The following is a 273,177-nucleotide window of genomic DNA, read 5'->3' as shown; positions in this document are numbered from 1 at the left end:
TTTTCCCTTACTCAATTTTAGCAGTCATCCAATGTATATATTAAAATGATGGCTGCATATTACAAGCTACATACTTAACTTGGGGAAAGAAACTTTCTAAAGATGATAATCTGAAGTGACTGAACAAGTAATGAGACTGTTAAATGATGCACTATGATTTAAGTGATGCTGTGGGTCAATATACAAACCATGGAAGGACTATGGTTCTTCATCATCTTTTAATTTTTGGCAGAATTTGCTATGTTGCTAAGATGGCCTCGAGGTCAATCTTCCTGTCTCGGCCTTCTGAGTGCTGAAATTATAGACATGTGACACCACACTGGGTTATTGTACTTCAGCATTTTCTATAGGGCCTCTTATAATGCTGAGCCCACAGAAGGAAATCATAAATACTTGATGACCTAAGGTAGTCCTACCAAGAGACTCAACTCTGACAGGATCATTTTTATCCCAAAACTCAGCTGAGTTCCAGACTCTATATCAAAATTGGAAATATCCCATATGTGACAAACCCAATGTTGTCTCTATAGACCAGAATGCTATTTTGTCAAGCCAAAAACATGTAGAATAGAAGAAAAGGAGCACAAAACATGCCTGAGTAGGGTAGAAGCAAGAAATATGCTTGGTTACCTCACATTGGTATTGTTTTCTTACTTAGAGCACAGTTCTCAAATTTTAGCATGTCTTGGATCACCAGGAGGGCTTATTAAGCAGATTGTTTGGGCCCACACCACTTGGACTCTGGGGTGTGTCTATTTGCATTCCTAACAAGTCCCTATGCAATGTGGACATGACTATACTTTAAGAACTACTGGTTAGATTAAATGAGAGACAGATTCTGCATCATGTGCCTGACACTTGCCTCTTGCTTAAATCCAGTTCCCCATTTGACTCCAGGAAGATATAAATAAAGATAGTGGCCGAGAATGGTGAGCATTTTTTCATGTGTGTTTCTTTTTTTTTTTTTGTGCCATTTGGACTTCTTCTTTTGAAAAAGTTCTGTTTAGTTCAGTTGAAATGTTGTCATTCATAAGTAAATGTATGGAACTGGAGGACATCATCTTAAACAAAGTTAGCCAGGCTCAGAAGGCCAAAAATCGCATGTTCTCCCTCATATGTGAATTACAGACCCAAAACAAATGCAGTAATATTATTGGACATGGGCCATACACTAAGGGGAGAATGCACACGGGAGGAATAGAGAAAGGGAAGGAAACCTAGAACTTGAATGTGGTTGATGTGTTCCCTGTTGAGGAGCAAATAAAGTAATCTTAAATTACACATGTGAGTAAATGTAAAAACAATAAAATAAAAGATAGTGACATGGCCTTGTAAGGGCTTTTAACTTTTAACTGTTAGAATCTTGATTCTTTGTTTAATATTTAAACTGAGTCCCAAGGTTAAATAAGTTTGCATAGATTTTTTTCTTTTTTGACAGTACTGGGGTTTAAACTCAGGTCCTCACACTTGCTAGGCAGATGCTCTGCCTCCCAATTAACAAGGATTATAGATGTAAGCCACCATGCCTGGCCTTATTTACATACATTTTTTTCTTAATGAAAAAATCCCAGTTGGTGATGGAATTTAAATTGAGCTCTGTGAAATTGCTTATGCTTCATGGTTTTTATCCCACAAAATGGAAATTTCATGGGGTTCAATATAATATTTTACTTCCAAACTATGTTAAGTTTTGTTCACTTTTGTTCTTCCTGAATTCTCCATTATGCGTTTCCATCTCTCTCTTACTCTGTGTTCCCTGGCTCATGCTTTGCCCTGCTTCCCTGACTCCAAACCTGTATGAGAAGACAGAGACTGAGATGTCTGTGAGGTGGTTAAGAGTGCAGCTCTGTTGCTGGCACGGTGCTAATACTTTCTCTGACTCTGGGCAGCTTACTTAACCTCTTTGTGCCTTGGTTTCTTTATCTACAGAGTAGGGATCATACTGGTTCTGCCTCACAAAGCTGTTGTGAAGATTAAATAAACTAACGTAGCTTAAAGACATAGAAAAACATAAAATTGATGCTCAATAAATATTAGCTAATATTCCTGGATTAAAATATCCTTTTCTTTAATTTGAAAGGATAATTGGAAAGATACTCATGTTCTTGAGTGAAATAGTTATAAAGCAATACATACAATATAATTTCATTAAAATATTATCTTTACTCATGCATTCACAATGGGAAACAGCACTTCCTGGATTATAGGTTATTTATATCTCCCTTTGCTTACTTTACTTTCTGTTTTTTTCTAAAATGATCGTATATTACTTGTGTATAGTGAACTACACTTTAAAAACACTCTGAAGTAGACTTCTGTGTGTGTTTCCTATATGCAGAATTTAAATGATTGAATTATAACATAGAGCACACTATATTGCTTTTGGTCATTTCAGTAGGGTTCAAATTGTTGGTAGAGGGCCAATCAAACAAGTAATCTCAGTCTAATAGAAAATCTTCCAAGAATTCTAAAGCTTTTTGGTATTTACAAAGGACTTCATAATTCTCAATAATGCCCTGGGATAAGATTTCCTCAGAAAGAAACAAGCCTTTTTCTCAAGTTCCTTAGGGAGCAAAATATGCTTTGTATACTTGTTTTGGAGGTGGGGCAGAGTAGAGAGCCATAGGGACCAGGCACCAGGAAGTCTACCTAATGGCAGAAGTATTAAAAATGCCCTTAGGAGATTCCAAGATGGCGGCTAGAGGTAGGAAGCAGAAAGCGACCCTCCTATAGTGAAATCTTGGAGAGACGCTGGAGACACACTTTGCAGGCATAATCACCGAGAAAAGGCATAACTTTGGCCCCTCCACATTTCCAGCCGGTGCAGAGAATCTCCACTTCACGTTAAACGGAGAAACGAGGAGGCCCCCAGGGCTGCCAGTGGCCAGCGCCCATACGGCGTGGGAAGACGCGGACCAGGTGAGCTTCGTGGTACCGTGGTAGCCCCACAGACAAGCCTGGGCCAGAGCAGCATAGCCCCCTGGACAGATTGACCTCCTCCCGGGAAAAAAAGAGAAACTGAGTAATAAGCAATAAGAACAGTTAAGACATGCTGGAAAGAGGGTGGGGCGCCCTGAGCGCTGAAGATTGGGGGAAGGGAATCCTTCCTGGGACTGTAAATAAACAAGCCGGGCGGGCCAGAGAGCCTCTGGCGGGAGCGGGGCACGCACCCAGCAACCAGGAGCGGGGAAGCTTGTGAGAGGAAGGAAGACCCACTTCCCATGTGAACTGTAAACAAACATGGTGGCCGGCAGGAGCAGCAGCACCGCCCAGTAAGCAGGAGCAGGAAAGCTGCTGAAAGTGGCAGTGGGAGGAAGACTTCAGAGGAGAGGGGGGAAGACCCACCTCCCACATGAACTGTAAATAAACACGCAGGCCTGACAACATGGGGCAGTGTCACCTTTCCCAGTGCTTGGAAAGGGGAAAGCCTGTAGCAGAGGCTCCCGCACAGGAGAACTCTGAGCAAACAAAGCCTGTGGGACCAGGTGAGTGCTAGCTCACCCCAGAGATCTGCATAAATAACGCCACCAGCTACAGGCTGAGAGCAGCAGGCAGGCAAGCCACAGTTGCCGATACCATTCTCAGAACTGTCTCCAGATGCTTTTTTTTCTTTTTCTCCCTACCTTTGATGAGAGAACAACCGAATTACACCTGCAAGCCAAAAAACTTACTGAAACTGTATTGCATTTGAACTGGGGACACTTGATGGGGCTTTTGTGTGTGTGTGTGTGTGTGTGTGAGTGTGTGTGTGTAGTTTTGTGCTACTTTATGCATACCCTTTGATGAGACAACTACAAAACAACATCTGAGGCACCAACTCCAGGACTGGAGATTGAGACGGACACCCAAATTATTAAGACTGAAACTGCATTGCATATAAACTTGGAAGTTTTTTGGCTTTTTTTTTTAATTTTCTATTTTCCATTTTATTTTAATTCATTTTTATATATAGATAGTACTTTCATTTACTTATTTTTTATTTTTTTATCTTTGATTTTCAATCCTCTCTCTGTCTCTCTAATGTCTGTTCAGCTTACTGTCGATTAGTACACTAACACTCCCTGTTTATACCTTTGAAACTCTCTTGTCTGATACCTTGTTCTGCTTTCTCCCTCTTGTCTGTATATTTGTTTTCCCCTTTCCTTTAACTTCTTGCTTTCCATCTCAGCTCACTCTTCCATTCTAAATATTACCATTGTTATTATTACAAGCTAGAAAATACTTAATTACACACAGTACAGGGACAGTAACAACACCAAGGACAATGACAGGAAGACAGAAAAAACAGGGAAACCAGTTTCCCCACAGCAAAAAATTAGTACAGGAACCAGAGGGGAATGAAGAGAACAGAAACTATCAGTACTAACACTTAATGTTAATGGACTTAATTCACCCATCAAAAGACACTGTTTGACAAAATGGATTAAAAAAGAAGATCCAACAATTTGTTGCTTACAGGAGACTCATCTCACTGACAGAAATAAGCATATGCTTAGGATGAAAGGCTGGAAGAAGATTTACCAAGCCAATGGCCCCCGAAAACAAGCAGGAGTAGCAATACTTATCTCTGACAAAGTAGACTTCAAACCTACATTGATCAAACGAGATAAAGAAGGACATTCCATACTAATAAAAGGGGAAATAGACCAAAAGGAAATAATAATCATCAACCTGTATGCACCCAATGTCAACGCACCCAATTTCATCAAACATACCCTGAAAGACCTAAAAGCATATATAAACGCCAACACAGTGGTTGTGGGAGACTTTAACACTCCATTATCATCAATAGATAGGTCATCCAAACAAAAACTCAATAAAGAAATCCAAGATCTAAAATATGCAATAGATCAAGTGGACCTAGTAGATGTCTACAGAACATTTCATCCAACCTCTACACATGCTCTTCTCAGCAGCCCATGGAACCTTCTCCAAAATAGATCATATCCTAGGGCACAAAGCAAGCCTCAGCAAATATAAGAAAATAGAAATAATACCGTGCATACTATCTGACCACAATGCAGTAAAAGTAGAACTCAACAACAAAAGTAAAGACAAAAAACATGCAAACAGCTGGAAACTAAATAACTCATTACTTAATGAAGAGTGGATCATCGATGCAATAAAAGAGGAAATTAAAAAGTTCCCGGAAGTCAATGAAAATGAAAACACAACCTACCGGAACCTATGGGACACAGCTAAGGCAGTCTTGAGAGGAAAGTTTATAGCCATGAGTGCATATATTAAAAAGATTGAAAGATCCCAAATCAATGACCTAATGATACATCTCAAACTCCTAGAAAAACAAGAACAAGCAAATCCCAAAACAAATAGAAGGAGAGAAATAATAAAAATAAGAGCTGAAATCAACGAAATAGAAACCAAAAAAAACATACAAAGAATTAATGAAACAAAAAGTTGGTTCTTTGAAAAAATAAACAAGATCGATAGACCCCTGGCAAACCTGACTAAAATGAGGAGAGAAAAAACCCAAATTAGTAGAATTAGGAATGCAAAAGGGGAGATAACAACAAACACCATGGAAGTCCAGGAAATCATCAGAGACTACTTTGAGAACCTATATTCAGATAAATTTGAAAATCTAAAAGAAATGGACAGATTTCTAGATACATATGATCATCCAAAACTGAACCAAGAGGAAATTAATCACCTGAATAGACCTATAACACAAAATGAAATTGAAGCAGCAATCAAGAGTCTCCCCAAAAAGAAAACTCCAGGACCTGATGGATTCTCTGCTGAATTCTATCAGACCTTTAAAGAAGAACTTATACCAACCCTCCTTAAACTGTTCCACAAAATAGAAAGGGAAGGAAAACTGCCAAACACATTTTATGAAGCCAGTATTACACTTATCCCCAAACCAGGTAAAGACACCTCCAAAAAGGAGAACTATAGGCCAATCTCCTTAATGAATACTGATGCAAAAATCCTCAATAAAATAATGGCAAACCGAATTCAGCAACACATCAAAAAGATCATTCACCACGACCAAGTAGGCTTCATCCCAGGGATGCAGGGGTGGTTCAACATACGAAAATCAATAAATGTAATAAACCACATTAACAGAAGCAAAGATAAAAACCTGTTGATCATCTCAATAGATGCAGAAAAAGCCTTTGATAAAATCCAACACCATTTCATGATAAAAGCTCTAAGAAAACTAGGAATAGAAGGAAAGTACCTCAACATTATAAAAGCTATATATGACAAACCTACAGCCAGCATTATACTTAACAGAGAAAAATTGAAACCATTCCCTCTAAAATCAGGAACCAGACAAGGATGCCCACTATCCCCAGTCTTATTCAACATAGTACTGGAATTCCTAGCCAGAGCAATTAGGCAAGAAGAAGGAATAAATGGAATACAAATAGGTAAAGAAACTATCAAAATATCCCTATTTGCAGACGACATGGTCCTATACCTTAAAGACCCAAAAAACTCTACTCAGAAGCTTCTAGACATCATCAATAGCTATAGCAAGGTAGCAGGATAGAAAATCAACATAGAAAATCGTTAGCATTTCTATACACTAACAATGAGCAAACTGGAAAATGAATGTATGAAAACAATTCCATTTACAATAGCCTCAAAAAAAATCAAATACCTAGGTGTAAACCTAACAAAAGATGTGAATAACCTCTACAGGGAAAACTATACACTTCTGAAGAAAGAGATTGAGGAAGACTATAGAAAGTGGAGAGATCTCCCATGCTCATGGATTGGTAGAATCAACATAGTAAAAATGTCTATACTCCCAAAAGTAAGCTACATGTTTAATGCAATTCCCATCAAAATTCCAATGACATTCATTAAAGAGATTGAAAAATTGACCATTAAATTTATATGACAACACAAGAGGCCACGAATAGCCAAGGCAATACTCAGTCAAAAGAACAATGCTGGAGGTATCACGATACCTGACTTCCAACTATATTACAAAGCAATAGCAATAAAAACAACATGGTACTGTCACAAAAACAGACATGAAGACCTGTGGAACAGAATAGAGGACCCAGATATGAAGCCAAACAACTATAACCAACTTGTCTTTGACAAAGGAGCTAAAAATATACGATGGAGAAATAGCAGCCTCTTCAACAAAAACTGCTGGGAAAACTGGTTAGCAGTCTGCAAAAAACTGAAACTAGATCCATGTATATCACCTTATACCAAGATTAACTCAAAATGGATCAAGGATCTTAATATCAGACCACAAACTCTAAAGTTGATACAGGAAAGAGTAGGAAATACTCTGGAGTTAGTAGGTATAGGTAAGAACTTTCTCAACGAAACCCCAGCAGCACAGCAACTAAGAGATAGCATAGATAAATGGGACCTCATAAAGCTAAAAAGCTTCTGTTCATCAAAAGAAATGGTCTGTAAACTGAAGAGAACACTCACAGAGTGGGAGAAAATATTTGCCAGCTACACATCAGACAAAGGACTGATAACCAGAATATATAGGGAACTTAAAAAACTAAATTCTCCCAAAACTAATGAACCAATAAAGAAATGGGCAAGTGAACTAAACAGAACTTTCTCAAAAGAAGAAATTCAAATGGCCAAAAAACACATGAAAAAATGTTCACCATCTGGGTGGGGCCTGGAGAGTGGATGAGTGAGTAGAGAAGTTGACCCCAAGAATGAGGTTGATAAGGCTGACATGAAGCAGAGATGAGAAAATTTGTGGCCCCAGAGAGAGCGGTAGAGAGAGAAGCTGCCTGAATTCCTGATGGCATCCCAGCTGCAGTTCCAGGGCCTGCTGGGTTTGGGGATGTGTTTAATAGGTTCCAATCAATACTTGGGTACCCTACAACCCATTTTCCATTCTGTCAGCTAGTTGGAGTGAGTTTATGTGGTTACTAATAATGACTGAATCTAATGCATCAAAAGAATTAAAACACCAGATATGGAAGAAACCATCCTTGGAGCCTTCCCATCAGGAATTTCAGTCCTTGAGAGAGGACCAAGGTCAAGACACGCTCTTTAGATGCAGGGCACAGAGGGTCCAAGAAATGAAATAAAAATGATGTCATGACTGGTTCTCACCATTTTACTTCCATTTTTAATTATCTACAACTGACTATGATTGCAGGAGATTTCAATTCAAGAAGTATAAGCCATTGAGCATTATCACTATTGATTAAAACATGTTTCCAAAATATTACTACTGGAAAAAACTTTAAGCTGTTGTTGAAATGACTTCAGATGCATAAAGAAAACAGGTTTCTTGAAAGTTTATAATTCATATATGTCACTAAGATATTTAAATGATCTCATTCATTCAATTAACAAAATATATTCACTGCCAACTATGCACCAGGCATTGGTGCACTGTGCCATTTGGTCCAAAGGAGGCAAGTTGCATTTGATAGTGGAACAAGTGAAAAGATTGCTTTCTTGAGTTTCTTCTTTAAAAGTCATTTTATAGTTTCTACTAATTTAGGAACATGTAAAGTACATGAGGGCAGAAACATAGAATAGAAACATGCAGGAGATATTATTACATCCTGCCACAAAAGACAAATTGTTCCTTCACTGCTCAAGTCTCAGAGACTTGAACAAAAAAGTAATTATCCATGGTCTTAATAAACTCTGTTGATAAATATGGAGCCACAGATGGGTTTATTTTCATTAGAAAAGTCATAATTGGGAAGTAGGGAGAAAATTTTTGTGAGACATTCATGTTCTTAGTCATCATATATAAATCATGCTTTTTATAGAAACATATCAAGTAACATCCAAATTGGTCCTCAAGAAGAAATAGAGTTTAAACAAAAAATAATGAAGGTTTTGGTCAGTTCTTCCAAAGAGGTGAAGAATGTAATTAATAAAATTGGAACATTCTTAGTTTAATAGAGCAACTGAGTTCCAAAGAAGTAAGTAATTTGGAAGAAGTATAAAACATTCAGGAGCCTTTGGTGAATATCTTAATGCTGAAAAAGTTCAGGAAGATTTAGAAGTATAGCTCATGAATACTGAGTAATCAGTTGACTCTCTTGATTGATTCTACTTCAAAATGGAAAAAAGGAACTGCTTTGGACATACAACACATAGCTAACAAATGCATAGATTTTATGCCTCATAGAGATTACACACATTCACATTCTTATATTTTACATAATATAACAATTTAAAATGAAGGTTTTCCAACAACCTCTGGTGAAAGTAGTATCTGCTCATTTTGATTGATTAGGTGCCTAAGGCTCAGAAGATTACTTGTGTAAGGTTGTACATAAGAGGATTAATGCTTAAGACTATTGAATTCCAGGGCCCACTATTTTTCCACTATATACTGATGTCCAGAGAATAAATAAATTAAAGATTTTAGCAATCATTTGATATAGATGCATTTTTTGGAAGTTTTGGGGTTTGAATTCAGGGCCTCATGCTTACTAGGCAGGCACTCTACAATTTGAACTACACCCCCAACTCTTTTTTTGCTTTAGTTATCTTTTAGATAGGGTCTCACATTTTTGCCCAGGGTCAACCTCAGACCTTGATCCTCCCACCTATGCCTCCTGCAAAGCTAGGATGATGGGTGTGCATCACTGTGCCCAGCTTTTATTGTTTGAGATGGGTCTTGCTAACTTTTTATCTGGGCTGACCTCGAACCACATTCTTCCTGATCTCTGCCTCTCAAGTAGTAGTTGGGATTATAGGTATGAGCCACCATGTCCAGCTGTCAATCCATATTTTGATACACTGTGTTACTTATTTGGTATGTGACTCAGCTTTCTGTGCTTCATTTGGTCATTTATAGAATAGAGACTCAGTGCCTATCTTCAAAGGTTGCTGAAAAATAAATAAAAGTACTTAGTGAACTGTCCAAAGTAATGTACAAAATAGAATTGTAAAATGTTAAAAGTAAGGCTCTGTCATCATTTTTATGATTATATGAGAAAACTGAAGGAAAATATCTTAATTTATCCAATTATAAAGGAAGATGAAAAAAATAATAAAAATATTTTATTGCAACTAAGAAAAACACACATTTTAAAACTTCTATGTTTAGAACAGTGAGGTGTTGATAATTGTTTTATAGGAATGGATGCTCACTGCTTGTGCATGTTTGAAAATTTCCATGATAATGTTTTATAAGAAATACTTACTTTAAAAATTTAAAATACTTCCTGGTTTGTATATTAAAGGGTAGCCAAGATGGCGGCTAATAAGGATTTAGTAGCCACAATACTTGGGCTTGAATCTTTTTTTTTTTTCATTTTTCTTTTATTATTCATATGTGCATACAAGGCTTGGTTCATTTCTCCCCCCTGCCCCCACCCCCTCCCTTACCACCCACTCCACCCCCTCCCTCTCCCCCCCTTCAATACCCAGCAGAAACTATTTTGCCCTTATTTCTAATTTTGTTGTAGAGAGAGTATAAGCAATAATAGGAAGGAACAAGGGTTTTTGTTGGTTGAGATAAGGATAGCTATACAGGGCATTGACTCACATTGATTTCCTGTGTGTTGGTGTTACCTTCTAGGTTAATTCTTTTTGATCTAACCTTTTCTCTAGTACCTGTTCCCCTTTTCCTATTGGCCTCAGTTGCTTTTAAGGTATCTGCTTTAGTTTCTCTGCGTTAAGGGCAACAAATGCTAGCTAGTTTTTTAGGTGTCTTACCTATCCTCACCCCTCCCTTGTGTGCTCTTGCTTTTATCATGTGCTCATAGTCCAATCCCCTTGTTGTGTTTGTTGGGCTTGAATCTTGCTTCTGTCATCTACCAGCTGTGTGACCTTGAGCAAACTACTTGAGCAAGTTACTATGAGTCTTGGTGCCCTCATCTATAAAATAGTACTTCCTCCCAGGCTTGTTAGGAGAATAAAATGAGTTGATATTTGCTAAGCACTTAATAAATTATGCTTAAGTATTTGATAAAATAGAACTTCTGGATTCTAAGTAGCTACCATTTATAAGAAAGAAGAAGCTCACAAAAGTTCAGTGGCTTACTTGATGTGACAATTAGTGGCTGTGGGTGTTTGATTCTGAGTCTGTTCAACTATAAAAACTTTACTCTTTGTGCTTGCTATCTCCCATGGGGGACCTACCTTCATTCAGCTAGGTTCTGTTCTGGAAAATGGTACGGTTTCTGCCCTAAGATTCAAAGGAGATTTGGAGGATTGCTGGGGTAGGTCTGGTTGGTAGTGGTGCTGAGAAACAAGTCCTTTGTAGAAATTAAAAGAACTTTTTAGGAGTGCAGTGGAAGATATTACCTGGAGATTGCTGGATCTTTGGGAGTTCCCTAGGGGGTGGAGATGGGATCTGAGAAATATTTTTGGTAAGTGGTTTCCTTTTCAAGAGTTAGAAAAGGAAACAAGACAGGCTTGGTTTCGATGGAGTGGCTCAAGTGGTAGATCACCTGCCTGGTAGCACAAGGCCCCAAAATTCAATCCCCAATTCTGCCAAAAAACAAAACGAAACAACAAAAGAGGCCTAGTGGTGCCCACTCCTGCCCTGCCCATCATCTAGATCTGCCATCTCTTTGCATTTCCATGTTTATGAAGCACCCTGTGTCCAGGACTACATCTATTAGTGAATCCGGGGCATAAATATAACGTGATTCTCTTAGATCAGGTTGAATTTCTCTGCAGGCTTATATTTTGCACTATTTTTTTGCCAATAGAATTGCAAAAAGAGCATATTTTATTAGCTCTACATGAAATACAATATAGAACTAGATAGATTATGCCTGCCACCTCTGTTATATATATAACCTTGAGAACCTTTCAGCTTCATTCTCGGTATCTCCTGGTATAATGCTCTTTTTCTGTACCAGGTTGACCTGAGCCCATCCTACACCAATGAAAAAAGTGTCAATCCCATGAACATAGAAGTGGATTCAAACTCATCCTTAGTAATTAAAGGAGAATTAGGAAAAGCTTAGCTCTTTTGACCCATAGGAAAATACTCATAAATAAAAATATAGGTAGCACATATATTATTTAAGCATCTTTCAGTCCTTTTAAGTTTGAATGAATTTTATTTCTGGAGATGAAAGCTAAATAGTTAAATGCCACATTATACCATTTCCATGGAAGAAGGGACTTTAGTGACCCTCAGAATCTGATGACCAGTCTCCTGTGATGTCAGTGAGGGTAAAAATATGAAAAGCAGTGCTGTGATCAGCACTGCAACTCCTCACCATTATGAAAGAGATTGACATGCAGGTCTCATTTGATCTCTTCAACAGTCCTGCATAGGAAACTAGTTATCTCTACTCTAGAAGTGGGAGAAATGGAAGTCCAGAGAGGTTATGAGACTTACCATCATCACAGAGTTCGTGAGTAGTAGGTCTAGGACATTTGGAATATTTCCAATCTATTCCATCGTTATGACCAAAGCAGGAATCAACTTGTGGTAGTGAAGTTTGTTATTCATAAAAGTAAATACAGCATGATATTGGAAATGAGTTTATAAGTAAATGCCCCAATGAAAATTACTTTATGGAATTGCTTTACAACAGCAATCTTAGACTCTCTAGGCATGATGTAAATGCAGTGTTTTTCTACTAGCCTGTTTAATTTTTTTCCCCAAGAACATAGGCAACTGTCTATTTGCAAAGCTGCTTAATGGAATGGTTTGATTCTTTAAGAACAGACATTCCAGTTTGGGGCCTACACTGAAGCATTGCTAAGCTGCATCATCTGAGAGTTCCTGGTATAGTCACAGTCAATGGAAGTCTGCTAGTTTCCCAGTCCATTAAGATGATATTGCTGAAAGAAGATGAATCTTTCACATAAAATGGCATGTTATGAGACTTATGTACAATTCATGAATACAAATGAGCATGAGGAAGACAGCCTATTAGCCAAAATTTCGTTTTTCACCCAATCACTGATTAGTGTAGCTTGGACAGGAGTCAGCTTGGATCTTCTTGTCCTTTGTTATTCAACAGCTGTCTGACAGGGAGAACACACCCAAGCAGTAGAGGAAAACAGGGTCTCCACATTCTACACAGTGATGTTTCCATCAGACAGATGGTAGCAAGGAGATCCAGAGGTGGACAATCATATACACAGCTCAGATATATTCTGTGTGGAGCCATCCTCCCCTTCATGTGTATGCAGTCACATGAATGCAGGAGACTAATCAGGCTCCCAGTACATAGTGGGTCACCCTAGGCAGACTCTGATGGCCCCATACTCTACAAAGAGCTTCACTAAGTTCCAGAACAGGAATCTGTCAATCTCAGCTGTTCCCATTGGTAGAGTGAGTTCAGACTGCTTTCTGGGGTTTTCTTCTCTAGCTACAAATGACTAGGTGAACCCGAGACATAACAACCAGCCTCTTCTTTCCCCAATGATCTTGTGGTTCAGTTCTCCCACCTTACCCACTCATTCTCCCCTTTCCACATACTCTTGGAATGACCATGTTTTTCTCTTTGTGCTTATGCTGATTACATATTTGTCGGTCTTGTCTCCCATACACCCTCTTTATAGGGTGGGGATGAGCTTTCTCTTCACTCCCCATCATCTGTGACTCCTTAGAGAACTTCATGCCTCCAGGGGTCATACATGGGAAGTTCCTGTTTACCAACTAGCTATTGCCCAATAGGTTCTTTCTTCTACTCTGGGAACTTGAGTAAATCTTCTCTCAGCTCAGGTCAGTGCTGTTCACAGTTAATAATTTCCTCCTTGGAGTTAAACACAGAATCTTTAAATGAACAAGACATAGTCTATGCTATCTAGAGCCTTCCAAGTCAGAGGATGCATTAGTTCAGCAGTTTTCAGCCTTGCTGATAGCACATTCTAGTGGGCCCAATTAGTTGTGAAATGTGTCATCAGTAATTTGTTACTACTAATTAAGTACCGAATTGCGTGACTTGTTTTACTTAAAAAATTCCATAAATCTGAGTGGATTCAAAATTATTTTCATAATAGCCTTTCATAGATTTTTCTACCATAATTTATGAGTGTGAAAGTGTGGTTTTCAACTTATTTTCTTTCCCTGATGCATATGCCCTGCACCCCTGTGCAACTGTGTAAGGATTGGTTGCTTCATTTCAGTTGAGATGTAAAATAGGTGGTGGTGTATGTCAACTGACTGGTTCTGACTCTGTGTGTTTCTCACCAATGCAAGGAAGTTTATCTGAATGTAAGTCATTGCTTGTAGACATCATCTGTTGGGGGAGAGGATGAGGACTGATACAGAAGGGGAAAGGTTTTGAGTAGGGCAGATCTAAGTTAGGTCTTGCAAAGTGGGCATGACTTTAACAGATGACTTTGAAGTGTAGGGGCCTGACAGCACTGATAAAATTTGGACAAAGTTGTACATAATGGGAAAGTGTGGGAAATATTTGGGGTACCATGAGTTGCCCAATGTGGGAATAGTTCTAGATTAGGTTGGTAAGAATCTTGAAGGGCTCTAACTGGGAGATAGAGATGTTAGACTTTCCCCTGTGTATAGTGGTGAGCCATCAGGGTAGCTTAACTGATATAGTTTTAAGAGCCAGGCACACAGAATAGTTCTGAAGAGTTTTTGGATGTGTATTTCCATTTCCAATGGTCTTAAAGCATCATTTCTAAACATAGAATGATGGTTAGGAGCTCAGGTCCTACAACAAGTTATTTTGGTTTCAAAACTGATATTGTCATTTATCAGGTCTGTAATTGGGTTTTTTGTGCCTCAGTTTCTTCATCTATAAGATAGGCATAATGAAAGTAGACATTTCTTAGATTTGTAACTGTGTAAAAAATAGGATGAAATATAAGTGCTCAGAACTTGGCACAGAATAAATACTCAGTCATATGCAAACTGTTGATAAGACTCTTGGTGACATTACCTTTGTTGGTTGACCAGAGACATGTTTTTAGGGAGTTTCCTGACAATGTGGGTAAAGTTAGGTTCATGTCTTAACAGATATCCTAATATTTGTGAATGATCACTGCAGTCACTGAATTATGTTCTGAGGGACACAGACAAGTTAAGTTAAGGATGAAGTCCTTCAGGATGCTATAGTAAAATGAGAAAATGAGGCACACAAGTGTGAAAACTCCAATTAGTGGCGAAGCAAAGTTGTATCAGTGTTTTGGATGGTACAACCCAGAGTCAAAGGAAGTTGACAGCAACACACTTCTCTAAGGGTTCAGAGAAATGATGACATGGGTTGGAGCGCTTTGGGAAATTTTTAGCAATGAAGAGAGTTTGAAAAGTGGTTTAAGTTTGGGTAGAAAGTAAATATCAGGAGAAGAGAAGGAAGTGCTTCTGGTGTCTTTATGGGTTTCTATCTAATTGCTATGCTTGTTTTCCTTTATGCTCTTCCAATTAAGCACCGGTTGGTAGTTGAAAGTGTTTTCTACATTTTCTCAAGCTCCATTGGATGTGGCTGTCTATACTTCTCATAATTTCTGTATCTCTGGGGAGACTTCTGTGTCTACACTGTAGGGCTCTGTAATTGTGTATCTAGGAAAAGATCTTCTTTCTCTGATTCTATAATTTGTAAATATGGCTATCACAGTTATCTCTCAGGTAGATTAATCTGCATATGCAAATCTTTGTATGTTTTCTAGTTTTGAGATTCTTTTCCTTTGCCCAAATCCTTTTTTCAGTTAGTTTGTCAGTGAGCTACTGATAACATTGAGGGAATGTCTGTACATTTCATGTCTGTTGAAAAAACATTTCTGAAGTGCTTTGCAAAATTATCTCTACTGAATTGGCCAAAAGAGAGAGAGGAGCAAGAGAAAAAAAAAAAAAAACCAAGAAGAAATGTCATTGATTTATGCCAGGAAGCCATATATAAGAAAAATGAAACTCAGGAATATTTGAAACAGGGAATCATCAAGAAGAATTTAAATCCAATCTCTGCTCCTCCCTGCTCATGATTACTTTGTTTATAATAATCTTCAATTTCCTGTGAAAAAGACAGACTCCAGAGAGAGAGGCACTGCATGTAATACAAGGTGGGTGGCCTTGGGTTTGAGGAAATGTGTCTAGGCCAGTAGGAGCAGGAGGACAAAGGCACAGTGGAGGACAGGAGGACCACAGAAAGAACAGCAGATGGGACATGCATAAGATTCCATGAGCAATCATTTTAAGTGTCCTCACTCAGCAGTGACAGAGACATTTCATGACCAAAGGCCTCAAGACAGAGGAAGAAGTAAAGGTAGTTGAGAGAAGTAATAAGCAATGGATCAATGTTAGAAATGAATTTGGGTTATTGGGGCTTGGGGTGTTATGAAAGAGAAGTCAATGGGCAAGGCAAAATTTACTTCTGCAGAAGGGTATGCCACAAAGAGTCTGGTTAGCAAGCACACTGAATGGGAAATCCACTTGGGTTTTTATCTCTAATGCAAGCCTGCTCCTCACCCTGATTGAACAGGTTTGCGTTCACAATCTTTGTGATTGGCTAATTTGAAAAGGGACACATGGGGCAAAGGACGCTGGGATCAGAGGGAGCAAGGAAATTACTCCGAGCAGTAGTCGTTTCAAGCAAGCATTTTTAAGGGAGGACATGTGGCAATAACAGGAACTTATTTATCTAAGAAGAAAAAGGGAAAAAAAAACCCCTCAAACAAACAGCTCCTTTGTTGAAAGACAGGAACCCTGCAAGTTTAAGAACGCATACAACATAGGCAACAATTTGGGGCAGATAATCTGACATCTGCACAATGATAAGTGTACTATACATTAACAACTTTGACAGAAAAGACCTGACTTTAGTTGATTCTTACATCAAGAATCATGGAAATGAGGAAGAGAGAACTATACAAATCTCAGATACTTTGTCAAACATTGTTCTAGATGTTTCTTTGAGGGTGTAGTCGGTTGACATTGACATTTAAATCCAGTTAGTGGATTTTGATTAAAGCAGATTGTCTTCCACAATGTGGGTGGGCTGCATTCTACCAATCAAAGGGCTGAAGAGAACAGAAGGTCCACCAACCTGAGCAGGAGGAAATTCTGCCAGCACACTGCCTTTGACTTAGTCTGTAGCCTTGGCATTTCCTGGTTCATAGGTGGACTGCTTCTGTCTGGAGCTGCAACTTGGTTCTGAGGTTCCAGTCTGCCAGTCTTCATGATTGGATTTTGGGCTCACCAAGCCTCCAACATTGCATGGACCAGTTCCTTAAAATAAATCTCTTTTTCTCTCTAGATGTCTGTTTCTCTGGAGTGCAGTGGGGTAGTAAGCACTCTCTGTCCATTTCACTTCATTTTTAAGAGCACTCACTATTCAAGGCAGAGACAATATTCAAATTTGAGTGTCTCTAATTTCAAATCCCGTGATCTACTCACCAAAATACTCTCTTTGGGGCCCAAGGAAGGTCTCTGGAAAAACTAAAACCTCAATCATTGAATTGTTGGTGTGAGAATCCTAATGGGAACCTAATAAGGGATTTGATGGGTGGAAACCAGTAACTAAGCTCACTGTGCTGTGCTGTGCTGTGCTGTGCTGTACAAAACACAGCTGGTTTTAAAGGTTGAGAAAACATAAGCTAGGGTCTTTGCCAGCTCAGGTTGGCTAGGATCAGGGTGACCTGATCTCTCTGAGCCCTTCAGTTGCAGTGGAGGGAGAGGCTATGTTTCTTTTCATCTCAGGTGTTTGGGAGTTCAGCTGAGGAGCACATTGCATTATTCCATTACTATCCTGCATTTCCGTTCCTTTTCAGCAGGTTCTGGATACAGGTCCCTCCCCTGATTCTATCCATTCTTTCCTCCTTCCTTCTAAATGTGGGACCAAAAAAGCATAAGGAACAAGGGAGGAAAGAAGTGAATTCTGGGTCCACAGTAAGGAAGAGGGGCTACTGACACAGTTCTCCCTTCCTAAGCTTCTCCTTTTAGGACCAAGAAGAAAGCCTGAGATGAGGAGGAAATTTTCTCAGGATTCTTTTTGTCTTTTGGCAGCTTGAATGTTAGGACTGCAAAATCAGAGTAGGTCTTTCCAATTGCTTTGGGCAGCAGAGTGAGTCCCAAATGTCACATGGCTGACCTCCTCCATTTCTTGAAATGAGGGCCATCTGCTTGACAGCCAGCAGTGGGAGGGAAGGAGGCATCTGTTGGTATATGGGAAGCATAAAACCCACCACTCTGACTGGTTTGTGGCTCCTTTGGGCACCAGAAACAGAAGGGAGGAAGAGAAGTGTAATTGCTTGATTTGCCATTGTTTTATCTGAAAGCAATCTATGATTTAATTATAAATAAAAGAGAACGATCTTTTAAATCCTTAGTATACGAAAATGGATAAATCTCAGGGAGCATTAAACATATTAACCCCTATCAAGGTATTATATGCTTATTTCAAATGTATGCCTTTTCTATAAGCATTTCTATAAGCATTGCTTTGACTTCAGAAGCCCTGCATAAAAGAAGAGAAGACACAAATTAAGATTAATCATATCTAGCATGTCAATCACTTTAAAATGAACTAACTACTATAATTTTAAAAGCTGTCTGGATTACAAAGTAAAATCTAACTTACTATTTAAGTTGAGGAAAGAGACATGCTTAAAACAAAGTGACTCATACAAGATGAAAGTAAGAGGTTGAGAAAAGAATTGCCAGGAAAATAAAAGTTAGAAAAAAAGTATGAATCCTTATCTTTGTGTCAAAGTTAAAGCCAAGATTCCTCCCCCACAAATGAACGTGAGCATTCAATGAAACAGAGCTTTCACTATTCAAGGTATGCTTTATAATTTTGAAGAGTACCATATTTAAGATTTAAATTTGTCCTTTGGTCACAGGACCATCAAAATTATTTTTCTTATTTTTTTGCCCTGTATGTTGGTTGCAAAAAATTTAGAATTTATTGACAGACTTAAAAGATCAAGCAATTAAAAAACACCTCCAGATTTCTAGTTTCTCTTGCAAAATCAGAGAGTTTGGCAATTCTGGGCATGACTCTTTTCATGTGTCATCAGTCATCTAGGTAGGGCTTGGCAAGCCTGTGAGCCAATTCCAGTCTACCACCCCCAAAACCCACAACGAAGAAATCCAGGCCAATACAACAAATAATCCAACTCCAGGAAACTAAAGACAAAGAAAAAAATTCTTTAATGCCATGGAAGAGAACTGATACCTTAACTATTGCTTCTCCTTAGAAACTATGAGGCCAGAAGGACATGACGATTTGAATGTGAGAAAAGAACTGTCAACCTACAATTCTATATCCTGAGAACACATCCTTCAGGAATGAAAGGAAAAACAAGACTTCTTCAGATGAAGCAAAATTAAGAGAATTTGTCACTATCAGGAAGAGTGGAGTGATCCAAACACAGGTAAAAATAGATGAAACTTCAATCTGGTTCTTCAGAAAGATCAATGGAACTGATAAAACTCTTATCAAGATTTATAGAGAAAAAAAACAGACTTAAAGAACACTATTTACCAGTATCAGAAGTGAAGCAGGGGATATTAATTTAGATGCTTCACACTTCAAAAGGTTAATAAGAAACTAATGCCAACAACCCTACATGAATTAAACTGTCACCTTAGGTGAAATGGGCCAATTCCTCAAACTATCAGTAAATAGGTAGTTTGAATGACCATATAAATGTGAAATAAATTGAATTTATAATTTTAAAACTTCAAAAAAGAAATCTCCTCACTCAGATGTTTTTATTGAAGATTTCTACCAAATGTGTAAGAAGAACTGAACATCAATTCTACACAATCTCTAACAGAAAAACAGAAGATGAACACTTCTCAACTCATTTTATAAGGCCTTACTTACCCTGTTCTTCAAATCAAATAAAGACTATATAAAGAAAGAAACTAACAGGACAATATCCTGCATGAGTAGAGTCACTTCCTATTTTTATAAATAAAGTTTTATTAGAACACAGCTGTTTGTTTATTGTCAATGACTGCTTTCACACTACAGTGGCAGAGTGGAGGAATTGAGCAAGAGACTGGTCCACAGCATAACTTATTATCTGGCCCTTCACAGAAAATGTTGGCTGGTAAGTCCTAGAGCTGAGAAGAATTGTTCCTCTTTCTTTCTCTCTATCTCTCCAAATATATGAGCAGTCATTTATTTGTAAGTCAACTTGGTACCATGTAGACAATATACAAATTCAGCTCTGGACTAAGCATATATGCAGATGGAACACACGTACACCCACACAATATGGATACAAAAAAAGACCTCACAACCTTCTGTCTTCTTCAGACAGGATATGCAGCTTTTAGTGAGTAGAGATCCATTTTTTATTGGCTTACACCTGGCCAGCATTTCTCATTTGTATTTTTTCTACTTAGCCCTTGATTTGCAGAACTGTTTTTGTTTTGCTTTATTTTTCAGGTAGGATCTCATTCCTCTCCCCATCCGGCAGTCCTGGACTTGGATCCTCCTGTGTAGGCCTCCTGCACAGCTAGGATGACAGGTGTGTACCACCATACCTACCTTTCATTGATTGAAATGTGGTATCTTGAACTTTTTGCCTAGGCTGGCCTCAAACAGTGATCCTCTCTATCTTCACCTCCTGAGTAGCTGGGATTACAGGTGTAGTCATTGTACCTGGTCCTGAAAATTTGTTTTATAGCTACATTTTGTTTTGTTTAATAAAATATAATCCTAGCTATTTAAAATGTGTTGTGAAATGTTTTCTCTTCTATTTTTCTGGGAGAGTTTGTGCAGAATTGGTGTTAATTCTTCTTTAAACATTTGCTGGAAATCTTTAGCAAAACTCTCTGAGCTTGGATATTTTACTAGAATTGATTGTGGCTGATTTGCTTATTTTCAAATATCTGACCAACCTTTAGAAATGAAGATTCTGTTTCCAGCATGTATGGAATGGCTTGTATCAAATCAACAATCTTACAGAAAACCATAAACATTTCTGTGAAAATACCAGAAGGCAATCAAAGCAGTTGAGCAAGTGGGGCCAAGGTTCTGGTGAAAGGGAAATAAATGCCTTGAGGTGAGCTCCAAGTTTGGTCTTTTTCCCTCAGGGAATTTGCTGATCACAGCACCATCACAGAGAACAACATGAGGTCACCTGGAGTTGTGGAAGTCTCTCTGGCAGGGTTGGACCTGGAGTTCAGGGTTTCCGAGGCAGCCATGATTTGAAAATCTTTTACCCTAAACAAAATACATATAAAGAAAGTAAACTGCAAATACGTTAACCTCACATTCTAAGTGTATTTTCCCTTTGAAATGTAAGTTACTGTTTCCTAAATTCCATATCCTTAAGGCCCAGTTCTTAAAACAAACCAAAAACCAAAACAAACAAAACAAAACAGCAACAAAAAACTAAGCAGAAAAGAGTAACTGAGATAATAAGGAGTTAAGTGGAGGCTTCAGTAGAATCATCACTAGACAGGTAAAATTGAAATCCAATGCTTGCCAAGGAAGAGGGGCCTAGTGAACACCCTAGGCTTTCAGTTAACTCCCCTGAAGTACTATGCAATTTGCCAGCTCTTACAAAGCCTGAAACACAGCTCTGCACTACTTTTGTCTCTTGTCGGATCCAGGTGATGTAAGAAACACGAACATTTCTGAAACTGGTTGGCATGTATAAGTGGAGTGTCACAAAGAAAGGAAAAATAGTGTGAGGAAGAACAATATTTGAAGGGATACTGATTGAAAATTTTCCCCAGTTGACAGAAGACATCAATTCAGAAATTGAAGAATCTTTTACCCCAAGCAAAATACATATAAAGAAAATCAAACCCATTAAAACAGCAAAAAGGCCAAGAAAAAGAGAAAATATTAATAGCATCTGGAAAAAAAAAAAGGACACATTCTCTACAAAGGAGAAACAATAAGGCCAACAGCTAACTTTTCAACATAAATTATGAAAGGCAGAAGATGATAAAACAATATACTTAAATATTGAAGGAAAAGAATGTGCCAATTAGAATGTGATACCCATAAAAAAGAATAGTATCTGCAGACCCTTTTGCAGATATGGTCACATTCACAGGTTTTGGGTAAACATACCTTTTGTGGGGTCACAATTTGATATACTACAATTATTGAGAGAAAATGTCACCCTACATTAAGTGGAAAGACATACTACGTTCATGGATTTAATATTGCAAAGATGGCAATTGACTTACATATTTAATGTAATATCCTATCAACTGCAGGTTTGAAAAAAACTGGCAAAAAATGACAAGCCTAATTTAAAAATTTATAGACAAATGATCGGCAATGTCAAAGGTGATCTTGAAGGATAGTCTTATATTACAGACACAAGTATTCTAAAGCTGGGGTTAAGAGTGTTATTGATTCAAAGATATACCAGTGTTAGAGAGTCCAGTATCTAGAAACAGATCTTACATATAGGCTATGGTTAATCTTGACTGCCAACTTGATTGGTTGGGAGATACCTAGGAGGTTAGTACAACACACTTCTGGGTGTTTCTGTGATGGCACTGCCAGATAGTTAACTTGGGAGGAAAGACCTGCCCCGAAGATGGGCAGCACCATCCAATAGGCTGGAAGCCCAGATGGAATAAAGAGGGGGATAAGAAGGGAGTCTGCTAGCCCAGGCACCCTCTCTCTTCTTGGCTTCCTGGCTGCCATGAGGTGAACAGCTTTCCTCTGCCATGCCCTTTCTCCCTGCTGTTACTGCCTTCCGTAGACCTAAAAACACTGGAGACAGCTGATCACGGGTTGAACATCCTGAAGCCACAAACCAAAATAAATTTTTCCTCCTTTAGTTTTTTTCTCTTAGGTATTTTATCACAGCAACAAGAAACTGACTGGCATGTATGATCGCCAAATTTACAACAAAAATGCCATAGCCAAACAGAGAGTAAAAAAAAGTGTTATTTTTAATAAATGATGTTGAATAAATCATTTCATATGGAAATAGCATGTCTTGATTGCTTACTCACCACAAATATGAAAAACATTTGTAAATATGAATGGTAAAGCAATAAAACTCATAAAAATGAAGAATGTATTCATGACCTTAAGGTGGATAATAATTTCTTTAATAGAACACAACAAGCACTAACCATAAAGGGACTTTATGTCAAATTTTTATTCATAAAAATAAAGAACTTCTGCTCCTACAAAGAGAAAGAACAATTATTGACTGAGAGAAGAAATTTGAAATGCATATGTAGCAAAGGGCTTATATCTACCACATATAAAATTTATACAAATCAATCAAAAGGACAAATTTTTTAAAAGGGGGAAGCAAATTGAATAGCAATTTCCCAAAGAGGTTACTCAACTGGACATTAGCAAAGAAAAGGTGTTCAATATTTTTAGTCACCAGGGAAATGCAAATTAAAGACCTGACATGCTATTAGATATCCAAGGGGCCCATGTTTAAGAACTAAAACTATCAGGAGGTGTTAAGGACAAGAAATAATGGAATATTCATTTACAGTGAGTTAGTGTAAGATAATATAGCCAACTTGAAAACTGCTTGCCAGTATCAGTTAAACTTATTATATCCTGCTCTCCAGCAGTCACATTTTTAGGTAGATAACCAACAGAAAGAGGGGCTTTTGTGTACCAACAGCCACGCCAGCACATTATTCATCATAGTCAAAAAGCGAGAAAAATCCAAATATGCTTCAAAGTAGAATGGATAAATTGTGACATATTCAAATGATAGAATGCAGTAGAAACAGAAGTAAAAATAAAAACACAAACTATGCTCACATGTGACAATAGGGAAATCGATTTATATACTTCATAATCTATTAAGTGTGAAAATGGGAAAACTGAATTATAATGATAGCTGTCAGGATTGTGGTGGTCTTTGACAGAGAAACTGTGAGAGGAGAGGAAAATTGAGAGGTTCTGGGATGCAGCTGCATGAATGCCTTACCTTTGTGAAAGTTCCCAAAGCCAGAGACACGACTTGCGTGTGTTTAGTTCAATAAAATTCAAAGAAAAGATGGGAATTTGCCAGTGCTGAAAGATGTCAAAGAAATATTGCCACTAGCCATAGGCTTGTTCCTAAAGAATAGATTCAAAGTTGTTTTAAAATATGACTCACTGGAAAATAATCATTTTATGGGAAAATATTCATTTAGATGTTCAGCTATTCTGGTTAAAAAAACCAGCACCGGTCTCCTATGTGCAGACTTTTTCAACCTGGGTCATTGGAGAGGATTAAGCCCTATGGAAAATGATTTGACTGAGTTTTTTCTCAGTCTCTCCAATGGCAGTACAATATTAGGAACATTTTAGAGGCAACAGACAGCAGTTAATGTAATGAATGTTTTAAGGCATCAGAGCTTAATTCCCTGCAAGATACCTGGGTTGAAGAAGGACTATAACTTTAGTTTCTTCTTGGTGGGAAGTGGAAGTGGGGTACTTTGGGGTGAATACTTTACCCAACCCCCAGTCTGTCCTTAGCCCCTCTTGCAGAAAGACAAGTTATTTCCAGACACTGAAGAGAGTTTTCAACATTCAGGAGCAACTGTATTAACTAGTAACCGTCTATGTGAAAGCTTTTTATCCCTCCTTGAGGGAGACTCTTTGAGACATTAGCTATACTTGGATTTTCTTCATTCAGTTCTACTGCACTCATATCTGCCACTGAAAGCTGTTTTCTACTTAGGAACTATCTTTGAAGAAGTGTTTCATCCACTTATGCTTCTGGGGACCAATGTTTGAGGACCACGGATGAAAGCTAAGCTAAGAAGATAACCACAGGTGGTTAAGTATTCCGCAGGGCAGGTATCTGCTGTAGATTGTCTATGTCTGGACATTTCTATTCACTTAGGAGGATTGTATTCCCTTTTCTTACCCCTTGGGTCAATAACCAGTCATCTCAGTTGGGGAGGAAATTTACCTTTGCCATATGCTTTGCATTATTCATCAACATGGCTCTAAAACCCTAATACAGTTTTAGGTCTAACTTGGTGGTAACCAGTTGTAGAAGCCTCACTCTGTAAGTTGTTGGTGAAGGTTGGCATTCAATGTATTCAACACAGGAGACCCAAAGATTATCAGGCCACTGGATAAGTAGAAAAGAAAAATTTCCTTACTCCAGAAAGTGATCCAGTAACATGTGGTCCCTTCAGTATCATGGTCTGCAGGCTGTGTGGGAGAGAAGGTCCTAGACCTTCATCACTTCAGAAAAGAGGAAAGCTGTCATGTCCATGGGTGCTGATCATGTTAATCTCAAAGCATCCTACACATGCCTGCCTTGTTATATGGATCAAGTTACCCCTTTAAATCATTTGCTGTTGCTAATCCCACAATACCACCACTGAGTAAGTTGTAAAGAAAGGAGGTTTATTTTGGATCACAGTTCTGGTCAAGGTTAAAGGGACCCATTGGCAGAGCCTAGAAGTGGCACAGAGCATCACATAGCAAGAGACAGGGAGTGCATAGGAGATCTAGCCAAACCGGCTGTCATTAGTAGACCCACTCTTGAGATAACCCATTAATGCATTAATCATGTCATCTATTCTTGAGAGCAGACCCTAGCCACCTCTTAGGGGTTCTATTCTCTTAATATCTATGATGGGGATGAAGTTTTCATATGAGTTTCAGAGGAACAAACCACATTCAAACTATAGCACCATCCCTTGTGCTGTGATTACTTTTTTTTTTTTTTTTGAGAGGAGACCTTGCTATGTTGCTCAGGTTTCACCTCAGCCTTCCAAGTAGCTGGGACTTCAGGCATGTGTTATACACATGGTTTCTAATACACCTCTAAGAGGCTATGTACCCACAACAGCCTGAACACTAAATATATACCAGGGGGTTGACTGTGATTCACTCCAATGACAATCCTTTTAATTTGATGGCTAAGGTATATGCATAGATCAAGGACAATGTTTTCAGAAACAATCTTGTGCTGATGTTTATCTGTGAGCAGAGAGAAACAGTTACTTGTCTTTGACAGTCAGAAGCAGACCGAATTAAGAATGGATTTTTTTATCTTACTTTTGTCTATGTCATTTAATAAACATTTATTGAATGCTTATGGTAAACTAAGCTCTGGGAGATATAAAGATAAATGAAACTTGATTTCTACCCTCAAGAAGCACTAAATGTAATCAGGAAAACAGATATGTAAATTATTAAAGTGTCACATGCAAAGGTTTATAAAAGAAATGTAGAAAAAACTCTTAAGTCATCTTAGACATTAGGGAAAACATTAGGGTTTTTTTTTTTCCTGAATGTAAGGATGCTTAAACCTAGTCCTATAAGACAAGTGGAGAGAAAAACCAAGATGTGTTTAGGGAATTTCATGCAATTAAGCAAAGTCAGGCACTAGGAATAGTTGAAAGAAAGAGCAGGAGGTAGAGAACAAGAGATAGAAAGGAGAGATGGTGTACATTGTGGCTCAGGGTGGTACAAGTGAGAGAGTGGAATGGGTATTGAAGCTGGAAAAGTAGGCAGGAGGCCCTTAAAAACCAGATCACATTATTTAGACTTTATCAGTTAAAGAGGTTTTAAGCATGCGAATGATATCATCAACTTGATATTAGGAAAATCCCATGAGAAATAAAGCAGAGGATGGCTTAGAAGACAGGAGATCCTGAGCTAAGATTAAGGAAATGAGGGGAAGGTGAGATTGAAATGACTGGATCTGAAGATCTATTGAGGAAGCGGTCTTAGGGTGACTTCCAATGACTGGGCTCATAATGAGAACACTAGTAAGCTAGGAAATTGAGAAGGAGGCTGGGGATGTAGCTCAGAGGTAGAGCGCTTCTCCATCCCAGCATATGCACCACAGGTTCAATCCCCAGCATTCCAAAAAAAAAAAAAAAAACCAAACCAAACAAAAACAAACCATACATAAAAACAACCCCCCCCAAAAAAAATCTGCAGGAAATAGAGAAGGAGGAGCAGGGTGAACACAGGCAGAGGAGAAAAGATAAAGAATTTGAAATTCTGAACATGGTGGGTGAAGTGTCTTTTCTAGCAGAGGTGAAGGGCTCCTTCTGATTCCTCTATTTCACTAGCTTGGGTTTGTTCTATTCAGAGTATATCTTTTTATTTCTGGTTTTACTTGCCTTGATTATAGATATTCCTCAGCTCGAATTGTTTTGATGTTGAAATCCACAAGGGCAGAAATGCTTATTTTTTATGTACATGGACAATCAATAATCCCTGGTAAAGTCCCTGTGTTGAGAAACCTGTGGAGTTAATGATCAATTAGTCATCCTGATGCTGCAGAGCAAGGGTGTCAATTTTCAGAATTAATGAACACACACACATAACACACACACACACTCACTGACAGTTGTGCAACTGAATCCAACCATTCATCCGTTTCAGCAAATATTTACTGAATGCTTATGGGAAGCCATTATGGTAGGCACTTAGAAGACATTTTAGTTGTTTGATTGTGGGGTAGACAATAAGAAGTAAACAAATGAAGAAATAAAGTATTTTCACATTGTGATCAAGGACTTTAAGGATAAGTCAGGGGAATAGGACACAGAAATGGGTAAGTTTAAGACAAGTGATGGCTGCTGAGAGGTAGCAGAAAAGAAAAGATTTGGGAAAAGGGTAACAATATAAACCCCCAAACTGGTGGATTCAAGAAACTCCAAGGTTGATGAAACTGAACAGCATGGTAGGCCAGAGAACGTGAATATGAGGAGGGTCAGTGCTGGGAACAGATCTGGCGGCTCTTGTAAGCCTGAATAAGGAGCTTGGATTGTACACAAAGAGTGAAGGGAATTTACCTGTAGATTCAAGCAGGAGAGAAGCATGATCAGATGTAGGCCTTGAAAGCCTAACCTAGATATCCATTACAGAAAGGAACCAATGGGACAAGGGTAAAGTAAGGGAGACCAGGTGGGAGATGATTGGAAAGATGAGTCAGCTCTTGGTGAGTCTGTCTGTATTTATAGAGATACAAAGTGAGGTCATCCATCAGGAGAAAGCTATGAGTATACCTCATGGCACGGAAAGTAATGATATTTCAAATTGTAATAATTATAATAATGAAAGCAAAATGACACATTTGTCATGCATATTGGGTGTGGTTTTTCTCCTGTGTGTATGTAGGTTGGGATTGTTGAGTGGCTTTCCAATGTTCTCCTCCCTGATGGTGGCCTCTTTGCTGTCAGACCTCTGGTCTCTTTGCTGTCAATGTGCAGCTCCTATAGATTGCATCTCTCTGGCCAGAGTTCAAATGCTGCATTTCTAGGCAACATTTAGGACATTTGTTTTTTAATTGCAAAATTCCTTAACAGTGGAATCTCACTGTGTGTTTCTATTTTCTGAGGGAAGAGAAGGCAGGTCCATTTCTATGATCTTTGTTCCCTGTCATCTTTGTAATTAAAATGTACATAGATTCAAGGATAATCTTAAATCCAGTAAGTGATCTGAGGCAGATGACTGCAAGTGCAGAGTTCAACCATGATCATGGCATGAACATACCATAATGGCACGACTATTTTGGGATCAGCAGGACTCCTATGCTCTGATTTTTGGTACTTACCTGTGCCTCAGCCTCAAAAAAGAAAACAAGGCCATACCCCAGGAGGGCTTGACTTGAGAACAGAAGCTTATTGATTTGTCTTTTCTGCTTCTGTTTAGGACCCTTGTCCCTCCCTCTTCCTAGCCCTCCGTGAGAGTAGGAAACACTGTAAAACCACTCAGACCATATATTTACTGTCAGAACTGGGTAATGATGCTGGTCTGTACTCAGGTTTTGGTGGTTGTGTAGAAAGATGGTTCAACCAGCAAACACCTGAGGACATTGACTCATGCAACCCAACCAGGCCTTAGCCTCTCTGTTACAAATCGAAACAAGCAATGGTGAAACTCTTTTTTAGTTTCTTCTTCAGGGTCTTCTAAAATTGACTTTACCCAGAGTCTTTCTCCTTTCCCTTCCTCTTCCCTCTTCTTTCCTCCCTCCTTCCCTCCTTCCTCTCACCTTCCCTTCATTATTAATGGAATTATTAGGCTATTATTATAATTACTGGTTATTTGTTATCAGTGTAATTATGATAGTTAGCCCTTGCCAGTTTTGGCTTGCCCTAAGCTTGGGGTAGGGTTCTCTCAGGGCTCTGTTTGTCACAGTGCCTGCTGCTTTGTTCAGGCACCTACCCTTCCTCCTTCCCTCCCATTCTTCTTTCCTTCCTCCCCTCTCTTTAGAAATGAGGAGAGCCCCAAAACTTATCATATGATGTAATGTAAATTATTTAACCCAACTGAGCCTTAGTGTTTTTCTGTTTTAATTGGGGATAATTAGTGCACCCTCTCACAGACTGTGTTGAGGATTTGACAGGAAAGTCTATGTGAGGCACTTAACTATAGTGCTGAGAATATACGAAGATCTTGATGAACTATCAGGGAGGGTTTAGAAAAAATCTTTATCAATTAATTCTGATTCATTGATCCCTTTTTAAAGTGTCCTGAGGCTTAGACTTCATTTCAGACCTTTCTCTCCCTCTGTAAGGGTGTTTGCAGCTGGTATAAATAGCTGTAACATTGCATGGCAGTTATTAAAGCACCATCCTCTAAATGAAGGGGTACAAAGTGTTCTCATTTAAGAGAAGGCAGCAGGAGATAGATAACATTTTACTTTCCTTTACTTCTTACTTCTCCAAGAACATCACATGTTGTATGAACAATAAGAGCCACATGGAGACAAAGGCCCCTCACTACGTCCTTGGAGTAGCTGAGAATCTGCTCTGAGCTTTGAGGACTGTCTGTGTCATGTCCTTGGAGAGTGGCTGTTGGGCGATTGACTGCAAAGGATCCCCAAAGTGGTAGAGAGCTATTGGCTCCTCCCAGGGAACCTCAGCATCTTACCACAGTCAAAGTCTCTGACTGGCCCCTTGGAGAGGGAACAGTGGTGACAGTGGTGACAGTGGTGAATGGACAACATGGCCGTGTGGTACTCTCCTACTAACCCTTAGAAGGCACTTGGGATAGACCGCAATTTCACCCTTTCAACACTCAAGTGCGGACTTCTGCTTGGGCTGATGTCTTTGATGAGTTTTTATTTTAGTACTGCGTTTTAACTCAGGGCTGTCGGTTTGCTAGGTAGGCACTCTACCACTTAAGTCACGCCCATAGCATGGCCTTTCCTTTAGTTAGTTTTTTGTAGAGTCTCGTGCTTTTGCCTGGGGCTGGCCTCAGACCTCAATCCTCCTACCAATGTCTCCTGAATAACTGGGACCACAGTTGTGTGCCATCACCCAGCTTATTGATTGAAATGGGGTCTTACTAACTTTTTGCCTAGACTGGTCTCAAACCACAATTTGAGATTACAGGCATGAGCCATTGCTCCTTGCCCTTTGATGTGAGTTTTGATGATAAGGTACACTTCAGTTTTATAGGATTTGTTGAAAAGTGAATGCATTCTTTGCCAGACTTGACTTAAATACAGAAGGAGATTGCTGGCTGCCAATGCCCGTGAGGGAATTACCATGTTGAACGTGGATGATCGCAGTCAGGCTGTCATGATCCCTGTCGTTATCAAGACCTAGAGTTGAGTGGGAGCAGATTTTATCTACAACTGTGTGAATTTCAGGGATCCTGATCAAGACAAAGTTGGGTTTCCTTAGTATGCTGGTATATGTTTAACAGCCAGCTTTCCTGAAAACAAAGATCATTCCTGTTTGTAGCGATGGCTGCTTTACATGATGTAATGCTTTTCAAAGTTTGAGTCGACTCTACTAACACGGGGTTGGAAACAGATGCTACCAATCTCCTCTCTTTTGGTGGTTCAGGTGGACTTTCACATATCATCGCTTCTGCTCTATCCTCTACCTGTGATTCCTGTGTCACCCAGGCTACTTGTTAGAGGCTGTCTTTGTTTGTCTGGAGGGCCACTAACATACTCCACTTTTGTGACTTTTTATCTACTGAAGATTTGAACTTTATGAGGCAGATGGTCAGCCACAGGCCCTATATTCGTAGACAAAGGAATTTCCTGTTCATTTTTACCTTGGATAGAGCCATGGCCTATAGGACAATGCCTGATGATCTCTGCTTCTTACTTCTTATCTTTTTGTGCTGTTCTGGCCCATGTTTTGTCAGCCACACAGAATGTGGCAGAAGATTAAATTATAAATATATAAATTATAAATAAATATAAAATAATTATAAAATTATAAATTATAAAGTCATTGTGGCTTCTATGTCAGTTATAGTCCTTCTCTTGAATTACTCATCCCAAAGGAAGCCATCTGTCAAGTCGTGAGCAGTCCTATAGAGAGGCCCATGGAGCAGGGACTAAAGGCTCCTTCCAGAAGCCATGGGAATGAGTTTGAAAGCAAATCTTAGCCCTGGTGAGGTATCATGATGACAGCAACCCTGGGTTTTTTCTTGTGAGAAATCCCTAAGCCAGACTACCAAGGTAGGCTGTGGCTAAATTCCTGACCCTTAAAAACTGTGCAAAATTGTAACTATTTGTTGTTTTAAGCTTCTAACTGTTGGGATAATCTACACTGCAGTAGATAATCAATGTAGGCATTTTTTTTATTCTTAAAATAAATATTTTGTCTTCTATAATAAGATTTAACTTAAATGGCTTCTACCAGCAGCACTCTAATTAAAAATCCCATGGAATCCCTTGAATTCCTTTCAAGGACAATGCATTTAAAAAAGATTATTCCGGTCATTTCTTCCCTCCTCCCCCTCCACCACCTCTTCCTCTTACATTGTTATTTCATAATCTATCTTTTAGGATAGGGAAGCCCTGGAGCTTGGTAGCAGACAATGCATGGACCTGGGGGAAGGGTGAGTGATTTCCATCACATTCTGTGTGAGGTTGAACTGGTTCTAAGCCTCTCATAGTCTGTTTCCTTCTCTGTAGAACTGGGATGGGAAAACCAACCTTAAGAGGTGCTGGCAGGGAGGATTAAGTGCAGTTACATATGTGAACTCCTAGCACCAAGTTGGTGAATAGTGTGCCTTTCCTAGTTATAGTAAAGTAACCCAGATGATAATAAGAGCAGGTGATCTTCTATGTTCATGGAGATTCCTGAGAGTCCTTGTGACCCAACCAAAGTCATTTCAAACAGATCCAAAAGAAAGAACTCATTCCTCTAGGTCTTCTCCAAGATTAAAAGTGAAAACTCTTTAGAGAGCAATGGTTGGGAGACAAAGCCCTGACAACCATCAGATACAAGATGAGTAGGGAGGACTGTAAGCTCTCATCTTTAAATCCCTGTATCTCTCAGCTGGAAGGTGTGGTGTGGTTCAGTTCAGTAAGCTTTTATATGATTGGATCACCAAGGTGAATGGCCCAGGGCCTTGTGCCAAGGAACAGATCATCATAACACTCTGAACTAAATTCACAGGGAGAATGGAGATCTGCCCCTGTGCTAATGGCTCAGAGAGGAGCACACTTTACTCAAGCAGGGCTATTTATATGGGGTGGTAGCCAGAGAGGGCTTCCTGGAAGAAGGAGGCAGGCCTAAGCCACATCTGAACAGATGAGTTATTTCTTCATCTCTTAACCAGACAGGACTTAAGTCATTCAGTAGTTGGGTTTTTCTCCTTAAAGTCATAACTGAGGAATCTGTTTTAGCTGCATAGATTCAGAGCTTCAGGAAGAAACATTTGGGTAAGATTGTCTCTAGGCAATCCAAATGCTACTGGTCCCAGAAGTGTTGTGTTATTTTTTGGTTTTGTTTTTGTTTCCTGGGGTTTTTGCCTTGTTTTAAGAGTAGATTAGTTTTTCAGAGAATATATCTGATTAACAGAAATCAAATTTCTACCAGAAAAGGGACTGATTATACCAGATCTCCTTGTTCTTGTAATTACTTAAAAACAGAACAAAACAAAACTAAGATCATTATCCTGGTATGAGAGATGCAGGGTCCACAAAGTGAAGGCAAGTCATATTGGTAATTTCAAATCTACCAAGGAAACCAAGGAGACGGCCCAGCACAGGAGAGCCACCCTGGCCCAGCAATCTTTTTCCTTCTAAGTCAATATGGCTTTTCTGAGATGGCCAGGAAACACCTTTAGTTTGAAAAGTTGCACGGAATCATGTTCCACATCTAATTCCTGCCATGTAGGGTCACTGTCATAAGACCACTGGACTCCAAAGGCCTTCAAACTAAGTCTATGCCTCTTCCTTGTTCCGATGACTATGAAAGTCCACAAGGGTGGTGTGGAAAGTGTTAAGTATGAGGCAAAGCTGCCCATTCGTTTGGACAAATGGCAGAGATGAAGGCTGTGTTCCTCTAAAAGAGTTATGGGTTCTATCATTTTGGAGGAAAGAGTCACTGGTCCCAGGGTACTGGCTTTGTTTTGGGGAAAGATGAAGAATTGGGCAGATTTTTGGGAATATTCTGGCAGTCAAGTTGTCTTTTGAGGATCAGTGGAGGTGGCCAAAGGGGACTTCCAAAGCACTGGGAATGGGAAGTGCTTAATGATGCTGATGGTAGAACAACTGGAGGTGCCCTTGAATGGAGATGCCGTGTTATAAGTGGGAGAAAGTACTATTGAATCCTCTCCTTGCTCCATAATCTCAGGATAGAGAAACTGTCACAGGTCTTGGCATTTGTCAACCAGTGTGGTGATCTGAGAGGCCACAAAAGTCAACTAACTCTAAGACTAACTGGAAAGTAAGATGACAAGTGGGGGGCTGTGGGGGGCTGTATGTGGTATGTCCCCTAAGGGGCTATGTGTTGGAGGTTTGGTCATCAGTGTGGTGATGTGGCAAGTGCTGGAAACTTTGAGAGACAGAGCTTAGTGGGAGGTCCTTAGATCATTTGGGGACATACTCTCAGGAAGGAATTAAAACATTTTCTGTGGGATCCTGGTTCGTTCTTAAGAGATGACTGTTATAAGAGTCTGGGCCTGGCCTCTCTGGCTTCTTGTATCTGATGTGATCCATTGCTCCTCATATGCTTCTGACATTGTCAGCTGTGATACAGCTGAGATGGCCCTCACCAGAGTTGAGCAAAAGTGATAAATAAATAATACGGTGATAAATAAACCTTTTGTCTTATAAAGTTAGCTGGTCTCAAGTATTTTGCTATAGAAAAGAAAAACTGATAAATACAGATTCTTACTGTTTATGCACCCAACCTTATGCTACAAAGAGTTTTTATAATCTTATTCAGCATTTCCTTAGCGTGTTATAGGGAATGCTATTCCATTGATGCAAAAATGTGATCTCTATTTTAGTAAACTTGGAAAATATGCTTATAAATAGAATTGAATTGTTTCTTTCTATGGAATTTCTTTGGAGTTTTCATCTATCCTGAGTTGTATATCTTTAAGATGGAGACTGGTTTATTTATTTATTTTTTTGGCAGTACTGAAATTGTACTGAGAACCTTGTGCTTGCTAGGCAAGTACTTTACCATTTAAGCCATATCTCCAACCCTCTTTGCTTTCATTGTCTTTCAGATAGGGTCTCACTTTTTGCATGAGACTGGCCTTGGACTGCAATCCTCCCACTTCCCATGTTATTGTGATTACAAATGCACACCATCATGCCTGACCTGTTTAAGATGGCCTCTTACTAAACTTTTGCCCATGTTGGCCTTGAATTACAGTCTTCCCCAACTCTGCCTCCTGAGTAGCTGGGATTGCAGGCCACAACACCTTGCTGTGTATGTATTTCAAAAGTTGGATTCTAATAGCTCAGGTAGGTGATGCTTCTACTTTTGGGTTATGACTGTAACACAGCACTGTTGGCACTTTGTTTAACACTGCCAGAGACATGGATCTGTGTACTTATGTGACTATGCATACTCAAAAAGAAAGCAGATGCCAACTGCATAAGGAAAGGGTGAGTGTGTGTGTGTGTGTGTGTGTGTGTATACGTGTGTTGAGGTGGGGGGAGTTTTGCTTGCATGGCAGAAATTTAGGAAAGTTGGCACCTCTGATGGAAGGTCAAGAGCCTTTAGCTCATATTCCAGTTCACTGGGTGCCCTTCAATGGATCATCAACGTATCTGCTCCTGTTTTCCCATATGCAAAGCAGAAATTTAAGAAGGGAAAGCATTTTAAACTTTTCTTACAAAATAGGATAGACAAGCCCATGCAATTAAAATGTTTGGAGTCCTGTGGTTAAGTACATGGCCTAATGACAGGGTACCCTTCTGACCACCAGTGGGATTAGCCCAGGTGGCTGTGGAAAGGCACAGACAGAGTCTGTCCCCCAGGACTGTGGGCAGCCAACATCCTGGGCTCAGGATGGGTCATGTCCTGTGTGTATAAACATGCAGGCACATATCATACTGCACCCTTGGGCTACAGTGGCATCAACACCCCCCCACCCCCACATTTGAAGAGTTGAAAAGAAAGAAAACAATGAGTAAGTGGCTTGTCTTTTGTTGCAAAGACAGCCAAACTTTAACAAGCATTGCATCCTCCTTCTCTTGGACTACGGAGTTCTCTCTCCTGAAGGCTTTGTGGGCCTGACCAAGTGGTGGCTAAATGCCACCAAAGAGATGAAACTCCTAAGGAAAGCCAATGCAAAAAGTGAATTTTCCTGCTGGTGGTGATGGCAAACTTGAGCCCAGTGAGCCCCTCGTTAGTCTCAGCTGTATATATAAATTGTACACTTCTGCTTTTGGATTGCTGACTCATGGGGCTGCTTTGAAACCTGTCTGTGAGGCTGTCCTGCAACAGGAAGCCTGGCTCTTTGGAGTAGAGCTAGAGCGCCACCGTGAGTCGAGCCGTGAGCACTGCCGCTCCCTGCTTGTAGAGAGGTGGAGCAGAACAGGACTGGCTCCCTTTTGCAACAAAATTAGGTCAGACCCTGGTTTTGTCTATGACATCTTGACTTATTTTTAGTAAAATGTAGTGCATCATTTAGGGTTCTCTAGAGAAACAGAGCCAATCAGATATGTATGCAAACTGTTAGATTCATTTTAAGGAATTATCTCATGCAAATGAGAGTCAAATTTGTAGGACTGACTAGCAGGCTGCAGACTCAAGCAGACGTCGATATTTCAATCTTGACGTAGACTTCCGATTTTTCTTTTTATTGTGGTGCTGGGGACTGAACGCTGGGCCTTGCACATGGTAGGGTAGGCAAGCACTTTATCTCCACACTACATCCTCAGTCCCAAGTTTTGCTCTTAAGGTCTTCATCTGATTGGACAAAACACACCCACATTACCCAAGATAATCTCTGTTACTTAAAGTCAACTGCTTGTAGATGTTAATCACATCTACAAAACACCCTTACAGCCATACTCAGATCAGTATTTGCTTAAATAACGGTATACTAGCCAAGTAGTCACATAAAACTGTCACAGACAATGACGTTGGCACAGGTTGAAATTTTACTTTTAACATAAGGAATATGAATTACTCCTCACTTGTTTGTTATCAACAGCATTTCAGATTATATCAGGCCTGTTGCTGTTCTAATCATTCCTTATAATATGGGGCTAGTTTGTGCTGTGTTGTTACCAGCTAACAATATGTATTGTATGACTTTCCCCAAAGCCATCCTAAAAAAAATATGAGCAATATATTTCATAACAAATTAGGGTGTTTTCCCAGGGCTGATATTTGTGGGTCCACATGTGTGTGCAATTCTCCAGTTACAACCTGAGTTGTAAAGTTTGAGAGCTGGTCAGAGCTCTTCTGGGGAGTGGCACCCTTGGTGTTTTTCTGTTTAGTACTTCAGGTACAAGTTGAGAGCAGTGCTTTCTGTCAGGGTGTGCACCTCACAGAGTGAAATGGCTACCCTACTTAAGTCTCCCATTTGAATCTGTGAAAAAATGAAATAAAACAAAAGGGGCTCCATGATCTTGATTTTTTTTTGTTTTTACTTCATGTGGTTTTTGAAGGAGGCATCTGTAGTTCTGAAGACTGTACTGAACTCCTTTATGACCCCTCAGAAAGCACAGGGAGAACAGGTGCTGGCCAGGGCTCTCATGTTGGTTCTTGCTGGAAAGGAAAAAGGGGAAATTGGATTTCACAGGTACACTATTACCAGCAAAATCCCAGAGAGTCAGCTAAGGGAGAAGGTAGAAACAGTGGCATCTGTATTAAAGCAGCGGGAATACATTGATTAGTATGTAACTGTAACTCGTTCTGTGACTCGTCTTATCAAATAATCTGCTGCTTTCTAAACTTCAGGTGTTCCTTGTCTACTTTCATCACAAGTAAATGCGCTAGATGTATTTTTCTAACAAGTATAAAGTTAAAAATAATTTCCTGCTCACCACATGGCATGATCTTACATGCAACAACGGTTCACATAATCACTGTCTATTTGAAAAACATCGATCAGCTGCATACAGTCAGTTCAGGTAAAATATGTGTTGACAGAGTTGATGTATAATTGATGAGACATGGAACAACTTGATTTTTTTAAGTTCACTCTTCTCAGGTTTCTATGATTGTTTAGTTTAATAGGTGTGAATTGCATATATTATAGACAAAGACTTAGTCTTTATGCATTTCCTATAGCAACAGATGTACTACATATTATTGACTAATAAGTACTACCCACAGATGTAATGGAAATGAAAGTTTCATGAAATGTACTTTTTTTTAAGAAAAGATATTAAAGACTGGCCAGTATGGCAGTTTGGAAAAGTCTTCAGTTTGAGAAAGTAACTAAGTTTGTAATTTCAATCGGTGCCACCTTGGAAAAAATGCTTGGTGTAAGTTGTTTGGTGTCACTCGGCTTCTTTTTGGTGTCTATATTAACCTACTACAGAAAAAGCCATTTGATTTTCTGAAAATATAAAGGATTAAAATAACAAATGAATTGGTAGCATGTACTTAGTATGTTTTAAAGAAACAATAAAACAAAGGCAATGGTATGTCTTATTGCTGAAGATTGTTGCATGATCCCCTCAGGCTGAGTGGAGGGCTCAGCCCAGCAGAGACGCATGGCACATACACAGGCATCCTCCTCCTATTGCTCTGAAACTAGGGGTTCTAGTCAACTTTGCCTTCAAGTCCCTTTAGGAGTTTTATTCTAGGCTTTTCCTTATTTGTTTTGCATTTTGTTCTCTGCTCATTGCTGTGTTTCCTTCACCACAGCCCTCTTCTGGTCTCTCACCTCTCACTCCGTTTCCATTATGGACACAAAAATGAAAGACAGCTACCTTACCATGCATGATGATTTTCTGGAACTGTCATGGGGTTTCCTGACTTTAGCTGTTTTTTAAAAAATATATTATTTTGACACATACTAATTGTACAGATTGATGAGATACGCTGTGATACATAGGTATATTGTACATTGATTTTGTCTATCCTGTCATCTTTTCCCTTTCCTTCTGTCTTCTTTCTTCTTCCTCCTGGTCCCCTTCCTCTTCCCTCATAGTTCTCCTACTTTTTGGTCATTTAAAAAACAGTTTTCACATATGAGAGAAGATATGCCATGCTTGTCTTTTGAATCTGGCTTATTTCACTTAACATGATGTCCTCCAGTTCTATCTATTTCCTGTAAAGTGACCTATTCATTGTTCTTTATTATTGAATAATACTCTATTGTGTCTATATACCACATTTTCTTTATCCATTCATCTGTTGATAGATACCTAGGCTGATTCCAAATAGTGCCATTGCAAGTAGTGCTGTAATAAACATGGATCTGCATGTGCCTCTTTTGTAGGCTGATTTCGTTGAGGAATTGGATGGCTGGATTATATGTAGTTCTATTTTTAGTTGTTTGAGGAAACTTCATACAGTTTTCCACAGTGGTTTTGCTAATTTACGTTCCCACCAATGATGTATAGGGTTCCTTTTTCTCCAGTTCATTACCAGCATTTATTATTTTTTGTTCCTTTGATGGCAGCCATTCTAATCAAGGTGAGATGACATTTCAAGGTAGATTTTCCTGAAGGATAGAGATATTGATCATATTTTATTTGTATTTATTCTTTTGAGAGATGTCTGCTTAGATCATTTGCCCATTTGGTTGGATTACTTTTGATGTTAAGTTTTTTGAGTTCTTTATATATTTTGGATATTAATCCTCTGCCACATGTATAGCTGATAAAGATTTTCTCCCATCTGTAAGTTGTCTCTTCACTCTGTTGACTGTTTCCTTTGCTATGTAGAGCTTTCTAATTTCGTGTAATCCCCTTTGTCACTTCTTACTTTTATTTCATGTGCTTTTGGTATCTCATCCAGGAAGTTGCTGCCTGTGCCAATAATGTCTTGAAGTATTTCCTTTATGTTTTCCTCACACAGTTTCAGAGTTTCAGGTCTCACAGTAAATTTGTTGGTCCATTTTGGGTTGATTTTTGCATAGTGTGAAAGATAGGGGTCTAATTTCAATCTTCTGGAAGTGGGTATCTAGATTTTTCCAGGAGCATTTGTTAAGGAGTCTGTCTTTTTGTCAATGTATATTTTTGTAGCCTTGTCAAAAATCAGTGGACTGAAGATGTGTGGCTTTATTTCTGGGTTGCCTAGCTGTGTGTCTGTTTTTATGCTGACATTATGCTATTTTGTTGTTATGATTTTGTAGTATGTGTTGAAATGGCATTGAGATGACTCTAGGTTTGCTCTTTTTCTCAGAATTGTTTTGGCTATTTGGGGTCTTTTATGCTTACCTATGAATTTTAGGATTTTTTTCTAATCCTGAGAAGAATGTCATTGGTATTTTGTTGGGGACGGCATTGAAGTTGTAAATCACTTTGGGAAGTGTGGCCCAATGCACGAACATGGAGGTCTTTTTACCATCTAGTGTTTTCTTAATTTTTTTCTTCAATGTTTTCTAACTTTCATTGTAGAGATCTTTTATGTCCTTATATTTATTCCTAAGTATTTTATTTTTTGTGGTTGTTGTGAATGGGATTACTTTCCTGGTTTCATTCTCAGAAAGTTGATTATTGACGTACAGAAGTTACTGATTTTTGTGTCCTGCTATTTTAATGAATTTGTATGTTCCAATGGAATTTTGGTAGAGTCTATAGACTCCAGATAATTTGACCTACTCCTTTCCTGTTTGTATTCCTTTTATTTTGCCTAATTGCTCTGGTTATAATTTCTAGTAACTATATTGAATAAGAGTGGTGAGAGTGGACACACTTCTTTTTTCTGATCTTAGAGGAAATTTTTCACTTTCTCCTCATTCACTGTGATTTTGGCTATAAGTTTGTTGTATATAACTCTTATTATGTGGGGGTGTGGTCCATCTACACCTAATTTATTCAGGGCTCTTAGCATGAAGGGATATTATAATGTTGGCTACATGTTTGTCATATATGATCTCTATTACTTGGAGGTATGGTCCTCTGTAGCTAACATATTCAGAACTGAATTTTTATTGAATGCCTTTTCTGCAGCTACTGGGATGATTATGTGATTTTTTTGTCCTTGATTCCATTTATGTGCTGTATTAGGTTTTTTGATCTGTAAATGTTGAACCTTCTTAGGTACCATTTAAGAGAAACACTTAGCTAACTTGAGCACTTTCTTTCCTACACGTAGGCCGTGTATGGAAGTGCCTACCCTGCATTATCTCTCTTCTTCTATCTGAAAGTATCCGTTGTACAGTCCCCGCCCAGGGGCACGTGTAACCAGGATGTCACTTCCCTAACACCTTCTGAAGCATTTCCCTTTATCATCAGGTTGATTTTCCTTCTGCAGATTCTGCATAGTTATTTGCTCTAAGCAAAGATTGGGAAAGGAAGAGGAAGACATGATGAAAAGGACATGACAGGAAGAGAAAAGAGTAGTGTTTCTGTCTCTGGAAGGAAATCACACCTAGGAAGAGGGAGTGCCATGCAGTATATAGAAAGAGCCAAAGACACACAGCTAGGGAAGAAACCCAGAAGATGAAGGAAAATTTTCTGCTTGGAAAAACACATTAATTATCCATCAATGGATGAATCTGGATATTGATACATGACCAGGAAATTCATCTAACTCTAATGTTAACAGAACGAAGCCTCCATGTTTTCCTGCTTAATTAAAATAAAATGGCAGAGAGGGATAAAATAGCTGAATAGTGGAGAACACTGAAAGAAAAACTGAGTTCTGCAGAGACCATTTCACTGAGTAAATTGCAAAAGGATAGCAAAAAACCAAAATGTAGAATAGAGCCAATGGATGGTTTGGGGTCAAGGCTGCAAGGGATAGAAGATACACATACTCTGATCATTTGGTAGAACAACTACTTCAGGGGAATTCTTCCTTCTTGGTCATGAAAGTGTTGTCTGCGAAATATAAGAAGAAATTCAGAATGGTAACTACTTAATCGATTATTTTGTATAATTATCAGTAATTATTTTATCAACCATTTTGTCAATTTTTCATTGATTGCATATTGAAATGACAAAATTTTGGAGACAATGCATTCAATAAAATGTTATAAAATCAATTTTACCTATTTTTTATTTTCTAAAATGGAAACAGTAGAAAGTTAAGTTACAGTTGTGTTCACATTCTAATTTCATTGGGCTGTATTGCTGTCCAACATGCAAAAGTGAAGCCTCGAACTTCTGCAGGCATGTGCCACCAGGAGAAGTGCTTGTTACTCTGAGCATGGGGCTGATAGCACAAGGAGCACAAGACTGATGAGATTATGGAGAAATGCAAGCTGAGCCCTGCTCCAACTGTCCCTGAAACATTTTGTAATCAAATCATAAGGACCATTAAAATATTCTTTATGGTCTGAGTTGGGTTTCCTGTTATACGGAACAGGAAAATCCTAATGGACTGACTCACAGAATACATCACTGTAGACTTTTACCCAAGTTTTCATAATGATGCTCTAGTGACTTCTATAAAACCCTCCAAAGACTGCCTCACTTTTTGTGCAGCTTCTCACAGCTCTTCAAGGGAGGCCATAATTCCGTGGTCACCTCCTTAGATGTCATACTCATTCCTTCAATGACCTATGCTAGCAATGACCTTTAGCTAGCAATGTGTCATTAAACACAAAGTTACTTGCCACTTGTATGACTTTCTGCTTGTTCTATGTATTAGTCTTGACTTCCAAGGATTAGGAGACACAACTGGGTTGAAGCATTGCCTTCCCATAGCGTATGAACCAGGAAGCACTGGGAAGTTTCCTTCAACTTTCCAAGCCTCAGCTCCCTCACAGGATTGTTTTGGGTATTGTATGATAATATAAGAAATTAGGCACTCAATGAGCACCATTCCCTCTTCTGTCCTTTCTCTGCTCCACACTCTAAGAGAGGTGGCTGTACAAATGAAGGGACAGATTCAGAGAAAAACACAGTATCAGGAAGGATGCCACAGGGTTTGCCGACTCACTGAGTGTGAGTTGCAGTGTTGAGTGCTGAGTGCTGGGAACCATGGTGGGTATCATCGGCAGGAGTCAGCCCTCTAAAGCTTCAGGTGAAAAGTTATCTGGGACTATTCTGAAAAGCTCTTCTATGTTCACTGGAAATGCATGAGAAATGCTTCCTCAGAAGTCCTAACCTGGCTAAAGACTAGATCCACATGAAGTTATTTGTAATTTAGAGTTCACAATTACTCTCAGGGCATTTGATAATGATATTGCAGGAACTTTTAAAAGTTTTACCTGCAATTTTTTGGCTTCAGTTTAGTTTTTCCCTGTTGGCTAAGAGATTATGCACCATTTAACTTAGCACTTATTACTTTTCTTATATTTTCTACTGATCTACTGTTTTCAGATTTTTTTAAACTTCTGACCAATCCCTTAACTTTTATTGGAAAAGCGTAGTGTTTCTTATATATGCTCTGAAATTTCTGTTGTTTATGGCTCCATGAGTACAGAGGTAATTATGTCCCCCTTTATAGTGATTCTACTTAATTGGAGGATGTTAAGACTAAAATCAAGAAATCAAATTAATTTAACATGGCTTTTTTTGTGTAAATGGTACTGTAATTGAACCCAGGGCTTGGAGCTTGCTAGGCAAGTGCTTTATCACTTGAACCACACCCCCAGCACTTTTGTTTGTATTTTGTTTTTAAGGTAGAGTCTCACTAACTTTTGCCCAGGCTGGCCTTAAACTTATAATCATCACGTCTCCGTCTTCTGGTTAACCTTGCATTTTTGAAAGAGCTAGATGGAGGCTCTAAGGAGAAATAGCTCCTTATTTTTTATAGAGCATGGGAGGAAAACCCAAAGAACCCCATGGGATATTATGAGATGGCCCGTTAGAACTCATCTTTCACAATGGCACTGAGGGAACTTCAAGAATTTCAGACCAAAATATTCTCATGCTCACTTGATTTGGGGAATAGTGTTGGATCAACTTCCTTCTTTTGTAAAATTTCTTGACATTGTCTCTCATCTTTACTTAAGCAATAAATATGTGTGTAAAAATCATCCCAGCCAACAGGATTGTCACCAGCTTTGTGAACTTCACAGTAAAAGGAGAAAAGAGTGAAAATCCTTTTATTTATTATTTACTTATTTTTAGTTTTTTTCCTTTATTGTTGTGCTGGGTAGGGGTACATTGTGGCATTTACAAAAGTTTTTATATTGTGTCAAATATATCATACCCTCCATTGCTCTCTTTTACCCATCCCCATTCCTGGAATAGCTTCAACAGATATCATTTTTACATTAATATACATGTGCACACATTTTTTGCACCATATTCATCCTCCTAACCCCTTTCCCTGCTACCTTCCCCCTCCCTTTGGTTCCAACCCCCTGCCCCCATCCTTGGGCAGGACCTGTTCTGCCCTCCTGTTCTCCATTTTTTTAGAATTAAAAAAAAAAAAGAAAAGAAAAAAGTGACATTTTTGCTTGTTTGAGGTAAAGATAGCTACACAAGGAATTTCCTTGTGATATTTCCATGTATATGTGTATTTTGACCCCAGTTGGTTTATTCCTCTAATTTTCTTCATTCAACTTTAGTCCTTTTCTTATGGTGGTTTCAGCTGGTTTAAGGTTTCTATATTCATTTTTGCATAGAGAGTATATCAATTGTATTCAACTTCTTAGTTTCCTTCTTTTACCCTACCGCTCCTGTACATCACCTCCTCTTAGTGTGACCAGTGTTTCATAACATAGATGTGTTTGTGTTAGGTCTATATTCCACATATGAGAGAGAACATATGGCTTTTGGTCTTCTGAACCTGGCTAACTTCACTTAAGATGATGTTCTCCAGTTCCATCCATATACCTGCGAAGACAAAATTTCATTCTTCTTTGTGGCTGAATAAAATTCCCTTGTGTATAAATACCACATTTTCTTACTCCATTCATCAGTAGTGGGTCATCTGGGCTGTTTCCATAACTTGGCTATTGTGAATAGTGCTGCAATAAACATGGGTGTGCAGGTGCCTTTGTTGTGACCTGACTCACATTCCTTCAGGTACATCCCTAGGAGTGGGATTGCTGTATAGTATGACAGATCTACTTTTAGCTTTTTGAAAATCCTTTTCAAAAGAGTGTGCTGTGCTTGTGAGCAACCACCTATAAAACTCGGATTCATATGCTCTGTAGGGGGCAATATTTTCCCTTGCCTAAAATGTTTTCAATCTTTCAAATGCATCCATAAAGTAAAGAAGGGTAGAAATTAAGAAAACCTGTCAGATTCAATATTGATGGCAAGTTCACTGGGAAGGAGACATCCTTGGTGATACCCTTGGTCACTGCTAGAATTTGTAGCTTTGTCTTCTTAGGGTTGAAATCAAGTATTTCACGTTAAGAAAGGTGGAGACAGAATGAAGGTTGTGGCAAGGTAAAGATTTTAGCAGTAAGGGTTAGGAATTCAAACTCTTCTAAGGCCAGGAAACTACTGCAATCTATTTGAAGCTAAGAATGGCCAGGCAAGAGTTCTCTCACCTTCTGTTAGTCTTCCCTGAGCTCAGGTGCCAACAACAAGGGGTTCTATTGTAAGGCCTGTATTGGAGATAGCAGAACCCTGTGAAATTTCGGAGAGTCAAACTTCCACGTTCATGAGGTGGCAAATTCACTTGGGGGAATCCTGCTGGGGTATCTCTTCTGCTTACTGATCTTTGGATATTTTTTTTCTTCAGGATCTTAGATTGAAAAGCAAGCACTGAAAATGGCTCAGACTGAACTTGGCTGGGGGCTTTTTCCTTCTCCTTAATTATAGCTATACAAAGGAAACTGATAAAGGATGTTATGATCACCAATTAAATGAGCATATTTACCTTTAGAATATTTGTAATTTCTCAAATCTTTAGAGGCAGGTAGAGACTCAGACTGGTAGAGACTTCTTTGGAAAACCCCAAAAGTATCTTAGGAATATGAAACAGTGCAAGGTTGTCGAGTTACAGGTGTCAATGACTCTTCATGGGGAGTAAAAGATAAAGGATTTGAATATTCTATTTTGGTCACTTTACTTCTCCCTCCCAAATTTTTCACATGGTAGTAGCCATTTGTGATCATGCAATCCTTTGTTTGGCATGGGCAGAAGTGACCATGACTATTTCCTTGGTAGCAAACAGATGTTTCCATAACAAAGTGGAAAAGGATTGAGAAAGCCAGGTCCAGCATCCTTGCCTGGAAGTAAAGAAAGTTTACAAGCCAAATTGCAGTTCCTCACCTCTGTGTTCTTCTCAGTCAGAACTAGCCTCTTGCAGATGTTACTTTAGGTGGGACATCTTGGGAAAATAGAGGTAGAATCTCTGTTCCCAAGAGTATGGGACAAGTCTTCTCAGAAGGTAATGATGTCTTTTAGTGCAATATAAGTGCGTAAAAATGACAAGAGCAGATTTTCAGGGAATTGTGCTTAATCCTTTTTTTTTGTTTGTTTGTTTGAAGTAGTAAAATAAAGGGAAACCAAATCTTTTCAGAGGGATTCTCTGTGGAAGATGAATGTCAAGTGGAGGGGGAAATGGGGCCAAGATTAGTTCATAATTAACTACTCTTGAGAGGTGAAGAAAATGGACTTTCTCCAGGAAGACTGGCTTAACCCCTAACAGGTTTCAGTCAGAGAAACCCATTTTGTGAATCTTAAGCTATTATCATACGCACTTCTCTACCCCCAAAACTAGGAAACAGAATGCCCCATGACAATAACCCAGAAATAAAAAGTAGGAAGGGAGAAGATACAAAAAGTTTCCTTCCAACTTTAAAGTTCTAGGAAAGGCAGCAAGAAGGAGAATATGATGGATTTCCTTTTTACTGCTTGTGTTAGGAACTTTTCAGCCTGGAGGGGCTTTTGTGACTCACTCCAGCGTGTGCACTTTTATTTCACAGAAAAGAAAGAACATTCAATCCTTTTTGAAAGAGTGATGTATGAAGGAGGAATCCTATCAGGTTTAGCGAAGGCAGTATTCATGTTAGAATCCAGCTTTTTAAGTACCACTTGGTTGACTTCCTTCCTAAATGACTTATAAAGAAGTTAATTTTGTTGTTACCATAACTACAAGCTGTGTTGTTATTTCCTGGAACTCAGGTTTAGTGGAAGGATAGACAGGTTCTCAGTAGCTCAAGGACCTGTTGCCTCATCCTCCTCTCTGTTCTTGTGACATTTGGCTGTTTTCAGGGTTCCATGGCAACAGTGCATTGGTTTCTGTGTTGAGGCCAGTCTGTCCTGGCTCTGGGAAAAGAAAATAATCAACAGCAAAACCTCATGTACCTGTTTGTTTCACCAGCAGTTTTCTGTGATGTGCTCCACAGGGCACTAACTCCTTGAGATCTTGCTAGATGTTTCTCTACTCAAGTATTCCTTGGCCAACGAATCTTCAAAATTTTCATGTTAAGCAAATTTAATCTGTTAAAATTTTCATTTACTTCCAAATTTCTCAGACTTTTACTAATGTCATGTGCATCTTGAATCTCCTGGAAGACAGGTATAACACAGAGGTATTTCTCCAACTGTCTGGACTGCTGACTCCATTTTACTAAACATTGTGAGGGGTCCCCATGAGCATACTTTGGGATGTGTGTTATTTCTAAGTCTGTCTTAAGATTGTGTTCCTCTGGAAGCTATCTATTCCTGGAAAAAAATTAAGGTTTTAATTGTGTGAAGCAGTATATAGATACAGCCCAAAGATCCACTTTATGACAAATCAAATACATCTTTAACTCTAGGTGAGGACATGTCTTAAAAATATTAATATCAATGCATTTCATACAGAAAAAGTCATAATGCTATTTTTCTGTGATTTTGAAATACTTAGTATTTTTTTGAAAATAGTTTTCTCAAAAAAAGCTCTTCATTGTATTTGGAAGTGTGTGTTTTCTGTCAGTTCTCTGTACCCAGAACAGACCACAGGAGTAGAGCTGTCTCAGCTATCTGAAAGTCGTCACATCTCAGTGTCAGTTGTAAATGTGCTTTACAAGTAAAGCCAAAACTATTTCAGATTTCAAAAATGTTGGCTACTTTTGTTCTGGTGAGAGCTGCCAGTCCTTGGAAAGAATGAAGAATGTTAGAGCATCCTTTTCTCCTTCCCTCTTCAGAGGGACTGTTAGTTACCTTACAAAAACAACCTAAAGGGAGAGGGAGGGGGCGGGGGGGAGGATGGAGGGAGAAATGACCCAAACATTGTATGCACATATGAATGAAAAAAAAAAAACAACAACCTAAAGGAGGAAGGATTTATTTTGGTTCATTGTTTCAGAGGTTTTTATTCCATGGTGACTGGCTCTATTGTTTCTGGGCCAATGGCAAGGCAGAACATCAGGTGGAAGTATGTAATACAGAGGTACTCACCTTGTGGCAGCCAGGAAGCAGAACAAAACAGTAGAACGGACCTGGGTCTCAGGATACCTATCAAAGGCACGTTCCCCACCCCTACAGTGAGCTACTTCCTCCAACTAAGCCCCATCTCTTAAAGTTTCTACTACCTCCCAGTAGCACTACCAACGGGGACCAAGCCTTCAGTGCATGCGCTTTCAGGGAATATTTCAGATACAAACCATAAGAGAGACATTGTGCAGAAAGAGGACTCAGTATGTCCCAGCGCTCCCGAGTTGGACTGAGGCTGCTGCTGAGATGTGCCCAGGAGTTGATCTCTGTTGCTGCTCTTGTAGGACATGGAGTGTTTGGTCTTCCTGGAAGCTAAAGTATGAGGAGGACATGGAGCTGTCTCCCTCCTAGGCAAGACTGCCTTTCTCTATTCCACTCTGGGAAGTTCTGGAATGGACAATTTCATCTAGATTTTTTGAGCTCGGGAAGAAACTTTTTCATATATGGGATTCTTTAACCTGGGCTCATCTTTCCTTGCCTCTGTTTTCCCTTCCATGTTGGCTTAGGTTAAGATGTGGGTCTGTGGAAAACAGATCAAGGAGGTTACTCAGTTGTCTGTTTTGGGGTATTGAAACGGAGGCAAAAAAGACATCCTGGTGGCTAATTTGTTAAAAGGTGCTATGGTGTGAATGTGACTCCCAAGATTCATAGTCCCAAGAACTTGGTCCCTGATTCAGCAGTGTAGGGGACCTTTGCAAGTTGATTGAGTCATTAGAGTTCTGTTCTAGTGAATGAATCAAATATTTATGGATTAATGGGTTACAACAGAAGTGGCTTTGTTATAAAATCAAGATCTCCCTAGCATGCTTGCTGTCTTTCCATGCACTGCCTTTGGCCCTGCTATGATGTAGCACAAGGGCCCTCACCAGGTGAATCCTGAGTAAATGCTGGCACCCTGCTCATGGATTTCTCAGCCTCCAGAGCCAGGAGTCAAATAAAGCTGCATTCTTTATGAATCTCAGATATTTTCTTATAGCTACAGGAAAGGAAAAGTGTTCTATGTAGGGGCTTACACCCTAACCTTGAGGCAATAAGTGAAGGCATTTTCCTAAAATTTTTCCTTTGCTTGTATTGTTGGTTAACCTTCTCTTAATAATTAGATAGTTCAGATCCTGGATTTTTTTTTTCTGTCAGTATTGGGATTGGATTTAGGGCTTCACGTTTGCTAGGCAAGCACTCTTCCACTTGAGCCATGCCCCAGTCCTTTTTTTTCTTTTAACTAACTTCTGCTTGGGATAGCTATGGACTATGATCCTCTTACCTTTCCTTCCAGAGAAGCTGGGATTACAGGCATGAATCACCATGCCCTACTTGGATACTGAATCTTGCTTCTCTCTTTTGCTTTCCCAGTCTCTCTTTCTCTGAGGCACAAAAGTAGTTTTGAGTGAGTTCAGACAACTAAAATAAATGACTTATACATGTGATGACACTGGTAGCTAAAAGCATTCTATAAAGATCCCAGTTTGATTCCTCTTTCTGTAGATTGAGCCTATGTCTGGTCCTGTCTGGGGGGTTGGTACCAGTGGGAGGGGGAAAGGAGGTGGAGAAAGGGTGTAGGTGGGTTAATATGGTGCAAATACTGTGTACACATGTATGAAAATGGAAAAATGAGACCTGTTGAAACTATTCCAGAAATGGGGAAAGGGGGGATAAAAGAGAATGATGGAGGGGTGAATTCAACTATGATATATTGTAAGAACTTTTGTAAATGCCACAATGTACCCCCAAACAATAAAAAAGAGCAATGCCTGTGGTTCAGTCATACAATTTGCCATATAAAGGTGTTTTATATTATTTTAAAAAGAGCAGCTGCTCTTAAGCAGGATGTGTACTTCTAAATAAATAAACACTGAACTTTTGAAATGGCTGCATGACTTGATTTGAATGCAGTTTGAGCTGTTATCTCCCAAGAGGCCTGAATAAAATTCTGGAGAGGTAAATATATCCTGTCTTGTTTCCCTCATGGGGCAAAGTCTATTTCATGCTAAAAGCAAGGAAATTTTGATGTTGGTTTCCGGGTTTGACCAGAAGATGTCACAATCTGAAAACCTATCTGCCTCTCAACAGAAACAAGGGGCTTCTGTTTCTCACATTGAGGCCAAAGATCCAAAGCAGAACTGGAAGAAGACCAAAAATATTGTAAAAGACATAATTCATATCCTGAAGATTTTTGTAGTCCTTGGGGATATTTCATTGGAAGGATTTGGGGAAAAAAACACCAGGCAACAGAAATCTCATATGTACATTCTGGGAATTTTAGAGGCATTTTCTCATGTTCTTTTAGAGAAAGATACAAAAACAAAGCACTTTTTATGCTGTTGTAAATAACATGTGGTAAGGATTGGGAAAAGTACTTTTCATTCTTTTTCTAGAAAGACCCAGCTTTGTGACTATCGTTCCATGACCTTTTTTGCTGCCCTGGAGGAACAGAAACTTCCTGACTTCTATACTTGATACATCTGATACTTCTTAGCCTCATGGACATTAACAATTGGGATGGAAAACATTTGGTTCAAACTTTTACTGAGCACAGAAGTCAATCTCATTATCATCTATCTAAAAAACCTCTTGATGGCAATTGTGCATTCTTGTACCTCTCATGGCCACAGGTGACAATGTCACTTCAGCTGTGCTACTGCCACGAATGCTTTTAATAATACTTCCTGAGTACTTCACACGTTCACATTTATTCACTGAGAACTTTAGTTTAATAGAAAGCATTGGTGCTTCATGCTCCATTTCATTAGAACTTTTGTCATGAAAGGATGTTGAATTTTGTGGAAGGTTTTTTCTGCATCTATTGAGACGATCGTGTGATTTCTGTCTTTGCTTCTATTAATGTGCTATATTACACTGAATGATTTGTGTGTGTTGAACCACCCCTGCATCTCTGGGATGAAGCCAGTTTGGTCATGGTGTATGATCTTTTTGATATGTTGTTGAATTTGGTTTGGCAGTATTTTATTGAGGATTTTTTCATCTAAGTTCATTAAAGAGATTGGCTTTTTTTTGTTGTATCCTTGTCTGGTTTTGCAATTAATGTAATACTGGCTTCATAGAATGAGTTTGGCAGTGTGTTTTTCCCCTTCTATTTCATGGAAAAGACCGAGGGGTATTGGTGTTAGTTTCTTTTTAAGGTCTGGTAGAATTCAGCAGTGAATATGTCAGGTCCTGGACTTTTCTTTTTTGGGAGACTCTCTACTCTTACTCAATATAGTCTTGGAACAATAAGACAACAAGAAGAAATAGAGGGGATTCAAATAGGAAAGGAAGAATTAAAACCATCACTATTTGTAGATAACATGATTTTATACCCAAAAGGCTCAGAAAACTATACCAAAAAACTCTTAGACATCATAAATATCTTCATAAAAGTAATGGGATACAAAATAAACTTACAAAAATTGGTAGCCTTTCTATATACCAACAATGAACAGATTGAGAAAGACTATAGGAAAATAATTCTATTTACAATAGCTTCAAAAAGTAAAATACCTAGGAATAAACAACAATAAAGGAAGTGAAAGACCTCTACAATGAAAACCACTGAAGAAAGAAATCAAAGAAGACTACAGAAGATGGAAAGATCTTCCATGCTCAAGGATTGGTAGACTCAATATTGTGATGATGGCTATGTTACCAAAAGCAATCTACATGTTCAATGCAATCCCCACTAAAATCCCAATGACATCACAGAGATTGAAAAATCAACCTTAAAGTTCATTTGGAAGCACAAGAGACCACGAATAGCCAAGGCAATTCTCAGCAAAAAGAGCAATGCTGGAAGTATCACAGTACCCAGGTTCAAACTATGCTGTAGAGCCATAGAAATAAAAACAGCATGGCACAGCACAATAACAGCTATGAAGGCCAATAGAACAGAGTAGAAGACCCAGGTATAAATCCATGCAGCTATGCTCACCTGATTTTTGACAAAGGTGCCCAAAGCATATGATGGAGAAAAGATAGTCTCTTCAACAAATGTTGCTGGGAAAATTGGATATATGCATGCATAAAACTAAAACAAGATCCATGTCTTTCACACTGTACAAGTATCAACTCAAAACTGGCTTAAAGACCTTAATATAAGACCTGAAACTTTGAAGTTAGTGTAGGAAAAAGCAGGGAATACACTGGAAGCAGTTGGCACAGGCAATAACTTCCTAAATAGAACTTAAGTACCTCAGCAACTAAGAGAAAGGATCTACAAATGGGACTACGTGAAACAAAAAAGCTTCTGCCCAACCAAAGACCAGACTATACAGGGAGCTCAAAAACTAAATCCTCCCCCAAATCAATGACCCAACAAAGAAATGGACAAATGAACTGAACAGAGCTTTCTCAAAGGAAGAGTTTTCTAACTGCCCCCAGGAAGAATGTCTTCAATTAGCCATGATGTGAGCGCATCTAAACAACTAAACTTCCTTGAGATTCTCATTCTTTATTTGTAGGCCTTGCAGTCCCTGCATATAATAACTCACTGGACATCTGTCTTGGCAGTTAGACTCTGTGGGGACCGGGGCTGTTCAGTAACCATTGACTTCCTAGGGCCTTGCTCAGTTCCTGGCATGGTGCAGCTGTTTAACTGATAAAATGATGAATCCACAAAATGGGAATAATTATACCTTCTCTTCTTTCTATACAAGATTACTGTAAGAAACAAATAAGGCAATGTATGCAAAAGTGCTCTGTCCTATTGAAAATATATGCTATCATTACCAATACTTAATTGCATATATTTATCTTATTTTATTTATCAAGAGACTCTCACTATGTAGTGCAGGCTGGCATCAAACTCTTTTTTTTTAACGTTTGAATAGATATTTTATTTTTAAAAATATATCTTTTATTCATATTTGCATACAATGTTTGGGTCATTTCTCCCCCCGTCCCCCCGCCCCATCCCTTCCCCCCCCCCCCGCCTCCTCCCTCTCCCCCCCCACCCCCTCGCTTCCAGGCAGAAACTGTTTTGCCCTTATATCTAATTTTGTTGAAGAGAGAGTATAAACAATAATAAGGAGGACAAAGCGTTTTTGCTAGTTGAGATAAGGGTAGCTATACAGGGAGATTCCTAGCATTGCTTTCATGTACATATGTGTTACATTCTAAGTTGATTCTTCTCGAACTGACCTTTTCTCTAGTTCCTGGTCCCCTTCTCCTATTGGCCTCTGTCGCTTTAAAGTTTCTGCATTAGCTCCTTTGCATTGAGGACATCAAATGTTATCGTGTTTTTTGGGTGTCTTACCTATCCTCACACCTCCCTTGTGTGCTCTCACTTTATCATGTGACCAAAGTCCAGTCCCCGTGCTGTATTTGCCCTTGATCTAAAGTCCACATATGAGGGAGAACATACGAATTTTGGTCTTCTGAGCCTGGCTAACCTCATTCAAGATGGGCATCAAACTCTTGATCCTCCCTCCATCCCCTAACTGCTAGGTTTGCAGGTGTGCACCACTGTGCCCATGTGACTTGTATATTCTTTTTTAGAGTCATACAGTTTATTTGTGTGGAATGTAACTCCCAGCCATTTATCCAATGGTTGTTCATTCACTCAATATAAGAGTTTACTATGTTCTCAGAAAATGCATTTCATTTAAAGTTCTACTCATGATTTCAGCAACTTTTTCCTCTTCTGCATTCAGACCATTTTCTTTGATCCTAATGTCGGCTCCTTTCCTACTGCTCCATCTTCTCATCACTTATGTGTGCCCATCTATTGCGATTACACGCAATTAATTAGTTGAGTTTCTATTTGCATCAATTAGACACATCATCCATGTGTTTATTTTCTAAAAAAAAATTGTATTGGTAGAAGAGGTTGTAGGGTCTGTTTCAAAAATAGGAAGATGCTGACATGTTTTAACTTGCCTCCACTGATGGAAAACACAAAAGAAAAAATGGCTTCAAGTGGTTTAATTACTCCAGGAAACATGTTAACTGTGGTTGAAAGTAATCAGCCCCTAACTTGAGCATTTTAGGCTAAAAAGAGCCTCAAAAGCACAGACCTTAAGATAAACTGATATTGGTGATGATGTGGTGTTTTCTTTCCCACAGAGAGTGTTAAAGTAGGTGGAATTCCCTTTTATTTTCTAATGACTTTTACAAACGTATTTTATCTGATGAGATATATTCTCTGTGAAAAACTTGACTGCTGTGTTCCTCTCAGGAACATAATATACAGTTGAGAAAAAAATGGAAAGACCACAATGAAACCTCCTTAAACAATTAATATATGCTTATAAAATAAAAAAAAAACTTTGTTTAACCCATAGGTCCCCACATTATACTTGCCTTCAGAATCCTTTATTCAGGGGCAGTTGTTTACCACCCTGAGAAACGTAGACATGGAATGAATTTAGACAGATCTTCTAGAAGCCCAGGGGTCTTACTCAAACCCTAGTAGTCTCTTCCTTCTGGATAACCTTCTTCCTTCTTAGACATATGCTATTTGCAAGTGTCTCCAGAAACTATGAAAGAAGCTGAAAATGTCTCTTCCCTTCCTGTAAGTTCCTGTGAGTTAGACATGCAAATGCTAGATGAGACCTTACGAGTTGACAATAATTCACAGGGGTCAGTGTTAAGCCCTGAAACTGTGCCATGGTTTTATTTATTTATTTTTTTAGTTCTTCACTCATCCGAAGCACATTCCAAGGAGTTATTTCCTGGAGAACTTTCCCTCAAGTTTGGCCAACTTGTTCAAAGCAGCTGCTTTCTTGGGGGAAACTAGCTGAGCTGTGGGAAGGGTCCTTCCATCCCAGACAACAGGGTGCTGTCCAGAGGGTGGGGCAGGCGCTGTGACCACTCAAGCCCCAAGACCCAGGGGTCTTACTTTATCCAATGCTTGTGATGGTTTACTCTAATACACCTGGTTCAGAGTCATGCCAAAGGAAAAGCAGGGTTCCTAGCCAAGTCTACAGAGTCTTTGCTGCAGAAATCTGTTGTCCTTTATCGCTTTTCTAGGAGGAGTCCTGAAAGGCAGGGTCTTGCAGTCCTCTTAGAAGAGGAAAAGATTGTTGGAACAACATAGTTTTACTTGGGGCACTCTGTTTCCCTGGTTTTAACCCCTTTCATTGTGCAGTGGTTCTAGGGGCACAGACTCCTTCTCTCCTTCCTGACCCTGACTCTCCCCACCAGCTGAAAGGCAAAGATTCTTTCTTCTTGAGCATCCACATTTTGCTGGGCTCTGGGACTTCCAGCCTGTAAACTTGTCAGAGTTGCTCTTCCAGCATCTTTGGGGGGCTGGGTTAACCCTCTCATGCCCTGCTTCCTCTCTACACAGAGGTATTTGCCAGTGCTCCTTAAAACCTAAGTCTAGGAGTTTCCCCAATCCGTGTCAATCAGTAACAGTCACGATCAGTTACCTGTCTTGCCTTGTCATTCATGCTGAAGAAGGGGACTTGTTCGACCCATGGAATTGGCTCAGGATCTTATGAAATGGTAAACCAGGAAGTTTGGGACATGGACTCTGGGATCATACTGTCTTTGTTCCCATTCCCACCTCTGCTGTTCAATACTTAGTGAAGTCTGATAAAATTATCCTGTTTCCTTATCACGAATTAAAAAATAACAAGCATGAACAGTAGGGTAATATATGGAATAGGTTAATTGTGAGGATTAAATTCAGTATAGATGCTCTTTAACTTAGGATGGGACTTTGTCCTGATAAACCCATTGCAAGTAGAAAATTCATTTAGTACACTTAACCTACCCAACATCATTGCTTATCTCAGCCTGCCTTACAGGTGCTCATAACACTTACATTAGCCCACGATTTGAGCAAAACCATCGAACACAATGCATATTTTATAATAAAGAGTTGAATGTCTCATGTAATTTACTGAATGCTGTACAGAAAGTGAAAAATCAAGTGGTTGTATGAACACATTTTTGCACCACCATAAGGCTGGAAAATCCTAAGTCAAACAATGGTAAGTTGTGGACCCTCTGTACTAAACTTAGACAGCGTAGTGCCTGGCCCAACATAAGTGCTCAATAAATAATCATAAGGACAAGAGGAATCAAAGAAAGAGTGTCTGTTGTCTGGCACCTCTGCTTAGATTCTGTGGTTCTCTGTAAACAAGTTTTATTGTCAAGAACATCAAGTGTCATCCTTCCATTAGAACCACACATCTCAACAATGGCACTGTTGATATTTTGAGCTGGGTAATTCTTTGCTCCAGGTGGGTAGTGGTCTTTTTCAGCAGTGATACTGGCCCTTACATGCTAGATAACATTAATTCTGCCCTCTGAGTCCAGCTTGTGACAATAAAACTGCTTCCAGACATTGCCAAATATTCCCTGGGAGGCAAAATTCCTCCCAGTTGGGAGGCACTATGTTAGACTGGAAACAGACTGGAACAGGCAGCTGGAACATGTTTTGGCAAATCCAGCTGGTCATTTGCTTTTAGATCAAATACTATAGTTTTCTTTGTCCCTTCAGTTGCCACAATACTGAAAAACACCCCATTAAACATGATCATAAAAACCCATATTGCTGGACTAGAGGTGTGGCTCAAGCAGTAGAGTGACTGCTTTGTAAGTGCAAAGCCCTGAGTTGAAACCCCAGTTTCAAAAAACAAAGAACTAAAAAACAAAAAGAAAAAAATAAGAAACCTAATATTGCTAAGAAAACTAAATATTTATTTAATAATCATGATAAAAGTAAGTACTGAATAGGAATTACTAAAATATTTGATATTGAAAATTCATGCTGGAATTTTGATTCAGTTATTTATGGGATATTAGTCTATTATTAAGCACTTTTTTGTTGTTTACATTAAATCTTTAATGGGATTTATTTTGATGGAAAGTGTGGATTAGACATTCCACCCTCTGATAGCTGAACTTTGTATCAACACTATTTATTTATTTATTTATTTTGTTTTATTATTCATATGTGCATACAAGGCTTGGGTCATTTCTCCCCCCTGCCCCCACCCCCTCCCTTACCATCCACTCCTCCCCCTCTCTCTCCCCCACACCCCCTCAATATCCGGCAGAAACTATTTTACCCTTATCTCTAATTTTGTTGAAGAGAGAGTATAAGCAATAATAGGAAGGAACAAGTGTTTTTGCTAGTTGAGATAAGGATAGCTATACAGGGAGTTGACTCACATTAATTTCCTGTGCGTCAACACTATTTATTGAATAATCTCTTTTACTTGCTAACTTGACTGACACTGTTCATATAAAAACTTCTCTTTTTGTTGTTTCTGCGCTTCCTGGTCCATGACAATGATAGCCATTACTGACCTTTAAGGTTGTGGCCCCAATTTGAAGAATTACTGAATTCTTTGTGTGTGGTTTTATTTATTTTGTTTTTAAATTTAAATTAAGATATAATTTTCATGAATAAAACTCACCATTTTAAAGTACACAATTCACTGGGTTTTGGTATACTCATATTGTTATACAATCATCATTGCTATCTAAATCCTGGCCATTTCCTTTATTTGTAAAGGAAACCCCATAAAGGAGCAACTGTCAGCAGTCATTCTCAACTCTGCTCTTACTCCCTGCCCACCCCATATCCAACAACAACCATTAGTGTACTTTTGCTTCTAGAGATTTGGCTATTCTGAACATTTCATATAAATGGAATCCTATAATAAATAGTCTTTTGTGTCTGGATTATTTTACTTAGCATAATGTCTTCAAACTTCACTCATGCGTGTCAGTACTGCATTTCTTTTTATGGCTGAATAATATTCCATTTTATGGAAAGATCACATTTTATCATTCGTCAGCTGGTAGATATTTGGGTTGTTTGCCCCTTCTGATTATTATGAATTCTACTGTTACAAATATTTGTGTACAAATTTTTGTTTAAACACAAGTTTTTATTCTTGTGGGTATATGTCTAACAGTGGGATTCTTGGGATATATGATAGCTATGTTTCACATTTTGAGTAACCTCAAGACCATTTTTCTTCAGTAATGAGCATTTTTACATTTGGACCAGGAATGTATGAAGGTTCCAATGTATCCACATCATGACCAACACCTGTTAGTTTATGGTTTGTTTGTTTCTTTTTCTTGGTATTGTTTTCTCAATCATAGCCAGCCTTGTAGGTTTGAAGTAGTATCTCATTTTGGTTTTTATTTACATTTTCCTAAAGTCTGATAATATCAACCAGTTTTCATGTGCTTGAGGGTCATTTGTGTATCTTGTTCAGAGCAATGAGTATTCATATCTTTTATTGAAAAATGGATTTTTTTATGTTGAGTTTCAAACTTTAAAAATATATTCTAGGTACTAGGCTCTTGTCATGTTTGATTTACAAATATTTTATTTCATTCTGTGGGGTATCTTTCCACTTTCTTGAAAGCATCCTTGACACACAAAAGTTTTTAACTTTGATGAAGTTCATCTTATCGGTTTCTCCTTGCTTGTGCTTTTGGTTAATATCTAAGAAAACACTCCCTAATCCGAAGTCACTAAGATTTACATCTATATTACCATTCAAGAGTTTTATAGCTTTAGCTCTTCAACTTAGGTTTTGGGTCCAATTTGACTTAACTTTTGTATATGGTGTGAGGTGGGGGTTCAATTTCATTCTTTTGCATATGCAATATTCTTTTGCTCTGTACTTTTGTACAGGAAAAGGGGAGAGGCCTAGTAAATTGACAGTTATGTAATTTCCAAAGGGAAATTGGGAAAAGACCTGAAAAAATCTAACAGTGAAGCAATTTCCAAATTGATTACTTGAGTCCACATTCAAGCATGAGTACTTAGAGCTGGGATTTGGATACCAGCTGCTAGGGCTCAGATTCTCATTCTAGCAAACCCAAAGGGACTTCTGAATCAAGACAACCTTTCTGCATAGAATTCTGAGGCTTTAGATTCTGTGCCAAGGGCTGGAGCCACTGGCTGGAATGGTCACATCTTTTAGGCAGATGGAGACGTTGGCTATAATTGCATTTGGGTAATGGAATTTGGCTTGCAGGGACTTTGCAATATTGAATCCTGGGACTAAAGATGGGTCACTGATGAGAGGGTCAGTTCCTGGCCCAATTTCAGAGAGCACAGGGGTTTTCCTCTGAGAAACAGCACTCTTCTTTCCTGAGTACCAGAGGCATTTAAAAATATGAGATATAGTAGACCCAGAAAAATGCTAAAAATTCCACTCTTTGCACAAAGGGGTTACAGAGATTAAAGTAAGTAGCATCAGGAGATTTTATTCTTATTCAGGAGTAGATGAGCTCTGTTTTTCTTTTTATTCTTAAACTAGCAGTCAATAAGCTCTCTCTCTCTCTTTCTCTTTCTCTCTTATCTTTAACTCTTTTTTTGTTTGTTTTTTATTTTTTATTTTATTATTCATATGTGCATACAAGGCTTGGAAATTTCTCCCCCCTGCCCCAAACCCCTCCCTTACCACCCACTCCGCCCCTTCCCTCTTCCCCCCACCCCCTCAATACCCAGCAGAAACTATTTTGCCCTTATTTCTAATTTTGTTGTAGAGAGAGTATAAGCCATAATAGGAAGGACCAAGGGTTTTTGCTGGTTGAGATAAGGATAGCTATACAGGGCATTGACTCACATTGATTTCCTGTGCGTGGGTGTTACCTTCTAGTTTAATTCTTTTTGATCTAACCTTTTCTCTAGTTCCTGGTCCCCTTTTCCTATTGGCCTCAGTTGCTTTTAAGGTATCTGCTTTAGTTTCTCTGCGTTAAGGGCAACAAATGCTAGCTAATTTTTTAGGTGTCTTACCTATCCTCACCCCTTCCTTGTGTGCTCTCGCTTTTATCATGTGCTCAAAGTCCAATCCCATTGTTGTGTTTGCCCTTGATCTAATGTCCACATATGAGGGAGAACATATGATTTTTGGTCTTTTGGGCCAGGCTAACCTCACTCAGAATGATGTTCTCCAATTCCATCCATTTACCAGCAAATGATAACATTTCGTTCTTCTTCATGGCTGCATAAAATTCCATTGTGTATAAATACCACATTTTCTTAATCCATTCGTTAGTGGTGGGGCATCTTGGCTGTTTCCATAACTTGGCTATTGTGAATAGTGCCGCAATAAACATGGGTGTGCAGGTGCCTCTGGAGTAACCTGTGTCACAGTCTTTTGGGTATATCCCCAAGAGTGGTATTGCTGGATCAAATGGTAGATCAATGTTTAGCTTTTTAAGTAGCCTCCACATTTTTTTCCAGAGTGGTTGTGCTAGTTTACATTCCCACCAACAGTGTAAGAGGGTTCCTTTTTCCCCGCATCCTCGCCAACACCTGTTGTTAGTGGTGTTGATGATGATGGCTATTCTAACAGGGGTGAGGTGGAATCTTAGTGTGGTTTTAATTTGCATTTCCTTTATTGCTAGGGGTGGTGAGCATTTTCTCATGTGTTTTTTGGCCATTTGAATTTCTTCTTTTGAGAAAGTTCTGTTTAGTTCACTTGCCCATTTCTTTATTGGTTCATTAGTTTTGGGAGAATTTAGTTTTTTAAGTTCCCTATATATCCTGGTCATCAGTCCTTTGTCTGATGTGTAGCTGGCAAACATTTTCTCCCACTCTGTGAGTGTTCTCTTCAGTTTAGAGACCATTTCTTTTGATGAACAGAAGCTTTTTAGCTTTATGAGGTTCCATTTATCTATGCTATCTCTTAGTTGCTGTGCTGCTGGGGTTTCGTTGAGAAAGTTCTTACCTATACCTACTAACTCCAGAGTATTTCCTACTCTTTCTTGTATCAACTTTAGAGTTTGTGGTCTGATATTAAGATCCTTGATCCATTTTGAGTTAATCTTGGTATAAGGTGATATACATGGATCTAGTTTCAGTTTTTTGCAGACTGCTAACCAGTTTTCCCAGCAGTTTTTGTTGAAGAGGCTGTATTTTCTCCATCGTATATTTTTAGCTCCTTTGTCAAAGACAAGTTGGTTATAGTTGTGTGGCTTCATATCTGGGTCCTCTATTGTGTTCCACTGGTCTTCATGTCTGTTTTTGTGACAGTACCATGTTGTTTTTATTGCTATTGCTTTGTAATATAGTTGGAAGTCAGTATCGTGATACCTCCAGCATTGTTCTTTTGACTGAGTATTGCCTTGGCTATTCGTGGCCTCTTGTGTTGTCATATAAATTTAACGGTCGATTTTTCAATCTCTTTAATGAATGTCACTGGAATTTTGATGGGAATTGCATTAAACATGTAGATTACTTTGGGGAGTATAGACATTTTTACTATGTTGATTCTACCAATCCATGAGCATGGGAGATCTCTCCACTTTCTATAGTCTTCCTCAATCTCTTTCTTCAGAAGTGTATAGTTTTCCCTGTAGAGGTCATTCACATCTTTTGTTAGGTTTACACCTAGGTATTTGATTTTTTTTGAGGCTATTGTAAATGGAATTGTTTTCATACATTCATTTTCCAGTTTGCTCATTGTTAGTGTATAGAAATGCTAATGATTTTCTATGTTGATTTTCTATCCTGCTACCTTGCTATAGCTATTGATGATGTCTAGAAGCTTCTGAGTAGAGTTTTTTGGGTCTTTAAGGTATAGGACCATGTCGTCTGCAAATAGGGATATTTTGATAGTTTCTTTACCTATTTGTATTCCATTTATTCCTTCTTCTTGCCTAATTGCTCTGGCTAGGAATTCCAGTACTATGTTGAATAAGACTGGGGATAGTGGGCATCCTTGTCTGGTTCCTGATTTTAGAGGGAATGGTTTCAATTTTTCTCTGTTAAGTATAATGCTGGCTGTAGGTTTGTCATATATAGCTTTTATAATGTTGAGGTACTTTCCTTCTATTCCTAGTTTTCTTAGAGCTTTTATCATGAAATGGTGTTGGATTTTATCAAAGGCTTTTTCTGCGTCTATTGAGATGATCAAGTGGTTTTTATCTTTGCTTCTGTTAATGTGGTTTATTACATTTATTGATTTTCGTATGTTGAACCACCCCTGCATCCCTGGGATGAAGCCTACTTGGTCGTGGTGAATGATCTTTTTGATGTGTTGTTGAATTCGGTTTGCCAATATTTTGTTGAGGATTTTTGCATCAGTATTCATTAAGGAGATTGGCCTATAGTTCTCCTTTTTGGAGGTGTCTTTGCCTGGTTTTGGGATACGTGTAATACTGGCTTCATAAAATGTGTTTGGCAGTTTTCCTTCCCTTTCTATTTCGTGGAACAGTTTAAGGAGGGTTGGTATCAGTTCTTCTTTAAAGGTCTGATAGAATTCAGCAGAGAATCCATCAGGTCCTGGACTTTTCTTTTTGGGGAGACTCTTGATTGCTGCTTCAATTTCATTTTGTGTTATAGATCTATTCAGGTGATTAATTTCTTCTTGGTTCAGTTTTGGATAATCATATGTATCTAGAAATCTGTCCATTTCTTTAAGATTTTCAAATTTATTTGAATATAGGTTCTCAAAGTAGTCTCTGATGATTTCCTAGACTTCCATGATGTTTGTTATCTCCCCTTTTGCATTCCTGATTCTACTAATTTGGGTTTTTTCTCTCTTCATTTTAGTCAGGTTTGCCAGGGGTCTATTGATCTTGTTTATTTTTTCAAAGAACCAACTTTTTGTTTCATTAATTCTTTGTATTTTTTTTTGGTTTCTATTTCGTTGATTTCAGCTCTTATTTTTATTATTTCTCTCCTTCTATTTGTTTTGGGATTTGCTTGTTCTTGTTTTTCTAGGAGTTTGAGATGTATCATTAGGTCATTGATTTGGGATCTTTCCGTCTTTTTAATATATGCACTCATGGCTATAAACTTTCCTCTCAAGACTGCCTTAGCTGTGTCCCATAGGTTCCGGTAGGTTGTGTTTTCATTTCCATTGACTTCCAGGAACTTTTTAATTTCCTCTTTTATTTCATCGATGATCCATTCTTCATTAAGTGATGAGTTATTTAGTTTCCAGCTGTTTGCATGTTTTTTGTCTTTACTTTCATTGTTGAGTTCTACTTTTACTGCATTGTGGTCAGATAGTATGCATGGTATAATTTCTATTTTCTTATATTTGCTGAGACTTGCTTTGTGCCCTAGGATATGATCTATTTTGAAGAAGGTTCTGAAAGCTGCTGAGAAGAATGTATATTGTGTAGAGGTTAGATGAAATGTTCTGTAGACATGTACTAGGTCTATTTGATCTATTGCATATTTTAGATCTTGGATTTCTTTATTGAGTTTTTGTTTGGATGGCCTATCTATTGATGATAATGGGGTGTTAAAGTCTCCCACAACCACTGTGTTGGCGCTTAGATATGCTTTTAGGTCTTTCAGGGTATGTTTGATGAAATTGGGTGCGTTGACATTGGGTGCATACAGGTTGATAATTATTATTTCCTTTTGGTCTATTTCCCCTTTTATTAGTATGGAATGTCCTTCTTTATCTCGTTTGACCAATGTAGGTTTGAAGTCTACTTTGTCAGAGATAAGTATTGCTACTCCTGATTGTTTTCGGGGTCATTGGCTTGGTAAATCTTCTTCCAGCCTTTCATCCTAAGCCTATGCTTATTTCTGTTGGTGAGATGGGTCTCCTGTAAGCAACAAATTGTTGGATCTTCTTTTTTAATCCATTTCATCAAGCAGTGCCCTTTGATGGGAGAATTAAGTCCATTAACATTAAGCATTAGTACTGATATGTATGTGGTGATTCCTGTCATTTAGTTGTCTTAGTTGTTTGAAGGTTTGATTGTGTGTACCTAAGTTGAGGTTACTCTCTACTGTCTTACTTTTTCCTTTCCTGTGGTTTGGTGCTGCCTGTCTTTTCATGGTTAAGTTGGGTTTCACTTTCTGTGTGCAGAATCCCTTGCAGAATCTTTTGTAGGGTGGCTTTGTGGTCATATATTGTTTTAGTTTCTGCTTATCATGGAAGACTTTTATTGCTCCATCTATTTTGAATGATAGTTTTACTGGGTAGAGTATCCTGGGGTTGTAGTTATTTTCATTCAGTGCCCGGAAGATCTCACCCCATGCTCTTCTTGCTGTTAATGTTTCTGTTGAGAAGTCTGCTGTGATTTTGATGGGTTTACCTTTGTATGTTATTTGTTTTTTCTCTCTTACAGCCTTCAATATTCTTTGCCTAGTTTCTGAACTTGTTGTTTTAATGATGATATGCCGTGGGGTATATCTATTTTGATCTGGTCTGTTTGGTGTTCTGGAGGCCTCTTGCATCTGTATGGGAATATCTTTCTCTAGATTTGGGAAATTTTCCATTATTATTTTGTTGAATATATTATGCATTCCCTTCACTTGCACTTCTTTGAAGAGTTCTTGCATTTTCTTTTCACAGGTCTTGAGTTGTTTAATTAATAGTTCTTTTTTTTTTCCTTTAATTACCATTTCAACTTCAAGTTCTGAGATTCTGTCTTCTGTTTGTTCTATTCTGCTGGATTGGCCTTCTGTTTTGTTTTGCAGTTCTGTTTCATTCTTTTTTCTGAGGTTTTCCATATCCTGGGTGGTTTCCTCTTTAATGTTGTCTAGTTTTGTCCTGAGTTCATTTATCCATTTATTCATTGTGTTCTCTGTTTCACTTTGGTGTTTATACAGTGCTTCTATGGTTTCCTTTATTTCTTCTTTTGCTTTTTCAAATTCTCTATTTTTGTTGTCTTGGAATTTCTTGAGTGTCTCCTGTCCATTTTGGTTGACCCTATCCAGTATCATCTCTATAACATTCTCATTGAGTACCTGTAGTATTTCTTCTTTTAAATTATTCTTGTGGGCTTCATTGGGTCCTTTGGCATAGTTTGTCTTCATTTTGTTGGAGTCTGCATCTGAGTATCTGTTTTCTTCATTCCCCTCTGGTTCCTGTACTAATTTTTTGCTGTGGGGAAACTGGTTTCCCTGTTTTTTCTGTCTTCCCGTCATTGTGTTTGGTGTTGTTACTGTCCCTGTACTGTGTGCAATTAAGTATTTTCTAGCTTGTAATAATAACAATGGTAAATATTTCGAACGGAAGGGTGAGCTGAGATGGAAAGCAAGAAGTTAAAAAAAGGGGGAAAACAAATACACAGACAAGAGGGAGAAAGCAGAACAAGGAATCAGACAAGAAAGTTTCAAAGGTATAAACAGGGAGCGTTACTGTACTAATCAACGTAAGCTGAACAGACATTAGAGAGACAGAGATAGGATTGAAAATCAAAACTAAAAAAAAAAGATAAGAATGAAAATAAACAATAAGTAAATGAAAGAAATATCTACACATAAAAATGAATTAAAATAAGATGAAAAATAGAAAATTAAAAAAAAACCAAACCAAAAAACCAAAAAACCAAAAAACCTCCAAGTTCAAATGCAATGAAGTTTCAGTCTTAATAATTTGGGTGTCTGTCTCAGTCTCCAATCCTGGAGATGGTGCCTCAGATGTTGTTCTGTGGTTGTCTCATCAAAGGGGATGCATAAAGTAGAACAAAACTACACACTCACACACACACACACACACACACACACACACACACAAAACCCCACGAAGTGTCCCAAGTTCAAATGCAATACAGTTTCAGTAAGTTTTTCCACTTGCAGGTGTAATTTGGTTGTTCTCTCATCAGAGGTAGGGAGAAAAAGAAAAAAATGAGTCTGGAGACAGTTCTGAGAGTGGTATCTGCAGCTGTGGTTTGCCTGCCTGCTGCTGTCAGCCTGTAGCTGGCGGCGTTATTTATGCAGATCTCTGGGGTGAGCTGAGACCTCACCTGGCCCGGCAGGCTTTGTTTGCTCAGAGTTCTCCTGTGCAGGAGCCTCTGCTACAAGCTTTCTCCTTTCCAAGCACTGGGAAAAGTGACACTGCACCCGCGTTGTCAGGCCTGCGTGTTTATTTACAGTTCATGTGGGAGGTGGGTCTTCCCCGCTCTCCTGTGAAGTTTTCCTCCCACTGTCTCTTTCACAAGCTTTCCTGCTCCTGATTACTGGGCGGTGCTGCTAGTCCTGCTAGCCGCCATGTTTGTTTACAGCTCACATGGGAAGTGGGTCTTCCCTCCTCTCCTGTGGAGTTTTCCTTCCTCTGCCACTCTCACAAGCTTTCCCGCTCCTGGTTGCTGGGCGCGCGCCCCCGCTCCTGCCAGAGCCTCTCCGGCCTGCCCAGATTGTTTATGTACAGTCCTGGCAAGGATTCCCTTTCCCCAATCTTCAGCACTCAGGGCGCCCCACCCTCTTTCCCACGTGTCTTTATTGTTCTTATTGCTTATTACTCAGTTTCTCTTTTTTTCCCCGGGTGGAGGTCAGTCTGTCCAGGGGGCTATGCTGCTCTGGCCCAGGCTTGTCTGTGGGAGAACCGCGGTACCGTGAAGCTCACCTGGTCCGCGTCTTCCCAAGCCGTCTGGGCACGGGCGACTGGCGGCCTGAGGACCCTCCTGGTTTCTCCATTTAACGTGAAGTGGAGATTTTCTGCACCGGCTGGAGGTGTGGAGGGGTCAAAGTTTTGCCTCTTCTCAGTGATTATGCCTGCAAAGTGTGTCTCCAGCATCTCTCCAAGATTTCACTATGGGAGGCTCGCTTTCTGCTTCCTTCCTCTAGCTGCCATCTTGGAATCATCTTTCTACTCTTAATGAAAAGTCAGACTTCTGAGAGTTTTGGTGGGGATGCCGCAGTTTTAGAACCATGTCTCTTCTTTTAGATTTGCTTACTCTTAAGTGTTAAAAGAGTTAACAAGGATTGATACTGTTTCAAGCTCCCTCTGTCTCTCCCTGACCTCCCCAAAAATTGTACCTGGAGAGTAGTTAAAAATACAAGGTCAAGGACTGGGGGTGTGTCTCAAGTGGTAGAGGGCCTGCCTAGCATGCATGATGCCCTGAGTTCAAACCCAAGCAATGCAAAAAAAAAAAAAAAGTGATATCTTCTTGATCCTGGGGCCCTAGGGTTTAACTCAAAAGGCCAGCACAGACAGAGTCTTTGAAGCAGGAAGGGGGTTGTTCTGAGTTGCTGTATTTCACAGGAAACAAGCATGAGTTGTCCTGGTCCATGTCAACAGTTGGCGGAATGTCACGTCACCCATCAGGGTGATGATGATGGTGGTGGTGGTGATGTGACCACATCACAGTGATGTGACCACATCACAGTGATGTGATGCTCTTGCTAACTAGGAGACAAATATATGCTAGTAATAGGCTTTCTGTTCCTTAGGTTTCTTAGGTTTTGTGAAATGAAGACTGCCCATTTGCTACCAAATGCCAGTGCTACTGAAGTAAGGCTACTTTCTAGAGAAAGGTCCACTGTGCCCTTGACATGAAGAAAGCCTACTCTGTGTTTGAGTGGCCCATGTGTGCCAGCTTCTGGCTGAGTTGAGGGGAGTTGAGCATGTCATGGTAGTTGGCTCAAAGCACCAACTGCTTGTGTTCTGAGACCATTTTGTGACTTCTGGGTAGAAAGACTAACACAGAGTGAGCATCCAGGAACTTTTTCCTCACATAAAGCAAAGGAGGCCTCTGACACCTGAAGAACTTTTCCCTTTGGTTCTGAGACTCTTTTCCACCTTGCTTACCCTGCCCACTAATTTGTTCATTGCAGATAGTTTAAGGATAATAAACTTCTGAGTGGAATTTATTCTGATTACAGTTTTGAACTCCTAGTAGAAAACACAGAATTACAGCTTCAATTAACTTGTGCTGTGGAGAAACTATTCATTACCTGTATTCAAGGTAGAGTAAGAGGCCATGTTCTGTCATGTGACATCCTACCATCTTGGTGGGGACAAGGGCTGTGTCCCTCTCTAACTGAATACATAATAAAAATTTGGGTTAAGATGTGCATTTTTACTCCCACATGTGGGTCTAATAAAGAAACAAGCATGGTCTGAATATGCAGCTTATTATTTTGCGAATGGGATTCTATTTTAGCTAATATAAGCAAAGACTACTATTGTAGCTGAGATGGAGTCATCACTGGACTGGAATTTCTTCCCACTGGGAATATTTGCAGTACCAAAATCGTCTTTCCAGCCTGTCTGAGAAAACAAAGACCTAGACCTAGACTTTGTTGATTATATTAGATCTTTATTCCTGACTACCATTAATTTTTGACACATGGGATGGAAGTAGTCATATCTTCATGGAGGTTTTTTATGCTTTAGAATTTTATATTCCTTTGCCAGAATTGAGTGCTAAACAACCACATGGGATTAGATTTAATGCATATAATTTCTTACCTTGTTACATTCAGCTTGGAATGCTTTCCTTCCTTTTTGTCCTATTTTCCTTCACTTGCGTGGACTTATTAAATTAAATTAAGGAAATTTAATAGCTCCAGAAAGTGGAAAAATGTATTTGAGACAATTGGCAAGCATAAAGGTCTAGGACTATGTGTCAGTCACAGTGTGGTTTTTAATAGTTGAAACTAAGTACCCATAAACTGTTCTTCACCTTGGGATGCTGATGATTATGGTGATGATGATGCTAACATTTATTGACTGCTGACCAGGAGCCAAATATATGCTAGCAATAGGCTTTCTGTTTCTTAACACATTTAGTATTGCAAACCAATTTTAAGGACTGAAACTTTTATCAGCCACAGAGTATACATGAGGAAACTGAGTCTGGACAGTTTTGGGAACCTGTACCAATTACTCAGGGAGTGAATAATTGGATCAGGGAGTCTGACAACAGGGCCAATACTCTTAATACAATTTTGCTCACCAATAATATGTTCTCAAGTCTTTTATCATACACTTTGCAAAGGATAGTGTTTGCAATTTTTGAAGGCAAATATTGGTAATCAGAAAACACAGAAGTATTTTCCATCTGTATTAGACAGCTTTTCATAGCTGTGACAAAGTACCTAAGAAAAATAATTTAAAGAAGAGAAGATTTATTTTAGCTCATGGCTTCAGCGGTTTCAGTGTATGACCACTGACTGTTGTTCATGGAGTATCATGAAGCAGAAGATCATGGTGGGGGGCATGTGGAAGAGCAAAACTGCTTCCCTCATAGCCGCTAGGGAAGAAGGAGAGAGGGGGTGGGGGAGGCTGGGACAAGATACATCTTTCAAAGGCACAAGTAATCCACTGATGAAGTAAGCTCCCTCATGATCCAATCACCTCTTACTAACACCAGAAACCAGAGACCAAGCCTTCGATACATAGGCATTCTGGGGCATTTCATAACCAAACCATAGCACTATCTCTTTGGCCTCCAAAGACTCACGTCCATCTCATAATGCAAAGTGCATTTAGTCCTTCTCCAAGAGTTCCACAGTCTTGACAGTTCCAACATTTTTCAAAAGTTCAAGTCTAAAATCTCCTCTGAGACTCAAGGCAAAGCCTCACTTCAGTGTATGGGAAGATGTGGTTGACACCATCCAGTAGTCATACTCCCACATGCTACATCCCAGCAAAATAATGGCAAAAGATTGTTCTACAATGCAGAAAAGTGAGCAGGCAGCACTCAGTGATGGTTCTTCAGTCAGATGGAAGAATGTGGAAGATAAAGATAGATTTCATCTGAGGGAAATAAACAGAATATATTTAAAGTTGAATATTGGGTTTGGGACACATAGGCTGCAGGCAATAGGAACTGGCATGAAGGCCAAATAGTACCCAGTTATGGTGAGTGCAATGTCTCCAGTAAATCAAGCTTTGTTATCCCAAGTTGCAAGCCTTGTCTTTAATGTCACCTTCCAAGCAGGGGACCAGCTCTTCTTGGTGCTAAAGTGCCAGCTATAGAGGCCTGGAACTTGTCACAGCAAGCAGGTTAAAAGTAGACCCATAAAGATTCTAAACTCCCAGAAATGGGATAACTGGATCATTTGGTAGGTTTTTTTTTTTTTTTTTAGTTTTTTGAGAAATGGTTATACTGTTCTCTGTAATGCTTTGTGTGGATTTACATTTCTACCAACAGTATATGAGAATTCTCTTCTCTTCATATTTGCCAGCATTTTTTACTGTTTGATAACTACAACGAAATCTCACTGTGGGTTTGATTTGTATCTCCCTGTTCGTTAATGAAGTATTTTTTGATAAATCAGTTGACCATTTGAATTTAGTTCCCAATAACATATTATATATTTTATGAAGTTTGAAGACTCTAAGTATAAAATCACCATAGGTGATGGAAATGTTAATTACTCTGATTTGATCACTACACTTTAGATACGTGTATTAAATTATCACACTGTATCCCATACATATTTATAATTAAAATAAGAATAATAAATAAAAATAAAGGAAAATAGTCCTAAACTTCTGCCAGAGGGGGTTGGAAGTGAAGTGTCCTATGTTGGGGAGAATGGGCAGTGGGGAGGACTCTACATAAAACTTTCAGAGGTTTCAAGGTGATTCATCTTTTGGAACCCTGCCTCTCAGACAGCAGTGAGGGTCAGTCAAGTTGGTGAGATACATCCACAGTCAACCAAGTGAGGTCTTAGCAGCAGAGACATCCCCATCCATCTCAGTCCTACTTATTCCAAGGACGTAGTCTTGAGAAAGTAAGTACAGCAAGTGTTTTACAGTCCACCTTTATGTTTTTTTGCTGGCTCTACTGGGATTTGAACTCAGGCTTCATGCTTGCTAGGCAGATGCTCTACCATTTGGGCATTTTGCCCCAGCTCTTTTGGCTCTAGCTATTTTTTCAGATAGGGTCTCCTGTTTTTGCCCAGGGCAGGCCTTAGTCCATGACCATGCTACCTATGACTGCCCACGTAACTAGGACTACAGGCACACAGCACCACAACAGGCTTGTTGGTGAGGTAGAGTCTAACTAACTTTTATTGCTCAGGCTGGCTTCAAACCATGGTTCTCCAGATCTCTACCTCCTGAGTAGCTGGGATTACAGACATGAACCATGTCCCTGGCCCCCACTCCCACTTGGAATAGCCAAAATTCTAGTTCAGCCCTGCACTTAGGGTGATTAGAAAGCTTGCAAAAGAAAAGATTAAATGACTGGAGGAATTTCTCTTCAAACATGGGAATGTTTCTGTATAACAGGACTGTTGTGTCAGACTCAGTGCCACCATTCTAGGGTACAAGTGAGGATGCTGTGGGTTGAGATAGGGCAGACTTGTGATAGTTTGCTTATAATTTATCACTTTTTCTTGGTACTGGAATTTGAACTCAGGGCCTACATCTTGAGCCACTTTGCCAGTCCTTTTTTTGTGAAGGGTTTTCTTTGAGATAGGCTCTCATGAACTATTTGTCCCAGCTGGCTTCAAACCTTGATCTTCCTGATATCTGCCTCCTGAGTAGCTAGGATTACAGGCGTGAGCCACCAGCTCCTGGCTGATTTTTTCACTTTTAAAACAGTCTTTTGTTCTGGGAACCTCCTTATTCTTGGGCAATTTTGGAGAGTTGATCACTCAGTCTACCAGCAATCCTAGAGTAGTGATCCCTGTCAGAGATGACTTTGTCACCCCAAATCTGACAGATCAATAGCTCAGAATAGCCCCAAAGACACCAGCCTCTGTAACATTAACGTGTGGGCCACCAAATGTCACCCTGAAAAGTGGATAATTAAGAGAGGAAAGGAAATAGTTCTGGCTATTTCTCTCTAAAGTCTAAAAACACATAAACAGCTTCAGGAAACCAGCAACTAATAACAAACATCACACCACATGAAATGTTAAGGGTAGATATGTCCAAAATACTGAATTCCAAGTTTAACAGAGAGTTCCCAGTGGCCAGATAAACAGGTAATAGACTCATTTGCAGTGCTGGGAAGCTTCATGAGCGGTTATCACAAGTCCGGCATTTCATTTGTTATTCTTGATTAATATTTCTGAGAATCAAATGACACCTTGAACAACATTAACTGTTCTACAAAGCAAAAGGAAGTGAATGGTTTCCTTATCTTTTCTCATTTCAAAATAATATGTCAGCATTACTCCAAAACAAGTATTTTAAATGTTACTCCAAGTTTGTTGAATAACAAGAGGGAGTGTGTGTGTGTGTGTGTGTGTGTGTGTGTGTGTATGTAGGGGAATGATTTGAAAAAAGGGGATTCCCATGCAGAGGGAGCCAGAGAACAAACAAACCACAGAGGATGTTTTATCATTTAATATCAAAATACACTGCATCTGTGTAAGAAGAAGGCATAGCTAAACCCATTGAAAGCTACTGAGTAACAGTGGTTAGAAGGGAAAGGGTAAGGGAGAAAAATAAACAGAGCTAATCTGATTAAAGTACAGTTTACTCACAGGTGAGATCCCTTTGAATGAAGCTACACTTACAAATGAAGGACAGGCTTGTAAAACAGGTCCTGTTAGGGGGTGGGTGCTAGTGTGAGGGAGGAGGATGAATGGAGGGGTAAAGGAGGGTGAATATGGTCAGTGTATGAAAATAGAACAGTGAAACCTGCTGAAATCATTTTGAGTGGGGGGATAGGGGAAGGAGGGAGACATGGTGAGACCTAATCAGAGCACGATGTAAGTGGAAATGTCACAATGAAAACCCCTGTACCACTAACGTATAGTGATGGAAATGTGGTACAGTGTTTCACTTTAGGAAACAAACAACCAAACAAGACATCATCACTTGTACTTCTCTCACACTGTTAGAAGGTCAAAGGGTGGAAAGCTGCGCCAGGAAATGATAAGAGAGAAAAGAGATTGAGGAAAGCATCCACTGGCTGATCAGGAATTTAGATAAACGGCAAGGGAACAATCATAATACAAACAGGAGCAAGAGTCAAGCAAACATTCTTTTCTCTTATTCCATGTTGTTAAAAACAACAGTGAGCAGCTATTTTCGTATTGTGATTTCCATAAATATTGCAAACAGAAAGCTTTTTGCTTGTGAATAGATTGGGTGTTTCCCTCTTGTTTTGTGGCTCATTGACCATTTTGCAAGTTTATCCACTTGACAAATACTGCAGGAATACCAAATTTTAGCCATAGTCCCTGTCAGAGTTGACAAAGAGAAGTGTCAATATATATGTTGTTATTTTTTTCTACACACCAGTCCTTAGGCTCGGAGTGCATTTTGTGGTATTACTATGGACCTTTTGTTCTATTTCATCTTTTTGCTTCCCTCGTGTTTATTAGATCCAGTCTCCCCATCCCGTTATTTACAAACTCACACACATAAACCTATAATAAACCAAACTTATAAAGAGCTAATTCCACAGCTAGTCAGGATCATACTTGCTGGGAAAACCATGTTTCAACATCTCCCAAGACTGTAATCGTCAGGTAATATCCTCAAATCCTCAGGGCCATGACCATGTGGGTTCTGCTGCCGGTTCTCTGTCACTTTGCTTTCCTACAACTTCGGAGTATTTATTGTTCCTTGCTGCAGTAATAAGCTAGCCTCTAAGGTGGAATTCAAAGTCAGCCTTCAAATTCCATGCCAAATTTAATTTAATTTGATTTTTGTTTTGCAATTGTTTCTGGAAGTAAAGCTTTGTTTATGTAATCTTCCTATCTCTCAGGGTTTCCAGCAATGACAACCAGAGTGAAAAGGATGTCAAAATAATAGTATTATTAAATTTAAGGATAAGGGGTTGGGGGCATAGCTCAGTGTTAGAGCACTTGCCTCACATATGCAAAGCCCTGGTTTCCATCCTCAATACTGCAAAATAATAGATAAATAAATAATTTACCTGAACCCTGGTGGCTCACACCTGTAGTTCGAGCTACTTGGAAGGCTGAGATTGGGAGAATTGCCGTTCAAGACCAGCTTAAGCAAAAAGTTCCCAGGACCACATCTCAACCAATAGCTGGATGTGGTGGCAAGCACCTGTTATCCAGCTATGGCAGGAAGTGTAAATAGGAAGATCGGGGCCTAGGTTGGTCTGCACAAGAAGCAAGACCATAGCTCCAAAATAACCAGAGCAAAAAGGGCTAGTGACATGGCTTAAGTGGTAGAGTACCAGCCTAGCATGTGTGAACCCTGAGTTCAAACCCAGTACCACTCTCCTCCCTCCCCCCCCCACAAAAATGTAATTGGATTAAATGTGAATTTTCACCATTTTCTTAAAAAAGAAAAGCAAATGAGTAACTTGAGCACTTTTTCTTCAGTAAGCTTTTGTCCCTTGAGCATAAAATAAACACACATGAATTACTCAGCCTTCTTTAAAAAGAAGTTTACATCCATGCCCCCATCCAGAGTGGCTTCCTCTCTTCGGATACAAATACCTTTTCCTGAATATTTCTTGAATGCAATGTGACTTTTTATGGATTTGGGTTTGGGCTGCAAAGAATACACAGATCCTTTTTGCAAAAACAAAAAGTACCATTGAATGCAACAATTCTGTTCTTTATTTCCAAGTTGCTTGGATTGACAGAAGGCTGGAGCCTAGACCACCACCTGACAAGCTCCTGGCTGATTCCTAGGTGAAGGCCTAATGCAGAAAGTTTGCAGAACCCTTACTCAAAAATGAAGACTTCAACCACACGCTTGGAAGAGCCTTGGAACTAAATGCTCTTCGGCTGTTTTTTGTTTGTTTGTTTTTTAAGATTCAAGTGAGAAATGCAGCAAAAAAATGCAAATAATCCAATTCTAGGTCATATTTTTTTGGGGGAGGGTGGAATTCAGTCAGGCTCAAGAAACTGGTGTCCAGAACTGAGCTGTTGGAGTGAGAAACCTCAGAGTTTTGCAGACAAGATTGTCATCAAGCCATAATTGGCTGCACAGTGAATTATTTGAAATGTTTAGAATTAGAAACTGACAGTCAGGAAATGGGTGCACGTGATGATAAAGTAGCTGACCATTCAAAAATCTCAGATCCAAGACCCCAGCATCTCTCGTCGCTATGAGACATTCCATTTAGCACAGGAAGTCACCACCCACGAAATGTCCCTGTATTCTTACCCAAGCCTTACATGTATTAAGCTTCCAGTGGTGAATAACCTTATTCTGCATCATTTATTATAATTATTTACCCACTTTTTCCACAGACACACAAAGTGACCAAAAAGAACACAAATCCTAAAGATTGCCTGAAGAGGGAGCACTTTTAACTTTGAAATAACAAAAATCATGTTTTTTTCCTTTTATATAACAGGGCTTTGTCTGTTTTTAAAAAACAGCTCTTTTACAGCTGCATGTCGCACCAGATGTTCTCGCTGTGAGGTTTGGGCACAGAAAGTCCTTCAAGGCGCCAAGCTCAAGTTATTTCCAAAACACCCAGCCCTCTCCCTTCCCATATTATTTACACAGAATGATCCATTATTCTTACCACCATGCAACTTGGAAGTTTGTGCAATCCTTTAAGTGTAGGAAAAACAAAACAAAACAAAACACAAGCAGACTATAAAGATGATGATGGAAATAAGGTAAAAATCTGGCAGATTCAAGAGTATGAGAAGATGCTAGAAAATAAAGCAGAGGAAATGTTTGTACTTTGTGAAGATAATTGGCTGAAAAGTCACAAAACAAAACACCACACAAAAAATGCTTCCCCAAGTCCCTAACTAGTCGTATGTTTTGTTTTCCATTATGAAAATACTAGGTTTGATGGTTTTATCTTTCCACCAAAACAACTTTGTCTCATGTTACAGATGCAAACAGAACAGGACAATAAGGAAACAAAGGGTCCAAGTCTCAGTTTATGTGCCTTTACTGTTGGGTTGAACCACCCACAATTTCTACTATTTTAGTACTTTGACTACAGAAATGATGATTTTCTGTTGTTTAATACAATCATAGATGAGGCAAGATTGAGTCTGAAGTGTATGGAATGATCACATATGTCACAAGCCAATATTAACCAGTTTAGTTACTACAACAATTAGCTACTTTCTGGTAAATATAATAAAGGTGACGTCTAGGTCTGGGGGTCAAATCTAGTTTATATTTGAATGGGCCATGAGCTAAAAGCAGTTTTTGTATTTTAAAGAGTAGTAAAAAAATACAAAGTAGAAGAATATACAGCTGAAACCACAGATGGCTTATATGTTGATTGTCTGACCCTTTACAGAAAAAGTTTGTGCTCAATAGCAGCCCTAGCAGCAACCAGATTTTATTTTCTTTATTTTGCTTTAAGTAACCCATTGACCCTGGGTGATCCTTCCAGGTTTAGTTAATTCCTAGAAATAATGAAAAACTGCTAACATGCCTTTCAAACTGTCCAATCCAGAGTCCAGAACTTCAATAACCTTCTTTATTGAGCTTTCACACTCCAGGTCATGATCAGCCTACCCTTTAAACCCCAGGGCTAAGGAGCAGACAGTCAGGGACAGCCACTAAGTACCAGACACTTAGGAACAACCACTATTCCCTAGGTTCTGCTAAAATTATTCAAACTAGCCAATCACAACCCTGCTTGCCATGTTTTGCCCATTCTTTCCCATGGAAACCAATAAAAAGCTCTTGCCTGTATTTTCTTCTCTGTCTCTCTCCTGGTGTTTAACTATTGTTATGCTCCAAGTATTTTCCCTGACCCCTATGGCATAGTGTGCCCCCTTCTCTTAGGATATGTGAGTTTAAAAATTATCTTTTTAATGACAATTGTTTCCTGATCTGTTGGTCTTACCACTCTTAACTAAACATTAATCAAAATTTTTAAAGAAATGGGTTGGATTGTACCCTCAAAAGAGATAGGTCAATGTCTTACCCTCTATACTTGTGAATATGAACTTATTTGGAAATAGAGTCTTTAAAGATGTAATTAAACTAAGATGTGGACCCTAAATCCAATGACTGGTATTCTTATAAGGAGAGGAGAAGTCACAGAGACAGATACACAGGGAGAAGTCATGTGAAGACTGAGTCAGAGGTTGGAGTAATGCACCAAGGATCAATGGCACCACCAGAAGCTACAAAAAACCAAGGAAGAGCGAGCCTTCCCTAGAGCCTCAGAGACAGCGTGGCTCTGCTGATGACTTGGTTTTGGATATTTGGCCTCCAGAACTATGAAAGAATAAATTTCTGTTGAAAGCAATCAACAATCATTGCAAGAGAGTTTCTCTTTCAATTGGTTTGAAGTACTTTTTATGGCAGTCCCAGGAAACTGTTATATCGGTAAGTTATTTAACCCCTTCGCAAAAAGCGACTTTATGAAATGTGTCTATTGAAAAGATTGTTGTAAGAATTATGTGAGCTCAAGCTTACATAATACTGAGAACATGACCCCTTAAACATTGGATAATTGTCATTTTATTTTGAACACCTTATTATGGGAATTAACATGTCACTTACTGTCCTGGGTTGTATGAGCAAAGAACAAATGGGTTTTGATAAAGAACTGGGGGAGGGAAACACGCATATGCATACCTGCACACACATGGAAACAGTAATAGCTAATACTCGTTAGATGCTTTTAACGAGTCAGGCCGCATGCCAAGAAATTTACACTTGCTAACTTTTTTGATCTTCATCTGGACAACCTTATGAAGAAAATGTCCTCTACTGAGCCCTAGAAAGGCGAAGTGGGGCCTGGGTTGTTCTCTTCCTGCAGAGTCCTGGTTCAATGCTGCCATGGAAGTCAGTTCCTCACAGCCAAGGAATAGCATGAAAATACTGAGTTCTTGGGCTTCGTACTGGGAAATGTTATGATGTGGATAGTATCCGTGAAGAGAAAATGGAGAGGCTATGGAATTGAACTTTAACAGGTAAAATCTGCTTGACTGGAGGAAATCATATGAGCTGTTTACAAAGTAGTTGTAGGATCTTGGCTCCGCCCTTCCAACTATTGACATATTTGGTCAAGAAAAGGAAATATATTCAGGTATAAGCTTTTTTTTTTTGCTGAAAAGTCATCAGTAATCATTACAAAATCATCTTTTTCTCTTATAAGAAGATACATGTGTATATATAATTAATATGCATACTAATGAGACCAGAAATTAGTCAGTAGTCTTTTTTAGAATCTCTCATAATTTCAACCCAACTGTTAAATTGAGCTTTTCTATGTGTAGGGCATTAAATGGAACATGAAGACTGATCAAAAACTGATAATATAACTCTCAGGTTTGCCTAAAGACAAACAAATTGTTCTCCATTTTTAAAATTCTCCTGTTTTCCATTTTAAAAATTCATTTATTCATATGTGCATACATTGTTTGGGCCATTTCTCCCTCCTGCCCCCTGCCCCCTCCCTCTCCCCCCCAATCCCCCTCGCTTCCAGGCAGAACCTGTTCTGCCCTTTTCTCCAATATTGTTGAGAGAAGATATAAGCAATAATAAGACAAAGTGTTTTTGCTAGTTGAGATAAGAATAGTTATACAGAGATATTCCTAGTATTGCTTCCATGTACAAGTGTATTACAACCCAAATTGATTCATCTCTACCTGACCTTTTCACTAGTTCATCTCTACCTGAACTTTTCACTAGTTCAGGTAGTTCATCTCTACCTGACCTCTGTTGCTTTAAGGTTTCTGTATTAGCTCCTCTGCAGTGGAGACATCAAACACTTTCATGTTTTGGGTTTTCTACCTATCCCCATACTCCTGTATGTGTTCTCCCCTTAGCATGTGACCCAAGTCCAACAACATTGCTGTATTTACCATAGATCTAAAGTTCACATATGAGGGAGAACATATGATTTTTGGTCTTCTAAGCCTGGCTAACCTCACTCAGAATGATGTTCTCCAGTTCCATCCATTTACTTGTGAATGATAAGATTTCATTCTTCTTTCATGGCTGAGTAAACTTCCATTGTGTATAGATACCACATTTTCTTAATCCATTCATCAGTAGTGGGGCATCTTGGCTGTTTCCATAACTTGGCTGTTGTAAATAGTGCTGCAGTAAACATGGGTGTGCAGGTGCCTCTGGAGTAACCTGTTGCATTCCTTTGGGTACATCCCCAGGAGTGGGATTGCTGGATCATATTGTTTGCCTTATTTTGTAATTATTATTTTTCACTGAATTTTTTTTAAGTCCTGTTTTTTTCTCCACCATTTGCTCATAAGATTTCTCTAAGTTATCATCATTGATAATAAGTATACTATTTCACTAATCAGTGGGAAAAAATCTGTAATATTCTAATCTACATAACTCTATAGGTTAAAATCATATTTTACCTTGTATATATATTGGAAAGCCAAAGGGATTATTCATATAGTATTATAATTTTTACTTCTCTATCATCAAAGAAAGTACTACTTTAGATATTTTTTAAAACAAACTGGAATATAAATATATGAATAAAATATAAAACCAGAGAGAGTATGACAAGGTGATAAGGGTGTATTGGTTGCTAGTTATCTTCTTGTCACTATGATAAAATGCATGAGATAATCAATTTATAAAGGGAAAAGGTTTATTTTGGCTCACAGTTTTGGAGATTCTAGTCCTTGATTGATTGTCTCTTGCTTTGGGCCTGTGGCAAGGCAGGATATCATGGTGGGAGCACATAGCAGAGCAAAAGCACTCACAACAGCATGAGTCAGGAAGCATAGAGAGAGAGAAGGGAAGGAGCCAGGCTCCCATAATTCCCTTCAAGAACATGCGTCCTGTGACCTAACGACCTTCCATGAGGCCTCACCTCATAAAAGCACCATCCTTGGGACCAAGCCTTTAACAACTGGGCCTTTAGAGTGAACTTAACATCTAAACTATAGCAGTTGGTATAGTTTGTTATTATAATAAAAAAAACTTATTGTTTTAACCAATGTTGTTGAATTTTTTATTGATGTAATTGGGTGAGAAAAACTAAAGTCACTATGTAGTCATGATAACCCCTGGGGGAGGATGATAATGACAACACTTTATTGGATTCCCTTGGCCTCATACAGCCATTGTACTACTCCCCTTTGTCACATTGGGCCATTTCCAGTGGAAGTTGCTCTGTTTTCTATCACTGAGTTCACTATAAGTATTGATGTTCTGGAGATCTGTGACACTGAACATAAATGTCCTGTTGTGCTCCCACTCCCCCAGGGGCAATATCTCATTGTAGGTAAGAATGTTGTCACTTCATCCTCAATAGCTATAGCAAGGTAGCAGGATATAAAATCAACATAGAAAAATCATTAGCATTTCTATACACTAACAATGAGCAAACGGAAAAAGAATGTATGAAAACAATTCCATTTACAATAGCCTCAAACAAAATCAAATACCTAGGTGTAAACCTAACAAAAGATGTGAAAGACCTCTACAAGGAAAACTATACACTTCTGAAGAAAGAGATTGAGGAAGACTATAGAAAGTGGAGAGATCTCCCATGCTCATGGATTGGTAGAATCAACATAGTAAAAATGTCTATACTTCCAAAAGTAATCTGCATGTTTAATGCAATTCCCATCAAAATTCCAATGACATTCATTAAAGAGATTGAAAAATCTACTGTTAAATTTATATGGAAACACAAGAGGCCACGAATAGCCAAGGCAATACTCAGTCAAAAGAACAGTGCAGGAGGTATCACAATACCTGACTTCAAACTATATTACAAAGCAATAACAGTAAAAACAGCATGGTACTGGCACAAAAACAGACATGAAGACCAGTGGAACAGAATAGAGGATCCAGATATGAAGCCACACAACTATGAGCAACTTATCTTTGACAAAGGAGCTAAAAATATACGATGGAGAAATAGCAGCCTCTTCAACAAAAACTGCTGGGAAAACTGATTAGCAATCTGCAAAAAACTGAAACTAGATCCATGTATATCACCCTATACCAAGATTAACTCAAAATGGATCAAGGATCTTAATATCAGACCCCAAACTCTTAAGTTGATACAAGAAAGAGTAGGAAATACTCTGGAGTTAGTAGGTATAGGTAAGAACTTTCTCAATGAAACCCCAGCAGCACAGCAACTAAGAGATAGCATAGATAAATGGGACCTCATAAAACTAAAAAGCTTCTGTTCATCAAAAGAAATGGTCTCTAAACTGAAGAGAACACCCACAGAGTGGGAGAAAATATTTGCCAATTATACATCAGACAAAGGACTGATAACCAGAATATACAGGGAACTTAAAAAACTAAATTCTCCCAAAACTAATGAACCAATAAAGAAATGGGCATGTGAACTAAACAGAACTTTCTCAAAAGAAGAAATTCAAATGGCCAGAAAACACATGAAAAAATGCTCACCATCTCTAGCAATAAAGGAAATGCAAATTAAAACCACACTAAGATTCCACCTCACCCCTGTTAGAATAGCCATCATCAGCAACACCACCAACAACAGGTGTTGGCGAGGATGCGGGGAAAAAGGAACCCTCTTACACTGTTGGTGGGAATGTAGACTAGTACAACCACTCTGGAAAAAAATTTGGAGGCTACTTAAAAAGCTGGACATTGATCTACCATTTGATCCAGCAATACCACTCTTGGGGATATACCCAAAAGACTGTTACTCCAGAGGCACCTGCACATCCATGTTTATTGCAGCACTATTCACAATAGCCAAGTTATGGAAACAGCCAAGATGCCCCAGCACAGACGAATGGATTAAGAAAATGTGGTATCTATACACAATGGAATTCTATGCAGCCATGAAGAAGAACGAAATGTTATCATTCGCTGGTAAATGGATGGAATTGGAGAACATCATTCTGAGTGAGGTTAGCCTGGCCCAAAAGACCAAAAATCGTATGTTCTCCCTCATATGTGGACATTAGATCAAGGGCAAACACAACAAGGAGATTGGACTTTGAGCACATGATAAAAGCGAGAGCACACAAGGGAGGGGTGAGGATAGGTAAGACACCTAAAAAACTAGCTAGCATTTGTTGCCCTTAACGCAGAGAAACTAAAGCAGATACCTTAAAAGCAACCGAGGCCAATAGGAAAAGGGGACCAGGAACTAGAGAAAAGGTTAGATCAAAAAGAATTAACCTAGAAGGTAACACCCACGCACAGGAAATCAATGTGAGTCAATGCCCTGTATAGCTATCCTTATCTCAACCAGCAAAACCCCTTGTTCCTTCCTATTATTGCTTATACTCTCTCTACAACAAAATTAGAGATAAGGGCAAAATAGTTTCTGCTGTGTATTGAGCGGGGGAGCGGGAGGGGGTGGAGTGGGTGGTAAGGAAGGGGGTTGGGGGCAGAGGGGAGAAATGAACCAAGCCTTGTATGCACATATGAATAATAAAAAAAAATGAAAAAAAAAAAGAATGTTGTCACTTACTGCCAAAAAAAAAGAATAAGTCACATACTGCCTTACCATATGATCTAGAAAAACAGTATTTCCCCTCAGCTGGAGAAAATGACTGAATATTTCTAATCCAAGACCTGGTGCAAGCAGAAGTACTTTGCACCACTTTGTCACTACCTGTCAATCTGGTTTGGCCCATCCAAAACACCTTTGGAGCATGGAGGCTGACTGCAGACTATTGCAGGCAGACCATGGAGGTTCTGCTACTGTTTTGAAGATAGGGATGGCACAGCTCTGAGATTGTCATGAGCCATAAATTTGGCTGATACCTTTATCAATTTCCCTGTGGAAGTAAGATCAAGATCAGCTTTACATTCAAGAGAAATGACTTGCCATACATTTTCCATTTCTCCCAAGGTACCTTACCCCTTACCCCTAGCCCTCTGCATCAATGGGTAAGACTTGATCTGCAACAAACCCAGGTCTTGCCACAGGTTTTGGCCATATACTCTATAGGGTATATCTTGATTTCAGGCCTCACTGAGGACCAAGTATCCATGAAGCTGTCCTCTGTCACTGATGCAACAACTAATGCTGCTTAGTCCATAAATCTAGATGAGATTCAAAAACCCACCCAGCAGGTACAGTTTCTCCTAGACAGGTTTTCAGTGGACTATCCAAGAGAAGGTTACACAAAAGTTATCCCTGATTATACCTATTAATAAAAAGACAGCACAGCCTGTAGTGAGCCTCTTTGGATCCTGGAGACAACGTGTATCACATCTGGATGTCCTCCTGGTCCACCTTCTAACTGAACCCATCACAACAACTAGCTGTTAGAAGTTGTTTAAGAAGCTGTAGAACAGACACTGTCTCTTGGACCTTTGAGGGACTGCTAGCTAGATGGAACTGCAGGTGCTCCCTTTCCATCCCATGCCTGCTGATGAGAGTCTGTGGTAGCAGAAAATTACCACTGAGGTATGCTGGCTTCTTGGACATGTAAGCTGCCTGAATTCTCTCTGCCAAACACACACCCTTTCAACAGCTGCTTCTCATTTGCTGTTGGGTTCTGGTGAAAATGGACCTTCTTGCCACCAAATCACCTATGTGACTCAGAGGCCTGAGGTGTCCTTTCTTTTGTTTCTTCCATTATTCTTTGGTTTTTAGTTAAAAATTTTAACTAATGTATAATAACATAAACTTTGTACCTATAAACAGGGTACTATGTGATATTTTGATGCATATATATGCATGGTATAATATTTACATCAGGTTAAACATGTCTATATTCTCAAACATCTGTCACCTGTAATTTCTTACTGCATCTTTTGGGATTTCCAAGATGTAGCAAACAGTCTTGCCATTGGTTAGAAGACTGACAACAATTATTACATGGGATGGATAAATCTTTGTTATTCTGTGGTTGCTTACATTAAGGGTCCTTTCAAATGAGACCAGTAGAATTCTCTGGCTGACAAAGCTTGCATCAGTGAGACAGCCATAGAAATATACCTCAAATGCAGGAATGAGCTAGCTCCTGGGAAATTATCCTTGAAGGTAAAGAAGCCAAGGATGCTGGGGAGTCTTGGAATTTCTGGCAACAAGCCCAAGCAATCCAACGCATGGAAAAATCAGTACATATTGGTAGGAGCATTGGGCTGGCTTGGGTTTGGCAGACCAAACACCTCATACCTTGATGGTTGAGCCATGATTTCTACTGGTAACCTGAGCAGGCAACAAACTGAATATAGAATTGCCAGCCCCATGTGGTACGTGGAGGCTGGCATCACCACAGTCACCTGGAGAAAAATCTTGACCACATATTTGAGTAGGGTTACTAGACTCCAATCAAACCAGGGCACTTCTTTTACAGCATGACATATAATGATGGGTACAATTTCATGGTATATGCTGAACCTCACATGCTCTGTGCCATCCACAAGCCAGTTGAGTCATTGAGCAATGAAAAGGAAACTAAAATAATTAAAGAAGGGACATCAAGAAGGATTATTAACAGGTTGCTATCTTTGCCTCACTAGGCTGTTTGGACACTCAGCACTGGATCAGGAAACACTCTGCATTGCATGGTGGGGAATACTGAGCCTAAAGAGTTGGAGGACGAGGAAGTTACCTCACTAGGCTACTCCTGAAGAATCCCAGTCTCATTATACCCATCCACTCCTTTCCTTTTTCCCTCTAGAACACTATTCCTCAGGGTAGTTTGTACCTTGGCAAATATCAGTAGCCCCTAACAATCTGAACCTCTAGAAGATGCAGTTGAGGAGGACTGCAGGGACCCTTTTCTGGTGGCTAGCTTTGTGTGTGTAATCTTAGCTATCCTTTATGCTGGGGGAATCCTCACTTGGAATTGGTAGCTGGATCTTGCTGCTCAGCATTTCTGTTGGAATTTTGAGGCTAACCTCTTGTGATTCTTCTCTCTCTAGGATCAATTTTAGGCCACTATTGAAGCCTAGAGATTTGACTTCTATCTTCTAAACTCACCAAGACAGCTATTTTCTGCTTAGGCTCTGTTTTTAGCATTGGGAAGTACAGGAAATTTCCCACAGAAGAAAAGCTAGGCAAATATGGCACTTGCTTAGTGTGTGTCCCTTCTTCCAGGGGTCACATCACTTCCAGTTTTTGTTGGCTTTGGTCATTCTCCTGTGCCTTTGAACACTCTTCCCCCAGCCAAAGTTTGAAAATCATGAATGTTGATCTGCCATAAAGATATTTTGTCATGATGGAACTTGTACTCATTGACAGGGATTTAAGTTGTACACTGCCCTTAGAAGAGTACTGCAGGACTTAAAAATTTAGCATGGTAAATTGTTAGTGAGTCATCTAAATCAGGGATGTTGGAAAATTTTGTGTTTGAATAAGTTTCAGTTTACAGAATTGCTGCTGCTTTGAATATGTATGAAAATCTGGAAGGCAGGTGGCTTGCGGACTTGTGGTTCTTTTGGCTGGAAAGAGCACTTTGGGGCATCAACCTATCCCCACTGTAGAGACTAAATGTGTTTGTAAGACATAATGTTGACACTTGAAAGCTGCCTTCCAATCTGCAGGCATCACACTTTTGCAATACTTATTCTGTTGGAATGCATTTCTTGCTAGTGTTTGCCGAGAAGCATGAGGCACGTTCTCAGAACAGATAGTCCATGCCAGGTGGCCTGAAGTGGAAAGTAGATATCTCACTATTAGCGCAGGGCTACTGAATATGAAACCTTCTAGAACCATTCTAGAATTGGAAGTCCATGGGTGCTTTTAAACTCAGACCAAAACAATGGCACTCCTAGAAAATTTAGCTTGGAAAATGAAGGAAAAATAGAAAGATGTTCTTTATGTCAGCTCCAAAAATGTAATGCAGTGCTAAGAGAAGAACAGCTTTGGTGAAAGACTTTGGATGACATCTTCACGATGGGTTCAAGTTTTGATTTTTGTTTTTAAATTGTTTTCAGTTTTGAAAAATTGACAAAGGAATCTCATATGTCCTTTCTGGGAAAGATGGACAGTTTACAATGTTCTAAGGCAAACAAAGCTTTTTTGTTAGTATAAATAACAGGATGGAGTCTGGGTTTTTTTTCATTCTTTTTTAGGTAAGAATAACTACTTTTAATGAGGCAGGAAGAAAAACAAGGCTCTAAGTCAAGACTTCTTGAACCATGTTATGTGTAGGAGATTGGGTTTTTTTAATAGTTAGCATTATGGATAATTAGCTTTTCCATCATGAACTAAGAGTGCCCAGTATAAGAATTGAATTAAAACCACATTTTGTTTAGTAGTTGTAACTTGTGGGAATAATTTTTACTGCAGACTAGATGATAGTCATGTGCTGTATGCATATATTAAAAGTATAGTATGTCTAAAACATAGAAAAGAAATTTACCATTTAGTTGGTTGCTATTATAGAAAATTTGAAAAATCTCTTTCTTTATCCATGCTTCCATATTCCTAGCATTAAGGGTGGTCTTGGTTGATTTGAGATGGTTTCTGATGAAGTAATTTCATCTCCTAAGTAGCTCTTAACTTACTAACCATTTCTCTGGGGCTTGAAATAAAATGGAAGATTTAATACAATGTTCTAGAATTCCATGAATCCAGCATCTAAGTTTGCAGCTTTTGCACTATCTTCTCTGCTCTAAAAATACCCATGTACTTTGCTTAGACTAATCTCTGCATATTGAGAAGGGGAGCCTTACTTTTACTCTTATTCCTTCTTCAAATGCAGTGCTGTCCCTTTGCCCTTTTTGCCTGCCTCTCCTCATTAGTCTTCAAGGGACTTTTCTGGCTAGTCTTTTCCCTAATCTTGCTTCTTTTTCTGATACATTTTCAAATGTATTGATGCTGTAATAGGAAGAAGTGGGTTTCAGACAGGGAGAGAAGACAAAGACATAACTAGGGAAGATGGTGACTTTGGTAGCAAAAACACAGCATATGGTGGCACTGTGCTCTGGAGCTAGAGATACATGAGGGAAGGACTCAGAGAGGGAGACAGGCAGTTTTTTTTTTTTTCATTTTTCTTTTATTATTCATATGTGCATACAAGGCTTGGTTCATTTCCCCCCCCCTGCCCCCACCCCCTCCCTTACCACCCACTCCAGCCCCCTCCCTCTCCCCCCCTCAATACCCAGCAGAAACTATTTTGCCCTTATTTCTAATTTTGTTGTAGAGAGAGTATAAGCAATAATAGGAAGGAACAAGGGGTTTTGCTGGTTGAGATAAGGATAGCTATACAGGGCATTGACTCACATTGATTTCCTGTGCGTGGGTGTTACCTTCTAGGTTAATTCTTTTTGATCTAACCTTTTCTCTAGTTCCTGGTCCCCTTTTCCTATTGGCCTCAGTTGCTTTTAAGGTATCTGCTTTAGTTTCTCTGCGTTAAGGGCAACAAATGCTAGCTAATTTTTTAGGTGTCTTACCTATCCTCACCCCTCCCTTGTGTGCTCTCGCTTTTATCATGTGCTCATAGTCCAATCCCCTTGTTGTGTTTGCCCTTGATCTAATGTCCACATATGAGGGAGAACATACGATTTTTGTTTTTTTGAGCCAGGCTAACCTCACTCAGAATGATGTTCTCCAATTCCATCCATTTACCAGCGAATGATAACATTTTGTTCTTCTTCATGGCTGCATAAAATTCCATTGTGTATAGATACCACATTTTCTTAATCCATTCGTCAGTGCTGGGGCATCTTGGCTGTTTCCATAACTTGGCTATTGTGAATAGTGCCGCAATAAACATGGATGTGCAGGTGCCTCTGGAGTAACAGTCTTTTGGGTAGATCCCCAAGAGTGGTATTGCTGGATCAAATGGTAGATCGATGTCCAGCTTTTTAAGTAGCCTCCAAATTTTTTTCCAGAGTGGTTGTACTAGTCTACATTCCCACCAACAGTGTAAGAGGGTTCCTTTTTCCCCGCATCCTCGCCAACACCTGTTGGTGGTGGTGTTGCTGATGGTGGCTATTCTAACAGGGGTGAGGTGGAATCTTAGCGTGGTTTTAATTTGCATTCAGGCAGTTGTTAAGAGAACATTTTCTGCATTGCAACTTTTCTGAGGGGCAACAATGTTTCCTTGTTTCCTAGGGATGAGATTTATTTTACTCTCCTCTTATTTGAAAGTAAATAATTTTGATATTTATTTTCAATACTTCACAATATGCACTCATAGACATGCAAATGGGTAACTGTTATAGATTTGGTTTTCTATCTTGTATTGAACAATGATCAACTGTTTGACTTGATGTGTCTTATTGGAACAACCTTCTGTCCTCCAGGTAAGATATTCCTGTGAATCCAGTCAACAAAAGCTTTTGAATTAACTTTATTGTTTTTTTGCCTCTGCACTTTAGTTCCTGATTGTTTCAGCTTATAATATATTTCCCATATATTATCATGATTCTGTACATGAATATATGGTTCCCAGTGTCTACGAGGGTGTACCAGGTACGTTATTACAAAATCTTGTCTTAAAGTCTCTCCTTATTCAGCCTCCTGTACCATCACTATCATAGCAAAAAGTCAAGGGAATGTGTTAGAGTTATTCTTCATGATTCCCACCCAATGCTCTTTATTTTCTTCTTAAAGTCTCTAGACAGATTGTGACCTATAGTACCTGTCAACTGGCATTGGTAATGTTTCCAGCACATCTGTGCATTCCCAGCATCTGAGCACCAAATGCCCCCAAGACTCTCTCAACATACACTCATTCCTACATGATACAGAAAAATTATAATGGACTTAAATCCAGTGCAGACATGAATAAGTTGAATTGCTACCCAAAATAAACAACACCCATTAAGAACAGTAAATACAACAGAGAAACTCCTGGTGGTTTGATTGACTGAGCTAAAATGAGAGCTTCATAAAAATATGAATGTTCTGTTTTAGAGAATTTGATCAGTATCCTTGATTTTTTTTAAGAATTGAAAAGCCTGTCTACACTTGCATTTTGATCCCATTGGTTTTGAGAGTATTTGCATTAAGGATATTCTTAGTCAATAAAGATTAGCCTCAGAACAAGCTCACGGTGTTTTTGTAGAGCTTTTTACTCTGCTAAGCTTCTTCCAGGCATTAGAAGATTAGGCATCTGTTACAATTGTGCGACGTTATTTGGAACTTAACACATAGAATGTTGCAAGGTAATTATGTGTGGGTTACAAACCCCCAGTATCTAACCATGTTTCAGTCCTTAGCACTGACAAGTGCTTGATCTATTCAAGTATAGATCAAGCTTAGAAGCAATCTATAAGTACTTTCATTAGTTGAATGATTCATTTGGGTTGCAAGTAAATGAGTGGAATATTATACAATGGGGTATAAATAGGACTTTTTGCTAACGTTCTGTTGGTCTCAAAATTCTTTGTTTTCCTACGTGCTCCCCAACTCAATTTAGGATATTTGGTATATGTAGAAGGTTGAGATAGATAAATTGCATATAGAATTTCAAAGGGTTTTCAAGGAAGAGATAATTATCTGGGTTGGTAAACTACTCTAACACAGGTCCCTAAACCTCAAAAGCTGAATACTCAGGGATTAAGTCTCTGTGAGTTGCAGAAATAGTTAATCCAATGTCCATAGAACCACAAGATCCAAGAACAGAATTTGTAAACCCACAGGCTTGGAAGGGGAAAATGATGTATTTAACTTCATCAACACCAATTAAAAGCTGGCAGCATTTTTGTAGTCAGGGAGCTAAGAGTTGCTTGCTCATGGTTTATAGTATATGTAGCTGTCGGGGTTAACAGTGAGGACAGTCATGTTAGGACCAGACCCCCCCACCCCTTGCAGGTAGTTTATTTGAAACTCTCAACCCTACCCCAAAGACTAATAAAGGAACAGTTGCTAACCTTTATTTCCCCGGATGGGTGCCAAGGACAGTTGAGCAGGCAGTAACCTAAATACAACTTATCTTTCTTGGTTGCCCGCAATGGTATCCCTTACTGACCTTCCTGGTACTTTTCCAGTAGCCCCCTATATCTAGCCCAAGGCTGTGTGTGGCAGTGGTCTCTAGCTCTCTTGCCTGGGTCAAGTTAATTCAAGTTATTTTTGCTGAAATACTACAGGAAGTCTTGCAGCTTACTTAAGTCTTGCAGTTCATTGTCCATCTGGCAGTGAGAGTGACCTTTCAAAACACATGCAACTATACCACTTAGGGTTCACTTAGGCTCTCTTTCCTGTGCAGAGTGTAAATTCTAATGGTCTTTTCTCTTCCTTGTAATTTCTCTGACTTTGTATTCTACTTTTTTTCTCCTTTACTTAGTTATCTCAGTCCTACTGGCTGTATTTGTTCCTTGCTTTGCCAGGAATGTTTTTCCAAGACAGCACCCTTAAGTTGCTCTTGTTTGTTCTGCCTGGGGGATTCTTCTATGTGGCTAACATCCTTACCACATGGAAACGAACTGAGGGCTGCTGTAGTCCACAGCTCCTTAGTAACTGAGCCCCTCAGTCCAACAGCCCATGAGGAACTGAATGATCTTTGCTAATACCAGAATGAACTTGGAGCCAGATATTTCCTCAGTCAAGCCTGTGGAAGAGACTGAAGATCATGAGATCATGAGCCAAACTTTTTTTTTTTTATTCATCTGTGCATACAAGGCTTGGGTCATTTCTCCCCCCTGCCCCACCCCGTCCCTTACCACCCACTCTGCCTCCTCCCTATCCCCCCAGCAGAAACTATTTTGCCCTTATCTCTAATTTTGTTGTAGAGAGAGTATAAGCAATAATAGGAAGGAACAAGGGTTTTTGCTGGTTGAGATAAGGATAGCTATACAGGGAAAGCCAAACTTTGATTGGCTCACAAGAGTGAACATGGAGAAGAGACTCCAGCTAAGCCATTCCAAAATACCTTACACAAAGAAAGTATGAACTAATGAATGTGTGTTATTTTGATTCACTAATTTTCTTGTAATTTGTTATGTAGCAATGGATAACTAATACAATGAACTTTGGGAAGGACATGGATAGACTTATGTGGTAAACTTGATGCTCAGGTTTGAAGAATGCACAGGGGCACCCAAAACTGCTCGTGCCAGTTGACAGGTGCTCCAATTCTTGATGTCTGAAGTCCTTAAGAAGAGATGAGCGTTGTCTGGGGTGTGGCTAAGTGGTAGAGCTCTTGCCTAGCATACATGGGGCTCTGGGTTTGATCCCCAGTAGGGAAAAAAATTAAATACACACACACAAACACAAGCATCTGAGTATTGGATAGGATTCATGATGAATGGCACAAAAAGATTTCTCTTACTTTGTGGTGACAGTGTGTTGGAAAAGCAGATTGAATAGGGAGAGGTTTGGGAATGATATCATAGTAACGGAGAAGGCATAACTTTCTAGACTTTGGGGGATATTTACTAGGTTGAGTTGAGTTTGGGTTGTAGAAATGTCTGGTGTCATGTCTGGTTGGGCAACATGAACTTAGGATTCTGAGAACCAGGATGTTCATTTTTTATTTATTCTTTGGAATATTAAGGAGGTGCGCTAATTGTGGGCTGTCTCATCAGTGGTAAAACCTTTGGGTGTTTAAAAGATCTTGTAATTCAGGAATGTCAGGATCAGAAAAAAAGCTATTAAAGTTAGTGGGCTTAAAAATTATTGAATTGCTCAAATAATATTATTTCAGAGGAGGTAATTAAACGAGTACTTGGATCTGAACTGAATGCTGAATAGGACATTGGAACAGTCCTTAGATTTTCCTGACACAAGTTCCCATGTATTCGTAGAGTTTACTGGATCCCCAATTCTTTCCTTCCCATGAATAAAGCCCATTCATGATTCAAACGAACAGGGCATATTTAAAATGAAGGGGATTATAATCTTAGGTCTAATGACAAAAGAATAATTACTTAGTTTATGTGACCACTATGAACACTTGGGCTTCAATCCTTGAGAAGAGGAATGAAATATGGGACAGAAGAAGAATTTTTCCCAGAAGCCATGGGACACTACTGTCATGCTGAGTTTGTGTTGCTCTGCTCTGGAGTAAGTCTTTGGCTTCTTGTCATAGAAATATTGCACAAAGTGTATTGAGTGTAAACACATTTCTATAATAAAACTATCAAAGATGAGGTAAGGTAAAAATTAATCATAAACCACAATAAATTGAGAGAGATTCACTGCCTATAAATTAAATTACATCAAGATTTTCTTTTTTACAGGGTTCAGGAGAGAAAGTAAGGAAAGGCCCTGTAAGAAATTACTTTTCACGTTCCCTGAAAGTAATTTCAAGGTGCATTCATTTATAAATGAAATGAACTTTTACACTTGCCAGTGTTAAATATTGTTTTTGGTGTGTGGGGGGGAGAATTTAGAGCCTCACACTTGCTAGGTAGGCACTCTGCCACTTTAACCACTTTAGCAGCCCAAGTGTTAATTTTTAAATATGGATTGTCTTATGTCTGAGTTTCCTTACTTAGAGTTGAATATCATGTATTGGGTCATTAGCACTGCAAAGTTTATTATAACCAAAAAGGACTTTAAGAGGTATCTGCTTGTTAATCTGAATTCTACAGAAGTAATATTTCATAAGTATAGGCTTACTTTTTTTGATGGTCATTTATCTGTCAAAGTGACACTGCATTTCCAATATTTCTTTATGTTTTGGAGTAATAAATTAAATAAATAAAATAAATTATTTTCATTCTTACAGGATCCGAGAGTTTACCAGATATTTTTTGCAGTCTATCAAGCATAATTATATCATTTCACATTAATTTTAACTTGTTATGTGTTCAATATGTTGGTTTTTTTTTTTTTTGGTGGCACTGGGGTTTGAACTCAGGGCATGCTTGCTCAGCAGGCACTCTGCCACTTGAGCCACTCCACCAGCTCTCAATATGTTTTAACTGTCAGTAAACTGTAAAATTCTCCTTTCAGTGATTCTGAATTATGGTACTTTTTTCAGTATTAGAGATTGGACTGAGGGCCTTGCACTTCTGAATTATGTGTTTATAAAGTATAAGTTTGATGAACTCTAAAATAAATACTGTTATGTGTAGATTGGTAATATCAGGATTGATATAGACAGACTAGTCAACTTAGAATAATTTTGGAATGAAAGCATGATACTAGAGGCTGAAAGACATACAGTTGTTTATGGTCTTGTCTTTGATCTAGTCCTAAATTTCTTTCTGGTACTAACAGTGTACCCTCTAACGGCCACTTTGTCACCGGCAAGTATTTTCTTATAGCTCCAGTACTTACTATTTCTTTCCTAAAAACTTGCATCAACCTAAACGTATCTCTTTCCTCATGTATTTTTGGACAGCACCCATTATGTTTTCAACCTCAGTACTTAAAAGGTGGGAGGTGGGCCACCTGCCCTCTTTGCTCCTCATTGCTGACTAGTACATCACTACTTCAGAAAATAAAGTCTACTCACTTGGGCTCTTGGCATTATTCTATGCTTTCCTCTCCTTAAAGTTGCCCTAGAGTAACCACATATTCACTACCACCATTCATCAAAGATGTTGGCATTTGTCTCCTCACCTTCTCCTCTACTCCATACCCGATGTTCTCTTGCATGTCCTCATTTCCCCAATATCCGCATGGTTACTCAGTGGACATCATGGGTTCCCAAGTTCCAGACCTCCACTCATCCAATTTCCTTCTCCTTCATATCTCTTTAACCTTCCAATTCCATAGGTACATTTTGGAAATATGCATTATTCACAACTGTCCTACTTACAGAATAATCTGAACATCTTCTTTCTGACCACAGTCCCCTTTACTTTCAGATTATTAATAAGTCATATTTGATCATTTCACAATGTCCAGGGTTCTAATCTTTAGTTTTCTCCCAATCTGTTCGTTCTCTCCCTCTCTTAGCTTCCATTATTAAGTAGCTTATAATATAAGATTAATTATTTAAATAATACTGTATCAAATATCAAGCTCACTTACTTTTCTGGTTTTAAAATTTTTTCTCATCCATCTGATAAGACCAAAAAAATAGGAGCAAGCCAAATCATCTCTAACTCCATGCTTGCCTCACAACAACCAAGACCTATACGAGAAAGTCATCATCAACAGACTCATTCCTGAAAATCATCCATCAGACTGTTCCATATTTAAATCTAGTCAATATGTGCTGACATTCTCACAAATGAGTTTCTTTTTTCTTTAAAAGCAGTAGGCATGGTGTGTATTGCCTGTATAATTTAGGGAATAAGCTCCCACTACAAACCATTACATGATACAGAAGACGGTTAGAGTGACTTTTCAAATATTTTCCCCTCTTCTCTAGCTTCTGACCTCCTCACAGTCAGTAGCACCAGAAAGTAGCCCATATTGTCCAAGTTCCAAACACACAGACCTGGATCCAGAGACATTTCTCTTGTCCTTTCTCCATTTTCAAGTTTTCCTTTCCCTCCCTCAAATCTTATATGCGCTCTTGTTTTGCCATTTTTAAAGTGCTAACTGTTTACTCAAAATATCTTCCAGTTAGCATCCCATTCTATTTCTTGCTTTCTTTTCAAAAGTCAGTTTCTCAAGTATTGTCGGTATTTGTTGTCTTAAATTTTCTCATTCCTTACTACAACTGTTTTTGCTTTTCTACACAGAACTCCTCAAACAGCTCTTATCAAGTCTACCAATGACCTCCATATGACGTTATCCAGTTAAAAAAATTTTTTTTTTAATGATACTGGTGTTTGTACTCAGGACATTGCACTTGTTAGGCCGGCACTTGAACCATGCCCCAGCCCTGTTTTGCTCTTGTCACTTTGGAGATAGGATCTTGCTTTTTTGCATAGACTAGCCAGGATTGCTATCCTCCTGCTTTATGTTTCCTGCCATAGCTAGGATGACAGTCACGTACCACCACGTGCAGCTTTTATCTGTTGAGATGGGGTCTTGCAAACATTTTGCCTGGGCTCATCTGAAATAGAGTGTACTGAAAGGTCAGGCTGGGTCAACTAGAACCCAAATGAGAGGTGGTTTTACCTGAACCTCCCCTCTCATTCTGGGTGTGATTTGGACAGGTGATTTTTCCAAACAAAATTAAAATATTCTTCCAGAAGAAACAACAGGTATCCATTCTGTTTGTGGGCATCATCTGACATCAGGGAGACCATCAGTCCCTTCTTTAGCATTGCTGAGTGCCCTTGTTACAAGAATGCTATGCCAACCCAGGCCATGTTAAAGCTGAGGTCAAATGCCATGGATCGTGCACCTGCCAAAAACACATTGTCTCATCAGAACCCAACAGTCTCAACTGGCTGTCTTTTATAAATGCTGCAATTGGAGATAATGTATATAATAAAGCTTAAAAAATTCACAGTATAAACTGATAAGTATGTGAAGTAATGCATATGTTAATTAGCTCAATTTAGCCATTCCACAATGTATACATATCTCAAAACAACATGTGGTACATGATAAATATATATAAAAATTTTTTTGGTGGCATTGGGATTTGAACTCAGGGTGCTGTAGCCACTTAAGCCACTCTCCTAGCCACTGTAATTTTTTGTCTAATAAAAATAAATTTAAAGATCAGGGAGAAAAAAATCACATAATTTTGTTAACTGATCTTAAACAATGGAATAGATTTGTTAAGTGCCCCATTTTGAGATTTAACACATTTTATAATGAACTATATTTTTTTCTGAAAGCAAGATCATGACTTCAGCTGTTACTGTGGTCACTGAGGGTTTGTAACAAAAAAAACCCATGCCATTGACTGAGAGAATAATGCTTATCTTTGTGTTTGTCAGGGTAGAGTTCATGCTTTACAAATAGCAACATCTGTGGAACATCCAAAGAACCTCAGGAAACATCAAGGGATTTTAAATTAACTAGACACAAGTGTGGCTCTGTTGCTTAGTTTGTGATCATAGGGGAAAACACCAGTGAAAATTTGTTGAGCCTCAGCAAAGAGAGGAGAAATAATTACTTATGACTTTTGGGTGATTGTGGGAATCAAGTTATATGAGGCAATGCCTAATAAAATGTGTAAAATACTTTACATAAGAGTTGATAGACGCAGGAATCATATTCCCTGAGTTGAGAGAGACTAAAAATTTATTTAGTTGTATTTAGTTCCTCCAACTTTTATAAGATGTTTGTTCTGTTCTTGTTTCTAACCCAGAGGCTACATAAACTACCCCTTGATAAGACATCTACTCTTTACAAGGTTTAATCAAGTAGATTCTGGGAACTGGAAAATAGCCTATTTCATCATTTTGGTTTTCTCAGTATTCCCACAAGATTTTAGAAGCGAAGAAAACAATATTTTTAGGTGAAGGACTAAAATCTGATGGTTTTTCTAAAATGACTTCATCCTTCACTACAGTTGGGTCTTACAGAAACTCAGCTCTTTGGTGACTTCAGGAGAATGTATTTCACAACAGGAAAACAGGCAGCAAATAGAGATCATAGGTGGGGCACATATTTGTAAGTTACAGATATTTTATATACATAGTAAAAAAGTTTAATTATGGTAAAATACATATAACATAAAATGTACCATTGTAGGCCCAGTACAGTTAGTTCCTCATGTCTATGTCCCCAACTACTAGGGATGCAGAGATCTGGAGGATTATAATTTGAGACCAACCCAGACAAAAAGTTAGCAAGACTCCATTTCAACAAAAAGAAGTGTGTTACATGCCTGTTATCTCAGCTACATGGGAAGTGTAAGTAGGAGAATCCTATTTATACTTAGAGGTTAGCCCCAAGCAAAAACGTACCTGAAAAGTAACCATGGTAAAAAAGGGCTGGAGGTGTGGCTCAGGCAATAGAACACTTGCCTAGTAAGTGCAAGGCCCTGAGTTCAAATCCACACTATAAAAACAGTTATCATTGTCACAATTTCTCAGTGCACAGGTCAGTGGCACACTTATATTGTGTAAGAATATCTCTGGAACCCTTTCCATCTTGCAAAACTGAACCTTTGTGCCAGTTAAACACTAACTCTCCATTCCCTTCTTTCACCATCTTGAAGTTGAGGCAATCTGAAATTCAAGGCCATCTGAGACTAGATTCTGTCTAGCTTTGTGCTCAAAAGTAAATCTCATAGTCCTGAAGATCCTAGCTTCTTCTTACATCCTGTTCACCTACTGGGTTGTAGTGAGACTCAGAAAAAACTGCAGCTAGGCCTGGTGTGGTGGTTCAAGCCTATAATCCTAACTACCAGAGACTGGGTCTACCCAAGGAAAAAGTTCATGAGACTCCATCTCAACCAATAAAACCTGGGCTGGGAGGTATGAGTCTGTTGCTCCAGCTATTCAGAAAGCAACGGGAGGATCATGATCCAGGCTGGCCCTGGTGAAACCTTATTTCAAAAATATCTTAAATGAATGAATGAACGGATAAATAAATAAATGGCTGGAGGCATGGGTCAAGTGGTAGAGTGCCTGTGTAGCACGTGCAAGGCCCTGAGTTCAACGGCTAGTACCACCATAAATAAAAGCTGCAGGTTGGTAGGGGTTTGAGTACATTATAATATTCTCAACACACAGTGTCTGTAGTTGACACAGTGTCTGTAGGGCCAGATGCTGTTGTGCACAATTTCTAAAGCTGACTAACTAAAGGGTTTCCATAATAGAATCAATATGTTCACATGTTCACTGTCAGACAGAAGCCAGCCTGGTAAGTGTCTGTCCTGGTCCTGCTGGAGCAGAGATCAGACACTGATTTATTTATACAGATGAATAAATCAATGCTTATGATTCAACAGTGTTTACCATAATTAGTTAATTAAGATCATAAAACTAGTAATTAGCCTAGCTAGGAATTAGTCCCATGTTGGCTATATCAAGCCTATCATCCCTGCACTACCCAAACTGCAGAAGCACTCATCACATACAGAGTGGGATGGAAAACCCACCCTACTCCTCAGTGTCTTCACAATTTAACCAGGAACAGAAACCATAGCTATTAAGTATAAACCAAACAGAACAACATATAATCAAATTTACTTGCCTACTGTATTGATGTGCCATCAATGAAAATTTAAGGAAGGAGAATCTGTTGGGAGCTAGGGTTGGCTGATGGAAGTTTTTATGAGTGGTTAGACATTGAAGTCAAGTGCAAGTGTTCATAAGACATTGGGTGGGGGAAAATGACAATGTAGCTAAGAAAAAGTCAAAGGACATAAAATCTGGTGGTAATTTTGCCAGGATATTTAAGAATGTTTTATCTGGGGCTACCATAAAGCTAAGCAAGAGAACATGATTCTTAAAAATTTAACCTAGGCAAGGAAAAAAGTCTTTAACAATCAGGATTCCATTAAATAAATATATTTCTTGTATACATGAAGTTCATCTCTTAATTGCATCTTGCTGATAAAAGGCAGTCTGGTTCTAGATCAATTTTTAAAAGATAACTAATACAATAGCTATGGAAAGAGCATACTTGAAAAAGAATTGGTCTTGTACAAGATAATTTTCAGTGCTACTTTTTTTTTTTTTTACCAGTTGTCTTATGGAGTTCCCTTACTTGAATGTCTTCCAGGGTAACATGACATGAGTATGCTAATTCAACTTCATTTTCATATTCCCTGATAGGAGAACACAGTAGGACATATTTTCTCATTCTCACAATAAAACTGTTTTAAAATTAATTTTTAAGGAAAACAGAATGCTCTTTTTGTTCAGCAGTCCTGCTTAATGAGAGTGACGTATGTTTGAATTTGCTAACTTCCAAATGGCCAAACTGGCTGAAGACATGAATTAATTTTTCACTTATATCCAGCACTCCAGAAACAAAATATTACCAGGAGGGATTGACATATCTGATGTCTATAGCCAAGGGGAATTTGAGATTTTTAACAGCTGCAGGAAGTCAACAACTTAATAAGAAACATCACAAATGCCTAATCTGTTGAGGGTAACCACAGCTCTAAATTCCCACATTAAGAGAGTGATGAACAAAATATAGATTTGAGCAATAGGAATCAAAGCAAATGCTAGCCTCCTCTTCAAAATTGATTCAGAACTTAGGGCTCAGTCACAAGATGAGGCTTTTCTTGGTTGCATATCAAGTTAGTCAGGTGTCAGAGGTTAAGCAGCTCATTAATTTCTTGCAAGATTCAGACAATATTTAACCATTATGTCGAGCGAGATAAGCCAAGCTCAAAAAGTGCAAGATCAACCATTGTCACTCATTTGTGGAATCTAGATCTAAAATGACGATGCTGATAACAATAATAGGACCTGAGAATGAAAGGGGGACAGTCTGATGAAGAGAATCAATGGGAGGGGGTAGGAGGAAAGGAAAGGCTAGTGGGGAAGAGGACCAAAATACACTAGGTTTATATGTTCAAAGACAGCATAATGACAACCATCAAATGCTATAAAAAATGGGGGGGGATGAGGAAGGGATGAATAGGAATATGATGGAGGGGTGAGCTTGTTAAAAGTACACTGTACACATGTATGGAATTACCATAATGCAACCCCTATGTATTATTAATGTATTCTAATTCAAAATCTAATAATAAAAGAGAAATAGACTTGTTACAGTCAGGAAAAAACATGAGATAATACAGAAAAAATAACTAAATCAAGAAAGGATAAAAGGGTTGGGGTTGTTCAATTGGTAGAATACCTGCTTAGGAAGTGTAAGGCCCCAAACAAAACAGCAATAAAAGGATGCATGATGAGACTGTTGCTAAGTCTATCCTTTGCCTACTTATTCTTGCATACTCCTTCTTTTTCTTAATGCAACTCTCCAAATGTTCTCATCTAAAACAGTGCAACATCCTGTGTACAATGAGGATACAGTGAGTTGCCCTTGATCTCTGACCTCCACTTGTCTGCACAACAACTCTTATTTCCTCAAACTGTACTTCTTTCTGACACTGGAACCATGTCTGCTGACAGCTCCAAACCTCCATTTCCTTAGCTTAAAAATCACTGGGAAAATCTGATCCTAAGTTTCACTTCTAAACAGCAGAGTGATGAATTAAATGTTGTCCCTTGGATCATAGGCTCACTGCATTGAACTAGCTGCTGTGGAGAGAGGGTGATGTATGTGGTTGTCCCAGCTTTCCAGGCTCCAACAGAACTCTGTGTTATTGTGGGAGGAATGAAATTACTTTGAGGAAAAGAGTGTGGTTAAAGAATTAAGGGGAAAGAGATGTTGAGAAAAAGTAACAGCTGCTTGCTATGGAGTCTTTGTCTCACTTCAGTTTCAGATATTATGCTGCAAATTCTCTTTGCCATTTCAAAAAATTCTTTATATATTCATAATGTAAAAGATGAAATGACAATACTCTCCTAGGGAGGGATTCAGAAACTTTTGATCTGTTTTAAATAATGACACAATAGCCACTGATATTTTAATATCTAGGCTTATATTCTACCAAAACAAAAAGTTCCTCTATAAACCACAACAAACAAAGCCTAAGCCCAAACCATTGAAACCAAAAGAACTGGTGTAACATCTGATCATGTTAATGTGGCCACACAATATCTCAGAACCCAAATTATTCCAAAATAAATGGGGATCCCAAATTCTTGAGGAAGGTAACACATTGCCTAGGTTCTATCAGTGTAGACACAGATCAAAGGTTTTTTAATTAAAAAAGAATACATACACAGTTTATCTCAAGCAGCTCTAAATCAGTTCCCTTTTGATATGAGTGCATATGTTTTCTCTCTGTAAAACCTGCTATTAAAATTCAGTCTAATTACAGAACAATATGAATTACCTTCATTATGGACTCTAGACCCTTTCAGTTATAACACATTTTAAAATCATCGTAATGGAGATAAGAACTGACCAGAGTGAGTGTATTTGATCAGAACAGCATACATGTAGGGGAAAGAGAGGGAAGAATAGGCAGAGCACAGGGAATTTTGGGGACAATGAAACCACCCTGTTGGATATGTGTCATTAAAAATGTGTCTAAATTCATAGAATGTACAACACTAGGAATAAACCCTAATATAGACTGAGGACCTTGGGTGGTAATGGTGTGTTAATGTTGGCTCACCAATTGTAACAAGTGTGCCTCTCTGACCAGGATGCTGCTGTGGAGGAGAGCAGAGGATGTATGGGCCATCTCTGTACTTTTCTACTCAAATTTTCTATGAACCTAAAATTGGCCCCTCCATAAAGTCTTTTAAAACAAAATAATATAAAGCAAAGAAAAACAACCACAACAACCAAATTCCCATTTCAAATCTTATTCACTCTACAGTCAGAGGAAATGGCACTTTATTGTATCTCCCCCAGCACATCTTTCTCTCCTCCGTGTATCCCAGAAGATACTGTTTAAATTTGTGCCCATCTATTTCTTGAACCCTTTAAGCATGAAGAATTCCGATAATGGGAAATTCTCTGGGAATTTGCAATTTCAGGATAGGAAAAAAAGATAGACACACCACAAAGGATATAAACCATGGGGATTTCAGAGCCAGAGAGATTGGCAGCCAAGGAAGGGTAACTTGCCAGGTCAACATGCCCAAGTGGGAAGTGATGCTTCATAAGCTGCCTCTTCAGAGAAGTCAGAGCTGGAACATCCCTGAATAACCCTCAATAAATCAGACCTGACTTAGCTAAAAGGAAAGAGAATCGGCCTCGGGAGAGAAGAATAAATGACAGAGCTGAATGACTTCAGTGGGAAAGAATGCACTGCCAATGAAGCATAAGCAACCCATTAATGTGGACAACAGATGTGGACATTTTAAGTAGTACCAAATGAGGTGAAAATCTTGTAGGCTGACATACTCAGGGCTGGACTATTAGAAATGCAGTTTTAGTGCCAATACACCCTTCCGCCTCAGTCTTATGTGACTACCCGCTGCCAATATTTCACAGACATGTTGTCAGAGAACTGCTGGCCCAGAAGGAAGGTGTTGCAGAGGCTCAGCCTGTCCAAAAAATCATTCTGAGATTTGACACCTACTCCCTGTTTCTCCTGTGTCTACACTGCTGAGTGTGGAGCTCTGTATTTTTTAATTCACCTTTTTCCCACGGGCCTTTTGAGGCAAATCTCCTTTTTCAATGTACTCTTGATAGCTTTTTTCCTTCTTTTAGGAATTAGTCACAATTTCTGGCCTACCAGTTGTCTCCTTTATTATTTTTCTATGTTTGTTATACATTTATTTCCCTATCTTTTTTTCCACAATCTCTGAGGATTTGGAGTGTGATAGAATGAGATATTTACTCTGAAATACAAACTCTCCATTTAATGTTAAGATGGCAAGAAACAACTAAACCAAGTATCAGCAATATCAGCATCTTTCTCTTCTCTTTCTACTCCTACAAGACTAGCCACCATCTGGTATTTTGACAAAGGAAGGGCATGTTGAATAATCGATCACTCCTCCATCACCAGCTTAAGTACTTCTCTGTGGTGAATGTTCTTCCTTTTGGCATTGTGAACAACCCCAGGCTCTGCTGTTGTATGCAGTGTAGAATTCTACTTTGTATCATGGATGGTTGTGACAAGTTTCATTGGAGAGGTCCTTGAGTGGGAGCAGGCCATACATTTCTTACTTTCCTTCTCTTTCTTCCCCAAAAGATTCCACATAAAGACTTTACTGAGTTTTGGGGGCAAACATGAAAAGTAGTGTGATGCTTTGTTATTCTCCTGTTTAATTAAAATCTTGAGTGCATTAGAAAGGCATTCTTTTTTTTAAATTTTATTTTATTCATATGTGCATACAATGTTTGGGTCATTTCCTTCTATTGGCCTCAGTCGCTTTAAAGTATCTGCATTAGTGATATGCGGACATTAGATCAAGGGCAAACACGACAAGGGGATTGGACTTTGATCATATGATAAAGTGAGAGCACACAAGGGAGGTATGAGGATAGGTAAGACACCCAAAAAACTGGAGAGGCATTCTTTAAGGCATTCCAGGATGGGCTGGTGAAAAATGGGTTCACTGCTTGCCAAAGTGTCAAGAACAAGCAAAAGAATAGATTGTACTGTACTTTAATTGCTGTTTTCAAAGATCATTTATGTAAGAACCCAGGTGGTTTGTTTTTCTTCCAGCATTATCAAAGATTTTTAGTCGTTCAGATCTGAGCTTTTTCTTCCTGACTTATAAAAGGCACAAAATAAGACATATGTGGTCACTCATGACATCTACACAGAGTTTTCCAGTGAGAATAAGTTAAAAGAAAAGAGTATTATGAATTTTTTTTATTTGTCTCTAAACTTCAGACTCTCATGTTAGCCTTGAATAACTTTATTTGGTAAATTATCCAAATTGTGTAAAATATTCCTTGTTGAAGAAAATGTTCTCTGAAAATGCACATTGTAAATTCATACCTGAAAATAAGAAAGAAAAGCTCCAGAGTCTGTCTAGATGGAAACCTGGAATCAAATAAAATATTTTGCAATTTTGGAGAGTCTCAACTTGGTACTACAGCTGTCACAAAGTAGGTGTCTCAGGACTAGAAGAACATGGTGGTCTCCAACCTTGTCGACATTCAGAAAGTTATTTGACATGTTTGGAAGGTTTCAAAAGCAACCACAAATGTGGTATAGCCACAATAAGTAGGTATAATCAATGATTTTCTGAACTGTCAAGTCACAAATATGATCTATCACAGAATAATATAAAGGTATACTAGAAAAGTTTCTGAGCTAAAGAGCCTGTGTCTAGTGACTTTGTCTAGAATATTTTATTTGGGTATGGGAAAATCTTATGTAGAGTCTGAATATTTAGAGTATTTAAAGTTAAGATGTATAGTAATTAATGACTAGCAAGAAGAGGATGAGAATTGTGGAACACACACACACAAAGAAATACTGTAATAACTCTGATTTTCTGTCATTGAGAGCTATTCTTTCACAACACTTCCATTGCTGCTTATCTTCCAGATGTTCTCTCCTGTGAAACTCTATCTTTTAAGAAGCTGTCTTTCTTTCATGATGAGTCATTCATTGCCATTCCCTGAAGTATTACTTGCTTAAAACAAGCCACATTTCTTTTTTTTTTTATAAGGAAGACAAAGTGTTTTTGCTAGTTAAGGACAGCTATACAAGAATATTCCTAGCATTGCTTTTGTGTACACATGTTATGACCCATGTTGATTCATCTCTAACTGATCTTTACCCTGGTTACTGATCCCCTTCTCATAACCTTTGTTGCTTTAATGTTTCTGTATTAGCTCCTCTGGAGTGGGGACAGCAAACACTTTCATGTTTTTGGTTTTCTGCCTATTTCTATATCACCCATATGTGCTCTCCCCCTGTCATGTAATCCCAGTCCAACCACATTGCTGCATTTGCCCTAGATCTAAAGTCTGCATATGAGGGAGAACATACGATTTTTGGTCTTCTGAGATTAGCTGACCTTGTTCAGAATGATGTTCTCCAGTTCCATCCATTTACCTGCAAATGATAAGATTTCATTCTTCTTCATGGCTGAGTAAAATTCCATTGTGTACAAGTACCACATTTTCTTGATCCATTCATCAATAGTGGGGCATGTTGGTTGTTTCCATAACTTGGCTATTGTGAATAGCCCTGCAATAAGCATGGGTGTGCAGGTGCCTCTGGAGTAACCTGTGTCTCCTTCCTTTGGGTATATCCCCAGGAGTGGGATTGCTGGATCATATGGCAGGTCTATGTTTAGATTTTTAAGAAGCCTCCAAATTTTTTTCCAGAGTGGTTGCACTAGTTTGCATTCCCATCAACAGTGTAAGAGGGTTCCTTTTTCCCCACATCCCCACCAACACCTGTTGTTGTTGGAGTTTTTGATGATGGCTATTCTAACAGGGGTGAGGTGAAATCTTAGTGTGGTTTTGATTTGCATTTCCTTTATCGCTAGAGATGGTGAGCATTTTTTCATGTGTTTTTTTTTGCCATTTGAATTTCTTCTTCTGAGAAAGTTCTGTAAGTTCAGTTGCCCATTTTTTAATTGGTTCATTGATTTTAGGAGAGTTCAGTGTCTTAAGTTCCCTATATATTCTGGTTAACAGTCCCTTGTCTGATGTATAGCTGGCGAATATTTTTTCCCACTCTGTGAGTGTTCTCTTCAGTTTAGAGACCATTTCTTTTGTTGTGCTGAAGCTTTTTAGTTTTATGAAGTCCCACTTGTCCATCCTTTCTCTTAGTTGCTGGGCTTCTGGGGTTCTATTGAGGCAGTTCTTGCCTATACCTATTAATTCCAGAGTGTTTCCTGCTCCTTTCTGTAGTAACTTCAGAGTTTCAGGTCTGATATTTAGGTTCTTGATCCATTTTGATTTGATACTAGTACAGGGTGATATACATGGATCTAGTTTCAGTTTCTTGCAGACAGGTAACCACTTTTCCCAACAACATTTGTTGAAGAGGCTGTCTTTTCTCCATCGTATATTTGTGGCACCTTTGTCAAAAATGAGGTGGGTATAGTTGTGTGGATTCACATCAGGGTCCTCTATTCTGTTCCACTGGTCTTCATGTCTGTTTTTGTGCCAGTACCATGCTGTTTTTATTGCTATTGCTTTGTAATATAGTTTGAAGTCGGGTATTGTGATACCTCCAGCATTGAAACAAGCCACATTTCTAATCCTCATATATCCCTTCTTAAATTAAACACAACTCTTTTGAATTATAAATTTTAAATCTTGGTGGAAGGCAGAATTAGACTGCCTACTAAGGAAACCAAATGGACTCATCCTCTTTCTTGCCTACCCCTGGGTCACCTGGAGACAAGTACTTTCCTTAGTTCCAACCAGTAAAATGCTCCTGCTTGAGTCTTTAAACTGTGGGGAGGTGAGGCTAAGACGAGAGGACAGTAGGGCCAGGCTTTACGGTGGCAGCTGTGAGTCCAGTGGCAATGACAGCACTGAGAATCCAGTGCCTGTGACAATGCTGTGGGCATCAGTGGTCCTGTAGTAAAGTTTCTGGGACTGTGTCCCTGAAACAGATTGTCTCTGAGGTCAGCTGGATTTTCCTTCTACCTAACTTCTTCTGGTTCCTGTCCAATGCTGAGAGTAGTTCTTCAGCATTCCCAGCATTTCTGTGAACTCCCCAATATCTTTACCATAAAGCCTTTAACAGCAGCCAGATTTGACTTCTATGATTCCAACCAATGCTGTTTCATTGACTACAAAACAATTCCTTGAGGAGTTGACTTGGGAGTGGGACTTGTCTTGAGTTTCTGGTGGTGACACAAAAAAATGTATGCACAATTTCGTGGGTCATTATATAGATGAGCTGGCTTAGCTTGGCAGAAAGTTGAAAGAGAGAAAAAGGAGAAAAATATATCAATGTGAATTGACTGGACTCAGGTCCTTCTGTGAACTACACTATTACAGAAGGGTCATGTGTCTACTGACTTTTGCTGATGCCTGACTGACTACAAATCTTTCAAATTTAAACACTCCTATGCCTCTCTCTTCCTCTTAGGGACATTTTCATACTGTATGCTGTTCACATTTCTTCTCTGTGGGGTGAGAACCTTGTTTTGCCTTGTTATGTGTGTCTGTATTGGGCATATGTCCTAAGCTTCATGCACATCACTCCCCTGCATTTAGCTCCTGCTCGTTACATACCATGTTTTACAATAAGTTATTCTGTCCCTAGCCTCCAAATATCTCTGAGTCACATGAAAATCATGCTTGTGTCAAAGGAATGCAGAAGGTCCTTGGCAGTGGGTCCTAGGGTAAGATAAGGGCAGACCCCTGCCTCCATACAGGTCACCTCAGTATCTTTTTCACTCTGGAGGTCAGACAACAATTTGGGCAGAAACTATACTCAAGACACTTTGAGCCCCTGAGGCCTTCTCCTTCTGCTGCCTGAGAAGTATGTGAGTGGAGGGATGCAGGGCAATTTTTTAGGTCTCTCTTAGCTTCCACGTTTTGCAGTTATTATGCATATGCCCCATGCATAACTGTTGACAGGCATGTGTACAGGGGATAATTTCACAGTCTTTCTATGTCTTGTCAGCTTCTAGAATCTCCATTACATTTCTAGCTGTCCGCTTACTGCCCTGAATTGAGTTTCCTGCCTCCAGCAGTAGAACTGTGGATCTTTACTGCCAGCTCCAAACTATGGTCACCACCTCTTCCCACACGTGAGGCTCATAGCTGCTCCTTGGATGAGAACCCCCTCAGGGAGGAACGTCATGTCTTCACCACTATTCTATCATGTATAGGAGCCTGTTTTCAAGAGAAACTCTCCCTCTTTCTCTGTCATTTTCAGTACCTTTAAATGGTTTTTAAAAACAATTTTGTACAGTTTTATGTTTATTCTCTATGAATAGGAAGTATCTAACTTCATGTTGCTTTTATTGGAAGTTGTCTTTTTTTTTTTCATTTTTCTTTTATTATTCATATGTGCATACAAGGCTTGGTTCATTTCTCCCCCCTGCCCCCACTCCCTCCCTTACCACCCGCTCCGCCCCCTCCTGCTCCCCCCCCTCAATACCCAGCAGAAACTATTTTGCCCTTATCTCTAATTTTGTTGTAGAGAGAGTATAAGCAATAATAGGAAGGAACAAGGGGTTTTGCTGGAATAATTTTCCTGGGAAACAAGATAAATGAATTTAAGTTCTCCTGCTGAATATATTTTTTCAGAAAAGAATTAAATTTTTGTTGAGAATGTTACCATTACAGAATTAATTTCTTACCCAGTTACAAGGACTATTTTTAATCTCCCCTTTGTTTTGTGGAATGTTCCAGACTGATATGTCTCTCTCTCCCCGAGGTCTTGAGCAGCTGCAGTATTTTCAAGCACTCATTTATTGTGAAATACGGCTGGCAGGTTAGGTTAATTCCAGTGAGATACAACTGCAGCCATTTTTAATGATGAAAAATTGCACTGTTCTCTTTTAATGCCACTTATAAAAATGGAGCGTCATTTTCTGTGTGCCTAATGTTTCACCCGTCCTTTCCCCCTCTCATTACATATTTCCTAGGTATTTTTGTTTCGGTTTTTCTGTTCTTTTACCCTCATCCTAATAGTACGGTTTTATTTTTCATTTTTTGTTCTAAGCTATCTAACTCTCCTATTTCAACATGAGAGAGTATAAATAAAAAATGAGAACAATGCACTCACTAATTCTATCATTTTCTTAAAAATCCTTACATATTTAGGCTAAGAGACACATTTATTATATGGGGCTTCTAAAAGCTATTGAATAACTCACATTACACTTTCTGCAGTAGATAATTACAAAGATCTCAAGAGAACAAATCACTGAGAAGGAACAAACAAATCCTTAACCCAAATTGAATTTCTCAGTCTTTTAAAACCCAAGGTTCCTTTGAATAAGAAAATTATTCTTGCTGTGCTATTGATGTTATGTGAAACATATAACAAAAACACCAACATTCTTACTTAATTTGAGGACACAGTCTGTCATCAGTTTGATAACTTTGGATCCCAGTGGAGGTGGAGGTTAGAGCCCTACACCCATCAGAACAGTGCTCTACTTCTATTTTAATATGCTACTATACTTAGATGCTTGGAGAAAAAAATTAGCTAAGATGAGTTAATAGCATCAAAATCCCAAATGCCACGTGAATATGTTGGGAGGGGCTGAAAATCCACATCCCTGCCTGTTCACAAGACATGTTGGATTATTATTAACTCTGTAGCTACCTGTTATTGCATCCAAAATGTAAGGAAATGATAGCAGACTAAGACCTTGCCAACTCCTTGTCCTGAAGCTTTTGGATGAAAGCAGCGTGGTTTAATAGAAATAAAAACAAAGCAGCAAAGTTTTGAAGTCATCAGAATTAATTTGCATGGTAGTTTTGAGTGGATTAGAAATAACGCTGTTCCTAGTCTTACCTTAAATTGCGGTATTTGTTCTAATGGCATCACTAGCTCCTCCTCACTAGTCTCAAACTTCTCAAACTTTCATCCTAGATCATCAGAAAGTTTTTACCATGGCACAAAAATGGTGGCATATACATATATTCCTTCTCTCCAGTCCAACTTCTTGATACCATCTGCCTCCATTCAGAGCTTACTTTTTCTCTTTTTCTGCATTCTTTCTGTCCTTCTGGGATTTCCTAAAGGAGCCAGGTTCTTGAGCTTTCTGAACCACAGTTCATATTCCTTTGTAATTTCCCACGTTTTGAATAGCAGATATGCAGCACAGAGTTTTAGAAATCTGTGCCCACTCAGATGTAGTGGTTTCCCTGTGTTTGTTTTTAAGCATCTGTGCTATTTAAAAGCCCTTCTTTAGAGAAAGCAAAGGAAATGGCCATTCATGAAGAAACTACGGAGTTTACATCAAGCACAAACCGGATGTGTCATTGCTTAGACAGCTGCAACAACAGCTGTGGTAGGCATTTTGCAAAAAGCCACTAAAATCTGATATTGGATAGCCACAACCGTGGCCATGCGATTTTATAAACAGCAGTCAAACAGCCTTTTGGTTTCAGGGCATAGGCTGAAAATAAGTGACTCTAAGAATTTTCTTGATCTCCACATTTTTATTCCCCTGCTTCTAAATCTGTACACAATTGAAACAATTAACTCATGATTTATTGGTCTTGCCCTTCTCCAAATCAGAAAAATGTAAACCACTCATCTTAAGTTTGACTTGTCTTCGTAGTCATTGATTTTTCAGGCGTTTCCATTTGAAGTTGAGTTTGCATTTTCTTTGAATCTAAGCACTCACTAATTATGAGTAGAAGGATCAGCCATCATTTCATAAATGCCCATCAATCTTTGACCAAGTAATGTTCAGGTCATTTTTAGCCACATGCCTTATTTTGAAGCAAGAATAATTTGTCTGTAATAACAAATTATTCTCTACTGCTTTTTACCCACACAAACTCAATGTTTCCTTCAAATTCAAGGTTAAATTCCTTTCCACTCATAACAATGTCTTCATTATGTATTCTCAGATCAAAATGGATCTTTTCTTTAATTTTTTTGTAGATAGCACTTTTGTTGGTAGGATGTACTGTGGCATTGGATTATGTATTCTGTTCTTTTTGATTTATATAAAGTATACATGATTGTATTTCTGATTAAATTGTTGGTATACCAAAAATTATCTGGGTTTTCTATGTCCACTATCTTTCCAATCAAGTAATCAGTAAGTGTTAGAGGCAGCTTGAGGTGGTGGGAAGACAAAGGGCTTGACATGAAATGTGAATGAATACTGGATGGGCTTGTTACCAACTGCATGATCTTGGTTAAGTTAGAATTCTTTCTGAACACTGACTTACATGTATAAACAAAGAGAAGTTTAGTGCCTGGGACTTCCAGTACAGCAGTGGAATGTACTAAGGCTTGTCAAGGTTGTGGGATTGCTCATAAACATATCTGGACAGAGCCACCCATGACTTAGATGTTTTGGGATTCCAAATTATAACATCTTCCTTTATAACCCAAGAAGAATTAGAGAAGCAAATTTAAGCCCAAGCAAATAGGAATATGAGAGTTCTCTTCTTTGTGCATTGCCTGGCTTTATGGTCATAAATATGAATTGGAAATAGTTACAGGAAGTAACTGGAATTGTTTTTTAATTACCATAGTTGGCAAACAGGGGGAATAATTAGGCCAATATCCAAAACATTAGCCTAAGTGATAGTATGACAGAAAATTCTATGATGATGATCTAAAATTCAGAGCTATACCTTTGCAAGTTTAGGTGATCAATTATGGTGGTTTATATTAGAAAATATTTTAGAAAGGTCCCAAAGAAATTTTTAAAAATGAGACCACTTACTCCTGGAAAAAAGCACATGAAGTATGTGAAATAGAAAACACATTTCAAAATTATATACATGATATTTATTTTACATTTTCATATTTGGTCATTTGACTTGGTACATTTATGAGCTTTCTGAAACCAAGTGACAGACATAGAAGATCAGTTATAATCCAAGCATCTTTAAAGCCTAGATTTAAAAATACAATGAAAGTAGGTTTGCAGAAATCACAATCAATTCCTAATGGCAAATTTTTGGTTTTTCAGGTGTGTCTCTATCATAGTGTTGCCCATGGATATGTTAAATATTGATACTGGACATTATAGTGGCTGATGTTTTAGTATTTTTTGCTATAAGTAGATCAACAAAATCTATTTCAAAAAGTAAACTGCTAAGATTATCAATTTTTTAGAGTAAATGTAAGTACTTCTCATTAAATTATTTTTAACAAAATTTGTTTATCGTACTCAGGAACTTAAGCAATTGTATAAAAGTAAATGTATTTATTCAGCAGTATAACAGAAAAGAGGGGCCAGAGCGGCCTGCAGAGATGCAGAGACTGGGACGGGATGCAATTCAATCATGTGCCTTTGCCTACACTGTCACTCCTCTATCATGTGAAGAACTGTCTCGATGTTTATAAAATAGTTTCTAAAAATATGACGTGGATGCTATAAAAATAAATGTCTTTAAAAAGAAAAATGACGACCACAGGCTTGTACAGGAGCACAGGGTATTTATGGTTTAAGGCTCTTCCTGAGGCAGGAGCTTCCACTTCACGGAAGGATCAAGTTCCTCATCAAAACCATCCAGCTCTTGATCCTTGGAGAGCTCCAGGAAGACCTAAATGAGGGTGAGAGGGGGGAGGGAAAGAGAGAGATGAGAAAGAGTGTGTGGGAGGGAGAGAAGGGCGTGTTACATGACCTCCTGGAACTCCAAGTGAGTGCAGAATATGCGTATTTTATACACTTTGGTTTTGGGGATGGTACAAAATCGGTAGAACTGACCTACCTGCTCCAGGGTGGACTGAGAGAGGCTGTACTCCTCCAGGTCAAAGCTCTGTTTAACTGCGTAAGAATGCATGTGCATTAGGAGTGCATATGGTTTTACATTTAGATGATCTTGTAAATTGACATATAGTATATATCACACATCTTTTAAAATCTTAAATAAGCTAAGGTGATATTTATTCACTCAGTTAAAAGTACATCAATACACTGACTTAGACTTGGGAAAAATTGTTGCGTTAGGTTTCTATGTTGTATGGTTTTTGAAATCTGGATTTAAGGGATAATGTAATGCTGAGAAAGCTTCTTTCTCTGCACACTAGCCAGAGCTTTTGCACATTCAGTGAAGGATGACAGGGAAGGCTCCAGACAGTATTTGAAAAAGGTTGCATGAGATAATTAAGGAGAAGGATGTCTGAGATATCCTGGGGAGGAGATATTGTCATGGTTCCCTTTCTAAAAGCCTCTGTAGCTTCCCTTAATAGGATTGAAAACCCTTCCTATTGACCCAAATAGCAGTTAGAATTTGGATAGGAGCCCAGCAGTCTAGAAATATGCCATCCATAGTCCAAGACTAGCCCTCAGTTTGGTCTCAAATTGCAGAGTGCAGTGAATGACCCTTGGCCCAGAAAGCTGGGCCAGCTCAGAAAGTTGTTCAGCTCAGATAGTGGAAAGAAGACATGTCACTGAAGGGAATTCTAAAAACAGGAGATCTTATTCTCTCCATTAGGATAAGTGACAACGAAGTGAAGATGTCACTGAGCAGTGGGAATGAAAACAGTATAGGGAGGGGCTCTGACTAGAACAGTTCAAAGTAGCAGAGCTAACAGGGTAGAGTGGCAAGGAAAACATGAACCTGTGATGACAAGTATAGTTGTCAGTTTAAAGTACAACAGACTTGGGGACAGTGATGGAGGTGGTAAATCTAGTTAAAATGCATTGTAAACACATGTAAATATCGCAATGAACCCTTCTGTAAAACTAATATATGCTAATAAAAATTGTAAAAAAAAAAAAAAAAAGAAAGAAACAAGGTTTAAAAAAGTACAACAGACCCAAGAAGATTACTTCAATGGTTACCCAGGGGTCAGTTTCTTAGATTCTGTCTAGACAACACAGAAATATGACAGTCCATAGAAATTTTAATTCTAAATATGTTTGCATTGATGCTCCAAAAAAAGCATTTTCTTTAAATGCACATAAAATTAATTTTTACTCAGATTGTACTAATAGATATGCAAAAATACATGAAAAACCCCCTACAAAACAAAAAGTAAAAATCACTCCCCTTACCCTCTACCTTATACAACTATAGAATCCCTTCATCTTCTTGATTTTGGTGTTCCTAAAATTCACATTGGGATTTAGACTTTAACGTTTAATGCGTTATGTCATATTTCATTTTTTGTCGCGCAGATAGATTATTTTACAATTTGAAATTATCCTGTTTTCAGGGTCTTTTTTCCAAGTCGTGGTTCTTACCCTTCTCTAGTTTGAAGAAAGCTTGAGCTAGAGGGTGCACATCTTCCATGGGTAACTTATAAACCATCAGAGAAGAGTACCTGAGAAGAGGAGAGCGAGATATCACCTGGGGCAGATGGAAACCACTGCAGACATTGGTTTTGTCTTTTCTTTCTTTATTTTTTATTCACTTATTTTTTTTGGTGCTACTGGGGTTTGAACTAAGGGCCTTGTGCTTGCTAATACAGGCACTCTACTACTTGAGCCACTCTAGCCTCACTGCCCCCGCAATCTTTTTTTCTTTCTCTTAGTTATTTTTCAGGTAGGGTCTCACTTTTTTGTTCAGGGCCAGCCTTTGAATACAGTCCTCCTACCTATATCCTTGCACAAAGCTGGGGATCACAGGCAGATGCCACCATATCTGGCTAATTGGTTGTGATAGGATCTCCCTTGGTTTTTTTTTTTTTTTGCCGGGCTGGCCTGGCCTCGAACTAAAATCTTCCCAATCTCCACCTCCCAAGTAGCTTGGATCTTTTTATTTTATTTGTTTTAATTTGTGGTTAAGATCACAACATCAGATTTACCCTCTTAACAAAAATTTAAGTGCAGAATACAGTATTATTAGCTATGGTTATAAGGTTGTGCAGCAGATCTGTAGAATTTATTCATTTTACTTAACTGAAAATTTATGCCCATGATTAACAACTCATCATTTTCCCTTCTCAAACCCTAGCAAACTCCATTCCACTCTTTGATTCTATGAATTTGGCTATTTTAGATACCTCATAAGAGTTTATCTTTACGTGTCTGGGTTGTTTCATTTATCATAAGGTCCTCAAAGCCCCATATTGTAGAATTTTTTTATTTTCAAAGAAGGAACTGTATTCTACCTTCTGTATATACCACATATGTGCATATGTCAGTGAACACTTAGGTTGTTATTCAGCTATTGTAAATAATGCTGCAATAAACATGGGAGATCTTGATTTCAACACATATCTAGAAGTGGGATTGTTGGAACATTTGGTAGTTTTATTTTTTTACTTTTTTGAGGAATATCCATACTGTATCCCACAGCAGTTATGACATTTTGCATTCCCACCAACAATATACAAGCGTTCCAATTTTTCCACATCCGTGCCAACAGTCATTATCTATTAGCTTTTAGTAATATCCATTCTAACATTGTGAAGTGATATTTCAATGTGGTTTTGATTTGCATTTTCCTAATTACAAGTCACATTGAGCATTTGTTGATATACCCGTTGGCTATTTTTATGCCTTCTTTGGAGAAATGGGTCTCCAAGTCGAGTCCTTTTTAAAACCAGATTATTGTTTTTCTTTTACTACTAGAATATAAATGTTTCTTATATATTTTAGATATTAATCCCTTATCAGATACATAGTTTGCAAGTAGTCCTCCTATTGTGTAGGTTGCCTTTTTATTCTGTTATTTGTTTTGCTGTGTGGAAGTTTTTTTAGGTTGATGTAACCCTACTAGTTTGTTTTCATTGTCTAAGTTTTTGGTGCCATATTCATGAATTCATTTCTCAAGACTGATGTCATGGGGTTTTTCACTGATATTTTCTTCTGGGAGTTTTATAGTTTCAAGTCTTATGTAAGTCTTTATCCACTTCAAGTTGATTTTTTTATGTGTGGTGTAAGATGGGGTCCAATTTCATTCTTTTATATATAGATGGATATCCAGTTTTCCCAATACCTTTTGTTGAAGAGACTATCTTTTTCCTACTGTATATTCTAGGCACCCTTGTTGAAGATCAAATGACTGTGTAAGCATGGATTTATTTCTAGGTTCTGTTCTTCTCTTCAGTTGGTCTACATGTTTGTCTGTATGCCAATACCATGCTGTTTTGGTCACCATAGCTTTGTATCTGGGTCTTTATTTCCATAAATAAGAGTCTGTTTGGTGTACGTGAAAAGCCTAGGGTCAATCTACAATCAAAAGTAGACAGATCAAGGTTAGGGGTGTGACTCAAGTGGAAGAGAGCCTGACTAACAAGTGAAAGAGTCTGAGTTCAACCCCAGCACCACAAGAAATAAACTAATAACAAAAAGGGGGACAGTTCATAAGAACCCAGGAGTATAAGATTCAGTTTTGTGTCCATGGCTTCTTGAGTGGAATTCAGTAGGTAGAATTCACATGCTATTTGAAGATTTGCCCAAATTATTTCCAATCTTACTTTCTAAGTTGAACACTTGATCCTTGACTTCATCCTCCATCTAGCTTCTGGAACTATATAGTTTCTTAAGGATTTCCAACTATGGTAGAAATCTAGGTGCATGCTGTATGACATTCATGCCTCTTCTCCCTCATCACACTCAAACTGCCTTAGAGAATAATCCAACTGAGCTTCTGATTAGGCAAAAAGGAATTCATCACCAAATAATGTCAGCAACAGAATTTTTCAATGACTTATTTCTTAGATAAATGTATGTCTTTTTATCATTTAAAAATCATGAAGATTTAGATTTTATTTCATAAGATACCACTTTGTGTATTTCCAGGACAGCTATTCTGATCTATTTTACCATCCTTTATGATACATTTTTATTCAGCCATGTTGAGTTAGAGCATTGCTTTCATCTTTATATTCCTGTGTAGAAATATATTTTCCACCTTGGCTTTATGGCTTATGTCTCTTTATTATCTTTCTCCCTTAACTCCTAAATCATCTCTTTGCTGCAGTAAATTCTATGTGTGAAAAATGACCTTAGTCTTTAATATTTGCTCTATTACTTCGTCAGAACCGTGCTCTTAATCAGAATTTATGTAAAATTTAAAGGATTACTAGATTTGAAACAAATAATTAGATTCATATTCTGATCCCACCACTTGTTAGCTGAGTCATAACCTGACTCTGTCCATTTTCTCTTTATATAGATAATAAAAAAATTCATTTATAAAGGTCCTCATAAGGGCCAGATGCTCAAAAAGCTTTTTGAAGCCATCTCACTTTCCTTTGGAATGACAGCATCTACTTTGAAAAGTATCTGCAAAGATTAAATAAAATGACACAAGACATTGACAATACCCAGGACATAGTAGGACCACAGAACACTGCTGCAGACAACAGAAGTAGTACAGATACTACTGCTGGTATCTTTTCTCTAGTTTATTTCCTGCAATATCCAAGGAATAATCTTTCAGGTTTCCTTCTCAAATGATTACAAATAAATGCAACTGACAATTGGTATGGGAGCAAAACCAGGAGCCATCTTTACCTTTCCTGCCTAGCAGCCTGGGGGAAAAGCCTCAAGATCTCTGTGTGGAGGGGCCCCAGATGTGCAGGGGTCTTCATTTTCATCTCCAGCAAGTAGTCTTTGCCAAATTTGCTTTTCAGGTGTTGGATGGAGCCAATACACCTGGAGGTCAGAGGAGGACATGGTCATATCAGAAAGGAGAGAAAAGTCATATAGGACAATGTTCCAGACCCTTGGTTTGCTGCCAGTATTGTTCTAAGGTCATTACTGTTATGGCCAGGTGCAGCAGTTTTGGCTTTCTGTAGTGATCTCTTCCTGTCCCAGCCATGCATCTCAGAGGTCAAGTATGGTCCTGGATGGGCACTCACCTTAGCTTTCCAGATACCATGATGGCTACCCGGTCACACACGGCCTCAGCCTCTGCCATGTAATGGGTGGTCAGGAGGGCACCCCGTTCAGTGTTTCTGATGATGGCCCGGATTGCCTGCCTACAGTATCAAGAGCATATTTGCAATTTAATCAATCTTTTAATAAACCAGAAAAGGATAGAGAAAAGAATTTTCAATTGACATCTCTGTGACCAATTAGCATAAAAGACTAACCAAGGGAGTACTCATAAGAGGGAGGGAGGATAAAGAGGGGCAAGCCAGGCATGAGATTTAAGTGGAAGCAAGTGTTGAAGAGGGTGTGACAGAATACAGAATTTATTACAAGGTTGTGGTGAAAGAGACATGCTGAGAAAAAAGAGAATTGTGTATGGAAAGACTGCAAACAGGAATGGAATGCCGACAATTCAACAATAGTGTTGCCACAACTGAGTGGGAGAAAATCAATGAAGAAGAATGCCCACAGTTTTACAGCTAATGAGAGCTACTGTTCTTGTGGCAAGTGCTGAATGCCATGTGACTGTGTGTTACAGAATTCTAGTTCCGTCAGGCCCGAACAATGCCCGCTATTCCTTCAATGAGACATGGTTGTGAAATATTACCAGGGAAAGTGTTTTGACTTTTTTGCAAGTATTGGTTTTACTAATTACCCTATAAACATGTAGTTCTTTTCCACTTTGAGAAAGGATTTGAAGGATCGTGTTTTCTAAGTGAGTGAAACAGTTCTCAAACTCCCTGCCAGATGCCTGCACTGACCCCTATTGCAGTAAAAGCTCCTCACCACGTTTGCTGCTGTCCCTCAGGGTCCATCCCAGTGGAAGGCTCATCCAGAAGCACCACTGACGGGTTCCCCAGGATGCTCAACAGGAAGCACAGCTGGAATGAGAGGGACAGACTGTGGGGCACCGGTCTGAGGGGTGCACAGAGCCACATGGAGCCCTGGCCGTACCTTTCTCTTTACTCCCTCAGACAGGGTCTTCACGGGGGCCTTCAGCTGGTCCTGCAGCTTGAACACGTCCACCAGCCTGGAGGAAACACAGCCCAGGGTCAGAGTCTGCCCAACAATGAGGAGAGCTGATGGAAGGATGAACAAGCGAGAGCAAGGATGGAAAGCAGGGCCTAGTTCTGTGAAGAAGGGTGGTGGTGAGGGGGAGGTGATATTACTGCTGGTTTAAACCCCTCCAAAAACTGCTGGCACCTTTTCAAAGACTGTAGACACATGTCATGGTATCCAAATCGTTTTCCTATAACAGTTTAATTTATGCATTTTCAAAACATTTTACCAACGAATACTATTTTCTTTCCAAGTTTAATATGGGGAAATATTTTAACTCTTTGAAACCTGGAGGACCATTTTCTAGTTGCAAATCTGCCCAGTGTGACCTGGGCCATCATTTAGAGCCTCTACCCTGAGTTTCCTGTGAATGTTGTCATCCCCAGCCTCCTCCTCGCCCCCTGGGTATAGAACAGAACAGGTGGGGCTCCCTGTGTACCTTGCAATGGTGACTTTGGCATCGCCTTTTCTCAGCCCCTTCACCGCGGCAAACACTTCCAGGTGTTCCCTCACTGTCAGGTTGGGCCACAGCACATTCTCCTGAGGACAGTAGCCCAGGAACCCCAGAGTATCCCCTTCACTGCTTCCTTTCAGTAGCACCTACGGATAAAAGTTCACTGTCAGAGCCCACATCCTACACTGCTTCTCAGAGTACCCCCATAATAGCCATCACTTATAAACCTACACAAACTAGAGGAACTTTCACTCCTAACTGAATTTAATAATCTGTAGTTATTTTTCACTGGAGAAAGGTTGTCAGGAGTAAATGCAAGCAAACAAATGTGTGTGCAGCCAGCAACTAGTCTAAGCTAAACATCAAAGATCTCACAAATGTGGTGCCCTGCCATCTTGGTCCCTAGTTCATGTCCAATATTTTCATCACTGTTAGAATGAAGCAAATCAATTTAATAATGACCAAATGTTTTTTTGAGTATGTCCTATGTGACAAATGCTGTTCTGCCTGCTGGTAGAATGGGGAGTGACATATCTAGTGCCCTGTGATTTAGGTTTTCATTCTACTGAGTGAACCAGGCAACAAGCAATCAGTAAATAGAATAAGGACAGGTCTGAGGGGAATTCCAAGATGGTGGCGAGAGGTAGGAAGCAGAAAGCGAGCCTCCTATAGTGAAATCTTGGAGAGACGCTGGAGACACACTTTGCAGGCATAATCACCGAGAAAAGGCATAACTTTGACCCCTCCACATCTCCAGCCGGTGCAGAGAATCTCCACTTCACGTTAAACGGAGAACCGAGGAGGCCCCCCGGGGCCGCCAGTGGCCGGCGCCCATACGGCTTGGGAAGACGCGGACCAGGTGAGCTTCGCGGTACCGCGGTTCCCCACAGACAAGCCTGGGCCAGAGCAGCATAGCCCCCTGGACAGACTGACCTCCACCCGGGAAAAAAAGAGAAACTGAGTACTAAGCAATAAGAACAGTTAAGACACGCTGGAAAGAGGGTGGGGCGCCCTGAGCGCTGAAGATTGGGGGAAGGGAACCCTTTCCGGGACTGTAAGTAAACGAGCCGGGCGGCCGGAGAGGCTCTGGCGGGAGCGGGGCGCGCCAGCAACCAGGAGCGGGACACTTGTGAGAGGAGGGAAGACCCACTTCCCATGTGAACTGTAAATAAACACGCAGGTCTGACAACGCGGGGCAGTGTCGCCTTTCCCAGTGCTTGGAAAGGGAAAAGCCTGTAGCAGAGGCCACCGCACAGGAGAACTCTGAGCAAACAAAGCCTGTGGGACCAGGTGAGTGCTAAGCTCACCCCAGAGATCTGCATAAATAACACCGCCAGCTACAGGCTGAGAGCAGCAGGCAGGCAAGCCACAGATGCAGATACCACTCTCAGAACTGCCTCCAGACGCTTTTTTTTTCTTTTTCTCCCTACCTTTGATGAGAGAACAACCGAATTACACCTGCAAGCCGAAAAACTTACTGAAACTGTATTGCATTTGAACTGGGGACACTTGGTGGGGCTTTTCTTTTTTCTTTTTTTTTTTTTTTATCTTCTGTGTGTGTGTGAGTGTAGTTTTGTTCTACTTTATGCATCCCCTTTGATGAGACAACTACAGAACAACATCTGAGGCACCAACTCCAGGACTGGAGATTGAGACGGACATCCAAATTATTAAGACTGAAATTGCATTGCATATAAACTTGGAAGTTTTTTGGTTTTTTGTTTTTTTTTTTTTTTTTTAATTTTCTATTTTCCATTTTATTTTAATTCATTTTTATAAATAGATATTACTTTCATATACTTATTTTTAATTTTTTTATCTTTGATTTTCAATCCTCTCTCTGTCACTCTATTGTCTGTTCAGTTTACTGTCAATTAGTACACTAACACTCCCTGTTTATACCTTTGAAACTCTCTTGTCTGATACCTTGTTCTGCTTTCTCCCTCTTGTCTGTATATTTGTTTTCCCCTTTTCTTTAACTTCTTGCTTTCCATCTCAGCTCACTCTTCCATTCTCAATATTACCGTTGTTATTATTACAAGCTAGAAAATACTTAATTACACACAGTACAGGGACAGTAACAACACCAAGGACAATGACAGGAAGACAGAAAAAACAAGGAAACCAGTTTCCCCACAGCAAAAAATTAGTACAGGAACCAGAGGGGAATGAAGAGAACAGAAACTCAGAGCCAGACTCCAACAAAATGAAGATAAACTATGCCAAAGGACCCAATGAAGCCTACAAGAATAATTTAAAAGAAGACATACTACAAGTACTCAATGAGAATTTTATAGAGATGATACTGGATAGGGTCAACCAAAATCTACAGGAGACACTCAAGAAATTCCAAGACAATAAAAATAGAGAATTTGAAAAAGCAAAAGAAGAAATAAAGGAAACCATAGAAGCACTGTATAAACACCAAAGTGAAAGAGAGAACACAATGAATAAATGGATAAATGAACTCAGGACAAAAATAGACAACAATAAAGAAGAAAACAGCCAGGATATGGAAAACCTCAGAAAAAAGAACGAAACAGAACTGCAAAACAAAACGGAAGGCCAATCCAGCAGAATAGAACAAACAGAAGACAGAATCTCAGAACTTGAAGATGAAATGGTAATTAAAGGAAAAACTGAAGAACTATTAATTAAACAACTCAAGACCTGTGAAAAGAAAATGCAAGAACTCACCGACTCCATCAAAAGACCAAACTTGAGAATCATGGGCATCGAAGAAGGAGAAGAGGTGCAAGCAAAGGGAATGCGTAATATATTCAACAAAATAATAACGGAAAATTTCCCAAATCTAGAGAAAGATATTCCCATACAAATGCAAGAGGCCTCCAGGACACCAAACAGACCAGATCAAAATAGAACTACTCCACGACATATCATCATTAAAACAACAAGTTCAGAAACTAAGGAAAGAATATTGAAGGCTGCAAGAGAGAAAAAACAAGTAACATACAAAGGTAAACCCATCAAAATCACAGCAGACTTCTCAACAGAAACATTAAAAGCAAGAAGAGCATGGGGTGAGATCTTCCGGGCACTGAATGAAAATAACTTCAACCCCAGGATACTCTACCCAGCAAAGCTATAATTCAAAATAGATGGAGCAATAAAAGTCTTCCATGATAAGCAGAAACTAAAACAATATGTGACCACAAAGCCACCATTACAAAAGATTCTGCAAGGGATCCTGCACACAGAAAGTGACACCCAACTTAACCATGAAAAGGCAGGCAGCACCAAACCACAGGATAAGAAAAAGCAAGACAGTAGAGAGTAACATCAAGTTAGGTACACACAATCAAACCTTCAAACAACTAAGATAACTAAATGGCAGGAATCACCACATACCTATCAGTACTAACGCTTAATGTTAATGGACTTAATTCACCCATCAAAAGACACCGTTTGACAAAATGGATTAAAAAAGAAGATCCAACAATTTGTTGCTTACAGGAGACTCATCTCACCGACAGAAATAAGCATATGCTTAGGATGAAAGGCTGGAAGAAGATTTACCAAGCCAATGGCCCCCGAAAACAAGCAGGAGTAGCAATACTTATCTCTGACAAAGTAGACTTCAAACCTACATTGATCAAACGAGATAAAGAAGGACATTCCATACTAATAAAAGGGGAAATAGACCAAAAGGAAATAATAATCATCAATCTGTACGCACCCAATGTCAATGCACCCAATTTCATCAAACATACCCTGAAAGACCTAAAAGCATATATAAACGCCAACACAGTGGTTGTGGGAGACTTTAACACTCCATTATCATCAATAGATAGGTCATCCAAACAAAAACTCAATAAAGAAATCCAAGATCTAAAATATGCAATAGATCAAGTGGACCTAGTAGATGTCTACAGAACATTTCATCCAACCTCTACACAATATACATTCTTCTCAGCAGCCCATGGAACCTTCTCCAAAATAGATCATATCCTAGGGCACAAAGCAAGCCTCAGCAAATATAAGAAAATAGAAATAATACCATGCATACTATCTGACCACAATGCAGTAAAAGTAGAACTCAACAACAAAGTAAAGACAAAAAACATGCAAACAGCTGGAAACTAAATAACTCATTACTTAATGAAGAATGGATCATCGATGCAATAAAAGAGGAAATTAAAATGTTCCTGGAAGTCAATGAAAATGAAAACACAACCTACCGGAACCTATGGGACACAGCTAAGGCAGTCTTGAGAGGAAAGTTTATAGCCATGAGTGCATATATTAAAAAGATTGAAAGATCCCAAATCAATGACCTAATGATACATCTCAAACTCCTAGAAAAACAAGAACAAGCAAATCCCAAAACAAATAGAAGGAGAGAAATAATAAAAATAAGAGCTGAAATCAACGAAATAGAAACCAAAAAAACCATACAAAGAATTAATGAAACAAAAAGTTGGTTCTTTGAAAAAATAAACAAGATCGATAGACCCCTGGCAAACCTGACTAAAATGAGGAGAGAAAAAACCCAAATTAGTAGAATCAGGAATGCAAAAGGGGAGATAACAACAAACACCATGGAAGTCCAGGAAATCATCAGAGACTACTTTGAGAACCTATATTCAAATAAATTTGAAAATCTAAAAGAAATGGACAGATTTCTAGATACATATGATCATCCAAAACTGAACCAAGAGGAAATTAATCACCTGAATAGACCTATAACACAAAATGAAATTGAAGCAGCAATCAAGAGTCTCCCCAAAAAGAAAAGTCCAGGACCTGATGGATTCTCTGCTGAATTCTATCAGACCTTTAAAGAAGAACTGATACCAACCCTCCTTAAACTGTTCCATGAAATAGAAAGGGAAGGAAAACTGCCAAACACATTTTATGAAGCCACTATTACACTTATCCCAAAACCAGGCAAAGACACCTCCAAAAAGGAGAACTATAGGCCAATCTCCTTAATGAACATTGATGCAAAAATCCTCAACAAAATAATGGCAAATCGAATTCAGCAACACATCAAAAAGATTATTCACCACGACCAGGTAGGCTTCATCCCAGGGATGCAGGGGTGGTTCAACATACGAAAATCAATAAACGTAATAAACCACATTAACAGAAGCAAAGACAAAAACCACTTGATCATCTCAATAGATGCAGAAAAAGCCTTTGATAAGATCCAACATCATTTCATGATAAAAGCTCTAAGAAAACTAGGAATAGAAGGAAAGTTCCTCAACATTATAAAAGCTATATATGACAAACCTACAGCCAGCATTATACTTAACGGAGAAAAATTAAAACCATTCCCTCTAAAATCAGGAACCAGACAAGGATGCCCACTATCTCCACTCCTATTCAACATAGTACTGGAATTCCTAGCCAGAGCAATTAGGCAAGAAGAAGGAATAAAAGGAATACAAATAGGTAAAGAAACTGTCAAAATATCCCTATTTGCAGACGACATGATCCTATACCTTAAAGACCCAAAAAACTCTACTCAGAAGCTTCTAGACATCATCAATAGCTATAGCAGGGTAGCAGGATATAAAATCAACATAGAAAAATCATTAGCATTTCTATACACTAACAATGAGCAAACGGAAAAAGAATGTATGAAAACAATTCCATTTACAATAGCCTCAAAAAAAATCAAATACCTAGGTGTAAACCTAACAAAAGATGTGAAAGACCTCTACAAGGAAAACTATACACTTCTGAAGAAAGAGATTGAGGAAGACTATAGAAAGTGGAGAGATCTCCCATGCTCATGGATTGGTAGAATCAACATAGTAAAAATGTCTATACTCCCAAAAGTAATCTACATGTTTAATGCAATTCCCATCAAAATTCCAATGACATTCATCAAAGAGATTGAAAAATCTACTGTTAAATTTATATGGAAACACAAGAGGCCACGAATAGCCAAGGCAATACTCAGTCAAAAGAACAATGCAGGAGGTATTACAATACCTGACTTCAAACTCTATTACAAAGCAATAACAATAAAAACAGCATGGTACTGGCACAAAAACAGACATGAAGACCAGTGGAACAGAATAGAGGATCCAGATATGAAGCCACACAACTATGAGCAATTTATCTTTGACAAAGGAGCTAAAAATATATGATGGAGAAATAGCAGCCTCTTCAACAAAAACTGCTGGGAAAACTGGTTAGCAGTCTGCAAAAAACTGAAACTAGATCCATGTATATCACCCTATACCAAGATTAACTCAAAATGGATCAAGGATCTTAATATCAGACCCCAAACTCTTAAGTTGATACAAGAAAGAGTAGGAAATACTCTGGAGTTAGTAGGTATAGGTAAGAACTTTCTCAATGAAACCCCAGCAGCACAGCAACTAAGAGATAGCATAGATAAATGGGACCTCATAAAACTAAAAAGGTTCTGTTCATCAAAAGAAATGGTCTCTAAACTGAAGAGAACACCCACAGAGTGGGAGAAAATATTTGCCAATTATACATCAGACAAAGGACTGATAACCAGAATATACAGGGAACTTAAAAAACTAAATTCTCCCAAAACTAATGAACCAATAAAGAAATGGGCATGTGAACTAAACAGAACTTTCTCAAAAGAAGAAATTCAAATGGCCAGAAAACACATGAAAAAATGCTCACCATCTCTAGCAATAAAGGAAATGCAAATTAAAACCACACTAAGATTCCACCTCACCCCTGTTAGAATAGCCATCATCAGCAACACCACCAACAACAGGTGTTGGCGAGGATGCGGGGAAAAAGGAACCCTCTTACACTGTTGGTGGGAATGCAGACTAGTACAACCACTCTGGAAAAAAATTTGGAGGCTACTTAAAAAGCTGGACATCGATCTACCATTTGATCCAGCAATACCACTCTTGGGGATATACCCAAAAGACTGTTACTCCAGAGGCACCTGCACATCCATGTTTATTGCGGCACTATTCACAATAGCCAAGTTATGGAAACAGCCAAGATGCCCCAGCAGTGACGAATGGATTAAGAAAATGTGGTATCTATACACAATGGAATTTTATGCAGCCATGAAGAAGAACAAAATGTTATCATTCGCTGGTAAATGGATGGAATTGGAGAACATCATTCTGAGTGAGGTTAGCCTGGCTCAAAAAACCAAAAATCGTATGTTCTCCCTCATATGTGGACATTAGATCAAGGGCAAACACAACAAGGGGATTGGACTTTGAGCACATGATAAAAGCGAGAGCACACAAGGGAGAGGTGAGGATAGGTAAGACACCTAAAAAACTAGCTAGCATTTGTTGCCCTTAATGCAGAGAAACTAAAGCAGATACCTTAAAGCAACTGAGGCCAATAGGAAAAGGGGACCAGGAACTAGAGAAAAGGTTAGATCAAAAAGAATTAACCTAGAAGGTAACACCCACGCACAGGAAATCAATGTGAGTCAATGCCCTGTATAGCTATCTTTATCTCAACCAGCAAAACCCCTTGTTCCTTCCTATTATTGCTTATACTCTTTCTTCAACAAAATTAGAGATAAGGGCAAAATAGTTTCTGCTGGGTATTGAGGGGGGGAGCGGGAGGGGGTGGAGTGGGTGGTAAGGGAGGGGGTGGGGGCAGGGGGGAGAAATAAACCAAGCCTTGTATGCACATATGAATAATAAAAGAAAAATGAAAAAAAAAAAAAAAAAAAAAGGACAGGTCTGAGGTGGGCTTGTAGACATCAAGATGCAGAGAGCCTGTCTGCAGAGGCACCACTCAGCAGAAGGAGAAAAGATGCCAGTCATGGTGGAGCAAAGAGCAAGAACAAAGCCCTGCAGAGAGATGAGGCTTCATGTGTGCTTGACCTGAGGCAAGGGCAGGAGGCCAGGAGCAGAGTGAGCAAGGGCAGAGGGGAGAGATACAACAGAAGGGCAGGAAAGTCCGCTCCTGAAGCCACCTGCAAGGTGATCTGATAGTCAAAGAAAAGAGAGGTCACTGAAAGTGTTTAATCAGGAGAATAATATGGTGGGAAAAACATCACCAACACTGAGTCCTTTTCTCCCATGTTAACAAGAAATAAAATAGTGACTTAGTGTCCAGGTGGTGGCTGAGTTAGAGGCCAACTGCAACTGAAGTAAGGAATCTGGTTGGTGGCTCACCAACATTTACTGAGGAGTCCTTGCCATGAGCTGTGCTCTCACCTAGGCTTCAGGGGTGTGTGAAAATGTGTTTTTATCTTTTCAAAATAGTTTTACTTAAGATTAAAATATTATATACAAGGAAGACAATGTTCATTGAAAGTGCACATCTATGTGTCTTACTGACCTATAAATAGGATTTTTGTGGAGTCTGATAATGATTTCTGGTATAATACAGAACATTCAATCTTAACATCTTTGAAGATATGAATAATTACATCTTGGGGCTTAATTTTTGTGTGCATTATGTGACAAAGTTAGAATTTATTCTTCTGTGTGTTGCATTCATCACTCCCATCATGTAATAACTGAATGCCATCTTGCTTTATAAAGTTGTAATATCTTATAAATTTATTTTGAGTATCACTAGATAACATTGTTTTATATCATTCACCTACCTGGCCAGCAGTTGATTTCACATCTCCAGTTATCACCTTAATGGATGTACTTTTACCAGCTCCATTGTGTCCTAATAACCCTAAAATCTCACCTGGAAAAAATGGTTACACTTATATTAATTAATTTGAATTTTAGAATTAAGAATAAAACAGTCTTACGTAACACAAGGTGACAAGTGTTGTAATATGTGTTTTAATGGAACATATTTAATTGTCACAACTTTCCTGAGAAATTATCACAATCTCCTTTAGGTATTTGGGGACAAAAGCTCTCCAGCATGAGATTAATTTCCCAAGGTCTCATTGATGGAAAGTGGTAAAGTCACTCTTGGAAGCCAGGAATGTCAGATCATTTTTCCTGCGATCCTAGTCACTATGAAATAATGACACAAACTGAGATCATCAAATACTTGCAGGTCAAGCCTTCAGAATGGGCTGCTACATCCCCAATAGGTTCTCATGTGCAAAAATAATAAACATTGGGAAATCAATTGTGTTCATTTAAAAGAAGTATTATGGCATCAGTGGTTTCTTTTGATAGTTTATGATTTCCATGTACATGTGACTGTGTCCCTATTTGTGGCATGGCTAAATTAATTTAACTTAGAAATGAGACATGTAAAAGTTGCTGTGAGGTCACCCTGCTGTGGGGTCTGGATGTGAGGCAAGAGGTGGCGTGTGAAGGACTCTCTTGAGCTCAGAAGCTCCAAGTGGACTCTGAGCAAGGAGGCAAAGCCTTGTGTCTGACCTTTCCTAACACAGAATGAGACGTTTCTGGTGGCTATCTTATTCTTTCTCTTGGAGAAACAATGCTTCTTCTTCCCTGCATACTCCTTGCGTAGACAGCTGGCAACAATGACTGGCTTCTGTAAATGACAAGTAAAACATGTCAGGCCTTAATTCTATTCATTAACTTCTCAAAATCAGAATTAGACTGAGAGACTGACCTCTTTAACTGACAAGCATTTGTATTATTTGATAAAGTAACCACTCTGTACGCTTTACAGCATCAAAATTTGTGGAATTCAAAGGTCTCTCCCCATTGGAGTTACTTTGCTACTTAAGCCAGACAACAAAGAAGTCCCTCTACTAGACAGCATGTTTACTGGTCATTCTCTTATCTAGTGCTGGTTTTTGTCACTCTTTTCTACCATGGGAGCTACCCAGGAGCATATTATTTTATACAGGCTGACTCAGCGAAGGAGCAAAGAGACTTGGAAAAGCAGTAGACCATTTCCAATGGACAAAACAGTGTGCTGTGGATCAGACTTCACTCTGAATTTTGGACTGTGTACTTTCTCCAAAAAGCAGTGACCCCTGTCACTTTGCTCAGTTTCTGGAAGTCTTTCCTGGCTCTTGTAATTTCAACTGCACTCTACTTTTTATTTATTCTAAGAAATACAAAGATAATTAACTTGAATTTTTAATCTGCTCACTTAAACTACCTTCTAAGATGGCAATCCTCCTTTGTAATGATTAAAGAATCTCAAAATCATTTGAGAATTAGACTGAGAGACTGAACTCTCTAACTGACAAGCATTTGTATTATTTGATAAAATAGCCACTTGGTATGATTTTACCTCATCAAAATTTGTGGAATTCAAGGCATCTGATGTTCTGTTTCTTTCCATCTGAACATCTTCATCTTCCCCTTCTGGCTCTTCTGGATTTTGACATACATCACTGCTTCTTGGAGAAATTCTATAGAGTCAAAATCATCCATTAGTAGTTTATTGTAGCTTTTGTCCTTCTATTCAGAATGTTGCATTCTGTAAATTGCACTCGTGAGTAGGTCACACAATTAATACAGCATCAGAGTCTCCTGTCAGGGCAGTGCGCTCTTATCCCTTTGAAATCTGCTTGCTTCTGTCAAACAACACCATATTCCTTGTTCGCCATTACCTCTTATATATCTTCCATTCTTCTTACTTGTAGAAATATTATTTCTTTTCAATGTTGATGGGTAACTTGGAACCTGCTATCTATCAAAGGATTTTTATATCGTTACTCAAGAAAGTGATTTTTCTGGGAACCTTAGCTTTGAGATCAACATGCTGGCATTATTGTATTCTATGGAGAATATGGGCCAGAATATTTAAAATCAGCACATATTTGAATCCAACACATAAGATGCTTCATCTACCAGTAAGCCCAACTATTTCTTTGGAACCAGTGTCAGAGTCACTCTTTGCTTATCCCACATCTGGTTCATCATGCCCAGAATACATTTCATTCTAGTTTCTCTTCCCTTGACTTCCTCCCCTACAGTGATCTGAGAAGATTTCTTACCAATCTGCTTCCATTTTGGTAGTCTCCCTTCCCACTCTTTGTAATAGCAAAAGATGAAACCAATGAGAAACTCAAGAAATTCCATGACTGTGGCTCCCTCCTTGAATGGTTCAAACAAGTCTCTATTTTTAAAAAATTATTTTATTATTGTAGTGTCTGTAACTAACTGAATCTGTGATCCACCACCTGGGATTCTTTCAGCTCCAGAAAAAGGGCACAATTATTGATGTTGCTGGCCCATTAGCATCAATGTATTCTTTCTTCCTGAATGGACAGCTTTCTTTCAACTATCAATCTTTTCAAACTGGCTGCTCTTTAAATGGAGCTAGTCTGTATAGTGTCACATAGAGACCTTTTATTCAGTATTTCAGGTCTGTTTCTGCCAGTAGATCACGAACTTCTTTGGCTTAGGTATCTGAATCTCTGTTATTTGTATTAGCACACTGTTCCTGACCCAGTCTATCCTAGCACATGGCATCTCTTTGTTAATGGATTGGTTTATGCCTGAAAGAAATATTTTAAAATATCGACCAATGAAATAAAAGAATACAACTAGATTTCTTCCAACCTGAAAAAGGGATCCTTTCTCATTGGTTTCTTTCCACACTTCCATTCCAGACATCGAAGAATAAAAAGAAAAATGAAAAAATGGAGGACAGGCTGGGAATTGAGAGAGAAACATAAAAAGGTCAGAGATGAGCTAGGAATGATTGAATAATTTACTAAAATACACTCAGTGAAATCACAAATTTCCAAAGCATTTGGTAAAATTGGAAACTGTCAAATTCATTTTCAATCATGAGACAACTATAATTATGGGGTGCCATTAATTTATATCATTTTTTCTCACAGTTACATAGTGTTCTTAAAATTTGGAAAGTACATGATCTTGTCAGTTGATCTGTATAAAAATAATTGTCTCACATCTTACAAACATTATACTGCCGTGGGCTACAGACAACTATACCTTCATAAAAATATAAAACTTCTCAGGGATTACAGTTGCTGAGTGCAGTAAAAAACATAGTAATTTAAAGGGAAAAATGTATTCTTACAATCAGCAATACCAAAAATGGGTCTGTACTTGTTGACTTGCCATTAAAAGCAGAAAGCATGAAAAACTGCAAAAGGAAAGACAATAGTTTAGTAGGAAGTTTTTGGTTTCTTAAATTTTATTCAAATAAATAAGAATTGACCCCAAACAGCCCTGATAATATTTCCCCTGACTGCACCATGAGTTACAGATAAGTGTCTGTTCCAAAATGCCTATTGAGGGGGTGGCTTCTGTTCTCCTGTGGTCTGTGAGCTTTCATTTGAAGCAACAGGACCTATCAATCATTGATCATCTGGTGAGAGACAATCTGGTGGACATTAGCTAGTGTACCCAAACAATGAGAGTGACAGCATTTATTCTTAACCCACAGAGGTTCGAGCACCTCCCTATGCCCTTCGCTCCTCTTCATGGTTGTCCTTCCTTTCCTTCCCCTTTCCTCCAGATATCTCCCTTGGATACCTTTCTTCCTTTTATAGATGTATAGACCAGGTAACCAGAAAAGAGGGGTTTTATTCATATTTGATGCTTCTCTAAAACCCTGAAATCTCAAGGATGAAGGGCATTTCATTGACCTCTTTCTTAACTTAAATCTAGGGGCATGTGAGATCCAGAATGACCTCAAAGGCTGCTCTATTTTCCACTACCCATCCCTCTTCCTCTCCATGTGTTAACAGGGGCCAGCTTTTAATTATAAGTCATTTGGAGCACAGTTAGAAAATCAGTTAGAATCCACGAGGTAGAAACCTTCAAACTTCATGGACATTCAGTGTGTTGTATAGCCCCAACATGGGGTTGAGCTTTCACAATTGGTCATGAGTTCCAGGATGCAGGACAGACAGTTGCATTACTTACACGAAGAGATAAGAACAAACAACCAATCAATGTGGCTTGTGGTATTAAAAAGATCATGCAGTATAGTGCAGCATTTTCATAGGTATACAACACAATTCCAGCCACAGAGAACATGGTGATCTAAAGAAAATACAAATGTGCATGTTAATTGCTGGGAATTTCAGTACATCTTCCAAATTGAGATAGCATATCTTGAAGATAATGTATTTCAAGATTTCAACTCCAAATTCACAATCCAAACTGAAATCAATATATCTCCACTAACATTTTTGTTTTGGCAACTTAGCCAAATTCCTTAGGCCTAGACAATCACAAACGAGACATCACTAGATAAATATAGGATATAATATATACAAAATATTTTAATTATAGAAAAGGTAAAAGTAGCTGGCATGTATTGCTTCTTGGAGGTAAAATCCAGAATAGTAGATAAGAAAATCCACAGAGAAAACGGAAGTTGGTATCTAACAGGAAAAAAGTTCCATCATCAAAAACAATGAAAGAAGACTTTTGTTAACCATACCAATGGATAAAAATCAACGTATAACAACCCAGAGGAGCATAAGCAGAAATACTGAAATACAAACTTCAGGAACAAGAGAAAGTTATAGGTACACCTGAAGCCCTCAGACTTTCTCTTCTCAAATTTTGCAATGACTTTCTAAAAGGCTTCGGGCTTCTAGTTTCTGTGCCTTACAAACCATCATTTTTATGACTATCAGAGTATTCTTCCCAAAAGTTGACCTCTCATTGTATTTATCTTCTGCACTGTAAGTTTCCATAGCTTCCCACAGCCTGTAGAATAAATTCCTGAGTACATTATTTAAGGACAGCCATGGTGACAATTATTATTTCCACTGTGAGGAGGACTCCCACACTTCACTTATCCATGTCTTTATCAGATATATTACCAGTTCCTGATGTAAGCCTGGACCTCTCTGTTCTTCTGTCTCTACCTCTCTGTTCATCCATTATCTTTTAGACTGCACCACCATGCTTCTGTGTATGTTGAAATCTTACTCTTCTTCAGGTTTTACTCTTTAAAGGAAATCTCTCCTTTCATTTCCATAGATAATTCTCTTCTCTGATTGTCAGACTTCCTTATTATTCCACTGTACAGTGGACTTTTAAGATGGAAAAGAGCCCTGCAGATAATCTTTTCCTTATCATAATGATTTTAATAAATGGTTGTTTAATATCTCTTTATCCCTTGGTCATGTTTTTGGGGTGAAACTATTTAATATTTTTCCTCTTTGTGACACACTGTGGGAGTCAATAAATGCTTATGAATTAATAAGTAACTTTTTGACATCCTGAAATCACAGGAAAAATGTTCTTAAATTAAATTCTTTTACAATTTATGTAAAAGAAGTGTGGCTTTTGGGAATTAATCCAAATAAAACTTTGGGTTTTGGAGAAGTAGATTCTAGTTTTAGCTGTGCTAGTAATAAGATGTGTAATTGTGAAAGTTTTTAGAGGTCTTTGGATTTATTTCTTTTCCAGAAAAAAGAAGATATAGATGGCCTCCAGACTTCCTTCTAGTTCAGGAGTTCTAGAAACAATTTGATTGACTTTAAAGAAAAAATAATGGAAATGGGGTGAGAAAAAGTACAGATGTTGAAAAAAATCTATACATTAAGTGAATGTAAAATATTTTAGACTGCAATATTAGCTTGTTATCCCATGAAGATCAACAAATGAAGTATTAACTCAGAATTGTATATTAAATTTACAAAATAAACATCCACAGTAAACATACTTACAACAAAGAAGCAAAATGAACAAATGCCACTATTTTTTCTCCTCTTGCGAAAAATGAATGAAATCACGTATGTTAAGAAGATAAGAGACATGGCATAACCAATAGCACATGGGATCTGAAATGAACAGAAATGTTTAGTTTAGGTAAAGACAAATACAATACAGGAAAGCATGTAGGCTACAAAGCATTGTTACATCACAGGATTTTCAAAATATTTAATATATGACAACGTATTGTCAATGAAAATAATTTGAATCTTCAAATTTTCCAGTTAAATCATATATATATATGGATATTGCCACTTACTTGAATCGAATGACTTATGATTGTAAATAGAGTCTGTTGAAAACTTAAGATGTAGTCCAGTAAGTACATAAAAATGAAGACCAAACAGTAGAGGGGGATATCCACCAGCGCCTGCCCGAACCAGTAAGCAGAAGGGAAGAGGCCTGAGATCCGCAGCTGTGACCAAGTTTTGCTCTGTTCAGGAGATGACAAAGACACACAGCATAGATTAAGTTAGCAAATACTCAGAAACAAGTTGGATTATGGCTACAAATGCTAGGCACACTAAAAGGAACTGATTATTTATGGATATAAATGTCAGTCTACTGCTTTAGTGAAGGACAATAACGACCATCATCTTCCTAGAGGAGTACGTGAAGGAAGAAACCCAGAATAATCAAAGTTCAAACACTGAAGTAAATGAACCAGTGACCTAATGATTTGCCGGGTTGATGGGGTGGTTTGGAGGGACAGTTTATTCATATAAGCAAGGAAGTTCCCATAATAGTCATCTTTGCCTCTGTCTCCTTCTCTGTATATATATCATATCTTAGATCTAAGATTTTCTATCATATATATGTAGATAGATATATAATTATATATACACAAAAAAATGTCACTACAAATCCTATATACAAGGCATACATAATTATATATAGCGAACATATACTATATAGTATGTTGTGACATATTTGATTAAGCATATCATTAAATTTTTATATATGATTTTATATTTTGCACAGTAATTTAGAATTGTTACATACAGTGGATACTGTAGTATTCATACAACACGTTGTATGATACATATAGTTAACATATCATGTTAATATGATCACATTAGGAGAAATGTACCACAGAAGGAAAGTGCTCATAGATCCTATGGGAGAAGTTTTAAAGTGTGGGCTGTATTAATTCCAGAATTACTGACAGATAGCTCATACCAGCAAATGTCATTTCTCAAGATTCCTGCAGGTCCTACACCAGAAAGAGGTATTAAATGGGTACTGTTTTCTTTGCCTAGTCAAAGGGAGGGAGTGAAACATGAAGGTGAAACTGAGTAAAATGGAGCACTAAGGCAATGCTATTGATACTTGAAAAGTAAAGCTAATGAAAGTTGACCAGGGCTGACTAATCATATAAAGTCACCACCCTATGACTGCTAAGAGCTTACATTTCCAAAATACTATTTCCTCTCATTTCAGCAATCTTTTTAAAAATAACTTTTTTGAAGTATGGTTTCAAATAAAATACATAAAATTAAATTTTGTAACCATATTAAATAGATAGTTCCAAGACACAGAACTTACTAGTCATTCCTTCCTTTATATTGCTGATCAGAACTCCATGGCTGTATCAGAATTTCCTTATCATTTAGGTCAGTTCAAGTAACAGTCTGAACTATGATGACTAAAGCTGCTAAGAACATTAGTAGTTCAAGACTTCATGTGGAAAGTATTTTCTTTTTCTTGGGTAGGTAATCAGGAGAATTGCTGGGCCAGAATTGTAAGTCTATTTTAACTTTGGGAGAAACAGCAAAGTTGTTTTGCAAAGTGATCATGCAATGTGAGTTATTCCTAGTGGTAAATGGGAGTTCCAGTTTTTGCAATATTCTCCCAAACACTTGATAACATGGTCATTTTCGCAATGTTTGTGTAATGTAGAAGTATGGGTTATATTCCTGATTACCTATGATACTAGCCATCATTTCACAGGAGTATTTTCCATATGTTTATCTTTGATGACATAACTGTTTGTTTTGTCCATTTAAAAATTAGGTGATCTTCTATTACTGAGGTATGCATTCCTTACATATTTTTGATCCAATCTTTTGTCATATACATGCTCATTGTGAATATTTTTCTACCAGTCTGTAGCTTGCCTTTTCATTTTCTTACTGGTGTTTTACAAAGAAAAAATTTTAACCTTGATAAAGTTCAAGTTATCTTTTTTAAAATAGTATATGACTCCTCTGCCTCATCTCAGACATACCTACCTACCACAACATCTATGACTCATGTCAAACTAACTTTGTGCATGGTATGAGGACTTAAGAACATTCTTTTTTTCATTTTGATATCAAGTTGTGGCAGCCCAATTTGCTAAAAAGTCTGACCCTGGTTGAATGTCTTGACTGTTTTATTGAAAACCATATATGTGTGTGTGTGTGTGTATGTGTATATACATATATGTTTACTTTTGAGAAGTCAATTCCATTTCATTTATCCATGACTATCCTTAATTAACACACTACATTGGTAATTTTTGCAACTTTGTTTTGAGCCTGAAGTCAGAAGAATAAGTCGTCCAACTTTGTTTCTGTTTTTCAAAGTTATTTTGTTTATTCTAGTTCTATTCTAACTTCTTTGCATATTCACAAAAATTTTGCACTAATACTCTACTGTTCTATTCATATATACTACATCTATTCATATCTCTGTATCTGTCTGCTATTTGTTCTCTACTATCTATTTATGTCCATTCATAAAAAAGGTTCCTAGTATTTTTCTAACTTAAAATTTATACTTCCATTGGCTGCCCAATTAATTATGTATAAATATCTTCATGGGAAATTCTATAATTATATTACCTTTGGCTTTTAATTATACAAAGTAATTCAGTTACTCATTGTTACCTTATAGTCATCAATGCTGCTCATGGCAATACAAGGAGGACAACTAGATAATAAAATCAACCAGAATATGGATTGTTCCAGGTTTTCAAATAGATTATCGTGCATGTTCTGAAAAAGCAAAGAATATAATGAGCTGAATGAACAAATTCTAAGCCAATTTTCCAGACGGAATATGTAAAATATGCTATCAATTGTCTATAGTCTTGTCTTGGGCCCCTCTTGAAATCCCCAATCTTTTTCCCTATTCTTCCAGCTTTGGAGATTCACTTTTGACCTTTTGGCTTTATGCTCAAATTTAACAGTAAGAAAATTGATTCAAAGGACATGCATAAATTGATAACATCATCCAGTTGGAAAGTAATAAACAGCAAGATTTTTAAAAAATCGTCTTACCTCATCATTCTAATATTTATTGTGATGCTAAGTAATAAATAATTCACAGTTGACACCTTCAGTTTCCTAACTAACCTTTAATTATTTCAAATGTGATAACTTGACTCAAAATCATATCACATGATAGGGAAATCATGAGACCACATGAATATTGACTGAGAATTCAAAAGTAGAGATGAAATACTAGGCAAGAGAGAGAGGAAACACCAGGGAAAACCTTTTTCCTTACAATTATTTTGATGATTCATATAGTTGTTCATTAAACACATTATTGAAGAAATTTATAACCAGACCTGGTTGTCTTCAGACTGGTCATCAGAGACACTTGCTAATCACAGACTGGAGAGGGTGAAGGTCGTTGTCAGAATGACCTGGATTGGGTAGGTTGAGTCCTCAGTGACAGACTGATTGACTTTGGGAAGAATAGATACAAGGTCTGACCCTCCGGAAAGCTCTGACTTTTGTGGCAGTGAGAAGGTAGATTTGAACAATGAATAAAGTGAGTTGCTGAAGATATTGGTTAATGCTAATATGTTGGGTACATACATACAAGAGAAGCTGTTACTTCACACTCTTAACCACAAAGTTGAAAAGGTCTACACAATCATAAAGGGTTAATTAAATGAACTATAGTGTATATTCTAAAATTAATTAATACTTGATGATTGATTAAAACATTTTGCTTTCAGTTTTAAATTGCTAAAACTTTTGGAACTTATGAACCTCTCATCTCAGCCTACAGAATGCTGGGATTATAGGTATGCACCACCATGCCCAGTTAAAATTATTAAGTTTCTTATACACTCTTAATGAAAGACATTTTCATTTCCTGAGTACAAAGTGGGATATAGCATGAAAAGCTAACTGAGCATATTTTCATTGCTAGAGCATATGAAAATAATAGCACACGCTCCATTTTATTATTATTTAAGTAATACTTATTATCATTTGGTGAGTGAATGACTATTGCCCATGTACATTATCATAAAACCCTGGAATTGAGTGTATATGGACAATTTGATGACTGTAACATTCACTTATGTGTTTAACAAGTCAGTTATTTGATGTTTATTATATTCTAGATCTATTCCTAGGTTGAAGATATTTACATAAATGTGTTAAAAATGTTCCTATATATGTAATAGGGAGAAATAGATTTACATAATAAAGGAACCATTACAAGTTGTGACAGTACTCTGGTTTCCTTAAAGGGCTGTATGCATTCCAACGTTCTGGGCCTTTGTTTAGAAACAGGATTTTTTTTTTGTTATTCTATATTTGGAAGAGCTGACTTGGTACATCTACTGTAATCCAAAAGAATTATATATTTTTTTTACTAGAAACTGGAATAATTCTAATTTAGACAGTCTTGCAAATCTAGCCTGTCCTTTGTCCTGAATTTTTCTTGTAGCACTTCTAAAAATAGTAATAGTTTTTCCTCTCTTCTCATCCCCTCTCCTCCCATCCCTTTCCTTCCCTCCTCCTTCCCTCCTTTCCTTCCCATTGTTCATGACTTTTGTTCTAGTCACAATGCTACATAGGTTCTCTTTTGTTGTCTCATATTCTCTTTGGAAAATGTTTTATTCAATCCATTTTGCATTTTCATACAACCAAAAACCCTAAAAATGTATTGATTTTCTAAATCCCTAGAGCCAGGATAAATTCCATTATGCAGGGGTTTACTCAGTAAGAAAAGGATTCCAGCGTTTGAAAGGGTTATCTGGGAAGACCAATCTATAAGATTTGTACTTACCCCCAGAAACGTGCTCCTGTCCGTCTGAATACGTGCTGACTGCGTAAACATTCCAAGTAACCCATTACTGACAATGTCCATAAGAACCGGGAAGCAATTCAGTCTCTTGGTATTGCATGCCAACGTAAAATTATAATTCTAAAATATAACAAGTTTATAAATGATCAAAGATTTTCATGTTTTTCTAAAGAAGTCAAAACTCAATATTTTAATTTAAGAAATTACCTTTTTTGTTTGCCTTTTCATTTTGTGGCACTGAGGATTGAAATCTGACCTCATGCACATAGCACAAACACTCTACCATTGAGCTACATTCCCAGCCCCAAGAACATGTGTTTAAAATGATGTCAAATAATGATTTTAAATCCCTGAAAACACCAGGCTAGTAAAAAAAAAAACCCTGTGTAAACAAAAGCAAACACTTGTACTAGTAAACCAAAACATATATACAGTAAAACAAAATCTGATTTACCAAGTGTCTTGCTTAAGACTAGAATCAGGTTCTGAGAATTTATTGTTTAAGAGCAAGACAGAAATTTCAGAATGTATATATTATAAAATCCTTGAGAGGAAGTCTGAATTCTTTGGACTTAAATACATATACTTTAATATAGTGTGTATTTTGCTAATACGCACTATTTCGGTTGATAGACAACCACGGACACATGAACACGCTGGCGGGATAATGCTAACGAATACAACTTATTAAGTGATAAGTTGTTTTTCATTTTTGTTTCTTAAATTGGATACTTGAGAATATTAATATCTTGTTAGCTTTCCACACCTTTGGGGGAAGTATTCAACAGAGACTAGCACACCTTCTCATTGGCAGACACTATGATGGCTCCATTGTAAGATGGGTCATCTACACCATTTCCAGCTCCAGATGCATCTACTTCCACAGCTATGTTCTGGTGCCCCACAGAACGGATAAAGTCGTCAATGCTGCCCCCTAAGGTTGTAATGTAACATTTCAAAGGTAGAAAAAGCAATGTCGGGCCATGTGGCTCAATTGCAATTAATGTCTTTATGTGATACTGTAACAAAGATTGTCAGGAATTTATTTTTGTGGTATTGAGGATTGAACTCAAGGTCTCAAGCTTGCTAGGCAAGTGCTCTCCCACTTGAGCTACATCCCCAGTCCTTTTTCTTTAGTTTGTTTTTTTTCTGATAGAGTCTTGAGCTTACTTTGCCCAGGCTGGCCTCAACCCAATTTCCATTCTCCACCTCCCCAGTACCTGGGACCACAGGTGTGTGCCACCTCACCTGGCTTTTTTTGAGATAGAGTCTTGCTACTTTTGCCTGGGCTGATCTCTAACCACAGTACTCCTAACTTGCCCCCCAAGTAGCTGAGATTACAGGTATGAGCCACCAAGCCTGACTTTGTCAGGATATTTTTTTCTACATAACATGCTTACTATTGTGAGTTAAGAATCTATTCATTTTTCAAAGTGCTTACATCATAATATATTTATTTGTTTATGATTACTCATAATGTAAAAATATATTTATTACCATACGGCTCTTAGATTTATTTTCTAGAATGAATAACTATAACCAATATGTCTTAATAACAAATAATTTGTGTTAATTAACCACTAAATTTGTTGAAATCATGTCACTACTGCTGTATCATTGATTTTTAAACTGTTTCTTGATACAGGAAGATAAGTTGGTGATATGAAGAACTGTGCGGACCCTCTCCCCAGAAAAACTACAACTCTAGAAATAACTGAAAAAATACCACCTACTTAAAATTCCTTGAAATTGTCCTAAGCATATAGAGAAAATGAAGAAATGTATGCTTAAGGAAATGTACTCAAATTTGGTAGGAACACTTCTTTGAGCGAGTCAGTAAGCACACGAAAAGACGCTGAACATCATTAGGCATTATCAACTAGAAATCAAGCCACAAGATATCACTCGATTTATAATAAAAGATTTATAATCTATGGTGATTATAAATAAGACAGGAAATAATGAATATTAGCAAAGACGTGTAGATATTGAAATCTTCATAGATTGCTAGTGTGAGCATAAAGTGATACACTCACTTTGTGAAACAGTTGAGCGGATTCTTAAAAGTTAAACATAGTCATCATATGAGCCAACAATTCCATTCACAGGAGGCTACCCCAAAGGAATGAAAATATATGTGTGCTAAAAGGCCACACATAAGCATTGATAGAAGCATTATTCATAATAACCAGTTTTGAGGGAAAAGTATTCATGTGTTGATGAATGATAAATAAAATGTGATACACCCATCCTATAGAATGTCATTCAACAATATATCCATCTTATAGAATATTATTCAACAATTTAAAAATGAAGTATTAATATGCAGATACATGCTACAACATGCATGAACTTTGAAAAGCATTATTACCTGTTTTATTGATGATTAGTAGTTGACTGAGAGGGTCATGTGGTTGTTGTCCAGGAGCAAGGAAGTACAAATGAGGGGAAAGTTCCCAAGCATAACTCTCTTGATATATTTTCACCAAGATATACTCCACAAGAAGAGGGGAAAATCCAACTGCTAGAATCAATAGCCTACGCAGAAGAAAATTGCCTTTCAGAAATGTTCTGACAAAATTATAATGTATTGAGGTCAAGAAATTATGAAAATTAATGGCCTAGTTTCTTTAATATTTTATCTCTTTCCACTTCTGAACTGAAGGAGATAAACCACAGATGTATCCTTTCATCATTTCTCTTGGTCTTTGGCTATTGGGTATTCCATATAATTTCATGGTACTATATATATACTCTTTAACTCATATCCAGATTCTGCCTATGTCTTCTGCTTCCAGTGTGATGCTCTGCCTTCCTGCTGGTTAATTCACCAACATTTTACCTTTGTTTTTCTTTTTGTTCACCCCTCTTCTCATAGTTCCTGCTTGTGACCATATGACTTCTTTAGTCTCTGGCTCAGATTTTTAATTATCTTTTAGTCTTTTTTATGTTTCTTACTTACTTTGAAACCCTTCTCCACCCCTAATTTATAATTGCATCTTTTCTTATATCTTACAAAACATGACTAGCACCCCTCCATTCTTTGTTGTCTCCAGACTTTGTTATATAGTGTTTCCAATGCAATATTACAGATTTTTCTTAAAGCATGCTAACCTCTTCATCAAAAATTTGTTTAGCAAGTATTTATTGAGGTTGAATTATGTGCTAGGCTGGTTATGTCTTTATTGCTCAATTAAAGTATAGTGCTCAGAGAAAAGTCATTGGTAGATAGGCAAGGTATCGTGGGCACCTGGGTAGCAATGGGAGGTGATATGTGTGTTGGAAGCAAGGGTGGTGTCTGTTATACACAGAGGAGGAATGAAGACTGGGCTACTTTCACTTAAGAAGGCTGCAGGAAGTCATGACATTTAGGGATGAGGCAGTAGAATAACCACATAGCATCTAAAATGGAGTATTTAACTCTGGAGTTAGTAGGTATAGGTAAGAACTTTCTCAATGGAACCCCAGCAGCACAGCAACTAAGAGATAGCATAGATAAATGGGACCTCATAAAGCTAAAAAGCTTCTGTTCATCAAAAGAAATGGTCTCTAAACTGAAGAGAACACCCACAGAGTGGGAGAAAATATTTGCCAACTACACATCAGACAAAGGACTGATAACCAGAATCTATAGGGAACTTAAAAAACTAAATTCTCCCAAAACTAATGAACCAATAAAGAAATGGGCAAGTGAACTAAACAGAACTTTCTCAAAAGAAGAAATTCAAATGGCCAAAAAACACATGAGAAAATGCTCACCATCTCTAGCAATAAAGGAAATGCAAATTAAAACCACACTAAGATTCCACCTCACCCCTGTTAGAATAGCCATCATCAGCAACACCACCAACAACAGGTGTTGGTGAGGATGCGGGGAAAAAGGAACCCTCTTACACTGTTGGTGGGAATGCAGACTAGTACAACCACTCTGGAAAAAAATTTGGAGGCTACTTAAAAAGTTAGACATCGATCTACCATTTGATCCAGCAATACCACTCTTGGGGATATACCCAAAAGACTGTGACACAGGTTACTCCAGAGGCACCTGCACACCCATGTTTATTGTGGCACTATTCACAATAGCCAAGTTATGGAAACAGCCAAGATGCCCCAGCACTGACAAATGGATTAAGAAAATGTGGTATCTATACTCAATGGAATTTTATGCAGCCATGAAGAAGGACGAAATGTTATCATTCGCTGGTAAATGGATGGAATTGGAGAATATCATTCTGAGTGAGGTTAGCCTGGCCCAAAAGACCAAAAATCGTATGTTCTCCCTCATATGTGGACATTAGATCAAGGGCAAACACAACAAGGAGATTGGACTTTGAGCACATGATAAAAGCGAGAGCACACAAGGGAGGGGTGAGGATAGGTAAGACACCTAAAAAACTAGCTAGCATTTGTTGCCCTTAACGCAGAGAAACTAAAGCAGATACCTTAAAAGCAACCGAGGCCAATAGGAAAAGGGGACCAGGAACTAGAGAAAAGGTTAGATCAAAAAGAATTAATCTAGAAGGTAACACCCACGCACAGGAAATCAATGTGAGTCAATGCCCTGCATAGCTATCCTTATCTCAACCAGCAAAAACCCTTGTCCCTTCCTGTTATTGCTTATACTCTCTCTACAACAAAATTAGAAATAAGGGCAAAATAGTTTCTGCTGGGTATTGAGGCGGTGGGGGGGAGAGGGAGGGGGCGGAGTGGGTGGCAAGGGAGGGGGTGGGGGCAAGGGGGAGAAATGAACCAAGCCTTGTATGCACATATGAATAATAAAAGAAAAAGGAAAAAAAAATAAAATGGAGTATTTACATGTCAATCTTGGCAAAGAGGATCTACATCCCATAGGTGAAGATCATCTCACACAGTGGAGAATTTGAAGGACAGGAAATATTATAGGAAAACTTGCATTTTTATAACCTTCGCTCTACAATCATGTCTGAAACATAAATTCCATAGGTAGTGTCTTAAGAGGTAACTATTAGGACCATTGACTAAACTGGCTATTATGTTTTATCTAGTTTTGAAGACACAGTTGTTTTTTGTTTTATTTTGTGCTTTCCTCTTGTTTTTGCACCTTATCTTTAATGCATTGGCTTAAAAAAATTGGAGGTCATCTAATACTTACAACGATAAAAGAGCTTTTCTTTCATGCTTTAACTTTAGCAAGCGAACCCTTGCAATTGCACAGATTTGCTGTCCCCAGAGAGCCAGTCCACCTATCGTCTTTCTCATGTCCGTAAGTGAAGAGAGAATTTGTTCCATCTCAACAAGCCTTTCTGTGTCCCCAGCTCTTTCAGATTGCACTAAAACACAAAAGAAGCAATTAATAAGATCTCACTTCAGATATGCATTACTAAGCCTACTGTAGGAGGCTCTGGCAATTAACATCTTCATTTCCCTACAAGCATTATGTGGCGTTACTGGATGCTGTGTTGAACTGGAGAAACAGATTCATGTCTTGAAAAAAGGAAGAGTAGAAAGGAGATCTTAGATAGTTTGGATACAGAGACTATATTAAGTTAGATAGATATGAAATGTCATTGCAGTGCCTGGGTGTAACGTGAAAAGTTAGTAGAGGAAACAATTATGTATTCATGTGGAGAGGCATGCTACATAATTGTAAGTGACAAATTACAAACCTGGGGGTTAACTATAAATAGTCACTACTGGAGAAATTTCAAATCTATTCATGGTGTTTAAGGCTGCACTCTTTGGCCTATTCAATATGAGCAATATGTTTCAATGTATGATACTAAAATAGACCTGTAGAGTGCTTCTCTAGCAAGCAGGACGTCCTGAGTTCAATTCCCAGTACCATAAATAAGTAAGTAAGTAAATAAATAAATAATAAACCTGATATCAGGCCTCAAAAATCACATCCATAAATGCACAGACACAAAAACACACAATGAACAAAGGCACAAAGACCTGTAACAGAATAGTGGCCAAAAGCATGCCAAGAGAATAAGTCAGGGATCTTATGCTTCTACTTAATTGTAAGAGACTCACTACTCTTATCAAGACAAGATGATAAATATTAGTGACTTTTTTTGCGGTACTAGCAATTGAACTCAGGGCTTTGTACTTGCTAAGCAAGTGCTCTACCACTTCCTCAGGCCTCCAGGTCTTTTGCTTTTAGTTTGTTTTCCAGATAGTGTCTCATATTAAGCTTTGCCAAGAGCTGATCTTGGACCACAATCCTCCTAGACCTGCCCCTTGATTTGCTAGGATTTAGGTGTGTGCCACCAGGACCAGCCCTCCTAAGATGACATAATTATAGTAACTTATAATCCACTAGTTTACTAATGATAAACTAAAGATGGCAGGAAGTAATAGAGAAGCAAAGGACAGATGGGACTAATATGATAAATTTAAACATAACCATAGCAATAACCACAGTAAAAGTAAATGGCTAAACAATGCTTATAGAAAATACATTGCAGGTGTGTTTAAAAATTCAACTCTGTACTGCTTATAAGAAATGCATTTTAATGTAGAAGTACAAGAAAGGTAAAGAAATTTAAAATGGAATAATAAACCATGAAATACAAACAATAAAATTGAGGCACTGGATTGATTCTACACAATTTGAACTTCAGGGTAAGTGCTGTTGTTGGAGATGAAAAAGAACCTTTTTCTTTATGATAATGAAGGCAGTGAAAAAAGACAAAGAAATCCTCCATGTGTATAATGCTTCATCACAGACATTCTAAGTGCACGAAGTACAACTCGCCTAACTAAAAGAGAAAAAGAGGATTACAGTTGGAGATTTCAAGATCCCTTATTTAATATCCTTCACCTGTAATTGATAGAAAATATAGGCTAAATAAATAAACCAATAAGGCTATAGAATCTTTGAACAATACTGTCATCTGACTATATCTAGTTGATATTTATGTAATTCCGCACACAACTGAAGTTCTGTAAGTATATCTATGCTGTGTGTATATAGTCTATAAACACATATATTTACATATGTATGTATAAACATTTTTCAATGGATAAAAGCTATTCACAACAATATGCCTCAGTACATTTAAAAGATTTTGAAATTACAGATTATGTTTTATGACCACACTAAAAATTTAATGTAAGTAACAATAATATCTAGGAAATCCACAAATATTTATAAATAAAGCAACACATTTTCTGTGACTATGCATGACAACATCTCATCAAATTTGGCATATCATTAAAGATATAAACATTAAAAAAGAAACAAATACAAATTGTGAATTTGAAAATTTTAGTAACTAAATAAAATTTCCTCAGAAGGCCTCAACAGATTTCAGAAGATAGAACAATTAGTGATTATCACAAGATAAATTGAGATAATTCAGTCTAAGAAACACATAGAAAAATGAACAAAGAGAATGAACAATCTAAGAGAAATATGGGACACGATGAGGCACGCTAACATAGACTACAGCAATGCAGAAACAGATGCAGGAGAGAGAGAGGACAGAAAGTGTTTGTGAAGAAACAATAGCTAAGCTGGGCTCATGCCTGCAATACCAGGTGTGAAAGGAAGCGAAGGGGAGGATTGAAGTTCAAGACCAGCTGTCCAAATAGCTTGTGAGACCCTCATCCCCACAATAAAAAGCTGGGTGTGGTGGTGTACTCCTGTCATCTCAACAACATGGGAATTGTAAATAGAAGAATAGCAGTCCAGGCTGGCTTGGACATAAATCTGAGACCCTATTCAAAAGATAACTACAACCAAAAGAACTGGGGATGTGGCTCAAGGGATAGGTTGCCTGTCTAACAAGTGCAAGGTGCTGAGTTCAAACCTTAGTATTTCCAGAAAGAAAGGAAGGGAGAGAGCGAGAGAGAGCGAGGGAGGGAGAAAAACAAAGAGAGAGAGAAACAATAGCTAAAAATTTCTGAAATTTGATGAAAAACACTAACCTACACATCCAAGAGGCCCCATATCCACTACAAGTGGGATAAATGTAAAGAGATCCATCCCTAAAGACACCCATTCAAATTGTCAAAAATGAAAGACAAAAAGAGAATCTTAACAGAGATTCTCTTCATATGCAGGGTCCCTCAGTAAGATTGAGAGCAGATTTCTTACCGGAAACCAAGGAATCCAGCAGGGAGAGGGATGGCGTAAACAGTGTGTGAAGACAGATTTAGACTAAATGTTTTGTTTGAAATTTGTTTGTTGGGAAGTTTGGGGGTCTGAGGAAACTTGCATGGAAGAAAACACGCTACTTTTAGTGACAAGGCAATATTGACAGAGGACATATCTCATGTTTACATCACCTTGAGCACAAAACCCCACATTTCATCATCCTACCTTGGGAACAGAGCCTTCTTGAACTGAGTGTTGGGAATCATTTTTCATGATACTTTTCATGCATTTTATTTACCTGACTCATCAACTGCTGATTTTCCTTCTAGTTTCAGGAACACTTCATTCAGAGTTGTCATGGAAACACCATAGGTGTCAATTCCCAGACTTGAACAGTTGTCAAGATCCTTGTAAAGATCTGAGGAAGACAAACACAGCAGTGAATCAAAACAGCAAACATCAGGAAGGAGCTGAGGACATCTTCAAATGAAAAAAAAGTGCAAGTATATGAAATTATACCCAAGGTATTTCAAAGACATTTTAAAACCCAATGAACAATTTCATTTTTCAAGTTCTACATATTATTTTCTATTTTATACTATGTGTTATAACCCAAATATTACTTTCTGTCATCAAATATTAATTTATATTCACTTATATTTTCCATCAAAATTTCATTTTAGTTTTTTTCTGATTTGCTTTCAAAATTTGGATGGTTGTGAAAGTTTGGATTTTTCAGTTCTAAGACTAATCAATTTGAAGAGTCTTTCCAAAAGAACAGCTACAATGGGGAGCCATCTATACTGTAACCAACAAGAGAAAAAACTAATTTTTTGAGAATTAGTGGAATGATACAGGATTTTCCTTGGCTCAGAAAGTATTAGTGAAAGGAAACACATGGAGTATTAGGTCATTTAAAAAAATGTTCTGTTTCTGACAAAGGAAGAAAAAACTATAATACCTGACAGAGAATAAAGAACTGAATTGTAATTTTCTTGGAAGAGTAGGGAATTATGATAGTAACTACCTCCCTCTAGCAACTTTGTATCCATTCATTCTTGATTCATCAAAAAATATTCTGACATTAGTCATTGTTTAAAAAGCAGGAACAATGTCCCTGTCTTCATGGATTTGAATTATATAGTTAATTAAATGAAGCTTAAACATAAACTTCATTCTAAATTGTAGGGTGATTATAAAAGTCCTGAGGTTTCAAACGGGATTGTCTACTTGGGCAAAAGTATAAACTAAGAACTTCTAGTCTTGACTAAAATATCATAATGTAAGATTTAAACACCTAATGAATATTATTCTCATACTTCTTTATTCTTCTTTAAACTTTTACATACTCCCTTTAAATTATAATTACTCTTAAATAGATTAATTAGGGTTCAATTAACACTTTGTTTAATGATTTCAAAGAATACTTATGTTGTCATCATGTATGTATATTTGTGCGACTTTATGGGGTTATTTATATATCTTTGATAACTGTGTGTATGGCAAAGTTAATTCTTTCAGTCACTTAACAGAGGCTCTCAGAATGTAAAGGAGCAGATTGTCTGAATGACAAACATAATTAGTAAACTTTACATATTAACCTGAAAAACCCAATATTATCACAAAGGCTGACCAACAGAAATCACAACCTAAAGAGCAGTTTAACATAATGGTTACACCAGACATTTCATCATTTGTGATTTGTGTTCATGTATAGTTGTGAACACTAGAATATTTTGCTATACACTATGATGGGAAGGAGTAAAAGAAATCTCTAAAATGTCCACATATTACAATGTGACTACTAGAACGTAATAATATTTCCTAGTGTAGATAAAATCATCTTCATTTTATGATTCTTTCAATCATGTTTTGATACCTGAACACATTGTAAACTCTCAATAAATGTTAGTTATTGAAGTTACCATTGTTATTTTATGAATATCATTTATAAATTTCATCTCATTATGTTCGTGTACATTACCTGGAAATCTATAGGTTGTTTCTAAGGGTAATGTATAGACAAGTTTTCCTTCACTTTCTGCTGATAACTTGGCATTAGGGATGTGCTGTTTAATGAATGATGTTATGTTTTCCCGAACACACATTTCATTTATCTGCAAACTATACAATAGAATGAAAATAATGATGAATTTCTATGGGACAAAGAAAACAAAATACCATGGGTGTGCAAAGATCATAACTATGCAAGGTGGGTAATATTGAAGATTATGTTCGAAGGAAGTTTAAGCTGGCTAAACAGGACTAAAGTACTGGTGTAAAAGAACAAGGGACTTTTGAAGTCATAGATGCCATTTCATTAAGATCTTAGTATGTGACAAACATTGTCGTGAGTGCTGAGTGTGCAATCTAAAAGGACAGTGTTGTTTTGCTATTTTGGAATTATTTGGTGATGGAGACAGTAATTATCACTAGTAGTAAGTGCTATGAAAGAAACACACAGAAAGCTAAAATTAGATTGCCATAGGCAATAGCAGAGGATGGGCAAGGCTTTGCTCCAATCAAACTTTTCTTACAAAAAACAAGAAGTGGGCTAGATTTGGCCATGGGTCATAATTTGTTAACCTCAGATTTAGAAGAAAATAAAGCTATTATGCAAAATTTTGCCCTAAAGTCTGTGAATTGGGCAGGAATCCTGACTAGGACTTTTGATTTTGAGAACATAGTGCATTGTTATGCAATATTTTGGGCAACATCTCATTTATGTTTCTACAACTTTTACTTGCAACCAGGAATTATTACTCTCACTTTTAAATGAGAAAAGTGAATTTCAGCCTAATTAGTTTCCAAGAAGAGCTGTCATCAAAGTGCTTTAGGAAATTAAAACAAAATGACTCATAATTGGAAGATTAACCAAGTGTACACTAAATATTATTCAAATTAACTAGAATTCAAATAGGTGAAGATGGGTTTAAGAAAACTGCCAGCCTCAGTAAATGCCCTTAACAATGGCAAATGTAGGTCAGGGCCAGACACACACAAGGAGCAATGAATATTTCATTTTAACTAGAGGGTGTTGACCCAGTAAGGGCACATGGTAAGGAAGTGGTGATAGTCTGGGTCACACCAGCATTACTTAGCTACCTGGTTAGACTCTGGTAGGTAAAATGGAACCATTGAAGGTATTTGTTGTTGTTTTTGTTTTTTGTTTTGTCTTGTCACCATTTTTGTTTCCTCTTTAAAGAATAACCAATTAATATGAAAAGTAAAAAAGCAGTTTAAATTATGGATTTGGACTTTAGAGTTGAAATGTTAAAAATATCCAAGTTCAATTCCTGTCTCTACCACTTGTGAACCTAGTATTATGGTTTGACTATGTCCCCTAAAGTTTGTGTGCTGGAAACTTAATCCCCAACTCAACAGTATTCAGAGGTGGAAGCTTTAAGAGGTAATTCACTCTTGGGTGCCCTTCTGTCCTGAAGGGATTAATACTGTTAACATGGGTGTAGTTTAGTTATTGTGGGAGTGCACTCCTATTAAAAATGGTGAATTTGTTCCCCCCCATAGGTGTGCTTTCTTGCCTTTTCTTCTTCCACCATGGAAAGATGCACAAGGAGGCCCTTGCCAGGTGTAGCCTCTCATCCTTGGACTTCCCAGTCTCTAGAACTATAAGAAATAAACTTCTGCTCTGTATGAATCACCTAGTTTCAGGAATTCTGTTATACTAGCACAGAATGGACAAAGATGCCTAAAAAGTCTTTAATTTCTTCTGTGGAGTACAAGTAACAAGAGTTCCTATATTAAAAATGGAGCATGAAAATAAAATAATATTAAGTATACCATCTCTCAATTGCTCAGTAAATAACAACTCAAATATGCTATGATCCAAAATAATGGCAATAACAAAGTAAGGAGGATAGAAAAGAAGAGAATAAGGAGGATTGAAAAGAAGAGAAGAAGAAGAAAGAGGAGGAAAAACCAGAGGAGTAGAGGAAAATAGCCTACTTACAAAATTGTATCAACATCCTGGATGAGTGACCATGAGGCTGTGAAATATTAGTGTGGCTACTTGAAAACAATCCTTAATATAAATTTCCCTTAATAAGCAATGCATTGTGGATATATTTTCTATCACATTTATCTGAACATTTGTTGCTATCTTTTATTCTCAGTGTCCAAAATCTGCCAATCAATATCTCTCATGCACACACACTAGCTATGTCTCACACAAATATTAGTCTATGCATGTATAGGCATCTGTGTATAAGAATAAAAGCTTTTCTTATGTATTGCAATAGATTGTTCTAAGTGTCATCCAGTTCTCACTCACTCCCAGTCTCCTCTAGTGGCCCTACCTTAAGTGATATCCAATCCCCCATTTCTTCTTCAGAAACAAAGAAGAGCCTGCACACTTCAGCTTCCCTTTGGAGAGAAACACTTTCCTATCTGAAAAGGAAGAAGCAAAGATGAAAGTTTGCTAAGAAGCTATTCATTCATTTTTGAGAAAAGAAAGGTAATCATCTATATGATATAATTCTAATTTGGGAGCTTCTACAATTCCAAGGACAGGGATTAGAAAGGACTCAATGAAATAGACATTTTAATCTAATATATGCAACCCTAGGCTGGTGTTTTTCTGTCTAGCTTTCAGGGAGATAAGATTATGTGGATATATTTTCTGTTATAGAGGATCATCACATTATGCATTTTAATAGATCAAACATTAAAATTATTTGACTCTTTCATTGATTTAACTCAATTTTGAGTAAAAGAATTAATCTCCTAGAATATAGACTTCACTTTCACAATAAGTGAGCTTTCTCATCTACGATCAGAAGATACAAAATTTATAAGCTACACTGAGATGGTTGAAGGTCAGATGCTTTGGACTCAGGTCCCAGCTGTCTAGATCACAAGTTCCAGCTAGATTATCAGATTAGAATAGGAAACTGTTCAGAATACGAATCCACACTTGTCAAATCTCCTATAGTTCTTTTCATGATACTTAAGGGAACCAGCAGTTACCAGCCAGGATGTCAGCCTCATCCATGAACTGGGTACTGAAGAGGATCACGTGATCTGCCTTATGCTCCTTCAGGAGGTTCCATACTCGGTGTCTGGAAAAGGGATCCAGCCCCGCAGTTGGCTCATCCAATAGGAAAATCTAGAGGAAGAAAGTATATATAATGTATTCCTCTAAAGTGAAGTTCTTCCAGAAAACAACACAGAAATCATATTATTTAGATTTAAAAGGGTATTGTGGTTAGAATTTTGCTCAGATGTTGAATACCTCCATTATAAGTATTTTATCAGACATGACCTTTGCAAATAAAATGTTTAAACTGTGACTGAAAGTTTCATTATTTGAAATTTGAATTCATCTGCAAATTTAGTCTGACTTACCTGAGGGTCTCCTAAAATGGCAATCCCAAAGGTTAGTTTTCTTTTCTGTCCACCACTTAAGTTTTGAGCAAGGACATCCTGAATGTTTTTCATTTCCAATTCCAGCAAAATTCTTTGTACCTAAACAAAAAAAAAAACAGTATGTAGGTCATACAACCAAATTTCTTTTTACTTTATCTGTTTTGATTCATAAATACAAGGCTGTAAAGTGTGGTGGTTAAAAGCAGAGATGCTAGTTTGCCTAGGTTTAAATGGCACCCATGCTATTGAGGTGTGCAATCTTGGACAAGTTCCTTGCTACCTTCAACCTCAGTTTCCACATACATAAAACCAGGAGAATGATAGCATTTATCTCATCAGTTTGCTGTGAGGAATAAATGAGGTTTTGCATTCAAAGTTAAGGATATTCTTGGCATGCTGTAAATTATATGTAAATGATAGCTCTTGTTTGAGTTCGATTTTTCTGTCTAACATTTATACAATGTCTTATACACAGATCACTTAATGGAAAGAAACTGGTGCAAATAGACTTTAATAATCTTATTTTGACTAATACATTAGTTTGAATATATTTATATACCTCTTTATCCACTTCTTGTGGTGGAATCCCTCTTATTTTAGCAAACAGCCTGAGGTTTTCTCTCACAGTAAGGAAGTCAAATTGCAGATTAGACTGTGGACACACTCCAGTGATCTTGATGAGATTTTCTAGGTCAGCTCTTTCTGAAAGTTTGTTATTGTAGATGGAGACAGAACCTATCACAGTGATCAAATGTCAAAATTAGGATGAATACATTAAATATTTCTAAATAAAAATCACAATTAAATTTTAGATATTCAATTTTATCTTTAAGGTTTATACCAGGCATTATGAATGAACATCCCTTTCAGTTGTATATTAAATAGTATTTTGGAAAAAGTTCCCACCTACAGCTTTTCCCATGAAATGGAGTCTACTATGCACTGCTCACAGTCAGGCTTGGCTATGTGCCCAAAGGGACCTTAGCAAGTGTGATACACGTGGAGGCTAATGAAGAGCTTCTGCACTGTGATTGGTCCTCTTACTGCTGAGCTCCAGAAGACCACTGGGTAAGGAATTCCAGGCCAGCCTCTTGGGAAATCAAAGTCTGTGTGGGAACAGAGGTGCAGCTATCTGAACTGGAGCCTCAAATAAGTGAGTGAGACCATGTGAAATCACCCAGTCCAAGTGACAGGCCCATTCCAGAATAGAGAAAAACAAACAAACAAACAAACAAACTTGCCAAGCCTCAGATTCATGAGAAAAAATAAAACTTTTAAGTCATTAAGTTTGGGCATGTTTGTCATGCAGCAAAAGCTGGCAATGAAAGTCAGAATGCTGTGTGACAGGAGGCAGAAATCAGGAGAATTGCAGTTCAAAACCATTCCAGGAAAATAGTTTGAGACCTTACCTTGAAAAAAACTTATCACAAAAAAGAGGTGGTGGCATGGCTCAAGGTGTAGGCCTTGAGTTCAAAAAGCAGTACCACAGAAAAGAAAAGAAGAAGAAAGAATGCCACATGGTAAGTAATGTCTCTGAATATAATTATCATGCCATACTCTTATTCTCTATGTACCAGTTAAATGTTACCTGCTTTCAAAGAATACTACTAGAAATGTCCATGTTTTCCATTGGTATATGTTTTGTGATTAATAAGCAGAAGAATTTTATATTAGCATCTGATATATTTGGGAAAAAGAACTCTTACCTTGGGTGGGAACAGATAGCCCACTAAGAATATTTAACAGTGTTGACTTTCCAGCTCCACTGTGACCAAGTATGGCAGTGATCTGGCCTTCATATATGTCCAATGTTAGATCTGGGAGGAGAAAATAAAGAGAAGAAGATAAGAAAAAAAAAAAAAAGGAAAAGAGGCGGGAGGAAGGAAGGAAAGCAAAACCACAAAACTCTATTATGGAGTGAATGAATTGTTATTTTATTTCTTTGAATAGGTTTTTTTTTTAGGTTTTTCTTGGTTGTTACAGTCAAAATAAAACTTAACCAAGTACCCTTTATAAACTTATTTTTCAAAACATCCTTTCTAGAATATTTTAATTACTAGTTTTAAATGGTTGAAATATGTCTTATATTCCTAAGTTCATTGATATATGATAGGTGGATGTCAATATTTGTTGAATGGAAGACTAGATCAACAATAAATTATTATATGGCTAAAACTTTGAAGTAAAGACCTCCATTTTTGCAGAAAACATAATATATCAACCAATAGCTTTTGGATTACAGAAGAATATTTTGAGTTTGCAGGAAAAGGCCCAGAAGTATTCTTAAGGTACTTCAGTATGACACAGCATAGATTTTAAATACAACTAACTACAAACACTCACTTTTTCTAACTTTTATAAAGTAGAAATGAAGTGTTGGAAGGGGAAAATTATCATCTGACTCAAGTCACTTTAAATATGAGATGGCAGCACTAACTGTTCATCAAAGGCAAAACAAGTTGAGTTTAAGCCAGAAAATCAACATTAACATGTTAATTAGTTTTTACCTTTCAAAGCTTCTATTTTATCAGGCTTTCCTTTATATTCTTTGGTAACATTTCTGATTCTGAAAAAAAACAAGAAAAGCTACTTGAAGGTAACTGTTATCTTCAGTGTGTAATTCTAATTTTGTTGGCAGAATTGGATGAGCTTATTTTCAGGGTACAGGAGGTATTAGGGCTCCATCTTAAGCAGTCATGTTGTATGAGGGAATCATCTAGAGTACTGCCTCTCAGACCTGGTTTCACATTAGTGTCACCTGAGTTTTAAAACCTTGTGCATGGGTCCCATCAGCATAAGTTCTGAATCCATAGATTGGGGTGTGACCTAACACTAGTATAAGAGAACAGACCATCTCTGAATGGTCCTAGCTAAGGAAGCCAGTCCAAGAGACAACAGGGCCATCCAGTGCTAAAAGGATCTTTGTGAATGCCTGGTACACATGGGAGATAGTTTTGGTTACCCTGATTCAAGGTCTCCAGAGGCAGAGTGAGAAAGAGAGGCAGAGACTACCTATGATGGAATGACAGGTGCTGTGTGCTATAAGAGCTGGAATCCTACTCATACTATCCATGTGGTTTTATTCTAGGCAATAGAATCCATAAACTAAATCAAATTTGTTTACTATTTTGTCATTGAATAATTCATATTTCTCTCATATAAAACTATTTGATTAAGCTGCTTTCCCATTTCTAATTTTTTCCTATTTTGTTATTCCACAGTATTTTTAGTTGGGTGAGGTACTGAAGAGATCAATTAGAGGTAAGAAACCCACAAACACACCAAATAAAGCAATTGTTTTGTTCTGAGCCACTTGGCTGGAGGCTAAACAGCCTAGGTTGTGGGACAAATAAAAGTATAGGGTATAAATGTGGAACACAGTAAGATGAGAAAGGAAATGGTCTAGAAGCTCACAGTTTGAGTAACCTGAGACTGTTCCCAGAGGACTGACACATGTTGACTTTGATGGAGGAGTAAGAGCTGAGAAGTCAGGACCTTGAGGACATTCTTCCTATTTTCTTATTTGGAAAGAAAAGTTACCAGCCCCAGACAAAATGGCTATTTTTCTGTCACACAGATTGAGGTTATGCATGACTCTAAGGGGCACATCTTCATTCCCACTGTGTCTCTCTCTAGGTCTTCTTTTCCTTCTTCCTCCCTACTCGATCATCATCTTCTTTTATGAGGCAATAAATACAAGAGGAAAGAGAAGTTAAAAATTGGGAGGAAAATGGAAAGTTAATAAGTAAAATGGGAATAAAGTGTGAATGAATGTTTCTAATCAAAGAAAAGAGGCTAAGTAAGGATGAAGAAAGAACAGAGAAGAGACTGAGAATCTAGGCAAAAGTTTGCTGAATCATCTTTGTGAGTGAATGCTTAAGTTTTTATTTTCTATAAATGTCAATAAGACTGCAAGGGGTTGGTAAAGGAATTTTTCTTTACCCTTGATGTGGGAAGTGATGGACATGGGATGGTGAAGCCAGATGTAACTGTTCACAAAGTCCAAAGAAAACTCTGTTTGCCTCACATGCTAGTTCTAGCTCCCCAGCTTTGGCCTGGTGTCCGTTCACATCCTTGTTACCTTATGGCTTCTTTCCCATGGAATTCTGGAGACATTGGTTCAAAAGAATCACTCTGTGAAGGACTGGAATCTACCTCATCTTCAAATGCCTCATGATCAGGTTTTTGTTCTCGTGACCAAAATGAGGACTTGAGGAAAAACAAAGGTGAATACCGACGTCCATGATCATCTATTGGACCAGAGACAAGTCAAAATTGGGTCATTTACCACTTTTACAGAGAGGGAGTCACACTAATGCAGTCTGGCAATGAAACTTCTCTTTGCTAAATAAAATAATGACTGAAACAAGATAAATTTGTTGACATGCACAGCTTTACAAAGAAAAAAACTCACCAAGATATCTCTATCTTACTTCCATAGTAAGCAATGAAATTATGCCTGAAATATTTTTTTAGAAGGAATTTCAACGAATTCTCGGAATTTTCTTAACCTTGAGAAAGTCAGCTATTGGGATAAAAGTGCAAGATATGCCAGGCCTGCTGAGTTCTTTATAGGAAGAAGACATTGAGAAATAACTGTTGTATGTATAAAACAACTATTTCAAGACAAGACAGAATAGATCTTAAGAAAAATGAATGAAACACTTGTGAGAAGGAGGGATATGGGACAAAAGAATTTATTCAAATTTAACATAAAGTTGAGCTTTTACAAAGAGACTTTAGATTTCTTATCTCTAAATAATAACTTTCTGTCTGAAGCAAAGTTGTGATACATTTTAAGAACACATATTAGTGGAAGTTAATCTGTAGTGCACTTGTGTTTTATTGTTATTTCTGCTTCCCCAGGTTAGGAAACATTATAAAATAGAAGAATCCTATTTTTTCCTAATATTCTGCAACTGACCTCCACTGTTAAGCTGATAGACTTTCACACTTGCGTGTACTTTTCACACATGTAGTCCTTCATTGATGCAATAAATACATACTGAGAGCTCTCTGTATACCTGGCATATGGTAGATTTTCAGTTAGAACCTATCTCCTGGATTGACTTGTACATGATTCTGTCATTTTGCCCAGTTAATTTTTTTCTGTCATTCATATTTATTATCCTTAAAAGAATTTCCTTCTCCTTCCTCCTCCTCCTCCTCCTCCTCTCCATCTCTTTGTCTTCTCTCTCTCTCTCTCTCTCGCTGTCATTTTGAGATAGGGTCTTAGAACTTGTGATCCTCCTGCCTCAGTCTCCTAAATGCATGTGTGCCACCATTCCTGGCACCTTCAAAAAGAATTTTGAACAAAGCCACCTCTGGTCTTAAATTCAGCATTTGTGGGTGGGTTATTATTAGGAAGAAAATCAAACAATTTAGTCATTTTGGATTAAATAAAATTTCTAGTATATTGACATAAAATTGCTTTGAAACAAAGAAAAGTGCATGTGAAAAATATATTTGTGACTACAGCAAAATATTGAGTAAGAAAAATAACACAGGGGTCAGACAAGGGCAGGGCATGGTGGCACGCATCTGTACTTTCAGCAATCAGGAAGCAGAGGCAGGAGGATTATAAATTCCAGGCCAGCCTGGGCTATGCAGGAAGACCTCATCTCACAAAGCCAAATCAAACCAGCCATCAACCAAAAAAAAGGAGGGAAAGGGAAATACACCAACATTTCGACCACAAGTACCTACTGAGTCCCTAGTGTGTCAGACCACATCTTGGGTGGTGTCTGTAGACAAAATAGATTCCCTTCTGTGGAACTCATTTTCCTACAAATAGCAAGGTTACAAAATAAAAATTTATGATATGTCAACTTTTGAGTTGTGAAACCCTGGGGGGATTTTAAAAAAAAATAGATAGCCAGCTCCAATCACTGATAAATCATACCCAAAATTCTCTAGGATGAGCTAGGCGTCTTATTTTTTAAATTTCCTTGTGTTCTGAGCAGGTCTCAGAACTGCTGAGCTAACTAAGTAGTTATACAAAGGTTGCTGTTTTTATTCTTACCATACCCACTTAGGAACAATCTTTCTAAACTTCTCTTTAAAAAAGAAATGCACCATTTCTTAGAGGAAAGTGAAGTTCAAATAATGATTACAGATGCAATGCACAAAAATTAAGGCTTCAATTCTTAACAGCCAAGTGAAACAAAATGAAAGAAATGAACCAATTTGGCTTGAGGCATGGACTTTGCTCCTCTCCTTCCTGTTGATACACAACGTAGTTCTTAAAATATAAATAATGCACATATTAGGGAATTTTTTTAAGAAATAAGATTATTAAAATAATATACTACTTAATCATACTACTACTCACTTGGCAAAATCTTTAAAAGGTACATCATCAAAGCCAGATAGAGGAAAGTATCAAATGCCAACATGAAATTTGTTGCTATAATTAGATTTGAGCCGTCTGATGGTTCAAGAAGTGCATTAGAATTTATATCATAATCCAAGTGTAAAAGCTGAAAATTAAGAAATTAAGGGAAATTAGAATTATGATAAAATTTAAACAACTAGGCTGAGCATAGGAATAGATAGCTAGTTAGTGACTCACACTGGGAACAGAGAGCTAGGTAAGAAGTTTTTTACTTTACTGGATGTTACAGACTTGTGAGCAACTGTAATGCAATTTAATAATTGCTGTGATAAAAATATGTCCTAAATGAAATTGGAACATTAGAAGGAGGTAGGAAAACATGGCAAAAGATGGAATTTGAACACAAACTGCGATTTTTACCCAGTCAAAAAAAGAAGCAGTACTCATTGAATATGGTTACACAAAGGGGAGGTTTCTCTCTGTGAAAAAAGCAGTTGTTTTTAAAGAAAACCAGGAAAAGTGGGCTGTTTTATAATGTTCAAGTTAGTGAATGCTTTATAGTTAACAATCCCTTTGTTGAGCACAAAATACCAGCTATTTAATGATTTGGCACTACCATTTCATTGGAAGGAAGGCAAGGTGAGTTTGAGAAGAATCAAATAAGCAGAAAACATGTTTTATAAAAAGAAACACAATCTATCAATAAATTAATATGTTTTTAAAGTGGTTTTAAATATAATGTTATTTTGTGGTATTGACAGTTATATGTACTCTTCAATTACCAAATCAAAATCTGAGCAAAAGCTGATCTCACACAAATGGAAAGTAGAAGAGTGGCTACCAGTGGCTGGGGGGGGGAGGGGGGAACAGGGCAAAAAGGGATAGAGAGAGATTGATCGATGGGTGCAAAGTTACAGTTAAAGAGAAGGAATAAATTCTCATGTAGGGGTGAGGATAGTTAACAATACTGTATTTGCAGTATCAAGTCTGTATTTAATGGCCTAGCAAAATACTTTACATTGTCTCTAAAGAATTGTGCATGCATCGTCCAGTTTCCATTTTTAAATGGATTATTTTCCTGACTAGATGCTTTACAAAACTTTTAAAAGTTTACCTATGCAAACTCAGAGAGTCTATGCAGGGTTTAAAATTTTACAACACTGAACACGAAAATGATTTCATACTACTGACTCTAGAGAAGATGTTATTAATAAATTATTAGCTGGTTTCTCACCTGGGCCATTCCAAGCATGAAGGCGAAGGGGCTAAGAAAACTTAGAATCCACTCCAAGGACACAGGTAGGTATCTGTACAATGCCATGAACCCCAGACTCCCCCAGAAGACAGTGAGAAGAAACACCAGCAGACCAGTGAGGAAAGACTTCTTTACCAAAACACTCATTAAGAAAACCAAAGCAATCTAAAATGAGAGAAGATTCAGGAGGTTTATGACTCTCCAAGAATTGTTTGCAGCATAGTAGCAGAAGGGATTTAACATACAAAATTATACTGTTATTTTGTATGGATACATTAAACTATGTCTTATAATTTGTACTAAAAATTGCCATTACAAAATACTTCATGTCAACCTGTATCTGTCTATGGATTTTTGCATGCAAGCAGATCAGATAGAAAACTCTACCAGATAACTGGAAAACAAGCCAACACTTGATTTTGTGGTACTGGAGATACAACCCAAGGCCTTGCATGTGTTAGGCAAGAACTCTACCTCTTAAGCCCCAGTCTAACCCCTTTGCTTTTGGATTTTGTATCTGAGACAGGGTCTTGGTAACTTTGCCCGGGTCTGCCTTGATGTCTTCATTCTCCTGTCTCTACCTCCTGAGTAGCTGAGATTATAGGTGAGCATTATTACATGGGGCTCCCAACACTTGATTCTTAGGGTAAGAGATGAATGGGAGAAGGTTAATTAATTAACTCACCAAGGACAATCCATAAAGGAGAAAGAGGATGAAGACCACCATGAAGTTGGTCAGAACGAAAAACTTGACAGATTCTACAACAAGTGCCAAGAAAAGGGCCATGATGAAGATGAAACCAGCATAGAGAATCCCCCAGGAGAGCCTGATGTAGAAAAAGGTGCTATTTTTAGTATTTCTTGCTCAACTGGCAGGGAGGACCTGCAATCAATTTGAACATAATTGCTACTTGTCCATCCACTCATTCACTCATCCATGTTCTCATTCACCAGATACTTATTGACTGTTCCAGGAGATATGTAAATATAAGGTAAAAATTCAGGACAGAATTTGTGAGAAATTAGTAATATTATTTTCCCTATGATGGATCACAGAAACACATATACACGTGCATGTGCACACACGTATACATCATAATGAAGAAAAGGAATAATTAAGTTACCAGAGCTATGGATTTGGGTGGAAATATTTCATGTGATGTAGTCTTACCTTGTGACCTTGGGAAAACTCTGTAAGCACTCTATTCTCTATTCCTGTGCATAGGAATTACTGTAGGTGAGGAATCAGTGGGGTGAGATTGCATAGGGCACTGTCTTACTTAGTTTATGGTAGCCCCTCACTGAACCTCTGATCCTTTTCTCTGGAGGATCTTAGGTTAAGAAGCATCAACCACTTTTCTTTCTTCATTCATTTCTTTATCTGTTTTACAATATTTTTAAAGGTATGGAAGAATAATGATAATTTTAAAAATCAAAAACAAAACAGCTACAAACAAAAGAATAGCTACTACATATAGTAGTTACGATGCTTTGGACAATGTTTTAAGAACTTAGCAAATACTGAATAATCCAATTTTCTCCAGAGTTCTATGCAGAAATACCATTTCTTTATTTTTCTTATTTTCTTTACAGACAGCTTAGTGAACAAAGATGTTAAGTTACCATGTCCAGATGTTTGGCTATAAAATCTCTAGTTCCTCTGATATTAATTCAATAAGGCAGTCAATACTGATTTATAGGATTTTAGTGCTGGAAGGAAGTCTAAGTCCTAACTTGCCACATACACAATCCACCTGGCTCCCTCTTTGGTATTTTACTTCCTTCCTCCTGTAAACATCATTTGCAGTCAATTATTCACATGTTCTCACATAGAACCTTGTCCATTCCTGAAATTATTCAACCTCTGATTTTAAGAGAAAACTATCTAGCCCCCGTGTGCAACCCTATCCCACCAGCTCATTGACTCAGACACACTCCTCATGTTCTCCAGTCTCAGAGGAGCTAGTGACCCTTGACCTCTCTATCCCATTTAGTCCTGTCCTAGCTGGAATTTCGGCTGGCAGAGACACCACTGTTTGCCTTTTCTACCACTCCCTTACCAGTAGATTCACTGGCCCCATAAGCCCTGCTTCACAAGCACCCAGCAAACCTAACCCCAACGTTCTTTCTTCACTCAGAGAACCACAGCAACACCTGGGCTCAGGTAAATGTCATACCAAGGATGATTTATTCCATTCATAGGGAAAATGGGGAAAAGTGAGAAAATCATTAGGCTTTCATAAAGATCCTAAGCTTCTTCAGTCATTGATTTTTGCTATGTTTGACTCACCAGAATGCTGAATCTTGTAGACCCATCATTGTCATCAAACCCTTCATCTTTTTCCTCTCTCTTGTTACGTTGATAGACGCATAGTAAGTGAATGGGGAAAAGGAAATAATGCAGAAGAAAATGAAGAAATCGGTTATAATTCCTCCTTGACTAATGAAGGGATATGTCTTCATGTGTCTCCCAGTAACTGACATTAGTTCTTCCATCACTGTGTTATTTGTTGTGGTCTGAAGAAACATTGATAAGCACAATTTGCATATTAATGGATGACATGCTCTGGATTCTTTGTTGTTGCTGTTATTGTTGTTTAAATCATTCTTTTCCTAATGAATAATGGACCCGTCAGGATCTGACATCAGCCTAACCCATGTCTATGTCCTGACACTGGCACACCTGAATTGCGGAATCGGGCATTCAAGGCTGTCCACAGTTCTTGGGGTTTAGTATGTCTCTCATTACTTTCCCACCTAACGTCACTTTAAAATTTGTTTGAAATACCTTTTCTGAACATATATATTCAGCAAACCCCTAAGCTCAAATTTTAAGTTAAACTGTAATTTCAATTAGGAATTCTTCTATGGCGTTATAGGCTGAGAAGATAGTGCTCATTTACTTACAAGGGCTTTCTGTATATCCCCATAACAGCCTACTTCTGTTGCAATAATTTTCTTATTATCCACCTGGCTTCTTGACAAGGTGGAGTTCAAGGAGGAGACGACTTTAGAAAACTTTGTCATAAAGGTATGAATAAGAGCCAGGCACTGGTGGTTCATGCATGCACCCTTGCTACTTGGGAGGCTGAGAACAAGAGGACCACAGTTTGAGGTCAGCCCAGGGAAAAAGTATGCAAGACCCCATCTCAACCAATAGGTGGGTGTGATGGTGGTACATGTGCCTGCCATCCCAGCTATATTGAGAAGCATAAATAGGAGGATTGTGATCCAGGCTAGACTGGGAAAAATGTGAGACTCCATCTCCAAAGTAATCAGAGCAAAAAGGGCTGGATGCATGGCTCAAGCAGTAGAGTGCCTGCCTAGCAAGCATGAAGCCCTGAATTTAAACTCAGTATCATTAAAAAAATCAAATGTGCATGTGAACTAAACAGAACTTTCTCAAAAGAAGAAATTCAAATGGCCAGAAAACACATGAAAAAATGCTCACCATCTCTAGCAATAAAGGAAATGCAAATTAAAACCACACTAAGATTCCACCTCACCCCTGTTAGAATAGCCATCATCAGCAATACCACCAACAACAGGTGTTGGCGAGGATGCGGGGAAAAAGGAACCCTCTTACACTGTTGGTGGGAATGTAGACTAGTACAACCACTCTGGAAAAAAATTTGGAGGCTACTTAAAAAGCTGGACATCGATCTACCATTTGATCCAGCAATACCACTCTTGGGGATATACCCAAAAGACTGTTACTCCAGAGGCACCTGCACATCCATGTTTATTGCGGCACTATTTACAATAGCCAAGTTATGGAAACAGCCAAGATGCCCCAGCACTGACAAATGGATTAAGAAAATGTGGTATCTATACACAATGGAATTTTATGCAGCCATGAAGAAGAACGAAATGTTACCATTCGCTGGTAAATGGATGGAATTGGAGAACATCATTCTGAGTGAGGTTAGCCTGGCTCAAAAAAACAAAAATCGTATGTTCTCCCTCATATGTGGACATTAGATCAAGGGCAAACACAACAAGGGGATTGGACTATGAGCACATGATAAAAGCGAGAGCACACAAGGGAGGGGTGAGGATAGGTAAGACACCTAAAAAACTAGCTAGCATTTGTTGCCCTTAACACAGAGAAACTAAAGCAGATACCTTAAAGCAACTGAGGCCAATAGGAAAAGGGGAACAGGTACTAGAGAAAAGGTTAGATCAAAAAGAATTAACCTAGAAGGTAACACCCACGCACAGGAAATCAATGTGAGTCAATGCCCTGTATAGCTATCCTTATCTCAACCAGCAAAACCCCTTGTTCCTTCCTATTATTGCCTATACTCTCTCTACAACAAAATTAGAGATAAGGGCAAAATAGTTTCTGCTGGGTAGTGATGGGGGGGAGCGGGAGGGGGTGGAGTGGGTGGTAAGGGAGGGGGTGAGGGCAGGGGGGAGAAATGAACCAAGCCTTGTATGCACATATGAATAATAAAAGAAAAAGGGAAAAAAAAATCAAATCACAAAAAAATATGAATAAGACTATTCATTTACTTTTTCTTCCATCAAACTTCTAGTGACTCCAATATTAATTCATATTTAACATTAGTTTGCATTGAACATTCCGTACTCACTTCTTTTTTTTTTTTTCCTTTTTCTTTTATTATTCATATGTGCATACAGGCTTGGTTCATTTCTCCCCGCTGCCCCCACCCCCTCCCTTACCACCGACTCCGCCCCCTCCCTCTCCCCCCCACCCCCTCAATACCCAGCAGAAACTATTTTGCCATTATTTCTAATTTTGTTGTAGAGAGAGTATAAACAATAACAGGAAAAGACAAGAGTTTTTGCTGGTTGAGATAAGGATAGCACCCATGTTTATTGTGGCACTATTCACAATAGCCAAGTTATGGAAATGGCCAAGATGCCCCACCACCGACGAATGGATCAAGAAAATGTGTTATCTATACACAATGGAATTTTATGCAGCCATGAAGAAGAACGAAATGTTATCATTCGCTGGTAAATGGATGGAATTGGAGAACATCATTCTGAGTGAGGTTAGCCTGGCCCAAAAGACCAAAAATCATATGTTCTCCCTCATATGTGGACATTAGATCAAGGGCAAACACAACAATGGGATTAGACTATGAGCACATGATAAAAGCAAGAGCACACAAGGGAGGGGTGAGGATAGGTAAGACACCTAAAAAATTAGCTAGCATTTGTTGCCCTTAACACAGAGAAACTAAAGCAGATACCTTAAAAGCAACTGAGGACAATAGGAAAAGGGGAACAGGTACTAGAGAAAAGGTGAGATCAAAAAGAATTAACCGTACTCACTTCTATGATAGCAGCATTAATGGCAGCTTGGAGAGCCACAAAACCTTCCTTCCAGAATATTGAAATGTCGCATTCAAGATCTTCATTTGTTTCAAAACAGTGAGCTTTGTGAGAAAAAAATAAAAAAGGAAACTCCACTATCACTATGGGTTATTTCAGTGCTAATTACAGGATATGGACTTTACAATGGCCCCAAATTTTAAACATTCTTATTTTGATACAAAGATCTATGAAAACATAAATTAAAATAATAGTTCTCAAAATGGATCAGCTAGTGCTCTCCCAGGGAACACTGTTGTGTATGTGTTATCACTGAGCCTTTTTTGACCATCTTCTGTGTTTGAGATACTACGTACTCATGTACAAAATGGAAAAATGAGACCCATTGAAGCGATTCTAAGAATGGAGGGAGGGAAGATCAGGAGAATGATGGAGGGGAATGAATTTAACTAAGATATATTGTAAACACTTTTGCAAATGTCACAATGTACCCCAGTACAACAACAATATAATAAAACTCAAAACAGAGTTTTGTGAAGCTTTTGCTGATTTTGTATTGTAAAAAAAAATATCTTTTTGTGTTTTTCAGAAGTTAGCAGGATCTAGTATTTTCTGAGAAATACTGAATTAAAGCTTGTTCAACATTATATATGACACAGGCATAATGGACACATGGAAGTTTGTGCTTATTATGCTTAAATCATATTGATCAGAGTGTCTTTTGAAGGCCAATGTTTATTTATTTTAAAACAAGAGACTTACATTGAATATTAAATTCTTTTAAGGAGATATTCTTAGTAAGATGAATTATAATTGTGTATAGGAATAAAATACACATTAAATTAAGATTTTATTTTTTATTAAAATTTCTTTGTATTTTTACATTTTTAAATTATCATATTATTGTTGTACTGGGGGTACATTGTGACATTTACAAAAGTTATTACACTATATCATAGCTGAATTCACTCCCTCCATCATTCTCTTTTATCCTCTCTCCCCCATTCCTGGAAGAGTTTCACCAGGTTTCATTTTCCATTTGCATATATGAATACATAATATTTCTACCATATTCACCTTCTGCATCCTTCTCTTATATTCTCCCCCTCCACTGGTTCCAACCTCCAGACAGGACCTGTTTTTACTTTACAGGGAATTTCACTGTACCATTTCCATGTAAATATGAATTATAACCTGAATTGGTTCATCCCCTTTATTTTTTTCTCCCTTCTACCTTAGTCCCCTGCTTACAGTGATCTCAACAGGTTTAAAAATTCTATATTCATTCTTGTATAGAAAGTACATCAACCATCTTCACCTTCTTAACTTTCTTCTTTTACCCTACTTCTTCCGATAGTATCCTCCCCTTAGTGTGATAAATTAAGATTTTAACTGTTAAAACTGACTTTAAAATATTTCTGGCACATGAATGACATAAAGAGACACACATGCAAGCTCTGTAAAATTGTAAAAATAAATCATTGCTGGATTCCATATGTTCGGTCTATGACGTGTTTCCCTGGAGCCAGCCTCTTAACTGGCTAATGGATTTCCTGAACTTACAGCTCATACATAATTAATTTTAAAAATTTAAACTATATTTAATCCATAAACCTCACCGTGTTCAGCAATGTGCACTTTGCTTCATTTGTTACACTTTATGATTTTGAAATTTATATAAATAGCCCTGTTTATTTATTTATTTTTATTCATTTATTCACATATGCATACATTGTTTGGGTCATTTCTCCCCACCCCCAACCTGGCCCTCACCCTCTCCTCCCCACCCCCTCTCATTTCCAGGCAGAACCTGTTCTGCCCTTATCTCTAATTTTGTTGAAGAGAAGACATAAGCATAATAAGAAAGACAAAGTGTTTTTGTTAGGTGAGTTTAGGGTAGCTATGCAGAGAGATTCCTAACTTGCTTTCATGTACAAATGTGTTACAACCCATGTTGATTCATCTCTACCTGACCTTTACACTGGTTCCTGATCCCCTTCTCCTGTTGTCCTCTGTCGCTTTAAGGTTTCTGTATTAGTTCCTCTTCAGGGGGAGCATCAAACACTTTCATGTTTTGAGTTTTCTACCTATCCACATACTTCCAGTATGTGCTCTACCCTTATCATGTGACCTAGGTCCAACCACATTGCTGTATTTGCCTAGATCTAAAGTCTACATATGAGGGAGAACATACAAATTTTGGTCTTCTGAGCCTGGCCAACCTCGCTCAGAATGAAGTTCTCCAGTTCCATCCATTTACTTGCGAATGACAAGATTTCATTCTTCTTCATGGCTGAGTAAAATTCCATTGTGTACAAGTGCCATATTTTCTTGATCCATTCGTCAGTAGTGGGGCATCTTGGCTGTTTCCATAACTTGGCTATTGTGAATAGTGCTGCAATAACATGGGTGTGCAGGTGTCTCTGGAGTAATCTGTGTCACATTCTTTTGGGTATATCCCCAAGAGTGGGATTGCTGGATCATATGGCAGATCTATGTTTGGATTTTTAAGAAGCCCCCCAATTTTTTTCCAGAGTGGTTGCACTAGTTTGCATTCCCACCAGCAGTGTAGGAGGGTTTCTTTTTCCCCACATCATTGCCAATACCTGTTGGTGGTGTTTTTGATGACGGCTATTCTAACAGGGGTGAGGTGGAATCTAAGTGTGGTTTTGATTTGCATTTCCTTTATGGCTAGAGATGGTGAGAATTTTTTCATGTTTTTTTTGGCCATTTGAATTTCTTCTTTTGAGAAAGTTCTGTTTAGTTCAGTTGCCCATTTCTTTATCAGTTCATTGATTTTGGGAAAGTTTAGTTTCTTAAGTTTCCTGTATATTCTTCTGGTTATCAGTCTTTTGTCTGATGTATAGCTGGCAAATATTTTCTCCCACTCTGTGTGTGGTCTCTTCACTTTAGAGGCCATTCCTTTTGTTGTGCAGAAGCTTTTTAATTTTATGAAGTCTCATTTGTCCATCCTTTCTCTTAGTTGCTGGGCTGCTGGGGTTCTATTGAGGAAGTCCTTGCCTATGCCTATTACTTCCAGAGTGTTTCCTGCTCCTTCCTGTACTAACTTCAGACTTTCAGGTCTGATATTAAGATCCTTGATCCATTTTGAGTTGATACTAGTACAGGGTGATAAACATGGATCTAGTTTCAGTTTTTTGCAGATGGACAACCACTTTTCCCAGCAACATTTTTGAAGAGGCTGTCTTTTCTCCATCGTATATTTTTGGCAACTTTGTCAAAAATAAGGTGGGTATAGTTGTGTAGATTCATATCCGGGTCCTCTATTCTGTTCCACTGGTCTTCATGTCTGTTTTTGTGCCAGTACCATGCTGTTTTTATTGCTATTGCTTTGTAATATAGTTTGAAGTCAGGTATTGTGATACTTCTAGCATTGCTCTTTTTGCTGAGTATTGCCTTGGCTATTCGCAGTCTCTTGTGTTTCCAAACGCACTTTAGGGTAGGTTTTTCAATCTCTGTGGTGAAAGTCATTGGGCTTTTGATTGGAATTGCATTAAACGTGTAGATTGCTTTTGGAAGTATAGCCATTTTTCTGTTTATTTTTTCTTCTTATAATTATAGAATCCCGATGCAGGAATGTGAAATGACCAGTGTGTTTTTCTACCCTGATATTGATGATAATTGGGTTAGTTTGTTTTTTCATTTTACCATTACAAAAACCTCTGTTGCTATGAAAATCCTGTATCTGTCTTCTTATGAATATGTGCATCATTCAGAATAGTCCATGATGTACTATAGTAACAATCTCCAATTCTCAATTATCACAACAAAAGTTTCTCTCTCACCTAGGCTACAAATTCATCAAATATCTTTGGTGGGAGGGTGTGCAGACTCTTCCACATCAAACTAAGGATCCTAAGAGGAAAGGTGTTTCCTCCAACTGGTAGCAGCATTGTCTGTATTATCTCTTATAGTTTGCAGAAGCAGGTGAGGAATTCCTACCTGTTTTTAAATGCCTTGAGTCTAAGCTACCTGCTTTTAGATTCTTATGTCCTCTTGCACGAGAGACAGGCTGCAAATCTTTAACACAGGAAGGAGAGTTTCTCTGAGATTCTTTTTTTTTTTTTCATTTTTCTTTTATTATTCATATGTGCATACAAGGCTTGGTTCATTTCTCCCCCCTGCCCCCAACCCCTCCCTTACCACCCACTCCGCCCCCTCCCTCTCCCCCCCCTCAATGCCCAGCAGAAACTATTTTGCCCTTATCTCTAATTTTGTTGAAGAGAGAGTATAAGCAATAATAGGAAGGAACAAGGGTTTTTGCTGGTTGAGATAAGGATAGCTATACAGGGCATTGACTCACATTAATTTCCTGTGTGTGGGTGTTACCTTCTAGGTTAATTCTTTTTGATCTCACCTTTTCTCTAGTTCCTGGTCCCCTTTTCCTATTGGCCTCTCTGAGATTCTTACCATGCTGGCTTATGCACATCTTCAACTTTCAGATTAAATTTCTCAATTTTATACAATTTAGAAATTATGTAATATTGGATAGATATTGTCTTTGCTACATAGTGCTGTCAAAACTTTTTATTGTTCTATTTTCTAACTTTTGCCAATCTGGTGAGTGTGAAATGATGTCTCATGTAGCTTCAACATACAGTTTTCTGATGTTAGTGAAAGTATGAGTGTCTCTGTGTGTTTATTCTTGATCTGTGTTTTGTGTTTTATAAAATTTCTGTCTATGTCTTTTGCTATTTTCCAGATTTTTGGTCTTTTTCATATTTAGTGAAAGGAAAACATTACATATTCTGGAATTCATTATTTTCTAGTTTTATTTTAACATTTTCCAAAACATTTGCCTTAAATTTTCACTATTATACATTGTCTTTTGATAAAAAGAATTCCTTGGTTTTAACATACATATATATATAGATATGCTTATATATGTACATGTATATTCATATATAGATATAGTGTGTTTGCTTGTTTTGCGTAAGCTGTTCTCTCTTCCAGCATTATAAAGCTCTTCTATATTGACTTCTAAAAGTTGTTTTTTATTGTTTTATTATTCATATGTGCATACAAGGCTTGGGTCATTTCTCCCCCCTGCCCCCACCCCCTGACTTCTAAAAGTTTTATAGACTTCTTTTCTTTTTCAAGTTCTTTACCTACAATTGACTGTTTCAGTGTGAGATAAATTCATTTTGTTCTTTATGGAGACACCATCTTCCCAGCAACTCCCCATGGTGATCTACGATCTGCAAATTCCTCTCAATTGTAGATGAGTGCTCGTGTGTATGTGAGAATTTCCCTGGGTTCTCTCTTTTATTTGTCTATATGTACCAATAACCAAATTGTTTTAAGTTCTCATAGCTTCATTTTTTAAAAAAGAGCATCTCAGCTATTCTGCACCCCCTTTAAAGGTAAATTTTGGAATAAATATGTCAACTTATGTGAAAAAGTCTATTATGACTTTTATTAGTTTACAGTATTTCAATAGGCACAGAATTCACCCACATAGTAGGCAGAATTCTAAAAATGACACCCATTATGACTCTTCCCCTCACCTGGTCCTCTCTCCTTTAAGTGTGAGTGGAACTGATTATGGTTTATCACTCCATGATTATATTGTAAAGTACAATATACCTCAGAGGAGGAGATGATCCAAGTGGGCCTAATGTCATCACATGAGTGCTTTAAAAGCAGGGATTTTCTCTAGCTGGTACCAGAAGGGCAGGTCAGAGAGACTTAAAACAAGAAAAAGATTCACTGTGCCACTGCTGACTTTGAAGATGGAGCAATCCATGGTGAAGAACTGGACAGTGGGTGTAATAGCTACCAAGAGTGACTGTAGCTGATAGTCAGCAAAGCAACAAAGGATCTCAGTCTTACAGTTTTAAGGAGCTGAATTCTATCAACATGAATGAGCTTGGAAGTGGATTCTTCACAGGAACCTCAAGATAAGAGTTCAATGTAGACAGTGCCTTCATTTTGGCATGTGAGATACTCAGCAGAGAAGCATTGAGCTCACTTGGATTTCTCCCTTACAGAATTGTGAGTCAACATGTGTTGCTTTAGGCCATGCAGTGTGTGATAATTTGTTACACAGCAATAGAGGACACAAGCCATCAAAGTCCCAAGAAATGTGGCATGTCATCCATTTGTTCTGGTCTTGAATAAAGTTTTATACTTTTTTCTGTAAGACTGATCTTATCTTTTCTAGAAATTTTTTCTCCAAGAGAAAAAATTAGTTGCTATTATTTAATGTATTATTTAGTTAGTTGATAATATGATTTAAAATCACATTTTCCAGCTAAATATTGCTAGTATTTCTTATCTTCTATGGCATTGTTTTTTATTCTTATATTTTTATTCCATCTCCTATTATTTAACATTTTAGATGTGCATATTATATATTTGCAGTTTTATAATTGGGTTAGGAATGATGTATTCATCTTGGTTGATTCCCCAAACTCTCTGTCTTGTCTTTGCATATTGGAAAGTAAGTTTATATTAAAAGATATTCTGTCTTTGTGACCTGCATTGAGGCTGCACGTTTCTAGAGAGTATGTAAAATCTTTCTGCTAGGCACCCCAGTGTCTGACCAACCAAGGAACACTTTATTTATATTTCTAGTTGGGATTTCCAAACTGATGGGCACACTAGTAAAGAACTCCAAACCCAGGAGAAAGTATACTGAGACCTATCATTTCTCAGAGAAGAATTCTTTTTATCATCCAGAACCCAAGGGAAGATAAACAAGTTTCCTTTTGTTTATCTTCTGTCAACAGGCGATCATTTTCCTGTCTACTCTTCCACTGAGTATGTAATCTCTCCAGATTCCAAATTAATGTAGAAACACCATCTTGCTAAAACCTAAGAGTTCCTCATCTGTTCCTATGTAGCTACTAAAACTCAAATCTCTTGGTTGCTGAGACTGGAGGTTACTATCAATACTAACTATAACCTCTTACTCCACAGTGGTACCCTCTTCACCATAGACCTTTGATAATTTCTTTTACTTTTATATTATCATAAGCATTTAAAGAGAGGTTTGCTGTATTTAATATATAAACAACTTCATTTTACCTTAACAATCAAATATTACAGCTGTTTATTTCATATAATATATATGTATATGTACATACATGTGTGTAAATGTAAATATATACATATATAAGTAAATGTCTATATATATGTGTGTGTATACATATATATATGTTAGTATACTCAGAAATGAATATCCATTTTTATAGGGATTGTCTAATTTTACATACTAACAGCTATTCCCACAAATGACTAAAGAAAGAATTGAAGTAAAATATAGTAGAATTATATAGTTGGAACGTTACCTGTATGATCCTTGTGTTCCTTCTTCATTGGAATCTTTTGTCCCAACAAGAATTTCAGGTGATAGGAATATGTGCCTGTAAAAATGACCCTTACTATTTCATCAGGATAATGTGCTGTTAATTCTTTAATACTTTCTTCATCTGGCAGTCCCAAAACTTTTTTACCTGCCAATCAGAGAAGGAAATATTATTGTGAATCAATTACTTGAGAGAAACAGTTTACTAGAGTTCCTTATGTAAAAAGAAATGTACTCAAGTATTGGCTTTGAATAAGTTAGGCAATCCAAAAGGTTGGAAGAGATATTTCTACAGTTCTATATAGACAGTGACAGATGGAACACGTGAAAACTGGTTATTTTATATTTATATGTTGCAATTATTTAGCCAATTTCAATAATATAAAATATATACTATGCCAATTAAATTATTCACAAAAGGATTAGTATTCCAATAAATCTAAAATGGTAGTTATATACATATATATTTAAACTTCAATTCAGCACTGATTTACAGTAGGTGGAAATAGTTATACAACATTATTTCCTTTTACAAACCTTGAAGGTGTGGTTAATAAGTTCAAAAAAGAATGGAAGTTTTCAAAATATGTAGGGTGCCTATGTTGACATCACTAAAAGAATCCCACTTTTCTGAGATATCATGTTCAATACCATCTTGACTGAAAGAATGAGAAAGAATGCAACACAAGTCCTGGGTTAGGATGGAAGTGTTGAAGATGGAGGTGGAGGGAGCAGGTAGCTTGTGTTTTCATAGAATTAAATTTTATTCTGGAGTCTACTCCTCACATTTGTATGATCATGAGTAAGTCACTTACTCTTTTTCAACTTGATATCTATGTTTATAAACTGGTGTTAATAAGATCTATTATTATAGGATGTTAAGAGTATAAAATAATATAATACAGAAGAATATTATTACAAAATAATATTCTACTACTATAGGATAATGTACTTGCAAAAATCTAGCATATGGTACCATCATTATTCCATGTTCCTTTGATGAAGGTGCTGTTGAGAAATACAAGTTTATGACATTAGGTCCTTCAAGAGGACAGCTATGAAAAAAATTGAAAGCAAACACATCTCAGGACAGGCTGAGAGATGGGCTTTACTTAGGTTTGCAGCTCAGCTCAGAGTCTGATCCTGAATCAGAAATGAATTCTGTGTTGTTAGGTAAGATGGAACAGTGTAGACATTCAGATTCAGGCATCAGTAGTGGTGAGGTGGTTGGGGAGGGACTATGGGAGGGCAAGTTTGGAACAGTTCACATTTACTTGGCTTGGCAGTGTGCAGTGAAGCATGGGCAGGAAGGAAAACCCTAACACGGTCAGGAAACTCAGGGCACAGGGACTCCTAATAACAGGAGTCTGAACATCAATTATGAAAAGTGTGGACTACTGAATAGTGATTTCAGTCAAGAGGTCAGAATCCAAGCACAAAAGTAATGGTTGCCTGGACTGGAGGTGAATTATGGACAGAGGTTGACAAAGAAAGTGAAGAGAGGTACTGTAGATTTCTGCTGCTTTAAAACAAAACATCCTCCCTCTCTCCTTTCTTTCTTCCTTTCTTCCTCCCTCCCTCTCTTCTTTCCTTCCTTCCTTCCTTCTCTTTCTTTCTTTCCCTCCCTTCCTCCCTTCTGTCTCTCTCTTTATATATAAAATCTTTCTGCATTACTGAGCATTGAACTCAGAGCCTCCTGTTTGTTAGTCATCTGTTACTTGAGCCACACCCCCAGCCCTCTTTGTTTTTGAGATGGTTCTTGCTAATTTTTCCCTGAGCTGAACTTGAACTTGCAAACCTCCTGCTTTTAATCAAATGTCCTCTGACTCTTAAGTCCAGTTTTTTTGGCCTCTGTGCCAGGCCATTTCTTTAATTTCAGTAAATTGCCACAGAAATTATCTTGACAGTGATCATTTTCTTCTTATTTGTCATTGATAAGTACCTTTAACACTGAAGGGCGAGAATCTGAAACAGAATACTCAATAGACTACTTAAATATAGTAAGGAAATCTTTGTGGTGTTAAAGGGTAAGGATAAAATTCTTATAGTGAAGAAATTAAGAAAAAACTGCTCTTTGTCTAAATAGCAGGCTAACAGTAGAGCAACTATCTCATTCTAGTAAGAATGTTTTTCATGGCTGCATGCCAAAAAACAAAAACAAAAACAAAAACAAACCATCCCTAAACACTCCTGCTCTTCAAAGAACACCAATATATATGTTTTCCCTGCTTCCCTAAACCCTGCAGGAGATCAGCAGGTTTTGTTTCTTTGACTGATCATGTGCCCCAAATAGTAATCTCTTGATTCACAAGCAACTTACTCAATTTTGAGTTAGATGTTCTTTCCAACAAAAAAAAGGTATATTCAAATTTCGTACTCCAGAAATTTTGATAAATGACATGATTTTATCAACTGATATGAAAATTAAATATATGCATCCGTGGTCAAATGAACCAAATATTGACATTAGATGTTCCTCTTGGGTTGCTAGAAAACTCACCTGTCATGAAGGAGGTATTGGCTACTTTATTCATTATCTTGTGGGTTACATTGGTGACAGGAGCATATGCAATTGTAAATTTAGATCCATTAAATGAATCTACTCTTCCCAGATCCATGTTATGCAGTGAAGAAAAATCATTAACTTGGTGACCATTAGGATACAGGTATAATAAAAGCAGAAGGAACAATGAGTTCATCCATTCCTACACAATCCAAGAAAAAGACTAAAGTTACGATTTCAAATTATTCATGCACAACCATGTTGTCACAGAGGTTTATCTCTTGGTTCCTATTTAAAATTTCAATACATCCCACAGATGAACCATTTAAAATATTATGGTACAAACTCAGCAATCTAATTTCAACCAACTATTAATAGGAATTCAAATGTATTGAGCCAAAGTACTGGTGCTAAGGCATGCACTGATTGCCAGAAAATATGAAATCCAACAGGAAAAGTGGTTTGAAATTATGACCAGCTCATGTTGCTTTGGTGACCCACTCATGAGTATTTGATTCTGCTGAAAGCCTATGTGTTGAAAGATGGCTCTAAGGCATTGCTCACTTAGTAGTGATGCAGTAACTGTTTGCCAAGATTCCGGACTTGAACCAAACTCAATATAATTCCAGCAATCTGAAGAATACTATCTTGGGTTGTTAATTATAAATCCTGATCACTTGTAAACTCCCAGTAAGAAATCAGTTTATTTTCAAAATGAATAATCTTAGAAAAAATTCATGATGCATATATAGTATAATTCACATTTAGTTAACAAACAAACTAAAAATGCTACCCAGGCCAGATACGCTAGCACGTGTTTGCAATCCTAACACTTGGGAGACAGAGGCAGGAGGATCATGAGTTTGAGACCAGCCTGGACTCAAAACAAAACAAAAAACCAAATGCTACCCAGCCATATCTATCTGACCTAAAAAAAAAAAAAAAACCTATCAAAGCTCAAACAGACTTTTTGTTGCATGGTAAGATTATAAACTAAAGCTGATTTTCTTCTTGGCACTGAATACATTTGAAGTCTTTCTATTTTAAAAAGAGAAAAATTAAAAGAGAAAATGCAGGTTGCCTATTTCTTCCTGCTGCTTTGTTTATCATATCTTTAGAAGGTCACTACCTTAACCCTAGTGTCTATGAGTGGGAACACTATTAAAAATATGACCGTTGGCTTTTAGTGTATTTATTTATGACAAAATTTAGTGCTTTTAGACCTCCACTGATAAGTCTTTGCCATTTTTAACAGATTCATAGTCTCGTAAACAGCTGCTTCTGCTATATAAAGAATTTACTTATTTAGTCTTGGTGTGTGGGGAGATATCCAAAAATGAATATCCTCAGGAAATATACATTTTCCTATTACAAATCCAAAGGGACATAAATATTGAATCATACCATTAAGGTCTCTCTTTTCATTCTCCATTTCTTAAGAAGGTTCTTGTGTAGTAAAGCCCGAGTTTGTTGATACACACTTACTTCTTTCTTACTCATGTTGCCCTGTTTAATGAGAAAGAAGGGGAGAAAATAAAGTGAACATGAAGTTTCCTAATAAGAAGAAATACCTTGTAAACAAAAAAGACTACCATGCAAACTCCGTTTTCAGTCAATGTCTAGGATCTGAGTATTCCCAAGTAACCATTTTATCATGCCCATTCTGTCCTTTCTCCAGTCTCAGACTCGTTCCATCATCTGTGTGGGATGCCCTCTGCCCATTACTGACTTTCAGCTTCAAATTCACACTTCATATAGCCTGCTCTATGAAAATGGATCTGAGCCTTTATTGATTGGTTTTTTCCTTTCTGTCATGGTGCTGAGTTTTGTCAGTAGAAGACTTTTTTTAGTCTCTTTCTAATGCTATTACAATACCTAAGGCTGAGTACTTTGAAAGTGTAGAGGTTGATTTGGTTCACAATTCCGGTGGCCAGAGGGTCCAAACAGCATGGTGCCGGTGTCCTTTGGTGAGGCTACCCTGGCTGCATCACAGTGTGGTGGAGAGTGGGAATCCCTTTCTGATTGCGTACAGAAAGTGCCAAGCACGTGAGGTGAACTTGCTTTATAAAACAACTTGTTCTCATGAAAGCTAGCTCACTTCACAGGACTAGCATTAATCCCTTCCAGCACTGTACCCTGGATGACTTAACGCGTACTCTGGAGCTGGGCGAATGATCACATGCCGCTGATTGCATCAGTAGCCCCAATTCTTCTCTGCTTGTGTTCATGAGACCCTTTGGGAACTTTGGGGTTCCTTCCATAAAGATAGACTATTCCTTTGACCAATAGAAGGAGATGGGCGTGGTGGTGTGTTAGATGGGAAGCCTTGGGTGAATCTGCTTGCTCTCTTGTGTCTCTACTATTTCTGTAAGAGCGAAGATGGGCCAACCTGCGGGTGGATGAAAGGCACGTGAAACAGAACTGAGTTGTCCCAGCCATCTAGTGGAAGGCCTAGTCAGTTATTTCCCAGAGACATGACCAAGCCCATTCAAGGCTAACAGCCTCCTGGGAGTCACCCCAGGCATCTCAGCTATAAATGCCTATATGTATGTGTGCATTATTGCTTTTCTCATGCAACATAAATGTAGCTATAGACTACAGACATAAGTTGCCCTTTTAGCTTCCATGACATTAATGTTTCTTTAGTTTGAGCGACTTTATTTTTGACTTTTAACAATTGTGATCACTAAAATGACTTTTCTGTAAGAGATTGTGTCTTTGGAATTCCTTAAGACTTATTTTAATAGTTGGAAAGGCTCCCTGTGAAATTGAAACACACGCATGTCACCACTTAAGCATTTTTGTACGTCTATCCCATCTTGTAAGTTGTTTCTTCAAACCTTCAGCATCCTTTCTAATGTTATAAGATCATTCCATTTATGATAGAATTCTATTAAAATTTCCCACTCTAAAAATAGGTTTGGCAATTTCTTCTTACACCTTTGTTAGTTTTTAGCATGTGCACTTAAAGGCTAAGTGGTTAGATGATAAAATATTGCTCGACTGCTTATTTTTTAACGGCAGCTTGCTTGTCTTTCTGAAAGTAACATGGAGACTCTAGGTGTCATTAGGTTAATGTCTATCTCATACACCTTTATTTATTTCTTTATTTTTAAACTTTGGCTGACTTTATAAATATTTGATTGGTGTTTGAAAAATTCCTAACTGCTTGTGTGTTTGGAAATCTCAACTGACAGATAACTATATTTTAAGAAGAGAATTAAATGATCTATGAATTTTTGCTTTAGTTATTTCCTCATGTTTCATTCTCATATTAAGCCTACTTTTTCCCTGCTTCTACTTTTGTCTCTGTTTTTATTTTACTGCTTATATTCTTGTTCAATTGGTGATGATTTCTTCTCTTCCCCTGTTTACTGTCCTGTCCCAAAGATATAAAAATTATTTATATTTCTTTAATGGTTACTATTAAATTTTCGACTAAGAACTATAATTTATTTTATGAAAACTTAACATTATTTATCATCACTCTCTTCTTCTTACAAATGCATGTGTGTTTTAACTTTGCTGAACTCCAACCCAGTCATCCTGGTTATTATTATATAAGAATGTGGTTTATCTCTTAAAGTGTATGTTTATGTTTATCAGCAGCAGTCATTAGACTTGGCAGTCGATTATGTGGCTTCTGTGCAAAGCTGTGATGTATGTGGGATTGTGCTTGTGATAAAAAGTGGCAACTCCACCTGCATGGGTTTGGATTGGCTTCAGCTGGATTAGGAACCCACAACTCTTGGTCCTGTGTGTGGGCTGGTTCCCTTTGAAAACACCCCAGGGATTTTTACCTAAAATTGCCTGCAGAGAGCAGTGCCGCTCTTCCGTGGATGTGGCACCAGCCACTAGGGAGCAGAATAGTAGTAGACTGGCCCTTTTCTGATAGAAGCAGGGACCCACAATGGCTGCATATTCAGCATTGAGTGAAGAACATGGGTATGAGTGTGCATGAGTGTGTTTGAGTGTGTGTGCATATGTGTGTGCAGATGTTTTAGTACAGGAATTTATACATGCATTTAACTATGGCAGAGACACAAAATACTTCCCAGATGTGTCAGTGCATAGCAATAATGCCACATCTTCACAGCCCCAACCGATCAATACTACACAATACGTTTTGCTGAGCCTCTCCTAGAAACTGTGGGATGTGTGTACTCTCTACAGGTTTTACCTATGGGAGGAAATAAGCTGAATTACAGAAAGGAAAGAGATTCCGGAATGCTCACCACTTTTCTGGGAAGCATGCCAAGCCCATGACTTGGAAGAATGGTTTGACCACAAACCCTGTGATTCCCTCCAAAAGACTGTCAGTTGGCTCTGAAGTCCTGATCTGAAGCAAGTAGTCTCCCCACTCTAGGCAAATGACATGATTTGTCCGGGTGGATACCTTACGGTCTCTGCAAACTTATCCATAGTGATGAGGAGTGGGTATATTCTCACTTGAAGCTCTCATCTCATTCACAGGACAGGATCATGCACAGTGAGTTCTATTTCCTAGGGTCAAAACTCAGGTGGGGAATCCAGGGGCCAGTTCAATGGGAGACTCATTGGACCAGGCAGGCTCAGAGGTACTAGCAGAGGAGAAACCTGCAAATGGCTGTGTAGTGAGGCTGCTGAGAAGTGCATCTAGCAGATGGAAAAAAGGAGGGGAGAAGCCCTTGGAATGAGAGGAAGAGGGGAAGGTGATTCTAGGGATGAAACAGCACTAAGTCAAAATGTTCAGTGAGAGAAGGTTGTGAATTCCCATGGGTTATTCATTATGTAGAGAATTTAGAGTGGGCACTTTTACAGGGACTATGCAGAGGTGTAGAGGAGGGTGAGCCAGCCAAGACAGAGATCCCTCAGTATAGAATCAGTCAAAGCCCTAAGTGGCACAGAAACTTAAATCTGACTCCAACCCCTTAGATTTTCTAATGTAAATGAGTATGCTACCAGTATATACCAACTAGTATATGTTCTGTAGTTGTAAAAAGATATAACACAAATTCCTTATTATACATATGGCAAATAATTTCCAGTTGGAATGTCTCATTTTTCTCTTCTCATGCTGGTTGTTAAACTCAGAATAAAGTATTTACATTATAGGAGCATAAAACTTCTGTTTTTCATAAGCAATGTGCATTTGAAAAAATATTGTGATAAAGAAAAGCTACATATTTTGCATTCTGATTCAACCCATGGTATCCAGATAGTCAAAGATCTTGGAAAGCATCTAACATTTCTAAAATTCTTATGGCCTGATAGTGACAGGAGGGGACCATAGAAATATTTCTTAAATGTTCTTGGTAAGCAGTCTCAAAGTTAGAAAAGCAGCTATCCAAAATTGCCTGCAAATTATTATGCAATTGAAGCAAATAATTATGACTTCAAAAACAACACAGGCTTACAAATAGATTTTCAAGATTCTAAGTTCTTCACAATCAATTTGTTAGTTAATTTCACTTTATTTCTAATGCTTACAACAAATGGTAGTGTGTACTTTTTAAAAAACATATTCTAGTTTTTTCCTCTGCTTATGTAATATTAAACATCAGACAAAAGTACTTAAAAATAGTCCATTAGTTTTCAAAGTAATTTCAGCACAGATAGTTAACATTCAGCTCACAAAATTTTATAATCTTGTGATAGGAGAAAAGTTAAAAAAAATCCTCAAAATAAAAAAACAAACAACCCCACCCCCCAAACAACACACACACACACACACACACACACACACACACACACACACATGCACACTGAACTTACTTTGCAGAAATTTGGAGCAAGGAATTTAAAAACAGTTTGTCCACTGCTCTCCGTGTTTAGAAGAAAACGATTCACAGTTTTTCTACCACATCTCCCAAATTTGCCTTAATTGTTTGATTTCTGTGAACAGGTCCCGTGATGACTGCTTCCCAAAGGGAGTTATGATCTCAATCTTGTTAGTCTGCCAAACATCACATTCACGTGATCACTCTTGGACTGTTTGTCTTTTCATTGATATTCAGCCAGTCCCTGCAAAGCAGGGGCATTTATATTTGACTGCCTGGCTGTATCATAGTATAAAGTGCAATCTTACAGAGGAAATCCAATACCACTAAGCATTCCATATGACAAGGGCTAATTTCATCATTTAAAGCACCACCTTTAAACCATAAGAAGATAAACAGCTTAATTAGAGAAAAATCTCTCCACCCAGAACTCCAGACTGTTTAACTGGTGTCTTCACATAGATAAGCAAGATTTTTGTTCTTCTGTTTTCCAGCTTTATTTTCATTCATTTCTTATTTCCCTTGAGACTTATTCTTTGACCCCTGACTTGTATAGAAGTGTGTTGTTTAATTTCCAAATGTCTGAAGATTTTCTTGTTACCGTCTATTGATTTCTAGCTTAACTCTATTATGGTGAGAAATCATTTTGTATGACAAATTGGTTGAGGCTTTGTGACACAGGGTATGCTCTACCTTAGGGAATGTTCCATGTGCACTTGAAAAGATGCTTTGCTGCTGTTTAATTTGCTGGGGAGGGAGTGTATCAGGCCAACAACCTTGGTTATAATGAGAGTTGAAAGCATTTTAGAATCTACTACTTGCACTTTTGTCAGTTTGATCTGTTACCAAAGTTATTGCTAGTAGAATGTAGGCTTGATTACATTTCTGTATTATCATTATTATTATTTTGCAGTACTGGGGCTTGAACTCAGAGCCTACACCTTGAGCCACTCCACTACTTCTTTTTTGTATTGGGTATTTTCTAGATAGGGTCTCACGAGCTATTCACGCTATTCACCTGGGCTGACTTTGAACCGTGATCCTCTGATCTCTGCCTCCTAAGTAGTTAGGATTACAGGTCCCCAGCAACATTTCTGTATTTTTTAAACTAGGTCAGCTGCTGATCTAAGAAAAATGCTTCAAATATGTAAAATTTATGACACTTTTCAAGATTGTTTTAAAGAAATTTATTTTGAAGCCTTTGATCTCCTGCCACAATTATCTATTTGCGTATACAAATATATAGATTTGGAAATACAATAGAAAAAGGAGTGAGTAAATTTATAAAAATGAAAAGTCTACACATCAAAATGCATGCTCATGTATATTATCATGTGTTGGGTAGTTTATCAATTTTTTTTGTAGCAGATATACTATGTAATCAAGTTTTGGTGCTCTTCAAATCAACCAAACAAAAACTTATGAGAAACACACTTGAAACGGTTCCAAATTTAGAATTTATTTAAAATGTTCACTAATTTAGTCATTTGAACTCTTTTTTTTACAAAATAATTAATACTTATTTTAAAGTTTTATTACCTCAGTAAGTTGAATTCTCCATTTTACAAAAGTTAACCAATTTCCAGAACAGTGAAAATTCATATACCTCAGTCTGGATTCAGAAATAACCTACAACCAAAGGAGCAACTCAGTAAGTTAAATAATTTTTTTTTACGCATTCAAGATGAACCACAAAAGCAAACAGTGATGTTGTGACTCACTTTTCTAACCTCAATCTCTATGTTAACTTTGTTTAAGCCAATAAAAATAAGAAAACAATTAGCAGAAAGTTTAGAGAGAAATTAAAAATAAAGTCTGTCTAACTAAGAATTTTAAACTTCCTATTCAGGTAACTAAAGAAATTAGTAATATATACTGAAATGGAACTCAATCTGTCCATATACCTATCAGCTATTATCTATACATAATATTTAAAAATCCTTCTTTAATCTATCTATCTAATCTTGTCACCCAACATCTATCACCTATCTATAATTTATTATCTTTCTACATATCATCACCTATGTATCATCTATCTTTTGTGATGTAAGCGTGATCTCCCCATCATCTGTCACTACCTATGTATTGTCCACCAATGTCTCTCTCTCTCTCTCTCACTGTCCACCTCTCTGTCTTGGCTGACAGTGGATGGCCTCAGTCAATGCTTTCACTGTTCTCCAGCCCTTGCTGTTTTTCCTCTGGAAAAAAATTTTCACTTCACTTTTTCCTCTGGAAAATTTTTCACTTCTGTATAAAATTATAACATGGGTTGCACAATAGCTTATTCCAAATAACAGGTATGACAATTAAATATCAAGGCATAATATTAAAGCTATAAAAATAATTCTCTTTTTGAATAGCACAGACTTAACCACTGCCATAGGGTTTGTGGCTTACTTTCCATTTCGCAAAGAGCTCAAGTTCCTCATCAAAACCATAGGAAGACCTGAGAGGGGGAGGGAGAGAGAGAGAGAGAGAGAGAGAGAGAGAGAGAGAGAGAAAGATCACACTGCCCCACTGTGAGTGCAAAGACAAGCTTGTTAATCTATTACTTATTCGCATGAAAATACAGGATCCCCAAGGCAGAACCCTTCTGCTCCAGGGTGGCCTGTACCAGGCTTTACTCCCCTAGGTTGAACTTATTTTAAAGGTTCATAAATTTTTATATTCACATGTTCTGAAAAACTGACATGAAGTAGAAAGAATAAATACTGAAGAATCTTAAATGGCAAAAGTAACAAACATCCACGGACTTAGTTTGTCATAATGGTAAAATACACCAGTGCATTTGCTTATGATCAAGAAAAGAAAATGCTTCCACACCAACACTGCACAGTTTATCATGTTGAACTTAAAGAGAAGAAAGAATGCGTAGGAGGCTCTTTGGCTGGACAGGGTCCATAGGAAAGCACAGTCAGCACAGCAGCTGGAAGTTGTGGGAGGAAGAGACATTTGAACAGGGAGGCAGCAGACATTTTCATAGGAAGACATCAGCGGTCTCTTAGCGAACAGACAGGCTGCAGGCTTCTTTCCTGAATTCTACCATTTCCAGTTCTTCTACAATGGATTTGATTTCTTTGTATCCCCTGACAGCCTACACTGCTTGAAATTAACTCCTTGTGTGGCTCAGGCAGCCTCACCATCTCCTACTTCATACAGCCCTGTGTTACTTCCTTCAGTGTTTGTACTCACAGTTGAAATTGTTCTGCTGTGGAGTGCAGGGTGTGCCCCAGAAGCACATCCACATCAAGTATGTTTCCTTGCAGGAAGAGATATGAACTGTATACTCCTGGCAGAGGAGAGAGGGGGAATTGCCCATCCCCAGGATAAGCGGGGTCTTCTTTAATTGCACTCACTACCATACCTCCATATCCACCTACAGCTTCCCGTGGCCTTCTATGTTTTGGGTATTGCCATGAAACAGCAGAGTGCACTCTGCCCTGGTGTCCACCAGAGCCCATGAGGTCTATACATTAATAGGCAACCAATATATTCACAGTTCAACATGGGGCCTTCCAGTTGCCCTGTATGGTGGCTCTTACTTGAGAAGACTGGGAGTATGCAGGAATTTAACATCTAATTCTGTTCAAGAATGCTCAGTATTCATAATTCATGGCCTAAAATATATTATGTTTGAAAATCAAAAGCACTAGACTCCAGTTCCAATCAATTTCATGGATTTGTGAGGTAGAAATGCTGATCCGCAATGCTTATTTGTTGTGCTTCTGTGATGTGCTAATATTAAGTAATGAGTTATTTTGTGTAGTTGTGGTAGATATTTTGTGTAATTATGGTAGAAATAAAGATATTTCACCTAATTCTCCATTCAGGGAAGAAATTTCCACTCAGCTCAGGAGTGTGGGGAGTAGAAAGTCTACAGCTGTCGGTGACTTCAGGATCCTCCTTGACTTCAGGATCCTCCTTAGCTTCAGGATCCTCCTTAGCTGCAGAGACTTGGAATCAGAAATTTGGTATCAGAAATGGTCCAAGAAAGCCAATGTTGAGATAATTTATTTTTTTCTGTACTGGGGTTTGAATAAATTCAGACCTAAAGGGTCTGGCAGTTTCTAGGCAGGCTCTCTACCACTTGAGTCACACTCCATCCCTGAGATTGGGTTTTGAAGTTGGACTACTCACTTCTTGCCTGGGAGTGAGAAACCTGTCATGATAGGGATCCATAGTCCATGAATAAGGTAGTGGTGGTCTGATGATTACAGCTTGCACTGCTGAAGAACTAGAACATGTGCTGCAGGAAGGGAACACACCAGCAGGCCCCAATGTATCAAGCATTTGAAACTTATGAAGGGAACAATTGATATAAGAATGTAGATATATGATGGCTTTTGCTAAACTATACCTGAAGCCCAGAAATAGACAACTGAACACCAAGTGTGAAAGCTACAAGGATCCTTCAGTTTGTAACATGTAGCCCATGTCCTACAATAGAGAGAACAGAAAACCAAGTCTATGGTAGAATAGTCTGAGGGCTGAACTTGTAAGAAGGTTGGCTACCAGTCATGGCAGGTCTGTGATGCCATGGTGACTCTAGTTGGTATAAGGTGAGACTTTGAAGTGTGGAAGGGACACATTTGGGTAGGAATTCCTAACAAACGTTTAGTCTCCAAATCCTTTCACCCTTCTGAGTTTGCAGATATGGCCCACCCTACCCTATCAGATGAAAGACAACCTAGAAACCTCTATCCTGGGAAGCAATAGCTTCCTCCCTCAAGATTTGCTCCCATCTCTTGTCTTGGCCAATAGGCTATAACTACGTTTGAGTCACAGTATTACATGGCCAGGGACATTCTGGAAAGGAGCTATACCCCAAAGAACCGGTAATATCTACAAAAACCTGTACCAGTAAGGGCTGCAGAAGTGCATATGAGACTAGACTCTGAACAGAACATAAACACAAAAAGGAAGAGACGATGTAAGGTATGTATGACTTACGGAGATAATTAGCAATGGGCTATGCACCAAGGGGCACCTATTGAAAAGTCAGAGAGGGACAAATTTCAGTGGGGATGGAAATACAGGCAAGTCAATGTACTTTTGAGCCTTGAAGTATGTAATTCTCTTTTTATAATCTAAATTCTCCAGACACTTGGCAAGAAAGTTTGAAAACATTGCGCAAAAATAAACAACTGTTGAGCACACTGAGCTACTCAAACAAGAATGAATAGAGTAAGATACCACTTCCATGACTGAAGATGAATTGATAAAGAGGGTGAGAAGACTGAATGGAGTGATATGTATATTTTTGCTCAACTCTTTGCCTTTTTTTCAGGACATAGCCTTATATAACCTCTTCAAATCTACCATTTCCTCACCTCTACTACGTCAGCTAAAGTATACATTCTCAATTTTTGCTGGAGAACGATGATCCTCAGAGAAGGAGTATACCCTAGGTCTTAAATGAAAGTCCATACAACTTTAAGATAAATGTGTATAGAAGAAGATGGAGAATCTAGATAGGACCCACCATATAAGTTGTCATTCTCCTGGACACAATAGTTATGAATTGATATGAATTGCTCTATAAGGTGGTCTACAAATAGATAGCCCAGGCAACTGATAAAGCAGACTATAGCTCTCATCTGAGTGGGTTCCATCATTCCCAGTAAATCACTGTGTTGTATTTATAACATAGTGAGCTAAAGTTCTTTTTCTTCTCACATTTCTACAGATAAGCTTCTTATAAAGTAAGCAAATGTTAACATGACTTCTTCAGTCAATTTCAGGCCCATGTACTATGATTAACTTCTAATGCTGGCTAAAATGCACTTTTAACCCTAAGGTGAAGAGATTTTATTTAGTCATTTTACTAAAATTAGAAGCTTTATTTCAATATAGGTATATGGTAACTTTTCAGTAACTATTTTTCTGGTTTTACAACTCAAAAGAGCCTTTTGGATTAGTTTATGGAATAGCCCCAGCTTATCAGATGACTGTATAATTCTAATAGCTTTGCTGCAATAATTTTTTTGAGATTGCATTAATCATATGTATGAGAATTAATTTGCTTTCCTTTTTTGTTTTCCTGTGCATAGATGATCAGCTGATATAGGTGATTAACTCAGCTCTGCATTTTGTTTCTTTGCACATATATGTAGACCCATGAACTCTAAATAAGTTTGCTGGATGCTTCTGACTTTGAATAGCATGTGGCAGATTGTGTTAGCTTACTCCATTGCAATAATTACATAAAAGCCACTCAGATCTCATCAGAACCCACGCACGCAAGTAGCCAATGGAGCCACCCAAATAATTGAGTCCTTATTGGTTTTTCACCAAACCAACAGTAACTCCACAAAAATGAATGCAAAAAAATACTTGTTAGAAAAAATAAAAATAGCTGAATTTGCTACACCGTAATTGTTAAGGATTTAAGTCAACCCTAGATAATATGGAAATGAACAAAGCAGTATAGCTAATATGTCTATAGGAGATATTCAAAGATGAAAAGAATAGGAAAATATGTATCATGCAAATATTAATTATTGATACATTGAGGTGGATATATTAATATTATATAAGGTTCATTTCAGGACCTGAATTATTGCCAGAGATAAAAAGAAATAATTAATTGTATCAGAGTTAATTCATATTAAAAATTCATTAAAAGCCTTGTTGCATTTAGGCTTAATAGTAGAGCTTAAAAATTGATGAATGAAAAAAAAGTAACTGAAAAGAACAATAAACAAATCCACAGTTAAGAGATTTAAATATTTATTTCTCTGTAATTGAAAAAAATCAGTCGATAAAAAAGCCAGCTAAATGTATAGGATATTTGAACAACACAAATCAAGGTAGTTGGAATACTTGGCTTTTATTAAACACTCCAGGCCAAAAGAGAATTCCTTTAAAATACAAAAGAATACACAGCTCAATAAAAGTACATTGAATCATGAAAAAAAACTCAACAAATTTGACATATCAAAATATTTAAAAGTACATTTGTCCAAAAAGGAATCAGATTGGAAGTAATGCAGCAATACACCTGGAAAATTCCCAAGTAATCATAAATTAAAATAATATAGCTTTAATAATCCACATTTGAAATATGTATTAAAAGGAAAAATGAAATAGTTTCAACCGATAAAAATAAAATAGCATGCCTGGCACAGTGGTTTATGCCTGTAATACCAGCTGCTTGGGTGGAAGTGATTGGGAGGATCATAGTTTGAGGCCAGCCTGGGCAAAAATGTTCATGAGACCCTCATCTCAACAAATAAGTAAGGTGTGGTGGTGCATGCCTGAGGGTGTGCCACATGGGAGGAATAAGTAGGAGTATCAAAGTCAGGGGTCAGCCCTGGGCAAAACCACAAAACCTTATCTGAAAAATATCAAGAGCAAAGAAAGGATGGGGGCATGGTTCCAGAGGTAAAATGCCTGGCTAGCAAGTATGGGGTTCTGAGTTCAAAAACTCTAAAATTAAAGAAATAAGCTCCTACTTTATGAAACTAGAAAAATAAGAATAAGTTAAACAAAAAGTAAAGAATCAATTGAACAACTTGTTCCACAGCTATGGCTTGCAAATTGGCAAGTCCTGTCTTAACCACAAAATCAAGAACCTTTGTGACTGTTCTCTGGGGACTTATCATAGGTTCTGCTCATCAACCATTTTGGTTATTTGGAAGTTGTTGGTGACTGTTCTGTCCACACTTTGTTGCTTACTTGGCAACACATAGTTCAGCCTGGTTCTACCAGTCAGTCCAATTCATGGGCTGTGTATAACATTTGGCATCTCCTTAGCTTCCAATGTGCTCAGTTTAACAATGGTGATCTACCTTCCGTTTTTGTGGAACCTCTTGGTGTGCGTACCCAAAACACTCAGACCTATAGGAACATGTACAGAGCAAAGTGCAAGACCCTCAGGGAGGATTGTTGCAATAAGTTGAATGCATATTTTGCAGAATTTATGTGCAATTGACTTGGAAACAGTATTTTCAATTCTCTTTTCCTGCACATATCAGAACAACTTCCCCTTAGACTAATTTGGTTAGACTTTTTGGTTTTAGTACAAATATCCAGGGACAAATTCTCCAACTGAATACTTCTGTGAGGCAAATTGTTCAATTGATCCAAAGAAAGTAGTAATGATAAGGGCTAGAATTTTTTTAAAGTAACAGTAGAAAAACTTGGAAAAATTAACATTGATAACATCTACGTAAACTGATCATGAAAACAACAAAACAAGAACAAGACACAAATTATAGATAGTAGGAAGGACAGAGGATTGGCCAAAGCAATCCATAATTGGAAATAAGAAATCTTATGTAGCAATACTGATATCAAGAAAAAATATTAAAATATTTTCTAGCAATATTTATAATTTTTCCACAGAACCGAATTTTGGTTTTGTTGTTTTTTTTCTTTGAGGCCACTTCGTTTTTCTATTTAGGTTATATTTGCTGTTCTATTTCTACCTTCTTAAGATAGAAACTTTAATCACTGATATTTACCTCTTTTCTAACTGTAAGTTACAAAAGGACTGAATAAGGGAATAAAATAAAGCAAATTACCCATATCAGAAGTGAAAAGGAAGTATTTTTATAAATTTTACTTATACCAAAAAGTAATGAGGGTTGTATAACATACTATATCTCAATAAATTGGAAATTTTTTTTAATAAATGGGAAGTCCTTAACCCAACATATCCAAAGTGATGCATGAGAAATAAAAAAAAACTAATTCTATTTCAATTTAAATAATTGGATTTATAATCAAATAAAATCTTTCCCTTGGGTAACAAAATATTCAGGTCAGGATAACAAATTCTTCTAAAAAAGGAATAATTAATATACTACTACACAAACTTTATAGAGAATGCAAGGAATATACATGTGAAAAAAATTACCTTACTGCTGGACTGAAAAGCTCAACAACCAACCAGGAATACTGGAAGCTGGTTACTGACCCTTGGCCCATAAAGTCTAGTTTAACCAGTTATACAGCTTGCCTTGTCTACATGGCCAGTGGGGTACAGTGGACCCTGCTGTAATCTTTGCCTGGGATCTCCTAAAACTGAAATTCCTTGCACATTTATTTGCACCTTTGTGACTCAGAAAGGACTCTGGGGAGTTAACTCTGGAAGTCTCTCTGGCCCTTGATGCTTGCCTACACATTTTTCTCTTGCTGTGCCTTAAATGAACACAACCTGAGAACACTTGAGGGTTCTTTTAACATCTGACTTTACAAAACTTAGGGAACTGGCATAGTTTAATGTTTCACTTAACTTGAGAGTTAGTAATGTCAGTGATTTTGGGAGAAAGAAAAATGGTGATAAAATGATATAGGGATTGCTGGATATTGTACAGCCAAATCCATGCCTACAAAAGAAAAGTTAAAGAATAATATAATTAAATCAGGGGATATATTGATTCAATCATGGGAGGCTCATAATGGAAATAAAGGCACAAAGTAGTTATTTATAAGATGAATTTCTGTGTGGTTAGAGTCATTTAAGTGCTATGTCAATAACACCTGGGGATGACCTCTTGGAATGATTCTGATGGTGCCTAGCATTTTATTAGTTTAACAGGTTATATCTCTTACGAAGGGCCCCTTTTGAAAGGTAATATGTGCCTTCCTAGCTGTTGGCTTCTGAACACACACAGAGTACTTTGTCCAACAACAGAAACACATGTTATTGTGTAACTATTTACCTAGGTGATGACCTGTTGAGAAATTTCCTGAGTGTAGTGGACATGAGACATCTGCTACATACCTGACTTACCATAGTGTTATGTATCCAGGCACAGACTGCATGTTTTGGGGAGAATGGCAATAATTAAGGTAAAAAAAATTTGGCAAACTGAAACCAATGTTAGTTTAAGAATGACTTTCTGCGTCTAATATCTACTACTGGCAGCTCCAGGTCCACAGGTAAATTCTACCCATTTGATATTATCCTGGGAAATGTAACTTTTGGGGTCAAATTCTATATTCAAACTACATACTCAAACAACAAGCTCCCAATGCAACATGGTTACTAGATAACCCCACATGCATCTGAACCCTCTAAAAGAGCCTTGGATGAAATTGGTAAAGATTTTGCTCGAAGATGAGTTTGCCTTTAATGATGAGAGACACTGTCATTATTTTAGAAGGGAGGGAAAGGGTAGTAAGCATCTGAACAGGCATTTTGAAAATGGAAGAAAAAAAAAACCAAGCTAATCAGATTTAGGCAACATGGTAGAGAATAAAAGTGGGAGAGAACATTCAGGCTGACCTGAGAAAGGCTGTAAGTATTGTAGAAGTAGAGGTAAGTGAGGGGTAGGTTATTGGCATAAGTAACAATGTCCTGGACAGGATGAAGCTCAGAAAACAAAAGCAAGAACTGACAATTGGGTTTAGGCCAAATCAAAAAGCTTTGGGCAATGGAAACTGATAAGAAAGTGAAGAGACGATTTATAGAATGGGAGGAAACCATTGTCATCTAGTCATCTGACAGATGATTAATATCCAGAATATGTAAAGAACAACCCCCTCCAACAAGTAATTCAGTCAACAGTTGAGCAAATGATCTAAACAGACACTCCTTGAAAGAAGAAATACAAATGGTCAATAAATATATGAAAAATGCTCAATGTCTTTTGTTATCAAGAAAATGCAAAGAAGAATTGCCATGAAATTCCATTTCACCCCAGTTAGAATGGATATTATAAAAAACCAAATAAATGCTGGTGGAGATGTGAAGGAAAGAGAGTCACATATTCTCCTTGGATATATTAATGCAGTCACTATAGGAAACAGTAGAGAGGTTCCTCAAGAACTAAAAGTAGAACTATATAATCAGTTATCCCACTCTGGGTATATATATACATATATCTGGAGGAGATGAAGTTGTCACACAAAGAGATACCTGCACATGTTTATTGTGGCACTATTGACAACAGCCAAAATATGGAATCAGCCTATATGCCTAATAACAGATGAATGGATACAGAAAATATAGTACATATACACAATGGAGTATTATTCAGCTGTAAATAAAAATTAAATCCTATCATTTGCAGGAAAATGGAAGGACCTGGGGGACACCATGTTGAGATAAATAAGCCAGCCACAGAAAGTCAAGTATCACATGATTTTTCTCATATGTGAATACTAAAAATAAAAATAAGAAAAAGACCTAAAAGTAGAAGAGGGACCTTAGGGAAGAAGATTAAGGGGAAGGAGGGCACATGGTGAGAGAGGATAGAAAGACAGTGGATAAGAACAATACATGACATATACATGGATGGAAATGTTACAGTGAAGCCCATTGATTTATATAATTAATATGGTTTAACAATTATAACAATCAAAAGAAAAATATGAAAGAAAATGAGCTAGCTCAATGGCTCTCTCCTCTATGAGCAGTAATCCTAGTCACAAGGCTTCACCCTCATTACCTAACCCTTACTAAAATCTCCATGCTCAAATACTTCACTGACCTACAATAGATAGGTAGCATTAAAGACAAGAGGAAAATTAAACTACTAGAAAATAAAACCACAAGCAGGAGAACATGGGGCATTTGTGGTCTTTAAGGCTCTTCCTGTGAAAGGAGCTTCCATTTCACAGAGGGATCAAGTTCCTCATCAAAATCTCCCAGTTCCTGTTCTTTAGAGAGCTCCAAGAAGATCTGTAATGAGTCAAAAATAAAAGACAGGGCTGTCACAGTGCCCCTCAGTAGCAACAAGAGAGTGCAAAGAGCATCCCAAGAATGAAATAAAGTCACTAAAACTGACTCATGTGCTCCAGGGTGGACTGTGAGAGACTGTATTCCTCCAGGGCAAAGCTCTGTTTAACTGTGTAAGGATGAATATACATCAGGGCTTCATGTATTTTAAATCTGGCTGGCTTGCTAAATCATCATAGTACACACATAGCAGATGCAGGCAAGGATTAAACAAAGTGGTAAGACAAGCGATCCTGGTCTGAGTACAATATCGGCTTAAATATGCCAAGTGTTTGCTTTGGTTTGGAAGGAAAAGAGCTCAGGCTAAGCTTATGTGTTGTGAATTTTTTGAAATCTGTATTTAAGGAGGAAAAGGTGCTGAGAGGCTTCTTTCCCACACGTGAGCCTGTGATTTAGTGAACTTGGCACAGAAGCAGGTTGTGGAAGGAAAAGATACTCTGAAAAGGGAAAAAGGTGATGATGGAGAAGGACTTTAGTGGTTATTTAGGGAGCAGTGAGCTATCCAGGCCTTTTCCAGAAGCCTCTGCAGTGTTCTAATCAGGCTAAAACCACTTCTGGCTAATTAAAATATTCTGGAAGGACAATTCAAGTCATGCAAGAGCCCAAAAGACTGGTTTTTGGAGGATATATGCTATTAAAAGTCCCAGGTCAGCACGTTTTCTCTCGTATGTGGGAGGTAGACCCACTATAAAAATAAAGCATGGAATAGCCACAAGGAAACTCCTTGTAGAGCTATCTTAAAAAAACAATGATACCTTTTTTTGTTTTTTCAAAAACTGAGAACAGGAAGGTAAAACAAGTCCTGTCTGGGGGATTGGTACCAGTAGTGTGTGTGTTTGTGGGGGAGAAGATATAAGGGAAGGGTAAAGGAGGGTGAATGTAGAGGAAATATTATGTACTCATGCATGAAAATAGAAAAATGAGACCTGGTGAAACTATTCCAGGAATGAGGAGGGGGGCAACAGGAATGATGGAGGGAGTGAATTCAACTATGATATATTGTAAGAACTTTTATAAATGTCACAATGTGTCCTCAGTATAACAACAATATAATAAAAAAAATCCAATGAAGAAATGGGTAAATTAACTGAATAAAACTTTTCTAAAGGAAGAAGTCCAAATGGCCAAAATATACAAGAAGTTATGCTCAATACCCCTGGCCATAAAGTAAATGCAAATCAAATCACATTAAGATTCCACCTCACCCCTGTTACAATGACTATCATCAAGAACACAAATGTTCTTCTTGGCTACCATCAAGAAGAAGAAATGTTGGTGAGGATGTGGGGAAAAAGGAACCCTCATATGCTGCTGGTAGGAATGTAAATTAGTACAACCACTGTGAAAAACAGTATGGAGGCTCCTCAAAAAACTAAAAATAGAACTGCCATATGATCCAGCAATTCCAGTCCTAGGGACATATCTTAAGGAATGTAAGTCAGGTTACAATAAAGTTACCTGCACACACATGTTTATGCAATATTATTCACAATAGCCAAGCCATGGAAACAGCCAAGATGCCTTACAACTGATAAATGGGTTAAGAAAATGTGGTATTTACATACAAGGGAATTTTATTCAGCCACAAAGAAGAATGAAATTTTGTCATCTGCAGGTAAATGGATGGAACTGGAGAAGACCATCTTAAGTGACATTAGCCAGGTTCAGAAGGCCAAAAACCGCATGTTTTCTCTCATGTGTAGAATATAGATCTAATACAAATCCAGCAATATTATGAAAAGCAGGTCATGCTAAGGGGAGATCACATAAGAGAGAGGGAGGGTAAAGGAAGGAAGTTAAGAAGGTGAATACTGCTGATGTACTTTCTATATAAGAATGAATGTAGAATTTTTAAACCTATTAAAATCACCATATGAAGGAGACTAAGGTAGAGAGATGAAAAGTAGAGAAGATAAACTAATTTGGGTTATAATTCATATGTATATGGAAATGTCACAAGGAAACTCCCTGTATAGCTTTCTTAAACAAATTAAAATGTCATTTTTTTTCTTTTACAAAGTCAGAGATCAGGAGGGCAAAACAGGTCTTGTCTAGGGGGATGCTTCCGGTGGGAGGGGGGAGGAGGGGGGGAAATGGTGAAGAGGGGAAATATGGTATAAATACTATGTGTACAGTATATAAATGGAAAAATGATATCTGTTGAAACTATTCCAAGATAAAGGAGAATGATGGAGAGGGTGAATTCAAGTGCAATATATTTGACATATTGTAAGAACTTTTGTAAATGCCACACTGTACCCCCACCCAGCACAGCAATAAAAAAGAAAAACAAATACAAAAGAGAAATCATCACCAAAACAAAAGCATTAAAAAAAAAATCCCAACCCAATAATGACAGCAAAGCAAATCTGGGGAGTGCTGTGAAAGATCACATGGCCCAGAAAGTTTAGGTGCTCAGATCAGAAATGGAAAGAAGCTGCATCAAGATGGCCTTGGATCATCAGCAGTCCAAAGACACTAAAGGGCCAGAAGATGGGAATCTCTGTCTTAGGACAGGTAACAAGAAAGGAAAGATGTCATTGAGCAGTGAAAATAAAAATAATATATAGAATGAATTCCAACTGGGAGCTCATGGCATACAGTTACAGTTGAAGACAAATAAAACAAAAAGAAAGACAAAATGAAACAAGACTGTGCTTGCAGATGAATGCAGTATTTTCAATTTTAAAGTAAAGCCCAGCAACAGGGAATGATTATTCATGATTATACAGGATGGCTGTTTCTTTTTTAAAGTAAATTTATTAGCATATATTAATCATACAAAGGGGTCTCATTGTTATATTTCCATACATGTATGTAATGTATGTTGATCAAATTCTCCCATCTTCATTCTTTCTTATCCTCCTCCTCTGCTCCCCTTTATTTTACAGTTTTCAGTGGGTTTCATGGTGCCATTTACAAATAACCCTTGCTATGTACACACACACACAGCACTACCTCACCTTCTTGGTTTTCTCCTTCTAGAATTGAAATTGACCTTTAACCATTGAGATTTAGCATGGCATGTTCCAATTCAATTTATCATCTCTATGGGTTATTTTGAGTTTCAAAATTAACTGCTTCTTCCTTTGAAGAAGGCTTGTGATAAAGATTGCACCTCCTACACTGGCAACTTACAGATCAACAGAGAGGAGTACCTGGGAAGAAAGGAGAGCTAAGCTGTTTTTGGGTCTGAAGGTCATCACCTATGGCCTAAGTCTATGGCAGACATTTTGCATAAATCAGAGTGAATGGCATAGTAGCAACTCCCAGAGTGAATCCACAATAAAGAAAGGAAATCATCTGACAAGAAGGAGAGCTGGGAAAGGAGGGTGGGAATCAGTTTAGCATCTCAGGGTCCTTGAACGGAAATGAATAGGGTCAGTGCCTTTGCCACCCCTCCCAGAAGCTCAGGGTCCATATCCATTTGATAATTTCCTAGAATTTTCAAATATAGTAGAAATCTAAGCCCATCCTGTACAGAGCCCCTTCACCCCATTCTCTCGCCCCCCTCCTCTAACTCAAGTCAAATGGCTTTCCTGATATGGGATAAAGCAAATGGGTCACGAGCGCAAAGTGAATGGTGTCTGGAGGACCCAGCGTTCACCAGTTGTACTCATGTGCATATCTACATCCTTACTGCTCACGAATAATGAGGACAAATTAGATTCCACTTCTAAGGATTTGTTTTCTTGATCTAATGGAACATTCAATCCTGTTCACACTGCTTATTTCTTATTATGTCTGTGTGAAGCATTCAAATTTAGTAACACACTGCACAGGTTACTTTTGGGTAAATCCTCTGAAAAGTTAGATGGCTTTTGCTATTATGAATTATTTCTTTCATTACCTACTTCCTTCTGTCCTCCGTAACTCCTTGTCCATCTGTTTTTTATAGCGAATTCTATCAGAAATTATACGTACAATTTTTTCAAGGATGGTGTCATCCATGAGCCTTTATTTAAAATTGGGGTGCTAACAGACATAGAATAAAAATAGGGGTTGTATTCCAGTTTTGCTATCACTCAACTCTGTCGTATGACTTCACTTGTTATTGTATGAAGTTTCTACTAATAAAAATACTAATAAAATCCACTTATTGAATTTCTCGTAAGTACTAGATCTTCACCTTACTTGAGTTTTTTATTGGAATAACAGCATCTACTTTTAAAGATCTGGATGACAATTAGATAATACAGATCAGCACAGGACCCAACACTCAGTAGCACCATGACAAATACAACATTAGCTTCTCAATAATACTCTTCTCCTGTTTAGTTCTCACAGTATCCCATTAATACAGTAATCAGGGTTTTTTAGGCTTTCTTGTGGAGTAAACATGGCCCCCACTGTCTGTGAGTAAAACAACGCTCAGGAAAAAAAATCGACATTTGGTGCCAGATCAAAAAAGGAACCATCTTTACCTTTCTTGCTTAGCAGCCTGGGGGAAAACTCTCAGAATTTTCTCCTGGAGGGGCTTCACCTGTGCAAAGGTCTTCACCTTCATCTCTAGCAGGTATTCTTTGCCAAATTTACTTATCAGGTGTTAGATGGAGCTGCTACATCTAAATCAGGAGCAGGAATTATAAATTGACAAGGCACACAAGGGAAATGAGTCTAGAAATATATTCAAGTTGTGACTTCATCACTTCACAAACACCACAGACACCTATCATTTTTAAGTGGGTGAGCAGTACCTCCCACTCTTTCCCCCAAGTCTCCTCCTGTTCAACAGTGAAACCTGCTTTGCTCTGGTCATAACATGGAGAGATCAGGTGTGGGTTCAAGACAGGCACTCAACTTAGCTTTCCAGACACCAAGATGGCCACATGGTTACACATGGCCTCGGCCTTTGCCATGTAGTCCATGGCCAGGAGGACACACTGTTCTGTGTTTGTAAAGGTGGCCTGGATGACCTGCCTATTTTCTCAGGAGAATATTTGTAATTAATGGAAATCTTCTGATTCTTGGAGAAATGATGGAAAGGAAATTTCATAAGACAGAAATGAGAAGCAATTAATAAATGCAGGAGGAAGTCAGGTAGGATGAGAATGGGCAAATCAGTTCAGAGAGGAAAATTGGGCACTTAAATTGGAGAAGGGACACGGGAAAATAAAAATTTAGTGGAAGAAGGCACAAAAGAAAAATACTGAGTAAAAAGATGGTTTGTGAGAAGGCACTGGGAAGGCAAACACAGAAAAACTGAAGGGCAGAGCTCTCAGGGTCTTCTGGGTTGAGAAAGAATATACAGGAAGTTTGTAAATGTCAGTATCTAGATACCCCAAACGTCACAGGCTATGGAAAAATCATATTCTTAATCTAGTCTTGGGGTCCTTGGGTAACTGAACTAACAAAAACCCTTTGTACATCTACCAAGGCCAAACAAGCAAATTAAACACAGAAGAGTGCTGAATTCTACAAAGTATATTTTTTCCCTTAATGAGAAATAGATACAAACTGTCAGGAATATATATTGCCAAATATCAGTTCCTATGATATGGATAGTATTTACTGTACTTAAAATCAATTTTAAGGGAGGGTTTTTGCTGATTTAACAATATTAACAAAATTCATAAGTCTTCATTAGGTGTCAGTACTGGCCCCAATGGTGGTACACACTCCTCACCACGTTTGCTGCTGTCCCTCAGGGTCCATCCCAGTGGAAGGCTCATCCAGAAGCACCACTGACGGGTTCCCCAGGATGCTCAACAGGAAGCACAGCTGGAATGAGAGGGACAGACTGTGGGGCACCGGTCTGAGGGGTGCACAGAGCCACATGGAGCCCTGGCCGTACCTTTCTCTTTACTCCCTCAGACAGGGTCTTCACGGGGGCCTTCAGCTGGTCCTGCAGCTTGAACACGTCCACCAGCCTGGAGGAAACACAGCCCAGGGTCAGAGTCTGCCCAACAATGAGGAGAGCTGATGGAAGGATGAACAAGCGAGAGCAAGGATGGAAAGCAGGGCCTAGTTCTGTGAAGAAGGGTGGTGGTGAGGGGGAGGTGATATTACTGCTGGTTTAAACCCCTCCAAAAACTGCTGGCACATGTCAGGATATCCAAATAGTTTTGATGCAGTAGTTTAAATTTTAGTATTTTCAATAAGTTTTTACCAATGATACTATTTTCTTTCCATGTTTAATATGAGATGAAAAACTTTTTAACACTTTGAAACCTGGGAAATCATTTTCTACTTGCAAATCTGCCCAGTGTGACCTGGGTCAGCATTTGGAGCCTCCATCTTGAGTTTCCTGTGAATGTTGTCACTCCCAATATCTTCCCTGCCCCCTGGGTTGGGAACAGAACAGGCATGGCTCCCTGTGTAACCATGCAATGGTGACTTTGGTGTCATCTTTCTTCAGCCCCTTCACTGCTGCAAACACTTCCAGGTGTTCCTTCACCCTCAGATCAGGCCACAGTGCATTCTCCTGAGGACAGTAGCCCAGGAATCCCAGGGTATCCCCTTCACTGCTCCCTTTTAGTAGCACCTATGGATAAAAGGTCAGGGCCTACATTCTGCACTGCTTCTCTGAGTGACACTGCTTCCCTGTGACAGTTGTCTCTTTCTATTTGTTAGAAACTAGCAAAGGAGAAGGAATTCATTCAAACAATGAGTGCACAAACTCAAATGTATGCAAAAGTAGAACATTATCTTATGTTAAAAATGATCAACAGGGAAATGCAAACTAAAACCATGATGAGATATCAACACAACACCTGTTACAATGGATTTATCAGAATGACAAAAGATTGATGTTGGTGAAAACTTGTGCACTGTCGGTGGGAATGAATATTAATTCAGTCATTATTGAAAATCATATGAGGTCTCCTCAGAAACCAAATAAAATAACTAACATAGGGTCCAGCAATCCTACCTCTGAGTAGCTATCCAAGGAATTAAAATCACTATGCCCAAAAGACGTCTGTATCCCCATGTTCACTGCAGCTTTGTTCACAATAGTCAAGATATGAAATCAGTCTTAGTGCCCATTGATGGAATGAATAAAAATGTGCAATGTAAACCCAGTAGAATACTGGTCAGCCTTGGGTAAATCTTGTCATTGGTGACAACATGGATTAACCTGGAGTACATTGTGCTAAATGAAATAAGACAGACATAGAAAAACAAGAACCTCATGATCTCAGTGAGCTTCCAGCTCATGATTTTCATGAGTTGAATTCACAGAAATAGAAGGTAGAATGATGGCTACCTGACACCAGGAGAACAGGGGGGAAGAAGAAGGAAGAGATGCTGATCCAAGCTTTCACAGTTCTAACTAGATAGGAGGAATAAGCATTAGTGATCATTTGCTCAGAATGATGACTGCTAAATAACAGTGCATTGTATATTTTAAAATTGATGAAATAACAGATTTTGAAGGTTTTCAATCACAAACAAATCAATAAATATGTGAACCAATAAATATGTTATTTAGCTTGATTTCATCATTCCACATCATAAACATTATATAAGAGGATCACATTGTACCCCATAGAGAAGTCTAATTATTGCATGTCAATTAAAAAAATTTTAAATATTTTTTTAAAAAGGGAAATGAAATCTTGACATAATGGCTGAGTTCTTACAATAAATTACCCCATCAGGAGACTGGGTGGAAAATAACAAGGGAAGTGGCTTTAGGTTGGGTAATCTGCTGACTGAGGGGCTGTGCAGCAGAGTAGAAGGAAGCTGATGAAAAAGGATTTGCAGGAGAGCAAAGAGCAATAGCAAAGCCCTACAGAGGGCTGAGACTTGAGATCATGAAGCAAGATGATGCTTGGATCCCAAGGCAGGGTAGGGGTTCTGGATCAGAATGAGCAAGGGGAGAGATGCAGCAGAAGGTCAGGGAAGTAAGCTCCTACAGCCACTTGCAAAACAACGGTGAGGTGACCTGCTAGTCACAGAATGGAGGTCACCAAAAGTGTTTAAGGAGGAGAATAACATGGTTAAAAAATACCACACTGGCTGATCTGATTAACCTCATTTAATGACACAAAAATAGTTGGTTTTGGAATTCAGACCTTTTTTACATTTCAAAATACTTTATTGCAATATAACAATATAAATGGGGCAGCTATCTCTTTGCCCCATTTTTTATGACATTTTTTATGACAAGCCAGGTGGTGACTGACTTGAAGGGCAGATGCAGCTGTAGTAGAGTCCTATAAAGTACAGCTGTGCCTTGAACATTACAAAGAAAATCCCTTCTGCACACCTGCTCTCACTGTGGCTTCAGAGGGACCAAGAATATGTATTTTTCCTCCCATAGTGGGATGTTTGTCAATAACTTTCCTAGCTTATCTTTTCTCTTCCTGGCTTGACCATCAACACTTTTCCTGTAGAGTTCCAGATTTCTTCCTTCTCTTGGTCATACTTATCAAAGAGTTCTTAAGATTTCCTATCTCTGCCATAGAATTTGGAGGGAAATTATTTTCTATCTGTCCTATGATCTCCCTCCCTTCAATAATTCTGAGTTCTTTGACAGTTTGCTTGGCTGCTCTGCTTCTGATATGGGAATCATATCAGAAGCAAAACATCATATCAGGTAGCAAACTTCATTCAACTTTCCATCCTTGTATCTCAGTTCTCTATCCAATTTGTACTGGGAAAGCTTCCAGTAAGATTGTATATGCTCAAGGATTTATGACTTGGTAACAGTGCTTTAAGAAGGACAGTGAATAAGAGATTTTGTTGGATGAACAAATCTAGAAAGAATATATGGAAACCATTCCATTTATAATAGCCTCAAAAAAATCAAATACCTAGGAATAAACTTAACAAAGGAAGTAAATGACCTCAACAAGGAGAACTACACTGAAGAAAGAGAATGAGGCAGACTACAGAAGGTGGAAAGATCTATGCTCATGGACTGGCAGAATCAACATAGTAAAAATGGCTATACTACCAAAAGAAATCTACATGTTCAATGAAATTCCCATTGGAATTCCAATGACATTCATCACAGAGATTAAAAAAATTCTGTGGAAAGTTCATTTGGAAACATAAAAGACCATGAATAGCCAAGGCAATACTGAGCAAAAAAAGCAAGCTGGAGGTATCAAATACCCAACTTCAAGCTATACTACAGAGGCATAGCAATAAAAACAGCATGGTACTGGCACAAAAACATATATGAACACCAGTGGAACAGAATAGAGGACCCAGATATGAATCCAAACAGCTGTGCCCACCTTATTTTTGACAAGGCACCAAAAACATAAAATGGGGAAAAGACAGCCTCTTCAACAAATGTTGCTGGGAAAAGTGGTTATATGCCTGCAGAAAACTGAAACTAGACAGACTGGGCCTGTTACCCTGTACTAATGTCAACTCAAAGTGGATTAAGGACCTTAATATTAGACCTGAAGCTTTGCAGTTAGTACACAAAAGGACAGGGAATACTCTGGAAATAACAGGTATAGGCAAGGACCTCCTCAGTAGAACTTCAGCAGACCAGCCACTGAGAGAAAGGATGGACAAATGGGACTACACAAAATTAAACAGCTTCTACACAACAAAAGAAATGGTCTCTAAGTTGAAGAGACTACCCACAGAGCGGGAGAAAATATTTGCTAGCTATACATCAGACAAAAGACTGATAACTAGAATATTCAGGGAGCTTAAAAACTAAAATCCTGGAGATTCCAAGATGGAGGCTAGAGGGAGGAAGCAGAAAGCGTGCTTCCTAAAGTAAAATCTTGGAGAGATGCTGGAGATACACATTACAGGAAAAACCACAAAGAAGTAAAACTTTGACTACTCCACACCCCTAGCACGCTCATACCCTCTCAATTTCATGTTAAATGGAGAAACCAACAGGGTTCCCATGCTGCCACCAGATGCCAGCACCCAGATGGCTTGGGAAGACGCAGACCACAAGCTGAGCTAACAGGCAAGCGGTACTCCCACAGACAACCCTGGGCCAGATCAGCATAGCCCCCTGGACAGACCGACTCCCACCCAGGGAAAAAAGAAAACAAAATTGAATAATAAGCAATAACAACAAAAAAGACACGTAGCAAAGAGGGCAGGGCACCCTGAGCACTGAAGCGGGGGAGGGGAAATCCCTCCCAGAACTGTAAATAAACAAGCCGGCCAGAGAAGGCAAGAGTGGCAGCACACGTCCAGCAACCAGGAACGGGAAAGCTTGTAAAAGTGGCGGTGGGAGGAAAACACCACAGGAGAGAGGGGAAGACCCACTTCCCACATGAACTGTAAATACACACGCCAGCCTGAGAAAGCGAGTGCAGTGTCACCTCCCCCAGTGTGCTTGGCAAGGGGAAAGCTTGTAGCAGAGGCTGGTGCCCAGGAGAACTCTAAGTAAACAAAGCCTGAGGGGCCAGGTGAGTGTTAAGCTCACTCCTGAGATCTGCATAAATAAAGCCTCCAGCAACAGCAGGCTGACAGCAGCAGGCAGGTGAGCCGCAGCCTCAGATAGCCATTCACAGAACTGTCTCCAGACTCTTCCCTTTCTTCCTCTGATGAGACAACAACCGAACTACACCTGCATGCTGAAAAACTTACTGAAACTGTACTGCATTTGAACTTGGGACACTTTGTGGTGTTTTTTTTGTTTGGTTTGGTTTGGTTTGGTTTTTTTTCCCCTTTGATGAGACAATGACAGAACTACTTCTGAGATACCATCTCCAGGATTGGAGGCTGAGGGGCTAACAGCAAAATTATTAAGACTGAAACTTTATTGCATTTGAACTTGGAGATTTTTTATTTTTATTATTATTTTTTTCTCAATCCTCTCTCTGTCTCCCTAATGTCTGTTCAGCTTACTGTTGATTAGTACACTATCTCTCCCTGTTTATATCTTTGAAACTTTTTTCTGTTTGCTTGTTTTGTTTTTTACATGTTTGTTTATTTGTTTTTCCCTCTTTCTTTAACTTCTTTGCTTTCCCTCTCCTCTCACCCTTCCATTCTAAATATCATCATTGTTATTATTACAAGCTAGAAAATACTTAATTGCACACAGTACAGGGACAATAACAACACCAAGCGCAATGACAGGAAGACAGAAAAAACAGGGAAACCAGTTTCCCCACAGAAAAAACATCAGTACAGGAACCAGAGGGAAATGAAGAAAACAGATACTCAGACCCAGACTCCAACAAAATGAAGATAAACTATGCCAAAGAACCCAATGAAGCCCACAAGAACAATCTAAAAGAAGAAATACTACAGGTAATCAATGAGACTTTATAGAGATGATACTGGATATGGTCAACAAAAAGGTACAGGAAACTCTCAAGAAATTCAAAGACAACAAAAATAGAGAATATAAAAAAGCACAAGAAGAAATAAAAGAAACCATAGAAGCACTGGATAAACACCCAAGTGAAACAAAGAACACGATTAATAAAGAGATAAATGAACTCAGGACGAAAATAGACAACATTAAAGAGGAAATGACGCAGGATATGGAAAACCTCAGAAAAAAGAACAAAGCAGTATTGCAAAACAATATGGACGGCTAATCCAGCAGAATAGAACAAACAGAAGACAGAATCTCAGAACTTGAAGATGAAATGGTAATTAAAGGAAAAACTGAAGAACTATCAATTAAACAACTCAAGACCTGTGAAAAGAAAATGCAAGAACTTACTGACTCCATCAAAAGACCAAACCTGAGAATCATGGACACTGAAGAAGGAGAAGAGGTGCAAGCAAAGGGAATGCATATATATTCAACAAAATAATAACAGAAAATTTCCCAAATCTAGAGAAATCTATTCCCATACAGATGCAAGAGGCCTCCAGAACACCAAACAGACCAGACCAAAATAGACATATTATCATTAAAACAACAAATACAAAGAACCAAGAAAGAATATTGAAGGCTGTAAGAGAGAAAAAACAAATAACATACAAAGGTAAACCCATCAAAATCACAGCAGATTTCTCAACAGAAACATTAAAAGCAAGAAGAGCTTGGGGTGAGATCTTCTGGGCACTGAATGAAAAGAACTTCAACCCCAGGATACTCTACCCTGCAAAACTATCATTCAAAATAGATGGAGCAATAGAAGTCTTCCATGATAAGCAGAAACTAAAACAATATGTGACCACAAAGCCACCATTACAAAAGATTCTGCAAGGGATTCTGCACACAGAAAGTGAAACCCAACATAACCATGAAAGGGCAGGCAGCACCAAACCACAGGATAAGAAAAAGCAAGAAAGTAGAGAGTAACCTCAACTTAGGTACACACAATCAAACCTTCAAACAACTAAGACAACTAAATGGCAGGAATCACCACATACATATCAGTACTAACACTTAATGTTAATGGACTTCCCCATCAAAAGGCACCGCTTGATGAAATGGATTAAAAAGGAAGATCCAACAATTTGTTGCTTACAGGAGACCCATCTCACCGACAGAAATAAGCATAGGCTTAGGATGAAAGGCTGGAAGAAGATTTACCCAGCCAATGGCCCCCAAAGACAAGAAGGAGTAGCAATACTTATCTCTGACAAAGTAGACTTCAAACCTACATTGATCAAACGAGATAAAGAAGGTCATTCCATACTAATAAAAGGGGAAATAGACCAAAAGGAAATAACAATTATCAACCTATATGCACCTAAGGTCAGTGCACCCAATTTTATCAAACATACTTGGAAGGACCTAAAAGCATATATTGCCTCCAACACAGTGGTTGTGGGAGACTTTAACACCCTGTTATCATCAATAGATAGGTCATCCAAACAAAAAATCAATAAAGAAACCCTAGATCTAACATATACCATAGATCAAATGGACCTACTTGATGTCTACAGAACATTTCATCCAACTTCTACACAATATACATTCTTCTCAGCAGCCCATGGAACCTTCTCCAAAATAGATCATATCCTAGGGCACAAAGCAATCCTCAGCAAATATAAGAAAATAGAAATTATAACATGCATTCTATCTGATCACAATGAAATAAAACTAGAACTCAACAACAAAAGTAAAGACAAAAAGCATGCAAGCAACTGGAAACAATAGCTCATTGCTTAATGAACAATGGGTCATTGATGAAATAAAAGAGGAAGCGTTCCTGGAAGTCAATGAAAATGAAAACACAACCTACTGGAACCAATGGTACACAGCAAAGGCAGTCCTGAGAGGAAAGTTTATAGCCATGAGTGCATATATTAAAAAGATTGAAAGATCCCAAATCAATGACCTAATGATACATCTCAAACTCCTAGAAAAACAAAAACAAGCAAATCCCAAAACAAATAGAAGGATAGAAATCATAAAAATAAGAGCTGAAATCAATGAAATAGAAACCAAAAAAACCATAAAAAGAATATATGAAACAAAAAGTTGGTTCTTTGAAAAAATAAACAAGATCAACAGACCCCTGGCAAACCTGACTAAAATGAGGAGAGAAAAAACCCAAATTAGTAGAATTAGGAATGCAAAAAGGGAGATAAAAACAAACACCATGGAAGTCCAGGAAATCATCAGAGACTATTTTGAGAATCTATATTCAAATAAACTTGAAAATCTTAAAGAAATGGATAGATTTCTAGATACATATGATCATCCAAAACTGAACCAAGAGGAAATTAATCACCTGAATAGATCTATAACACACAAATAAATTCAAGCAGCAATCAAGAGTCTCCCCAAAAAGAAAACTCCAGGACCTGATGGATTCTCTGCTGAATTCTATCAGACCTTTAAAGAAGAACTGATACCAACCCTCCTTAAACTGTTCCATGAAATAGAAAGGGAAGGAAAACTGCCAAACACATTTTATGAAGCCAGTATTACACTTATCCCAAAACCAGGCAAAGACACCTCCAAAAAGGAGAACTATAGGCCAATCTCCTTAATGAACATTGATGCAAAAATCCTCAACAAAATAATGGCAAATCGAATTCAGCAACACATCAAAAAGATTATTCACCACGACCAGGTAGGCTTCATCCCAGGGATGCAGGGGTGGTTCAACATACGAAAATCAATAAACGTAATAAACCACATTAACAGAAGCAAAGATAAAAACCACTTGATCATCTCAATAGATGCAGAAAAAGCCTTTGATAAGATCCAACATCATTTCATGATAAAAGCTCTAAGAAAACTAGGAATAGAAGGAAAGTTTCTCAACATTATAAAAGCTATATATGACAAACCTACAGCCAGCATTATACTTAACGGAGAAAAATTAAAACCATTCCCTCTAAAATCAGGAACCAGACAAGGATGCCCACTATCTCCACTCCTATTCAACATAGTACTGGAATTCCTAGCCAGAGCAATTAGGCAAGAAGAAGGAATAAAAGGAATACAAATAGGTAAAGAAACTGTCAAAATATCCCTATTTGCAGACGACATGATCCTATACCTTAAAGACCCAAAAAACTCTACTCAGAAGCTTCTAGACATCATCAATAGCTATAGCAGGGTAGCAGGATATAAAATCAACATAGAAAAATCATTAGCATTTCTATACACTAACAATGAGCAAACGGAAAAAGAATGTATGAAAACAATTCCATTTACAATAGCCTCAAACAAAATCAAATACCTAGGTGTAAACCTAACAAAAGATGTGAAAGACCTCTACAAGGAAAACTATACACTTCTGAAGAAAGAGATTGAGGAAGACTATAGAAAGTGGAGAGATCTCCCATGCTCATGGATTGGTAGAATCAACATAGTAAAAATGTCGATACTTCCCAAAGTAATCTACATGTTTAATGCAATTCCCATCAAAATTCCAATGACATTCATTAAAGAGATTGAAAAATCTACTGTGAAATTTATATGGAAACACAAGAGGCCACGAATAGCCAAGGCAATACTCAGTCAGAATAACAATGCAGGAGGTATCACAATACCTGACTTCAAACTATATTACAAAGCAATAACAATAAAAACAGCATGGTACTGGCACAAAAACAGACATGAAGACCAGTGGAACAGAATAGAGGATCCAGATATGAAGCCACACAACTATGAGCAACTTATCTTTGACAAAGGAGCTAAAAATATAAATGGAGAAATAACAGCGTCTTCAACAAAAACTGCTGGGAAAACTGGTTAGCAGTCTGCAAAAAACTGAAACTAGATCCATGTATATCATCCTATACCAAGATTAACTCAAAATGGATCAAGGATCTTAATATCAGACCCCAAACTCTTAAGTTGATACAAGAAAGAATAGGAAATACTCTGGAGTTAGTAGGTATAGGTAAGAACTTTCTCAATGAAACCCCAGCAGCACAGCAACTAAGAGATAGCATAGATAAATGGGACCTCATAAAACTAAAAAGCTTCTGTTCATCAAAAGAAATGGTCTCTAAACTGAAGAGAACACCCACAGAGTGGGAGAAAATATTTGCCAATTATACATCAGACAAAGGACTGATAACCAGAATATACAGGGAACTTAAAAAACTAAATTCTCCCAAAACTAATGAACCAATAAAGAAATGGGCACGTGAACTAAACAGAACTTTCTCAAAAGAAGAAATTCAAATGGCCAGAAAACACATGAAAAAATGCTCACCATCTCTAGCAATAAAGGAAATGCAAATTAAAACCACACTAAGATTCCACCTCACCCCTGTTAGAATAGCCATCATCATCAACACCACTAACAACAGGTGTTGGCGAGGATGCGGGGAAAAAGGAACCCTCTTACACTGTTGGTGGGAATGTAAACTAGTACAACCACTTTGGAAAAAAATTTGGAGGCTACTTAAAAAGCTGGACATCGATCTACCATTTGATCCAGCAATACCACTCTTGGGGATATACCCAAAAGACTGTTACTCCAGAGGTACCTGCACATCCATGTTTATTGCGGCACTATTCACAATAGCCAAGTTATGGAAACAGCCAAGATGCCCCAGCACAGATGAATGGATTAAGAAAATGTGGTATCTATACACAATGGAATTCTATGCAGCCATGAAGAAGAACGAAATGTTATCATTCGCTGGTAAATGGATGGAACTGGAGAACATCATTCTGAGTGAGGTTAGCCTGGCCCAAAAGACCAAAAATCGTATGTTCTCCCTCATATGTGGACATTAGATCAAGGGCAAACACAACAAGGGGATTGGACTATGAGCACATGATAAAAGCGAGAGCACACAAGGGAGGGGTGAGGATAGGTAAGACACCTAAAAAACTAGCTAGCATTTGTTGCCCTTAATGCAGAGAAACTAAAGCAGATACCTTAAAGCAACTGAGGCCAATAGGAAAAGGGGAACAGGTACTAGAGAAAAGGTTAGATCAAAAAGAATTAACCTAGAAGGTAACACCCACGCACAGGAAATCAATGTGAGTCAATGCCCTGTATAGCTATCCTTATCTCAACCAGCAAAACCCCTTGTTCCTTCCTATTATGGCTTATACTCTCTCTACAACAAAATTAGAGATAAAGGTAAAATAGTTTCTGCTGGGTATTGAGGGGGGGGAGCGGGAGGGGGTGGAGTGGGTGGTAAGGGAGGGGTGGGGGCAGGGGGGAGAAATGAACCAAGCCTTGTATGCACATATGAATAATAAAAAAAAATAAATAAATAAAATAAAATAAAATAAAATAGCAGTAATGATATCAAATTTTTAGTTAAGGCTAAGAAATATTGAATGAGTGAACACTTGACAAGGCACAAAGTACTTAACTGAGTTCACACAATTTCCTTCTGCCTCACTTTTTCTATAACATGTTGGCTTTTATTATCATTCTGTAACAACCCCTGTGGGCAAGGGTCATCCCTAAAGTATTCTTCTGATTTGGTATCTTTGATAATGATAGGCACAGGACCTTGTAAACATGGAATAACTTAAATTGATTTGTATGTTTCTGTCATCAGTCAATTGTGACATTTGCCTCACTCTGTCACCTTAATGCATTTCAGTGGAGATGACTAACCATGGGGTCTCTAAAATCTAACCGTTTCATGTAGAACTTTATATGGTCTTATCAAAACAACCAGCTTTCACTTGAATACATTTTTCTCAAAAAAGATAAATTTATCTAATATGTATTGAGGATTTACTTTGTGAAAGGCCATGTGCTATCTCATATATACTATTTTATTTTGTCTTTAGAAGTTATTTTGAGAGTTGTGTATTTTTTTTTTAATCTCACAGATGAGAAAACCAATACTCAGAGATGGTAAACAGCTTGCCTGAGTTTTGGAGACAGTGTTAGCACCATGTTAGAACCATGTTCTCAATGACTGCATAAATTACCCCCTTTTTTGTCTTACCATGTTCAAGTCCAATTTTTTGCAGAACTCATACATTACTACAAATGTTGGATCTTGATTTATTTATTTTTTGCAGTAAGTACTGGGGGTTGAACTTAGGGCCTTGAGCTTTCTAGGCAGGTGCTCTACCACTTAAGTCATTCCCTTAGTCCTTTTTGCATTGGTTATTTTTGAGATAGAGTCTTATTTATGCCTGGGCCAGCCTGGACTGTGATCCTCATATTAGAGTTTTCCCAGGTAGGTTGCATGAGTGGTGTGTGCTACTATGCTCAGCCACTGGTTGAGATGAGGTCTCAGGAACTTTTTTCCAGGGCTGCCCTCAAACCAAGATCCTCCTGATGTCTGCCTCTCAAGTAGCTAGAATTACAGGCTTGAGCCACTGTGCCCTGCCAAGGTTGACTTTTCTGACAGAGACAAAATTGGGTATTTCCCTTTATTTCACCCCAGGCAAGATCTGGCTGAAATCTATTTCTTCCAAATGACAGTCCTTGAGTTTTCTTATTGAACTCTGCCATGTGGTACAGATTCACCACTTTGGACTCTATTACTAGTGTTACATCGTCTTTTTTTCAGCAAATTATACATTTTGTCTTGTAAATATAATGAATAGCAAACACATTCTACATTGTTAGGAAGTTGTTTTGTGAGGCAGTGTTGGATAAAAATAACTTTATCATATTCTTTTAAATGTTAGTTTGCATCTGAATGAAATGTGTGATCCAGAAAATATAACATCACTGGTTAAACAACACATCCCTGATGGCAAATTAACAGCACAAAGTGAAGAAAAACTTGTCTATGTTTTGCCCTTTGAAAGGACAAACAAGTTTCCAGGTAATAAAATGTAGAGATTACAGAATGATTTGGTATAACAATGCTGATAAAAATGATAACTGGTTCTAATGCTTGCTAAGGTACCTGGCACTGTGACTGACTATTCAATATTCTCAACCCTAAAGTCACTTCTAATGTCCACGTCACTTATGAGTAAACCACGGCACATAAATATGCTTCAAGTTGCAACATGCACAATTAAGAGGTGTAGGAGAACATCAAGCTAAAATTAGGATTGTTAGGGAAATCTGAGGAATGAATGGAAGAGAGCGGTCAGGTCAGGAAGTGAAGTGGTTTGTGAAAACAGTGGCAGACTATTGAAGGAGAGCTAAGGGGCTTCACATTCAGTATCTAGTCTGTATATATAATGGTATTTAAGTTACTGAACATAATTCTGATCTGCGTGCAACTAAACATAAAATTCACAACTTTGCTGCTGATACAAAAATCTGAAGGGCTACTGTGTTTACCACGTTTCTCCTGCATCTTCCAGTGTGCTGCTTCATTTCCCAAAAGTTTTGAGGTAGATTACTTCTTCTTAAAGTATAGCCCATAAAAATGCATTGATCTTATTGTAAAGTCATAGAATTTACCAACTCTTAGTGGAGAATCCAGGGGCCCTTGCTACATGCTTGAATGAATATATCTGCCATAATCATGGATAAAAAAAAAAGAAGCATAACACGTATTACGTATAAATAAGTACCTAGAATAATCCTAATGTGTAGTAACTATAGTATTTCATCATGTCTAAGATACTCTTAACTAGGATGTACCATGAGGAAAGGAACAGTAGAATCATCTAAGGTCATGTATGATCCATCCTCATGTCGGACATGTTAAAAGTGACTAAATATACTCCAAATCCCCAAAATGATGGTAGTTTCAGATGCATGCACAATGTCTTTGAGATGTGTACCACTGTGAAAACAGAAATCTTTATGAAGACCACACAGAAGTTTTATCAGATTTAAATGCATTCCAAAAGGATGAGCGATTTCAAGAAAGACTGAGAAAGGAACATCCTTTAGGTGGATTAAGAACTCATTAGAATTCCTGAAATCATGACTACATCTCTATTTTTCTTTAACCAACACATAATTTTAAGATAAAAGCTTTAGTTCCCAACATCTTAAAAAAACACTTTCAAAAGGACAGTCTGTCAATCCCTCATAAGAACTAAGAGAGAGAGAGAGAGAGGAAGAAAGAAAGAGAGACAAAGGAAGGAAGGAAGGAAGGAAGGAAAGAAAAGAAAGAAAGGACTACAGCATGAACTTGGGGATAAGCACAAAGTTACACAGTACATATTTTTCCTTTAATTTTTTTCTTCATATTTCTTTTATTATTCATATGTGCATACAAGGCTTGGTTCATTTCTCCCCCCTGCCCCCACCCCCTCCCTTACCACCCACTCCCCCCCTCCCGCTCCCCCCCTCAATACCCAGCAGAAACTATTTTGCCCTTATCTCTAATTTTGTTGTAGAGAGAGTATAAGCAATAATAGGAAGGAACAAGGGTTTTTGCTGGTTGAGATAAGGATAGCTATACAGGGCATTGACTCACATTGATTTCCTGTGCGTGGGTGTTACCTTCTAGGTTAATTCTTTTTGATCTAACCTTTTCTCTAGTTCCTGGTCCCCTTTTCCTATTGGCCTCAGTTGCTTTAAGGTATCTGCTTTAGTTTCTCTGCATTAAGGGCAACAAATGCTAGGTAGTTTTTTAGGTGTCTTATCTATCCTCACCCCTCCCTTGTGTGCTCTCGCTTTTATCATGTGCTCATAGTCCAATCCCCTTGTTGTGTTTGCCCTTGATCTAATGTCCACATATGAGGGAGAACATATGATTTTTGGTCTTTTGGGCCAGGCTAACCTCACTCCAATTCCATCCATTTACCAGCGAATGATAACATTTCGTTCTTCTTCATGGCTGCATAGAATTCCATTGTGTATAGATACCACATTTTCTTAATCCATTCGTCAGTGCTGGGGCATCTTGGCTGTTTCCATAACTTGGCTATTGTGAATAGTGCCGCAATAAACATGGATGTGCAGGTGCCTCTGGAGTAACAGTCTTTTGGGTATATCCCCAAGAGTGGTATTGCTGGATCAAATGGTAGATCGATGTCCAGCTTTTTAAGTAGCCTCCAAATTTTTTTCCAGAGTGGTTGTACTAGTCTACATTCCCACCAACAGTGTAAGAGGGTTCCTTTTTCCCCCGCATCCACGCCAACACCTGTTGTTGGTGGTGTTGCTGATGATGGCTATTCTAACAGGGGTGAGGTGGAATCTTAGTGTGGTTTTAATTTGCATTTCCTTTATTGCTAGAGATGGTGAGCATTTTTTCATGTGTTTTCTGGCCATTTGAATTTCTTCTTTTGAGAAAGTTCTGTTTAGTTCACGTGCCCATTTCTTTATTGGTTCATTAGTTTTGGGAGAATTTAGTTTTTTAAGTTCCCTGTATATTCTGGTTATCAGTCCTTTGTCTGATGTATAATTGGCAAATATTTTCTCCCACTCTGTGGGTGTTCTCTTCAGTTTAGAGACCATTTCTTTTGATGAACAGAAGCTTTTTAGTTCTATGAGGTCCCATTTATCTATGCTATCTCTTAGTTGCTGTGCTGCTGGGGTTTCATTGAGAAAGTTCTTACCTATACCTACTAACTCCAGAGTATTTCCTATTCTTTCTTGTATCAACTTAAGAGTTTGGGGTCTGATATTAAGATCCTTGATCCATTTTGAGTTAATCTTGGTATAGGGTGATATACATGGATCTAGTTTCAGTTTTTTGCAGACTGCTAACCAGTTTTCCCAGCAGTTTTTGTTGAAGAGGCTGCTATTTCTCCATCGTATATTTTTAGCTCCTTTGTCAAAGATAAGTTGCTCATAGTTGTGTGGCTTCATATCTGGATCTTCTATTCTGTTCCACTGGTCTTCATGTCTGTTTTTGTGCCAGTACCATGCTGTTTTTATTGTTATTGCTTTGTAATATAGTTTGAAGTCAGGTATTGTGATACCTCCTGCATTGTTCTTTTGACTGAGTATTGCCTTGACTATTTGTGGCCTCTTGTGTTTCCATATAAATTTCACAGTAGATTTTTCAATGTCTTTAATGAATGTCCTTGGAATTTTGATGGGAATTGCATTAAACATGTAGATTACTTTGGGGAGTATTGACATTTTTACTATGTTGATTCTACCCATCCATGAGCATGGGAGATCTCTCCACTTTCTATAGTCTTCCTCAATCTCTTTCTTCAGAAGTGTATAGTTTTCCTTGTAGAGGTCTTTCACATCTTTTGTTAGGTTTACACCTAGGTATTTGATTTTGTTTGAGGCTATTGTAAATGGAATTGTTTTCATACATTCTTTTTCCGTTTGCTCATTGTTAGTGTATAGAAATGCTAATGATTTTTCTATGTTGATTTTATATCCTGCTACCCTGCTATAGCTATTGATGATGTCTAGAAGCTTCTGAGTAGAGTTTTTTGGGTCTTTAAGGTATAGGATCATGTCATCTGCAAATAGGGATATTTTGACAGTTTCTTTACCTATTTGTATTCCTTTTATTCCTTCTTCTTGCCTAATTGCTCTGGCTAGGAATTCCAGTACTATGTTGAATAGGACTGGAGATAGTGGGCATCCTTGTCTGGTTCCTGATTTTAGAGGGAATGGTTTTAATTTTTCTCCGTTAAGTATAATGCTGGCTGTAGGTTTGTCATATATAGCTTTTATAATGTTGAGAAACTTTCCTTCTATTCCTAGTTTTCTTAGAGCTTTTATCATGAAATGATGTTGGATCTTATCAAAGGCTTTTTCTGCATCTATTGAGATGATCAAGTGGTTTTTGTCTTTGCTTCTGTTAATGTGGTTTATTACGTTTATTGATTTTCGTATGTTGAACCATCCCTGCATCCCTGGGATGAAGCCTACCTGGTCGTGGTGAATAATCTTTTTGATGTGTTGCTGAATTCGATTTGCCATTATTTTGTTGAGGATTTTTGCATCAATGTTCATTAAGGAGATTGGCCTATAGTTCTCCTTTTTGGAGGTGTCTTTGCCTGGTTTTGGGATAAGTGTAATACTGGCTTCATAAAATGTGTTTGGCAGTTTTCCTTCCCTTTCTATTTCGTGGAACAGTTTAAGGAGGGTTGGTATCAGTTCTTCTTTAAAGGTCTGATAGAATTCAGCAGAGAATCCATCAGGTCCTGGACTTTTCTTTTTGGGGAGACTCTTGATTGCTGCTTCAATTTCATTTTGTGTTATAGGTCTATTCAGGTGATTAATTTCCTCTTGGTTCAGTTTTGGATGATCATATGTATCTAGAAATCTGTCCATTTCTTTTAGATTTTCAAATTTATTTGAATATAGGTTCTCAAAGTAGTCTCTGATGATTTCCTGGACTTCCATGGTGTTTGTTGTTATCTCCCCTTTTGCATTCCTAATTCTACTAATTTGGGTTTTTTCCTCTCCTCATTTTAGTCAGGTTTGCCAGGGGTCTATCGATCTTGTTTATTTTTTCAAAGAACCAACTTTTTGTTTCATTAATTCTTTGTATGGTTTTTTTGGTTTCTATTTCGTTGATTTCAGCTCTTATTTTTATTATTTCTCTCCTTCTATTTGTTTTGGGATTTGCTTGTTCTTGTTTTTCTAGGAGTTTGAGATGTATCATTAGGTCATTGATTTGGGATCTTTCAATCTTTTTAATATATGCACTCATGGCTATAAACTTTCCTCTCAAGATTGCCTTAGCTGTGTCCCATAGGTTCCGGTAGGTTGTGTTTTCATTTTCATTGACTTCCAGGAACATTTTAATTTCCTCTTTTATTGCATCGATGATCCATTCTTCATTAAGTAATGAGTTATTTAGTTTCCAGCTGTTTGCATGTTTTTTGTCTTTACTTTTGTTGTTGAGTTCTACTTTTACTGCATTGTGGTCAGATAGTATGCATGGTATTATTTCTATTTAAAGGTCTGAATTCTATCAGACCTTTAAAGAAGAACTGACACCAACCCTCCTTAAACTGTTCCATGAAATAGAAAGGGAAGGAAAACTGCCAAACACATTTTATGAAGCCAGTATTACACTTATCCCAAAACCAGGCAAAGACACCTCCAAAAAGGAGAACTATAGGCCAATCTCCTTAATGAACATTGATGCAAAAATCCTCAACAAAATAATGCAAACCGAACTCAACAACACATCAAAAAGATCATTCAGCACGACCAAGTAGGCTTCATCCCAGGAATGCAGGGGTGGTTCAACATATGAAAATCAATAAATGTAATAAACCACATTAACAGAAGCAAAGACAAAAACCACTTGATCATCTCAATAGATGCAGAAAAAGCCTTTGATAAGATCCAACATCATTTCATGATAAAATCACTAAGAAAACTAGGAATAGAAGGAAAGTACCTCAACATTATAAAAGCTAATATGACAAACCTACAGCCAGCATTATACTTAATGGAGAAAAACTGAAACCATTCCCTCTAAAAACAGGAACTAGACAAGGATGCCCACTATCTCCACTCCTATTCAACATAGTACTGGAATTCCTAGCCAGAGCAATTAGTCAAGAAAAACGAATAAAAGGAATACAAATAGGTAAAGAAACTGTCAAAATATCCCTATTTGCAGATGACATGATCCTATACCTTAAAGACCCAAAAAACTCTACTCAGAAGCTCCTAGATACCATCAATAGCTATAGCAAGGTAGCAGGATATAAAATCAACATAGAAAAATCATTAGCATTTCTATACACTAATAATGAGCAAACTGAAAAGGAATGTATGAAAAAAATTCCATTTACAATAGTCTCAAAAACAATCAAATACCTTGGTGTAAACCTAACAAAAGATGTGAATGACCTCTACAAGGAAAACTATAAACTTCTGAAGAAAGAGATTGAGGAAAACTATAGAAAGTGGAGAGATCTCCCATGCTCATGGATGGGTAGAATCAACATAGTAAAAATGTCTATACTCCCCAAAGTAATCTACATGTTTAATGCAATTCCCATCAAAATTCCAATGACATTCATTAAAGAGATTGAAAAATCTACCATTAAATTTATATGGAAACACAAGAGGCCATGAAAAGCCAAGGCAATACTCAGTCAAAAGAATAATGCAGGAGGTATCACGATACCCAACTTCAAACTATATTACAAAGCAATAACAATAAAAACAGCATGGTACTGGCACAAAAACAGACATGAAGACCAGTGGAACAGAATAGAGGACCCAGATATGAAGGCACACAACTATAACCAACTTGTCTTTGACGAAGGAGCTAAAAATATACGATGGAGAAATAGCAGCCTCTTCAACAAAAACTGTTGGGAAAACTGGTTAGCAGTCTGCAAAAAACTGAAACTAGATCCATGTATATCACCCTATACCAAGATTAACTCAAAATGGATCAAGGATCTTAATATCAGACCCCAAACTCTAAACTTGATACAGGAAAGAGTAGGAAATACTCTGAAATTAATAGGTATAGGCAAGGACTTTCTCAATGGAACCCTAGCAGCTCAGCAACTAAGAGATAGCATAGATAAATGGGACTTCATATAACTAAAAAACTTCTGCTCAACAAAAGAAATTGTCTCTAAACTGAAAAGACCACCCACAAAGTGGGTGAAAATCTTTGCTAGCTATACATCAAACAAAGGACTGATAACCAGAATATATAGGGAACTTAAAAAACTAAATTCTCCCAAAATTGATGAACCAATAAAGAAATGGGCAAGTGAACTAAACAGAAATTTCTCAAAAGAAAAAATTCAAATGGCCAAAAAGCACGTGGAAAAATGCTCACTATCTGTAGCAATAAAGGAAATGCAAATTAAAACCACACTAAGATTCCACATCAGCCCGGTTAGAATAGCCATCATTAACAACACCATTAACAACAGGTGTTGGCGAGGATGTGGGGAAAAAGGAACCCTCTTACACTGCTGATGGGAATGTAATACAACCACTCTGGAAAAAAATTTGGAGGCTACTTAAAAAGCTAAACATTGATCTACCATTTGATCCAGCAATACCACTCTTGGGGATATACCCAAAAGACTGTGACACAGGTTACTCCAGAGGCACCTGCACACCCATGTTTATTGCAGCACTATTCACAATAGCCAAGTTATGGAAACAGCCAAGATGTCACACTACTGACGAATGGATTAAGAAAATGTGGTATTTATACACAATGGAATTTTTTACAGCCATGAAGAAGAACGAAATGTTATCATTTGCTGGTAAATGGATGGAACTGGAGAACATCATTCTGAGTGAGGTTAGCCTGGCCTGAAAGACCAAAAATCGTATGTTCTCCCTCATATGTGGACATTAGATCAAGGGCAAACACAACAAGGGGATTGGACTTTGATCACATGATAAAGCGAGAGCACACAAGGGAGGGGTGAGGATAGGTAAGACACCTAACAAATTAGCTAGCATTTGTTGCCCTTAATGCAGAGAAACTAAAGGAGATACTTTAAACCAACTGAGGCCAATAGGAGAAGGGGACCAGGAACTAGAGAAAAGGTTAGTTCCAGAGGAATTGACTTGGAGGGTAACACACATGCACAGGAAATGAATGCCTGTCAACTCCCTGTATGGCTGTCCCTGTCTCAACTAGCAAAGGCCCTTGGTTCTTCATATTATTGCTTGTGCTCTCTCTTCAACAAAATTAGAGATGGGGCAGGGTAGTTTCTGCCGGGTAGCGAGTGGGTGGTGGGGGAGGGAGGGGGTGGGGGGGTTATGGGAGGGGGTCGGGGAAGGGGGGAGAAATGATCCAAACATTGTATGCACATATGAATAAAATAAAAATTAAATAAGTAAATAAATAAAAATAAAAACTAAATGCCCCAAAAATCATTGCACCAATAAAGAAATGGGCAACTAAACTAAAGGGAACCTTTTCAAAGGAAGAAATCCAAATGGCCAAAAAACACATGAAAAAATGCTCATCATCCCTGGCCATAAAGGAGATGCAAATAAAAACCATACTAAGATCCCACCTCTCTCTTGTTAGAATAGCTATCATCAAGAACACCACCAGAAACAAATGTTGGAGAGAATTTGGGGAAAAAGGAACCCTCGTACACTGCTGGTGGGAATGTAAGCTAGTATAACCACTTTGGAAAACAATATAGAGGCTTCTTAAAGAACTAAACATATATCTGGCATACGATCCAGCAATCCCACTCCTAGGGATATACTCAAAGGAATGCGACTCAGGTTACTACAAAGACACCTGCACACCCAGGTTTATTGCAGCACTATTACAATAGCCAAGCTATGGAAACAGCCAAGATGCCCCACTACTGAAAAATGGATTAAGAAAATGTGGTGTTTATACACAAAAGAATTTTACTCAGTCATGAAGAAGAATGAAATTTGTCATTCGCAAGTAAATGGATGGAACTAGAGAACATCATCTTAAGCAAAGTTAACCAGGATCAGAAGGCCAAAAATCTCATGTTCTCCCTCGTATGCGGATTATAGACCCAAAATAAATGCAGAAATATTATTGGACATTGGTCATACACTAAGGGGAGAACACACACTGGAGAAATAGGGAAAGGGAAGGAAACCTAAAAACTTGAATGTGGTTGATGTGCTCACTGTACAGGAATGACATTCACCCAAAAGAAGATATTCTTAACCAGAGAATCACAGAAATTTACTCTGTAGTTGTGCTTCTCAGAGGAGAGGATCCACAGCTTTTACCAGATTCTCCAAGGTTTCCAACACCCAGCAATCCTCTTACAGACTAAAAGGTGAAAGGCTGATTATTTTCAAGTAGTGTACCTTTCTTATTTTTATGTACAGGTAAGGCATTAATTAGCTAGAAAAATCAAATTATCTCTGCCCTATAAAATACAACTATAGAGAGTATGAAATACAAATACAACCAACGTGCATCAAATTTGATCCACTGTTTCAAACACTCATGAAGCATCAAATTCCTCAAATTAGGGGTGAATTTTATATCTACTACCAAGGTTGAAGATGCCCAAAGGCTTTATTATATAAATATTGTTCCTTCTCCCACTGTTCACTGCCCATCTCCCCAAGAAAACTAAGGCTAAGGCAATATTTCACTTGTATGTCAACAGAACTATGGACTCCTCTCTGGGAAAGTCCTTATATTTCAATGAAGAAAGTTCCAGGCATTCAGTTTTCACAATGCATATTTTCCAACCCAGGACAAGGTTTTCCTAATTGTTCAAGACACTTGGAAAAAATGTTGGCTTTTCCTAGCTTAAAATGTAGTAATGTACAGCTAATCAATGTGGCAGGAGGTTTAGGATACTGGTACAAAGCAGACAAATCAGCATAAGAACAGTGGCAAACAACGTGATCTAAAGGAAAAATATACGTGTATTGCTTTCTGAAATTCAGTAGATTTTCAAATTACAGGTAAAGTATCTTGGAGATAATCTGATTTTGGATTCTGTTTTCATGAACTAAAATAAAATCAATATCATCACTAATATTTCCTCCTAGTCTTATCCAAATTTATTTGGTTTGTCTGAGAAATGGGACAAAGCTAGACAAATTTAGCACATGATTTATAGACTATTCAATTTAAATTACAGAAGAACAAAAGTGTGGGATGGTGGAATGAGTCAAGTGGTAAGAGGGCCTGCCTAGCTATCTTAAGGCCTTGAGTTCCAACCCCAGTACCCCACAAAAAAAAATTGAAACAGAAGAGCAAAAATAAAGTTGATTTGACTTTGGTGGTAAAAATTGAATAAAATGTAGACAACGATCAAAGGAGGATGGTTTTGACATTGAGTTGAAACAAAAATATAGAGGGGATTTTTTTCTTGAGTATATTCAAAAGAGAAATATGAGCATTTAACACATCTATAAGTGGTATAGGTGCAAATGTCATTATAGTACAGAATTCAGAGCTAAGACAACACACTTTCTCTTCCAAACTACTGCAATGCCTCCCTAGAAGGCTCTGTGATTCCTTATTTTATTTATTCTGATGGCCGTCAGAGTATTGTTTCTATTCTAAAAGTTTCCATGTCTTCCCACAAGGAAAGACAAACTCCCATGGCATAAATTGGTGAGCACACCATTTAAGGCTTGCTGTGGCTCCAGCCTGCAATTCCATCACAGCTAGGACCTTGCCTGTGTTGTGCCTTCTCTATACACTCTCTGTCATGGCATTACTATTTTCCAAGATAAACCTGACTTCCCTTTGGGATTTTGTTCTTTTGGTTTGCATTTTCCATCTCTAAAAAGTAAAATACTTCTTTAGGAAATCTTGGCTCTCATTTATTTTCAGGAATTAGTGTCCCCTTGTTTTGGTTGTCATAATTCTTTTTATTACTCAATTGGGTGGATGATTTACTTTAATAGATAATCCTGTCTTTGTAAAGTTGCTGCAACCAATGTCTGCATGCTTACCTACTTATAAACTCTCTGAAAATAGAAACTATGTACTTGACAGCTTTTACCCCTCATTGGTATCAATTTTTGGAATTATTGACAGGAAAGTCAATAAATATTTATTAGATGACAATTTAATTGGGGTTGTTTTAAAAACACAAATTAGAATAAATGCATGCAAGCTACAAATAAAAATGATTTTATCAAGGAATTCCAAATAAAGAATTTGGAGAATTTGTGAGCTTTAGCTTTTCATTAACAATACTTGTAATCTTGTGCAAATTCCTGTCGACCTTTGGGCCACAGTTACTTTTTTTCTAAAACAAATGTCAAGATGCTGTCCAGGTTTTCCTCAAACTCCATGTGTGTGTGTGTGGTAATGGGATTTGAACTCAGGTCCTCACATTTGCTAGGCAGGTGATCAACAATTTGAGCCATGCCTTCTGCTCTTTTTGCTTTGACTATTGTTTAGATAAATTCTCAACTTTATGCCCCTCCCCCTGGCCTGAACTGTAATCCTCCTATTTACATTTCTCATGTAGCTGGGATGGCACCCAGACTTTTACTGGTTGAGATAGGGCTTGTGAAGTTTTTACCCTGGGTTGGCCCCAAATGACTATCCTCCCAATTTCTATCTCATGAGTAACTTGAGCCAATGAGCCTGGAGAAATGATTATTTTATGAGCAATTTGGCTACATTCCAAGGAAGAGTATGATGGAAATAAAGAAAGATGCATACATAAAAATAAAATATATATTTATATATGTGCACACATATATACTTATATGTATTCACAATTATATACACAGCCACTGAAAATTTCCCACAAAAATACAAGTGAAATACTTTAAAGTATAATATGAATTGATCTTACATCTACCAAAATTATTAAACTATTAGCTCTTAACTTTATAATAAAAATAAAGACATTTACAGTAAACATACTTACAACATAGAAGCAAAATGACAAAATGCCACTCTTTTTCCTCCTGTTGTGAAAACTGAATGAAATCACGTATGTTAAGAAGATAAGAGACATGACATAACCAACAATATACAGAACCCAAAATCAATAAAAATATTAAGAACAAAGACAAACGTCTTCCAGGAAACCATTTGAACCAAACCTTGTCATAAATGAGAATTTAAAATCATTTCATATATGGTTCTTTAAGTGTCATTGAACATGTGTGGAGGGGTAATGACAGCAAAACACCACAAAAAGCAGTTTAGACTTTCTGTCATGCAACAGAGACATCCAAAAACCCAAAAAGAACTGGTAGAACCAACATTGACCTCACATAAGTCAAAGGTTTATAATGAACAAATTCTTAATAAAAAACGTAACTTTAAAATGGTAGACATGTTTTGGGCATTCTGACTTGGCCTCATCATGTCCCCAGTTTGGTGACACTCTTGAAGATGGAAGCCTAAATATTCTTAATGTGGGCTACAGGTCCTTGGTTCTAGAAATAACAGAAAAGATCTTATGAAAGTACTGTAAATGTTTGCTCTAACCTGTCTGGGAACTCCCTGAGGATGGTGGAAGTCACTTGTCTCTATTTCAGTTAAAGTAGAATTCACTCAGAGTGGAAAAGTGGTAAAAATTGGTTAAGATTCTAGGTTTTAACTGCTAGCTGATCACTAGTTTCAATGAAAGTCTGGCTAAGTCTTTAAAGAGTGTCCCTGACACAAGTCAATCTGCAAAGCCTGGTGTTCAAGGAAGTCCCTGTCAAAACAGCAACTGAACACCAGATTTAAAAAACAAAACAAAACATAACCAAAAACCCCAAAAACCAGAAGCAGGAAGTTTAGTGACCACACACATAAAGGTATAGTCTTTCAAAAACAATTCGGAAATAGAATAAGCTAAAGGTGACAGAGAATCTGATATCTAGATTTACTGTGTTATAAAATTCAAATGTCCATTTTTTGACAAGATTACTAACAAAAAGAAACAGGAAATTTTGATCCTTTTTCATAGGAGCAAAATAAGTTAATAAAAATAATCTGTTAAGAAATCCAGACACTGGACTTACAAAGCAATTATACTACAATTATATTACATACACTCAAAAAGCTAAAGGAAACAATGGACAATGAACAAAAAAAGAAATCAAGAAAATTATATATGAAAAGAGAATATCAGTGAAGGAACATAAATTATGAAAAGGAACCCAAACAGAAATTCTGGAGTTGAAAAGTACACTAACAAAAAGAAAAATTCACTAGAGCCATTTATTAATAGATTTGAGTTGGCAAAAGAAGAGTAATAAACTTGAAGATAGGACAATTGTAATTATTCATTATGAGGAGTAGAAAGAAAAGAGAATAAGAAAAATATATGCAGCCTGAAGGACCTGAGGGATAATATCCAGTGACATGTACCTGGGAGTTCCAAAGAAGAGTAAAGAAAAGGACAGCATATTTAAATAATAGTGGTTGAAAATTCCCATATTTGATGACAGATACAAGTCTACACATCTAAGAGGCTTCACAAACTCAAAGTAGGATAAACTTAAAGAGACCTCTTTTGAGGCAGTTTGACCTCAACTGTCTATAATAAAACTGTTGAAATATGAACAGAAAAAAAGAGAATCTTGAAAGGAGCAAGAGATACTTGACTTATTACATGTGAAGGATCAATAACACAATTGACAGTCAATTTCTTATCAGAAATTATGGGGGCCAAAAACCAATGAATGATGTACTTAAAGTGCTGAAAGAACTGTCAGCCAATAATTCTAAATTTGTAATATTTGTCATTCAAAAATGACATGTTCAAAAATGACACAATTGACACATTTTGAGATAAACAGAAGCAGGGGAGATCATTACCATTTGATCAGCTCTACATGCAATGCTAAAGGGAATCCTTCAAGTTGAAATGAAAGAACATTAGACGGTAACTTGAAGCTGTATGAAGAAATAAATATTTCTAGTAAAGGTAAATACTCTGATCAATTGTTCACCAAAAAGTTGGATCTCCTAGAGCAAATGTATAAATCCCTAGAAACACACAAATTACTTTCACTGACATAAAAATAAAAAAATCACATATGTAAATTGTAAAATACAGAGATTGAATTAGTAATCAAAACCGTCCCAACAAATGAAGCATAGCAGCACAGACTTCATTGGTGAATTGTATCCAACATTTAAAAGAATTTATTCATCCTTTTCAAACTCTCCCAAAAACTTGAAGAGCAGGGAGAACTTCCTCATTCTTTATGGCCAGTATGGTCTGATACAAAAAAAGATTAACATGTCACAAAGGAAAATTGAAGATCAATATCACATATTGACATTGAAAACATTCAAAAGTATTCTAGTAAGCAAAAATATGACAGCATGTTAAAAGGAGCATGCACCAGTTTTTCATTGGTTTCCAAAGTGGTTGTGCTGGCTTGCATTCCCACCAGCAGTGTGTGAGGTTTCCTTTTTCCCTGCATCCTCGTCAACATGTGCTGTTGGTGGTGTTCTTGATGACAGCTATTCTAACAGGAGTGAGGTGAAGAGGTCTGGTAGAGATGAACCAATGAGGGTTGTAATATATGTGTGCATGGAAGCAATGCTAGGAATCTCTCTGTATAGCCATCTTCATCTCAAACTAGCAGAGACTCTGTGTCTTTCTCATGTTTTCCCTTCAACGAAATCAGAAAACCAGAGGGTAGAATAGGTTCTACCCAGAATTGGGAGCAGGGAGGCAAACAATGTATACACATATGAATAAACATAAAAACAATAAAATGAAATTAAAAAAAAAATGACAGCATGTTAAAAGGAGCATGCACCAGAACCAATTGGAACCATCCTCATGAATGCAAGGGAAGTTACAGCAGTCAATGTAATACCTCACATTAACAGACGAAGGGAGAAAGCCCCAAATGATCAATGATCAACTCAATTGATGAGTTTGACAAAATCCAACCCTGTTTCATGATTTAAAAAATACTCAGTAAACTACCGATAGAAGCAACTTCCTCCACATGAAAAAGGCAACTTGTGAAAAACCTCAGTGAACACCATAATCAAGAGTGAAGGATGAACGCTTTCCCTTTAAGCAATGATAAGGATACTTGCTTTTATCACTGCTACTCATCACTGTACTGAAAGTTCTAAACAAAGCAACCAGGCAGGAAAAACAAAGAAAAAAGCATCTAAAATGGGAAAGCAGAAGAAAAAAATCTATTCACATATGACATGATCCTATCTACAGAATTTTTAAGAATCCACGAGAAAGTTGCTGAAGGTGATAAATTCAGAAAATAGCAGGACCCAAGATTAACAAAAATTATTCTTGTTTTATACTCCAACAATGAAGCATTAAAAATGGAAAATAAGAAAAATTGCATTAACAATAGCATCTCATAGAAAAAATATGTAGGAAGAAATTTAACAAAGGAAGCAAAATACTTATGTACTAGAAGCCATAAAATAATGTTGAAAGACGCTCAAGACCTGAATAAATGGAAAGTTATCCTGTGCTCAGGGACCAGAAGGCTTCATCTTGTTAAGGTAAAATATTCCCTCAGAATATTCTAAAGGTTTAATACAATTCCTATTAAAATTTCAACTTTTTTTTCAGAAACATACAAGTCCATCATCAAATTCATGGAGAGGGGGCCACCAATATCCTGAAAGGTCTTGGAAATGAAACAGAGTTGAAAGACTCACAGCTCTTGATTTCAAAATTTGCTACAAACTATACCAATTAAAACAATGTGACACTAGCATAAGAACAGCCAAATAGAAAAAAAGAATAGAAGTGAAAATTCAGAAATAAATACACATGTCAATAGACAATTGATTTTTGGCAAGGGTCCCATAAACAATTTTATGGGAAAGAACAGTCTTTTCAGTGAATAATGCTGAGACAACCAGATTCTCATATGCAAAAGGATGGTTTGACTTCTACCTCACACCATATGCAAAATTTAACTCAAAATGGATGGATGACTTAAATGTAAAACCTGCAATAATAAAAACTTAGAAAGAATAAATGCTCATGATATTTGATTTGACAATGAATTTTTAGGTATGACACTAAAAGCGTTAGCAACAAAAGAAAAAAGTAAATAAATTGGACTTCATCAAAATTAAAAACGTATTCATTGAAAGACATTATCAAGAAAATTACACTACAACATACAGAATGGGAGAAAATGTTTGCAAATTATATATCTCATAAAGGATTAATATTCAGGATGTATAAGGAGCTTCTATAATTCAGAAGCAAAAAACCAAATGCCCCAATAAAAATTGACTTAAATAGACATTTTTTCAAAGAAGATGCTCAACATCATATGTCATTAAGGAAATGAAAATCAAAGCCATATTGAGTCATTTTACACCTTCTAGAATAGCTATCATAATTAATAGTAAGAAACAAACAAAAAAGAAAACAAGTATTGGTGAGAATGTGAAGGAATTGAAAACTGTCAACATTGATAACAGGAATATAAACTGGTACAGCTACTGTGGAAAACAGTTTGATCATTCCTCAAAAGCTTGAACTTGGAATTTTCATAAAATCCCACCACTCCACTCACAAGTGTATGGTCAAAAGAATTCAAAAGCAAAGGCTGAAATAGACATGGGTATTGCACTGTTTATTCAGTGTATTATTCATGATAGCCTAAATGAGGAAACAACGCAAGTATCCATCCATAAATGACAAATGTGTTATACACAAACAACGGAACATTATTTTATCATAAAAGGAATGGAATTGTCACATACTACAATGTGAATGAACAATAAAAACATTATGCTATGTGAACTAAACCAGTCCCCCAAAGACAAATATTATGTGATTGTTTGAGACATGTAGAGTAAGAAAATTCATAGAAATTGAAAATAGATTAGTGATAACCAGGGACTGGGATAGGAGGCAATAGGGAATTATTGCTTAATGAGCATAAAATTTTTGTTTGGAGGTGGTGGTGGAAAGATTTAGAAACATGTAGTGGTGATGGTTTGTAATTAGTGTTTCTGAATTTCACATTTAGAATAGTTAAAATGGCAAATTTTATGTTATATATTATAATTTTTTAAAAAAACTTTAGGAAAGAAATGAAATTATTAATGTCACAAACTACCCTTGTAGCCATCTTAAACAAAAATGTCATTTTTTTCTTCTACAAAATTGGAGAACAAAAGGCCGAACAGGTCCTGCCTGGAGGATTGGTGCCAGTGGGAGGGGTAGGAGGTGAGGAAAGTGTGTGGGAGGGTGACCACAGTACAAATATTGTGTACACATGTTTGTAAATGGAAAAATGATACCCGTCAAAACTACTCCAGGGATAAAGAAGAATGGTAGAGGGGATGAATTTAAGTATGATATATTTGATATACTGTAAGAACTTTTGTAAATACCACAATGTACTCCTCTCCCAGCACAATAAAAAAAGTTAAAAAAATGTATTATTCAGTGTCGACTTTTCTGATTAAATTATCTAATGTATTTGTTTTATGAATACTGTCACTTACATAAATAAATACATCTCCACTTGTAAATGTAGCCTCTTGTGAATTTGAAGCATACTACACTAAATATACAAAAAAAATGAGCAAGCAGTAGATTGGAACTTCAACTGCAGCCTGCTCAAACCGGTAAGCAGATGGGTAGAGGCCTGAAATCCATAGCTGGAATTGAACTTTGTTCTGACAAGAAAGTATAAATGCACATTACAATTTTTACAAGTTTTTAGTAAAATGTAGAACATATGAAATATAATCCAATGAAATTGCTTTTTTCTTAATAAGACTACATCAGCCTGGCATGGAGGCTCATGCTGCCTGTAAGCCTGGTTACTCTGGAGGTGGGGAATGGGAGGATCATGGTTCTAGGCCAGCTGGGCAAAATGTTCATGTGACCACATCTCAGCCAATGGCTGAGTGTGGTGGCGTGCAGCTGTCATTCCAGATACACAAGAGACTGAAATTGGGAGGATTGCAGTTCCAGGCCAATTTGGGCAAGAATGTTCACGAGCCCCCCATCTGAACAGAAAAAGCTGGATGTAGTGGCACACACCTGTCCTCCTAGCTACTGTGGAAGCATAAATAGGAGTTCTGGGATCTATGTTGACCAGAGTAAAAAGGATGACCTATCTCAAAAATAGCCAGACCAAAAAGGGCTAGAGGCATGACTTCAGTGGTAGAGCAGCTGCCTAGCAGGCATGAAGCCCTGAGTTCAAACTTCAATACCACTAAAAAAGTATATCTTGTTGATAAATGCTTTCCAGACTAAGGGATATGCCATTATCCAAATTTGTTGTTGTAATTAATGAAATGGTTATTCACCACTTTCTGATACAGATAGGGAGAAGGTCTCAGAATAAGTCAAGTTGTTGATACTACAGTGAATCAAACAGTGACAGAATGACCAAAAGGGGAAATTCATCCATCTAAATACTAATTGTCCATGATAGAATGATTCAGCTTTGATTCCAATGTAGAAAACTGGAATTTTTTTCATGTAAAGTTATCTCTTCTTTTTATTCTTAGTAACTATAAATGGTTCAATACTATAGATAATTACATATGGCATGAAACTTTGGGATAGCTTTGCATTTGTTCTCATTCAAATATTTGACAACTTATATAATAATATAAATTTATATATTATGCATACTTACTTTTATATTCTAACTATATTCTTTACAAATTTTATATTTTAAACTTTACCAAGTGATACAAATTGTAGACCATGTCACCACATTGTAATGATTTCCAAATGTGTCTTATAATTTGCTTGATATTTTGTTAAGCTCTGCTTATGATACTTTCTGAGCTATTATTTCACCTAAGAAATCCCATTAGGCTCTCCCATGAATAGATTTTAAATTGATTATTTTTAGATGACCCAGGAATCTTAGGTGTGAATAGAAAGAGATATGGGAAGATACATCCCTTACTACTGAAATCCTGCCTACTTATCCACTAACCCAACTAACAACATTGGTCAAAATGAAGTTCTTCTTGGAGTATAGGAGCCAGGGGAAAGGAAGACACATTCAGTTTGCTCTTCTTTTTTTCTACCCTCGTAAGGTGAAGGAAGTCTTAATTTTATCCTTAGTACTTTCTCCTTATTATAGTCACTGAAAGCTATACATTTCTGAGGACAATTTTATCAGCTGCCAACAAATTTAGATATTCAGGCTTTCATTAACAGTGAATTAAAAATATTTTCTAATTTCTCTTGTGATTTCTTCTCTGACCTATTATTTATTAGGACTTCATTATTTAATTTCCAGATATTTCAGAATTTTCTAGGTATCTTAATATTATTGTTTCCTAATTGAATTACATTATGGACAGAGGACATACTCTATATAATATGAACCTTTTAAAGTGCTGTTTTAACCACTGAATTTTACTTTAATTTGCTAAATAGCAATTAATAACTAATATAATTTGATTTTAAAGAAATTGTAAAGAGAATGATCATCACTTATATTTATCTACATATTTGCCATTTCTGATTATTCATTACTTTATGTGGATACAAATTTCCATGGGGTATTATTTTTCTGTCTTAAAAACTTCCTTTAATAATTTTTGAAGTGTAGATATGCTGGCAATAAACTCTCTCAGCTTTAATTTTCCAAGAAACTCACTGTTTCTCTTATTTTGAAGTACATTTTACTGGATATTGTTTCTTCTTAGTTTGACAACTTTGTTCCTTCAGCATTTTAAGGGTATCATTCCCTTATCTCCTGGCTTATATTTTGTCTTCTAAAAATCCTGCCATGGGCTGGGGACATGGCTCAAGTGGTAGAGCACCTGCCTAGCAAGCTCAAGGCCCTGAGTTCAAACCTCAGTATAGCTAATAAATAATAAATAAAAATCCTGCTAGTATCTTTTTGGTTCTTTGTAATATGCTGCTTTCTTCTGGATACATGTAAATTTTCTGTTATGGCTAATCTCAGCAATTTATGACTCACCATCCTGTGGTCTGCTTTGCATTTATTCTACAGGCTTATAGTTTTACCAAAATTTGAATACCATTGTCAAATATATTTTCCATCACTTTCTGTCACCTGTTTTTGGGGGGATCTAATTAATGTAAGGTAGACTGGTTAGTTTTGACCTATGAATTATTGTCTCCGTTTGTTTCTTTCAGAGATTTTTTTTCTTCTCTGGGCTTCATTTTTGATATTTCTATTACTGTCTTCTAGTTCACTCTTCTTTTCTTACACAGTGTTTTGTAATTTGTAAATTGCATTAATTATTTTTCATATATATTTATATTACTTATAGAAATTCCATTTACAACTCTTTTCCATTTCTCTTCTCATATTTATTCTTTCAGTTAAATCCTTGAGCAGATTAGCATTTGCTTTTTTAATGTTACTTCTGTTCATTTTTTAAAAATCTTTTTCATTTTTGGATCTGCTTTATATTGATTTTTAACCTGTTTCAGTTAATATTCTCCTACTTCTCTGAAAGTCAACTAATTGTTCTTGCACGTTGGGCATTGTAAAGTTTACATTGCCAGGTATTGGATTTTGTTTTCTTACTTTAAGAAGGTTCAATTTTGTTCTGGAATTCCTTAAGAAAGGAAGAAATCAATTTGAGTTCTTCACACATCACAAATTTCTTCCTGGAAATATGTCATGGAACCCAGAAAGGGAGATTCCCAAGCAATACAAAGAGATCTTATTAAACAATTGATACAGAAATTTGGAGTTCAAGGAGGTTACAGTGGCTGGAGTTTGCAAATCAGGGTACTGAAAAGAGAGAATAATGTAGAGAAAGAGCTATAGAACTCTACATAAGGTTTGATTTAAGTCTATTGCTAATATTAAGGCATGGATGTACAGAGTGAAACTTCATAAAGTCAAGACTAAATAAATAGCTATAAGGTAAGCTGGTCTAACAGCTTACACAACACTGGAAAGTAACAGTTCCAATCAGTAATTGTGGGGATTCACTTCAGGAAGAAATCTGTAATGCACATAGAACTTAAACTGACTGCTTCCTTCCTTAAGGAATCCCAGTCTTCCACTACCCATTTCACATGTCTGAAAAAGCAAAATTCTAATTTTTAGCAAAAAATATTTGTAGTAGGAAGTCAAATTTTATTCTATTTCCTCCATTAACCAGAAATGAAATAACCCAACCTTTTATTTATCTATCTCTCTTTTTTCCTTTCTTCCTCCCTCTCTCTCTCTCTGTTTCCTCACTTCCTACCTTTCTCCTTTCCTCCTTCCCTCCCTTTTTTTCTTTCCTCCCTTCCTCCCTCCCTTTTTTCCTTCCTTTCTTCCTCCCCTCCTTACTTTTATTTTTTCTTTTTACTTCAGTAGTCTGCAAGTATATATAATCCACTGCTCAATATTTAAACATGCATACCACCCCAAAGAAAAGTTCTATAATCACATTACCATTAACTTCTAATTATTTAAATCAATTAAATTTTCCATTATTCTCTATTACCTTATGTTCATCAGTGCTGGTCATGGAAATATAAGGAGAGATAGAGGACATCAAAATAATCCATGAGATAAAATAAAGCATATACCCAAATGGTTTTCAGCTGTTATCCTGAAAATGTGAGCAACGCGCTGAACTTCAAGCACAAAACTGAAATTCATAGTCAGGATTGCCTTTATCAAAGAATAATTAATGTGATTATCTGAAATCTTCTTTGGGAATATTTTGAGATTACTACCTCCTTTTAATTCTAATCTAGTCTTTAATATAAGACTTTGTTTATATATTTTATAAGTATGGAAAGTAACTGAAAGATGTCAAATGAATGATAAGATTATGTTATAATGCAAAATGAAAGTAATCAGAATGTAGCATGAGATTCTTTATGATTATAAAATTCTAATATTTAGACTGAAATTTAACAATCATCCATATATTATGCTGACAAATAATTTTAGCACTTTGAGCTAGCGTAATCCATTCAAGAATCCACAGTTCAAAGACTTGGAGGAGTCAGCTTAGAAATCAGCAATGCACCTGCTAAGCACAGGATGGTTCACTCAACTGAGGACATGCAGCAACAGGTTATTTCCAGATCTGTGAGCTGGTAAAGTTTAGGGTAAACACATTGACTGTAGGCCTTGGGGACACCAGAGACAAGATTTAGAAGTACAGAAAAATCCAGCTTTGGATTCATAATGCTAGTAATTTCCTGGGGTGATAAGCAGGTGAATTCTGACCAATCAAAGACATGGATTACCAGGGTTATTAGTTGAGGATAAATTTTTGGACAAGCAATTATAGTCATCCCTAGATATCTGTGTGGGATTGCTTCTAGATCTCCTATGGAAACCAAACTTTGTGGGTGCTCAAATCCTAACATAAAATGGTGTAGTGCTTGTATACAAGCATACACATCCTCTCATATACCTCAAATCACCTCTAGATTACTTATAATACATCATGCAATGCAACTGTTATGTACATAGTTGTTATACTGTGTTGTTTAAGGAATAATTACAACAAAAAGTCCAATGGGTTTAGTACTGACATGTTTTCAAATATTTCCCATCCATAATTAGTTGAATTTGTGGATGTAGAGAGGACATATAGGAGGGCTAACTGTAATGTCAACTGTGCCAGGTAGTATCAGACTCACTGCAACTAATATAGAATGACTTTGTGGATGAAGTCTTAATTCTTGCTTACTGACTTCAGAAACCAAAAATTAAACTGATGTCATAGTTGATTAATTTAATATAGTACATCATGTGTTAGAAAGGTAGTGTTCAATTAACTGTTACCAATGTTTGTCCTGAAAGTTAAATTTCTAATACCCTCTGATTGACAAGAATTCTTATTTCCTGAACATGCAATGTGATATTGTTGGAATCAATGTGGCTGTTTTTCTGGGATTTACTGTGCGTCTAGAATTTGCCTTGAATTCCCTACTCTGGGGGCTACAAGCAGCTTTCTGAAAGCTCAAAAGTGTCACAGACCTTCAGCTAGGCTCTGCAAGGTTTCCTGTGACTGTGACCACATTCTGTAGGGGGGCTGGGGAGAAAAACTGCAACCAGCTTGTTTCTCTGTAACTGACTTTTCTTTCTGACCTCCTGTGAACCATATACTGCAAAAACCCCTGGTTGTATAACCCTCCTGGGGGGTATTATAACTCATCTCCTGACTCCAATCAAGGCTCAGGGATTTGAGAAATCATCTCCCCTGAGTCTGCTAGTGTAATAAAATTCCTGCTTCCTGCAAAGTGGTCTCAGTGACTTTGTTTCCCTCACCATTGCCTGCAACATTTCTGATGCATTGGCTGGGAAAGGGAGAGACAAAAGATGTCATTTTTGCCCCCCTGGCTGTTGGGTTGTGGCCCAACTCCTGGGGATGCAACCCAGCCAAGGCACCACTGGACACTTAGTCCAGATGGCTAGGGAAGTCTCTGATGGAGACTGAGGCCTCAGGTCTGTACATGCCAGTGGAATCTGTGTGGAGACCCCAGGAACCAAAAAAATTTGTAGTGACGCCTGTCTGGAACAGGTAGGACCCGGGTCCATGAGAATAGGCCCATCCATGAGATGATGAAAGAGGGGCATGATCAACCCCTAAGGATCCCACCAGTACTCCTGAGTCTGGTTTTTTGGTTTTTGTGATTATTCAGGAGGAAGCTGGGATACCTTACAGACCAGGTTTGTTGAGTTGGATGAACGTGTGATGTGTAACTGAGAGCATGAAAGGAGTGTGACTTTAGTCACCACATGGTGTGTGGAGTCTGTTTCTAGAAGCCAAACGTGTTCTCATATGATCTAGGGCAATACCCCCTTGGGGCACTGGTCCAGGGTTTATATGGCTTGCTACAGCTATGAGACGTCTGAACTATCTCTGCGAGGAGAGCGGCTAGGGACTGATGAAGCGAAAGCTGTTTGTCTTTCCTTTGTATTGGAAACTGAGGACTACATACCTCATTTCCAAACTCCCTGATCCTCTTGTACTTTGTCTCAATATGGGTGGGAGCCAGTAAAAAGACTCCTTTGCAGTGTATGCTTGACAACTTCAAGAAAGGATACTTAGGTGATTATGGGATGGAACTCACACCCCAGAAACTGGTGAGTCTGTGAAATAAATTGGATGTCCTTTAAGGTTGGTGGCCTTCTGAGGAATCTCTAGATTAAGAAACTAGTCATAGGGTCTACCAGGTAGTGACAGGGATGCTAGGTCATCCTGACCAGTTCCCCTACATAGATATATGGTAGACATTGACAGCTCATCTTCCTTGGCTTAAGAAATGTTTTAAAGACAGTTGTAAGATTATGATGGCAAGGGCTACAAATACTGGGACTCTTAAAAGAAAGGAAAACAAAGAAAAGGCTCCTCCCCCATGGCTCCACATGCTCCTCAGCATGGAGGAACAGAGACAAGTTGTCCAGACAGCCCTTCATTGACTTGAGTCTCATGACTTGTGAGCCTATGCTCAGACAGCTTTTCCAGAAGCTGAACCTGCACAGGACCCAAATGAAGCAGAAGGCTGAGACAATTTACATAAATACAGAGAGGCTCTGATGGCAGATCTAAGAGAAGGGGAAGAAAGGCCATAAACATGAACAAAGTCACAGAGGTCTTACAGAAGTCTGATGAAAGCCCAGCACAGTTCTATGAGAAACTATGTGAAACATACCATCTACATTCTCCCTTTAATCCTGAGGCTCCTAAAAATTGCAAATGATTAATGTCACATTTGTGGGGGAAGCCCAGAGGGACATTGAAAGAAAGCTACAAAAATTAGAAGGGTTTGCAGGCATGAATGCATTACAGCTTCTGGAAGTGACAACCAAGGTGTCTGTTAATCAAGACCAGGAAGCTCAAAAGAAAGCAGAATGAAACATGAAAAAGAAAGTAGATCTCCTGGAAGTAGCATTAAATGGATGGGGTGGACACAGTTCCAGCTGGAATAGAGGCTGAGGAAGAGACAAAGGGGGGCCTCTAGGAAACTCCTCACAAGTACAGCCCTAAGGATCAGAGCCCCTAAAGAAAAATCAATGCACCTTCTGTTGCCAAGAGGGACACTGGAGAAATGAGTACCCACAGCTCCAGGCCAGACTCAGAGTGACAAAAGGGAAAGAGGACTTTGTGGGGGTTGCAAGCATTGAGCAGGTCAAGGATTAGGGCCAACAAGACTCTTTCTTCCTCAGCCCCCAAGAGCCCATGGTCTGTATGTAAGTAGGGGGCCAGCCTGTAGATTTCATGGTGGACACTGGCGCTGAGCATTCCATGGTGACCCAACTGGTGGCACCAATTTCAAATAGACACCAGACAATTGTGGGGGCCACAGGGATCCAAGCCCACTGCCCTTTTCTCAAGCCCCAAAAATATATTCTGGGAGGACATCTTGTGATTCATGAGTTTTTCTATATACCAGAATGTCCAGTGGCACTGATGGGCTGAGATATGCTAAGCAAGCTGGGGGCCTAGATCAGTTTTCAGGAGAATGGGCGAGCAGCTTTGGACTTTGGCTCAGGGTCCGCTAGGGTCCTGGCCCTCATCACTCCCCAGGAAGAAGAATGGAGATTATATTTAGTAGAGACTGCCTTAATGGGGCCAGAGATGCCCTTTAAGGTTCTGGGAGTATGGGCTGAAGACAAACCTCTGAGGCTAGCTGTGAATGTTCCTCCAATGGTAATAGAGGTAAAGCCAAAACTCACCCCAGTAAGAATGAGACAATACCCAATCCCAATGGGGGCACAAGAAGAGATATCTCATCACCTCCAGAGACTTTTAAACTATGGACTCCTGAGTCAATCTGCCTGGAACACTCCCTTGCTATCAGTTCAGAGGGCAGGCACCAATGATTACTGCCCAGTGCAGGATCTCCAGGCAGACAATCAAGCAGCAGTGACTCTGCACCTGGTGGTTAGAAACCATTTTGCTGGCCCTGATATCAGCAGAGACAACCTGCTTCTCATGCTTGGACTTAAAAGATGCATTCTTCTGCAAACAGTTGGCACCTGTGAGCCAACCCATCTTTGCTTTCCAATGGGAGGACCCCCACTCAGCAGGGCAACAGCATTTAACCTGGACTTGTCTCCCACAGGGTTTCAAGAACTCCCCAATCACCTTTGGAACTGCTCTGTCATCAGCTTTGCCAGAACACCCAGCAGAGGAAGCTGGCTGCACACTCTTACTTCCTCCTTGCAGCGGTTAACCACCAAGACTGTGTTAAAGGGGCAGAGCTCCTACTCTATCTCGTATGGGAAGCTGGATACAAGGTATCTTGAAAGAAGACTCATATCTGTCAAGACCAGGTCAAGTATTTGGGGTTTCACATCTCCCAAGGCAGTGGAACCTTGGTGCAGAAAGAAAACAAGCTGTCTGTTCAATCCAGACTCTGACTACAAGAAGACAAATCCATGGATTCTTGGGTGCAGCTGGGTTCTGCCGAATTTGGATACCTAATTTCTCATTGCTAACAAAGCCTTTGTATGAAGCCACAAAGCGGGGTGAAAGGAAGCCCCTAATCTGGAAATCTGAACAGCAACAGGCTTTTCATGCCATCAAGGAGGCATTAGTTAGTGCTCCTGCTCTGGGACTCCCAGATATGAAAAAGCCTTTCTTCCTCTATGTGCATGAGAGAAGCGGCATGGCACTGGAGTCCTGACCCAATTCCTAGGCTCATGACATCGGCTGGTGGCTTATCTCTCCAGGCAGTTGGATTCAGTGGCAAAGGGATGGCCTCCTTGCTTGTGAGCTCTCGCAGCCACAACCTTGCTGGTATCAGAGACAGAAAAGTTAACACTGGGAGGGGAAATAACTGTTAGGGTCCCCCATTCTGTAGTGACTCTAATAAAATACAAGGGACAGTATTGGCTGACAAATGCCAGGATAGTCAGATACCAGAGTATGCTCTGTAAAAATTCACAAGTGAAACTAAAGGTTGTCTGGACTTTAAACCCAGCGACCCTCCTCCTGTCTGCTGCAGGGCCTCCAGACCATGACTGTATTGAGGTGATTAATGAGGTCTTCTCAAGCCGCCCTGATTTCAGTAAACAGGCACCCCACCAGCTTAGCCAGCAATATTTGTAAGCAATGTGAAACATGTGCCAAAAATAACCCCAAAACAGGGGCTCTTCCTTAAACTGGGAGTCCAGCATGTGGGTAGTTCCCCTTTTGAAGACTTAGAAGTAAACTTCACCAAACTGCCTCAAACCAGAGGCTACAGATATCTTCTGGTGATTGTTTGCACATTCTTTGGGTGGGTAAAGGCTTCTCCACCCAAACAAAAAAAGCCCAAGAAGTGGTCCATGCTTTACTAAAGAAAATAATACCCAGGTATGGGATACCCCTCCCCATTGGGTCAGACAGTGGACCAGCTTTTATGGCAGCAGTTGTTAAACAACTGACAAAGGGACTAAAAATAACCTAAAACCTTACAACATACTGGCCTCAGAGTTCAGACAAAGTTAAAAAAGTAAGTCAAACACTAAAAACTCAGATGAGTAAACTCTGTCAGGAAACACACATGACATAGAAACAGGTCTTGCCATTGGTCTCACTTAGGGTCAGGTGTAGTCCCACCAAACAGACTGGGTTCTCGCCCTATGAGATTCTCTATGAAAGCCCACCCCTACTAATAAAGGACATTAATGGAGATCTAAAAGAGACAGAAAATCTAACTTTGCTCCAACAGATGCGTGGTTTGGGAAAAGTGCTCCAGACCTATACCGCAATGTTCAAGATTAGTTGAACCACTGATGTGCATTCCTTTTAGCCAGGTGACCAGGTTTAGATAAAGGAGTGAAATCTTCAGCCTCTCCAGCCTCAGTGGAGAGGGTCCTATTCGGTGATCCTAACCACTCCCATAGCAGTCAAAGTGGCAGAGATCACCCTGTGGATCCACCACACCTGAGTGAAGAAGGGAACTCCTGAGTGGAAGAGTCAACTGGACTCCAGCATCAGCTCAAACTGACCCTGAGGAGGGGACCTTCAGCCTTGCCCTGGTCACAAACCGGAAGCTGACTAGTCTACGCACGGCAGAAGCTTGAGGAATCGACTGGACAGACAGTTAATGGACTGTTGTTTCTCCTGGGCAGTGTTCTGTGGTGATGTTTGTGTTCTGCCATCCCTTACCCATCTCTCTTTCTAGTAGTGTAACCTTGTCTTGGTCACTAACAATAACAGTAACTGCCCCAGCAGGACGGAGCTGAATTAAGAGGCTCTTTCTGACAAAGGATGTGGTATTGTTTTTGGTTGCTTCTATTCTGGGTTCCTTTTTTCAAACCTAGGCCCCCCCCCCCCCCCCCGTGATGGTTCTCTACAACAGGAGGATTTAAAACAATGTTTGAGGCTGTGGTAATTATGGTGTTGAGCTGTCTTTTTTTTTTATTGTTTTATTATTCATATGTGCATACAAGGCTTGGGTCATTTCTCCCCCCTGCCCCCACTCCCTCCCTTACCACCCCCTCCGCCTCCTCCCTCTCCCCCTCGATACCCGGCAGAAACTATTTTGCCCTTATCTCTAATTTTGTTGAAGAGAGAGTATAGGCAATAATAGGAAGGAACACGGGTTTTTGCTGGTTGAGATAAGGATAGCTATACAGGGAGTTATGCCCATGTGTGCTGCCACTGGTCATGTATTGACTCTGCTGAAAGCTGTGGTGGAACAAAAAATGGCTACACGATGATATCTGTTACAAGGTTACCAAAGAGTAAATCCCATCCCTGAGGATGAAAAAGATGATGCATTTGGACAAATAAAGTGTCAAAGCATCAAAGGGTGGAATGTTGGAGCCAACATGGCTATTTTTCTGGGATTTACTGTGTCTAGAATTTGCCTTGAATTCCCTACTCTGGGGGCTACAAGCAGCTTTCTGCAAGCTCAAAAGTGTCACAGACCTTCAGCTAGACTCTGCAAGGTTTCCTGTGACTGTGACCACATTCTGTAGGGGGGCTGGGGAGAAACTCTGCAACCAACTTGTTTCTGTGTAACTGACTTGTCTTTCTGACCTTCTGTGAACCATCTACTGCAACCCCCCTGGTTGCATAAACCACTTGGGGTATATACTCATCTCCTGACACTGATCGGAGCTCTGGGCTTTGAGAACTCAGCTCCCCTGAGTCTGCTAGCGTAATAAAATTCCTGCTTCCTGCAAAGTGGTCTCAGTGACTTTGTTTCCCTCACCGTTTCCCGCAACATTTCAATGTGAGAATGAAACTTGAGATTGTTCTAGAACATATGAAATATTGTGGAACATAAGCCTCATTTACATAATAGATGTATTAATGGCATTTGTTCTCCTCTACGAAATCTAGACATGAAGATGGTACAATGTACATTGGTGATATATTTTATGTATTAATTTAGTACACATGTATTTAATGCTTACCATGCTACTGGTCGTATGCCAGGTACGAGGCAAAATGTATTGTTAAAAAAAATGTCCCCTTGTTTAATGATGTCGCTAATAGAGAAAAAAGTACTCATCAGAGACTAATTGAAATAATGATTACAAGTGATGATGAGTATTTTGGTTCTCCATCACACATACTTAAATCACATAGGACCTGAATTTTGTCAAATCCCAGGTATTGCTTGTCTCATATGTGAAGACTGCTGCAGTGGTTCTGGGGTACACACTGGGCGTTTGTACTATCTGAAAGAACCCGAGTAATAATGATGACCCAGGCAGTCTGCTGTTCCAGCCTCAAGCAAATTTGTTCTGCAGTGCTCTGAATCGTGATAATAATAAAATAACGATGGTGACAAGAGGGCCCACTGATTCAGCACTTAGATCTTAGGAGGTGTATTTTGTTTTCTTTTCTGATTTGTTATTTCTCCGATATTCATCACTCACATAAAAATGCATGATATGTTAGTGTACCAGGAATGGTTCACAATGATTTCCCATTATAGTTGCCTCACTGACACCTCAAAAAACATTTAAAATGTTTTCTGAGCTCCATTTTGCATTTAGGAAAGTAGAGCTCTGGAAAGTGTATTGATTTGTTTAAAGCCAGAGACAAGGATGTACCCAAATGCTTATCTATTCTATGAAGCTCTACCCAGTAACATTAAGATCCATTAAGATCACTCTGAATGGAATGATCCAGAAAATCCCTGATGGAATAGAACCCTCAAGAGAACACACCTACCTCAGGAAATGTGCTTGGGTCCATTTAAATACGTGCTGATGATGTAGACATTCCAAGTAACCCATTACTGACAACGTCCACAAGAACTGGGAAGCAATTCAGTCTCTTGGTATTAAATGCTAGTGTAAAGTTAAAATTATAAAGTATAACGCACAGGTTATAAATCCTAAAATATAAAACTAGTGAATGCAGATGTGTGAATATTCTTACTGATAATATGGCACATGTTGAAAGTGGCCAATTTATTGCTATCTCCTCAATTTATTTTTCCTCAGAGAAGCATAAACCAACATTGCAATTTAACAATATCCTGATCCTGAAATGTTGGTGCATAATTAAAGTTAAAAACAAACCCATTGTAGATCAAACTAGCCATGACCACAGGCTGTATCTAACTTGGGGATCAGTTTTGAGACTACTGGTATAATTCTTCACATAATCAGGAGCAGAGAGTTTATTCTTTTGAAAGTTACAGAGTGTGTATCATACAAAATTCTTGTGAGGATTATATGAATTCCTTAGACTTAATTCTGTCCTTTGTAATGTGTTTTACATGATATGAGCTTTGCTGATAAACAAACAATGCTTACATTAAGAGCTAATAGCCAATATCATGGGTCAATTCTTATTATATCTGTAAATACAATTCACTGAGTAATAAGTGAAAACAGCAATCCTTTCATTCCCTTAACTAAATTTAGAGGTTTAAGTATAATTATTGTCCAAGTTCTTTCTGAAAATGTAACTTTTTAATTTTTTTAAAAAACCATTTTTATTATTGTTGTACTGGGGGTACATTGTGACATTTATAAATGTTCTTAAGATATATCATAGCTGGATAAACCCCCTCCATTGTTCTCCTTTCTCCCCTTCACCCCCCCATTCTTGGAATAATTTTAACAGCTCTCATTTTCCATTTATACTTAATATTTCCACCATATTTATCCTCCTACAACTTTTTCTTATATCCTCCCCACTTCCACTAGTACCAACCCTCAGCCAGCATGTGTTTTGCCTTTCTAATCACCATTGTTTTTTAAGAAGACATTTTTGTTTATTCAAGATACCTATATAGGGTCTTTCATTGTTACATTTCCATGTATATGTGTAGTATGCATGTAAATGATTTTCAAGTAAAACTGTGTCATACACAATGGATCAGATTGCTTTTCTGAATCACATTGACATTGTATTATTATATTCATACCTCTGCTCAAACTCTCTAACTGGAGATCCACATACCTTTTCATCACCTGATATTATGACAGCTCCGTTGTAGGATGGCTCATCTGTGCCATTTCAAGTTCCAAAAGCATGTACTTCCAAAACTATATTCTGCTGCTCCATTGCAGGTATAAAGTCATCAGGGTTTGCTCCTAATAGGCAGTTAAATATAAAAGGCACACACACACACACCCTGTAAAACCAATAGAACACGTCAAGGTTTGTATAAAAAAAGATCCCTCATTGTCTCCACCACAGAATGCAATAAATATGGACTGTCAGAGTTTGTCCATGTTTCTTTTCTGACCAAGTATCCCTTGTTCTTTTATAAATCTTATAAGTATGTTTTAATGATAATACTGTTCATTTCCTTATGATTTCTGTTAATAAAAAGTAATGTTAACATCCTATGAGCTTGGAAATAGAATTTTCTAGAGTCAAATAATATACTACATTACAATGATGGATGATAAAGTGACCATAAAATCAAGATGTTTTTAAGTATACAAATTATTCCTACCAATATATGAGTTTGTCAAATCTCCTTTTGTGATGTACCACCCCCTTACTTTTCAAAAATATCCATATAAAACATTTCTCTTTCGCAGATGCATTCCTCATCTCCCAGCTTCCTAAGTTGTCTATAAAACATACTCAGTGCTTTCTTCATGCTTTTATTTTCTAAAGAATGTTCTTAACAGTGACAATATTCATAAACTAAATATCAGCAATATTTTCACCTGTGTTACTGATGATCAATAAGTTAGTAAGAGGGTCATGTGTTTGCTCATCAGAAGTGAAGAAGTAGATATGAGGAGACAGCTCCCAACAACCACCACCTCAATATAATATCTTGTGAAAATGTGCTGCCAAAATATGTACCAATTCAATTTCAAAAATCAGTTTTCTACATAAAATAAAATTAACAACATGAATTTAAAGCCAGTTTTCAAACTTTAAAAAAATCCCTTGTATACATGAATACAGTACAAGCAAGAAATTATTAAAAATACATATACATATACGTAGCTGTCTTTTTTTGAGTTTTCCCCATTTTTAAAATGGAAAAATGATAATCATGGATTTATCCATAGCCATTTCTCTTGTGAATCTCTGACCATGGGATAGCATGTGCAATTTTAGGTTAGGGCTCCTTTTTTAAAATTAGTGTTGTCCTGGGGGTACATTGCAGCATTTACAAAAGTCCTTACACCATACCATAGTTGAATTCACCCCCTCCATCATTCTCCTTTATAACCCTTCCCCCCAATCCTGGAAGAGTTTGAAAAGGTCTCATTAACACTCCAGATTTAGCCTCTTTTTCTCTACTCCCATCCTAAATCCTAATATTCCCTCTTCCTGCTGCATAGTCTACCTATTGTCACTCAAGGCACATATTCTCTTTTCCTCTACCCCATTGTCCCTAATCCTGTTAACATGATTCTCCATGACTCTCAGACTCAAAATCTCACTCATTTTAATGGTTTCTTTTTCTTTTAATCCCCATTTGAAAAAGATTAGAAAGTCTCATATCACCATCACAATGCTAATCTTTGAAATTTACTTATTTCTGCTTTCTAAACACAGGATACAACGCTTTTCCCTTGTTTTCCCACATGGCTGTCATCCCTTTGTTCTTTATTTTCCTGTCTGCTTTACAGAGCATTTCCAGAACAATTTTAGAGCTCCCTTTTGATCTTAATCTTCCCAATCTCCCTAAGAGCCTTAAAAAATTCTAATTACCTCTGTATTCAATAAGTATTGATTGAAATCCTATTATATGCCACACTTCCCATGTGCGTATTGATTGAAAAGACCTAGTTTAACATTAGCACTGATGGACACAGGGTGGTAATATGAGGTGAGAATTTTCTTAGGAGCAGGCTCCAGCTCCTGAAAGTGACTGACTTATGGCAGGTGTGGAGGGAGGGCAGCCATCACTTAAGAGCCACAGTGAGGTAGACGGGGAGCAGCTTGAGGTTGCATCATCCTGATAACCATGTTCTAGAGAATTCTGAGAGCCATGAGTCAGTATAGCACCAGTACACACACTGACAAGGAAAGCCAGGTTATATAGCAAGTGGGTCATCTCCACTGTGGAGACTTTGAAGGAGTAATAGTAAGAAGGAAAACTTACACGGTGGGTCTTTTGGCCTCAAACTGTCTCAGACAGATTACAAATTCAATGCATTAGTATAATAATGGTTAAATACCAGGAACTGTTAATAAAAACAAGTATGGTCAAGAATTTTAGAAGCTGGAATTTATTTTATCTGTTTTTTTTCTGCTGTTCCACTTAGGTACTTTTTAATGTAATTGAAGGAAAGACAGTATAACCCTCCAATACTCACAGTGTGAAGACAGCTTTCCCTGCATGCTTGAACTTCAAGAAGCGAAGCTTGTAACTGCACGATATTGCTGCCACCAGAGAGCCAGGCCACCCTCCATTCTACCACTACATCAAGTGAAGAGACACGTGTTCCCTTTCAATAAGCCTCCTAGCGTCTTTTGTCCCTTCAGCTCCGACATCTTTCAAAGAACCACTGTCTGTAAAACAGTGATATCTAATTAATGTCACCTCACACTTTTTTTTGTGGGTAGTACTGGGGTTTAAACTAAGAGCTTCATGCTTACTAGGCAAGTGTGCTACCAGTTGAGTCGCTACCTGAGTCCTTTTTGCTCTGATTATTTTGGAGATAGGTTATCATTTTTTGGCCCAGCTGGTTTAGGCCGTAAACCTTCTATTTTATACTTCATGTCATAGCTGGGTTGGCAAGCACAAGGTACTGAGCCTAGCTTTTTGTCATTGAGATGGGTCTCACAAATATTTTTTGCTTACACTGGCCTGGAATCACTTTCCTCCCAATTTCAGCATCCCATGTAACTGGGATGACAAGCATGAAACACAGTGCCCAGTTATTGGTCAAGGTGGTGTCTTGCTAACCTTTTTGTTGAGACTGGCCTCAAACTGTGATTCTCCTGATTTCAGCCTCTGGAGAAGCTAAGGTTACAGGTGTGAGCCCCAAGCACCCAGCCTTCATGTGTTCTCCATCAAGCTTTCTCTAAGGGCATCTTTGATCCAAAAACTCTACAAAATCCTCATTTAAAAGGGAGAAGAATGTCCAAGATAAATGAAAACATATGTCAATAATTGCTTGTCTAAGAAAGTTCATAATAACTTTAGTCACAATATCTTGAAAGAAACTCCAAAGTAGATCTTCCAAAAAGGGAATTAATTGTAGAATATAACTGTGCAATGAAGGGAGACAAAATTCTGGCACAAGAACGTACAAGATGCTCTATTCCTCCATGGAGTCTCAGTGCAGAGAATTTGAAACCTTGGGATACATAGCTTTAAAAGACCCTCTTGGGTTGGTGCAGGGACAGGCACAAAGGGTGAAGGAAATGTCACAACTCGTGGCTGTGGCTGTTTTAGGGAGCTGAAATAATATGAAACTCCTCTCAACTCTGACCTCCTCAATATGAAAGGTTAGAAGATGGGCATTTTGTTTTATGCAAATTATACTTCATTAACTAAATAACATTGATTCTTGGTGAAACTCAGAAAGTTCCAAATACAAAGCATTTTGCCTTTTTAAAAACTTTAGAGTTTCTACAACAAATTTTGACCATAATAAGAGAATCCCTGGGTTTACTGGTTATTAGGTCAATTTACACAGATTAAATACACTTCTATACTGAAATACTAGAAATGGAATTTTTAATTAATTTTTAATTTTTTTGTTCCTTTTGAGACAGGGTTTCACTATGTAGCCCAGGCTAGTCTCAAACTTTGCCATCCTCCTGCCTTAGCCTCCCAAGTGCTGGTTTATGGTGTGTACCACCATGCTCAGCTACAAATCCTTTCTCTTTCTTTCTTTCTTCTCTCTCCCTCTCTTTTCTTTTTGTAGTACTGGGATTTTTAACTGAGGGCCTTGCACTTGCTAGGCAGGAACTCTACCATTTGAGCCATGTTCCCAGTCCTTCGTATTTTTTGATAATTTTTAAATAGGGTATTATATTCTTACCTCGGCCAGCCTGGACAGCAATCTTCCTACTCATGCCTCCCACATACCTAGAATGATGGGAGCATACCACCACATCCCAGTTATTCATTGCAATGGAGTCTTGCTAATGTTTTGCCTGGGCTAAGCTTGAACCATGATCCTCCCAATTTCTGTCTCCTGAAAAGCTATAGAAATGAAAATTTTAAGAAGATTTCATGTAGAAGAGCCAGAACAAGATAATAACAAACAATAGGAGCACAAAGGACTATAAAGTACACTTAGGACTTAATTTAACAAAACATATGTAAGAATTTCATAAAGAAGAGTCATCGAATCTTAGTGAATGACCTAAAGAAAGCTAAAAACAGCAAAGAAAGCTATAGGAGAGACAAACTCCATGACATTGTTTTTAAAATATTAATTTTTAAAGAAATAATCCACGAATTCAATGCCAAAAAATGACATAGAAGCCAAAGACCCATTTATAACCTGGGACTGCTGCATCTCAGCCCTATGAGGGTTGAACCATTTCCTTAAGCAAGTGGTGCTTTGAGAACATTGGTGTTCATTGGCTCCCTGGTGACACCCAGGACTCTGATGCACATGCAGCTGGAACTGGATGATGGCACAGTAGGTAGGGAAAGATGGAGGTGGATAACTAGTGTTAGGCCATTACCACAATAACTAAGTCAATATGAGGCCAGTGGTTGAAGAAAAGGAAGCAAGTAGTGTCCCTACTACTTGCTTTTTTTTTCTAGTCCACTCAAAGAAATTTTGGAAGAAGAGAAAGCATGAGTGTTTTTAGTAAAAACTCAAGTACTCATAAAATATTGTAAGTGGATTTTGAATGTACTTTTATTTCTCTAGAGCTCAGAACCATTTGAACTCAGACAAATGTGAAGATATTAGAAGAAAATGTGGTAGAAAGTTAGAGTTCTCAATGGTGAACAAGTCTTTTCCTTCTCTGTTGACTGTAAGTTGTCATCAATGAAACCATGGAATGATTTTAATTAAGAAAGTAAAAGGAACAATTTACTCTCAAAAGCACATCTCTTACCTTTGAACTATATTCATTACCAATTTTACTTTTGCATCTGTAGAACTTTCTACATTGGAAATTTATTCTAATATACCCCCAAAACAAATACCCAAAGTTTAAATGTGGGTGTCATTCCTTTTTAAAGAGAAATTTTAAAGAAAGATTTTGGATGAGCATAAGATGGAGAATTTAGAGTAAATATTATCTAGGAAGATCTTGGCAATCAGGAATGGAATAAAATAGCACATTGTAGATGATAAGCCATGTTGGTGACAGAGGTGACATGTGATAGCAATGAATTTCCTCACTTATGAGCTTTCTAAACAATGGCCACTGTTGAGCAAGCCCACAAAACAGTAATGGCATTGCTGAAGAGGAATGTTTTCAAAATGTACACATCCTGCCACCTAGTAAATCGTGCTCACAAGATAACTTTCATTCATCATATTTACCTGATTGGTCAGTAGCTGATGTGCCTTCTAGTTTCAGGAACACCTCCTTCAATGTTGTCATGGAAACAACATAATTCTCAATTCCTAGGTCAGGACAGTTTTCAAGATCCCTATAAAGGTCTAAAGAACATGCCCAGTAGTGAATTAAAATAAATAAATCACAAGTGAGTTAGGTAATAAACACAACTTTTCTAATTCTATGGAGACAGATCTGAAATTGTTCTTGTGGTATGTGAAAGACATTCACCCATTACAAACTGAAGTTTTATAACAAGAAAATTTGCTGCTTAAGTTAGGTAAGTTATTTTTTCCACCTGGTTTCATGTATTATTATGACCCTCATCTTATTTTCCTAAGGTAAAAATGTATTATACTCAATCCCTGTTTCCACTAAAAATCATATAGAAAAGAATGAGGGAGCAATTTTGAACATGTTCTAGGTATAGTGTGATGCAATGTTAATATTCCCTCCTTCTAGCAATTCAGGATTCACTCATTCAACAAAAATATTTGTGCTGTACCTATTGTGTGTGAATGAATGAAGTTTCTAACCTTGTATGCTTGGATTATAGTAGATAACTGAAATGTAAAGAAATCCCTAATTCTAGATCCTAGTGACATTTTTCCAAGTCCTAGAGTCTGGCCTCCTGAAATACATGAGTAAAAGTAATAATCATAAGCATTCTTTCTCAACTGGGGTATGGGGTACAGAGAAACAGAAGTGATTTAAATTAGAGTGCTAATGAGCACTGATGGTCATTCTTCATTCTGAGATTTAGTCTATCTTTTTCTAAATCATATAATTCCTTTTAAGTGGAGTGATTAGAGTTTAACACTTTGCTGGTAGTTCAAAGAAATATTTGCATATTCATCATAAAATATATATTTGAGTTACATTGCTTGGTGATTTATCTATGTTTGTCAACAACATGTATGGCAAAGTTATTTGTTTGAATCATTTACGCTGCGCTCTCATTGTCTCCAATAATCAGGGGCACATGTGTTGAATGACAAGCACAATTAAGCTATTTTTTTTTTTGCATTGGCCTTAGAAGCATAGCTATTTCTAATGTCTTAAACTAGTTAGGCCAGAGGGTTTCATTTGACCATATTCATTGCAGACTTAAGAGTATTAGAATATTTGCCATTGTACTTCAGGGCATTGAAAAGCTACAAACACAAACACAAGACTTACTTAAAAAGTCATCATGCACTGTAGTACAATCACTAGAGTGTTACAGTGCTTCTGAGTTTTTATAAAACAATCCAGACCTTACACTAATTATGTTATCACCTTTAAATTATGGGTGGTTGTCTAGGCAGAACTAATTATTGACCACTTGGATGGTTCTTTCTCATATACTCAATGAAAGATTCCTTGAATGTTTCAATGAACCCATAATTTTTCACTGTTAGCTGTTTTGGTTTGTTCTTTTATTCTTCTTAAGTTGTACTTTGTTCTCCTATAGCTGGTAAAAAAAAAACTCACTCAACTCCATTATCAAAAAGGAAGATACAGTAAGAGTAAGTTTAGCCAGTATTAACAAAATACCACTATGCATGAATCAAGAGTTGGTGTCACCCTTGTGAGGAGTTCACAGAACACGAAAGGCTATAACATTTGAGCCAACTGCAACAGGATTTAATTCTCTTTCTTTCAAGAGAGTGGGGCCTGGGGAACAATTTCACTTCACTGAAGTGACATTTAGCCATTAACTCCAGTCTCTATGCCTTTGTTTCCTTGTGTCTAAGATGCACATAATAATTCTATCTAATTTTTACTGTTATGACAAGAACTCTGTGCAATATTCATCTCAAAGGCTTAGTATTACACTTGACACATATTAATCTGACTCTACATGCCACTTCTTCTTGTTACAGATTTCACTTTATGATACCTGCATAGTGAATTACCTGGAAATTTATTTGTTTTTTCCAAGGGCAAAATACAAACAAATTTTCCTTCGATTTCTGACTACAGCTTAGCATCAGAGATGTGCTGTTTCACAAGTGATGTTATGACACAGGTTACTCCAGAGGAACATGCACACCCATGTTTATTGCGGTACTATTCACAATAGCCAAGTTATGGAAACAGCCAAGATGCCCCACTACTGATGAATGGATTAAGAAAATGTGGTATCTATACCCAATCAAATTTTATGCAGCCATGAAGAAGAACGAAATGTTATCATTCGCTGGTAAATGGATGGAATTGGAGAACATCATTCTGAGTGAGGTTAGCCTGGCCCAAAAGACCAAAAATCATATGTTCTCTCTCATATGTGAACATTAGATCAAGGGCAAACACAACAAGGGGATTGGACTTTGAGCACATGATAAAAGCGAGAGCACACAAGGGAGGAGTGAGGATAGGTAAGACACCTAAAAAATTAGTTAGCATTTGTTGCCCTTAAAGCAGAGAAACTAAAGCAGATACCTTAAAAGCAACTGAGGCCAATAGGAAAAGGGGACCAGGAACTAGAGAAAAGGTGAGATCAAAAAGAATTAACCTAGAAGGCAACACACACACACAGGAAATCAATGTGAGTCAATGCCCTGTATAGCTATCTTTATCTGAACCAGGAACACTTGTTCCTTCCTATTATTGCCTATATTCTCTCTTCAACAAAATTAGAGATAAGGGCAAAATAGTTTATGCTGGGTATTGAGGGGGTGAGGGGGAGAGGGAGGGGGTGGAGTGGGTGGTAAGGGAGGGGGTGGGGGCAGGGGGGAGAAATGACCCAAGCCTTGTATGCACATATGAATAATAAAACAATAAAAAAAACAAGTGATGTTATTCTCTCATGAACACACATTTCATTCAGTTGCAAGCTGTTATTCAAAATGAGTATATATTATTTGAAATATTCTGCAAAATCATCAAAAACACTACTAGAACAGAGCATTTACAAATCCATTGGAAGAAACAAGCCATGAAAATATAAAATAAGGAAAAAAATCAATATAAGTATGGTACAAACTAGCTGGTACTAATTAAGAGAATGTATTAGTATTCTGGTGAAAGATAATAAAGATATTAAATATGGTCTTATCCTATTGTAGGAATATGATTATCAAATTGTAGGAATACTTTAAAATAATCAAATAGCACATGTGGCAGGCATCCAATTTTCCAATCTTACCCACCCTCCACCTCTTTCTCTACACATACACACACACACACACACACACACACACACACAGGGTTTTCTCATGTATTGTAATGTTTGCTTCAAGCATTTGGCCTTACTCTAACCAGATCTCATTTCTCCCACCCCCTTCTAGCTGTCCTACCTTAAGTGTTATCTGATTCCCCATTTCTTCAGAGAAGAGCCTGCACACTTCAGCTTCCCTTTGGAGAGAAACACTTTCCTATCTGAAAAAGAAAGACATAAAGAAGGCCAATGCTTTCATTTTAGAGAAGTATCAGGAAATATGCTCTATTGTGAACTATTTGGGAGTTTGTACAGCTTTAAAAATAGGAAAAAATAATGGCAAAGAAACATTTTAATCTTTGACAAGTACCTGAATTATTTCTGTGTCATCCAACTCAGCAGAAAGAATAAGTTATGTGGGCATATTATTTTTTGATATGCATAAACATCAAATTATGTGTTTTTATTGATCATGCATGAATGATCTGTGTTTTTCAATGGATGTATTTCAATTTCTAGTAAATTTAGATACCTTTTACAATGCAGGACATCATTTGTTTTGTAATCGGTGAGTTTGTTACAAGATTATGCCCTGTGTCATCACAATGAAATAGTGTACAATGGGAAACAACTACTGAAAAGTTTTGTGAGCAAGACCATCTGATTCTGGTTCATAGCGTCCATCAGTGTAAAGATAGTAGGAGGGAACGCTAGCCAATGTTTTCAGATCTCCTGAAGTGCTCATCATTATACTTAAGGGAACCAGCAATTACCAGCCAGGATGTCAGCCTCATCCATGAACTGGGTACTAAAAAGAATCACGTGATCTGCCTTCTGCTCTCTAAGGAGCTTCCATCCTCAGTGTCTGGAAAAGGGATCCAGCCCCACCGCTGGTTCATCCAAAAGTAAAGTCTAGAGGAGGAAACAGGAAAGAATTTTCTACTCAGAATGGAAGCAGGCAGCACAGAAACTAGCTGTAATTTTAAAACATATAATGGTTAGGATTTTACTATTATATTTCAAATATCCTTTGCAAATGAAAGATAACCTTGTAATTCTGAATTTATCTATAAATTTAGTCTGACTTACCTGAGGATCTCCTAAAATGGCAATCCCAAAGATTAGTTTTCTTTTCTGTCCACCACTTAAGTGGACAGAAACATTCAGGACATCCTGAATGTTTTTCTTTTCCAATTCCAGCAAAACTCTTTGTATCTAAACAGAAAAGAACATTTAAATCATAATTAAGCCTTAAAAATGCTTAAACATTATGTTGTAAAGTGCAGTGATTACAATTGTGATCAATTCCTCAGTTTGAATGCTACTCTGTGTTTATTTCCTGTATAACTTTGGGAAAAACACTTGTCCCCTTTGTATCAAAATCTCATTTGTAAAATGGAGATACTAAAATTATCTCACAGAATTGTCAAGATTGAAAGAGTTAATACATTTAAATTCATAGGTTATATGTAAGTATTTGATATTGTTCTTATTAGGTTTTCTGTGCAACATTAATGCATTGATTTCTGCATACATAATTTAATGAAACCAAATAAGCATAAATTAGATTAACATTTTGACAAACTTTATCAGTCTTACCAGATCATGAACCTCATTAAATATTTCATGTGGTGGAATCCCTTTTATTTTAGCAAACAACCTGAGATTTACTCTCACAGTGAGGAGTTCAAATTGTACATTGTGTTGTGGACAAAGTACAGTGAGCTTGCTGATATTTTCTAAGTCAGTCATTTCTGAAAGTTTGTTAGTATAGACAGCGACGGAACCTATAAGCAGGGATTGAAAAATTTTATGCTCAGGATAACAAAACATCCTTAATTTAAAATAAATTTAAATTAAAAAAAACTTGAGCAAATGAAATTGGATACATCGCTTATCTTCAATAGCTTAGGATTCATGTACTATTAACTTCCATTTTAGTGGTCCATTTCATCTGTGTGGTACATTTGAAAATATTACTACATTTCTGCTTATGCCAGCAAGAGGTGAAGTCAATGCCTTCAATCCTTGAATCTAGAATCAGCCATTTGACTTGCTTTACGCCATGATATCTTAGCAAACACTGTGAAGGAGAGGTTGCAAAAGTGTTTTCTACACTGATGGTTACTCTTTCTTGCAGCTCAAAATTCTCAGATCATTAATTTTAGAAATTCAGTCTATTCAGCCTAGTATCTTAAAAGGGGAGAGAGAGAAAAGAGAGAATGAGAACATCCCAAATGGACAGGTGAGTGAGGCCATCCTAGGTCATAAGCCCCAGCCAATTCAGCAGGACTGAAATACCTTCCTTCACAATTCATCAAATCTTGAGAATAATTCATTGCTGCTTCTTTTAAAAAGCTACTAACTTTTTGAGGTTATTTTATTTATGAAAAGTAATTATTGTCTTTGATACCTATTGAGATACTAAGTGGTAATACTATAAAAATTTGAGTATTGCAAAATACTTAAATTCCCTACATTTCAATTAAAATTGTATATTTTTATATCTATAAAATGAATGAATAATATTGGTCAAACATTAATTTCTGTCACTTTTCCTAAATTATCTGTGTCTATACTTATTACTCACAGGAGTAATAAAGGCACAGATGATTCACTTATCAACGTTGAGGAAAATCTCTTACCTTTGGTGGAAATACACAGACCACTAAGCACATTTAACTGTTTTGGTTCTCCAGCTCCACTGTGACCAAGTATTGCAGCGATCTGGCCTTTGTATATGTCCATGCAATATCTGGGAGGGAAATGGGAGGGAAGATGGGAGAAAGAAGGAAGAAAAGGGTGGCAAATAATCTAACACAAATATAGGTTTAATAGCGATCCCATATGCTGCCTATATACTTCTGTTGCATGGCCATTAATTTCTGACAGTATAAATTCATTCATTTATTAAGTCAAAATTAATTCTATAACCTTCCTCTTTTGTAAATTACAAAACTATGTGGTTTTAAAGAAATGAAACAGGTTTAACCTGCATGTGTTCAAAAGGATTTCTTGCCACATTATAGCCACTTGATAATAATTTATTTTATTAAAATGGATCAGTAGTGGATCAATGTGGCTAAAAGTCCTGTGGCCAAAATATATCTTGCTTTACCCCCACCAAATAAACTGTACACAATATTAATGATGACAACAAGGCAGAAACTATGAGTTGCAGAAAAAAATGTCACTAGGATAACCTACTATTATACAATATATCATTTGTGCACATAGGACTCCAAAATTTATCCAAAACAGTGATAACAGGGCCTATGGAGGAAAAAATAATCATGAAGTTCAAGCACCCATTTACAAAGTCCAGAATAAGTTTATTAATTTCTCACCAAGAAAGTGATCTATTGAATTAAAAATCAAGATGTTTATAATAATAACTTTTTACCTTTCAAAGCTTCCACAGTTTTAGGCTTTTCTATATCATCTTTTGTGAGGTTTCTGATTCTGAGCAAAAAAAGGGGGGAGGGAAATGAAGAAAAAGTTACTAAAGGTGACAATTTTCTTCATCTTGTTATTTTGTTTTTTAAATTTTTTCATATTTTTGAATCAGCAGAAATTAATAATGTGAGAGGATTTCATTGTGATGATCAGTGTACTTTGAACAAGTTAACCCCCTCCATTAGATTTCCATTCCTACCCACTCTTCAGCCTGTAATTCTGAGTTTGGTTGAGAGAGTTGTAATCCTTGTCTCTAGACTACAAGATTATCTGGGAGAACTTCTCAACTCCAATTGGCTGTGGTTAGATGGCACTAGTGTTTTCCACATTAGAATTATCCATGGAGTTCTAAAAACTGATAATTTCCTCAACCTGACTGGAAGTGATTCTGGTCCCTTTGGTATACAGCCTCTGGCTTAGGCATTGATTGATGATCAACACCGCCCCTGAGCTGAACTATCTCTACTGATGGAGTAGTTATACAATGAGGTAACACAGATATCTAAAATGACATATTTCATATCATATCCATTTCATGATCCCATGTGAAGGACTCAAGGAAGGATCCCAATGGTCTCATTGTCTATGTAAGCTTTAGCATAAGGATAGCATCTTTGCCTCTGACCCAGCCCTCACTTGCAAATCACATGACCTCACCTGATGGCTTCTTTCCATGGAATTCTGTAGGCACTGCTTCAGATGAATCATCAGAAAATTCAGACCACATTTCATTCTCAAGAGACACGATTAGCCACTTTTTGTTGCAACAAAAATGAAGACTTCAGGAAAAACAAGGGTGAATGTCGATGTCCATATTCATCTATGTGACCAGGATGTAATTATATATTGGATCAGTTACCATTCTAAGTGTCAACCCTTTACCACTAAACATGAATACATTTTTAACACAAGGGAACACTGTCCTAAAATATTTTGAAATGGAGAGTAATAGAGGTAAAATTACTGAGATATTTCTATTAAAATAACTATATAAGCAATAAAACTTGAGTAAAAACACAGAGGGAAATTTAATGTATCATTAACAACTTTCTTAACCTCAGGATAATCAAAATGCAGACCCAAAATATGCTGTGTGTTAATGTATAGCCAATAAAAAAAGAAGGTTCAGAAACTTATTGATTATCAAATACATAAAATGAATATTATCATGGAATACAGAACATAACTTAAACTATAGGACAGGCTATAAGAAAGGGAGAGAAGGAAACAATAGATCATTTTAAACAATACAAAGGGCAGAATGGTGCTAACTCTGTATTGATATTGTAGTTAGAGTAAATTTAATTTATGCATAAGTTTCTCTCATTGTATCAACTTGTTTGGTAACAGGAAAAATTTTAAAAAGCTGTGAAATAATCTTGAGTGGCCTAATATACATGTAATTTGAGTCCCTGTAGGAATAGAGAAAGGAAAGAAAAAAGTGAAAGAAATGGCAGCCAAAATTATTCCAAAGTTAATTAAAGTTACAGACTCATAAACACCAAAGGTCAAGGAATTCTAAGCACAAAAATCATGAAGCAAGCCATACTAATACATTTCAAAATCAAATAGCTTAAAACTAATGATGCCAGAGGGAAAAAGTGTATCATACAGAGAATGACAAAGGTAGAATGAAAGGAAACTTCCTGTTGGAGTACAATCAACTAGAGATGGAGGCTTATATCAGATTTGAATGATTTAAAAAGCATCAGATTTAAATTATTGGAAGAAAAACAGAGCTGGGAATAGGAGACAGGGCAAGATGGCAGAGGAGAAGTTTTCTCTGTTTGATCCAGTGAATGAGAGGAAAAAATATTCTGAAGAAAGAAAGAGAGGAAGAGCACTGGAAACCCTGAAGAAGAGAGGAAGCTAGCTGAAAAGCAGAGAAAAATAGAAAGGCAGTAGATTAAATTGGGAACTAAATTAATTAATTAATTAATTAATTAATCTGTAGCTCCAGCCCTGATGCCCATGGTGTCTGAGGGTCATGTGATGCCTTTACCACAAAGTATGCTAGGCGCCCTTACCAATAGACTGCAGACCAAGCTGCAGAACAAATCCACAATTCCCCTAAGTAATAAACCCAGTGTGAGGATATGGTGCAACAGTGACTTCTCCTGTGTGACAAGCTAACATTGGGGAAGAAAGACATTTTTCACTTCCCATATTTTAGAAAGCTTTGGTGAGGCTCCATCTTGAGAAAGTCCTATTGCTTGAGACTGAGGTATCTGAGGACTTAACAACAAAGAAAATCATAGCTCAGGGAGTCTTGAGACACACTGACAGCCATGAGAGGTGGTTGTGAAGAGGGAGAGGGTCTGATGTGAGCCTACTGAGAAGTATAGGCAGCAGGGAGTTTGAGCAGAAAAAGGTGGGATGGTTGGGGCCCTGCCCTCTCTGGTGAGGATCAAGTCCCATCAACTCAAAATCATTTCAGAAATGGAGCATGGACCTATAGCTGACAGAGTGCTTGACATATGGGAACTGCCTACTGTCTGTGTTTGTTGTCAGCAAGACTGACAGCCCTGAGTACACATGGCTGTGAACACCATGAGATTCCTCTATCTCCCTCCATCATGTAGGCTGGATTACTGCTAGGCCTGCTCTGAAATCACTGAGGCTGCCCTTCAAGAACTGTCTGCACACTCTGAGTTTTCTGAGGTAGTACTGAGAGTGCTGAGGACTCTTGAGAATCACATGATTTCCTCACGTACTTCTGTCCTACAGGGGGAACTGCTGGGTAGAGTCTGAAAGCACTAACCTAGAACTTCAGATGCTGTCTGCCCTCTGTACATGGTGTTTGGGGCCAGGTGAGGATGCCAGCTTTAAGAACATATCCTGAGAACCTCATGTTTTCTCTAGCTCTTTCTATCCCATATAGTGGAGAATGCTGGGTAGGGTATGAAATTCCTGAGAATAGCCTCCAGAAGCTGCAGGCCCACTGTAAGTGCTTGATTCAGGCCATACTGAGAGCTCTGAGCACAGGTCCTGTGAACCATGTAATTACCCCAACTCTTCACCCACAAGGTGGTGAACTGCTGAACGGAGTGTGAAAACACTAAGACTTCAGGCCACAAACCTGAGTCCTTCAGTTCTTCATCATGAGTGCAAAACTCCATGCTCTGTTTGCTGCCACCTCTCTCTGAAACATTCAGGTGGTACCTCCAGGTCTGGACACTTGCTGTCACTGGGGGCACTAACTGGAGGGCCAGGAGAACAAGTGGAAACCTGCCTGATCCACAGGCTGCAAAGATCCTTGCAACCAGCAGAGGCTCACAATGCACAAAGAAGGGAAGCTTTTAAAGTAAAAGCAGCACATAAAACTGACCCTTTACTGGCCCCACCATCCACCCACATATAACACCACCTGTACACTAGGAACTACAAGAGACTCTAGGTAATATTTCTCTGTATGAATGGTGCTAAGGAGCAGGCCTAATGCAGTGGTGAGAAACTGTATCTCAACCCTGACACTAAATGGTCTTTCCTGAACACTGAGAATACTTGAACTGAAAGACTGTGGGTGATTAAAACTCCCAACCAATGACTTTGCCTCAGGTGCACAATTCCAAATACAGAAACACAAGAAATCTGAAAAAACAAGGAAGCATGACTCCTCTAAAAGACAGTAACTAAACAATAATGCTCTGTAATGAAAGTAAAGTGGATGAAATTCCAGATGAAGAATCAAAGAACAATTGTAAGAATAATCAATGAAATTTAAAAGGATTTGTATAAATAAATGAATAAAAAAAAGAATTCAAAGAAGAATTCAATAAAGATATAAATACCTGAAAAAAATTGAAATTTTGGAAATGAAAAATTCATCAAGTCAAATAAAAACCTCAGTTGAAAGTCTAATTAATACACTGGATCAAGATGAAGATAGAATATCAGGGCTTGAAGATAAGATAGATGAATTAAAACATTCAGATGAAGATAGAGAAAATTAAGAAAGAAGGAAAGGAACATGCAAGACCTCTAGGACAATATTGAAAGACCAGACCAATGAATCATGGGCATAGAAAAAGAGTGCAAGCTAAAGGCATAGAAAACATATTAATAAAATAATAACAGAAAAATTTCCAAGTCTTTAGAAAGAGATGATCCCACAGACACAAGAAGATTTTAGGACACTGAACTGGCAAGACCAACAAAGAAACTCCTCTTCTATATTGTATTTAAAACATTAAGGTTTTAAGTTGAAAGCTATAAGAGAGAAGCACTGTTACATATAAAGACAAAGCCTTTAGAATAATATCAGATTTATCACAGGAAACTTTAAAAACAAAGAGGGCATGGAATGATATATTTTGAGCCCTGAAAGAAAAAAAAAACTGACTCAGATTAATGTGTCCAGAAAATCTTTCCTTCATAATTGAAGGAGAAATAAAAGCCTTTCATGATAAGCCAAACCTGAAGGAATTCATGACCACTAAGTCAGCAGTGCAGAAGATGCTTATAGGAATCCTACACAGAAGAGAAAGTAAAAATCACAATGAAAATAGAGGAAAGAATAAATCTCACTAGATGAGTAGTAAATAAGTGGGGATTTAGGAAAGAATAAAACACTACAAAAACATCAAAATTATGGGAATTTCTTCACATCTCTTGATAATAACTCCAAATGTAATGGTCTCCATTCCCCAATCAAAAGGCAGAAACAATAATAGTTGGCTATAACACCCCACTCTCATTAATAAAGAGGTCATCCAAACAAAAGAAATCAATAAAGTTCACAATCAAGTGACACTATGATCAAATGGTGATCTGTCAAATAGATATCTACAGAAAATTCCACCCAATAGCTGCAGAATACAGAATACACATTCTTTTCAACAATCCATGCAGCTCTTTTCCAAAGAGATCATATTTTAGGACATTAAACAAGTCATAGCAAAGACAAGAAAACTGAAATAACCTCCTATAAATTATCATACCACAGTGGAATAAAGCTAGAAATCAAAAACAAAAGAACCTCAGAAAAGATTCAAATACATCAGGTCATCAATCAAATAATGGTTGGAATTAAAAATTTCCTGGAATCAAATAAAAATAAAAACTAGAACTTTTGGGGATTCAAAGGCAGTGTAAAGGGGAAAGTTTACAGCTTTAAATGTGTACACTAAAAAAATCAGAGAGATGTCAAATAAGTCATTTAATAATGCATTATCAAGCTTTTAAAAAAATAAGAACAAGCCAAACTCAAAAGCAATATATGGAAAGCAATAATAAAGATCTGTGCAAAGAACCAAGAAAACAAAGAGTTGACTCTTTGAAAAGATTAATAAGATTCACAAATCCCTAGCCAAACTAACCAAAAGAAAAAGAGAGAAGACCCAAATTAATAAAATTAGAGATGAAAAAGGAGATATCACAAAAAGTACCAATGGATCACAACTAATACCAGAGGATCACTGGTGAATCTATCAAAAACTTATATTCCAATAAATTAAAAAAACTATAAGAAATGAATAGATTTCTACATGTATGTGACCTACAAAAATTGAGCCAAGAGGACATAACTTAAATAGATCTATTATGAGCAAGGCATTAGAGTTTCCAAACAACAGACTACAAACAATGAAAAGCCCAGGATCCGATGATTCACTGCTGAGTTCTACCAGACCTGTAAAAAATGAACACCAATGCTACTCAAACTGCTCCACAAAACTGAAGCAGTAGGAATGCTACCAAATGCACTCTATGAATCCAGTATAGCACTGATATAAAAGCAAATAAGAACATATCCACACACAAAGAAAAATACAGACCAATTTCCCTGAAGAATATAGATGTCAAAATTCTCAGTAAAATACTTTCAATCATTTCAATAAAACATTACAATGCTCAGACATCACAATCAAGTAGGGCTCATCCCAGGCAAACAAGGATGATTAACATGTGTGAATCAATAAATGTAATACAGTACCTAAATAGCCTTTGACAAAATCAGCATCCCTTTATGAAAAATGCCAGGAAGAAACTACTAATAGAAGACTCATGGTCCAATGTAATAAAGGCTACTCTCTACAACAGACCTAGAACCAACATTATGCTGAGTGAGGGAAAACTGAAAGAATTACCTCAAAATTCAGAAACAAGATAAGGCTCTCCAATATGACCACTCTCATTTAATAAAGTGCTTGCAACCACAGTCAGAGAAATAAGGCAAGAGAAGGAAATAAAAGGGATATAAATAAGAAAGAAAAAAGTCAAATTATCCCTGCTTGAGGGGATACTTCAAACACCCTAAAGTTTCTACCCTACACTTAGATCTGATAAACATTTTCAGAAAGGTAGCCAGATAAAAAAGTCAACATGAAAAAATCAGTAGCTTCTCCATACACCAAATAGTTCCTCCAAACAAAGTCAGGAAAACAACCCCATTCACAATAGCCTCACAAACGAAATGCATAGGTATAAACTTAATCAAAGATGTTAAATACCTCCACAACAAAAATTATAAAGAACTTTATTAAGAAAGAAATTAATGAAGACACTAGAAGACAGAAAAACCTCCCATGTTCATATATCAACAGAATTATTATTATTGAATTTGGCCATATTACTGAAAATGGTCCACAGATTCATTACAATGTTCACTCAAATTCCAATGACAGTCTTCACAGAAATAGAAAAAATAATATTAAGCTTCATATGGAAACCTAAAAGAAGCCAATAACCAAAGCAATCCTGAGCAAAAAGAGCAATGCTAGAGTTATAAGAACACCCAGTTTCACACAGAGCCATAGTTACAAGCACAGCATGGTACTGGCAAAAAACAGATCTACAGAGCACTATAAAACAGAAGATCCATATTCAAGCCCAGAAGCTGTAGGCATCTGGATCTCAACAAAGATGGCAAGAGCTCATGTAGGCAGCCTCTTTAACAAGTGGTGCTAGAAAAACTGGATATCAACATGTAGATGACTGAAATTAGATTCCTGCCTCACACCTTGTACAGAACTCAACTCAATATAGATCAAAGCCCTCAATGTAAGCCATGAAACTTTGGAATTACTGGAGGAAAACATAGGGGAAACACTTCAAGATCTAGACATGGACAATGACTTCCTAAATAGGACTTCCATGGTTCAGGAAATAAGAGAAGAATCAACAAATAGAATTACATCAAATTAAAAAGCTCTGCACAGCAAAAGAAGCAATTTCTAGAAAGTTGACAGTAAGATAAATGTTTCCTATATGTAATTATGCTTACAATTTCAAATTAATTTTCTCAGGGGGAGAATATAAATCTAAGCCAAATCCTCATTTCAACAGCTTCAACCATCTTTCTGGCCACTCTGAAAAAGCTACACATTGAGAAATTCTAAGTACATACCACTCAGGAACAGGAGAAACTGCAGAGCTTGGACTAGCCAGTGATTTGCAGATGAACAGTGGGACATAGTAGAGGACAGGGCAAGTTGGCACAGTGATCTGTACTATTGGTACTGTCACAGTGGATATAGGACATTGCATACTTGTTGACCAATCACTGAACTACTCTCTTTAGTTAGTAATAATGGATTACATTGGTTTATTGATTGTGATAAATGTACCACATTGATACAAGGGATTTATAATAGGGGGCATTGTAGGAAGCAGGTAAGAACTAGCTCTACTTTCTGCTCAAGATGTAAAGTCTTTTGTCAAAACATAAGTTAAAAATGTTTTCATTATGACATGATTCTGACATATCACATGATCAAGAAAGATTGTACATATTTTGTGATAAATTGGGTACCAGAAACTTGAGCTCTCAACTTGAAGTTTTATGTTCTTTCAGATATACATTACTCAAACTGACCAAACTAATATTAAGAAGTCTCATTTACCAGTCATTCAATACTTGTCAAAATTTAAGTCAGGGGTTTTTGTTTTGTGTTTTGTTCCGTGGTACTGGGAAATGAACTCAGGGCCCCTACCACGTGAGACATGCCCCCAAGTCTTTTGCTTTTATTTGTTTTTCAGATAGGGTCTTGCAATTGTGCCTGGGCTGGTCTTAGACCATGATCCTCCTACCTCACTTCCCAAGTAGCTGGGATTACATGTGCACACACCACATCAGGCTTAGGTCAGAGTTTTATAAGAATGGTCTGAATTAATCATGTCAACAACCAAGAGAGGATGGTGTGGTCAGATACCATTCCCCACTTTGTGGAAGAGGAAACTGAGACTCACTATTTCAGGCAGTGTGCTCATGGTAACACAAGCAGCATGGTGAACATGAGAGTTGAACAGATGTCTCTCTGCTAATGTTACCTACTCTGCTCTTCTGCTTCTCTTGACCAGAGGCTAACACTTGAATAACATAACTGATATTTGTTTCAATATATTCAACACTCTGGTGGCTTTTTCCTTAATGCGTTCAGAATGATGTCTCAGTAAATGATCAAACAAATGGACTCTTTGTCTTACAAAAAAAAACCTCTAAATCAAATATTTGATTAAATGTCAGAAACTCTGGATTCTCATGAAGGTAAGAGATACTGGTTGTTCCATATCTGAAAATATTGCCCTTAATGAAAAGTTTGCAATTCATTGTTCAGTTAAGGATGGCAGAATCTAACCTTCATCCAGCAAATATTACAACAGGGGAAGCTTATACCATTCAGAGGAAAAATAGAAAAACTTCAGGCTTTGATAATGACATTCTGTATGTAGACATTCACTTTTTCTGAATTCCTCCATTTATGTAGATGTGCTAGGTTTGACTCACCAGAATGCTGAATTTTGAAGCCCCATTGTTAACATCAAGCCCTTCATAATTTTCCTTTTGCTTATAACACACTCTGAGACATAAGAAATGAGTGGGAGAAAACAGGTAATGCAGATAAAAAGGAATAAGTCAGTCATTATTCCTCCTTGACCAATGAAGGGATCAATCTTCGTATATCTTCCAGTAACTGACATCAGTTCTTCCAGCACTGAGTGATTTGTTGTGATCTGAACAAAGATGTTAGTAAGCAAAATCTGTGCAATAATGGGATACAGATGGCATCCTGTGACTTCTTTCTATGGATGTATCATAGGCTTGTCTAAATTTGGTGCTAGTCTAAATTTCCACTTACATATTCTGCCCTTGGTGCACAGTTTCTGGTGTCAAGTCATTCATCAGATATAACCACACTTTTCAGAAATTTCAGTAAGTTTTACCATCACCATTGCCTGCTTACTTTCATTGGAGTTTTCCTTCCCACCTGATCAGTCAAGCATAAATATCACTTTAATTTCTTCCATGGCATTCTAAAGCTTAAAATCTTTTGGTTGCTTCCTAACAAGTACATTATTTATGATTCTATGGTAAAACACTTGCTCTGTTCTAATGACTCTCTGATTGGTTTCTTAACACTTTTGAAACCCTAGAGAAAAAATTCCTGCTCTATTTATGTTGTTGTACTATACATGGCATATAGTAACTTTTGTAAAATTTATTGGAAAAAATTAGTAAATAAAAGAGTATATGAAAGAGTAAATGATTAAGTGAGCAAATGAAAGAACAGAGATGTTTATTTACACTTTCACAACACAGTTGATACTTCTAATAACACGAATTTGCATTGAACATTTTGTACTCACTTCTATAACAGCAGCATTAATGGCACCTTGAAGAGCCACAAAACCTTCTATCCAGAATTTTGAAATGCCACAATCAATATCTTCTTCATTTAATAGCAATGAGTTCAGATTAAAAAAATTGAAAACATATGTTAGTCTTGATTACAGGAAGCAGCAGATTTTACAAAGTGCTCAAATAATTGTGTGTTGATTCAAAAATCATAAAAACAAATTATAGCAAAGATTCTCAACAGAGTCAACAGAGCAATCCCTCCCAAGAAACATTCCTAAATTTCTGTGTTTACTGTAAGATTCACTATGTAGCTTTCCCATGTTTTCTTCTGTGAAACTCTGCCCTTCATGATATCTATTGAGCTTTTTCCCTTTGCTTTGTTTCATTTTTAAAATAACTTTTTATGATTATCCACGGTTGTAGTCTAAAATAAGCCAAAAATACAAAATGAAGCATTTTTGTAATAAGATACCACTGCATATAATACAAAACAATGGTCAAATGGAACTTCTAATGAGATATCAGGAAGTGTTTTGATGAAAAACTTTAAAAAAAAAGAATTGAAAGAAAGTTCCCCTGCAGTTTATTGATAATGAATCAGTATTATGTCAGGAAATTCATTGTGCATTATTTAAAAAACATGAGGACATAGGCACAGATGTGTATTGGATACCCACTTTAAGAAATAAAGCATTACAAATCTTACATTTTCTTGGGGCTCTCCTCTACAGTTTTATTGATAAAATCCATCACTTTCCCAAGGTAACAACTTTCCTGAACTTTATGGTCATCTTTACAGTTATTTCAAGGTATTTGTATTCCTAAATACTATTTACCAGGAAATTTAAAGCTTTATTTACATATGCCTTTACTGTATGTCTACTTTATTCGCTAGTAAGATTTTTATACATTCAGAATACTAATCAGTTTAGTAATACCTTCTGATAGTTATACATGTGCTTACAATATATCTTAATTAGAATATTAATCTTTTTTCTGTTCCATTTGATGCAATTATCACAACACATTGACCCCTTTTCTGATCCCTTTTTTATGAATAAAATTCTTACACTACCTTTTAATAAATTTTGTAATTTTCTCCATTTTAAGCTAGAGAGTTTTCTTCTCAAGATAATTTTATAGTTGCTACTGTTGATCATACTTTAAAAAATTTTTCTTCTCTAACCAATCACTTCTTGGTTTTCCAGAGTATACTTTTTTATTTTTATCACTCAGAATTACTTTGTACTATTTGACAATTGTCTTTTCTGAATGTCCAATTCTCATGTTATTTCTTTTTTATTATTTCTTTTTTTATTATTCATATGTGCATACAATGCTTGGGTCATTTCTCCACCCTGCCCCCACCCCCTCCCTTGAAACCCACACCACCCCCTCCCTCTCCCCTCCACCCCCTCGATACCTGGCAGAAACTATTTTGCCCTTATATCTAATTTTGTTGAAGAGAGAGTATAAGCAATAATAGGAAGGAACAAGGGTTTTTGCTGGTTGAGATAAGGATAGCTATACAGGGAGTTGACTCACATTAATTTCCTGTGCATGTGTATTACCTTCTAGTTATTCTTCTTGATCTAACCTTTTCTCTAGTTCCTGGTCCCCTTCTCCTATTAAGTCTCAGTTGCTTTAAGTTATCTGCTTTAGTTTCTCTGCATTGAGGGCAACAAATGCTAACTAATTTTTTAGGTGCCTTAACTATCCTCACATCTCCCTTGTGTGCTCTCACTTTTATCTTGTGATCAAAGTTCAATCCCCTTGTTGTGTTTGCCCTTGATCTAATGTCCACATATGAGGGAGAACATACAATGTTTGGTCTTTTGGGCCAGGCTAACCTCACTCAGAATGATGTTCTCCAATTTCATCCATTTACCAGCGAATTATAATATTTCGTTCTCCTTCATAGCTGCATAAAGTTCCATTGTGCATTTCTTGATGCATTTTCTTGATCCATTCGTCAGTAGTGGGACATCTTGGCTGTTTCCATAACTTGGCTATTGTGAATAGTGCTGCAATAAACATGGGTGTGCAGGTGCCTCTGGAGTAACAGTCTTTTGGGTATATCCCCAAGAGTGGTATTGCTGGATCAAAAGGTAGATCAATGTTTAGCTTTTTAAGTAGCCTCCAAATTTTTTTCCAGAGTGGTTGTACTAGTTTACATTCCCACCAACAGTGTAAGAGGGTTCCTTTTTCCCCGCATCCTCGCCAACACCTGCTGTTGGTGTTGCTAATGATGGCTATTCTAACGGGGTGAGGTGAAATCTTAGTGCAGTTTTAATTTGCATTTCCTTTATTGCTAGAGATGGTGAGCACTCTTTCATGTGTTTTTTGGCCATTTGGATTTCTTCTTTTGAGAAATTTCTGTTTAGTTCACATGCCCATTTTTTTACTGGTTCATTAGTTTTGGGAGAATTTAGTTTTTTAAGTTCCCTATATATTATGGTTATCAGTCCTTTGTCTGCTGTGTAGCTGGCAAATATTTTCTCCCCCTCTGTGAGTGTTCTCTTCAGTTTAGAGACCATTTCTTTTGTTGAGCAGAAGCTTTTTAGTTTTATGAAGTCCCATTTATCTATGCTATCTCTTAGTTGCTGTGCTGCTGGGGTTCCATTGAGAAAGTTCTTATCTTACCTACTTATGCCAGAGTATTTCCTACACTTTCCTGTATCAAGTTTAGAGTTTGTGGTCTGATATTAAGATCCTTGATCCATTTTGAGTTAATCTTGGTATAGGGTGATATACATGGATCTAGTTTCAGTTTTTTGCAGACTGCTAACCAGTTTTCCCAGCAGTTTTTGTTGAAGACGCTGTTATTTCTCCATCGTATATTTTTAGCTCCTTTGTCAAAGACAAGTTGGTTATAGTTGTGCGGCTTCATATCTGGGTGCTCTATTCTGTTCCACTGGTCTTCATGTCTGTTTTTGTGCCAGTACCATGCTGTTTTTATTGTTATTGCTTTGTAATATAGTTTGAAGTTGGGTATCGTGATACCTCCTGCATTATTCTTTTGACTGAGTATTGCCTTGGCTTTTCATGGCCTCTTGTGTTTCCATATAAATTTAATGGTAGATTTTTCAATCTCTTTAATGAATGTCATTGGAATTTTGATGGGAATTGCATTAAACATGTAGATTACTTTGGGGAGTATCGACATTTTTACTATGTTGATTCTACCAATCCATGAGCATGGGAGATCTCTCCACTTTCTATAGTCTTCCTCAATCTCTTTCTTCAGAAGTTTATAGTTTTCCTTGTAGAGGTCATTCACATCCTTTGTTAGGTTTACACCTAGGTATTTGATTTTTTTTGAGGCTATTGTAAATGGAATTGTTTTCATATATTCTTTTTCAGTTTGTTCATTATAAGTGTATAGAAATGCTAATGATTTTTCTATGTTGATTTTATATCCTGCTTCCTTGCTATAGCTATTGATGGTGTCTAGGAGCTTCTGAGTAGAGTTTTTTGGGTCTTTAAAGTATAGGTACATGTCGTCTGCAAATAGGGATATTTTGACAGTTTCTTTACCTATTTGTATTCCTTTTATTCCTTCTTCTTGCCTAATTGCTCTGGCTAGGAATTCCAGTACTATGTTGAATAGGAGTGGAGATAGTGGGCATCCTTGTCTGGTTCCTGATTTTAGAGGTTATGGTTTCAGTTTTTCTCCATTAAGTATAATGCTGGCTGTAGGTTTGTCATATATAGCTTTTATAATGTTGAGGTACTTTCCTTCTATTCCTAGTTTTCTTACAGCTTTTATCATGAAATGGTGTTGGATTTTATCAAAGGCTTTTTCTGCATCTGTTGAGATGATCAAGTGGTTTTTGTGTTTGCTTCTGTTAATGTGGTTTATTACGTTTATTGATTTTCATATGTTGAACCACCCCTGCATTCCTGGGATGAAGCTGACTTGGTCATGGTGAATGATCTTTTTGATGTGTGGTTGAATTCGGTTTGCCATTATTTTGTTGAAGATTTTTGCATCAATGTTCATTAAGGAGATTGGCCTATAGTTCTCCTTTTTGGAGGTGTCTTTGCCTGGTTTTGGGATACGTGTAGTACTGGCTTCATAAAATGTGTTTGGCAGTTTTCCTTCCCTTTCTATTTCATGGAACAGTTGAAGGATGGTTGGTATCAGTTCTTCTTTAAAGGTCTGATAGAATTCAGCAGAGAATCCATCTGGTCCTGGAGTTTTCTTTTTGGGGAGACTCTTGATTGCTGCTTCAATTTCATTTTGTGTTATAGATCTATTCAGGTGATTAATTTCCTCTTGGTTCAGTTTTGGATGATCATATGTATCTAGAAATCTGTCCATTTCTTTAAGATTTTCAAATTTATTTGAATATAGGTTCTCAAAGTAGTCTCTGATGATTTCCTGGACTTCCATGGTGCTTTTTGTTATCTCCCCTTTTGCATTCCTGATTCTACTAATTTGGGTTTTTTCTCTCCTCATTTTAATCAGGTTTGCCAGGGGTCTGTCAATCTTGCTTATTTTTTCAAAGAACCAACTTTTTGTTTCATTAATTCTTTGTATGGTTTTTTTGGTTTCTATTTCATTGATTTCAGCTCTTATTTTTATTATTTCAATCCTTCTATTTGTTTTGGGATTTGCTTGTTCTTGTTTTTCTAGGAGTTTGAGATGTATCATTAGATCATTGATTGGGGATCTTTCAGTCTTTTTAATATATGCACTCATGGCTATAAACTTTCCTCTCAGGACTGCCTTTGCTGTGTTCCATAGATTCTGGTAGGTTGTGTTTTAATTTTCATTGACTTCCAGGAACATTTTAATTTCCTCTTTTATTTCATTAATGACTCATTGTTCATTAAGCTATGAGTTATTCAGTTTCCAGTTGTTTGCATGTTTTTTGTCTTTACTTTTGTTGTTGAGTTCTAGTTTTATTTCATTGCGATCAGATAGAATGCATGTTATAATTTCTATTTTCTTATATTTGCTGAGGCTTGCTTTGTGCCCTAGGATATGATCTATTTTGGAGAAGGTTCCATGGGCTGCTGAGAAGAATGTATATTGTGTAGAGGGTGGATGAAATGTTCTGTAGACATCAAGTAGGTCCATTTGATCTATTGTATATTTTAGACCTTGGATAGCTTTATTGATTTTTTGTTTGAATGACCTATTGATGATAATGGGGTGTTAAAGTCTCCCACAACCACTGTGTTGGAGGTAATATATGCTTTTAGGTCTTTCAGGGTATGTTTGATGAAATTGGGTGCATTGACATTGGGTGCATACAGGTTGATGATTATTATTTCCTTTTGGTCTATTTCCCCTTTTATTAGTATAGAATGTCCTTCTTTATCTCATTTGCTAAATGTAGGTTTGAAGTCTACTTTGTTAGAGATGAGTATTGCTACTCTTTCCTGTCTTCAGGGGCCATTGGCTTGGTAAATCTTCTTCCAGCCTTTCATTCTAAGCCTATGCTTATTTCTGTTGGTTAGATGGGTCTCCTGTAAGCAACAAATTGTTGGATCTTCCTTTTTAATCCATTTCGTCAAGCGGTGCCCTTTGATGGGGGAATTAAGTCCGTTAACATTAAGTGTTGGTACTGATAGGTATGTGGTGATTCCTGTCATTTAGTTGTCTTAGTTGTTTGAAGGTTTGATTGTGTGTACCTAAGTTGAGGTTACTCTCTACTCTCTAGCTTTTTCTTTTCCTGTAGTTTGGTGCTGCCTGTCCTTTCATGGTTATGTTGGGTTTCACTTTCTGTGTGCAGAATCCCTTGAAGAATCTTTTGTAGTGGTGGCTTTGTGGTCACATATTGCTTTAGTTTCTGCTTATCATGGAAGACTTTTATTGCTCCATTTTGAATGATAGTTTTGCTGGGTAGAGTTTCCTGGGGTTGAAGTTATTTTCATTCAGTGCCCAGAATATCTCACCCCAAGCTCTTCTTGCTTTTAATGTTTCTGTTGAGAAGTCTGCTGTGATTTTGATGGGTTTACCTTTGTATGTTATTTGTTTTTTCTCTCTTACAGCCTTCAATATTCATTCCCTAGTTTCTGAACTTCTTGTTTTAATGATGATATGTTGTGGGGTAGTTCTATTTTGGTCTGGTCTGTTTGGTGTTCTGGAGGCCTCTTGCATCTGTATGGGAATATCTTTCTCTAGATTTGGGAAATTTTCTGCTATTATTTTGTTGAATGTATTATGCATTCCCTTTGCTTGCACCTCTTCTCCTTCTTCGATGCCCATGATTCTCAGGTTTGGTGTTTTGATGGAGTCGGTGAGTTCTTGCATTTTCTTTTCACAGGTCTTGAGTTGTTTAATTGATAGTCCTTTGGTTTTTCCTTTAATTACCATTTCATCTTCAAGTTCTGAGATTCTGTCTTCTGTTTATTCTATTCTGCTGTATTGGCCTTCTGTTTTTTTTTTGCAATTCTGTTTCATTCTTTTTTCTGAGGTTTTCCATATCCTGGGTCATTTCCTCTTTAATGTTGTCTATTTTTGTCCTGAGTTCATTTATCTCTTTATTAATCGTGTTCTTTGTTTCACTTTGGTGTTTATACAGTGCTTCTATGGTTTCCTTTATTTCTTCTTTTGCTTTTTCAAATTCTCTATTTTTGTTGTCTTGGAATATCTTGACCCTATCCAGTATCATCTCTATAAAATTCTCATTGAGTACCTGTAGTATGTCTTCTTTTAGATTATTTTGTGGGCTTCATTTGGTTCTTTGGCATAGTTTATCTTCATTTTTTGGAGTCTGGGTCTGAGTATCTATTTTCTTCATTTCCCTCTGGTTCCCATACCAATTTTTTGCTGTGGGGAAACTGGTTTCCCTGTTTTTTCTGTCTTCCCATCATTGCCCTTGGTGTTGTTATTGTCCCTGTACTGTGTGCAATTAAGTATTTTCTGGCTTGTAATAATAGCACTAGTGATATTTAGAATGGAAGGGTGAGAGGAGATGGAAAGCAAAGAAGTTAAAGGAAAAGGGAGAAACAAATAAACTAGTAGAAAACAAAACAAAGAAACAAACAAAGATATAAACAGGAAGAGACAGTGTACTAATCAACTAAGCTGAAAAGGCATTAGAGAGACAGAGAGAGAATTAAAAATAAGAAATAAAAATAAATAAAAATAAAAATAAATAAATAAATAAGTAAAAGAAAAAATATATATAGAAAAATTTATAAATAAATAAATAAAAAATAAAAATAAAAAAAATCTCCAAGTTCAATTGCAATAAAGTTTCAGTCTTAATAATTTTGGTGTTCATCCCTCAGCCTCCAATTCTGGAGATGGTGCCTCAGATGTTCTGTAGTTGTCTCATCAAAGGGGAAAAATAAAATAAAACAGAACCACACAAAACAAAACAAAACAAAACAAAAAAAACTCACAAAGTGTCCCAAGTTCAAATGCAATATAGTTTCAGTAAATTTTTCAGCATGCAGGCATAGTCGGTTGTTGTCTCATCAAAGGTAGGGAGAGAGAAAAGAAAAAAAAAGTCTGGAGACAGTTCTGAGAATGGTATCTGCAGCTGTGGTGGCTTGCCTGCCCACTGCTGTCAGCCTGCTGTTGCTGGAGGTGTTATTCATGCAGATCTCTGGGGTGAGCTTAGCACTCACCTGGCCCTGCAGGCTTTATTTACTCAAATTCCTGTGTGCAAGGTGCTGCTGCAAGCTTTCCCCTTTCCAAGTACTCTAGGGGAGGTGACACTGCACCCGCTTTCTCAGGATGGTGTGTTTATTTACAGTTCACATGGGAAGTGGGTCTTCCCCCCGTTCTGTGGAGTTTTCCTCCCTCTGCCACTTTTACAAGCTTTCCCACTCCTGGTTTCTGGGCGTGTGCCACTACTCCTGCCTTCTCTGGCCCGACTTGTTTATTTACAGTTCTGTGAGGGATTCCCCTCCCCCCCTCTTCGGAGCTCAGGGTGCCCCACCCTCTTTGCTACATGTCTTTATTGTTCTTATTGCTTATTACTGTTTCTCTTTTTTCCCCAGGTGGGGGTTGGTCTGTCCAGGGGGCTATGCTGATCTGGCTCAGGGTTGTCTGTGGGAGTACCACTTGCCACTTAGTTCACCTTGTGGTCTCCGTTTTCCCAACCCGTCTGGGTGCGGGCATCTGGCGGCATGGGAGCCCTAAAAAAAGATTTTTTTTTTACCCCATCCGGAGCCCAAAGTAAAACAGGAGTGTTATTTCTTTGTCATGGAATTATTTTTTTGCCTATTTTTCCCTTGCACTAATGGCATATCTTTTTGAAAACTCAAACCTCATATAGCAGTTTCTAGTTGAGGTAAGCAGAAGACCAGGTGACTTCCCTACATACACTATTCAAGCTTAGACTACCTGTTTGCAAAGATTGGCAAGCTTATAGAATATCATTAGATATTAGCACAACACTCTTGTTTTAGAGAACACTTTCAGCACTTGCTACTGGGATTTCTTAACTATCATATGAATGTAATTTAGAAATGTTTTAAGATATTTTCTAACATTTCTAGTTTATCTAACTTTCCTTATTTCCAGAAGCCAATTTTACCTTTGTGAATGAAGTTGATTATTTTGTGCTAATTAATATCCTTACATATGCCTTATAATAGAAACTGAAACTCCATGATTTTATAGCCTAAATGGTCCTGGTGCTCCTGTTTGGTTAGGATCTGACCTTCCTTTAGGAATTTCAAATGATAAGAGTAAGTATTGGTAAATATGACTCTCACTACATCCTTATAATTAGGATATCTTGAAGTTAATTCAGTCATACTTTCTTCTTCTGAAAAAGCAATTACTTTTCTTCCTGCCATTTTAAGAAATAATTACTGTTACAAGTAAATTACTAGAAACAACAGCTTTGGGGAGCCTGATTCTATTCCTTCTGGTACAAATATTTTTTTTGAAAATGGATGCAAATCACATAATGGCTTTGAATATACTACTGGTCTTAAGGATGAGAAAAAATACTTTTTTTAATGTTATAGATAGTACCAGAAGTATCCCATGGAAATCAGTTCTTTTTCTTATATACTCTGATTAATGAACAAATTCCGGTAGTATGAAAATATTACATTTTATAGAAAAAAGGTATAAAAATCCAAAAATAGTGTAAGACAGTGTTAACATAGTTCAACTACACACTGATTTACATGCAAGTTTATTTCCCTAAAAATCCCATTATGCAGAGGATCAAAGATGGCAACTAGAGGGAGGAAGCAGAAAGTGTGAGCTCCATAAATCAAAAATCTTGCTGAGACACTGGAGCCACACTTGGCAGAAAAAAAACCACCAAGAATAAGCAAAACTCCAATACTCCAAACCCCCAGCCCACACAAAGTTTCTCCATGCCATGTTACACCGAGAAACCAGAAGGGCTCCTGTACCACCAGATGCTGGCTCCAAATCTGCTTGGGAGATGAACACCAACAGGTAAGCAAATAAGTAGCATGTGGTACTCCCACAGCCAACACTGGGATAAACCAGCAGAGCTCCCTGGACAGACTGACCCCAGCCCCGCAAGCAAAACAAAACTGAATAATAAACAAGGAACTAAAAAGGACACACAGCAGAGAGGGCAAGGTGCTTTGAATGCATCAGAGATGAGGGGAGGAGCAAGGAGCTGCTCTCCATGGGAACTTTCAGTAAATAAAGCCTGCAAAAGTAGATGGCTGGCAAGCCTCTCCACCAGACAAGGGGGTGGGGCAGCCCTCCACATGGACTATCAGTAAACAAAGCCCACAAAAGTAGCAGGCTGACAGTAGGTGGCAGATGAACCACTGCCTGAAATAGGGCAGATAGCAGTTCACAAAACTGTCTCCTGACCCAACCACCTGGTGAGACTACGACAAAGCTACTGCTTAAATACTAACACCAGGACTAGATGCAGAAGGAGTAACACCAGAACTACTAAGACTTAAAATTAATTCTTCCTGAACCTGAATCTTTTTTTCTTTTTTCTCTTTCTCTCTAAGTGCTTGTCTTTTTCACTGTTGGTTAGTACACCTTTGCTCCCTGTTGATTTCTTTGGTTCTCTATTTTTTCTTTGTTTTCTTTCTTTTACTTCTTTCTCTTTCTTTCTTGGTTCATTACTTTTACTATTGTAACTTAGCTAACACTAAATTACACATAGAACAGGGAAAGAAACAGCACAAAGTGGAATGATGGGAAAATGAAAAAGGGATGGAAACCATTCTCCACCCAAAAATAAATTTATACAGGATTCAGAGGGAAATGAAGAAAATGGATACCCAGTTCCAGACCCTAACAAAACAAAGATAGACTATCCCAAGGAACCCAACAAAGCCCACAGGAACACCCTGAAAGAAGAAATCCCTGAGAATTTCATGGAGATATTACTAGATAAGGTCAACCAAAATGTACAGGAGGCACTCAAGAAATTCCAAAACAATAAAAGTAAAGAATATGAGAACACAAAAAAACAAATAAGTGAACTCATAGGAGCCCTAAATAAATACCAAAGTGAAACAGAGAACACCATAAATAGAGAGATAAATGAATTAAGGACAAAAATTGACAATATTAAACAGGTAGTGACCCATGATATGGGAAACCTCAGAAAAAAAATGAAACAGAAATACAAAACACAATGGAAGACCACTCCAGCAGACTAGAACAAGCAGAGGACAGAATCTCAGAACTTGAAGAGGAAATGGAGATTAAAGGAAAAACTGAAGAACTATTAATCAAACAACTCAAAACTTGTGAAAAGAATATGAAAGAACTCACCGATTCCATCAAAAGACCAAACCTGAGAATCATGGGTATTTAAGAAGGAGAAGAGGTGTGAGCAAAAGGAATTCATAATATATTCAACAAAATAATAACAGAAATTTTCCCAAATCTAGAGAAAACTATGCCCATTCAGGTACAGGAAGTGTCCCGGACACCAAACAGACTTGACCAAAATAGAACTACCCCATGGCATATTATCATTAAAATAACAAGGCAGAGAATAGAGAAAGAATACTGAAGGCTGTAAGAGAGAAATAACAAATAAGATGCAAAGGTAAACCCATTAAAATCACGGCAGATTTCTCAACAGCAACATTAAAACCAAGAAGAGTATAGAGTGAGGTATTCCAGGCACGGAATGAAAATAACTTCAACCCTAGGATACTCCTCTACCCAGCAAAACTATCATTCAAAATAGGCTTCCATGATAAGCAGAAACTAAAACAATATATGACAACCAAGCCACAACTATAAAAGATTCTTCAAAGAATCCTGCACATAGAAAATGAAAGCATACAAAACCATGAAAGGACAGGCAATACCAAACCACAGGAGAAGAAAAGGCAAGAAAGTAGAAAGTAACATTGATTTAACTGCACACAACCAAACCCTAAAACAAAAAAGACAACTAAATGACAGGAATCACCACATACCTATCAATACTAACACTGAATGTTAATGGACTTATTCCCTCATCAAAAGACACTGTTTGGCAAACTGGATTAAAAAGGAAGATCCAACAATCTGTTGCTTACAGAAAACTATCTTGTTGACAAAAACAAACACTGGCTTAGGGTGAAAGGCTGGAAGAAGATTTAATAAGCCATTGGACCCCCAAAACAAGCAGGAGTAGCAATAGTTATTTTGGACACAGTAGACTTCAAACCCACATTGATCAAACGAGATAAAGAAGGACATTCCATACTAATAAAAGGGGAAATACACCAACAGGAAATAACAGTTATCAACCTATATGCACCCAAAGTCAATGCACCTAATTTCATCAAACATACGCTGAAGGACCTAAAAACATATATAGACTCCAACCCAGTGGTAGTGGTAGACTTTCATACCCCACTATCACCACTAGATAGATCATCCAACAAAAATCAATAAAGAAATTCTAGAACTAAGTCACACCATAGATCAAATGGACCTATCTGATGTCTACAGAATATTTCATCCAACTTCTGCACAATATCCATGGAATCTTCTACAAAATTGATCATATCTTAGGGCTCAAAGCAAGCCCTAAGATAAGAAAATAGAAAGAATCCCATGCATTCTGTTTGATAACAGTGCATTAAAACTAGAACTCAACAACAAAAATGATAGTAAAAAACATGCAAGCAATTGGAAGCTGAACAACACATTGCTCAGTGATCAAAGGGTCATTGATGAAATAAAAGAGGAAATTAAAAGGTTCCTGGAAGTTAATGAAAATGAAAACACGACCTACCAGAGCCTATGGGACACAGCAAAGGCAGTCCTGAGAGGAAAGTTTATAGCCATGAGTGCATATATTAAAAAGACTGAAAGATCCCAAATCAATGACCTAATGATACATCGCAAACTCCTAGAAAAACAAGAACAAGCAAATAACAAAACAAGCAGAAAGAGAAAAATAAAATAAGGGCTGAAATCAATGAAATAGAAACCAAAAAAAACATACAAAGAATCAATGAAACAAATAGCAGGTTCTTTGAAAAAATAAATAAGATTGACAGACCCTTGGCAAACCTGACTAAAATGAGGAGAGAAAAACCCAAATCAGTAAAATCAGAAATTCAAAAGGGAAGATAGCAACAAACACCACTGAA

The 273,177-nt window shown here is 37.7% G+C and overlaps 1 protein-coding gene and 1 pseudogene across 1 annotated transcript; both read right to left on the bottom strand.

Moving 5' to 3' along the window:
* Positions 1-109,406: 109,406 nt before the first annotated feature.
* Positions 109,407-178,673, bottom strand: LOC109700500 (ABC-type organic anion transporter ABCA8). Its single transcript, XM_020185700.2, has 39 exons — positions 178,472-178,673; positions 174,122-174,223; positions 172,715-172,919; positions 170,198-170,362; positions 162,885-162,988; positions 159,871-160,097; positions 158,266-158,407; positions 157,560-157,745; positions 156,323-156,470; positions 154,073-154,241; positions 152,499-152,557; positions 151,698-151,808; positions 150,551-150,726; positions 149,971-150,090; positions 149,593-149,731; positions 148,923-149,013; positions 146,591-146,730; positions 144,905-145,024; positions 141,655-141,832; positions 138,895-139,061; positions 137,324-137,457; positions 136,506-136,643; positions 134,360-134,467; positions 131,749-131,922; positions 131,444-131,557; positions 129,681-129,800; positions 128,830-128,895; positions 128,343-128,434; positions 127,066-127,186; positions 126,234-126,351; positions 125,486-125,577; positions 116,917-117,077; positions 116,373-116,448; positions 116,205-116,299; positions 115,406-115,525; positions 115,059-115,199; positions 111,837-111,916; positions 110,359-110,414; positions 109,407-110,190 (listed from the first exon to the last, which is right to left on the bottom strand). The coding sequence occupies exons 2-39, from the start codon at positions 174,215-174,217 to the stop codon at positions 110,092-110,094; spliced, it is 4,848 nt and encodes a 1,615-aa protein (XP_020041289.2). The 5' UTR covers positions 174,218-174,223; positions 178,472-178,673; the 3' UTR covers positions 109,407-110,091.
* Positions 178,674-190,009: 11,336 nt separating this feature from the next.
* Positions 190,010-268,742, bottom strand: LOC109674896 (ABC-type organic anion transporter ABCA8A-like; annotated as a pseudogene).
* Between the last annotated feature and the right edge of the window lie 4,435 nt (positions 268,743-273,177).

This window comes from Castor canadensis, chromosome 11 (assembly GCF_047511655.1).
Source record: "Castor canadensis chromosome 11, mCasCan1.hap1v2, whole genome shotgun sequence".
In the NCBI taxonomy this organism is placed as follows: Eukaryota; Metazoa; Chordata; class Mammalia; order Rodentia; family Castoridae; genus Castor; species Castor canadensis.
This window is presented reverse-complemented; position numbering and strand designations above follow the sequence as displayed.

Coding starts and splice junctions, on each gene's coding strand:
- LOC109700500 (XM_020185700.2), bottom strand. CDS start 174,217: ATGAGTAAGAAAGAAGTAAGTGTGTATCAACAAACTCGGGCTTTACTA. Junction 152,558..154,072: donor CATGGGAAAGAAGCCATAAG/GTAACAAGGATG, acceptor GTTTTTTTTCAG/AATCAGAAATGTTACCAAAG. Junction 128,896..129,680: donor GTTTGTTCTTATCTCTTCGT/GTAAGTAATGCA, acceptor TTCCTTTTGCAG/TTTTTCATGCTTTCTGCTTT.